This window comes from Opisthocomus hoazin, chromosome 5 (assembly GCF_030867145.1).
Source record: "Opisthocomus hoazin isolate bOpiHoa1 chromosome 5, bOpiHoa1.hap1, whole genome shotgun sequence".
Classification (NCBI taxonomy): domain Eukaryota; kingdom Metazoa; phylum Chordata; class Aves; order Opisthocomiformes; family Opisthocomidae; genus Opisthocomus; species Opisthocomus hoazin.
The window spans coordinates 11,268,767-11,492,405 of NC_134418.1; the positions used below are offsets into that span (position 1 = coordinate 11,268,767).

General features: G+C 40.5%; 3 protein-coding genes across 9 annotated transcripts in view; all 3 read left to right on the forward strand.

Moving 5' to 3' along the window:
• Positions 1-36,377, forward strand: part of HTT (huntingtin) — an 88,985-nt gene extending 52,608 nt beyond the window's left edge. For all 3 annotated transcript variants that reach the window (XM_075420413.1, XM_075420414.1, XM_075420415.1), the window contains 28 exons: positions 247-389; positions 3,707-3,914; positions 5,292-5,433; positions 6,711-6,890; positions 8,284-8,460; positions 8,714-8,790; positions 10,064-10,202; positions 11,203-11,325; positions 12,199-12,412; positions 12,610-12,755; positions 13,217-13,394; positions 13,680-13,775; positions 14,641-14,828; positions 15,795-15,921; positions 17,125-17,225; positions 19,473-19,627; positions 20,012-20,151; positions 20,367-20,449; positions 22,040-22,170; positions 22,348-22,477; positions 23,265-23,420; positions 26,710-26,900; positions 27,478-27,592; positions 27,829-28,042; positions 28,184-28,289; positions 29,418-29,580; positions 30,291-30,451; positions 31,380-36,377. In XM_075420413.1, the coding sequence (XP_075276528.1) occupies positions 247-389; positions 3,707-3,914; positions 5,292-5,433; positions 6,711-6,890; positions 8,284-8,460; positions 8,714-8,790; positions 10,064-10,202; positions 11,203-11,325; positions 12,199-12,412; positions 12,610-12,755; positions 13,217-13,394; positions 13,680-13,775; positions 14,641-14,828; positions 15,795-15,921; positions 17,125-17,225; positions 19,473-19,627; positions 20,012-20,151; positions 20,367-20,449; positions 22,040-22,170; positions 22,348-22,477; positions 23,265-23,420; positions 26,710-26,900; positions 27,478-27,592; positions 27,829-28,042; positions 28,184-28,289; positions 29,418-29,580; positions 30,291-30,451; positions 31,380-31,593 (4,198 nt within the window). In that variant the 3' untranslated portion in view covers positions 31,594-36,377. The remainder of the gene's footprint in view (positions 1-246; positions 390-3,706; positions 3,915-5,291; positions 5,434-6,710; positions 6,891-8,283; positions 8,461-8,713; positions 8,791-10,063; positions 10,203-11,202; positions 11,326-12,198; positions 12,413-12,609; positions 12,756-13,216; positions 13,395-13,679; positions 13,776-14,640; positions 14,829-15,794; positions 15,922-17,124; positions 17,226-19,472; positions 19,628-20,011; positions 20,152-20,366; positions 20,450-22,039; positions 22,171-22,347; positions 22,478-23,264; positions 23,421-26,709; positions 26,901-27,477; positions 27,593-27,828; positions 28,043-28,183; positions 28,290-29,417; positions 29,581-30,290; positions 30,452-31,379) is intronic.
• Positions 36,378-73,448: 37,071 nt separating this feature from the next.
• MSANTD1 (Myb/SANT DNA binding domain containing 1) lies at positions 73,449-100,608 on the forward strand. Its single transcript, XM_075422149.1, has 4 exons — positions 73,449-73,492; positions 73,611-73,875; positions 90,464-90,748; positions 99,700-100,608. The coding sequence occupies exons 2-4, from the start codon at positions 73,622-73,624 to the stop codon at positions 99,938-99,940; spliced, it is 780 nt and encodes a 259-aa protein (XP_075278264.1). The 5' UTR covers positions 73,449-73,492; positions 73,611-73,621; the 3' UTR covers positions 99,941-100,608.
• An 11,757-nt stretch (positions 100,609-112,365) lies between these two features.
• RGS12 (regulator of G protein signaling 12) lies at positions 112,366-204,338 on the forward strand. Of its 5 annotated transcripts, XM_075420416.1 has the most exons (18): positions 112,371-112,472; positions 118,606-120,552; positions 135,760-135,879; positions 156,479-156,500; positions 164,039-164,208; positions 167,210-167,302; positions 168,490-168,633; positions 172,958-173,137; positions 174,398-174,551; positions 175,787-175,863; positions 180,705-180,908; positions 181,884-181,957; positions 186,283-186,409; positions 187,343-187,439; positions 188,806-188,882; positions 189,382-189,535; positions 192,140-192,757; positions 203,648-204,338. In XM_075420416.1, exons 2-18 carry the CDS (start codon positions 118,696-118,698, stop codon positions 204,010-204,012), a joined length of 4,533 nt encoding a protein of 1,510 aa, XP_075276531.1. In that variant the 5' UTR covers positions 112,371-112,472; positions 118,606-118,695; the 3' UTR covers positions 204,013-204,338. The 5 variants fall into 5 exon arrangements, with proteins under 5 accessions (XP_075276532.1, XP_075276531.1, XP_075276535.1 ...); XM_075420417.1 differs by lacking the exons at positions 192,140-192,757; positions 203,648-204,338 and adding an exon at positions 190,630-192,052 and having other exon boundaries at positions 112,366-112,472; XM_075420420.1 differs by lacking the exons at positions 112,371-112,472; positions 118,606-120,552; positions 135,760-135,879 and adding an exon at positions 136,732-136,866.
• Positions 204,339-223,639: the final 19,301 nt, after the last annotated feature.

Below are 223,639 nucleotides of genomic sequence, written 5' to 3' on the forward strand. Positions count from 1 at the left end.
AGGTAACCCAGATCCAATCTGTAATTATTGAAGTGCTTGTGTTCATCTCTCCATACCTATAGCATCATGTAAGTTTTAGATCAACCTGTTCTGTAGCATTTAATTTAGCATTCTGTTTGGGATGAATGGACAAGGACTTCATATGTTATTTTTCAAGCTTACTGAGTTTCATAGGCGAACCTCATCTTATTCTGAAACATATTGCATTTATAGTTTTTCTGTTCATTGTATGCACGGTTTTTCAAGGTTCTTACTACAACTGGTTGGCATTCTGCTGGAAGATATTGTTACCAAACAGTTGAAAGTGGACATGAATGAGCAGCAACATACTTTCTACTGCCAGGAGCTGGGCACACTGCTTATGTGCTTAATACATATCTTCAAATCAGGTAATACTTTAAGCAATGCCTTGTGTTGTAGCATGCAGTGGCAGCATGGTTTTTCAGTTCTGAGACAATTGTTGAATGTGTTGAACTACTGAGGAGGAATATGTAGGTGCTGAAGACATTCTGTTGTACTGCGTATAAAGAACTTCCCATGGTTTGTGCTCATGCATACAGGGCACATTTCTCACATTTCTTCTGTCTGTGTGGAACAAAATGTAACTAGTGACTTTTCATCTCTCAACTGTCTAAAATTTTCCAGTCCAAAAATGCAAAGCATTCCAAATTTGTGGCTGTATTTCTCATGGTTTTTCTCAATTTGGAGGTCGGTAGGTATGTCCAGGCTTAAAACACTGAGTCACAGACCACTGGTTCAGACTGATGGCAAGATACATTCCTATTCTTTGTTGTAATTTATAAAAACATAGAGCCCCCCCTCCCCCAAACAAATAACTGAAAACAGAAGAGTAGGTAAGGTGGTGCTGATCTTCAGCTGCTTTCTTTAGGTTTGGGAATTCTGCCTTAGGTGTCTTCTGCTAGATGTTCAGTGTCTGGCTTATAATTCTTTAGTCCTTAGCCTGATTCCTTAGTCTTGTTTTCCTCATAGTGGCACTATCTTCCCCTTCTTTTATTCTTTTTTTTACTATGACTGTCCTTTTTGCCCTCATTTTCACCCTGCACTGAAATCCAACCTTAGATTACAGTGGTTGGCTGCAATTTAAAAGGTCTTGGCACAAGTTCCTGGTTCTTCACAGACTTTCTTACAGATATGGGACAAGGAATTCTGCATTCCATGGCCTCATTTGTAAAATGGAAGTTACAGTACTTCACTGCTTGGCAGATGTAAATAACAAAAAATGTGCATACAGAATACTGTTAGACATCTAACGTGATTCTGTGCTCCACTGTGTCCCTACAAACTCTAATTTAATTTTTTTCTTTTGAAGCTCTTCCTACAGAGTTCAGTTATAAAGCCCTTGCTTGAGGGGAAAAAAACTTAGTTCTGTTCCTGCCATTGCTACCAGCTGCTTCTTGCAAACAAAAGTATTGTAGGCATAGACTTAAAATAAGTAAAAGAAGTGCTGATGGAAGTGTTCTGGGTCTTCAGCTGGTTCTCTGTCAAAGCTCAAAGCTTCTGTAGTGCCTTGATTTAACTTTCAGTAGTTTTAGTCCTCCTAGTCTTCAGTGACAGTAACAGGTAGAAAAGTGAATGGGAAACCAATTGAATTATGCTGTGAGAGTTTATGCAACCGTGGTGGATGATATTTTGTCTTTTGACTCGTAAGAAGAGAGCTTTGGTTTAAGAACGAGAGTCCTCCAAACCTAGGTTCTTGCCGCAGAGACTCCAGGGTTGTGAGTGAAAAGGTACAAAATATGGTGAGAGTTACCAGAGCCTTCCTTGATCTTTGTTTTAAGCCTGCTTTAGGGCACAGGACTCCGTATGTAGTGAGCGATAGTTCTCTTTTCCCATGTGTCAGTCACTATAATAACTCAAGTGTGTGTACTATTAATTGCTGTTACGGAGAAACATTTGAAACAAATATTATAACAGATAACTTATGCTAAGGTGATCTGGAATAAGTGATTAAATGGTGTCAAGCCAAGACCAGTGAAATCAGAAAATCAAGCTGATGATTGGTATCAGGGAAGTGGGGATAACAGAAAGGGAAGGCTTGCCAAGTTCTACCACAGCAGCTGGCTCAGGCTGCACTAAGTCTTGCCAGGAACTGTGTAGAGGTTTTCATGCAAAATTAAGTATTGAAATACTCATGTAGAGCACTGGGATATGTGTATTGAATGATCTCTGGAAATGAATTTAATCTAAGACTACAAATCAAATCTAAGTACTAGTAATAATGTGATTACCTGATAGGGCATAACAGAGTAGAAGGGAAGGAGTTCAGACACTTGGGCAGTATTTTCATGTTGTAGCATTTTCTTTCAGGTTTAGACTTAGGGTTAACCAAGTGCCTGGTTTTGTAATACTTTTGTTCAATGGAAACCTCCATACTTTTTTTTCTCTTTAAGTTGTATTCTCCTAGCTACAGGTGCAGCTTATAGTGACTTGTGCCTGGGAGCATAGACAAAGGTCTTCTGTCATTTTTAACCACTATTCTACTTGGATGTTTTGTCTTCTTATCCATTATAGCTTTTTCAAAATGTCAGCATTGCTGACTACAATGTATTCAACTGTAGGAAGCTACCAGATTAGAAATGAACATTTTCAATGTGCTACTTTGAAGTTATTAGAAATAAAAGGCATAGACGAAGTGAAAAGATTAACGTGTGGTGCCTTTCATGACTGTAGAAAGTCACTAGATGGTGCAATTACTGCAAATGCAGAAAGCTGGAATGAGAATAGCCCTGGTTTGCTGGTAAGTGGAACCCAGGTTTTGAGACTCGCTTATTTTTCCCGTTCTTTGCTGTTTACATTGTGTATTTATCTGTCCTGGGGGCAGCTTAAACTGGTCCACATGGCTGTGGAATTTACAGCTTCAGTCTTCTGTACATCTGGCAATGCAAGCAATGGTACATATCTCTTGCCTTATTCTGATTAGCTTTTAGTTTCTACCTGGTTCTGAAGAAACCCTTTTTTCCTTGGTCTTACTGTCTCATAGAAACTCAGAAAGTCCTGTACCTTTAGATGACTTGAAGTTTGTCCATTTTCCTTGTTTTCCTTCGCTTCGTTTTGGCATATGAACACTGAATTAGCAAATCAGAAAGCAAAACTCAGCTTTTGTGCTGAGTGTGCCGTATGTAGGGTAATGGTTTTTCTCCACTTAAAAACAAGTACTTTTTTGCACTTTAGAAATTGGGTGGGTGGGTATCAGTTTTAGTTTCAACTAAACGTATTTGGGAAGCCCTCATCCGAAGTAGGAGACTTGTAAGTGATCTTCCTTAGCAAGTAGAATAGTAGTTACAGAATGGTTCTTAATGAGAGCTTCTGTGTCTTACTTTATAAAGAAAACTCAAAAATCTTGGTCTACAATTAACAATGTTAAATTTGGTAACGTTCTCATGTATCAGATAAACTTCTTGATGCATGATAGAGAAAAAGTTGAGAAGGTAGCTTTCATTACAATACTAGTCTGATCTGAAGCATTATTAATTGAGTCCGGGAGCTGGTCATTATTGGTTTACACACACGGGCAAACTCCATGACTTACCTTATGTTTGTTAAACCACTTAGGATGTATCTTTCGTCCAGCAATGGTAGTGGCTTATGAAACAAGATTTGTATTCTCAGGGTACCCTGAAGAGTTTTAAAACTTCAGAATTCAGACTAGAGCATAGTTACTCTAATGTGCTTTTATTGTTTTCAGGGATGTTCAGAAGAATCACAGCTGCAGCCACCAGACTTTTTACAGGAGATGGATCTGATGGTAGTTTCTATACCCTTGAAAGTTTGAGTGACCTTGTTCAGTCCATGATTCCTACGCATCCTTCTTTAGTTCTCCTCTGGTGTCAAATCCTGCTTCTTGTCAATTATACCAACTACAACTGGTGGTCAGAAGTGCATCAAACCCCAAAGTAAGATTTGTTCTTGTTTCCTAGTACTAGTAGCAGTATGTCTCATAGTTATATCTGCTAAAATTATATTTTAAAGATTTAGCTTTTTGTCTGTTGGGCCTGTCAGCTTGTTGAGTAGTACTATTTGGATTCTGAAATAAATGGTTCTGCATTTACGTGTGTACATATTGTCTGTTCTGGTCTCAGTATGTCTTTCAAACTAAGGAAATGGGTCCTGCGTTCAGTTGTTCCTCAGAAGAACTGCCAGGTCATGTCTCCACTTTTAAGCCAAGAAAGCTTCATCTGTGTACTACATTTAACTAAAATTATGGAAATACCTATAACAAAATATTCAGTATTTCAGATATCACGTTCTTACGGAGACTGCGCATTTCACCTTCTAGCAAATAACCAGCCATGCAGATGATACGCACTGTTGTGCTTATGAAAATGCAATCTGATCAGTATAACTGTAACTATAGTTGTATCTGTTGTCTGTGGGACTTAGTAATAAGTGTTATCAAAACATAGTGTCAGCACCATGCTGATTCATTAGCATCAAGCACCATAGTAACTTCACTTAATGTTGGTTATCTGAAATTCAGAAATTGGTGTTCTCTTGGTCTGATGTTAGTTCATCCCACCTGTCAGGCATTGGAATGATTTGTCCTCAGGGGGTAAGGAAGATAACCCCCTGTGTGGGTGGGTATCCCTCTGTGTTAACTGTAGAGGGAGATTAACAGCTGACTTGAAGTTTCTGGTGCTTGTGCAGTGAATGTTAGGAAAAACTAATCTTACTCCATAACATGAGTGGATCAATACTTTATCAAATATGAGATTCTTGCCTCAGTTCAACATCATGATGTGAAAAAATACTATTCTAATTTGAGGAAACATGAAATTATCAGGTTTATGAGCAAATAGCTAAGGTGACGTCTGCTATTTGTTGCAGTTATCTTTTTTGATTTACCAATATCACTTCTATTTTTTTCTGGGTTGGGCATCACTTCCGATCTGACGCTAGCCTAAGTGCTCAAGAACACTGATTTGGCTTGAAAAGAAAATACAGAATTAGGTTCTGTTATCCTACCAGGCATGCAATAGCCTGTGTTTTTCTTTTAAGTAACCTGTTTAGTTCTTTCAAAGTTCTTCAGGCTGTCTAAGGAAGTAATAGGCATGGAGCAAAAAAGTGATACTACAATTGTTAGAAAGTAAAGAGCTGATGGAAAGCAAAGTGTCTACTTCGTTCAAACATTATACTGCTTTCAAGTTTCTAGGAAAATTAATATTATGTAAGGACATTGGTAGGATATTCCAAGCAATTTGATTAATGGTTTAGTACCCGTAGTAATAAAATGAATAACAAAATAGTAACAAAATATCATGTGCTTCTTGCAGGAGACATAGTCTTTCTACGACTAAATTGCTTAGCCCTCAGATATCTGGAGACAGTGATGAATCGAATTCAGAATCTAAACGTGGCATGTGCAATCGAGAGATAGTGAGAAGAGGGGCACTCATTCTTTTTTGTGACTATGTTGTAAGTTTTGAATTACGAATTTTATAACTATAGTTTTGAACTGTTTTATTATGCTGTCAGTCTTTTATTACTGATGTACATTAACTGAATCTGTCTGGTTCACAAGTGAAAAATGAAGACTTGTGAAACTATTCATTTGATTTTCAGGTGGTGCTTCTGTAAGCTTAGGTATGACCTTATTTGGTATTTTTTTCTGTTCTAAACTGACAGTTCTCTTGGTTTGCAAAGAATACCTGGTGGGTAATAGAATTATCTGCTGGGTATTGCATACCTTCCTTGTGAGGTGCTAGGAGCACACTAAGTAGTGTTACACTTCCCAACATCAGTAGCAGTGCACAGTGTCTGGGAGACAACAAATTTCTGTCTTTGTACCTTAAGAGGAGAGGTTTTACAGTAACATTTAACTTCCATTTTGGTTTTCTAATGAGAGCAGTTACTGTGGCTTTGACCTCTTGCTGGCTCAATATTAGCATTTTAGTTCATGGGGAACTTTTGAAGTGAATCTTCAAATTCTAGTACTAATATCTAGTACTGTGCTTTGGTTTGCCTTGCGGAGCGGTTTTGGGGCAAGAAAACTGCATTCCTTTCAGATTCAACTAAACCAAAAGCTGTGTTTAAGAAGCACTTCGAGTACTAATAGACATTCAGTCACCAGAGTCAGCTTAGAGGTAGTCCAAGTATAGCCCAAGGTAAAACCCTCCAGAACTTCTTTATTGGGGAGTGTTAGCCTCTCAGCATCACCTGGTTAGCACTAAAGATCTGTTCATGTTGCATTGCACTGCTTGTTGATATGCACATAGCTTCCGAAGTTTTGAAATTAATTATTGACAGATCTGTTTGGGTTTGCTTTCCAGAAATTATTCATCTTGTATTTAAGACCAGTAGTAATAAGAAAACCTTAAAAAGAAGCCTAAATGAAAATCACATTTTTACAAGAAGACTGTGTATGTGTGTGTTTGTTTCAAACAGCATTTCATTAAAAGCAGCATCTTTGAATTGACCTTCTCAATAAACTTGTTTCTGAATGGTATTTTTAGGGGTTTTAAAAAAGCTACAAGTTCATTATTAATCTCTTAATCTGCAACAAGATCAAAAGCATTTGGAAAACTTGTCATGTGAAAATAATGATGGTGCTATTTAAATATAGACACTTTATGCCATTATTTAAAAAAAAACTACCAGAATTTTATGAGAAACTTCTTGTTGTGTCAAAGTTTTTCGTAGTTGAGCACTTACATGGCTATAACTGGAATCAGATTTTAATTTTTTCCCTTTAGTGTCAAAACCTACATGATTCAGAACACTTGACCTGGCTTATTGTGAATCATGTTCAAGACTTGATTAATCTGTCCCATGAGCCTCCAGTACAAGACTTTATTAGTGCTGTTCACAGGAATTCAGCAGCCAGTGGTCTCTTCATCCAGGCCATTCAGTCACGGTGTGAGAATCTTGCAGCTGTAAGTTTTAACTTTCTGACTTTTTTAAAGAATAAAGTCACTTATATTTCAGCAAAAGTTTAACTGGTAAGTATGCAAATTCTGACATTTCTGGGTCATTTATCAACTTCTAATTTTATTTTTAAAGTCATTTCTTTAAAAATGCAGCTTCAATATCAAATGTGTTCCAATCTGTCAGATCTGTGAATTCAAGTAGAGTTGGTTAAGCTGTTTTTCCTTCCTGGGTATTACCCCTGCATAATAAATATCTGAAGGGTAAATTAAAGCTGTAACTTTTGCCTTTGATTTCAGTACCCTGGTAGCATAAATAATAGTACTGCTAACTACAGAGGCAGGAATAGGAACCAGCCCATCTTCATAGGCCCTAACAACATGAAAATAATTTGTGAGCTCATGCCTTCCCCATTGATCTGCCCCACAAGTTGCAGGCTCTTAGTGAGGGCAATACTGCTTCAGAAATTCAGTGTGTGATTTCTGTTGATTATTTTAGTTTTAGAATTAAAAAGAATAGATGATGTTTTATCTATCTTGGGAACTCATGAAGTGGAAAATGCCATTTCCTGGGCTTCCTCTAGAGCTAATGGGGGAGATGCTGCCTCACCCTGTGTAGCCTGGTAGCGTTCCCTGTCTGTTCTTGTTGTCTCTGTGCAAATCTAGTGCAGCTGCATTAGTGCTTTGAGCATGTGAATAAAACACTTTACAGTTGAGTGAGATGAATCTGGCCTTTAGTGTCTGAGAATTGATAGAATGAACTAAACGTGATTGAATGTAAGATGGAGTCATTCTGTGAAATGTTGGGTGATTATTGGAAAAGTCAGTGAAATTAAAACAGCTGATATTTGCAGTCTGCTCTTAAACAAGATTAGTTCCATGAGTCCAACTAGTGTGTCTTTTGTGTTTCTCCCTTTAGATTATTGGTGCTGAATTTGTGCTCACATTTAAGAAAATTAGAAAAAATTCTTTGCACTCCCTTTTAATCTTGAGTAGCCATTGCTGTTTCTATGATTAAACATGTGCTCAAAAAATCCGTAATGCTTATCTGGATTTCTGTACTGTCTTGTCTTGACTATGCTCATGTTCCTACCTTCTTCCAGTAAGAGTTCAAGCTTCTGACTTTTGAAAGCTATCTCCAACTCCACCTATGTCTTTAGCTTTTTTCCCTAAAAGTGTTGCTCCTTACTTTTTGCTTACTGTCTTGTAAGCTTTTACAGTTAAGTATCAAACAACTTAGTGTTCATATCAATTAAGCAAGCCTGTAACTCAGACCTATTCATTGATCAGCTAGTTGTCTGCTGTAGATTTTTCTAAACGCCTTTCCCTTTAGCTTTAAGATCTTTGTATTCCAATTGATTACTTTTTTTTTGCCTGATTTTTGTTTTATTTCAACATCTAGCCCACAACTCTGAAGAAGACTTTACAGTGCCTGGAGGGAATACATCTCAGCCAGTCTGGGGCTGTCTTAACATTATATGTTGATAAACTTCTGTGTACTCCATTCCGTGTGCTTGCTCGCATGGTTGACACACTGGCTTGCCGTCGAGTAGAAATGCTTTTGGCTGCAACTTTACAGGTAAATATAAGTATATTCATTTTTAAATAAGATTGGGTAGTGCTAGCAACATAATAAAGTGTAATGATTTAAGATACATAAAAATATGAGGATGCTTAAGCTTTTTTCATTGGAAAGTATTTTTTTTGTTTGATAGATGTGTGAATGTTTACATTTTAATTTATCTGCTTATAATTTTCCTAATCTGTTCAAGCTGCTTATGGGTAGTTTACTCATAAATGTCCTATAAAACTGTTATGACTCTTTCCTATAGAACAGCATTACTCAGTTACCAGTTGAAGAACTGGATAGAATTCAGGAATATCTTCAAAGCAGTGGATTAGCAACAAGGTAAATACTACCAATATGTGTTAAAATGCCAAACTAAGTAATGTTCTAGTACTAATTGTGTTAACTCTGTTTTCCAGTGTTTGGGTTTTTTATTTTTCGTAAAGGTAAGATAGTGGGTCCTTTTTGGAGGTAAAAAAGGGGTAAAGCCTCTCTTATAAGACACAGGCATATTCTGGCACAAGGACAGTTGTACTGGGTGAGTTGGATTTGCAATATATGTAAGAGTTAAAGCAAGCTACAGGCTGAAAGGCATCAAATTCTCTCTGACACCCTGCTCAGTATGTAACTCTTGAGAGACAGCAACCGCAAATTAATTCCTTGAGGAAAAACTACGTTACTGAAAACAACTTTATTTTCCTCAAACTTTTGCAGAATTTTGTGAGTCCAGGCTGGTTGGGCTTGTTTTTTGGTTTGTTCTTGTTTCTTGGTTCTTTCCAGACAGCTGTATTGAAAGTTTTAACTGTTTAGTCTCCCAGCTATTTAAGCTGCTATTGTAAAAAGGAGAAAATTATTCAGTTTTTGAAAAAGCTTTATTTAATGTTGGAAAGAGCCTGATTTACTCCTCTTGATGTCGTTTCTGTTTGAGGTTAATATTTGTTGACTGAAAGAAGAAAGAAGTAGGGGGAAGGAATCTAAAGCCCAAGACTGCAGTAGATTGATAGTGTGCCTTCATAGATCATGTTACATGTGAATTGTTAAAAAAACCTCCAAAATCTCCAAATGACTTGAGTTCTTGATGGCAGTAATGGAATTATAAAAATAGCCAAACCAACCTAACAGGAAAAAAATCGAAACAAAAAACCACCCAAACAAGCAAAAACCCCAACCCCCTGACACTGACATAAATCCACAAACTGGGATCCTTCTATTTTTTATTTTTTTTTTAGAAAGTTCAATTTTAGTGGATTCTTGTTTGGTATCTGTTAGAACATATTTGTCTGCAATCAAATCTGTACACTAACTTTGATTCTTATTCATTAAAAAGATTTACTGCTTAGAGAAAATGGAACAGCTTGTATTTTATGCTTAAGCATGTACAAATTTTAAACCTAAATTAAATTTAAATCTTTATTGTTGGTGTTGCTGATTTAATTTGTTTTGCCTGGTGAAGTTTGCAGTTTTGCGTCATATTGTTGCATATATCGAACAAAGAACACCCTGCTGTGTTTTCTCTCCCAGGATTAGAACTGGCTTACTGGATGTCTTTCTATTTTTGAGTGATTTATGAAATGGAGTAAGGTAATTCTCTCCTGATATGTTCTTCCGTTTTCAGACACCAAAGACTTTACTCGCTCTTGGATAGATTTCGTCTTATGGTAGCACCAGACACGACGAGTCCTTCACCTCTGGTTACCTCACACCCACTAGATGGAGAAGACCAACCAGCTTTAGAGAATGTAATTCTAGACAAAGTAAGATTACGTTTAGAAAAAGTCACTAAAAGTACCTTGGCTCTAAATAAGCTTTTCCTCATTACAAAACATTTAAATACAGCTTATTTTTACTATGCAGTTCATGTTCTCAGAATTGTCAATGAATCTCAAATATAGATCAGTAAATAATTTCATATGTAACTGTAAATCCTGTGCAAAGAAAGTAGTTTTTGTGTGCTTCCTCCACAACCCCCACGTAGTTCATAGAATCAAGTTGGAAGGGGCTGATAAGGATCCTGATAAGGATCCTCGAGTCCAACTCCCTGCTCCTCACAGGACTGCCTAAAACTAAACCATGTGCTAAAGAGCATTATCGCCCTCAACTCTGACAGGCTTAGCCACATTCAAATTAATATCATCAAATTCACGATGTTGAGTTATGAGAGAGAAAACACAGGAAAGGGATAAATCTTTATGTTCCTTAGTTAAATTAGTTAGATTAACTAACTCCTGAAGGCTCATCACTAATAATTTAAGGAGTAAATTGACAGTGATGTGTGATGGTCTTCACTTATTTCAGTGAGTGTTAAAAGATAGGTGTTATCTTTATCTGTTGATTTATTTGAATCTGAAGACTTTTCTTAGGTGGTTATAGTATTGGGGGTTTTGCTATTAATGTTATGTTTGTGTCACTATGGACTATTGCAGGTTTTTTGCAGATACTCTCCTCAGCTTTAGGAGCCTAATACATACACCTGTGCTAAACGTTAAGTTTCTTTTTTCCTCATTTCCTGTCCAGACTGTATGGAAGTAGATAGCTTACCAGTGAGCATCCATTGGCCTATTTTAAGATGGTCCAGTCACCAGTTTTCACCATGTTTTTTTCTTTGAGGTTTTTTTACATTAATGTGGTGTAGTGATCTCTTAAATAGACGACAGTTCAATGCCAATAGCAATTCTTCCCCTGTCCCCATGAACTGTATTTTTTTTTTTTTCTGAAAACAAACATGTAATAAATTTCTCTTTTGAATTATTAAAGGACTGGTATGTGTCACTAGTGAGGTCGCAGTGTTGCATCAAGTCAGACTCAGCGCTGCTAGAAGGTGCAGAGCTGGTAAATAGGATTCCTCAGCCTGACCTGAACTCCTTCATGACCAGCAAGGTAACTTCTTTGTCAGATGAAATAGTCAGCTGAAGACGATGTAGTACGTTATTTCTGATGTTCTTATTGGTAGTATTAACAGATTCGAGTCTTAAATGTAAATACTTAAAACTTACGTAGTACTGGTTGCTCACTTCATTTTGCTTCATTTTGGAAACTAAAATAGTAGGTATGTTTCACTTGTGTCTAATAATGCTGTTGATACTAGCTTTCTAGTAGTATGGGTTGGATGTACAGAGTGGAAGTGAAGGTTATTTTATGTATTGCAATCACAGAAATCCAATTTTACCATTTTACATAATCTTCTCATTTTGCCATGCAGTCTCTTACAAGGCCAGGTATTTCTGTAACCTTTTAAGTATCTGTGCTAGATTACTTGTGATATGCCACTAACAGGCCACAGATAGTAAATCTGGTGTAAAGGACAACTTGCATCATTTCCAAGTACTTTGTTTTCTAAGAGCGTGTTCTGTTCAAATTCTCTACATTACATTTGCTGCTGGTATGCAGAAATAATAGTGGGAAACTGTTTCTAAAAAGATTATTTGACTTATTTGTTTGAAAACTTAGAATGTGAAGATTCCTTGTATGTAGGTCGTGCTTAAGCTTTATGCACATGTTGTTCTGAACATTTGGAATAAGCATATTGATTTTTCTTTCCAGTACAGTAGTGTTTGTAATTTAAATGTGGAACAAGTATGGTCTTAATTATGGTATTGTTATGCTGTGCTAGAGCAGAGGTCATAACAATAAGTTAGTTAATTAACAAACTGTTAATTTACCACCATATTAATATACCACAATAGTACACTTGGATACTTAGCCTCTCCTTAAAAGCAATTTCTATACTTTTTTTTTACTATTTGATTTCAGGAATTCAACCTAAGCTTGTTAGCCCCTTGTTTAAGCCTTGGCATGAGTGAAATCTCAAGAGACCAGAAGAGTAGCTTCTTTGAAACAGCTCGGAGGGTAACTCTGGATCATGTATCTACCACTGTACAAAACCTTCCTGCCAACCACCAGGTTTTTCAACCGCTGTTGCCAGCTGAGCCATCAGCCTACTGGAAAAAACTAAGCGATATCTTTGGTAATAGAAATAATGGTCTTTTTAAGTTTATTCTCTCCTCTGCAAAGGTACTTTACAGATGTCTTGTGAATACATGAATTTACTATTTAAAAAAATCAAGATAGCTGGCATAAAAGTGCTTCTGAAATAATTCTGAAAACATCTATTGTGGGGGAAAAAATTCAAACTGCTAGATTTCATCCAGTCTTATTTTATAGGAGAGGAGGTGATGTATCGGTCTATGATGACGCTTTGTCGTGCGCTGGCTCAGTATTTATTGTTACTGTCAAAACTACCAGCTCGTCTTCGTGTTCCTCCTGACAAAGAGGATGATATCCTGAAATTTGTAGTTATGTCCATAGAGGTAAGAAATTACAGTGCAATTAAAGATGTGATGAAATGTGATGAGAGGGAACAACTTTGACTTAAAGTGGTCACCCTTGAGTAACTTTTGATCTAGGCAGTTTTCTTAACTGTAGAAATGTGTTCTGTGGTTATTTTATTTGACTTGTGCTAGTAAATCCAGAAGGGTTTATGGCACAAGGTCAGCTTTTTACAACAAGAGGTTGATTGAAGGATGGAATGATCTTAGCATTTGGGAGGATGGTTCTGCACTGATTTTTGGAGCACTGAATAGACAGTTTGTAATGCTCATAATTTTCTTGTACTTAAAATAAATTCTGTTCTCACAGGAAAAAAATCAATACAACTTGCTAATAAAACTTTACACGTTGCTGAGTGAAACAAAAAAAGCGCCAAACTCTGATTGTAAGTTCTTCTGTTGTAAGAATTTGCTCTTAATGAGAAATCTTTATTTTTGCACAGGCTCTATCATGGCATTTAATGAATGACCAGATTCCGTTAAGTATAGATCTTCAGGCTGCTCTGGATTGTTGCTGTCTGACATTACAGCAGCCTAGTCTCTGGAATTTGCTGGCTTCTGCACTTAATGTGACATATGCTTGCTCCTTAATTAATTGTATTAGATTTATCATAGAAACAGGTGAGTCCAATGTGAACAGCTATGAGAAAATTTTCACTAGTAAATTGTCAGTCATCACTGATCAAATGCTAGGTGTCTGGGATATTGCCTTTGAGTCCTTTCTAATTATTTCCTTGACAAATTTATTTTTACTATTTTAATTTCTCATTTAAAATTTTGTGTTTACTTCTGAACCTGACAGATACCTTGGAGATGTAAATATTTGACTATTATGTGGTTTTGAGGAAAAAAATAGAATAGGAGATAGCAATGGCAGTATCTTTTAAGTATTTCTCTTTAATTCAGTTGCAGTTGAACCTGGTAATCAACTTCTTAGCCCTGAAAGAAAGAAGAATACTTCAAAAGGCTTAAGTGAGGGTGACGTGGATTCAAACACACAGAGTAAGTGAACGATGAATTCCACATTTGCCTTAAACTTTCACTGAAGAAGTATTTGTAGGTACCCCTTCCATCACTATTTTTTTAAACAGTGGGAGTTCATCTGAGGCCTTATTTGTGTTTGATAAGTGTTCATTAAATACAGATTGACATATTTTTAACCAGGTGTAGCTGGTTTTTTTCTGGGAAGTTAAACACTAATGCAGATTTTTCTTTTGGGGGATTCTTTTAGCTGTGCAGCCTGCTGCCGACTGAGCTTTTTAAAGTGTTGTGGGATTTTAAAATTTCATGTGGGAGAGGTGTAGTTGTTAATATTCCTTCTGAAGAATGGCAGATTCATTATCTGCCCTCCTACAGTATGGGAGCAGTATGTTGACACGAAGGTCAAGCATAGTCTGTGAGTGTGGACAGCATTGTTTTCCATGTCCAGCTGGCTGGTACAGTAAGATACCACTTCCATCTACAGAAATTACCTGCTTGTCAGTGTAAGCATAGAGCCAGCTATGAGACTGTTTTGTCATGAAACAGATGAGCTTGGTCACTTTAAATTCTAACAAATGCTCTATTCAATGTGGCCTATTTTTTCTGCACTTAGCATGTGAGCTGCTCTGCTGACAGATCTCAGGTACTGATAATCTCCAGCACTGAGACTGGCAAACAATGCAAGCCAGTGCAGGCAGGGTGGTAGTAGTGTTCTTCAGCTAGCTGAAATATTCTAGGATATTTCTCTGTCTGGATCCATATTGTGGTTTTGGCCTTTTTGGTTGGCATACTCTTTCATTAAGCACTTTTTGTTTTTCTGTATCTTTTAGATTATGTGTCTTTTGAATATATTCATAGAACTGAATTTCTTTTTCTCCCAACAAAGAAACGAAACACATTACTGCGGCTTGTGAAATGGTAGCGGAGATGGTTGAATGCTTACAGACTGTGTTGGCACTGGGGCACAAAAGAAACAGCAGTATTCCAGCATTTCTTACTCCTGTCCTCAAGAACATCATCGTCAGTTTAGCAAGGCTGCCTCTAGTGAACAGTTACACAAGAGTACCTCCCTTGGTAAGTTCATTATGCTTTGTTTTAAGGACTTTAAAGGCTACTGCTGCTTTCTTTGTGACACCTGAATTGAAGCATTAATTTTTTTGTTGTGTGAAGTACCACAATGATGTAGTGGTGCTGAGGTGTCTGAAGTAGTGTCTGAACTAACTCGGGTACACAATGATGTAGTGGTGCTGAGGTGTCTGAAGTAGTGTCTGAACTAACTCGGGTATTTGTGTGTGGTACCATACCATGGTATGCCATGCAGATACTTTTGGGTTGTATATTAACATTCTTTCGTAACTCATCTTGGATCCTCTGGACAAGGTATTTCAATCTTTTCTATTTGGCTGCTGTAACACGGATTTAAGAATCTCGTGGTTACCTGCATGTATTGTTAGTACTGTGAAATGACTTAGTTTATCAAACTTCAAAACCATTATCAGAAACATTTCTAGATCCTTAAGTGGAGTAAAAGGGAGTTTCCTGATACATTCAAGGCCCTTGCTCTGGGCTTACTGTGTTTTTGAGGCGATGTCAAAAGATGATAATTTTTTTTAATTGAGAGTTTTTTGCCTGCTCTCAGATGTATCTTTGTGCCTTTTCAGCCATCAATAGCATGTGAACTGTTTTCCCTGAATTACCTTTCAGCACCATTTCTGTACAATCTAGGAGTCACCTGGCACTTAAGTTCTAAACTGAAATGTATGATTAGAACATACTTACTTTCACGTCCAAACTTGGACAGTAGGACTGAATAATTAACTCATAGTGAGAAATACGCAAAAAATAAAATCCCCAAAATTAAAAATAAAGTGTAAAATGTGTATTACCTGTGTTAGATACTTAAATCTTTCTCTTTAGTATTTGGAGAATTACTTTATTTACTGATGTCTCATTGCTTTTGTGTGGTGCATTTATATTTATAGCTGTCATGTTGTTATTGTTTCTATTTTGGGTAAGTAGTCTTTCTTTATATTTCTTCAGGTCTGGAAATTAGGCTGGTCACCGAAGCCTGCAGGTGACTTTGGCACAGTTTTTCCTGAAATCCCAGTAGAATTTCTTCAAGAAAAAGAAATATTTAAGGAATTCATCTATCGCATTAATACACTTGGTATGTACAAAATTAGAAATTAATGTAGTTGTCTCTTACTGGACATGTACCTGTGTTTTGAAGTTACTGGATAACTGAATCTGGTACTATTTGTTTACTTTTGTTGCTTATGTGGAATGGAAGTAATATTTCAGAGCAGGTTAGTAATTATGTTGCAATAATTCTTGTGTTTTGCTCAATGCACAGAAAAAATTACCTATTATAGAAATAAAGCCAAAAACTATTCCAGTTCAGGCAGGTGATTTCAGTGTGCTCTACAAAATGACCTCTTGTTTTCTGGAGCATACACTTGGCAGTATATTTGAGAATATTTTGCTTACCCCCCCCCCCCCCCCCCTTTTTTTTTTTATTCATGCATAGTATATAAACAAAATTTAGTGTCACACTCTCAATATTTTAAATGAGATGGTGTCACTTTAAAGCTTCTGGATGTGTCAAGGTTTACTGAACAAGAGCAGGGGGGCTTAAGAGTTCAAGTCTTTGTCAACAGAGAAGACTGTCAAGGGTAATGCATCAAATTTTCCATAGACTTACAGAAGTTCTTTGGTTTGGGGTTTTTTTGTTGTTTTTTCCCTCTCTGGTCTACAGGTCAGTATTTGACTGACTTGTGGTGTAGCACTGATTTCTGTTTGATCACTATAATGCCTAAAATGACATTCTCATTTTCGATTCTTTAATTATCATTAGTATAAATGGCAAGGTATTATTCTGGAATCCTCTGCAATCTTTTATAGGTAGAAATGTTTGCAAAAACTTTGTGAGAAGTGCTTGAATTTTAATGGCCTATTTTGAGGCAATTGAGTCATTTTGCTTTTAGGACATGAAGATTTCTTGGATCATTATGGGATTCTCCACAACTTACTTTCCTGTGAGAACTGGCCAATTTTCTGGATAATTTTCCATGTTCTGAAAACCTGATAGATCTCAATGCTTCAAAACGGCAACAGTCAAAAGATTTTAATGTTCGTAAGGAGCAACCCAAACAGGGCCACTTAAATAATAATGTGTAGAACTCTTCTAAGGGGTTCATAACTTCCTAAAATAGACCACTTTACATTTAAGTTGTAATGATTACAAAAAATGCTGAGTTGAATAGGAAATGGTATCAAATTAAATCTGTGGAAACAATGTACCATTTTTAATGCTGTTCCATGCTGAAGTTAGTATGAATACGTAAATGGCTATCTCTGAGTGTTTCTGTAGGATGGATCAGCCGTACTCAGTTTGAAGAGACTTGGGCTACTTTGCTCGGTGTGCTTGTAACTCAGCCTATTGTAATGGACCAAGAGGAGAACCAACAAGAGGTAATGCCATTCACTGAATTTTGTAAATTAGATTTTAATTAAGCGAAGAAAAATTTTTCTATTAATAAAGCTGTACAGCAGAAAAATAGTGACTAAATCTGAGAAATTATTTCCGTTTTGTATTTCCTTGTCTTCGTATCCCTGTCAGTTCAGACACATCTTATCTTCTGGCTTAAAATTTCTGCAAGCGTGTAAATAGTACGGAAAAATTTTAGTGAAGCTGTTTCAGCTGTGTGTTAGTACATCACTTAACATGCACACAGTTCAAAGTTTTCTTGGGTAGATGTTTGGCTTTAGGGATAATAGGAACTCCAAAGACTTCGAAAGAAAGTGTGAGACAGAACTGCGCCTTTAGGAAATATACTAGTTAACTGTAATTAGTATGTAATACTGCAATTATGTGTGTTATCTAATAATCAACCTTCAAGGGGAGTTTCTTTGGTAAGATTTTTTGGTAAGATTTTGAGTAGAAGTGGATTGACTTGGAGATGCATGCCCATGTCTCTTGCTCCCAGTTGTAGACTGTATATTGGTCTTCTAACTTGGATGCCTCAGGTGGGTGTTCAGAATTCAATGGAAGCCATTTGGGGATCAGAGCCGAAGACATTTATCTATGCCGAAAGCAAAGAGGAGAGTGAACTCAGTTGTCATAGAAGAGACTTCCCCTCTTCAGATTTGTTAATCTACTAGTGAACTGAATTTACTGTGTTCTAGCTCTTTGACCTGAAAGGTTTTTTTTCCTGGACTCATACTGTGTTCACGCCCAAATTGCGAATGGTCCTGATTGTAGGTGCAGAGCCTGAAGTATTTTGAAGAATTCAGAGGGTAGATGCCTGTGAGTAGTAGATCCTGGGTAGTAAAGGGGTTTGTTTCCCTTGCTTCCTAGGTGTCATACTCCAAAAAAGGAGTAGGACATCGTCATCCCTCTTCGCTGGGTTAGCATGTTCTGTTAGCTAAACTGACTTGGAGACTTGTTGTGCAGCCTGCAGATTTTTTTATTTACTCTTTTGTGCATAATGGTCATGTTGGATCAGACTTAAGGCAACCTAGCCTTTGGTAGTTCCTTATTTGTCATGTAGAGAGCGTTTATTTGTAGAATAGGAGTAATACTGCTCCTTTACCTTCCAAGTAAAACTAATATGTTCAGAATTGCAAACATTTTAAGCACTATTATAAATTTCACTATGCTAATATTTTCTGACACAAAAATACAAAATTTTTTTTTTTTAAAGTTAAATTTGTTATTTGTTACCATCTTACATTTTCTAAAAGGACTCAGACCCTCTTGTGGTCTGGTACTTTCAAGAAGGAATCGGAAACTATACAAGCAAAGCAAAAACTGAGAAGCCTCCTGCCACTTCAGAGTCTGCAAGTGTTTGTGCTACTGTTCTAATTTCAGTTTGTAAAAAAAGAAAAAAAAAAACCCAACCTGATTTAGTCAAAGTACTGATGATAAACAGTTAGGAGCAAAAAAAGTTAAATGCACTGTGAAGGTTCTTGCTACCATCAACAGAGGGAGGATGAGTTACAGCCCACAGTGCCAGAAGTTTATTTTAAGATTTTTTTTTTTTAAAAGGGAAAGAAACAGACTACTGAAGTGGTGGTGATTTATAGTGGCACAGTACTTGATGCAATGTGTGTAGTTCCAAATACTTCTATTGGGGAAAAATGTGAGTGCCTCAAGTATGGATAATAGGTTGAACTAAATTTTAAGAAAGTTGTGTTACAGTTTTACAGTGGTGCTAAGTACTGAATGTGTAGCATCTTGGTGTAGAAGAAACAGTGGATGCATCTGGATAATGATGCCCAGAAAAATGCTGCTGAAAATTCATGTTGAGGTTGAGTTTTGTTCGTAAACGGGCAGTTAATAAAAACAAATAACCTAGATCCCTCTCTGAAGAGTTTCCAACTCGAATTTGGTCTTACTTGATGGTTTATTTCGACAGGTAACTCATGGGTAGATGCAAACGAAGGAACTAAATGCTTTGAAAGGTCTGAAATGGACATATTGAGGTTTTAGTGCTGTTGGGATAAGAGAGGATGCATGCAGAATGGCTGCTGAGACGGAAGGATGTGTCACAGTGCTTTCTGTGCATTGCTTATGTCAGCGAGATTTCTGGATGGGAGGAAGTCTAGGTGTCAGGCTTATCAATGATAATTTAGTGGAAGGTTACAAACTGACGTTTATGGCTTTCAGGATTCTTTTTTTTTTTTTACCATTCAAATTACAGTAAGTTCATTTTACAGGAAGATACAGAGAGGACCCAAATTAATGTTCTTGCAGTACAAGCCATCACTTCCTTGGTGCTGAGTGCCATGACAATACCTGTTGCAGGCAATCCAGCAGTTAGCTGTTTGGAACAGCAGCCCCGCAACAAAGCTTTAAAAGCTCTGGACACAAGGTATTCTTTTACTTGCTCTAAAATTCATGAAAGTTATACTTCTGATTAGTACATAATTACAATTGCTTGATCTAGCTGTAGCAAAAATATATATAGACTGTATTTTCTAAGCAAGATTGTGTACGGATGGATCTGTTTACATAGAATTTACATGGACTTAGCATCATGAACCTGCTGAGTTAAAAGACAATACCTGAAAAATATAATGTCTTATTAAAATCTAGTAAACAGTGTGCAGAATGTATTTCTCAACATCTCTGAGTTCAGGCATCCCTGGTAATGAAAATAAGCGTAGGCACATAACATTGTATAGTAAGCTAGGCAGACTTGCACAAAAATGTTAAAGGGAAAATCTGCTGAAATTGATTTCTGTTGGGCTTTCAGGTTCGGGAGGAAGCTAAGTGTTATCAGGGGAATTGTTGAACAGGAAATCCAAGCAATGGTATCCAAGAGAGATAATATTGCTACTCATCACTTATACCAAGCTTGGGACCCTGTTCCATCGCTTTCTCCTGCTACAACAGGTAAGTGTCTGTATGCGGGGGGAAAGGGAGAGTGAATTTCTTCTACCTTTAAAAAGTAGAAAAGATACTCTTGGGAATTTATTTGAAATCCAATGTGCTGTTTTTGGCTGGAGTAGAGTTAATCCAGAGGGATATCCAGTTTGCAGGAAGTGAAGCCATTTTCACATCTACTTTGTTACGTGTGTTTCAACAACTTATCTGCGGTTTTGTTATAGGTGCTCTTATCAGCCATGAAAAGCTCTTACTGCAGATCAATACTGAACGAGAAATAGGAGATATGGATTATAAACTGGGACAGGTGTGTTAAAACCTTAACTTTGACCTTGACTTTTATTACATTTCTTACAGTTTGTGAAAGTTCAGTTAAGATGCATTGCTTAGCATCCAATGTAAACTAAAAGCTCTGAGTGACTGGGTGACTCCTCTCAGCCAGCCGTTCCACGTCACAGAATTTTTGCTTGTGTGTGTGAGGTCTACCTGTGAGCCAGCTATTGAGTTGTACTTTTCAGCTTTGTGTGTTAGAGCCCTTGTAGTGTTAGCTTCCGCTTTACTGGATTTTAATTTGTTATTGCATGGTTGCAGTAGTCCTTAGGAAATGAAAAATCACTGGATGTAAAATAAGCAATGTTGTTGTTTTAATTTTAAATAAACCCAGTGCAGCGACATAAATTTCACTGGATAATGTTAGTTGGAAAATTAGCACTACATACAGTGAATAAAAAGTTCCCTATCCAGTTATTTATCTCCTTGAAAAATTAGTCTTTATGTGAAGTTACATAGAAGTTTTAAATGTAATATTTGTTTCACTATTTGAATACTATGTATTAGTGGAAAAAGTCTTAAATACTGATCTCACATGACATTATTTTTCTTGAGGAATCTTTTGCATAGGGAGCACTAAATGATCACTTGGCTGTCTCTAGGCATCTGTGTGTTCTCTTGAGATTCTCAGTGGCTTGAACATTCAGTATTTGCAGGTTTACAGACCCTGCATGTCATTTACAAAAGCTGTTAACTGTAACAGTACTAGGCATTAGACATCTTGAAAAATAAATAAATGTGTGTATACTTTGTTTAAGATGAAAAAGAATTCTATGTAAGAGTGAATTTTTGTCATAAGAAGGAAGTCTAGAGCTATGCAAGATAAGTAACTTTAGAGGAAAAATACCTGTACTGAAGCAGAAGTAGTGCTGATTTTGTTTTGGAATCTTCAGGCAGATCACTTATTAAATGCCATCAGCAGGTCTTATTGTTCTGAAACTTAAATTTTATGAAGAAAACTTAAAGAACAACAAAGTTTTCTACTTTGTAGGTAACTTTATCTAGCATGAGTCAAAGGACTTGAAATCTTGGTCTTGTCTGGTTTCAGAAGAAAGGTTATACTGCAATGAGATATGCCGAGTTATGGTTTGAGAACAGTTAGGAATGTTTTTTCTATTGAACCACAGTAATTTCAGTTCTTTCTGAATTATTTTCTTGTTTGATAGGGACTGTAAATATTTATACTTTAGATTTTACATCTGATGTGTTGACTTTGGGATGCTGCATGCACACTGTCAGTGGGTGCTTACAGGTTATAAGCCAGATGTTACTTTCAGCATCACCTGTATTGCTTTGCTAAGCATATGGTGCTACTGTTTTTGCTGTGCCATACAGTTTAAAGTGTGTTGAAAGAGTTTGAAGTGTTGAAAAAGGTTATAAAAATGAATTAAAAAAAAAAATTGGTGATGTGTAGTTCATGTAAATGTTATTAGAAGCTGTGTGTTTGCCTGTCATTTAGATGAAAAATGTATTGGACTTGTATTTTTTTGATCTGACGACAAGAGTGTTAAATGTTGTGCTTTTTTTCTATTTGTTTTTCTTTTTTTTTTATTGTTCGTGTTGCAAGGTGTCTATACACTCCATATGGTTGGGAAATAATATCACTCCATTGAGAGAAGAAGAGTGGGGTGAGGATGAAGAAGATGAGAATGACATACCTGCTCCTTCCTCACCACCAACCTCTCCTATAAACACCAGGTGTATTATTTTTTCTTATCTGTCCCTTGACTTATTGATAAACTTTTCTCTTCAAGCTGAGTTCAATAAGCTGGACTTACAAATTGGACACTGGTAAATAACTGTGTTATTTCAAATCAAGTATTTCAGCAGGGGTTAAGAATAGCCATTTTAACACTTGCTTTTCATGCCTTGCAGGAAACACCGGGCTGGTGTAGATATACATTCTTGTTCTCAGTTCTTGCTTGAACTGTATAGTCAGTGGATATTGCCATCAAACCCTAGCAAGAGAACACCAGTCATTTTGATTAGCGAAGTGGTGCGATCAGTAAGTCTAAACTATTTTTCAGAGTCAAAACTGAGTGTATGTTACCAAATATTCAGAGCTAAGCAGCATTTGTAAAGCATCTTTTAATATATGGGAAACACTGATTTTTTTTTTTTTTTCTTGGAAGTGCTATTATATAGGCAGTGCAGAAATAAAACTTCAGCAAAGTTACACTATTTTAAAGTGTATAAGCATTTGGACTGCATATTCTGCCACTACATTACAAACACTATTGTCACTTAATAATAGTTGATATTTTAATTGACTAGTTGCTAAAAGTAGTTTTCAGGATTTTGCTTATCCTGTCTCTGTAAGAAAATGAAGATGAAACAACAACGTATTAGAGGATTAAATTGACTATTGAAGTGTAGAGCCAAACATAAAGAACACAGGTGTGGAATGTGTCTTGATAGCCATTGTTCACTACCATAAAAGACTTAAAACGAAACTGTCCTTGTGAGGGACATGTATTGTGTGTTGTGGGATGTTTTAGTATGTTGTAAATGGCGATGTTCGTTCATTTTCCAGAATTACTTACTATAGTGGATTTGGTTTTGTAAACCTTTTGGAAAAAAAGGACCATTTCGAAGTAATTGTTATCAGAGGTGGATGGTGGAATTAATTCTGGACAAGTTAACAATAGTTGATTCCAGACACTTGAGTTAATGTTTACATGTTTAATAGATCAATCAAGGAATCTTTTGCTATCAATTACAACAGAAGGGAGAGTCAATTTTTGGCTGTCTGCTAATGGGCTTTTTTATATTCAATTTTAATTTCTGTACAGCTTCTGGCAGTATCAGACTTATTTACGGAAAGGAATCAGTTTGAGATGATGTATACAACATTGACAGAATTGCGAAAGGTGCATCCATCAGAAGATGAGATTCTTGTACAGTATTTGATACCAGCCACTTGTAAAGCTGCTGCTGTTCTTGGAATGGTAAGAAATTCTCATGGAAACTTATTGCAAATTCATGAGTTTCTAGGTTAAATTATCCTTAGTTTCTGCTGCAAAATCTGATGTACTTGGTAAGAGTGGTCTCTAAGAATACCTCTTAGCTGATCTGCATGGCTATAAGAAGTAATAGGAATGTACTCTGGGCTTTCAGAGGTTGCAGACATCATCTCCACTTGCCCCATATTCAAACAGGAAGGTTGTTTGGGGTTTTTTTGAGATTTGAGCTTAATTTAATGTGCTTTTTGGTTTATCTTAGTTGAGTGTTACCTTTGCCCTGAACTCATATGTTACATTTCAGGCCAAAAATGAGGACTGTGAAATGGCTATTGCTAGATTTGTGTTACAGCTGAATGGCTGTAAGCTCATGAGAGGCTGGGACAGTGCATGTGATGAATGCGTAGCATGGTAGTCAGATATCCCTTTTCTTTCCCTCACTCTTTGCTTTCCTCCACTGCATCATTCTGTATTTAGGGAGAGAATATTATTAATGCAAGTTACTTAATGAAATGTGTTGCTGTCTTTTAATCTGTAGACTAGAGAGCAGTAGTATTTTCCAGTCGATATTTCAGACTGGGATTATTTTGGGGGGGAAAAATTTACAAATTCTTTTGGAAGAAGTTAGCATTTCCAGAAACTATCTGGAAGCCTAATATAAAACTATATGGGTTACAATGATAAGAAAAATTTCAAAAGGCTTTTGGAGTATGGCTTCCAGTAGCTGTTGCAGCAGCAACTGTGCAAGGACAGGCTGTGAAAGTGGTGCCAAACATGCAGAAGCAGTTTGAGAAATCAGATTGTTCTGACTAGGCTGCAGTGTCCCACTTGGTGAGCTAACACCTTCTCACAAGCAGACAGCTGAATACAGCAGGGTAGTGGGAGGGGGAACAAAGGTTGATTCCATCAAGAGTTGATTGTTGTCCTGTACTCAGTTATGTAGAAAATGTGCTTGAAAAGAACTAGAGAGCACACACTATAAAACTGGCAAGTATCTTAGATATTTCATGAATACAGAGACAAGGCAAAACAAATAATTTCTACTAAATACTTAAAATAGATTGTAAGAAAAAAAGACTTCTCAAATTTAAGTTTAGAATAGGTTTTGTATATTCCAATACATTTATGTACTTTGATAACAGTGAGTGAAGTATCTGTTACCAGCTTGATGTTTGAACATAGAAACATTTAGGTTGGAAAAGACCCTTGAGATTGAGTCCAAGCATAAACCTGACACTGCCAAGTCCACCATTAAACCATGTCCCTAAGAGCCACATCTGCATGCCTTTTAAATACCCCCAGGGATGGTGACTCCACCACTTCCCTGAGCAGCTTGTTCCAATGCTTGAATAATGCTTCCAGCAAATAAATTTTTCCAAATATCCAATCTAAACCTCGCCTAAATGGCGCAACTTGAGGCTGTTTCCTCTCATCCTGTCTTTTGTTACTTTGGAAAAGAGACCGAGCCTCACCTCACCACAACCTCCTTTCAGGTAGTTGTAGAGAGCAATAAGGTCCCCCCTCAGCCTCCTCTTCTCCAGACTAAACAACCCCACTTCTCTCAGCTGCTCCTCATAAGACTTGTGCTCTAGACTCTTCACCAGCCTCGTTGTCCTTCTTTGGATGTGCATCCAGCACCTCAAAGCTCCTCTTGTAGTGAGGGGCCCAAAAATGAACATGGTACTCGAGGTGCGGTCTCACCAGTGGCATGATCAGTGGTCCCCCCAGTACAGGGGCACGATCACCTCCCTACTCCTGCTGGCCGCACTGTTCCTGATACAAGCCAGGATGCCTTTGGTCACCTGAGCACACTGCTGGTTCATGTTCAGCCGGCTGTCAACCAACACCCTCTGGTCTTTTTCCACCAGGCAGCTTTTCAGCCACTCCTCCCCAAGCCTGTAGCATTGCATGGGGTTGTTGTGACCCAAGTGCAGGACCTGGCATTTGGCCTTGTTGAACCTCATACGACTGACCTCGACACATGGATCCAGCCTGTCCAGATACCTCTGCAGAGCCTTCCTACCCCCGAGCAGATCAGCACCAAGTTCGGCAGGAGTGTTGTCTGCAAACTTACTGAGGGTGCACTCGATCCTCTCATCCAGATCATGGGAGTGGTGGAGAGAAAGATATATAGGTCCAAGTACCAGTGGTCTCGGAGGACAAGTAAATGGAAGGCTGAACTATGAGTTGAGTGGATGGCAGTGTTTTTGGATGGAGATTACACGCGTCTACCAGTCAGTTTCAGAAAGAAGCATCTTTTGTGGTTAGATGGAAGGCCAGAGAACTCCAACCATCGAAATCCTATGTTTAGAGGATTATTAATAGCACACGTTGTTTACTGAACTAATGCTGTTGGTTGCTGTAATGGTTGGTTGGATGGTCACAGCCAAAGGGTAGTGGTCAACCATATCCTGGGCTGCATTAAGAGAAGCATGGCCAGCAGGTCGAGAGAGGTGATTCTGCCCCTCTACTCTGCTCTGGCGAGACCTCACCTGGCGTACTGCGTTCAGCTCTGGAGCCCTCAGCACAAGAAGGACATGGAACTGTTGGAGCGGGTCCAAAGGAGGGCTACAAAAATGATCCGAGGGCTGGAGCACCTCTCCTGTGAGGACAGGCTGAGAGAGTTGGGCTTGTTCAGCCTGGAGAAGAGAAGGCTGCGGGGAGACCTGATTGCAGCCTTTCAGTACTTAAAGGGAGCCTATAGGAAAGATGGGGACAATCTTTTTAGTAGAGACAGCAGTGACAGGATGAGGGGTAATGGTTTTAAACTAAAACAGTGTAGGTTTAGGCTGGATATAAGGAAGAAATTCTTTACAGTGAGGGTGGTGAAACACTGGAACATGTTGCCCACAGAGGTAGTGGAGGCCCCATCCCTGGAAACATTCCAGACCAGGTTGGACGGGGCTCTGAGCAACCTGATCTAGTTAGCGGTGTCCCTGCTCACTGCGGGGGGGTTGGACTAGATGGACCTCTAGGGTTCCCTTCCAACCCAAAACTTTCTATGATTCTATGACTATCTGTTTTTTTGGCTTTGAATCAGGAGATAGCTCTTTACAGGTAAAACAAAGTAGCATCAGTTCACTAGTTAATCTGTGAGTCATCTCTTATCTGATTATATTAATTCTGTGACATTTGATTCAAAGTAGCTTTAAGCCAGGCTCTGATTCACGCCATATTTTTCTCCTCTTTAATTTGTTCCGAGTATTTCCAAATGACAGGAGTCATCAGTATTGTACCAGTGTTGACTTCTAATGAATATTCTTGTTGGATGTATTAGGATAAAGCTGTGGCTGAACCAGTAAGTCGACTGCTGGAATCAACCCTAAGAAGCACCCATATGCCAAGTAGGATTGGAGCTCTGCATGGAATTCTTTATATCCTTGAGTGTGACTTGCTTGATGAGACAGCGAAGCAACTCATTCCAATTATCAGCGACTATCTGCTCTCCAATTTGAGAGGAGTCGCACAGTAAGACTCTTCCCCTCTTTCCCCCTGCCCCAAACTGTTGCATGCTTATGTGTGAACAAAAGGGCTCTGTATGGTTTTTCTGTTGTCAGCACACTTGAGTAGGCTGTTGTATCAAGTAGGTTTTGGCATTCTTATTGAAATCTTACAAATGAAGCTTATCAGCCAATTTTAGGTTTGATTTACAGAAGCGAAAGTATATTTTAGGGTGAGAAAACTGTTTGATAGCTCAGACTTTTGTCTCTTTAATAATTTGTGTTCCCGAAACCTTATTTTTCTGTCAAAAGGCATACTCTTTGAGTAAGACTTGCAGCATTGGTAATGAAGTTTTTCTCCTAAACAAGTCAGGCAATGATAGCCTGTGATTACCGTGCTGAAAAATTTCTTGTGTTGCACTGGGTTTCCGCGATAACCAGTGCTCTCTTATAGCATCTTGGGGATACTCTGAGATTTAAAAAATTGCCTAAATTTCATGTGAAAAAAAAATGTGTAGTGTTTCTGAGTATCGTTTATATTGTCTTTATTTGTGACCTGGACAACTTCGATGTAAATGGCCACTAGTGTTTTTGCTTATTTACAGTTGTGTGAATATCCATAACCAACAGCACATCTTGGTGATGTGTGCAGCTGCTTTCTATTTGATTGAAAATTACCCACTTGATGTAGGGCCTGAATTCTCTGCAGGAATTATACAGGTATGTTGTGATGCCTTCAATCACAGGTGGTCATGTAACCTGGGATCACCACATAGCTATCTTTAACGCTTGATTATTGTGGTGTAGGTATACTTTTGGGTTTAGCTTCATGAGGTTTTCTTAATACCCGATGCAGTTCCACACTAGCTGCAGTGGTATGGTGCTAGAAGATGGCCTAAATACAGCTCAAAACCAGGTAGTTGACTTTTTTTTTTTTTTTTTTTTTTTTATTTCAGATGTGTGGAGTCATGGTGTCTGGAAGTGATGAATCAACGCCATCCATTATTTATCATTGTGTCCTGAGAGGATTAGAACGACTCCTGCTTTCAGAGCAACTTTCTAGGCTGGATAGTGAATCGCTAGTTAAACTGAGTGTTGACAGAGTGAATGTGCAGAGCCCCCACAGAGCAATGGCAGCACTTGGATTAATGCTGACTTGCATGTACACAGGTATTTACTTTTTTATACCTTTGTGCTGAGAGACTAGCTTACTAACAGTTCTCATTTACTCCATTTATTTTTGTTACCCAAGAATAAAAAGATGTTATTTTAGCATTCACAGTGAACTTGTAACAAATTGCTTTGGTTTAGGAAAGGAAAAAATCAGCCCCAGTCGTACCACAGATGTAAACCCTGCTGCTCCTGACAGTGAATCTGTGATCGTAGCTATGGAACGAGTATCTGTCCTTTTTGATAGGTAAGAGGATAAAACATGTGTAAGAGGGTATTGGGAGGGAAATGGTTCAGTTTGGTGTTGTGTGGTCATTTATCTATTTGACAGTTCTAATATTTAATTAAAGGTGTTTCTCTGCTTACCACTGCTTAAAATTGATACTTCTGGTATACACAGTAACACTGATGGAATTGCTGAAGGCAGCACAAAGGTACAGGAATGTAAATGGAAAACAGACGTGTCCTAACTGATACTGTGTGTTGCACAAACCATAATACTTTATAAATGTATTTCCAGCTCCCTTCAGGTCAAACTCTTGAGTGCTTTTCAGGATGTCTTCTGCATAATCAAGGATATAAATCCAGTTCACAGGAAATAATCTTTCAAACTACCCTAAGAGTTTAAAACCTTTTTCCCTTTCCCTCACCCAAATGTTGCTCTTCCCAAGGCTGTTAAGTAATTGCAGTGGAAGGGTGCAGTAAAGTAACTGTATTGACACAGAACTCATTTAACAAGAATTTTTCAAAACCCCTGTTTTGATCTGACAACCTCAAGCTGTCTGAAGTGAGCAGAGCATATTGGATTTTGCGTAGTAGTTTGTGGGGTAATGCTTTACATTTTTTTTAAAGTGTTCGTTGGTTTTTCAGTAAAACTGGATGAGGGCCTCACTTCTGCACTCAGTGAGAACTGAATTAGAGCAGTGCTTGAGTGCTTTTGGAAATACCACTCCTAAGAGTTAGCAAAACAAACGTGAATACTACAAGCAGAAAACAACTTTTGCAGGGAATAATCACATGATGGTAACTTGATCATGGCACATCAACAGATGCAGCCTTGTTTAGTTTTTTCAGCATTCCTGTTGTTAAATCTTGTTTTTCATGACTCTTGTCCTACTTAAGAAAAAAAAAAGGGGGGGGGGGGCAGCAGCACACACAACATGGCAGCTGTAACAACTTCTGATAGCTTTGATAGGCCTCTTTGGGTAGACTGTTACAGTAAGATTACATGAAGAGTTGAATTCCTTGGTGTTGAAGACTTTTTTTGCCTATCTGGGGATGAAAGTAAAATGTTCTTTGCGTTGTCAATTAAATTGGAAAAGAACAAGATACTTACTGGAATTCAATCATAAAATATGTTCTTTATTATTTTCAGGATCAGGAAGGGATTTCCTTTTGAAGCTAGAGTAGTGGCTCGGATCCTTCCACAGTTCCTTGATGATTTTTTCCCCCCACAAGATGTAATGAATAAAGTTATTGGAGAATTTTTATCCAATCAGCAGCCTTACCCGCAGTTCATGGCAACAGTAGTTTATAAGGTAGCGTTTATAATTTATTTTTCTTAACAGTTTTAGAAGATTTCTATAAAATCTGACAGCTCAATCAGAGGGGCAATTATCAATTTTGCTAGATCTAACAAACCAGTTGCAGTGATTGAACTGTACTGCTGTGAGCTTTGTCTTTGGAGCAACATGGAGGGCTAGAATCACCATGTTGTCCAGAACACAAAGCTCACAGCAGTATGGTTCAATCACTGATAATGGGAAAACAAAGATAAAATTAACAATTGTGATCCTGGTGCTCAGACTCTTTAGATCTGGAGGAACCAGCCCAGGTCATCTGGCCTTGTGAACTCTACAGTCAAGCTCCTGTGGATTCAGTTGGGCTTCTGGGTATTTTGATCTTCAGCACCTGCTTACTGGACTCATGCATCACTGGAGAGTGCACGTGTGCACCACATTTGGTGTATAAAAATAAAGACACCAGACAATTTTTGAGTTTCTCTATGCTTACGTCAGTTTGGCACAGATGTCATGAGTCCATCTGGATCCTGGCTGACTCTTTTGCGTAATCTCTTTGTCTAGGCGTTGTGTTCATTGATTCCTCAGACTCCGAGTTGTCTCCGGGCATCCAGTTTGTGAACTTCAGAGCTTTGTTAGCTGGGGAAAACCTTTACAAAGAGAAACTAAACTCTTCCCCGTGTCCATCTACCATGTCTCTATTTCCGTTTAAAATATTTTTTTTGCAGGTATTCCAGACACTACATAGCACTGGACAATCCTCAATGGTCCGTGACTGGGTGATGCTGTCTCTCTCTAATTTCACACAAAGAACACCTGTGGCAATGGCAATGTGGAGTCTTTCCTGTTTTTTTGTCAGTGCTTCCACCAGTCAATGGATTTCAGCAATGTATCCTAAAAAACCTCAATATCTGCCATTTCTGGGTAAACATAGTGATTCTGTAAAGCACATTGATAGCCTTGAAGGATAAGAGTACAGGTTTCACACACAAAAAAGGTAGGTTTACTGCAGTTAGTAGTGTATATCATTTTGTGCTATTGGTGCCTCAGGTTTGAGGGGAAAAAGAGAACTTCTAAACAGATTATGAGAACGAAGTTGCCTAGAACTGCTGTTTTAAGATCTGTTCCTTGTGACTATGCAAGATAATTGGGAAAGTCCTTACTTTGAAGGACTTCTGAAAAATTTCACCCGATAGCTTTGCAGCGACCTTTAAAAGCTTTCCTCTATATTCCTTTTGCAAGATGAAATATATTAAAAAAAGAGAAAACACAAACTCAAAGTGAATTATCCTCTACATACAAGCTGTGTTTTGCAGGGGTGCCCCTGGAGGTGCACGGCAGTAATAGTGAGCTTTGGAAGTGGAATGACATCAGCCAAATAAGTTGGAACAGCCAAAAGACATAGGTCGTATCAGTACTGGGTTTATTTAAAAACTCAAACAGAAAAATAACTTTCATTTCGTGACGGGGCAACAAAGTGGCCGTATGTCATGTTTGAACCTTCCTAATGACTTAATCTCAGAAATGCTCTGTGGCTGTCAGCAGTTGCACCTGTCACAGATGCTGATTGCACTGTTTACTCCAGTGGATAAACAAAAAAGCTGCTAGGTTAAAGTGAGTTTCTGGGCACAAGAAATTACATGAAGTTAATGAAGAAAGAAGATTTCTGTAGTAGCAGTTTGATACATGACAGTATGTTGCACTTTAACATTGTTGGTGAACTCAAAAATACACAGTTTTATGAAGAGCAGCGTTTAAAGTGTTATACCAAAAGATGAGGAACTTCTGTCATATTATGACCTTAACTAATATTTCAGTCTTCCACATGTTATCAGCAGAATGGGAAAATCTGAGCAAGTGGATGTTAACATCTTCTGTTTGGTGGCCATAGACTTTTACCGGCATCAAATAGATGAAGAATTAGATCGGAGGGCCTTCCAGTCGGTGTTTGAGGTGGTAGCATCTCCAGGAACCCCGTATCATCGACTGCTAACTTGTTTGCAAAACGTCCACAAGGTTACAGCATGTTGAACATCCTGATGTGTAATGGAGGTGCATGACTAGTGTTGGAATCTGATATGGATTATGGGGAGTTCAAGATCAAGAAAGTATCTGGATTTGCATTTGTGATAAATGTTCTGCCAGTTTTACTTCCAGAATGCATGGACAAGTGCTCTGCAGCACTGGAAATCACCTGAAAAGTCTAGTGTAGTTCTTGTTGACACCAGGCATCTGTGAGAGAAAAGAAAAATGTCAACATTTTTGACGTGGAGTTTGGGACTAACCTGAGACACATTTACTATCTGTAAAATAGGAGCAAGTACTACAACGCAAGGTAACTGGTATTACTCTTCTTCCTAATGTTCAGCCGAAGCTGCTGCAGTGCAGCCGATGAGAAACTGACAGAAAGACTGTTACTGCAAGCTACAGTTGTTAGAAGACATCCTAGTTTTATGTACCGGTATATGCTGTTGTGTAGTACAGAATAGAAATTGTTTCCTGATGTCTCTCCCAAACAAGGAAAAGAGGAAATGGCTTTCCTGAGTTACACTTCCAGCATGTGATTCCTCTCTCTGGACATTCTGATACCCTGTGGTGTATGTGTTGGTGGTATCAGAGATATAGTGCACATACGTAACCACATATTATTCTTTTTTCTTCTCAGGATTTAAAAATTTGAGTACAGTATATCAGTAAAAGAAATTTTAACTTAAATATTTCTATATCATGTACAGTATGTAAAATTGTAATATGTGTGGTGCATGAACTGTGCTGTAATTTGAGATGAACAGAAGCCACGCTACTGAATATCTTGACATCTGCATTGTCCTCATTTTTTTTTGTTTTCCTTGTTCTCAAATTCATGTTCCTTTTGGAAATCCATCTTAATGTACAGATTACATCGTTTTGCATCTCGCTTTTTCTTAAAGTGCTTTAAAACTGGAATATGTTGATTAATTTGTCTTAAGAGGCTGTACTAAGGAGGCATTCTTGTGATCCACTTTACTGTAGCTTCTTTTGAATTCCTTTATTTTGAGACAACAGTAAAAGAGAGGACTAGTTACTCTGGATCAGCCTTTTGTATACTTAAGAAACTGCACTTACTAGCTGCACAGCATTTTAAGAGACAAAATGGTGCAGGCTCCCCAGTAGTCAATAACCATTTGACCTTTTCTAACTGAGACCATGGAGTCATCTGGATTCAAACCACTCTCATTTAAAATAAAATTATGCTAGCAGTTAAGAATTGGAAGGCTGCTGTGGTCTACTTTGGGGCTGGCTAAGGTGTTAGATTACACAACCTCTTTTATTACCTGTTGTATACGTAATGCTTTAGACACAACCACAGTACAGATATCTATGAATATTAGGACACTACACAGGGCCAAATTTAGCTTTTACTCACCACCCAGGGATCCCCATTGATTACTAAGCATTACATGGGGAAATCTAGCACAGCATTTGTCTTTAGTTATATCTGTTATAATTCTTTAATTATAGAGAAATGATACTTTGGTTCTTGGTCACATCCTATATTTAACTTCTCTTCATTTTCTTATCACACCTTTTGGTGACACTTGGAAAAATGAGGTAGTGTTGTCAGGAGGAGCATGTACTGTATGTATTTCTGTATATAATGTATATGTTGAAATTATACACATGTGACAATATTCAATTTATACAGATGTGTATATTTGTATTTATTAAACCCATGTATTTAAGCTAATTCCAATCTAGACCAAAAATTGTTGCTTCTGCCCATAAATTGATTACAAAGGAATTGTCTACCGGTGTCACTTCCTCCTGTGGTAGATGAAACCGATAGTATGGGCAGTAGAAACAACTGTAGATGTTGCTGTGTTTAGCTCTCTACAGATCTTACTATCTAGAGCAATTATTTCTGCCCTTAGCTGGGTTACTCTTCTTTTTTGGGCCACAGCACTGTGGTGATTTTTAAAAGAAACTGAACAGGAGTTCAGAAAAAGGTTTATTAAAATAGGTATTGTTTGAAAGTTTTTGAGTTGTATTGGAAATTATCTTAATTCTGGTAAGAGACTAATTCAAGGTAGTGAGATATAATGCCCTGTGCTTTCATTAGGGGTAGTATAGATCACTTTTCCCTTTTGTAACCACCAATAATCGTTTTGTACTGTAAACCCACACACCAGTCAGTTTTTGTATGATATATAGTTTAAGTGAAGATATTTTTGTAAGCTATTTTCCAAAATTTAAAATAGATTTTAATATATTTTTTAAGCATCAGATTAGTCATATCCTCACCATATAACAGTATATGTTGTGTTAGACTGTTAAATTCTTCATCATTTTAAGCTCCTCATGATTAACACAGACTAGCTGGTTACTTTACCTTGGCATAACAGGAGATGGCCCTTTTCTGAAACTTTCCAAACCAATTTGGGACTTGCCATAGAATCTTTCCAACCAGTGAATACATTGAATTGAGCAGTCAGCATGAAAAACATCAGATGTGACAGACCCCCTTCCCTCAACTGCCCGTTACTGACTCAAGCAAATATTTTCATTACCCATTTCTAGTCAGAGCTTTGGAGCTGACACAGTCAGTTCTAACCTCACACAGATTCACCGGTATTAATAACTCCCATCTGTTTTAACCTCTCTTGGAGATTTGTCCTAGTATACCTCCTGAAACGTGTCCCAAGTGTCTAAAGAAGGGCACGTCCTCTGAGGAAATTCTCAGTGACCACAAGGGAATGTGGCTGAAGGGTCTTCCTAGTGTGGGTGCACTCACCAGGAGTGCTTCAAATCTAATGCAGCACAAGTTCTGTCTACTTCCTAGACGTGCTTTCCCCACCCTCACTTCTTTTGGAGTGACATCGTATTTGAAATCACTCCTGCCTGCTTCTAGTGACAAGAGCCAAGAGGTATGCGATGGGGACAGTAACAGCAAAACAACGGCCACTAGGTAATACCAATGTTGGGTTTAAAGCAAAAAAATTTAATCACTTGTCCCTTGAGATTGACTTAAGGCAAAGTTTTATTTCACAGAAAGCTTTGTCTACAGCAAGTTAAATTTGGAAAATCAGGCTGTTCAGTTTTCATTGAGAAGAGGGCAGAAATATGTTTTGGCTTAAGATTTACTTTTGGGTGTCCTGGCTAACCAAGCAAACAGTTTCTTTAATGTGCTCTGCAGTGGAACTGGCTTCTTTACAACCTTACAAGATTAGAGGTATGGCATGATTTGGAGCATACTTAAGACAGATTAATGTTTAAAACTTCATTTATAATTCAGTTGTCAAAGAACATACTTTACTGAATCTATAATGTGGCCCTCCTTTAAGCACACTGTATGCTAGCCAACTTTTATAAATAGTTTTTGGGCCAGCTACCTACTGGCCTATTAAATAAAGTTTGATTGCGTTTCATTTCAGCATGCCCCCTCCCTTGCGCTGAGTGCATGAGTGAGGAGTTGGAAACTACAACCCATTGTAAAGCAGTTCTCCTTTGCAGGATTCAGAGTCTTTTCTTTACTATTTATGCTGTTTGCCAGTTGAAATTGAGTGTAAGTTTGTTTAAATCTTCTCTAAAGCATGTTCTCAGATGTCATTTCTTGCCTAAAGCATCTAGTAAATGATTGTGCATTACTTTTGCTTTGGTAGGAATGCCTTCTCAGCACCAAGACATTGCTGGTTTCTTAACCACCACCAGCATTCCTAAAGCACTGAGTAGTGAACGAACAGATTTAGATCAAACGAAGTGGGAACAAGTGGAACCTCTTGGGTTAAAAGCAATTTGTTGATATTTAGTAGGTTTGCCTTAAGAGCATTCTGTATTGCCGTTCTCCTTTTTAAATGGCTGTTAACTTTATATAGCAGATAAGGAGGTTGTGTCAAAAACACTGCAAAGGCAGTTCTCCAAGAGCAGCAGACCTGGTTTGTTTTAAGATTTTGTGGAGTTGTCACAGCTAAGCATTTATGCTTCCTAAATAAAAGAAATTGTAGGGTATAATGAGCAATAAATATAGCAATAAGCAGTTTAATTAAATTTGGTCATTCAGGATCTTACCCAGTGGTTGAAAGGGATGGGGTGGGGAAAAAAGGGAAACTGATTCAAGTACATTCATTGCATAAAGCAGACTTTTTCCATGTACAATCCCAACTAAGCTTTCTACTAAAGGTAGAAGGTGTCACCAAGTGACAATGGTACGTGGTTTGATCTTACTTTTAAAACAATTTTGGTTATAAGGAAACAATTGATGAAAGTTGTAAGGGAGCAAAGTACTTTGTTAGATTTAAGATAGCTTAATTATTTTAAAATGAAAGCGAGCTGCTGTAAGAACTAGAGTAAGCAATGTAACAAAATTTTGGGGAAGTCCAATGTGCTAATTTTACCTAATACTGAGATTTCAGGTGAACTATTTGTGCATGCTACTCTAAAGTATCCATTGGATATCTTGAGAATCCCGCAGTCATACCCAGGAGAGCTTCTATCCTGTGTCAAGTTTTAGCTGTATTCAAGTGAACTGGGTATAAGTGCTGCAGAGCGTTTGTGAAGCATGCGCTGCTTTTTGTCACGTGCATTTTGTGTGAGCTTCTCATCACCATCAGTCTGTGTGTGCATACCATCCAGCTGGATCAACCTGACGAAGAACAAGGTAAACGGCGTGTGACACGCACCCCGCAGTGGTGTCTTGTGTAGGTTGAGGGCAATGACGAGTGAAAGCTTGGAGCCCCAACCCCAAAAGAAATTGTGCTCAAAGGAAAACATATAATTTTAGATGTATGTTTAAGTTTAAAAACAAAATGCTGAAAATACTGCACATTGAAAGTAAAAGAGAAAATAAAATATAACTATTACTGTAAGTGATTTTTCTCTGGTTATTTAAAAAAAAAGGTCTTCATGCATTCTTACTGTAGTTTTTTCCCCAGCATCGCTTCTTTTCAGCAGCTGTCGAATATGGAGTATTTTTAAAATATGTGAGAATACTTGAACTCTCTGCAAAAATATAGGTACTCTTCACAATCGCAGTGCTGTTTGCAATTAACAAAGAAGTACCACAGTTGAGCTTTTAATTCTATCTAGTCGTCATGCTTGCCAAAACTTCTGCGGGATTCTAGATCTGATGAGAAAACACAAAATTTAAGTGTACAGCTGTATTTGTGAATGAGGGTGTATTTATCTGCAGCAGTCCTGGGGGGGAATAATGTTACACAGGAGAAGAAATGGTGTAACTTGCCTAAGCTTGGTTTCCCAGCTGTTAGGCTTGCATCTTAAAAGACATTTCTGGGTGGTCGTGCTGCTGAACACTGGAGGATCTCTTGCAGTACTCAACTGCTCAGAGACATCTTGTTTTGATTAAATTTGTAGCACTCGGCTGTCCTCTGGAAATTCTGGAATAAGCTTTATAGTAGTAGCTTAATGTACAGAGCACGTGCTGGTTTCATTCTCAGTCAAAATAATTTTTTTACCTCATGTTTTTCCGTGTCAGTGTTAGTAGCAAATGATCAGCCGCTCTTGTCACCTTTTAGTTTAGTTGTGGAGCCAAGAGACAGAACTGTACTGTGGTAAGTTTCTTTGTCTTTGGAGTTAAAAGGCTTTTTTGAATAATAAAATCTTCAACTTTTTGTCACTCAGACAAAAATACACATTTAATTTTTGGAAAGATTATCGTTGAAGATGAATTGCTAGGTGTGGGGAGATGAAGCTTGGCACTTAGAGGACTAGAATTTTTTATCTTACTGTAACTTTTCTACTTTCCCTGCTGCCTCTGCTGTCCCATATAGGTATTGTTTGGTTTCTCTGTAGTCGGTGCAGCTGTAGGAGTATTGCAGCCATCATTTTGGAATTGGCTTGGCTCCACCCCAGTTAGAAGACAAAAAGCTTGGATTGCTTGTAGAATTACACCGTAATTATACCACCAGTTTTGCATGACTGTTTGAAGAGATGAAAAGATTTGTAACTTACAGGTTTGTTAAAAAGTTGGAAGTAGGAACATGAAAAGTTAATGTATATAAAATAATATCTTTTGAGCCAAACCTCCTGCTCTTCTACTGCAGCCATAATTCTGCCTTAATTTTGTTTCTGTTCTTTCCCATGGTATGTACATCCAAGTATGGCAGAGTAAGCGTCACCCCAGGTGTTGTTTTCATATCCTTCAAACTGCAAATGTCATGGGTAGATTTTGATCGAGTGCAACCTGATTGTTTTACCTCATTATTTACATTTTGGAGTTCTTTCATCCAGGTTGCAGTCTTTGGACTCCAAGCAAAATGCATCCCTGAGGGCTGGGTTTGTCTGTGCCCCAGATGCCTACAGAGCTGTGCGCCAGGTTAAGTCAGACCATTTAAATAGTATGGTTTTGCTAATCTAGCTCGTCTTGAATTACATGCACTGTAAAACTTCAAGTCAATGTTCCCCACACTTAAAATAATGTCACCAAATGAGAATCTTCAATGCATGTTTTCTACCCATTTCTCCCCTTGAGGAAGAGGCACCAAATGTGTTTTATTTTGCTGTTAAATGGCTCTAGGATTGAAGTTTCTGTCTTGTCATCCAATGGAAATGCAAGTGTAAAGCTTGCTAACTAACTTTTCTTTTCTTGGTATGTCCTGTTAGTGTTGACATTTCAAACACCATCTTTGGCATTTGATTTAACATCTGTGAAAATAACACAATTCATCTTTTAACTTTTGTTTCAGGCAAGTTTGGGCAGATATTCTTTCAATTATACTTTGTTCATACTCATTTTTCTTTGCCTTCATAACTGCTTCAAGCTAACACTGTTTTAAATGAGCACTGGAGAGCTGGGAGATATTTTTAAGTGCTTTCAAGACATCTGATCCTTACATCTCTTGGCAATGTGGCTTAAGCTCGTATCTTCTCCTCCTGCTGCCTTTCCTCTGCCCTGACCCCTAGAATAAATAATTTACATGGCTAATACTTTACGATAAAAGTTGTATGTCATCAATGGATTGGTACGTGACTTAGGGCTACAAGGATGGTGAGGGGACTGGAGCATCTCCACTACGAGGAGAGGTTGAGGGAACTGGGCTTGTTCAGCCTGAAGAAGAGAAGGCTGCGAGGGGACCTTATAAATGCCTACAAATATCTGAAGGGTGGGTGTCAGGAGGATGGGGCCAAGTTCTTTTCAGTGGTGCCCAGTGACAGGACAAGGGGTAATGGGCACAAACTGAGGCACAGGAAGTTCCGTCTGAACATGAGGAGGAACTTCTTCTCTCTGAGGGTGACGGAGCACTGGAACAGGCTGCCCAGGGAGGTTGTGGAGTCTCCTTCTCTGGAGATATTCAAGACCCGCCTGGACAAGGTCCTGTGCAGCCTGCTGTAGGTGACCCTGCTTCGGCGGGGGGGTTGGACTAGATGACCCACAGAGGTCCCTTCCAACCCCTACTATTCTGTGATTCTGTGATTCTGTAAGTAACAGACGATGAGACCGAGTGATCCAAAGTACATGGAGTTCATGAATGAGTTGCAGATCCTGAAGAAGCGAATATTTAGAAGAGGACTGACTAAATCTGCAACTTTTTGGTTCTTAATGTAATAATGTATGAAGATTGAGATGTTTATCTTCATCAGTACCAAAATCAAATGCTTCCACAAATGGCATTTCTATCTGTATCTTTGCTGCTTTACTGCTTTTGTTGTTCTACCTCTGCTCACTTAAGCAATGTATTTATATACTGCTGAGTTACTTAAATGTGAACTTGTGGATAATACCCATCTCCATTGCAGTGTGATCTGATAATACTAAAAAATGTGAGAAACATGATCTGGCAGCTGGGAAACCTACAGGCAGCATTAACAGTAAAAGTGAAAGGAACCTGCTGCTTCAGAAAACATTATCTGGGACCAAGTTACATTATCTATGGTAGAAGAGAGGCTTATATTACGCTGACAAGTTAATTTTCCAGTTCTACCACTGGCCTACTGTGGGATTCGGGAGTATCCCTGCATGGGAAAAATACAGCAAATCTGGTTTTATTCAAGTTGAGTTGTCTCAGATAACTGGATTAAGCAAATCTACATTTCGTAGATCCATAAAAATCCAAACGATCCAAATCAATGGATGGTGGAGCGTTGCAAGAAGTCATGTTGAGTTACCGTGTTGCACTTGAAAAGATTGCTAGGCCCTGTGTACTGGTGAAAATACAAGGAACTCAATTTGTTGCAGTGAGATTTATAGTGCTTAAAGTTCTTTTGCATTTTTGCTGATGGGTTAAATATCATCAAAGTGGTTATTAATTATTAACTTCTTAGTGAGGTCTGGCTCTCCTTTGTGTATGCTGCTTTTATTCTCAGTTTGACTGCATTAACTCTAGATGAAACATAAATGCCAATCCCAAATTAATGATGATTAAACTGCATTGTTCTCTGTAGCTTGATTACACGAAAAAAATTTCAGAACAGGAGAGCAAATTTGATTGTTATTTCATATGTAGTAGGTTGTGCTTTACTGGTTAGAAAATCTCATGTAGACAGAATACCTTTGGAAGCCGATTGCCATAAACAAGAATTTACACCTAAATGACATATTGAAGAGAGTTTCAAAGCCTGCCATGAAAAATGGGCATTAATTTAAAAGAAAATGATCAAGAGTTGACATTTTAGCAGGACCTAAAAAGAGGTAGTGATGAGGGTTGTCTGACATGGGTGGGTTGGTTTTTTTCCTGTGCTTTTCTGCTTTAAAGCTCCAGGACTTGATGCAGGAAGCAATGACAGTATTCTGTGTAGCAGTCTGGTGTGGTAAATATGAGTAAAGGGCCTTTTTGGCTGCTGATAGACAGTTATGGACAGGGAAAAGTATAAATGTTTATTTAAAAAAATAAAAAAATAATCCCAACCCCAAACAAGTGGATGGTTCATTGCTGTCTGTTGCATATCATTACTTTGTGTAGCCTTCACGTGGATACATAAAGCTAACACAGTTTATGGGCCTTGAAGATGGTATCTTCTCCCTTGAGACCAAACAGCTGTGGTGCACCCAAGGAGAGCGAGGCACCTACCTGTGGCACTTTCAAAGGCATCATAGAACAGAGCCAGGCTGACAGCTGCTGAGAAAGGGGCTGAGAGCCTTCAGGCTGAAGAGAGGGCAGGAAAGGGCTTTGTATAAAACGGCTGCAAGGTGCAACCCAGGGACAAAGGAACGATAGGAAACATCCTCTTCTTCGTCTTCAGTGGCTGTGTGAGGTGATTTGACTGAAAATAAGCTGATTTTCTTCATGCAGTTGGAAACTTTTCCTACTCATAGCTAGCATGGTCATTGTTTGGGTTTAGTTTGAGAAGGAGTGTAAGAATTTACTTATATCTTGGCTGTTACCAGGGAAACTGAGGTCTTCCTAGGGTTCCTATCTGCCAGGTGTGGGGCATAGGTGGGCAGACTGTGACTGGCATCTAGGTTGGTCAGTTAGAGTATTCCATACCATCAGCAGCATGCTTTGTATGTAATTGGAGTTGGCTTTTCCTGCTGGTAAAAGAGCCCTTCCCAGGGGAACAGCCCTTTTCTGGAGAACCGTTGGCCTTTGGACCTTCCTGCCTTTCTCGTCCCTTCGCCCTCTCTGTGGGATCGGCTGGTCTGGACCAGAGGGTTCTCTTCCCAGGACTGGCTTCTCAATGCGGGCAGAGTTTGTGAGTAATGGCATATTTATTTTGTGTAGTATATTAGTATCAGTATATTAGTATTATTTTGTTAGTCCTATTAAACCGTTTTTAATCTCAACCCACAAGTTTCCCCTTTTGTCCTTTTCTTCTCCCCATCCCACTGGGGGGGAAGGAGAGGGGTGAGCGAGCGGCTGTCTGGTGCATAGTTGCTGGCTGCTGGGTTAAACCATGACGCTGTGTCCACTTCACTGCATTATGCCTGAAAACACTTCCTGCCTCTTCTTAAAGATTCAAGAGCATTTTTCCAGTTTGCTTCCGGCTTTTGCATTTGGTTTTCTCTGGCTGCATGGGCGTTTACAGAGGAGCAAGGAAAGGAAACGCGTTTTCATTGAGCTATGATGGAAAGATGAAGGAAGGTTGCAGAACTTTATTTGTTCTTGGAACTACCATTTTCCCTCTAAGTAACTACTCCAGAGTCAGCTGGAACTATCTATCTATCTTTATATACTGATAAATTTTATCTAGCTGGGGAAAGCAAGAGTGGCTTTTTTCTCTCTGACAATCAAAAAAGTAAATTTTTTTCTGCTCTTTCTAGTTACAGTTGCACCTCCTCATGTTGCTGCATTTTTCTCTAGTGACAATCTGACATTTTGAATTTTCACAGTTATTATTCTTGCATTATGTTGTTTCTCGATCACATTCCAGGAAGTTACTTCTCGGGTATATCCCAGTTGTATAACTTAAAAATAACATCTTTCCAGAGTTCAACATATGTAACACTTAAGATTTATCAGGCACCGGTTGTTTCTGGTTTTGTAAACTGACCTCTTGATATAATGGTTTTTAAAAAAACAAACAAAACAACCCAAAACTTGACTGGAGATCGGTTGTAAAAACTTGGTATTGCACAGCTTATTCCTAAATATTTAAATGTTGGGTAGTGCTTAGCAGTCCTGCCATCAGGGAAATCGTCAGGAAAAGAGTTTTGTGGGATGAAGAGGACTCTGCCCAAAATGATTTTGGGAAAGGGGGAGTTGTTTCTTTCTGTGGTATGATTTGGTCTTGTCCAGTCCTTGAGCTTTTATATCTCAGTCCTCTGTACAGGGCTGAATACAGTGCTGAGAATTGCTTTATCCGTGCAGTGCTGGCTCATTGCTCTTCCCTCACAGTGTGCAGGACAACTAGAGCAGGCGGCTGGCTCATGTTTCATTTGTCCACCAGGTCCTCCAGGTCTTTTTCTGCGAAATTGCTTTCCAGACAGTCAGTCCCAGCCTATACTGGTGCACAGGATTATTCCTCCTCCGGCGCACGACTCCCATTTGTTGAACTTCAGAAGGTGCCTGTTGACCCCTTTCTCCAGCCTGTTGCGGACCTGCTGGAGAGCAGCACACCCATCTGGTGCATCAGCCACCCTTCGCAGTTTTGTGTCCTCTGCAGACGTGCTGAGGTGCGCTCTGCCCCATCATCCAGGTCATTAATGAAGATGCTGAGCAACGCTGGGCACAGTATTAACCTCTGGATTATTCCCTGAACAGCTGCGATCCATGTTATGCCACTGGTCACAACCCTTGGAGCCCAACAGTTAGCCAGTTTCCAGTGCACCTCATCACTGTCCACTTACCTAGCCCATACTTCATCAGTTTGTCTGTGAGGCTGTTACGGGACACAGTGTCTCAAGCCTTGCTGAAGTCAAGATAGACAAGCTGCACTTCCCTCCCTTTGTCCACTGACCTAGTCATTGCATCAAAGAAAGCTCTCAGCTTGATCAGGTATGATTACCCCTTCCTAGATCCATACTGATTACAGTCGTCTTGTCCTTAATAATTTGGAAATGGTTTCTGGAATTATCTGCTGCATCACCTTCCCAGGGATTGAGGTAAGGCTAAACCTGTAGTTCCCCAGATCCTCCTCTTTGAAGATAGAAATGGTGCTTCCTTCCAGTCCTCAGGAACCTCCCCTGATCACCACAGCCTCTCAGTCATGTCAGCCAGCTCCCTCACCACCCATGAATGCATCCCATCACACCCTATGGACTTGTGTATGTCCAGTTTGTGTAAATGTTCCCCAATTTGATCCTCTTCCATTGAGGGCGAGCCTTTGTTGCTCCCGGCCTTCCATGAGTGGGACTGACATTCCTGGAAGCAGGTTTTACCAGTGACAGCCAAGGTGGTGAAGGCAAAGAATACCACAGCCATTTCAATGTCCTTTGTCACCAGGTCCCTCACCCCATTTGACAGTGAGCCATCGTTTTCCCTTGTCTGCCTTTTGCTGCTGATACACTTCTGGAAGCCCTTCGTGTCCTTCATGTCCCTCACCAGGTTCAGCCCCAGGTGGACACTGGCTTTCCAAAGCCCATCCCTGCATGCTCAGACAGGATGGCTGCAACTGACATCTAAAACAATGTTTGTGAATCTGAAGGAAGTATGATACGAAGTTAGGGTGAACCATGCTGAAAGCAAACAAAAGGAGATGGTTTTTCACTTAGCGAGTAGTTAAGCCAAAGAACTTGCCAAAATGTTGAATGTTTGGATGCTAAGGGTTTAGATGTCTCCTTTTGAAGCTTAGACATGATCAGAGAGTGCGGTATTGAGGATTATTAAATACAAACACATCTGTCTTGGGTAGTCCCTGAGCTGTGAACGTTTGGAGGCTGAGAGAATGCTTCGGTGAGTTCTCCAATATGCTTGTTCTGCTTGTGTACACATCTCCAGATGACCACTCTCAGCCTTTGTTAGAGACAGAACATTGGTCTGGGACCCTTTTTTCTTTTACCTGATGCAGTAACATCTGGCTTCTTTGTGCTTGACTGAAAGTTTGCATATCTAGGAAGCCTCTTCCAGTTCTTTGTTCCTTTTTTTTTTTTCAAAATCGAAATAATCTCATTTCCCTGGAGTTTTGCTTTTTGACTTGTGTGTTTCCACCACTGTGGTTGAGGGTCTCTTGCCCAGTGACAGAGGCAGTCATACAGTCATGGTGTTAAGAAATCCCAGGCCCCTCCGTGCTAAATGTTGCCCATATACATCACTCAAATATGCAGAGCTGAACTTAAATTTGGCCAGTTCAGCTTTGTCAGCTGGAAGAGGAGAGGGTGGGAGGGTCGCATATCTAATCAACACCTAGCTATGCCTCCTAGACACTTCTCTGTAGATCTAAAACCTTTTTTTGCTGGTGTAGCTCATTTCTTGCAGAAACATAAATATTAAACTGCTGTGAGGGGCTTGTTCTAGGAGGGAATGTTTGCTGGCATATCTAGATCTGCGAGCTCTTTATTACGGGCAAAGAACTCAAGGCTACAGCATTAGTGAAAAGGGAATTTTAAGAATTGTTTTTTCAGGAGAATGTTCTGGGGCAAGACTTTTTTTGTTCATGCGAGTTCAAGAAATATATGAAATCTTTATGGCTACATGTAGATTCATGCCTAAGTTGAAAGTTTTGCTGCTTGTCTCACAAGCAAAAGCTATCAAGGATCCATAAGGCAACGTAAGCGTTCATGTGCATGACGACCTGGTGCTCCTGGACAACGCGATGAGATGTCTTTTTCCTCTGGTCACAACCATCTTTTCCTCTGGTCTCTCATCGTGTGAGAACACTGGATCTGTAAAAAGATTCCCAAGACCAACTGCAATGCAAATCAGGGTATGTCAAAACAAAGAAAGAAAAGTAAGGCTATTACCTTGAGCCTTCAAATACATTTTCATGTCAACTCTGAACAAAGTGATGTTTAAATAATTTTGAGGAGTCATCCCTTCCCCACTGAATTTGGCGCTGGTTTGGACCTGAGCTTCAGTTCTCATCTTCCTTTTGAAAATGTGGTTTCATTATGCTTTTAGTACCTATCAAGGGTGCTGAAACCAGGCTTTTTTTTATAGTGACTTGAAATGAAACCTGGCGCAATCCAAGCACGGCCCCCTCAGCAAAGCTGGGAGCTGTGTGTCTGCATGTCCTGCTGCTGCCCATGGGGTCCACCAGCCCCTTGGGCTTCTCCGAGGAGAGGTCTGCTCTGAGCTGCTGGGGCTTGTTCCAGCTGGAGCAGCCGCAGCCCGTCAGGTGTGGGGAGGGAGAGGCTGCCCCGGGTAAAAACCTGAATACGCAGCCAGGTTCTGAAGTGATCTCTTCCCGAGGTAAAGGCTTTCGTAGCTTCTTCACTTAACTTTGAGCCCTGCTGCCTCTCCTCTCGCATGGTTTAGCTTTGACTTTCTTCTCCTTATCTGTCACTAGAGAGTAATTGTCCCTTTCATAAAGACCTTGCTTTGACCTTGAGCAGCAGTTCCTGTGGCACCCTATGTCGTTATGAACTATATATACTGATGAAGGAGCCATGTACAGTCCTAATGTCTTCCTTGATGTTTTCTTTTTTTAATCTGTTTCAAGGAGCCCTTTCAGATGGGACAGGAAAGCTTTCCCAATTATTATAAAACTCCTTGTGAAATGCTTTTATTTGAAATACAGACTTGTATTTAGAATAGTAAGGAAAAAACACAGTCTTAGCGGGCTGAAGCAGCAATATCCGAGCTGTTAACAGTTGTTATCTGTCCTTTGGTCTGGGTCTAAATGTGAAATGGGTATCTCACTATTAAATGTGTAGCAAGCCTTTCATGCTGGGGGATGCCCACGCACACACTGCACTGGGGTGTTTTGCAGTGTGTGGTGTCTCGCAGGCGAAAGGCAGAAGTTTTTATGGCCGTACTCTTGACAGGGAGAGCTGCAACAGGATTATGTGCTGGAGAAGGACAACAGTCAGGACGTGGTTGAGGAGAGTCGAAGGAATAAAACCGAGGAGTTGTTCTCCAACAGGTACCTTCTTGTGCTTGCACCCAGTGGCAGATGTAAGCTGGCTGTGGATGCAACCAGAAATGAAGAATCGCTTTGTGAATGGAGGGGACAGTGAGGGCTCCTAGGCTCTCTGCCTTAGCTGGGCGTGTAGGAAAAGAAATGGGTGCAGAAACTGAGCTTTATTCAGCTCACAGGAGGAAAGCTACAGATCTGCCAGACGCGCAGAAAAAGGAGAAGCAAAAAAAGAGTAGATGTGTGACCCTCATTAAGGGTAATGAGCAATGCACATTCTCTAGCAGGATTAGGGTGGGAACAGGAACAGACTTGCCAAGCTCAGGTAAAATCCTATTTCTGAAAAATGAAGGTAAAAAAATAATCCTCTAATGAGGCTTGATAGGAAAAGTATGGACAAGTGTTACTGAGAATCGGGAAAAATGTTATATGGCCAAGCTGTGCAAGATGGCAGATGTTCACAAATCTTCAGTGATGAATGAGGAAAAAAAAACTGGAGTGAAGATGCTGGAGGGTATTTGAACTTGTTGTTAGCTCGCTAGTGATGTGCGGAAACAAACTTCACAACTCGCAGAGAGTTATAAAGCTGGTATGTTTATTGCGGTGCTGGGTGTGTGTGTATATATATATATATATATATATATAACAAAATCAAACTAAACCTATAACAAAATTGAACTAAATGTTAATTTCCCACATCACTAGTGTCTGTGATCCTTGCTGATGGTGTTTGTGCCAGCGTAGCCTGGGCAGATGTGAGCCCAGTGACCACTGCGAGTGCTGCCCTTCTTGTAGCATCAAGCCCAGGGCAAGAGGTGCCAGTGTGGAGCAGGGTGCATTAGCTCTGCCCCAGTGTGGTACTAACGCACTTTGTAAAATTTTGGGCACAGTAAAATTTCCTCTCCCCAGAATATAACGTGTAGATGCTCCTGTCCATCCCCACGGCCTTCAGGACATATGTAAAACTTCTGGAAAGGAAGTGTGCGAACAAAGAAAATTTATGAGCTGGCTCAGAGACATCATGAAAAGCACGCCTGTGTGCAGAGGCAAGATGCAAAGAGGAGGAGATAAAATGCAATGAGAAAAGTCAGCAGACAAGTGAAACGCAGGGAGATGGAGAGCACTGTGGTGAGACACAAGTGGTGACTCAGGGAATGAGACTTTACAGGTACGACCAGTGCGACAACGCTCTGTGAAGCGCAGAGCAGCACCGCGCGCTCGGGGAAGCAGCGCTGCTCCCGCAAACGGCAGAGATGCAGCCGCGAGCATGGGGGGCTACCGAGACCTCCTCAGCCCGAAGCCAGAGAAAAGAAACTTGCGGCAAGCCAAGCCAACTGAAAATTGAATGGCAGCGCGATTGTAGTGTGGTAAGGACAAAGTACGTGGCATACAGGGTGTTTTGGAAAGCAAGCATGCTGGGATTACAGGTCACGCAGAAAACACAGGACTGCTTAATGCAAGTGATAGGAACCTGCCCACACTGAACTATGGACAAATTGTTTTAACGATACATATCCAAACAAAACAAATGCAAATAATTCAAAGAATAGGGAAAATGGCGTCATGGATTCACTGATTCCTTTAGGCTGAAATTTTCTTCAGTCAGCTCCCATGGGATGTCATAGCTGTACTTGGTTACCAAAAAATAAAGGCAGAGGGAAGACAATAGCACAGGGAAACTGAGATACAGCTACTGCCTTTGGGGGCACAGAGGTGAAGGTGGCAGCAGAGAATGGGGTTTTGTGCAAGTTCTCCAGGGAACTGCAGGACTTTCCCATGAAAAGCCTTCTTGACCTGAGGCCAGAGGCTTCAACAAAGAAGAGACTTCTGCTGCTGATACTGCTGATACTTTCCCCCTCTTTTCTTCCCTGAAGAAAAAGAGAACTGGTGAGTGATCTAAGATTAAAGGTGGAGTGTTGCAGTTTTGGGGCATGATGTCAGTTGTGAGAGATCAGCCTGCAAATTAGAAAAAAAAGTAAATTCAGAGCCATTACTAAAAACCCCATTATCAGAAAACCCAGAAATAATACTTGATAAACCCATGGATATTTGGCAAGTAGAGGAAGTTCCCCAGTGCATATGAAAACTTCAGCGACAGCAGGCAGTGCTCTGAGCATACTGAAAAATTAAAGCCATTGCAAGACGGAGACCTGGAGTTGTATGTCCTGCAGAGCTAAACCCCTGAGCCCCGGGGAGCTGCAACGCAAGCTACGCCGCAGCCTGGTTCTGCGGGCAGAAAAAGAGGTAGAATCTGCCACAGACTGTGTCGTTTGGCTGCAGGTTTGTGGTGTGGGCTGGCGCGGACGACTCCTGCGCAGGGGGAGCCAATGCTGCAGTGGGAGATCATCAGCCTGAAAGGAAAATTGGGCTCTTGTGGAGTTGGATGCTGTGTGCAAGCCAGTGTGAAGCTAGCAATACTGAAAGAGGTTCACCGGCAGGAGATGGTAAATAGATGAAATTCGGGGTTAGAGTTGTACATTTATCCCTGTGGAGGGAAGATGGGAGCCAAGCACTCATAACAAATGGGGAAAGTGACATTTTGAAGCACACGTTTGCTAGGATCTTAAATGGCTCTGTGCCACCCTCCGGAATCGATGGGAGTAAAACAATTGCTGCGTTTGGGGGAGGCTGAGCAGAAAGAAGATTGCTCAGCAAGGCAGTGAAAGGTATTCAGGGAACCCGCTTTTGCTCTGGTTTCCCCAGAGGCTGGAAGACATGGTCAGAAGACTCCCCACTCTGGGAAGCGAAGGGAGAAGACTCCCCGCTCTGGGAAGCGAAGGGCTCGGAGTTGGGGCAGTCCGTCCTGAGCACGTCAGGGCAAATACAGCGCTTCCATCTGCGCTTCACAGAATCACAGAATGTTTGGGGTTGGAAGCGACCTCTGTGGGTCATCTAGTCCAAAAGAAGATTCCAGCCAGAAGATTTTCTGACGATGTGGTGGGACTAAGGTTTATGTGTACATGTGCTCTGGAAGCACTTAAAGTTGGAGCTGCAGCTCTGGGGAGGTTGCGTCCATGAAAGTCTTTGACATGGAGATAATCTACCAGAAGTCCTTAGCAATGGGGGCGGTGGAGGGAATAAGCCCTGAGAAGGAGAGGAAGGGAGGAAGGTGGCTGCCTCTCACCTCTGTGCTGTGCTGGCCAGACTGCATCTAGGACCTGCACCAGCTTGAGAGCAGTTTGGTAGGACCGTCCGAGAGGTATCGCTGTCTACACCCGTAGTTTCCCACTGGTAAATCTGCCCTGCAGCACTAGTACAAGTTCCTTGCATTGAAGTCTTCTCTGTTTCTTTTATTTAGCCCGCTTCGAATTGTCAAGCTTCTTATTACCTCTGCGCTGAGCACAGAGCGGCCGAGCGAGGGGACCGCAGCCGGTGCTTCCAGCCGGCTCGGGGATCGTGGGCACCAGTTGCAGGCGAGCCCGGGTTTGTGACTTGGCTTTGTCAACCCCACGGTCGTGTCCTGGTCACCAGTGGACTGCTGTCTGCGGAGCCGAGGCATACGGCTCGTGGCTGGGACAGCTCTCCAGCGAGCTGCAGGGTGGTCAAGCCCAGCGCTACATCACTTGGGTGTGCGGGGAATTTTGCCTCTAGCTCCAGCCAGCGTTTACCAGTCCTGTTAAACCTGAATAACCACAATCCAAGGCTCTTGCTTCAAAACCTTCAGGTGAAAACCAGGGTTCCCAAAGCTTTAGTGAAGTAAATTTCTCTCTTCAGAACACCGCTTACGAACTAGGATATTTTTTTTCTTTTAGGAAAAAGATGGATTTATGGATTATAGTTGCCAGTGTTAGTGTCTACTCTTAATTCTTTGTACTTTCACATGCTTTCCGCTGCAGATACTGAAAAGCTTGTGTGAAGGGTGTAGTGACCCATACTGGCTCCCAGGGCTCTTGCAGGGAGGTTTCAGTACGCAGAGCTCCCCACGCCATCAGCCAGTGACTGCTAGGTTACAGCTGCATTAAAAGCCATGTTTCTTTAGCTAAAGTTAAACTTTGAAATCTATTTAATTACACTCGTGTGAAGCCGTTTGTGGGTGCTCTTCTGTGTGCGTTGAGATCTGCATTGCACTGGTTTTTCTTTTGGGAAGCTGAATCTGTTTAAGAGTATCCCCGTAGGTTTGCAACTGGTCTCAATGAACAGAATCAAAACCAGGTTTTGCTTAACTCGCTGCAAGTTCTAATGCAAACAGGGCCTCGGTGAAACTGAAAATCCCCTTGATTCTGGTGGAGCGTTTCTCTCCCCTGTGACACCCGCATGTTTTCGTGTGTTCAAACGCACTGCGAACCAGTCTGCAGGTTCTCCAGTATCCAATCTTTTCCTGAAACAAGCAACCTACTTCGAGTTCAGCAGCCTCTCCCCTGCCCCTGACTGGCTCTCGTGCTTCCAATCAGGCACAGAGGAAACATTTAAACACGCAGCCCCTCGCCTTTGCCTCCCTGGCTCTGCTCAGAGCAGGAATCAGCCATGCAACTCAGCCCAGGTAAGGCCACACTTCACAATCCCCGTTGCGGCAATGTTACGTTTAACAGATTTTCCCCCTCGAAGTGCCTTGATTTACTCTTTGCTTCCTTGCTGCACACAAAGAGGGGGAGAGAGTAGGAGCCTCCCGTGCCCCGGGAAGGCAGAGGCACGGTGAGAGTGACTTGCCACCAAGAGCTGACAGGGGCAGCTTTCCCTGGCTGAGAGCTGAGGGCTGAGATGGGAGAGGCTGGCAGCTGGGATGGGAAGGCTGTCAGGGGCTGTTGAACCAGCCCAGGTCCTTGTCCCGCTTCCTCACAAGACGGGTGCGGATGCTCGGGGCATGCGACAGCCCTCCAGCTCACCCTCTTCGGCAACTGGACGCTGTTTTCGCTGGGCAGCATAAATGGCAGCGTGTAAGGCAGTATCAGGTTTGCCACCGATGAACTGAGCCCTCGCAGCAAGTGCGGGAGGGCAAGCACGTCCTAAAAATCCTCTTCTTTTCCCATGCTGTGAAATTACCCTGATGCCTGAGTGCAATTTTCTGGCTGTTCCCCATTCCCATGAATTACTCCACATGGCATGCTGGATCCTTAGCTGCAGGACAGTTTTTCCAGTTGTTTGTTTTGAAAGCTCTTAAGAGCAATATACTATCAGCTGAGGCTTCTAATTAACTCTGAATAGCTAGTCTGCTGCCACTCAAGTATAATTCTCATTAGCATCTCAGCTAACAAGCTTCAGTGTTTGCCCTCCTAATTAGCTTCTAGTTAGAAGTCTTCCCCTACCCTAAGATGTGCTGTTGTTAATTGCAGTTCCGATTGCTTTTACAGCAAACTCCTGAGAGACTGCTGAAACTGCTGAGTTATGTAGCCTGATAGAGATCAATATCTGGGATACTTACAGCTGCGGGTTCTTTATTCTCCTGAAAGTGTATGCCTATACGGCATCTTCATGCAAAGAGGAGGGGAGGCAGAGCTGCAGCCTTTGAAATGAATGAGGAAATATTTTGCCTTTTAAACAGGTGGTACGAGCTCAGAAGGAGCCTGCTTAAAGCAAAGCACAACTTTCACAGCTAATGCTGATTACACGGCTTTCCAGGTTGTTGTTTTTCTTCCTCCATGCAGCTGTCCACACAACGGCTGATTTTCTGTGCCCACAGGTTTCTGAGGGTTCATGAGTGCCCTGCAAAGTGCCCCACTGATGCTGGGTTTAAAAAGCAACTGCATTTGTCTGTTGCCCGGACAGAGCACGTGTCAGGTTAACTGTTCCTTCTGGGCTGCTGGCTCGGGAGGGTATTTCTGTGGAATGCTCTTAGCATGGTTTAATGTATGCCTTGCGAGCTGGATTAACCCCTTGGTGCCTACAGCTCGGGAGTCCTTGGGGCCCCGTTAGTCTCGGTGGGCTGGAGCGGCGGTGGCCGTGCAGAGCGGGCCCATCGAGCGAGCCGGGGAGGGCACGCGGTTGGCTCTAGAGCAGAAGGGAGCGTGCCGGGGGAGAAAGGTGAGCCTTACAAGTGTCGCAAAATATGCTGAGTTGTCAAGCGCTTGCCCCATGGGTGTAAATCCATTCTGTGCGGATTTTCAAATCGCCCATTTGCTTCTTGGAGAGAAGGAACCTTGCTCAGCTTGTGAAGCTTACCAGTGGCTTCTCCCTCTGGACGTGGCCAGAGTCCTCCTGTCACCGCTCCCTGAACTGAAACCTGTTTTTTGCTGAGGGTTCTGAAATTGGTTTAATGAGTCAGATCCCATGCATCCTACTGCTCTGGGTAGGAGAAGAGGGCAGCACTGAAAACGAATACTGAATTTTAACTTAGGATGCCTGGATCACTCTACCTTTATTTTATAACTGCTTCCTGCCTTTCTTTTTCTAAATTGAGGGGTAAGATCTTGATGTTACCAATGCAAATGAACTTTGAAGATAAAGATGAGTCCTTCATATTTGTCTTAGGAAAACTACTATAATCCTGTGATGCATTATCATGCTGCAACTGAAGGCTCTGGTTCTAGAGGACCCATGCAGGAGTGCCCCTGCCGCTGAGCAGAGTCCCCATAGAGCAACGTGTAGGTGGAAGGAGGTGCCCAGTCAGATCCAGTTGTAGTATCAGGCTTTTAGGAAGGGAGAAATTCTGGTAATGAATACGCTTTGGTTCATAACCCATTGAAAAAAATGGAATTTAAACATGGCCTGCTCACACTGATAGCAATAGATTTAATTAGTCACAGATCTTACAGATGTGATTGCTTTAGAAAAATGCATAAGCACTTAGCTGGACATAAGGTAACTGGGCAAGTTGAAAGGGTGGGAGTGTGTTTACACAATGTTGTGTATATGTCTGGTTCTGTTCATGTAAGATTTAATCTTTTGGTTACAAATTATTCATTAGCATTTTTTTAGCTGTAAAAAAAAATAAATCAGAATTTAGAACATAGCCCTTGATGAGAAGCTGATTTTCTTGATTTGACTGCCTATATCCAATTAATGTGATTGAAAATAGGAGTAATGACGGTGAGTAAACCTCAGTGTTTGAATCTACTTCAGTTACACATCAGAGAGGCGTATTTAAATGAATTGTTTAACCTCTTTTATCTGCAAAACTGGATTCCAAATCACAAATACACCATTTACTGTGTTGTACTTTAGATACAGATGGCAACGTAAAGTGAAGCACACTCAAATGATAAAACTTTTTTAGAAGCTTTAAAGTAAAAGGGTTTGGGGAAAGGGAAAAAAAACCCAAAGATTTAAAGTGAGGGATCTGTAGTCTAAGTATTATATACAGATTAAGGCAGAGAATTAATCAAAGGTAGCAGAAAGAACAATTCAGAACAAAGGGTTCTGATGTACAACACAGCAAGACACAAAACACTTAAGTGAAAGTCCAGCTACTGAGGGACTTTGCCCTCAGGAAAAAAACCCCCAAAACCCAAAATAACCCTTTCGGATCAAAATTGTGCAGATTCTACCAACATATTAGTGTGAGCCATCACACATGAATTTGTATGTCCCGCAATGCAAAGGAGGTGTTGACTGTTTTATCCATTTGCTATAATAATATATTTCCTCCCTCTTAGAAGGTCCAATTTGTGAGGACTTCAGTGCTCTTAGTGTCAGGAGGTGGGGGGAACCTCCAAAGACCGGAGCTTGGGCTGTAACAATTATACTGCCCTTGCAAACTGTTGAATGGATAAAGCTAAGTCTCGGGGGCTTCTCGTGATCTCTATCCTCTTTAGCATGGTTTGCCCTAAGCATTTTTGTCATCAAACCAGTTTATATCCTGCTGGCTTTTTGCCAAATTTGTCACATAAAGTATTTTTCTTGATGTGATTGTAAGCTAAATTGGTGTCATGATCTTTTTGTTAAGGCAAGCAATAAATTATATTCTGGGATAGAAAAATGGTGATAAAGTACCAAATATGCTGACAGCGTAGAAAGAATAATGTTGTAATAACTCATAAACATACTGACTGAGTAGGTTCCTCTGTAGATCAGGTAGAGCCTTGACTCTGTTTGGTTCAGTAAATGCTCATGAGGTTTTCTGAGTCTGAAATGGGCAAGGATCTTGTAACCCTAATTCTTTCTTCAGATAAGACTATGATCCAGGCCAGTTCTTACAGCGGAACAGTCTTTCTGCATAGATCGCTTGAGAGGGCATCCCCTTAATTATTTATACGACACGTACCAGGTGTGCTGATAATGAAATTTCCCCTGAGGCTCCAGAAGGAAATGAAATCCTAATAAACGTGTGAGATAGTGGAACAATGCTAGAATCTCCTGGATGAAAATCAGTCATCCGAGTCAGTGATCCTCCTTACCGTGGTTTTTGGAAAACATTACAGAAGCTAATCTTCTTAGACTTGTCATCCAAACTGTCCTGGAGGTGTGAAGAAACTGCCCTTCCAGGGAACTTCAGTGCTTTTGCGGGAAACAAAGAAAGAATAAGGCTAGGGGAATACATTTCTTATCTCAGAGAGATGTGGAGGTGGCAGTGCTGATATCGGTGTTGACTGTGTTCATAATTAGTATTACTGCACAGTGATGACTGAAACACGGTCCTGAAACAGTCTGCAAAACTCTCCTTATCAAAAAGCTGGCTGAGAAAATCAGAGGCCTCTGTTTTGGAAATACGGGCTGCTCTTGTCTTGGCAAGCGGAGCAATTTCATTTGGAAGAGAAATTTGTATATGTTGGAGGCACTTGTCAAGAGTGCATTCAGTGAAGTACAAGGCAAGAAAGGGCCTTTCTCCGCAGAAATAAATGGAGAAATAGCAGCGACACTGAACAGAGGATCAGAAATGAAGGAGAAAGACCTTGATGTGGGAGACAACAGAGAAAGCAATGTATGGATGTGGAACAACTTAAAGTAATGGGAAAAAGACAGCACTGGTTTTAACCCAGAGCCATGCGTAGTGACCAGGACAAACTCAGTATTCTTGTCCCTGTGCAAACAAAAAAATCTCGGTGAGGTGGAATACATAAATACAAGAATGATTCTTACAATGTTGTGGTTCAAAGGAAGAGCTAAAGAGTAAGTTACTTGCGGAGAACATGCAGCCAGTGAGAAGGCATTATAATGCAAGCACAAGGAAGTGTGTGTGTCTCTTCTCTCAAAAGGTTTGAGCAGAACGCTCTGAAAAGCTGGTATTGTTCCATGGAAGAGCAGAGAGATGTTAGAATTAAAAAGACATCTTTCAGAAAGTGAAGGTCACGTTTGAACAGAGACAATAGAAAAAAAGCATGGATTCCAGTTAAATAAGGCAAGCTAAACAAGGCAGGTAAAATCAATTTTGAGGAACAACTTGCTAAACTCAAAGAAACAATGAGAAAACCCCTTCAAACACATGAAGAGTAGGAAGCCTGTCCGTCAGCAGGCTTGATAGGTGATTGCAGTGCAATAAGAACACTCAAAGTACATAGGGCTGTTACAGAAAGGCTAAATAAATCTTTGCTTTGCTGTTCATTACAAAGGATCTCAGGGAGCTTTCTCTTCTGGAGCATTTTGGTAGCTGAAAGAGTGTAAAGAGCTGTTTTAAATTGAAGTGTCAGCAGAACAGGTTTAGAACAATTGGATAAAAAGCAGAATACTATTGATAAAAATAGGTGGTAGCCATGGTAGCCACCCAAGAGTCCCAAATGTGGAGTTGTTGAATTAATTGTTTTGTCTGATATGAATTAGATAATTGCTGTGGCAAGCGAAGGTGGCAAGTGTAATTGATGTTTAAAGGGCTATGTATGCTGGTAAATCTAGCCTTCCTTGGGCAAATTTATGGAAACTCAAATGAAAACTTGGATTCATAAGGGAAAGCGCTCCTGTAGTGTTGAACTGATTATGGCTTTATTCAGTTAAAGGTAATAACACAGGAACAGAATCATCAGTTTTCCTGTTGCAGGAAAGTCACCAGGCTACAGGAGTCTCTGTTAGCATCTCTACTGTTAAACTGTCTACTAATGGAAAAAAAGAGAGATGACAAACTTTACATATAAGAAATTTTCAAGGTAGTTGAAATTAAAACTGGCTGTGAGTATTCTTCTCCATTTTCTGACTCAGCCTAGACAACTGCAAAGTAATGCATAAGGGAAAAGAACTGTACCTATGCATCCACAGAGATGTAACTGTTCAGGAAAAATATCTTGGTATAACTTTTAATAGTTCTTGGAAAATAGCAGCTCAATCCTTAGCAGTGCTCAAGATGATAAATAAGATGTTAAAGACTTTACAGACAACTTAAAATTTAAAAAATCTAATTTAGATGTGCATGTAAATTCACAATATGCTCAAGTGTTGTGTAGTGTGGTAACTGTCTTGAATACAGTAGAAGCAGACATGGTAAACAGAAAATCTGCCATAACTATAATACATACAGAATGGTTTCTGTGCCAAGAGAACTTAAACATAGGCTTGGAAAGGACCCCTGGGGTCACCATGTTCAGTCCTCTCCTACTGCTGGCACCATGGCATAGGGCTTTTTAATGTATTTCTCAAATGCTGCCAGAAAATTCTCTGGTCTCTGATTGGAATGCACTAAGCTTGTTCAGCTCTGTTCACATTGCAGTAGGTAGCTGTCCTACTCCTGGTCATTCCATCTTTTCCCCTTATTCAGCAGTGGTGTTCGTGCTGAAGACCGAGCTGTAGATTCCAAAACGAAAGCTGGTAGGACTGCACTGTGTATTGGCATGTGGTATAATTAGTTTTTTGGATATTTAATGACATAATGTGACAGTGCAAGCAGGATTGACCAGCATTGTTCCCCAAATGACAAAAGCAATGTTCGACTTTGTAACGCTCCCACACCATCGCAAATACTGAAAAAATGGCTGTAGCGAGAGTGGAGGCCCAGCTGTATGGTATTTCTCCTCCAGGCTGGAAGGACCACAAGTGGTGCTTGTGCCCTTACGCTCAGACTTACCAAAACGTAGGATCCTCTCTTATTTTTTTTTTTTAGAACAAAAAAAGAACTCCAAGGAGTTTAATCTCTGTACACCTTTGTACTTTTCCCTGACAGAAGCCTCCCAAACGCTTTCTGCTGCTCTGGCTACAGGCTATCAGATTCCACCAGCAGGCTTCTTCAGGGCTGTGGGAGGCCAGAGAGGGGGTTGTATGCCTTGGCAGAAATTTTAAAATTACCACCTTGTTAAGGTGAGTGGGAAATTCTGTCTAAAAATCATCGGAGTGGAATGACGCAGAATTCTAGCTGTAATTTTCTTATCTTGTGGGAGGAGGTTTGGGGGCACTTGTTAGCTTTTCATGCTGTTGAATAAAGTAATGACTATGTTGCTGAGATGAGTCTGAAATCTAAATCAAAATCTTGTGCCAGACTTTCTTTTCCAAATGGACATGAAACAAATTCTGCAGCTCTTGCACAAATCTACCGAACAAAATTATCTTGGCAAACGTTTAAAATTAATTGCAAATATTTCCATTCACTCAGCCTACTCAGCCATCCTTATTTAGAGGGATACCTCCTCTAAATACCTCCTGTTTTGTCAAAAAGTGTCACTTTTCTACCACATAGCTCCTATTTTTATGGTTAGTGTATTTCAGTGAGAGTAATATGTACTTACTTGTAAAGTCAAAAGACTTATTTGCAGCTTCCAAATAGTGCTACTCGTCCTTCAACGTCTTTCAAATAGTCCTTTAAAGAATTGGAAGAAACTACAAAATTGAAGAAAATCAGGCTCACAGTATTTAAAACCACATGTATATACTTGCTCTTTAATTACAAACATGCTCTTTTCTAAGAATTAAATATAGAGCTAGCTGTTACTTACTTTATTGGGTTGGCTTGTGATAAAAACACATTGGCTAACAGCTACTTTTAAAATTCCTGTAAGAAACTCCTTTAGTTACATTTTTGCAGTTAAACTCTTATAGTCTGATGGATGAAGAAGGTGCAGGAACCTAGACTAGACACACAATAGTACAACTACAGAAACTTTCTGCAGCCTCTTGGACTACAGAGCATTTTATGATCTGCTTAACAGTCAAGAAGCCCAAACTATTTTTAACCTCAGCTTAAACAAACACTTAAATACTCAAGGTAAAAGCACTTTGGTGATAAAAGAGTTTCTAGTTTGACATTTTAACCCTTAGGTAATAGGTTAGGACTTCGAACGGTGGAACTGATACGTCTCTGGTGATTTCAAGAGGGTTTGTTTGCAGGATTTTGTTCTCTCCCTGATACTTGTCCCTTAAATTCTTTGCAGTGATATCTGCTTCAGCTCCTGGGTGCCCTTCTCCTGTCCCTGCTCTCACGCTGCATCCCGCCAGCAGCTCCCACACTCTGCAAGTTCCAGACCTGGCCGGGGGAGTCAAACCTGCCCCTGTTGCCGAGGCTTCGGCTCACAGCCTTGTGCTCGCTGCTTAAGATACAAATGATTGGCGTGGTGGTTTTCATGTAATAACTTAATGGTTATAATATTCATCTCAGAAGTGGTGGAACTTGGGTTTGGGTCCTGCTTCTCCCAAGGGATATTCAAATCCACCTGTCCCTTCCCAGGCTGTAGGCAACCACTCAGCCCTTCCTATTTAAGTTGTGCCATGGAGTGGAGAAGGATTCGCAGAGCTGGAGTGGAGAAGCAAGTGGGAGCCTGACTGTGGCCTACTGGTTGGGACCTCCCCTGAAGGGAGGTGGGGAGAAGCTCTCTGGCGGTGTGCCCAAGGCTGCTTACTACACGCTTTGCATTAAAACATCCCTGGATAAAAATCAAAACCAGCCCTGGAGGCAGAGTCCAAGCCCAGCACCTCTCTCCACAGGGAGAGGTTGCAACCGCCATGCCCTGGCGACGGGTGCTCTTCCCGTGCCACCTCAACCACACCCTCTTCCTCCAGCCACGTCTTTAAATGGGAGTCGGAGTGGCTGCTCCCTCGTGCCGATGCCAGAGCCGCGCTGAAGAGCGCTGGCTGTGCTCACGACTTCCCAGTCCCAGGTGGGCTTTCACAGGCGTAAGTGCTAAGAAGTTCAGCTCAGCCAAAATGGTGGGATCGCAGCACGGAGGAGGAAAAACTTGAGGTACCCAAATACCTTCTTTTGGTGAAAAAAATGGGTTCCTGTGGACTGATAGGCACCTAATCAGTTATCTTCTTGGAGAAGCAGAGAAGTCATAGCAAATCTAGGTCTGCATCTTCCGCTTGGAAATAATTTCCCATTGCGATACCCTTTAGGTACCTCTGTGGGTTGAGACCCTTGCCTTAAAAGAATTGACAGTATGTTTCATTTAGAGATGTGACTGAAGGATGTGCAAGGCTGACTTTAGCTCTGCAGCGTCCAATTCTCTTTCTGAAAATTACTTCAGTTTCACAGTTTTTTAGAAGCTTTTTAAATTTTTTCTCTTGCTATCTCTGCGTTCTCATTGTGTAAAATAGAGATAACAATACCTTCAGGACTCACCATGTTTTAAAAAAGATTTGCGATCCTCTGAAGGACAGCACGCTTAGCATTGAGCATTAACTCACTAATGGAAGAGTTTGGCAGATGAGAGAAAAGTAGTGAAAAAATGCGTCTGCTGGTGGCCTGGTTGAGGCTGGGATGTCTTTTAAAGAGACATCTTTTGCTGGCAGCAGTAAGATATGTGGATGAGTATGTTTGTTGTATTCTTTTGGCTTAAAGTGAGTAGCTTTCAGCACAAAGGAATGAGGTTGTTGAAGGCTTATGGGCCAATTCAGGTCATTTATGATGGGATAGTGTAGCACAGGGAATATATTTGTCTGGGCTATTTGAAAGGCTAGAATTTGCAAACTAAACCAAACCCACCTCATCTAGACCTTTGCAAGATAACCCTGGCTAAGCACGGCTGACCTTCCTCCTCAATTGCTCTGAAACATTTCCTTGCTCCCCTCCCCACACGATGCACTGTTCTGCCAAACTCTTTCTCCTCCAGACACGAAGTTCTGCTCCGGATCGGTGATCTGCTGCGAGGACGCCTGCATTGATTTCAAGGCTCATGGAGGATCTTCTGTTCCTAGGACAGCAGGTACCGAAGGTTTTCTTCCACACCATAAAACCCCCAAAGCTATGAAGGTGTGGGTTTGTGTTTTGAGTTTGTGCCTTCCTTCTGCTCCACCTCTGAGAAGTGGGGTGAGGGAACAGGGCCGAGTGTTTCAGGGCTGCGATTTCTGAGTGTGGAGGAGTTGCTGTGTTGTCTTCTCTTCAACCAGACAAGGTCACGTTGGTCACTATTTCAGTCCTTTGTAAGGAGTTGCTTCACAGGTTTGTACCTTGCAGATAGAAGAGTCCACGTTCTAATACCTGCTTTCCATGGTGATCGATGATTTGGGTTTTTACAGGGTTTGGCTGATCAATATTTTGCCCTTGAACCCATTTGCTTTCTCCTGATGCACCCGTTCTGAGGCTGCTGTGTGACTGGACCATTTCGGAGATGTTAGCTAGTAGACTGGGAGGGGTGTATTTTAAAATGTGTTGACTTTTAAGATTTCTTCGTAGCTTTGAGAATCCAACAACTTTTTGTGTCTCATGGTGGGCTTGCCTTCTTACAATTTCCTATTGAACTGGCAGTCAGTCTCATCGTCTCCCCAAGCTTTTACATGCAGAACTACTGATGAGAATATTGCTTAAAGAAAGACAAAATAATTTCTGGGTTTAGTGATTCTTCTGTAAAACTACAGCACATCCAAGCATGTTTTTGCTTTTGTTTGTGGCATCCAAGCATGTTTTTGCTATTTAGCAGTCTCGGATTTGTCCTGAGTTGGTGCGGAGTCTGTAGAGACATGAAATGCACTTCCAAATTTTTGGAGGGAAAAATACAATGCTTTTCTACTTCCTGAGGGTTATTCTGCACGTAGTGAGGTTTCCCTGGGCTCTGCTGAGGCGATGGCCTGGTCTTCCTTCAGCTGTTCTTTTCTCTCCTCATCCAAGACTTATGCTGGAGAAGTTGCTGTTACAAATCAGCCAGATAAAATAAAGCTTCTGTGTGTGTATATATATGAAAAGATATAAAAAGTGTGTGTGTGTGCATATAAATAAAATAGGCAGTGGCACAGATGTTGGCTCTCTGACAATAATTAACAGAGTCAAATGTAAACAAAAACCTTATTCACAAGATTTATGTTTTTACTGTGGTTTCATACAGAATTGAGCTTTTGGGAATGAAAGAGAGAGTTGGTTTTTGACCATTTCTAAGTGCACTGCAGTCTTATGTTAATAATCTAAAACAAAGCTGATCTTGCTTTCCCATATTGTAGCATGTCAGAAGTAGTGGGAAGCATCTAAATTACCTTAAAGTGAGAGGGAATTCGGAAAATTTGACTGATAATTCACATCACCTGCAATGTTTTAAATGCTTAGACAGGAACTTGCATGTGATGCCTGCCTGAAGGAGTTCTAATCTGTAAGATAAAAACAACATAAGGAGGCAGAGTAGAATAGAGCACCATAATGTTTCTAAAACATTTACAGTAATTAGATGTATAAAATACTCCCCAAATATTCCCAGTAGTTGTGGTGATGAGCGTTCAGGATTCTCTTTTGTCCTTACAGCAGCAGAAACCTGAAAATGTGTATTTCTGTCAAAGCAAACACTAGTAAGGATATATCTGATCCTGCTTTTGGGACCATGGATTTTATTACTGAGTGAAGCGTCTGATCCTGACATTCCAGGGGGTATTTTCTGTTGCTTCAAAACCTTTCTGGACCTTTCTTTCAGCTTTCATCTCTGGTTAAACGACTCCTTAACCCTGCAAAGCACTGCAGAAAAGGCACATTAGTTTTTTTGTCTGGGGGTCTGCCATGACCCAGCATTGCAACTTTTACCCAGAGGCTGGTGGAAGTCTGGATGTCAGTTGTCGTTATCTGATAGCCACGTACAATACCCAGAGAAGCGCCGCGCAGATCAGAGGTCAGGGATGGAGCTGCAGATCAGTCGATGAAAGAATTTGGTTATTGTGGAAGCAGGTTAAAGCAGGGATCAACATGAGTTATGGTAGCTGGGTTTTGGCTGGGCGTCATGGTATTCTTAAGATTTCAGGAGGCAGAGAAGATCAGAGAGTTCGTCAGGAATATATCATGTAATGTCAAACATCTCTTGTCAGACTTGTTCCTTTGTTTTCAGTAAGGTGGGATGATATTTTGGAAAATATCTGCTATTACGGTTTTGCTAGATTGGTTCTTACGGCCAGAAGAAATGGATAAGGGTCTGTCTTGTCCCATTTACTGAGGACGTCCCAAGTCCTCACTTCGCAGGTGTGTGTTGGGTTGTCCAGCCACTCCAGCTCATGTGTTCAGTGGTCCTGCCAGATCAGCACTTCACTGAAGTTCTCCATAATGTATTCACAAAAGTGATAAAACACTCCATAAGAGGCCTCAAGGAATGATTAGTTTAATCTTCAATTAGTTCCCGCTGAGACTTGATGAGGAATCATTTGAAAAAGTGCGCATGAGCTTTAACATAATCTGCCTGTCCAGTAGTCATGAAGCATAGTGTGCAGGGAGGAAGGATGTTGCAAATGGAGAAGACCATGGTGTTAGGACTGACTATTTTAGACTTCTGCCTGTGATGTGTTTTTTGGTCTGCTTGAGTGGCTCCAGCCACTGTGATATTGCTATGGGGCATTAAAGACAACGCGGGGGAAGAGTCAGCGCAAACGGGAAGTTCAAGCACGTAATCCATCACTGTTGGGTTAAAGTTTCAGTACATAAGGGGAGAAGAATATTTTCATTTATTTGGCTAGTGAGGTGCTGGCAAGAAGCAGTCATACTTGTTCTGTGCTTGGTTGGGAAGGTTCGTGGGTCAGGCAGTTCAGCTCTTTAAATCCCCAGTAAAATAGGAGCTAAAGCCAGTGCAAGCAGTTTTTACAATACCCTTTTACAGTTAGGGTGAGTGAGGTGCGAGGAGGACTGACTTCTTTAAGTCCTTTGGGGTTGGCCGATTGCCGCTAGTAAACAGTTGCACAAGAGTGCCTCCCCTGGGAAACGCACTGTTGCTTTCTGTTTGCACAGTGAATGAAAAGCACTGGCCGCTTTCATTAAAGAGAATGAGATACTGTGTGGTGAGCTGGCTTGGTTTTTTGTAAATTGTTTAGTCTTGTATCTCTGCAATCAGATGGTGGTTCCTTGTTGCTTTGTTTAGAAGGTCTCTGGTCTTTACAGTCGTTGAAGCTCTTTTATATAACCCAAAAAAATCCCAACCGTCTGAGCAACTGAAGATCTGCTTAGAACATGGGGATCCAAAAGCGCTCCTTCTGGAAGTGCAGAAATCTGTCAATTGAATGTTTAGGGATGAAACAAAAGAAGAATTTTCTAGTGCCATTCATACCTGCCACAGACTCCCTTTGGACAGCTTGTCTGTACTCGCATCTTCATGCTGGAAGTCTCCTACATCTGTGTGGTTTTAGGTTCCATACATTATCTGTCCAAATCCCCCCTCAAACATCTGGGTTAAGTTTCTTCCTTATGTTGGGTATGCCCAGGCCCTTGTGGAGCTTGGCTGGGAACGGGCAGGCTCTGCAGGACTGAAAATCAGGGCTGCAGCTCTGCAGTTTGGTTACTCTTCAAAATAAGCTTTGCTCACCTACTGGAAGCGGCTTTGCTGCCAAAAAAGTGTCATCTGAGTGCTCACTAATCTGCTATAGGCAAATGGAGTCCAGTTAATCCATAATTTGAACTAATCTTGTTGATTGGACTTGTGTGCCCTACTCAGCAGAGGAGTGGATGGCGGCAGGCACGCTGTCGCTCCTTTCAGTAGTATTAGCTTTGCTTGCCTCCAAATCCGTGTCAGGGGAAGTTCAGACTGGACATTAGGAAAAGGCTCTTCACTGAGAGGGTGGTCGGTCACTGGAACCGGCTACCCAGGGAAGCGGTCACTGCACCAAGCCTGTCAGAGTTCAAGGAGCACCCAGATGATGCTCTTAGTCATATGGTTTAGTTTTAGGTAGTCCTGGGAGGAGCAGGGAGTTGGACTTGATGATACTTATGGATCCCTTCCAACTTGAGATATTCTATGACTCTATGAATACACACGTTGCAGTGGGTATTTACAAGCAAGCAAGTCATGCTGCTTTTCCCTGCATGGACCTACAGAGCTTCGGGGCACATCCTCTGGTTTACAACACTGCATGCCATGTTGAATGAAAAGCACCAGGGAGGATTTTAAAATCATTCGTGGTGTTGGACAGCTGATGTTGGACGTGGAAAATTTTGCATCCAGAGGTGGCTTGCGGGTGTGCTTTAGTTCAGGAGAACTTACAAAAGAAGGCAGATGGACTTCCTTGGGCTGGCCAGAATGCTCCTGGGTGTGAGGGCTAGAAAATGTCTTCGATCTGTGGGCTGAGGAGCTTGCCGGCAGCGTTTCACTGAGGCCGATGGAGGAAGCAAATACACACTTTTAGTGATAGCCAAAATAATAGAAGATTGTTCAGATAATGCTCAGATCGGAGGAGCACGCTCAGGCTGGAATATTAACTGAACTCTGGTGTCTGGAGTGGAGTCATGTCTGATAAACAGCAGAGCCATGGAGAGGAGAAAAGCAGCTGGAAAAAGCCAGGAGTTAATGGGGAACATAAAAGCGGTTGCACAGAGGCTTACCGTGAAGGCCGTGAGAGGAGACGCAGTATTCCTGGGGAGAAGGCTGGCTGGAGGGGCACGCTTGGATGTGAGAGGGGGAGATGACCCCTCCTGGCTGTCCCTGGGACGTTCAGGGAGCAAGACTGTGCATGCTGGAAACCAAAAACTATCACAAGACCCCAAATACTGACAAACCACTTTGTGTTAAAAGGAGCAACTTCATACACGTATCGCAACAAACCTTCCTTGTGCCGAGATGGGTAATGAATCCTCCTGCCTATCACGAGCTGTGAGAGCTAATGCTTAAATTCCCAGTACTGTGTTTGTCTTGGAGCTGCGACTCAGTGTCCCGGTAGCTTGCTGCTTGCGTAGATCATCTGCACAAAGGCAGAAGTCACACTTTCGGAGGAAGCATTTGGAAACGTGGACCATGCAGGACTTCACAGTCCATGTGGCTGCACAGTCTCCGTGAGACGACATGGATGCCTGTGCTGCTACTGGAAACCCTGGTGTGTTTTCACTGGGGACCGCAGCTTTTTCATGTAGCTCTGACCAGGTACTAAACTTCCCTGAAACACTTTGAGCACGGCACTGGGAATAAAGTCGGGACCAACGGCAGCCTGCTGTGTGATGCTTCCAGCTGGGTCCCTTGAAAGCCGTGCGCGTTTCTGATGGAAGGACACAGAGATGCTGTGGGATGCCTGACATCCCTGCAGCCTGTCCCAGAAACGACAGCTACATCCTGTAAGGTCTCAATGTCCTTTAGCCACTGCCTACACAGATGAGCTCTTTGGCTCTTGCAGCAGGGCTGGTGAATTTGGTTTTACTTATCTTCTTGGCAGCTCTTGGATCAGGCAGTCTTTTACGAGTACTGTCCGAACTTTATAGGTTGCAACACTTGTCTCGGATTTCCATTCCCGAGGCGGCCTCACATTAATACCCAAAACACCATTTACACTTTGCTATTTAAATCTTTCATGAACTGATATGAGAATCTCCTGTGCCCTAAATATTTTATCGGAAATATATATATATTTAATCTTGTAAATTTTTCTCTGTGGGGCTGGAGAGCTGAGCGTACCCTTGTGAGGGGAAAATCCTGCAGCTGGGGGTAGTCCAGGGTCTCTGAGCAGCAGCATGGAAGAAGAGTTGGAGAAGCTCCTGCCTTTCTGCACTTGGCAGACATCTTTGATCTTTAAAGCTTTTTATTTTCAAAACCCGTGGGTGGTTAAACCGCAGAACAGCAGGACCTAATCCCACCGCTGTCCCCCACCGAGACGAGCCGGTGCGAGGCATTGCCCGGCCGCGCTGGGGTGATTGCTGGGCTCACCTGGAGCGTGGCTGCGGGCGGAGGGCAGGGTACGGCGAGGGACCGGAGCCTCCCCGCATCCATCGCCGGCCTTGGTGGGGAGTCGGGGAGAGGCAGCGTGGGGATGCAAACAGCTGCTGGGTGGATGCAGCCGGCTGCCAAGCTAGTAGCGAGCGCCGAGCAGCGAGCCTCGGCTTCTGGTAGGGAATTGCCAGCGACTTGCACTGCAGTTTCTCTGAGGTTGCTGGAAAAGGGCCCAAACCGCTCTCCTTGCTGGAAGAACGGCAAGCTAGAACCCATTTGTTCAACACTGCTCTAATGCTTGCTACCACAATGGTGCAAAAACTTGCTTAGCTGGAGCCCTGCACCAATGCCAAGCTCCCTCTTGTCTGCTGAATTCGGGGGATGGCTTCTCGCTAACGGATCAATGAATCGATAGCCTCCTTCAAGCATTTATTTAAATATCGCTACTTTTACGCTGCTGTTGGCAAGGGATGGCACCAGCAATATTAATTCTTGCTGGGTCAGAAACGATGCTGCGTACAGCCGCAGCACCACCATGACCACACCAGCTGCTGTCATCTGGTTTTTCCACCACACTCAAACCAGCTGCCGCCACCTGGTTTTTGCTGACACAGCATTTTTCTCCTGCCCTGCTGAGTCGTGGCAATGACACTCAGGCACAGGGCAGACTTCTGTGCAACAGGGATTATTTTTCTTCTTTCGTGATACATCTCAGGTCCAAACTGGATTAAATCATGGTCTACATCTAAAGTGAACTGTTTCGAACAGGTTCTCAGAGGAATTTTCTTCTGAAATAGAAATATTTGCATGGCATTTTAGGAGCAGTTTTTAATGAACTAGACACTCTCTAGCATGTAGCTTGCTAGAATGTGCTAAAAAGCAAACATGGCAGGACTTATTGACTAACCCCTTTAAGTAAGAAGGGCCAAAATAATTTCTTTCAAGTGGGATTTGGGAAACCGTTCATTGGGAACTGAGCAATTTTCTTTGTAATCTGATTTGTTGCTTGCTTAGCAGAAAAGGAGTATGTCCGATACTACGTACGGCGGGGTTGTTCCACACGCTAAAGACTTCCAAATGATTTCTCAAGAGTAAGCAAATCTCAGATATACTCAGTTTGCTATAAATTGCACTGGGAGTATGACACCTGTAGAACTGACGTCTTTGCTCTCTGTACTATATAACTAAATTTTGAAGAATATTGTCTGTCTCTCCCTGTACACCTGAAAACTTAGGAACATGTGTGACAAAGTCCATCGAGTCTGGCGTCCTGCCTCCACACAGTGTGTCAGGCATTTTGGCAGTGGTTATTTGTAACTTCTGGACATAAGGAACTTTTTTCCCCTCCAATATGCTAAACTAGGGTCTGTAGCATGAATGTTTGTTTCTGCTAAACAACAACAAAAAAAAATACAAAGTAATTACAAAAAAATTCTTAGTACTGTCACTTTTCATGAAATTACTACCAACATACCAGTCTATACCTGGTTCTCCAAGCAGTGAATTCCTTGGTCTCCCTGTAGTCTGAGGTCCTTCTTCTAAAGCCCCACATAACTCCAGTTCTCCCCCTGCTCTGTGCTAATGCTTCCTGGTCTGACCATGAAACCCGCTGGAGGCCCATTTCCCAAATTCTCTGCATTCATCTCGCTGTCTCTCGCCATCCTTCTCTCTCCGACTGCAAAGCTGGCTTCCATGGTTACTACTAAAATAGGCAAAGGAGATATTTTCGGTCAGAATCTGCCAGTTCAGCAAGATCAAATGCTTTTGGGAAATGTTCTGATTACAGTGAAATTCAAGCAGGATGTGGTCTAGCAACATTAAATCAAAAATCTCTCCAGCTTCCTCCAGCTCACCTGCATCTTCTCAGACCACCGTCCTTCTGGGCTGCCCGGTGCCCTGCTCCGCCATCAGGGAAACCTGCCACACAGACAGCCCCGTGGCAGGGCATTTGTGTGGAAATGCTCACTTCTCTTGTTCTTTTTGTTCCAAGCACCGACATAACAAAATCTTCTCTGCCCTGTGTCAGCCAGGATGCCTTCCCCTCAACCAGCTTCCTCCAGAGCACCCATTTCTGTTGTCAGACTTCTTTGCAGGTAGTATTTATTTTAGATGTATGTAAAAGCTATCCAACCATGCGATGGCCTTTGCTCAGCAATGTGCTGCTGCCACTTGTCCCTCCTCCTGGTCTGTCCTGTTTGTTTCCCTTGTGGCATGTCCCAGTTGGGTTGCAGACCTTCTGACGAAAGCGACCATCTTTTTTTTTTTTTTTTTATATACCATGAAACACCTACAACACTTACTCAGCCTGAATAACTTTTTCTTTTTTTCTCCTTTGTTTTTTTTGTAATAGGACCTCCTGCAGTTTAGACATCTTTTTGCTTCCCTTACGGATGGCATTGTACTTCTTTCTCTGTTAAAGTTCCCTCACAGGTATTAGGACAGCATGAGCTGTGGCTTGTGTGCAGTTTTACAGCACAGACCTGATGGTTCACAACCCTTATGGTGTTCCAAAGCTTCTGAGCCTTTACAAACCCATGTGACTCCATCACCCAAGGAGACCAGCAGACCGAAGGGTGCGTGGACCTTGCCTGAATACCCCAGCCCAGCTCTGCTGTCTGCAAGGCGCTTCTATGCCTTAGGGTGAGCTCTCGTGAGCACAATGGCTTCACCGCTATGGACCTGTTGTTGTAATGGAGGAGAAAAGAAGGCAGCTTTTCCTCCATAATCGCCAGTCTTTGCCTATCTCCTCCAGCCAAGCTTTTCAGAAGCAGTGGAAGAATGCTGCTTCTCTCATTGCATTTATCCCTCTTTGCAAATCGCAGTGTGCAGCGATCAGAGACAGTAAACCCACCATTTTCAGTGAGACTTTACAAAGTGGGCCTTGTTATCCAGTGGACGGCAAAACGTAGGGAAGGAGACAGCCTCCCAAGAAGTGCAAACAACTTTTCTGAGCTTAAAACATAGTATCCCGCTGCAAGGCAACAGGATTTTTTTTTTTTTTTAAACAGAAACATATGTACTTTTACACCCTTTTAACCAGTGTTCTCAGGGGTGCCTGCAGTGACATAACCAGAGGATGAACACATGCTCTGCAGCCACTCTCTCGTTTCAAGATTTGCTGTTGCCCTCACACACGTTAGCTCCTGGTGGGCCAGACTGGAGGACTGCAAGGAGCAGCGACAAGCCGGTGCCTTGGACGATGTTGCTTTCAACAGCTTGCCCTAAAACAAAAGGGTGCGAGCAGCTTTGGTTTCCGAGTTGCGTGTAATCAAGATGTTACAGGACACCCTACCGACACACGCGGGCGTTTCAGAGTTGGGCCTGTGTCTCTGAGGGGAGATGCATGCTTCTGATGGCCTTCCAGTGGGGACCTCCTCCTCCCAGTGTCACTGCTCAGAGCTGCTGCCTGAAAGGGTGTTTGCTGCCAGTGGTGCTAAAACTAGGGACCAGACCAACTGCATTCAAGACTTCCCTGAACCAAAAGCAGTGGACTTCCATTTCTGAAATCCAAATAGGCAGTGACCTGTGTGTCAGCACCTCCACAGGCAGCTGGAAGAAGTACATTTAGGAGAAGCTGCAGAAATGGAATGAATTCTGATTTGCCAAGAAGGTGCTGCCTGACTTCTCCCACCACAATCCCCATCAGCAGGATCAGACACGCTCTTCTGTAATCGCAGTTTAATGGCTTACAGTTTGTGGGTTGAGCTCCGGTAATTGACTGACTGGAGCCATCATCTCCCTGCAAATGCAAGGGAAAACACCTTCCCCTAAAACTTGGCTAAAGGAAGTTTTATTTGGCCTGTGTTAGCCCACACTTGCAAAGCTGAAGGCTGGTTGGCTCAGTTGGTTAGCACAGATCACTTGAAGTATCGTTGGCAGATACGTTAGGATTAATGGAGTTGTCTGAACTCTGTGATAGAAACATCTATAGGCGAACTTCATGAGATCCACATCTACAAATTAGAAACCCTTCTACCCTGTTTAGGGTTTGTTATCTTTGGAGATTACCATGAAAGGTGGAACAGCTGTGAGAGCTATTACTCAAGCTGATATATAATGATTACAAAAAAAGGTAGGGTGTTTAGACAGATGATATGAAGAACAGATTTGTGAGGGGATCATTAAATTCATGTTCCTCTGAACTCCTAGGAGCAGGCGTGCATTAAAAGGAAGGGCATGAGTGAGATCGTCAAGCCCACTGAGGTCGGTGTTCATAAAAATATCTTCTAGATTTTCATCGTAGTGCCCATCAGAGGAGGGACTGGGGTGAGCAGGAAAGTGGAGGAGCAGAACAGAGGGAAGTCCTCTACAAAGTTATCTATCAAAGATGTCCTCAGAAATGCCATTATGTATTTCAGTGGTTTCCAAGAGAAGAGACATCCTTATTGATGAGACCAGTAAGAGTTCCAGTTGTGTGTGATGCTCTTGGTGCCAGGCTGCTCCTCAGTCTGGAGGAGGCTGATGCTGGAGGACCCTGCTGTCAGCAGAGACAGTGGAGCAGAGCGTGTGAGGGATGTCAGTGCCTGGTGCCTCAGTGCCATGGGGCTGGCAGAGGCGCAGCTCGTCATGCCAGCAGTTACTCTGGGGTAGGTGACCAGCCGGTCTTTGAGGTAGATGATGAATCTTGTCTGGCCTCCAGCTTGGGAGGGGCGACAAGCAGCTGAGCGCCAGTGGAGCTTCTCCTCCAAATGCCCTGGGAGGGAGAGCTCTCCTGCTGTCGAAGGGCTGCTCTTCCTCCAAAGGTCCCGTCTTGGCTGTTCCTCCCAATTCAGGGGCCAGGACAAGGGGCTAGCGACTCTCAGGGACTGCACCGACCTGCAGAACATCGACAGAGGCACAGCCTGGGGAAGTGGTTTTTCCCTCACCTGGCTCTGGTGAGGCCTGCAGGGATTATGTGGTGGTAAAACAGCTTTCCTTGATTTCAGCTCCATGTAGGAAAACAGTCACTTTATCAACTGCTTGGCATGTGTGCTTCAGCGAGGCAGAGGAGGCATGCGGAGTCTCCATAATTAATATCAACAACTTCCTCGGAGGAGGGGGTAAAACCTGAGTCCTGGAAACTTTGATTCCCTTCTGGTGCTGAGGGGAGGGGAATAAGGGAGGTATTATTAGAAAGCATTTCTTTTATTTAACAGATGTTAAATAGCTCTCTACCACTAGATCAATCTGTCAATTACGCTAATAGGAAACAGTGTATAGAAAAGTTAAGAGACGCGAATTGTACAGGGAAACACCCCTTCCCACCCCCCCACCCGCCTTCTGCTGAGTCCCTGGTTTGGGGCCAGGGGCTGGGCACGGCCCCAGCAGACGGCACTGAGCACGAGGAGCAGCCACGCATGTGCCAGGCACATGTGGGTGAACAGGGGAAGGAACTGTTGTGGGCCATCGCAAAAAGAACGTGCTGCAGCCGGACAGGTTCTCTCCCACCCTGTCCTGGTTGTTGTGCTTGAAACCCAATTAAAAAAAACCTTTAAAGCAGAGACCATACGAACCTTTGGGTTTTTACATATATATATATGTATATGTACATAATGCTAGAAGTTTCAGTGGTGTTAATCGGCATTTTCCGAACCTAGGTGGATTAAAGTCTGGATGGGAAAAACAAACCTCTAATGCATGATTAAAGGTTGAAAAGCAAGCTTGGCTTTGCAGTAGTGTGCCTTGGTCCCAAGTCAGAGCCAGCGCTGTAAGGAGAGGCTGGTGGTGTTCTCCCCTCGGACGCTGCGTTGCTTCCTTCACCTTGTCCTGGTGATCCCCAGCCCCTGCAGCCAGCTCAGTTTGGTACGGTTTTACTAACATAGCTGCGTGGAGCCCAAGGTTAAGTGATGGGAATTTCAAAACAAAACAAACCAATAAATTAATAAAACGGACATGTCATCAGCTGATCCTCTTCTGACCACCATCTGTCCCTGGATCATGTGATGTCTCCCAGCTGGCCACCCAAGAGACAAACCATGCAAGATCATCATCACAACATATGCTGTTATTTACACATTTTTAAAGGTAATAGCTGCTAGGCTGTCATATTAGCAGTTAAAAGTGGTTATTTGGGAGCTAGGGATTTTTTTCTTTCTTTCGTTTTTTTTTTTTTTTCTTTTTTTTTTTCTGTTGAGGAAGCCAGTGACTCAGCAGGTATATTTCTGACAGAGACATGTTCAGGGTTGGATCAGTGGAAGTTTCTGTGTACAGCATATGTGATTCTTCTCTACCCCCCCCCAATCTAGGGTATGCTGTTGTGCCTTTTGTAATAAACAATAGAACAAATAAAATAAAAAACCCTGATACAACCAATTTAACTAGTGTACCTTTTAGGAACGTTACATGCTCTCTTTGCCATCTCCAGGATGCAAACCAAGCTGCGCATTTTGAAACTATTGTTAAGATCAAGGATGTGGTTATGGGAAGACTTACAATTTATAGGATACTTAAGCATTAAGGATTGAGGCACAGAACATTTCCTGGGGATTAACGACTGACTGGGTGAGCCTCAGGCCATTAACCCCTGCCTGGCATTAATCTTCAGGAAATGCCCTGCAGTGAGGTCGTTATTGCTGATATATGCCAAATCAGAAAATAATAAGAAGAAAGGTCCGTGGTTTGTTTATTTACATTTTACATAACACGGTTATATGGGGACTGTAGCAAATTAACATCTTTAGCTGGTCATGCTGCTTGGATTAATGCAGTTCCTGCATCTCACTGCTTTGTGAAAGATTGTTGCCAGATTGCAGGAGTGCAGGCGGGGGCAGAATTTGGCCCACTGCTCGTGTTGCACAATATTGAACACGATGAATAAGCGACGCTTCTCTGGTATAACTGCTGGCAGAATTTAGCCCTGTATAGAAACCAGCTCAAAATGCTTGTTTTACAGCAAAGCAATTTATTCACAGTTCTAAGCATCTCGCAGCCTTTTTTTAACTCATTGAATAATCCTTTTAGGTTCCCCATAAAGCAGGTGAAATGCTTCTGCTGCAGTCCTAAGGCAGAACACAGGCTGCATAAATAGCATCTAAATTACTAGGAATACAAAATACACACACGGTAATACATACCTACAAAGGCAAATTCGTACTGACAGGACTGCAGTGTGGGCTTAGCAGCAGAAAAACATCTCGGAGGGGGAAAAAAAAGTGGCTTTCTATTAAAATTGTATATGCATTTCTCTCTATATTTAAACACTTAAATACTCTTTTGTGCACGTTCTTAAACCCAGATGCAGGCTCCTTTTTAATGAGCCTGCCTGCTTAAACATTTATTAGCTTAGAGATGTATAGTTTTCATAAACCTGGCTGAAGCTTTTTGCAGAATATCTTTGCTGGAAAAAAAAAAAGCTTTTTTTTGTGTACATGGCCTCAGTCCTTGCAACCTCCTAGAGAGTCTGTCAAGGCGCAACTTAAAAGCTCGTTCAGGCGACCATGACCCCCTGCTAGCAGATTGTCTGCCTAAAAGGTAAGGGAAAGCTAAAAAAGAAGTAGAAACTTAAAAGTAGCTTCTCAAAGGCTGCATAGATTTTTTTTGTTAAACCTAAAGTGTTTAAAAGCTTTAATATTGATGGCCTGTCAACTTTGTCCTGATTCTTTGGCTTTCAGTTAAAAGGTTTTTGTTGTTGTAGCTTATGCAGTTGCTCTGTTGCTATGGAAACGTGACATCAAAATGACGTTTCTCTGTTTAAAAGCTTTTAACTAAATTCCTGCCTGTCAGATGTAGGCCCCATTTTGTGCACTCAAGCTTCAAGCTGTTGCAAAAAGGTTTCATATGTTCTGTTGTCATTCAAATTCTTTATCCACATATGCATGTCTTGCACTACAAAAAACCGAAACTAAAAACTCAATCTATATTAAGTGTCCTCTTTTAAAACCCTTTTAGGTCAGTCAGCAATGGCTGCAGCAGAAATTCCCAGTTACATTGTCTCTTCTCAGACTGAGAAACACAGGAGGGCCAGAAACTGGACTGATGCAGAAATGAGAGGTTTAATGCTGGTTTGGGAAGAATTTTTTGATGAGCTGAAACAAACTAAAAGGAATGCCAAAGTTTATGAGAAAATGGCTAACAAACTCTTTGAAATGACTGGAGAAATTCGCCACGGAGAGGAAATAAAGATAAAAATTACAAATATGACATTCCAGTACAGGTAAGCTTCAGTTAATTCTTTTTATTTTAAGAGATTTTAGCAGGGACAACGCAGTGATTTTTGCCTTTCAGAAAGAAGTCTCCAGGAGGAAATCTGTCGATAAAAGATTAAAGATTGTTCGTATCGCTTTTAAAATTCTCTCTTGCCAGTGCTGTTACGTCATTGTTAATTTTTTCCCCCATTTCATGTCAAACTCTGGGACAACTTTGTTACTTTATAATTACCTAGTGTTGTTATGATGCAGAGGGAGGGAAATGTATTTAGTGGGAAAAGAGATTTATTTTTTTTTCTCTCTCTTTGCTGAGGGGACTGATTGTGTTAGCTTGGCAGCAGTTCCTTGCAGTGAAACTCCTGCAGTTTGGAGTGCCCTGTGAGGATTGGTATCGCAAGGCAAAGTTTGGAAATAAAAAACCCACCCCCAGAATAATGTTTTGGGGGACTGAAGCTCCTAGATTTTGTTCTCGTGAGTTGAAGGGTTACAGTTCACGGGGCCAGGAATAATTGAATGTCTTATTACGGAGTGACACACATTGCTATAATTATCAGCAGCAGCGGCGAAAGAACTATTCTATCCGCGGCGAGAGAGCCGACGTACCCCGTCAGTCCTGCTCCGGGGGAGCCGGGGCAGGGCGGAGGTGGCTGCCAGGGGATGAGAGACACCAGGCAGTGGCAGTCAGGAGGGGAAGCTGGCTGTAGAAAATGCGAGGCATTCATGCATTTGTTGTTTGCAGGGGAAAAAATAATTAGAACTTCACAGAAATATTTGCATATCTTCCCCCCCCCCCCCCCTTTTTTTTAAAAAAATTCTTATCTCTGTGAGGCACAAACTGCTTCACACTGGAAATCCTGAGTGGTGATTTTAGCTATGTGCTTGTAATGCAAGAAAATCGAATCTGTGATTCTTTTATTTAATCTCTCCTCAAAGCTCGTATTAATAATAAAAAAGGTTATTACAGCAGGCAACCATGTTAAAACTGCTGGCTTTTCTGTAAGGCACCCTCACTGTATTTAACGCAGAGACTGCTCATCAAATAGAGAACTGGGGAAAATCCTGTAAACCCCTTAACTTTGAACGTCCTTCTTCTACATTTGTGTCATCCACAAGCATAATCTTTAACATCATTTCCCATAATATTAAACTTGATGTTTTGTAGTAAATGCTAATGTCTTCAAAATGTTGCACTAACCCTGCTGTATTCCTTACAATTTTCTTCACCCAGACTATAGATGAGAAAGCTGGAAGCAAAATAAATTTTTGCCCAGCATCACCCAGCAATTCACACTCGGGTGCAGATTTAGAAGTCGGGAGTTGTCGGCTCCCAGGCCTTTACTTAGTCTGCTAAATCTGCAGTCCTCCCTGCTGAGAAATACATCTCGTGGCACTGAGATTTTACAGGTGTCTAGCAACACTGCACGATATTTAAGTGCCGTAATTGCCAAGTGGAAGAGGTTATTTCTGTCAGCCTTTGTTCTAAATTTTCAGTGTTGTCATCAATCAGACCGTCTCAGTTTTCTAATTAATGTTTTTACTTGCAAGTTGCATTGGGGGAAGGGAAGAAATAAAATCACTGATGTACGTGCACTCTGCATGTGGGGGGAAACGCAGCAAAATTGTTTTTTTTAGTTCTTATGTTTCTGTGAACTTCTAAGATTGCTTCTGTTGCATGTTTTCGTGCTGCTTTTCTATTTTGCAGTGCATTGCAGCTCCCTGCATATTGATTGAGATGCTAATTTAGGAGAGTTAGAAAACCGCCTTGCACTGTCTCGGTGCCATTTCACGTTGTACCCTTGAATATGAAATGCATCTTTCTTATTGTTTGCTCTTACCCAAAGCACGCCTGTGTGCCTGGCTATCAGGGCGAGGTGGTGGAGAGAACAGGGACAGACAAAAGCTACAACTTACTATCTCTAGCTGTCTGGGTACTTCTTGTTGCTGTGTGAGGATGGGAAACGTTGTGATGAAACTGTAAATGATGCGCGTTGCCACCGACTGCTGGCTTTGCTGTGAGGCAGCGGAGTTTTAATCCACATTTTGGTGCCTGGAGGATACTCGAGGAAGATGCTTTACCTTCTTGTATTTCTGGGCATCATCACTGCGCTGTGGCATAAACTGAAAGAGAAGATCCTGAGAGTGGGAAAATGCTCTATTTTGAGATAATATTTTGTAATGATGACGTAGGCTTAGTAAGCGTGGCATGGGAGAGCATAGCACCAGCAGCCAGAGTGGGGGGAGGGGTCTGCACGCGAGTGGTTGTTTCTTCCCACCACTTCAGGACCCTTTACTTTTTTAGGCAATTGTTTACAGTGTCACAAAGATGATATGGTCTGTAGCCCTTCTTTGCTAGCCAGAAACTAACTGGATTGGAATATGTAATCAGCTAATAGTATTATTTAGTGATGTGACACAATTTCATAAGGGAAAATAAAATTTCAGTCCTACAAATTGCTATACATATGTATGTGCTTATATACGTATATTTTTTCTATAAAAGAAAAAAGCAGTACTTGGATATTTCTACTAGTCCTTTTAACCAAGCTCAGTGCTAAAAGTGGCATGGCTTGTCTTATCTTGGGATGACTCTTGAAATAGATAATAAAATCTGAAACATTAAAGGATCTAAAATAGAAAGCAGTGAACACACTTATAACGGTGCCGAGGATCCCATAGCATTTTAAGATGCAGTTCTGTAGATATTGTTTTACTTATTTTACTCAGTGAAAGCCATTACTCGTGCAGAAGGACTCAAAAGGTCAGACAAACGTATATGTAGGTAGAGGAGGAGCATTTCTAGCCAGTAATTATTGCAGTTGCTGCAGCTAATGCAACTTAGTGCATGCTTACGGTGGCACAGAGCTCAATATGGGCTCACAGCCCAAGTGCTCACCCTGGTTCTGGGTACGTTTGGCTTCTACATGGAATTTTGTGCTGCCAGATAAAGTTAGTTCAGGTGCAGCTCAATGCACATGAGCATCCATCACAAAAGCAATTTTGGGGTGATAGTATCTCATTCCTCCACATTTGAGGTAAAAATATTACTTGAATGTTAAAATGCCATTATATAAATCTATTTTATGTTATTATTTCCTCATTCAATTCTGATGTTTATTTCTGACTGCCCTATATTTCAATGAGGTGACAAGAGAATGAGAAGATGTTTGGAAAACACAATTAGGCTAAGATGTGGAAAGCTTTCTTTATTAAGAGAAGTTGAAGAGTTTGCGACTCTCTTGGAAAGAAGGGAAAGAAATATAAAGGAGTTCCAGAGATGCATAAAAATCTAGAGTACTATTTTTCAGAATATAAAGCAGATATTTCTTTTGCTGTAATACAAAAAGTTATTTATTGGAATTGCAAGGCAAGAAACGTAAAACTAGTTAAAGTCATATAAATTTGTATTGCACTGCATAATAAGCATGTGGAACTCATTACCACTGAAAATCATTGACACCAAGAGAGCGGTAGGTTGCTTTACGATTATTATTTTTACTAAAGATTAGATTTATTAAAAATACAGACGCTGTTTGTCTTCAAATTAGATAAGAGTCATAAAAGACAATGGCTTTCAGGGTGTTACTAGCTGTCGATGGAAAAGTAAGCAAGTGTCTGTATGGACGAATGTCCCCCCGAAAGCTGTCCATCAAAATGGTTCTTGAAGTATTTGGCACTTACCTTTGTCAGAAGACAGGCGCTGGGATGATGGGCTGGGCTGGGAGCGGTTCCTGTGTTCCTCTGCATTACTGTAGTCCAAGTGCAATTGGAGGAAACTGGTCAGGGTTCAATGTACCGCGACCTGAAGTAATTCTGACCGGAGTCTCAGTGTATTAAAGGACCGTTGCATCTACTATGGAAATTGGCTGGGTGGAAAATTCTGCACAGCACCATAAATGGAAGGAAATTTTCTTTGCGTGTGCATTTGAGTAAAATTCTGCTTTTAGGAATTGCAGTAGTATCTGAAATATCTGCAATGGATAAATCAGCCACCAGGTTTATAATGTTCAGTTTTAAAGACATCTGTGCTGTGAGCTGTGCGAACCTTTCTATTCATCCGTCTTGGAAGGAGGAAGGGCTGAGTCAAGCCTGCTGGAATTCAAAGTTAAGCTTTCTGATGTTCAGTTAAGCTTCCATAGGTACGTCAGTGATAAAAGGAAGATGGGAAAATGCGGGCCCTCTCTGGAAGGAAACGGGAGACCTGGTTACCCAGGATATGGAGAAGGCTGAGATACTCAATGACTTCTTTGCCTCAGTCTTCACTGGCAAGTGCTCCAGCCACACCACTAAAGTCAAAGAAGGTAAAGGCAGAGAGAATGAAGAACGTGCCCACTGTAGGAGATCAGGCTTGAGACCATTTAAGGATCCACATGGAAGATAAGGAGGTGACTAGTGACAGCAAACATGGCTTCACTGAGGGCAAATTGTGCCTGACAAATTTGGTGGCCTTCTGTTATAGTTCTGGCCCATGGCCAGCAATAAAGGGCCATGCAGTCGCTTGTCCTCCCTCCCGCTGCTGGGGTGGGGAGGAGAATGGAAAGAAAAAGGCAAGAACTCGTGGATCGGGATAAGGGCAGTTTAACAGAACAGCAAACGAAGTGAACAGTCACACCAACAATACTGGTAAGGAGAATAAGCAAAACAAACAGCGAAATGGACAGAGCAACTCTTACCGACCAATGTCCCACATGCTCCTGAGCTGCGATTCCACTTCCCCCCCGACCAGCTTCGCCCCCGGAACCCAGCATGACAGCACACGGTATTGAATACCCTGTCCTGTTTGGGCAGTTTGGATCAGCTGGCCCAGTTTTTTCCCCTCCTGGCTTCTGGTGAAAATGAACCCTGTCCTGGCCAAACCGAGGACATTATCCACCTCTTATTCTATACCATCTACATCATGCCCAGGTCCCCTATTTTCCAATTAATCACCACCACTTTTCCTGTCTTTAATACATACAACAGATATCATTCCCTTAGTCTGTGGATCATCCCTCTAAAGTGTCCATTGAGTTCATTTAAACCATCACGTTGGGCTCCATCTGTTGTAACAGTCTTCCATGGCAGGAGAGGTGATGGGCAGTTGCATGCTGTGTCTGGAGCCTGTGGCTGGTGTATCTGGTGCGGCCCGTGCCCACAGTCTGTGGGTTGAAGATGTCGATCTTGATGAAGTTGCTGGGTGCCAGTTGTTGAAGCCGTGTCCAGTCCCATCACCAATGTGCTTTGCTAGGTTTCATCACAGGCCACCCTTATTAGCCTGGGTGATTCTGACTGTAATATCCTTGATATAACATATAACAACTATAGTAGTAATAACAGACAGTGACAGGGTCATTTAGCAATTAATATTATACAATTTATTTATTGACTATTCTTGCCCAAAATCAAATCCCCATGAGGTACACATCGGACTTCCCATCCTTTCGAGTCACCCACCAGGTGCACCCGGGTCCTTGAGCAAAAGCAATCCCATGGACAGGTTTACCTTTGCCGGAGGCAGGACTAACCCAGACTGTCTTCCCTAACATATTCCTCGTGCACTATGGGGACTTTATCCCCTTCTACAGGGTGTGGAAGTTTTGATTGGGCAGGGGCAGGCCGGTTGGTGGATCCTCTGGTGTTGACCAACCAGGTGGCTTTTGCAAAATGAGTATCCCAGTTTTTGAAAGTCCCATCACCCATTGCTCTCAGAGTGGTTTTTAGCAGCCCATTGTAATGTTCGATTTCTCCAGAGGCTGGTGCCTGGTAGGGGAAGTGACACACCCAGTCAATATCATGTTCTTTGGCCCAGGTGTCTATGAGGCTGTTACAAAAGTGAGTCCCGTTGTCTGACTCAATTGTTTTGAGGGTGCCATGCCGCAACAGGACTTGTTTTTCAAGGCCCAGGATGGTATTCTGGGCGGTGGCATGGGGCACAGGGTAGGTTTCCAGCCATCCGGGAGTGGCCTCCACCATTGTGAGCACATAGCACTTGCCTTGGTGGGTTTGTGGCAGTGTGATGCAGTCAATCTGCCATGCCTCCCTGTATTTATATTTTAGCCATCATCCTCCATACCACTGAGGCTTTACCCGCTTGGCTTGCTTGATTGCAGCGCACGTTTCACATTCATGGATAACCTGTGCAGTGGTGTCCATGGTCAAGTCCACCCCTCGGTCATGAGCCCATCTATCTCTGCCTTGATGGCCTCAGGTGTCATGGGCCCACCGAGCTATGAATAGTTCACCCTTATGTTGCCAGTCCAGATCCACCTGAGCCACTTCAATCTTAGCAGCCTGATCCACCTGGTGGTTGTTTTGAAGTTCCTCAGTGGCCTGACTCTTAGGGAGGTGGGCGTCCATGTGGCGCACTTTTACAACCAACTGCTCTAGCCGGGAGCAATATCTTGCCACAATGGGGCAGCCCAGGTAGGTTTGCCTCTGCGCTGCCAGTTGTTCTTCTTCCATTGCTGCAGCCACCCCCACAAGGCATTGGCCACCATCCAGGAGTCGGTGTAAAGATAGAGCACTGGCCACTTCTCTCGACTGGCAACGTCTAAAGCCAGCTGGATGGCTTTCACCTTTGCAAACTGGCTTGACTCACCTTCTCCTTCTGCAGTTTCCGCAACTTGTCATGTAGGGCTCCATATAGCAGACTTCCACCTCCGCTGCCCCCCAACAATACGACAGGACGCATCCATGAACAGGGCATACTGCTTTTCATTCTCTCGCAGCTCTTTATACAGTGGGGCCTCTTCAGCACGCGTTGCCTTCTTCTCTGGTGACATTCCAAAATCTTTGCCTTCTGGCCAGTCCATGAGTGGAGTTTCCCATTTGGGCCCGCTGTGTGATCAGCGCGATCCACTTACTCCACGTAGCATCAGTGGCATGATGCGTAGAGGGGACCCTCTCTTTGAACATCCAGCCCAGGACCAGCGATTGTGGTGCTAAGAGGAGCTGTGCTTCAGTGTCAGCCACTTCTGAAGCAGCTCGAACGCCTTCATATACTGCAAGAATCTCTTTTTTTCAGTGGGAGTATATCAGGCCTCAGGTCCTTTGTATCCCCGGCTCCAAAACTCCAGGGGTCGACCTCAAGTCTGCCTTGGTGCTTTCTGCCAGAGACTCCAGGTTGGGCCATTCTCCCCGGCTGCGGTGTAGAGCACATTTTTAACATCTTGCCCTGACCAGACTGGACCAAGGGCTACGGCATAAACTATCTCCCGTTTAATCTGTTCAAATGCTTGTTGTTGCTCAGGGCCCCATTCAAAATCATTCTTCTTCCACGTTATGTAACAGAGAGGGCTCACTATCTGGCTGTAATTTGGGATGTGCATCCTCCAAAAACCCTCAACAACTAAGAAGGCCTGTACTTCTTTTTTGCTGGTTGGTGGAGACATAGCTGCTATTTTGTTGATGATATCCATCGGGATTTGATGGCACCCATTCTGCCACCAGATCTCTTGTCCAGGTTCCTTGACCTTACTTCATTTAATGGCGAAACCGGCTTTCAGAAAGATCTGAACAATTCTCTACCCTTTCTCAAAAACTTCCTCCGCTGTGTCACCCCATACAATGATGTCATCGATGTACTGCAGATGTTCTGGAGCTTCACCCTTTTCCAGTGAAGTCTGGAAAATGGTAGGGACTGTGTTTCCACCCCTGGGGCAGTTGATTCCAGGTGTACTGGATGCCTCTCCAAGGGAAAGCAAACTGTGTCCTCCACTCTGCTGCCAAAGGGATGGAAAAGAATGCATTAGTGATGCCAATGGTGGCCCACCACTTGGTTGCCTTTGACTCCAGCTGATATTGAAGTTCTAGCATGTCCAGCATGGCAGCACTCAGTGGTGGTGTGACTTCATTCAGGTCACGGTAGTCTATTATCAGTCTCCACTCTCCAGTAGATTTTCTCACTGGCCATATGGGACTATTAAAGGGTGAGCGAGTTTTGCTGATCACCCCTTGACTCTCCAGCTGGCGGATCAGCTGATGAATGGGGAGAAGGGAGTCTCGATTAGTGCGATATTGTCACCAGTGCACGGTTGTGGTAGCCATTGGCACCTGTTGTTCTTCAACCCTCAGCAACCCCACAACAGAAGGATCCTCCGAGAGACCAGGCAAAATGGACAGCTGTTTAATTTCTTCCGTCTCCAAAGCAGCTATGCCAAAAGCCCACCGATACCCCTTTGGGTCCTTGAAATACCCTCTCCTAAGATAGTCTATATCAAGGATGCATGGAGCCTCGGGGCCAGTTACAATGGTGTGCTTCTGCCACTCCTGCCCAGTGAGGCTCACTTCAGCCTCCAATACACTCAGCTCTTGGGACCCCCCTGTCACTCCAGAAATACAAATGGACTCTGACCCTTTGAAATCTGATGGCATTAAAGTACACTGTGCACCAGTGTCCACTAGAGCTTTATACTCTTGTGGACCTGACGTGCCAGGCCACCGAACCCACACCGTCCAATAAACGTGGTTGTCCCTTTCCTCCACCTGGCTGGAGGCAGGGCCCTTCTAATCCTGGTCAGAGAATTTGCTGCTCACCTGCTGTAAAAATGACTTGGAGGTCCCTTCAAGAGGATCAGAAGCAAGATCAAACTGTCTACTTGGTCTGGAGAGCTGACTGCTGGAAACTGGAGCAGCATTTTTCCTAACAGAATGTGCTTTTGTGATTGTTTTACCTTGCAGTTCACGCACTCATGCCTCTAGACTTCAGGTAGGTTTTCCGTCCTGCTTCCTCATGTCCTCTCCATGGTCACGCAGGTAAAACCACAGGGTGCCCCGTGGTGTATAGCCTTTGTATCCTCTCTCCTGAGCAGAGAAAAGCCTGCCCCTAATAGCTGAGATGCTACCCCATACAGGTGGGGAGTAGGACATATTCTCTTTGATTTGCTGGACTTCCCGGGACAATTTCTCCACAGCTGAGACGAGGGAGAAAGACAGACTTTCTTCATACTGCCAGAGTTGGACAGCGACCTCATCCACCATTGGTGCCTCTTCACCTTTCCAGTCTATTACTGCCAGTGAGCTGGCATATGAGGATGGTGCGCTCCGTACAAGCTTCCTCCACATGGGTCGTGTGCACTGGACTTCATCTGGGTCTGTGGGTAACTGTTCATCATCTGGTTCATAGTAAACCAGCTCCTGTAGGGCTAACTCCTTCAGGTACTGAATACCCCTTTCCATATTGGTCCACTTGCCAGGATAGCATACAAAATCGTCACTGAAGGGGTACCTCTCCCTCATGCTTGACAGAAGTCTCCTCCAGAGGCTGAGGACTTGTGCCTTTTTCCCAATTGCCTTATCAATGCCCCCTTCCCTGGCCAGGGACCCCAGCTTCTTGGCTTCTCTGTCCTCTACTTTCAAACTGCTGGCCCCGTTATCCCAGCACCGCAGCAGCCAGGTGATAATGTGCTTGCCTGGGGCAGCTGAAATATTTCTGCATATCTCGCAGCTCGCTCAGGGACAGTGACCGGGTGATCCTCTGTCTCTACCTCCTTCTTCTGCTCCTGAGATGGCCCTGGCTCATTGTCATCCTTCATGGGGTGAACTGGTTTCTTTGCGTATTTCTTTCTCTGTACAGGGGCAACTGATACCAGCACGGGTTGGTTTTCGAGCTCAGCCCTGGTGTATGCTGCTGGAGCTGGAGCAGCCGCTGTGCCCACCATGGGGGCTGGGCCAGGGGCAGCCACGGTGCTGGCCAGAGTGGCTGCAGAGCCGGTTGGGGGGGCAGGGGAAGCCACGGTGCCTGTTGCTTTGTTTCCCCCCCTTCCCTTTAGAGCACTGAACAGTGTTGAACAGGGCTCGGTAGGCACGGGCCAGACCCCAGCACGCTGCAGTGATTTGTGTCTCCCTGGAAGTCCTGGGCTAGAGGCATGCTTCTTCCAAACATTCTACCAGTTGGTCAGGGTTCTAGCCTTGTTCAGGGGTGAAGTTCCAAAACACTGGGGATGCACACCATCCTAGGCAATTGCCCATGCCATCCCACACACTCGGCCAGTCATAGCTATCCAGCCTCAGGGCAGATCTCTGCACGATGTTTTTAACTACTTGTTTAACCCTAAACAAGACCTGAAACCCATTCAGGAGACAGAACAATAGGATTGTGCTGGCCTGAGCATCCCATAGATACTGGAAATTCTCAAAAGCTGTTACGACCAGCTTGAAGGAGAGAGGAGGGGTGAAAGAGTGGGGGAAAGCATCCCCTTCAGTTTTCCCCATAGAGTGGGTTTGATTGTTAATAAATTCTGAGAGATAGCACCTGTGGTATGGAAATGACCGCAGTGCTACACACAAATACCATATCATAAGTTGATATTACACAGTACAGCAAAATTGTCATCCTGTTCCTTTTCCCAGAGGTAACGAACAACACTGCAGTAAACACATACTGCAAGTAAGGGTTTACATACCACAGCCATGTGAGCAAGGATAGAAGCATTTTGACTGGCGACTATTTAACTAATACGATAAATACATATAACAAATTATAAGAAATTTGTTTTAACACACTCTGCTCAGCCCTGAACCTGTTATTCTTGCCCCACATTGGGTGCCAATTAATTGTTATAGTTTTGGCCTGTGGCCAGCAGCAATGGGCTACGCGGTCACTCTGTCCCCCCTACCCTGCTGGGGTGGGGAGAAGAATGGAAAGAAAAAGGCAAAAACTCGTGGGTCGGGATAAGGGCAGTTTAACAGAACAGCAAACGAAGAGAACAGTAACAGCAACGATACTGATAAGGAGAATATACAAAACAAATAGCGAAATGGACAGAGCAACTCTCACCGCCCAATGTCCCACGCGCTCTTGAGCTGCAACTCCTCTTCCCCCTGACCAGCTTCCCCACGCCGGAACCCAGCATGACAGCACGTGGTATTGAATACCTTGTTTGTTTGGCCAGGTTGGGTCAGCTGACCCAGTTGTTTCCCCTCCTGGGCTCTGGTGAAAATTAACCTTGTCGAGGCCGAACCCAGGACACCTTCTACGATGGGGTTACAGTGTTGGCTGATGATGGAAGAGCACCTGATATCGTCTACCTGGACTTGTGCAAAGCATTTGACACTGTCCTGCACAACATCCCTGTTCTCTAAATTGAAGAGACATGGATTTAACAGATGGGCCGCTTGGTGGATGAGGAATTGGTTGGATGGTCACACTTAAAGACTTACTGTCAATGGCTTGATGTCCAGGTGGAGACCTTTGACAAGTGGTACTCCTCAGCGGTTGATATTGGGAGTGGCACTGTTTAACATCTTTGTTGGTGACACGGACAGTAGGATTGAGGACACCCTCAGCAAGTTTGTTGATGACACCAAGCTGTGTGTTGTGGTCGACATGCTGGAGAGAAGGGAAGCCATCCAGAGGGACCTTGACAATCTTGAGAGATGGGCTTGTGCGAACCTCCTGAAGTTCAACAAGGCCAAGTGCAACGTCCTGCACATGGGTTGGGGCAACCCCTGGTATCAATACATGCTAGAGGATGAAGGAATTGAGAGCAGCCCTGAGGAGACGGACTTGGGGGTGTTGGTTGACGAGAAGCTCAATGTGACCCAGCAGTGTGCACCTGCAGCCCTGAAGGCCAACTGTCTCCTGGGCTGCATCCCCAGCAGCGTGGCCAGCAAGTCAAGGGAGGGGATTCTGCCCCTCTGCTCCGCTCTGGTGAGACCCCCCCGGAAGTCCTGTGTCCAGCTCTGGAGCCCTCAGCACAGGAGAGACATGGACCTGTCGGAGCGGGGCCAGAGGAGGCCACAAAAATCATCCAAAGGCCGGAACTCCTCTGCTGTGAGGAAAGGCTGAGGGAGTTGGGGCTGTTCAGCTTGGAGAAGAGACGACTCTGTGAAGACTTTATGGCAACCTTCCAGTACCTAAAGGGGCCTACAAGAAAGCAGGAGAGGGATTTTTTACAAGGGCATGTAGTGACAGGACAAGGGGTAATGGCTTTAGACTAAAAGAGGGTAGATTTAGATTAGATATACGAAAGAACATCTTTACCGTGAGGGCAGTGAGGCCCTGGCCCAGGCTGCCCAGAGAAGCTGTGGCTGCCCCCTCCCTGCCAGTGTTGAAGGCCAAGCTGGACGGGGGCTTTGAAGCAACCTGGTCTGGTGGAAGGTGTCCCTGCCCATGGCAGGGGGTTTGGAACTAGATATTATTTAAAGTGCCTTCCAACCCAAACCAGTCAATGATTCCCTGATGTGCTGGTCATCAGAAGTTTTGCTGAGATTAGCATGCCAGCTCTTGCATTTTATCATCACCTACAGTATGTGCTGAATTATTTCTGTGATATAGGCTACTTTGGGCATTCAGCACATATAAACCTATAATTAGTCCTTCTAACAGAAAGCACTGTCCTGTCCCTACTAATCTGCTGATCTTCATGCGTAACAGTGCACTCTATCCATTGTTACAGTATCTCCACTGACATAACACACACTGGCTTATGAAAAGGAAGTAGGGTCTGCAAAGCTTGCACAGTGGTCCACAGTTTTGACCAATTCCTTCTGATGTTTAAAAATAAGCACTGTGTGAATGCAAATTTATTAGTTTCAAAAACATCACCCTCCCCAAAGCACAGGAAACAGGATGCAGCTGTTGCTTTTTGATTTGAATTGCAGTCAATTAATGTTAATGATTGGTATATTTGAACCAGTCTCATGATTTGAATAAAAGATTAGTCTAATTTTTTATTTTCATGTGTACATGATAGCAATTAAACATTGTTGCTTGTGTAATCCATTGCTATACTCTATGACATTAAGAAACTGGAATATTTGACCTTTGCTACAGCAAATGATCAAATATATATGCAGTATAATTACTGCAGAAAGTTAAATTTGAATATTTTACCAGCTTTCTCTTTAATTTCAATAATTCATGGTAGATGCACAACTTAGTACTGTACTTTAATACATCTTTCTTTTCCTTACCATTGATTGGTTCATGAACAGTTGCTATTTATTATTTATTTTGAAAGCTTTTCTCAGAAACCCCAGGAGACGGATCTTGTATCCATTCCTCAAGGCAAATAGTAATATCAAATACTGCAATAATAATAAAAAAGCGATAGTGTTTTGAGCAAAGACTGAAAACAAAAGGCAAGTTGTAGATTGCTTGCTTTTTACTGACTAAATAATGATGATTTAATAAACTCTATAGAACATAATATTATAATAATTTTATTTTAGAAGGTGGATTAATAGGCACAGAGAATAAACTCTGAAGAAAGGTCAACAGCAGCACAAATTACTCAGCTGGTGTCTCAGTCCATTCAGTGGAGCTTTCTGGCAGAAGGATCTCAAAGCCCATTCATTTATTCACTTCAATTCGACTTTGATCCCTAGTTTTTGGAGAGAGTTTGCAGTTGCCTCTGCTCTCACCTGGACTTTAATAGAGCCTCATGAAACAGCAACAGGTCTAGGTAACCTCAGTGTGAATTTATTTTGCAGGCTCTGCTGACTCTCACTTACCCCTGTTTCTTACCTAACTTTTCTGCCTGGCTGACTCACTCAGGCACCGATTCGCCCAATTTCAGGGCTGAAAGTTTGGCTCATCTTCCTTCCTCATTTCTGGATTATTGCATCCCAGCCTTACGATTGCCCTGTTTCTTTTTAACTTCTTCATTTTTCATTAAAACAAACAAATAAACCAAAACCACAGAGAAAAAAAGGAAACAAAAAAGCCCAACTTTATATTTTGGATACAACTAAGACCTGCTGAGATGAGTTACAGTAATGACTGACTGAGTAAATTTGTTTTAGACTTCAGTTCTGCCAGGGTTGCACTTACCTTGAAGCAGGCAAAAACTGTCAGCTGTCTTGCTATGTTTTCTGGACTTCTGGCAGTCGTAGAAAAAAATATTTAAACATCAGTGAATCCTGAAACTTGATATTAATACTACCAAGTTAGCTATTTGGTTTGTTTTTACCAGAAAGCTAAACCATCACCACTATTCCAGTGACTGTTCTCCCTGTTTGCCTCCACCTGCAGTGTTCCTACTTCTTTTCCAAAGGACTGACACTCCCTTCCCCCTTATCTTCTCATCTCTCCATCTATTTTATCCTTTTTTCTTTATGTGTGAGCCAGACTCCATACAGGTAGATGATTGCTGCTGGTGCTGCTTTTAAGCTAACAAAGTTCTCTTGCCTACCACCTGGCAGCGATTCCCTTTTTTAGCCCAGAGCTACGGTAAGCAGTGAGAAGTGAAAGAATTAGTATCCATTCAGTGCTTTCAGAGCCAGAGAAATACCTGGTTTTATATAGCTGCAAACCTACAGCTGCGTGAGCAGATAATAAACTACAGCTCTTCCTTCAAAACCATGACAGTTTTCTCAAAAATGGGGTCCGGGTACACAGGTGAGCTCAAACACAAAAACTGAGCTACTGACCTACTCGGGCAAAATACCTACTCCCGAAAATTTTTTGACGTGGTCTCCAAGAACATCCTTGTATCCAAGTTGGGATGTTATACTCCAAATGGATGGACTACCAGCTGGGTGAAAAGCTGTCTGCATCGCTGGGCTCAAAGAGTTAATGGCTTGTACTCTACCGAGAGGCTCATTCCAAGTGGAGGACTGCAAGGGTTTGTACTGGGACATGCTCTGTTTGGTATCAGCAGCCTAAAGGAGGAGATGGTGGAGTGTGTGTTTGCTATTCTGCAGATGACACCAAGCTGGTGGGGTGCAGTCTGCACACGTGAGGGCAGGGCTGCCATTCAGAGGGATCTAGACAAGCTACAGGAACGGGCTGGCAGAGGGACCTCATGAAATTCAACAAGGACAAATGCAAAGTCCTGCCCCTGGGATGGTCAAATCCCCTGCACTGATCCAGCCTGGGGACGGGCGGGCTGGGCAGCAGCTCTGCGAATGAGGACTTGGGGGTCCTGGCTAATGCTAGGCTGAACACAAGTCTGTGCCCAGCGCAGAGTCGGCAGAACACCAGCTCTGAGCTTTTCCCGTCCTTTGCGGCACAATGTTTTGCAGTCCTCAAGGCTCAAACCATGTCCTATGGAGTTTTAATGCAGCTGCTGGACTTTGCACTGGCATGGCTGAGCCGTGCCCACACGTGGCTTTTTGCTGTCTCTCCCGTGGGGTGACCAACCATGAGGAATGCATTGCAATGAGCAGCTGAGGACAGTAATGTTTTAAACCCCATTGCTTTGACATATTGGGGGTTTCAACATGGGCAAACAAATGTGGAACGTAGACTTGCCTAGTAGCTTATAGTGGTATAATTGATATGCTTTTCATGCAAATAGCCTAAACAAACTAAAAAATAATCAATATCAAGTGATGGTTGCTGTCAGCCCTGTATTTAGCTGTTTTGTGCTTGTGCTTGGTGGATATGCATGTATTTGTAGGTTGGGCTAGATATTCTCTGACTGAAATCATGGCAGTAGTTTGTGAAACATGTATGAAATTAAAATTTTGAATGCATAGAGGGCATAAAAATACGGATGGCTGTGGAGGCTTTGCTATGCAGGACTATGATGTGCATTTCTAAATAGCTGGAAAAGCTCATCAGACCTTGCAAGGGTGAGAAAAAAAAACAGAATCCTTCAATGGCTTTAAAAATCTAAGCAAATCTTTCTGCCTTCTTTCCTCACTGGTGGATTTCCCCTTACCCTAGACTGAGAGCGTTTAAAAGGAAGAACTTCAAATTCTTGCTTTAAAGTTTGGCACCATTTTTATCATGTTTGCATGTTATTTGATTCTATCCTTTGCAGGACCAGTGTGGGCAGGATGGATTCTGAGGAGGAAAAACCTGAAAGGCTTCAAGAAAAGGGGGTGGGCCAGGTGTCCAGGAATAGTTTTTATCCTTTTTTCTAAAAATGGAAATATCTTGCTAGCTGTGAGAATCAGATTTGGTTCAGCTTTTTGTTCATTTGAATGAAATCTGGTTTATGAAAATGGGGCATTTGTCACTGGTCTTGCCTTTCCTGTTGCGTTCCCTTCCTGCATTTTGATTTAAAGTAACAAGATCCCAACTGGAAAAGGCAAATGAAAAGAAAGCTGGGGACTCTAGCTGGGCACCGGAGTTTCTTTGAGATGTATAATTCATCTACACACCTTGGTTTTATATACATATGTTCTTTATTTTGTAACAGATGAATGTCTACATCTCATGGTTGTTCCTAGGATGTTTACCTGGGCAATTCAGAATTTTCAGGCAATATTAGGAAAAGGATATGAATTATATTTATAGCCACTTGTATTCATCATGGTATTCATTCTTCAAAGCACGGAAGGGCAGGGCTGCCCACAGTTTGGTAAAGGCTGTGGTGTGTTGCCTACTCTAGTTGTCAGGGACCACTGCCAGACTGGTTAGTCTGGCACTCTGTAAGGGGAAGAGAAATTATTCTACAACCAACATAGTACTGTCTCCATTAGAAGCTGTAATGTTCTTTATTTGTACCGAATTTCATTTGAGGTTTACATGCAACTTTTAAGCACAGGTCAAAACTAGGAAAAGAAACTGAAAGGCTTCATTTGAGATTAAAAGAAAAAAGTGTCTAATTTTTTTCTTATTAAAAGCATTCAGTTCGACTCCTAAATGTGACCAGAATGAATGTTTTGAGATAGAAGATCAGTATGAAAAGTACTTAAAAGCTTAATGTTGTATGCCTTTTCTTACAGGAAATTAAAATGCATGACTGACAGTGAAACTGTTGCACCTGACTGGCCTTACTACAAAACCATTGACAGGATCTTATCCAAAGTGACAGACCACAGCGATGTGAAAATGCACGAAAATCAGCAACCAGGTCCTTCTACATCACAGACGGAGGCCTCACAGTCTCCATCAGCTAAGTCTACACCTCTGTATTTGCCATATAACCAGTTTACGTATGAAGGAAGGGAAGAGTGCTTTGAAGATGAACATTCAGAGAGCTCGTCAAGCTTACTTTCTTACAAGCTGAGGTAGCATCTGTTTTCCCCCTTCTCTTGTATTTCACAGAACGAACCAGATCTGCTACATAAAGGGGACACCCTAGCACATTTTTCTCTAATAGCTGTTTGATCTTTTCTGTAAATTGCAAATGAGCTCTGTCCCCCCCGTCTCAGCCACTTTGCTGAAGTAGAGCATTTTCTTTCTTTCTTTGTGAGAGGCTGGAAGAGAGTAGGAGGACTGGGCAAAAAGTCGTATAATACTGCCAAGGCTCAGCATGCGTGTCACTGCTCACATGAGGTAGAGTGTTTGTAATAGGAGTATAGGCATGTTCAAGAGAGTCCCGCAGTGCAATCAGAGATATAACATACTGCTTAGATGATTTTTGGCTCGCTCCAGTTTTGCTTTTGGTATGAGTATGAAATTTCTCTGGCTTCAGCTGTTATGAAAATGGTGAAAAGATGCAAACTAAATATTTCTGTGGATACTGAAATGCTGCTCGTGCAGTTTGAAAGTACATTGCGACACTTCAGATACAATTGAGAATGTCACTTTCTCAAAGTAAATGCCAGTTTGCGAATGCAAACATGTGTTTCCTTTTTTGATAAGATTGGAGTTCTCTGGAAGACAGTGTTTGAACAAAAGGCAGGGTTGTACACTGGACACAAATTTTAGATTTTACTGGTCTCATTTTTCATCTAGAGTGGTGTGAAATAAGATTTGATTACAGTTTTCTGGCAGGAAAAAAAGTTGATCCTAGAGATCCTTATCATGAGTCTGTGAGGCTTTAACTGTAACAGTAAAATTATCTGTCAGTCAAGCAACTGAGAAGGTGTTGAGCTGGAAGAAGAACCAACCTAACAAGTTCGGATTATTTCCAGGCCTGCTCTTGGATGAATAAAAGTAGGGTAAATTTATTCAATCATTCAAGCAAATAGCCCTTGAATAGCTGATTATTTTTTAAAACTTTTTTTTTGCAGTCGAATATATATTGTGGTGTATAATTCTTGAACTGTAGCAACCTTTTTGTTCACAAGCAACAATTTTTTTCACTATAGTCCATTATAAGTAGTTGATATCCTGATCCACAGTCTCGCTTGATTTTAGCATCTGCAGACTCCAAGATCGTTTCTGATGCAATAACTTTTTTCCCAATTCATAATTTGATTTCCAATAATATAATTTAATATTTAATTAGAAGATCCCTCTTCCACAAACATGAGGTACAGTTTATTCACTAGGCTATTTGATAACATCAGACTTTTTAAAAATGCCAGGTGTTAAGTTTCTTCAGCTTAGGCGTAACTCCGGGACAACACAGATTTTGTACCGTGGGCAGCTGGCAGGGGAGCACAGAGGTCACCACACCAGGTTACATTACAGAGTGTGCACAAGTCATCACAGAAGTCCAGCTGATCAACCACAAATGTGTATCTGTTGTGCTTACGGTTTGCATATGGACTCCCAATCTCATGTAGATGCTTTCATTTACAGCTAAAGTGGACTTCAGCCACTCTGAATTATTTTCCTGGCGATAAGATCTGGAAAATTTAGGCTGTAATGCATTTTAGTCAGCTTCAGGTTCAGGTTTTTTTGTACTTTGTCCAAGATAATTGCCTAACCTGTTTTAGTAAAAATATTTTAACTTCACTCGGCCAATTTAGAAACCGCAGATCATTTAAATCCAGCCTTTAGTGGCACAGGCTGGCTTTCAACCGGCTGCAAGCCTGGACGGCGGGTAATGCCGCTCTGCCCTTGCCGGAGGTCAGGCTGCTGAGGTCGGCTGCCCAGCAGGGTTGGGGAGATGGAGGGAAGGGCAGGTCAGCTCTCAGTGTGGTAGGACTTCTGTAATGCATTGCTCCCGAACTTACGGATGCAGCCATGCTCTCACAGTCTCTACTATAGAAGAATTTTGTGCAATATAATATTGTGCATATCATTTAACAGCAAGACATGTACATATTTGCAAGTTAAAATAGAGTTCTGCTGTATTTAAAAACAGGAAAATGTTGAGTGGTAGATACCACTTGAGAGATTAGTGTAACATTCCAGGTGAGCATCGCGATCAGATTAAAAATTAGAAAGCACTTGTGATATTAATGGAGCATGTATCTGGAAGGAGGAAAAGTGGCATTATGATAGACATAGGGGGTTTTGAGAAGCTTGCACAGCTTTGACCTGTTTAGTTTAGCCTGATGAATGAGAGCAGAGTGGGGAACCCTTTTTCAGCCAAAAGCACACAGTGCTTGCCAATGACATCGGATGGGTTAAAATCACTTAGAGCTGCCATGGTAAGACAAGAAAGATAACTCTAAAAGAGTTACTAATGGAAAATTGTGAACTGAGAAGCAATTTTCAGCTTAAGCAATTAGTGCATCATCCTGTATTTGAAAAACACTTTGAAATAGCCATCAAGAGAGAAAAGAATTAGCATGTAAAATTTGGGACCATCTTGGCTTTTTGGTAAAATCCCTTGCCTGTACATGGTACACAGTTGATCTAACAGATTCAAAAAAGGAGCTAAAGATAATACTGGGACTTGAAATTAAATGAATGTTTCAGGTCCTCAATTTCTCTCTCAATTTTTCTATTATATGGCTATGCAAAGCAATTATTCTGAAACCTATTTTGAAAAATATACATACGTGTCTATACGTAAAACAGATGCATTTTACAGCTGTATATTTTACATCTGTATATTCTTTATTTTTCTCTGAAGCAGACTATACACAGATCAGTGAAGTCTGCAAAGTAAAGTTATGCTATGGGATTTTTTCTTCAGCAGTAAAAATCCTGATGTTATGGCAACAATGCAAAAAACCTCAGAGTAACTTTTTTTAAGTCAGCTTTTAAACTAATGAGAACTTTACTGTTATTCCTTTAAACTCCCAAACACAGCTTTGGAGTGTCAGCTTTGTATTTTCCACAGTATCCTTGAACATAGCAGGAGGCTACTTGGCTATATAAATCACAACTTTAGAAAAGATACTGAATGTAATATTTGGTTTTCAAGACAGAAAAAAATGTCAGGACTTATACTTCAATCAATGCATACATGGTCTCAAGCTAAAAATAGTTGAAACTGGGTTTCTTTGCATTTTATTTGAAATCTTTTGAGTTTAGGACCTTGTTACAAAAAAAAATTTTGCTAGTTAGTGATATACAATTAATGTGGGATAAAACTAGTTTTAATCTTTGTTGCCATTTACAGATGAGAAAAACACTTGGAATCCCTATTTCCCTTTAATGGGCTGCCTGCTTTCCATTTAGTATGGAAGCCCACTGCTCTTGGGCTTCAACAAAGCTTGTATTATACTGCAATATCCATAAAACATCTGACCATAATAGAATTATTCTATTATGGCCAGATAATGTAATGCAGTGTGGTGGAGTCTTGTACTGCAGCTTAAAATCAAGATTCCTGACACCACTATAAATGACTTTTATCTAATTGGAAACAATATTATTTCACCCTGTGGACTAATTTATAGTCTTTATTTTCATTGGTAGAGCAATGACAGAACATAATTATAGACTGTGGCTGTGGTTCAGACTTGCCATTTCTGTTGTACTGAAAACGGCGGTGAAAAGGTTACTTTCATAGATGAACAGACTGTAATAAAACCACCATGTCATCTGGTCTGACTTCCTGTTAAACACCATCCGTGGATGTGAATTCCGTTCTTCTGGTGGGGAGCCCAGAACTGTTATGGGGGCGTTCTGTGACACGCTTCCCTTCTGCACCAAGGAGCCCCATGGCTCTGCTGCCCTCCACTTCTTGGTTCCTGTGAGTTGTTTGATTCTTGGAAATTTTTTACGAGATATCCAGTCTAGATCTGATATATTCAGAAGATGGAAAATTCTCCCCTACAGGGATCTGTTTCAGTGATTAATCCCTTGCTTAAACCACTGTCTTGTTTCTAATCTGAGTATAGTGGATTAAACTTTCAGATGTTACTTCTATTTATCTTTCTTTTCACTATATTGTAAACCCTTTCAGTATTTTTCACGTTTTGCCTCAAGGTAGTTGTGTACCATGATCATACCATCTTCGGTATTCTTTAATTTTCAAATGTAGATGACTTAATTAGGTACCGCAGGTTTACACACAGAAAGAGTAAGAATTGGTAACATGAATTAACCAAGATATGAATTATTTAATAGAAGTGCATTAAAACTTGGTGAGGATGCTAATCGGGAAATAACAGTTTTGGCAAAGCCTTTAATCTTTCTAAAATTATGCCATGGCTATTTAAAATCTGAATGGGCAGCATCTACAAAGAAGTTTGAGCTTTAGGCTATGCGCATTATGCAGTGCATCTTAACTCATTATGCAGACTTGTTATCACAGCAAGATGCTTTGCCCAGGCTCCAAGCCAATTTTTGTGGTTCTTTTCTACACTTTGCTTCAAGGATGCGCCTTATTAATTCCTGAATGCATTTGGCTGTATTTGAATGAGCTTAGTTTACCGGAATGTCTGGGTTGCCTGATTCTCAGCCCTCAAACTCTGAAGATTTTTGTGCCATCTATAGCATTAACATTATTTATTTCCAGATCATTGTTAATTATTTTCCATAAAGATATGGGTTATGGAGGTCTACTCAGATTTGTACGCAGCTAAAAAAGCCCAGCCAAGCCAGAAACAGCTGTCAGTAGTTGAAAGCTATAAATTCCAGAAACTGATGTTACTGGAGACCCATTTGCCATGAAGCAGTCAGAAAGAAGAATTGTTTTTATGGTTTTGTAGAGGTAACACGTGTTGGTAGACAGATTACTCTTTGTGTTCAACTCCTGTTTCATTAATTATTTACACACGTCCCTGAAATGAGCCTTACCAGGTGACTACTATAGGCAATCGATCAAGGAACTTTTAATTGAACAGTGAATTAAATTGATCTTAGATAGGTGGAGAGCAAATGCATTTGAGACTTGCCTAATATCTTGCCTAGTTTTGCTTTGTTCTCCGTGGTCCCCAATACATACTGTCATTTCTGCTCAGCCTCCTTGATGAGAAGGAACATTGTTTTTCCCTTGGTTTGCTTCATTTGCACCCTGCCTGTCTGTTTTAGAGCATAGTGTGGAAATAGCTTTGCAAGGTTCTTCTTGGAACATGGTCCCGATGCCAGAACTCTTCCACACCTTTGTTTGTGTGGTCCAGGGAATACCAGTGCCAATTCTCTTGGAGGATCCCTGTCGTAAATGCTGGAGGCCCAAGAATATCAGCAGATTGTATTTGAGGTTCTGGTTTACCTAGACCTCTCTTTCCTCCAAATTTCAAAATCAATCTTCAGCGACCAGGCTTGGCAAAGAATGGAGATGCTTCTTTGGCAGAGGCTGTAGGTGCTGTCAGGATCTGCTGCACCCCTGTTGTCACAGAGGTGTTGGCTGCGCAGGAATGCAACACGGAGAATCAGCAAGAGGAACTGATTGGTGTTTGCTGCAGCAAACGACCATTTTTTATGCTCATGCCTATAGATTGCTAGACTTGACATACTCCTAGCTGAGACTATCCGAGGATACTGATGCTGGTGGATTACACAGGCTGAACCCGTATTCCTATCCCTGCTTCCCTCTTGACTTTCTGTTATAAAAAAATCATTGACACAGGGGAGGTCTCTCTGGTGTGCTACCTAGGAGACCTAGAACTTCTCAAGAAAGATGGCTCAGTATCTGAAGAAACACTTCAGTATTCAAATAACTCCTTCAGGCATCACTGGACATTTTACATTGTTTCATGTTGCTGAGGGTTCTTTACTCATAAATTAGATTCTTTAGATCCTTCTTTTGTAGACCTCTTCTCAAGAGCTCTCCTTCAAGAGCTATTCTGCAAGAAGAGAGGATTATAAATTCAAAGTCCTTACTATGGGCTTGTGAATGATCATAAAACCCTCTCACTGATAGTCACTACAGCTGGAGAGAAAAAGAAACTGGGAACACCACCAAAGCTAGAGGTGTCTGACATAAGTACGTCTTTTCAGTTAAGGCTGTCTAATTACCAAGTTTTGTCTGTTAATTTTAAACAAACTCAAAGAGTACTTAGGAGACCTTGAAGAATCCTTGTGCCCTCGCTTTTGGGGGGACTTCTCTGTGCTGAAACCCGATTTTGAGCAAGCACTTGTCAGTGGGTACTTTCTCAGTGATTAGACTGCAGATACTGCTGATACACTTCCCAAGGTAGCTGTGGACAACACTTCAAAGAATTTTTTTCTTCTCTTAAAAATAAGGCTTATTTTAGATCTTTCAATCCACAGCACTCCATCTCCTTTTTTTTTTTTTTTTTGTTATGGTATTTTTTTGGTCCCGATTGAAATTAAAAAACAAATGGAAGGCACAACTGCTAAGAAAGTCACACAATATTCAGTGCAGCTCCATACCATTGACATGCCTCAGATTTTCTCTCATTCCTTATTTTAAGGACCATTCTCACCAGGGCTTCCTCTGACAAGACGCAAGCGCCTTTGTGTCTCTAGGAACCAGCTCTTACTTGTTTCAGACAAGAGGTCTTACCATAGCTACTTTCTAGTACTGTATAGGGAAGCGGACAGAGATCCATCGCGTTTTCAATAATTAAATCCTATGTGAAGACAAGTTTAAATTCAAAAGGTGACTTTGGCTAAAATAATACCACCATTTCAGAAAGTTTTTTGCTTTGCCTACCAGAAAGCATGCATTCTTTGTGAATGTGAGTGTAGTGATGGGAACCTTAGAACAACAGATTCAGTGTTGTCCTTAGGCTGCTGTAGACCTCTTCCACTTGCTTGACCTCTTGGAGAACCACATTTGAGATCATTCTGGCCCTTAGAGTTAATGGGGGCAAACAGAATTTGCTGTCTGCCAAGACTCATTCTTTCAGGACTGTCTGGCTGTGATAATCTCAGTGATTAGCTGCAAGCTTCACCCCCAGTTTGAGCAGAGCAGCATGTATTTCTTTTACGCACGTTTATTTGATGTCCAAAATCAAACATGATATACAGAATCTGCAGAAGTGAGTTTATTTTGTATACCTTCCAAAGATTTGTTCAGCAAAATGACTTCTCTTTTCCCTTAGCATCATGCTAGCAGTGTAATGGTGATAAAGCCCTTTGAATTGTACAAGTAACTTTAAATTCTTGGACAATCTGAAAGCTGGTGGTCTTTGTTCGCCATGTTAGTGTACATTTATAAAGGAGGATTGTTGTTCTTTCTTACCTGTGCACAGGGGGACAGCACATTTAAATGATTAAACAATACTCAGTTTCCCTCAAGACCAACTCCAATTTTTTTTCTTTAATATTTTAATAGCATTTAATTTAATCCACTTGTTTCTTTTCACAGACCTTACCCTTTTTGGGTCATTGCACTCTTAAATGTCAAGGGGCTTGTGTCTTTTTGTTGTATTTGTGTTGAGTCTTTCAGGTGCTTAGGATTGTTTATTTCTCTTGCTGAGAGATCTGAATGTCACGGTCAGTGTTGCACAAAGCCTGTCAAGTAGGATAAGGACATGAATGAAGTTATGATACAAATGTGCCACAGCTGAGTAAACTCTGTCCCCACTCCCCTTCTTCCCGTTAATAAAAACACAGTCCTTAAGAGTTCAAGTTATCTTTACTCAAGGATGTCTTGAAATCTGCGAGGTGTTGACATGGCATACTGCTCACAACTGCACTGTCTCATGATTGCATCTCACCCAGAAAGGGTACTGCGTTGGGCAGAACATGACCGAGACAGCTGTTGGTGTGAAGGGACCTCAAGACCCACCATCAGATAACTTCGATGGTGGGGACTGCAGTCTGGAGTTACAAAAAGTGTGAATGAACACGCGGACTTTCTTCCAAAACAGAAATTCAGCATGATGCAGCATACAGGAAATTCTTCAAATATTACCCCAATTGCTCATGGCAGTTCTACAGATTTCAGATGAGGACGTACAACTGTATAGGTCTTTGTCTAACTTTTATACCCTGAGAGCTTAGAGACTTTCTGCTGGAGGAACATCAACAGGACGGGATACATGGACAGCCTGGGATTTTACAATCTGGTGTTCTCTCTTTTGCAATTTCAGAAGAACTTTTTTTTTTATTAAATACAGACAGCAATTGATTATTATATCAAATACAGAGTCTTGCCTTTATATTATGGTGAAAACAAAACTATAGGCAGAGGGTTATAGTGTGCTTGAAATGTCTGTTAATTGTTAGGAGTTTTAAGGGAATTATGGTTTGTTTGGTTAGCTGTCCTACTTGATAAAACTTGTCATGAACCTAAATATGAGAAGGCAGCCGTAGTAGCCTGTGTTTGTAACAAACACATTTAATTAATTAAAAAAAATTCTTAAAGTGGCAAATGCCTCTAGAAGCAATTATGAAATGGGTTCAATCTGAGACCTGTAAAAAAAGAGGGAATTTTGATAGCTGTGTCCTGCTAAACTTCTGTGTTGCTTATAATGTTATGCTATGGAATACAAAAATAAGTGGTCAGTGCAGCTGCTGTGTCTCAGTGCCAGGGTAAATTCTAAGACTCGTACGCTGTAGTGGGATCAGCCTTACTGATGCAATGCTTTAAAAAATGAGCTGTACCTTACCACCACACATAATAGTGCAGCACTTGCTCCAGATGTGATAGTTACTGCAGCTTTAGAATTGGAATTTTAATGGCCAGATGAGCAAAATGTCTCTCCCAATACAGTTGATAAATTGAATGTGTAAGAAATGTCAAGACTAAAAAAAAAAAAGAAAAAACATAAAAGTCTGGTGTTCTGTAGGGAAAATTCTAGTTAAAAACAATGAGATTAAAAAACTTCTTTTTTAATAGTCTGTAACACTATGCAATAATACAGTACATAAGTTTTGGCATGAACTTGAGAGGGAATTTATTGGAGAACACAAGGGAGGTTAAAAATAGGACTAGGTTATAGCTTGGCCAACAATGTAGTACAGAATTTTAGTTCTAACTTTTTTTTTTTAGAAATATGAGTTTAATTGTTAACAAATATTCATATTTCAGAGCTGAAGAAAGACCAGTTAAGAAAAGAAAAATGCAAAGCTGCAGCTTCCAAAAGAAGAAGCTAAAATTAATGGAGGCCATGTTGGAAGAACAAAAGAAGTTGAGTAGAGCTATGGAAGAAACCTGTAGAGAAGTGCGCAGGATTCTGGATCAGCAAAACATCATTCAAGTTCAAAGCTTACAGTTACAGGAGAGAATGATGAATCTACTGGAAAAAATGATCTCCAAATCTAATGTGTAGTTTCCTTTGTGAATGCCTCTGAGATTACTATCAATATTATAGGTATCCCTTTATTGCACACCGTATGTGTGTCTGTTGCCCTATTCCCAGGTTTTCCACAGAAATTAAAAACCCTAGTGTAATCTTAGTTAAGCAAAGAGAACAGATAATGCAGGGTGAGAGCTATCCAGTATGATAAAATTAGTGCAATATATGCCTAAACTGAATTATTTTTCTATGGAAAGGTTAAGGGATGAATAGCTCTGGGAACTTCAGTACTATTTATGCCTAAGTCAGGTATTGTTTTGCAAACAGTGATGTGTATAGTGCTTCACATCGAGGACTACAGCTTGACCTGTTGTAGGAGAATGAAATAGTGCATTTCTAAACATGATAATTGCATCTTGACTTCACTGATGATTTAACTCTGTTTTGAAACATCTGCCGTGATTGTACAAGTGACCTATGGTTCCTGTGAAGAGCTAGTTGGGACCATGTGATACATCATTCTAAACTCCATGCCTGATATGAATAGTACTCTAAAGTATTAGGGTAAAAAATAGTCTATTCAAATACACTTTTGATATAAAAAGGAAACCCCTAAACCACCTTACTATATACTGAATGCTAAAATGTATAGAAGATACTTGAATTTGCTTTTGATATTAAATGTTTAATTTTTTTCATTATTAACTGGAATCTGTTGACTTAATGAACAACCAGCAATGAAAACTCATTTACTCTCTATCACAGAAGAAAAACATTGTACTGTGTGTATATACATATATATATATATAACCTATCAAATGAAATAAAGAAAAAGAAGGAACTTATTTATTATTGCTGGGCAGATAGTATGCTTTGGGACAGTGAAAAATACTGGGAGAGATAATCGTGGTCAGAGGTTTTTAATTCTTAATTGCAGCATAAAGATCTCCTGTACTGATGCCCAAAATACAGCGATGGAAGTCATGAAGAACATTGACCCCTCTGCAGCAGTGTGTGCTGGCAGCACTGCTCCGCGTGCAAGGAGACCTTTGGAAGGTTTGGTCTGGGAGGCAGATCAGCATTCAACACCACGAGAGGGAGCCGCAGGCATAAGGGATTGGATTGAAGTCGTTAAGATAAAGCACCGGCGAGTGTTGGATTCATCAGTGAAATATGACATTGAAATAACCTTTAATATAAATTCAGAAATTCATCAGCTGAATTTCCTATATACCATTTCTTTTTTGCGTTCTTGAAAAACATGTTTCTGCTGCTTTCACTGTGTTTGCAAGACTGAAGGTAAGATTCAGGTACAGAAATAGAGAAAGTATAGAATTAATGTTAGTACCAGAACTCAGGCCATTTTCCATTCCCACTATTAAATAATGTCTCCTCTTGAAACTTTGTTTTTGAAGGTGTTTGCATTTTCCTATGTAATTTAACATATTGTTGCCTAAGGTAATGTTAGCTAAACTATTTTAAAACCCAGACCCAACCTATTAATCTGTAATTAGGGTTGATGAACAGGATAAAGGTTATACTCACCAAGCAAATTAATATTAGGTGGAAATATTTCTTAGAAGATGCTGCAGCTATGAAAATTTTAAGAATGATTAAGTATGTAAATGTGGCCCATTGCTACAGAGTTTAATTCATGATAACAGGATAATGCAAATGTAGAAGACAGAACGTGCAGAAAATGGTAGCTGCTGAAGTATAAATGAAAGAACTTCCCTTCACTCCACCTTTACTGCAGTGATTGGGTGGAAAAAAGGGCATCTGGTCTGATTCTGCAAAGATAGGGTGATAGCTGGCATTTAGCAAAAGCGGAATCGCAAATACTTCTGTGTTTGTAAATTGAACTAGTCATATCTGAATAAGAAACATGAAACCTTATTGTATCTCTGCCTGCAGAACTGCTGTTAAATGCAGGACTGTTGGTAACATCATACAGGTGATCAGACTACTTGCAAGAGCACTGTTGTACAGGCAGATGAGAGAGGGAATGTATGTTGTGTACTTCGTCATGGTTTTGCACCTTCCAAATGTAGATTCGTCAGAGATTTGGGTAGGCTGATGTATCCATGTTGTAGCGCTTCCTGACACTTTAACTTGTTTACAGTAAGATATAGTCCCCTGACTCCACAGGAATCAATAATATTTACTGTTATCTACTTCAACTTTATAGCAATTAAATCTGATTAATGAGCAATAACAATGGCAGCATATTTGAACCTTGTACCCTGTAGACTAGGTAGCCCCTCTCCTTGCATGCTGAGAATTACAACTCCAGAGCTGCAGGAACACAGGAATGGAGGAAATCCACTGATTCCTTGCCTGCTACCACAAGGAACCATGTTGTATAACCCCTTTTGTAAATGTGTGGACCTGTATCTTAAAACAAATTAGATGTTTTGTCCCCAGAATTTTAAGAGCTGCATTACAGATGGTAAGGTGCAATTTAGAAGATTATTTCTGATCCATTTATAGCAATTTCTTCTTGTATCGACACTGTGATTTTGCCGCTTTCTGTAGCATTTACCCTTGAGAGTAAGAGGTCATGTCCCATGCAGCTGCTCTTCAGAAGAATAACACCCTTTCATAAGGTGAGGATGATTCTGATGATGGTTTTGCTAATCTTGCTCTTTGAGTTCATCGTTTTTAAAGATGAATGACCAGAATGATACAGAGCATTCAAGATGGGACTCTGAACATTGTCTTACATAACTGCATTAAAGGAAGTGGTGTTTTCTGAGGGTTGTGAGATTTCATTTCTGTATTAAGCGTCATTTTTTTAGTAGTTAAATTTAGAAGTTCAATTTTAAATCCTCATCTCTTCAACAAAAGGCTTTATTCTCATCCCTGAAGATTATCTGTGTTCTAGCCCTGCTTCTGTCCAGAGAGTGAATGCAACACTGCTGCATGCAAGCATAACTAGTTTCATGTATGGCAGAATTTTTCTAATGCTTTTTTTGACAACAGGTTGAAAACTTTCTACTGAGCCATACGTCCTTTTTGCTGCTGTTTCCTTTGTTTTAGTAAAGGTTGAGTGATTTTTCTGGGTGGTTTATTTTTTTTAGTTTGTTTTTTTTTTTTTTTTTGGAAGGTAGGCACAGATTTCTCATCTATCTGGGACAGTTAGCTGCAGGTAGAGATATGTGAACGTTTGAGATACCCAGACTAATTACAACTTGACAGACCTGCGTAGAATTAAAACTCTTGGTAGAATTCTTGGTTTCGCAAAACTGAGATACTGCTGCTGTGCCTGTATGAGTAGGGAGCTTAGAGTGTAGTAAGTATTCAAGGAGAGCACATCAGGGGTTACTCAAGTTTATCACTGTAACTATGACATTAAAGGAACTCCCTCATGGCTTCTGGAAGTGTGATCAACAAATAAACTGTAGCACAGGAAAACAAATTTCTTATTTTCAGGGCAGTAATGAGGTCAACACAGTACGATATCACTTTCACTAAACGAAGCGCATGTGTTACACATACACATGCAGATGGCGCAAATGGAACAAATAGATAGGGGAGGAAATACACTGCCTGGAGGCAGGTGACTTTGCAAGGGATGTAAAAATAGAATAAAAAGGAACCTGAGGAGGCAGATGAGAAAATGAGACACTGAGAAACATGTAAGCAATCGAGGAGAAGCAGATTGCGATGAAAGGAAAGATGGGAAAAAACTATGTTGGGCAAAGGGGCAAAGTAAATGCCTCTAAACAAAGCTAGTAATCACAGGGCAGAGAAGGAACACAACATTTTTAAAAACAGGAAAGTGAAAATGGAAGAAAAAACATAATGCTGAAGGAGAAAAGAAATTATGTATATTTGGAATAGATAGCTCCTACAGATAACTTAAGCAAGTTATAAATAGCATACAGCAAGTAGGGACTTTTTTTTTCTCCCCACCAGAGAAAAGTAAGTCTCTGGACAAGGAAGCAGAAATATTTTTCACAAACTAGAGAGGTTAGGTAGTTTGTAGGAGGACCCATTATAATTAAACAGCATTTTCTCATGTCGGTATTAACAATTTGCTGGTTAAAATAGTTTGTAACTATTTTTTTGTTTTTACTCCTTGACTTCAAAATGGAGAAGCTTTTTAGTATCTCAGTTAATTTCAGGCCTTCCCAAGTTTAACAGTTATCCACAAAACCAGGCAATATAGTTACGGACATAGAATGTCTTTTATCATTTTCTCCATAAATGGCTATCTTTTTTGAAAAATACAAAACCAGCAGAAAAACACATACACAGAATTTTAAAATTATTTTTCCGGACTTAATTTGACCAATTCAGTGTAGGCAAACAGAGTTTACAACTCTGCAGACTTACCCTGAGTTCACAGCCTGGTTCTGTGAATAGTCTCTTATACTAGTCAATGGGACTACTCAGATGAGTAAATTTCTTGAACTCTGTATGTATATGTTTGCAGGATCAGTTCCTACACTGATAATGCAATGTGAAAGGCAAATTTGAAAAAAAAATTTAGGAACATTTGGTGGTGTTGTATCAGCAAGTAAATACTAACCATCTGGTCTGTAGATTGCTAATCTATTTCCCCTGATTTTATGGGTAGTCTACTTCCTGTGTGCACAAGCTTGAAACTACATCATTAAACTTCTGTGTTGATATTTTCTAGTGTTTTAACAGAAACACTTACATTGCTTTGCCATTTTGGGGGTGAAATTTCATTAATAATTTTTCTGGTTGGAAATATTTCATTCTCCTACAGCTTATGTCGTTGTCTTAGGGCTAAGTTCTGAATTGCTATGCACTGCAAGAAAAAAAAAGAAATGGTGCATACTATTAAAGGTATAAAATTTGCTGCATACTTAAATGTTGAGAAGTACTTATCACAGCTTGAGGAAGGCTTGTTTCACTGAGGAAGCTATAGGAATATCAATTTTCTATGAACTGCAGAGTAAACATATTTAGAAAATTAATTAAAACTACTTTAAAAACTCTCCATGATCCTCATTCTTCCCCCTACAGGTTTAACTATAATTTATCTTTAATTCAATATAATTAGATCAAATGCAATCTCTTTTATAGATGCATAAAACCTTGCCCCCATGAACTTGTGTAGTGTTAACTATAATGGTATATTTCCTTTAACCTTATGTGAATAAGATTTTATATACTTCTTTTTCAGTTAGCTTCACTTGGAACTTCACTAGATGAAAAAGAAATACACCACTGTTTAATCTTTCGCAAAAACAAAACTGTCCACATAGAGTTTAAATCTACATCTCATCTGTATTCAAGGATTTAAGCCTATTTAGAGCTGGTTCACATTGGTTAACATTCAGTAAAAGCTGAGACTGAATTTCACCACAGTTGAAATGGCATAATACAAGTTACACCAGAAATGATGCACTTGTTTCACGTCTCCTCGCTGGCAAAAACTTCCTGTGATTTGGTTTCTGCATTCTCATGTGGATAATCTATGACCTTATTTTAGGAAGGTGGATAAAGAAGGTACAACATATACTGAAAAACTTTATGCTTAAGCAGACTTTCCTTCTGTGTGACTGTCAGACTGTATGTGTTTATTTGTGCCATGGACAACTCCAGGCAACAGCTCACATGCATTCGAGTTTGCTTACAGAAGGGTACCAGCATCTTCAGCTGGAGACAGTTAGCCCCTGTGCTGAAACATCAGGAGTGGCATGGTGCCCAGTGAAAGTTTAAATTGCCTGAACACTGGTGCAGCGTTCCTCAGCGCTGGAATAAAATTCCTTTCTGACAGTCCTTACAGTGAGTCATCTGTCTCCAGGTATAGCTATGCCTCTGAATCTCTTAGCTGGAGACACAGCCAAGTCTTGTGATCTTGTCTTGCCCACTCCAAATAAAAAGGAAGTATGTTTGATGTGTGAAGTATGTGGTTCAGGTTCAGTGTTAAGAATAACATGGCTTATAAAAAAAAGCATAGGCTAAATTTATATTTCAGATTAAATTAGGATGTTATGCTAGGCAATAACTTGGAGTAAGCCAAACATCAAGGAAAGGATGTTATGGAGGATCAACCATAACCACCAGCATTTCAGCAGGAACAGCCTGAATCACATGGCTCATGAAACGGCCACCACCAATGCTGTAGCCTTAAAAGGGTGAAAGAGGAAGTTTGCTGTCACAGGCTCAAAGATATAATCCATCAACATTCAACATTCACCATGGAACAGAAATTTTAGTAGGAGGTAAGACCTTAACCTAGTTGTGAGAGGAAACTTAAGAAGTGATGGTGAAGACACTGAGACTTCCACACACCGTGTCAAGGTCAAAATGACTCTTAAGAAATGTACTTAATGGAGAAATCAATTTCTTTTCATTCCAAAAGGTCATTTAGAGTAACTGCAAGGCTAGTCTTAAATGAAACCAAATTTTTGGTGGAGCACAAAGAAATTATTCTACTTTATGTAGATATATCTTAATGAGTTTTTATGCCAATAAGCATGATGATTTTTACCCAGAATCAACAGGTTATCTTCTAATCTGAAAAGCCATTCAGAATCTAGTTATGTGGTGGAGGAAGATGAAGTCAGCCTGAGTTAAATCAGATCTGAGAGCGGGCAGAATCCTGTTCTTCTGTGTTATTAGGCATGGAAGATGTTACCTCCGAAAACATGTCTGCCAAGGTCAACCTAAGCATCACTGCAATCCTGTCACGCCTTTTCAGATGAACTTCAGGAGAAGAGATTATCACAGATAGAGTAGTGTCTCTGGCAGGGATCCTAAAGACAGAGTGAACTGGGTCCAAAAAGACTTTCTGTTTTCTCCAAAGTTGGAGATAGAAAGCTTGGATGAGGAAATGGGAAAATGTTTGGACTTGACTTTGTCACATCCCAAGTGGAGAGCTGGCAAAACATGATCTCTGCTTCCAAGGGTACCTGCTGCGAGTAGAGGATCCCACCTTCTCACTCTAGTGCTGCACAGCTGGACCTGGAGCCAGGGTCTTTTATCAGGTGAATTGCTTAAACGGAGCAGCAAGGTTATGGCAGGTTAGTTAGGCAGGCAGCTCCAAGGCTTAAAGAAAAATAAACCAAACAACTCCTCAGAGATATCCCTTCGAAGCAAAAAATAGAATGAAATACACTATAAAATTATTTTTTTAATTTTTTGTGTATGTGTTTTAACAATATTAGAAGGTGTCCATGACACAATATGAAATGAAAAGTTTAAAATCATTCTGGCTCAGCAAGGCATTCTGCAGGAAATAAAGAATTTAGGGTATACACTATTTGCCCACAAGAAATTGGCGGGATGGAGGTTTCTGTGCTTCCACTGACACCAGCAAGGCCAAACCCAATTCTTGGGTCTCCAGTGCTTGGCAGAAGTGCATCATAGACTCATAGAATGGTTTGGGTTGGAAGGGCTCTTAGAGATCACCCAGTTTCAACCTCCCTGCCATGGGCAGGGACACCTTCCACCAGACCAGGTTGCTCAGAGCCCCATCCAGCCTGGCCTTGAACACTGCCAGGGAGGGGACAGCCACAACTTCTCTGGGCAACCTGTGCCAGGGCCTCACCACCCTCACGGTAAAGAAGTTCTTACATCTAATTTGAATCTACCCTCTTTCAGTCTAAAGCCATTACCCCTTGTCCTATTCCTACAGGCCCTTGTAAAAAGTCCCTCTGCAGTTCTCTTGTAGGGCCCATACACGTACTAGAAGGCAGCTCTAAGGTCTCGCTGGAGCCTTCTCTTCTCCAGGCTGAACAACCCCAACTCTCTCAGCCTTTCCTCACAGCAGGAGTTCTGGCCTTTGGATCATTTTTGCGGCCTCTTCTGGTCCTGCTCCGACAGCTCCATGTCTGTCCTGTGCTGAGGGCTCCAGAGCTGGACACAGGACTCCCGGTGGGGTCTCACCAGAGCAGAACAGAAGGGCAGAATCCCCTCCCTCACCCTGCTGGCCACACTGCTGGGGATGCAGCCCAGTGTACAGGTGGCCTTCTGGGCTGCGAGCACACATTGGCAGGTCGTGTTGAGCTTCTCGTCAACCAACACCCCCAAGTCCTTCTCCTCAGGGCTGCTCTCAACCCATTCTCCCCCCAGCCTGTATTTGTGCTTGGGATTGCCTTGACCCAGGTGCAGGACCTTGCACTTGGCCTTGTTGAACTTCACGAGGTTTGTATGGGCCCTGGATGGCATCCCTTCCCTCCAGTGTGGCAACTGCACCACGCAGCTTGGTGTCACTAGCAAACTCACTGAGGGTGCGCTCCATCCTGTATCAGGTACGCTTGCATACTTCAAAATGTTTTGATTATGTATATTGGGATTGCTCATCAGCATTGGAGGTTTAACATGACACCGACTCAACCACATGTAGTCATAGATAAGGGAAGGAAAATGGAGATCAATAAGCAATAATTTGTGTTTTCAATTTTTGTATACCACAAAAACGCTTGATTTATGTTAGTGAATTTGGGAAATACAGCACATCCTACTGTATGGAAATAAATTTTCTTAAGATACTAAATAATTTTACTTCTATTGCAGCGCTATCCAAAGGAGCAGTCAGGACCATGTCCTAGCTGTGCTTGTTTTCACACAGAGAAAAACGTTCCAGACTGTTTACCTTGTAAACCTTCAATTTTGCAAACAGTACCATTCACATATTTTAGAGTAAGTGCACACAATAATCTTTCAACACAAACACTACTTAACTATATTTTAATGTTTAATTAAATAACATGGTAGGTAAGGACACAATTACAAAGCCAAGTAGATGCACAAGATATACAGATCAATCCTTTAATGTCTAAATAGGATTGGAGAGGATACGTCCTCTATTGGCCAGTCAAGATTTAACAAGATCAGTATCACTGTTCAGTTCTGCCACTTCACAGCTCCTTGTAAAGATTTTTTCTACATTGGTATGCTAGGGTGGGAAACACCATCGTCCAAAGCAAAATGCATTTTTATAAAAATATTTTCTTCCTTTTCCCATTGCCAAGAGTGTCTCCCACTAGGGAGAAGACGATGTTTAAGAAAAAGAAAGAAAATCGAAAGGTTTGACTAAGTAGTAAACCAAGGCAGACACTGATGGCTATGTGCTCATCTTGCAGTCCTCAGTGCGGAAAACATGACCTTCACTGATCCTTTGGATTGGACTCCCATGGTTAACTGAAGGAGGATGAGCTTTCGGAATTTAAGAAGTAAGTTCTCTAATGAGGATTTTGCTCCCAACTACATACTACCTGGCCAACACAAGCCAACTACAATGTATATGATATATAATCTTAACTGAGGCTCAGAACAAAATTATGCTAGGAAAATTGGAATGAAGTTTGTATATTGAAGCAGCATTTAATGCTGACAATTATATACAATTTTATTATTATTAACATGTTGAAAACAGTAAATGAGAAAATCAACATTTATGTGAGGACATTTCTGTATGTCTAAAATAAAACCTTTTTGGAGCAACCAACAATTTAATTCCTTTAACCAAGGTAATCAAACAATGGTAATTAAAACTAGAGACTTTGCATCAGATGCTGGACTAAGTTTATTTTCTGACTTCTCATCTGGTGTTTGTGATGGCAATAACCACAATTCATTACAGTATGCCCCCTAAACCTCTCCAGATCAAATGTGACAAGCTGAATTGTGACAGCCACCCTCGGTGTGATTAAGATGTCCATACACCCAACATTAAGCTACTTAGGCTTATAAGCCAGAGCTTTTACAGCCCAAAAGCCACAAATCCTTATCACTTTGTTTCACACCCTTTCTTCCTTTATTATCTCCAACAGTGTTGAACACAATGAGAAAAGTTACAGCTGAGACCCTGTGTGGATTTTTGAGGGGCCATTTATCACCTTGTTCCAGATTCTAACATGAAGTCTTAATTGCCATTTCCAAAAACACTGAAGAAAAGCACTAAATTCATTCACAATGAGTTGGCTATTTCTGACTGCAAGTAGGCTATGTGAGCACACCTGTTTCCATGTTAGTCTGGACATTCACTTCTTCCTTGCTGAGCAATACTTATGTAGAATATTCTGCCCTGCTACAGAGCAACCTTCTGTGAAGTCAGACTAATCACATTCTCCTGTGCTACCACAAAAGTCCCTGTTGGCTATCACAAATTGAACAGGTTCAGTATCTGTGGAAGAGGTAATCCGACACTGCCCTGGAGTAATTATTTTACAGTTAGTAAATGCTGATGCCACTTCTATTATCCGTCCTCTTTGAAACAAAATAAAGCACAATTACACAATTAACTTCATAAAGGCTCAATGGTAGACCTGCAGATACCTCTGTGGAATACTTACAATTCCCCTTTACTTGCCACTTTCAATGAGGTTTTCTTCTGTTACAGCTGTTTACAAGGTCACTGTTAGAAATATGTGGTTGACTAATCTTCCCTTCTGCAGGCAAGGAGGTAGTGCAAGTCAATGCTAGCTCTGTTGAGGTAGCACAGGCAACAGAAACATAGTGGCAAAAGACACAGAGCCTTGACAACTTCATACGGAAGCTGGAAATCATTGAGCTATTAAGGTATGGCAACCCAAAACAACACCTTTTGTTTGTGGAATGTAATTCTTGTCCCTGTGACATCTCCCCAGTCAGAGAGATAAAGAACTATTGCTTGTTTGGACAAATTTAGATCTCAAATATTTTTTTTTAATTAATGTACCACACCTGAAAGAATCAATCATGTGAGGTTTAAAATCAATCAGTCAATCTTCTTTATGTTTTGAATTTTTAGTCTCCCTAAAGGATCAATAATTACTTTTATAGGACACAATACATCTGGAGAAGTTAGGAGGTCTATCATCTTGTAATTTTACACTGATCTGACAAGATGTCTTCTGTGAAGATGAGGAAAAGAAATAACGCATATTTTATTAAGTTATTTTCCTCTTCAGAAGCTTTTCCCATAAAACTTGGTGAGAGAGACAACAAAATTCAGATTTAACTTGATCTGAAATGTTTCGTGTTGGCAGAAATCTCCTTCGGATGGACTGACAAAGAAAAAGCAGAATGAGAAGGCGGAGGTTGGAGTGGAGGAGCTGGATCCTCTATTTTTCCAAAGAGCTTTTTCTTTTGGCCTGCGTTTCTGTTTTTCCTGAGGATTCTAGTATATCGTAAGCATTTCAGGAAAGGAAGGAGATATTAAGCAGCAATTTCATAGACTAGATAAAAATTAGACAAATTACTGAAGTTAAATCATCAAGCCACAGTGTTAAAATCTAAAAGCTATCTTACAGATGTAACGGCAGCAGTGAATTGTGCAGTAGACATCCTGCTCTGGCAACTAGGAGGAAAAAAAAAACCCACAAAACAAGTAGAAAGAGAAGGTAAGCATTCTCCTTCGCCTGGTGACTGGTAGGTTCAGTTCCATTTCAGGTTTCCAGTGCATAGACACTGAAATTAAGAAATCGCCCACTTACAGATGATTCTACAAGTCCTTGTTCACAATTAAAGATTGCAATTCTGCAAAGATCAGAAAATCTTTTCAGGTTCTGTATGAAAGTTGAACAGTTTGCTTAATTCTTCCCTTGCTTTGGACCTTATATTCCTCAGCAGTCTCTTCACTGATGTTCACTTTTATGTGTACCATCTTCCCCTCTTTCTATCTCTCCTATTTAAAATAAGGTTTTCTAGTATTGCCATTTCGAAATAAAGAGCTGTCTCCAGTCTATTTTGAGAACTTGTCGCCTGTGCCCTGCTCCATCTGGGTGGCAAAACTTCCACTTTAACCATACTCTTGCCATCTGGATACTGAATTACTACGAAATGCCTCACCTGCCCCCTCAGCCTCACAGGATGGCTCAACGGTTGAACCTAGAGCCACCCTGCTCCCTCCCACTTTTACCTTTGCCTTGTAAGGTCTGTCTCATTTTCTTCCCGGGCTTCACAGGCGTGCCATGCCTGCTTGAAGCGCCTCCGAACGCCCCCCGGCCTGTCCTCCCCGACCAACCTGCCCCTTCTCCTCAGTGCCACGTCAGAGCCGCAGGTTACTCCAACGAGTCTCCCCCCTGCCCGAAGACGTCGTGGTGCCGTTTGTTTACGTCCCCAGACCAGGACTGGCTCCACTTTGTTCTCCCAACCCCGGGGAGACCGAACAAGTTGTCGCTACTGTACGACACCGATCGTTTAATTCCCCCGCCCCGGTTTCGGCCACTGAGCCGTTCCTCCCGCGCGCCCCCTCAGCGGCCGTTCGAAAGAGCGCCGGCAGCCCGCGCCTGCGCACTGCCCTGCCCGCTGGAGGCGAGGGGCGGGACGCCCGCTGCCCACCGCGCCCTGGCGAAGCGGCCGGCGGAGAAGAAAGAACTACGCGGCCCGGCATGCCCCGCGCGTCCCGCTCCGCGCGGCGGCAGTGAGCGGACTGCCCGCAGGGCACGCCGGGAGCTGTAGTACTTTGGCGCTGGGTATTGTCTCTCCCCTTTCTCTGTCCGGGAACCCGACCGCCACCCCTGCCGGGTGAGTGCGGTGACTGACAGCTCCTTGCAGCCAGTGGCCGGAGCGCGGTGTGGCGGAGCTCGGCGCCCGTCTCCTCGGTGACGGGGGAGCCGGTGCCTCAGTGGAGTAGCCGGAGTCCTGAGGGACGGAGGTGAGTGGGTCTGGGGCCGGGGAGCGACTCCCCCCGCCGCCCGGCTCTCCCCTCCCCACCGAGCGCCTGGCCCGGGACCCGGCTCGGGGGCCGGTGGGAGGGGGCGGTGGCAGATGGGCGGCGTGAGGGGAGCCGCGGGGGGAGAGCGGGCCCCTCCGCGCACCCCCTGAGCTGGGGGGGTCGCGGGCGCTCGTTGCCCTCCCGTCTTTTTACCGCTGGATTTTTCAAACCGGCCCCGCGGGCTCAGGTGCCGCTTCTCCCCTCCCCGCAGCTCCACCCCGCGCCGGGGAAGCGGCTGCCCCGCCGGGCGGTGAACGCGTCACCGCGGCGGAGCGTTGCTCGGGGCTGCGGCGGCCCCGGGTTGCGGGAGCCCCTCGGCGGGCGGTGGGCCGCGGCCGGGGCCCCGCTGCCCCCGCAGGAGCCGGCGCCGTGAACCTGGGGAGCCCCTCCCGGCTCTCGCCTTTGCCCGGACGCGCCGGGAATGCGAACCGTCCCCAGCCCTGTCCCGGCCGCTTGCTGCGGTCCGGAACCGTGCCCCTTCGCTTTATCGGCGTCCCAGCGGTTTTGGAGAGCGTTTGCAAGAAAAGAAGGAGGGGGGGGGAGAAATGCCTGACCACCAGCAAAACCTTTTCACGGTCTTAAATACAAAAAATAAATTAATCGAATTGTAAACACGTGACTGTGTATACAGGAGCGTTGGAAAACTTTGTCCTTAGTGGCATGAGTCTTGTCAGACAAAGCAGCAAATGTCCCGATTGTGTTCTTTACACTTACTATGCTGGCTTCAGTATGAGAAGAGTTTCTATGAACAACTATTTTCTAGCCAGCTGTTACTAATTAAAGTCAGTGTTTTTTGAATAATTGCGCTAGGTACATCTAATTGTTTTCTGGCAAAGCAATTGCTGCTTATAGAGGAAACATAATGGTATCTTTTGCCAATTGTGAAATGCTGATAAATTTTTTTAGTAAAAAAATATTGTCCCTCTCAAGTTCTCAACCGGTAGCTGTCTTCTACAGGTTGTGCTGTGATATTTCTCGTGTAACTTGTCTATAAACATGTACCACATTTGAATAGCGAGTGGAATTCAAAGGTTGTAACTTCATTTGATCTTTGTAGCAGCATCGTTTGTGAAAGTCAGTTCTGCCTTAATGAGCAGCACCCATGCTGAAGAGTCTTTTGCAGTACTGCAAGACATGCGTGCGGGATGAAGGAACAGTCTCTCTCCTCTGTAAGCTTCCACTTTGCACGCTTTATCCTCTTTACAGGCTCACTGTTGAAAAACAAAATGAAGCCAACCAGTTCTCTGCTTTTCAAAAAAAAAAAAAAAAAGCACATTAACATGGACGCTTTAATACTGAGTATCCGCTCGTTTCCAAAGGCTCTTCAAAATGAACTGTAACGTAGTCTTAAACTTCACATAGCCCCTCATTGAGTCGCTCTGTAACTGTTAAGGTTGTAGTCTAACACAGGCTATAACAGGAGTATGCCTCCTGTTTGTGTTTGCTCCTCTTGTTGCTATGAGTTAACAAGAGCAGAAGCAGGAAACAAACCACCTCTCTCCCTTGAAAGTAAGCAAATAAGTAGTATTTTCTCTGTAGTAGAAGGTTTGAAAATGACATGAAAAGCTAGCATGGATATGTAAAAACATTACATAAAGAATTGCATTGTTTGTGGGATAAAGTGCAATTCAACTGATATTTTTGGTGTTTTGTAGCGCAAAAATTGATTGAAATGGTAGACCAGAATGTATGCTGGCAGAAAACTCAAATGTTTCTTTTTGTTTTGCAGTTCTGTGGCAAAGCTGATGTATACGGGTAAATTATGTTATTTCACATACTTTAACAACTCTTAATTTGTGTATGTTAGCATTTCTGTCTGAAATGTCCTGTGAAATATTTTGTAGTTATTAAACTGCATTTGTTCTGGGTCATATTACTAAGCTGTGCTGGTACAAATTTTGATGAACTTTGTGACATCATAGTAGTAATTTTATATTGGCCGTGTTTTTCAAATGATACTAGGAATTCTGTATTTTCAGTGTTTTTAGTAAGTATGTTAAAATTTCACAAAACTATAATACTTGCTTAAGATTTAGTTACTACGTATTACAATTACAAATTATTCTACTTTTATAGGTCTGTTTTCTTCCATAAAATGCTCGTATCCTCCTGACTAATACTCGCTAATGTTGGTGTTGTACAGACTTTTTTACTTTAAGACCTACTTTATCATACTTATTGACAGCAGCAAGTCAAAGTGAGGATGGCCATGTGTAGTATTGTGGTGTAAACGTTTTCCTGACCTACTGTATATGACTGAATGTAATTATGCTATCAAATTAATAAAATCCACTGCTATAGTTTTTAGAAGTAATTACAGTGGTATGTTATTGGTAGGCTCAGTAAGATTCAGTGTTTAATTTGTACTAGAATCAAGAGCTCATAATTTTATCTTCGGTTACTCGTGATGATTATCATGGGTTTTATAGTTCACTAACAATGTTTTAGTAAACATGTAGACACCTGCAAAGCTTTATATCAGTGCAACTGAACTGGTGTCTTTGTTTCACTGGATACACTACACATTTTGTAATCTGTTATAGGAAAAGGATATTCAGACACATGATTACTTTGAAACTGTGGAAATTGGTGCCATTTTTCTGCCGTATCTCTTTAGCTCCAGGTTTCAAATCTGCAATGAAATTATAAGAAAACTTAGGCAGTTAGATATTCGATAATTTAGTTTTGAACTAGTTTGTTAACAGTTTGTAATTCAACTAAGATCTGTTGGAATTTCTGGTTACGAGAAACACTATTTTTGTAATTTTTCCATTTGCCTCTTGTGCCATTGTTGCAATAAAACATATTTGAATGCTGAGGGCTCTTGCAGAAGAGCTACATTTGTCCTTTGTCTTGAATTTTTCTCAGAAAATTTAGGGAGCTGTCACTTGTCATGGATGTAATGAGCACAAAAAATGCATGATTATATTCAGCTGCTGATGGAGGGAAGAGATGGCTTTTCCAGTGATGTAATGCAGTTTTTTCTTTGTGGTGTGGTGTTTTTTTTTTTTAGTGTATATATACAATAATACCAAAAAACCCTTTAGTGTTGAATTACTTCCTAACTTTACACTCACAAAATTAAACAAATAAATTAATAGCTGGAAGTCTTCACACCTCTGGAACTTCATCATTAGGGAAAAGTCATGTATTAGCAGCGTGCTGTTTAGTTTCTGTAATGGTCGGCTTTTGGAATGACATTCCCTTATCAGTGGTTTTCATCGGGGGTAAATGCTTGATGTGCAAGGGGCATAGGTTAGGAAGGCAAATAGACAAATTGACTTGTCAATAGAGTTAAAAGGAATCCTGTAGTAGTAAAAGTGGAATCATTAGGTAAGACAGTGCTGGGGTTTGCTTCTTCCCAAGAACAGCCTAACTACACTTTCATTGTGTGTTTTTTATAGTTGCCTTGAGGGTATTTTTTTATAGATTAGAAAGACAGTTGGAAAAAATCTGGTTTTCTCTTATCAGCCACTTCAGCATTACAATATTGAATCTTAATTTTTTTGTAACTACTGCTTTTTATTGTATTTTTTGATCAGATTATTTATAATCTAATACTCTTTTAATTGTTTTCTTTCCTCTTGCAAGCTAGTAGCACACTGTTAGGTGCCAGATACTACAGTGCTTTATGTTGACCAGGTTAGCAGCACAGTTTTGGAGGGTACCCAAGGGACACATTAGGTTATTCTCCAGACAATCGAGAACAGAAATATTCACTGTAAGGCAAACTGAAACATATATATTCATGCATCTAGATAGCAGGTTTTAATTTACTGTTGGAGATTTGTAGGTTCATTTTTTTGGTTGAAGAACTTTATCTTAAAATGTTTAATGATTGTTCTCAGAAAGTACCAGACCTAATTAGGGATAGCTGAATGCACAGCGATCTCTTGGCTCACAGGTTTAGCCTCATCAGGAGAAGGTTAATCTACGTTTGAGGCATGAGACTGGACGCAAGTTGACAGGGGTCTTTTACAGCAACGTGTGAGTTTGGTTAAATGTTTGCAAAGCATTTCTTGTGTTATGATTTCCATTCAAAGGTGAAGTTTCATTACTTTTTAAAGCTATTTTCTCAAATTATAGGGGAACTGTTGTTATTGAAACTAGATAATTGCTGTATTAAAACAATTTTCAGAAACCATACTACACTGAACAGTTGCAGCTGCACCATGGAGACATAAAATTCTGATGTCCCTTTGTTCAAAAAAAATACAAACTAAAACCCAAAAGTGAAGCCAAGTGAATGTCTTCTGTAGTATCTTGAAGGCTGTCCTGTTTAGGATTTGGAAGGGTCCTAAGAGAATCATGTCTTGTAGTTGAGTATTTAGCAGAATACTCAAGAAATAACAGTGGTTTAAAAATTTGGCTATCAAACAGCTCGTATGTAGTTAAGGCTTTGATCCTGAATTGTATTTTAGTGGGTTGTGGGTTTTTTTTGGTGAAACTTTTGAAGTCATGGCCCTTCTGTTTGTTCTATCCCAGGCAGAAATATTGTGAAAGTAGTGTACTGTGGATTGCATCACATTTTGAGTGTGGGTTTTTTTGTTATTTCTGTAGCTGAGAGCAATGTCAAAAGGATTTCTTGGTCATTTTTCTTCCATGCAAGTAATGGGTTGGAGACCACTAATTTAACACTTTACATATAATAAACAAATATGTGTCTCTGTGTGTGTGTGTATATATTTTAATGTGTATTTATCTAAAATTTTGTCTGCATTTTGCCCACACATACATGATACTTGCTTTCAAGTACCCTGTACATCTAGGTACATTACAGTGTGACTGAGTTATGAATAAGCCTGTGGACCAGCTCAAAGAAGTAATTATTTTCAGATTAGTTCTCACTTGTGCAGACCGAGTTTATTGCAATTTTAGGTAGCTGTGGTCCTCCAGTTATTTCAGTCAGTCATCTTCCAGGCCTGTGGAAGTAAGAGTTGATATCATGCAACAAGGGGATAGTTTCAAAAGTTGAACAAGTTGTCGTTTCTATTCTTTGTGTTAAAACATTTTCATGCATTTTAACCTGCTTAGTATAGGAAACCTCTCTAAAGCAATGGAGTTTACCTGAGTATAATTAGAACAAGACATCCAGACTTCAGTGTCAAAACCAAAATGTACTCAAATCTATTATTTCTTGCTGTTCATATAAAGCGGCTTTATTTTAATTGTAAAGTCATGACTAGATTAATACTGGTAGCATGTGGAGTTCCTTCTTTTTTCTCCTTTTTTTGGAAATTTTTATCTAAACTAAAACATGTGGATGTTGGAATGACTGACTGAAATGCATTTTTTAAATACTGGTTGCTTTCTGACAAGTTATTTTTGAGTAGATTAATTGCGTAGTGTAACAGTAAATCTGATTTTGTATCCCTGTGGTCTAATACGTGGTTGAATGTCCATTTATTGTTGCATATGTAACTGAAATGTATATGTGAAAGTTAAAAGTTTGAGATACTTAATTTGAGATGCTTTTACAGTCAGTCAGTGGAGAGATACAGGCAACTCTACGGGTAATTTCTCTAACCTTTTTTACATGGATGTATTTGGTACCTGTCTCTGTAAATTGAGTATAAAGGGTAGTGGACTATGGCTGAATAGATACACCTGAGCTCTAATTTTTATGTTGCTGGGAAAAGATAGATGAGCTTCATCTAGGATTTTCACTGTGCTGTAGAATGTGGTGGTATTGCAATGGTGCAGTAAGACAGAAGTTAACTGAATAGCAGGTGATGTGGTGGAGTTGGGGAAGATGTAACACGCTGTGGTATAAAAACACTGGCTGTACGTCAGAAGACTTATATTCTGTTCTTTGCTTTGCCATTCAGTTACTTTGCCACTTTGGACAGCCACTTTATTTGCATTTGCTACTGCTTTCTCGTCAGTAAAATGAAGACTGTGGTACCTGTTCTTTTCATATTGTTTTGAGTGTTGTGGTAGTTATCTGGAAATGATTTTTGGTAGAGTTCGCTACCAATATTTCTGAACAGTAAAGGGAATACTGGGTACTAAAAAACATGAAATATGACTGAGAATTAAAATGTCTTGTTTTTTTTTTTCTTTCTTTCTTTAGAGCTTCATCAGATGAAGGAGTGATACTCTTGAAACATGACGAGAAACTGGACTAATTGAAAGTTTTCCTGTGTCAGTAAAAAGCCCCAAGATGTATAGACCAGGGGAAACAGTCAAACGTCGACTCAACATGCATGCTCCTCCTCGGATAAGAAGTGTGGAAGTTGCTAGAGGAAGAGCGGGTTATGGGTTTACGCTTTCTGGACAAGCTCCTTGTGTTCTTAGTTGTGTTATGAAAGGAAGCCCTGCAGATTATGTTGGACTTAAAGCAGGAGATCAGATATTTGCAGTTAATGAAATTAATGTGAAAAAAGCCTCTCATGAAGATGTAGTGAAACTTATAGGAAAATGTTCTGGAGTCCTGCACATGGTCATTGCTGAAGGGATTAGTCATATAGATTCATGTTCAAGTGATGAAGAAGTTGGTTTTTATGATGGGAGGGGGTGGCTGAAACCCAAACCTGACTCTAAAGCTCTGGGTATAAACAGAGCAGAGAAAGTTGTTGAAGAAATGCAGTCTGGTGGCATTTTCAACATGATCTTTGAGAATCCTACTCTTTGTGCTGGTAACTCAGAGAATTGTGCACCAAAACAAAGATCGTTTTCAGATTCTGCTGCTATGAAATTTGAAACTGGCAATGAAAGTGTAAGCAATCCAAACCTACTGTCAAAGGAAGAAATAGCCAAGGTCCTGAATGATGATTCAGTTTTCAGAGTTGGACTGGAGAGCGCAGAAGACTTTGGATTAGACGCAAGCATTTTAAATGTTGCCATGGTTGTAGGTTATCTAGGCTCAATTGAACTTCCTTCAACAACCTCAAATCTGGAAAATGAGAGTTTGCAGGCTATTCGTGGATGCATGAGACGTCTGCGGGCCGAACAAAAAATCCATTCACTAGTGATGATGAAGATAATGCATGACTGTATTCAGCTCTGCAGTGACAAATCAGGTGTAGTGGCAGAGTATCCTGCAGAGAAACTGGCATTCAGTGCTGTTTGCCCGGATGATAGAAGATTCTTTGGACTAGTTACCATGCAGACAAATGATGATGCAAGCTTGGCTCAGGAAGATGAAGGGGTTCTGAGGACATCTTGCCATGTTTTTATGGTGGATCCTGAATTATTTCATCATAAAATTCACCAGGGCATAGCAAGACGTTTTGGACTGGAATGTACAGCAGATCCAGACACAAATGGCTGTCTAGAGTTTCCAACATCATCTCTACCTGTTCTTCAGTTTATTTCTGTCCTATATAGGGATATGGGGGAATTGATTGAGGGGATGCGTGCGAGGGCTTTTCTTGATGGTGATGCAGACGCTCTTCAGAATAATAGCACAAGTAGTAACAGTGATAGTGGAATTGGAAATTTTAACCAAGAAGAAAAGAATAATAGAGTTCTGGTGGTTGATTTAGGTAGCAATCCGAGTAAACACATTCCTAACAGCATATGGGAAAATCCCGTAGGAAGGGGACAAAATCAGCCTGCGTCCCATTGGAATGGCTTCTGTCATGAACAAGAAGGAAACATTCCTTTAGAAGTAATTCAGAATGATAAATCCCAAAATGTAAGCAAACACTTAGGTCCTTCTGCTCGTATTGAAGTTCCACTGGTTTCCTCCCGAAATTCAGTACCCCCATCAAAGAAAAACTCTGCAGGCATAGGCAATCAAAGGTGGTTGCCTGTGCACGTTTTACAAGAATGGCAGCATGGAAATGCTAGTGACCAGGAGTCGTACACTGATTCTACAGACGGCTGGTCGAGTGTTAACTGCGGAACTCTTCCCCCGCCAATGAATAAGATTCCAGCTGACAGATACAGAGTCGATGGCAGCTTTGGGCAGCCGCAGTTAAAATCTAATAAAAATGAATGGTCTAAGAAGATGTTTTGTATGCAGAACAAATTTGGCCCTCCACACAGTATTAGGAAGTCTAAAGAAGCTAAAAAGGTAAGAATATGTTGGTACCACTCCTAAAAAACAAAAAAAAAACACCCCAAGCCCAACAGCCTATGGTATTATTTACATACTAAAATTTAAAGATGTATTATATTATTTACAAAAATTCAGATGAAGGAAAATAATGAGGTTCATTCTCCTTTACAGAGGCTTTGCATATTCCTGTTTAATTGAGTGCAGCTCTGGAATTGTACTTGTCTGTTAGAGCTTTCTCACATTTCTTCTTGTCTCTTCATTACTTCCAAATGTTGCAGTGGCATTGCAATAAAAGGAGACATGACATTCTAGCAACTTCAGTTCCTTCTGACCTCCAGCAGCAAAAGAATGGAAACAGTCTGGATCTTCAGTCTGGTTCCTTTTTTATAGAAGGCTGACTTGCAAATGTCATTATTTTAGTGATATCTATTTTTATAGAGATGTAGTCTGATCATTAGTCAAAAACTTGTGTTATACACTTTTAACTTTAACTAAGACAATTTTATTGTAAAAATTCACTCCAGCAAACCTCTCAATACAAGTAGCGTTAAGCGTACATCAAAGGGTAGTCGTTAGTGGTGATTATAATGTCCACTATTAGGTCACAAATCTAACATTCTGCTGGGAAGCTGTCATTCAAGTTTATTCCAAATTGTTGCTTCATCTGCTTGTTTTGTCTACTATTAGACTTTTATAAACCAAAGCGAGAAGATTCAAAAAAAGTGTTGGAGGGGTATCTGACATAATTACATACCGTTCCCTTTGTCACGTACACGCTTTGCTGTTGAGGGAAATAATCTCATGGGAGTCTGTTGTTGATAACTGGGATTCTAGTAAAGTGGAGGTCATTGGTCTTACGCTGAAAGAGTAGCAGATTTGTATCTGAAACATTTGCTGACTCCACGGAAAGACACAACCTTATACTCCAAATTAGTCTGCAAGAAACATTGTCCTTCCATGAGGAAGTATTGCTTATATGTTTGGTTCCGGTGTCCATCATGCTATCCAAATCTCGTTTTGAAAAATTGTTTTTTTCACCTGATTAAAAGTATCCGACTGCTGCTCACATGGATGACAAGTTCATTAGTTCATTAGTTGCTTAACACTGTTATAAACAAAATTTTTGCATTGATGTGACACTTGGACACAGCCTTTTTGGGGATTAGAATGCAGAACTTCAGAACATTTTGGTTTTGGTATGGAAAGAGAAATTATTTGTTTATTGGTTTTTTTTGCCCTGTAACGCCAACAACTTTCACATGCGTTCTTTTATGCTGAAAAAACCCCCCCAAAACCTAGTATATGTAATAGTTATACACTGGTGTATATTTAAGGTGAAGTGACTGCTACAGGCAGCAGTGTTTTCCAGACCCACAATAATGTATTAAATTTCGAGTGAACTTGAATACAAGGTGATTTGCACTTTCAAAAACCAAACAAACTGTCCAAACAGAAACACTTAATTTGTAAACAAACATCCAGACCACCTAACCACCAATTCAGTCTGCTACCCTGAAGACCACATGCTTCATGATCTCTTTGCTGATGGACCAAGGAAAAGGCCTTTTTATATGCAGCACCTGGTGCAGATGCATTGTGGATGTTGGTCCCAAGTGCTTTGGGGAGCTGGACCAGCTGCATGGGATGTTGTTGAAATTCCTTCAGGGTGTCTGCAGCAAGTTTGGGTCTGCATTGCTATCCATGACAGTAATATGGCTTAGATTTTTTTTTTTTCAGATATTTAAAAGTAAAAAAAAAAATTTTTTTGAAATGTTTGAAACATTTATTTCATGGAAGTCAAGAATATACTAATGAAAATATCACAAAAAATTATACACTTTAAGAGGAAAAAAGTCCTATATGTGGGTAAACAGTAATAATATTTCACCTACTGTATCATTCACATCAGCATATACCAGAATATATGTTCCAACACTAAATATCTCAGTCTTCCCTTTTAAGTCTATTTACTAGTAAAATAGGCATTCTGCTCTTTGATTAATAACAAATTTGTTTGCAAGACACATTTAAAGTGTTCCTACATGGCTACAGCCTTTAGTCTCATGAAGGCTACAGAACCTCTTTTGCATTTTAATTTTGTTTGTCAATATTATTGAAGGCTATTGAAACTGATGAGAAAAGCTCATGATAGTCTTGAAATTATTTGCAAGTGTGAATTGCAAACACCTAGCATTATTCAGAGTAATTCATAAAGATGAAGTACTGCTATGTTCTCATCTTAAATCTTTAGTGAAAATAGAGGATGTTTTTGATGAACGTTCGTCTATACTTCTTTAGGTACTGCAGAAGTAGGGAAAACCCATGTTTTTGCACATTAGAACGCTAATAATTCACTTTCATAAGAGTGTGACATTCCGAAATTCAAACTCTGTTTTTACTTTGTGTGAAGAGAAGATGTAAGACTGTCTATTCCAAAACATTATTCAGATGGGTTAAATGCTGTGTTGTAGAAGACTGTATGTCCTCAGCTTCCTGTGACCTTTTTAAGTGTAGGGACTGGTTTTACACAGCATGCTCAGACACATTCCAGTCATGGAATAAAGTATATGAAGTGGCCACATGGGATTACGTTCGTATTTTTACAACCTAGTGGCTGAAGTCTAGTGCTTCATTTGGCAGAGCAGCCCTTAAATTGCTTTATAATTAAGGTGTGGTTTTTTTTTTTCTTTTACATTAATAAAGGGGTAATATATCCTACAAGTGGGAATGTGCAGAATCCACTAGAGGGAGAAAAGGTTACCAAAGGTAGTGTTCTTGTGATGAACTCTGCACATCCATATTACGTACTGTCTTCTTTGGAGCTTTCGTTAGACACTGGGGAAAGGACAGGAGTTCCTGGATGCGATTGTGATCTAGCACAACTGCTGTGCAGCTAAACAGTGATAATCACAGCAGGTAATACAGGAAAATATGCTGTACTGTATAGTCCTAGTGGGGGGTAAGAAGAGGCATAAACTCATTCCTGATTTTATAGCTGCACTGATAAAACATTTGTGATTGTAGAGGACACAAGAGCAGATGTGAGAAAGCTCTAGTGAACATACATATTTAAAATTGCACTTTCAGAACTGCACCTGGGAAGTGTATCTTGTGGGTAGGAATAGGTATGGCATTTCAGACTTCAGGTTGCGAGGAAATAAACATGTTTTCTGAGCTTTATTTTCCCTTTAGTATTGTAGTCCCTTTAATGATGATGTTTTCAGCTCACAAATTAGAATTGTGGTTAATTTTGTAATAATTGGCAAACCCACTTTTGAAATATTAATATTCTTCACACTGCTACAAAGCATTTTAAAGTTCAATATCAGTGTGAATAGTTGAAAAAATTAAAAATGCCTAATTTGATTAAATGTTACTGGATAGCATGAGGCTTTTTGTTTTGCTTTAAAATGTTGTAAGGTATTTATCTCTAAATTACTGAACTCATACTTTCACAACTGATGTATTTTTTGTTTTTTAATCTTTGGCTTTTAAAATGGTTGTACATGGGAAGAGGAGAACCAAATCAGGGAACTTTTGGTTCTATTCATCCTCTTCTGACTAAGATTTACTCGAAGGTGTCTCTGGCCATTTGCACCTCTAAAATTGTTTCCTCTACTGAATTTCGTGTTCCCGTGTTTCTTTGAAGTTTCACGTGAACAGATTTATTGAAGCATCTTAGGAGACTTTTACAAGGGGTCTCCTTGGCTGTGAAAAGCCTGATGATATTGCTGAAATTCCCTGAAAAGGAAGATCATGGAAGGTGGCTTTCAATCTCAGAATGACCGAGGATAATTTCTGGCAGCAGGAAACTTCTGAATTGCTATACGACTGACAATGGGTAGGGGTATGTGGTCTAATGAGCTCTGTGAGACCAGCAGATGGAGAGACTGGTTATGGTTTCAGTGGAATAATTCCTGCACTTTTTCTGTTATTCCATTTGCACTGTACTGCTTCCTTTGCTGTAGCTTTGTTATTTCCACCTGCTTCAGCATCCTTCTGAGTTACAATCACTTACTTACTCACCCTTCTGCATGATTTTGGGTTACGCAAAACAAAAGCACCATAAGCAATGTGAAAACATCAGGGGATGTTGGGATTGGCAAGGGTCTTGAGAAATTGCTGAACAAGAAAGCTTTTGTTTCCCTCTAGATTAAATTAATCAAATACGTTTGATTTTGTTCAGCCCTCAGTCTTTGTTTTTGGGCTAGCACCTGGCCAAAGAAATGTCTACTCATTACTGTTTTAAATTAAATTTTACTGGGAAAATACTCCTTTTTCCACTGGAAAGTTTCGTAACTGTCGGTTTAGTATTTGAGTTCTCCCGCCATGAGGACAGAAGCCTAGGCATTGACGTCTCACCGTTTTTTTTTTTAAAGAAGAATGTCTGTTATAATATTATGGAGGCAAGTATAACATTAAGATCACAAGACGTTTTACGACCTGAGCTTAATAACTAATGTTTGGGTGCTACGTTTATTCCATATGCATATGACAGATCTATTAAAAACTAGTTAAAGAGCCTTTTAAATTTTTGTCTATTGATTTTTAGAAACTCTTTTCTGCCTCACATTTGTTGTAAGACTTCTGTTTTGACCATGTTACTGTTTGTGCTCATGAAGAATGCGGATTTGTAAATTGATCTTATTTGTAGGTTTTAGAGGAAGAAAAAAATAGGCTTGTTGTCTGAGACTCACGGGACAATAGTATTGCAAATACATTTTGTTTTAAAACCAGAAGAACATGTCAACTGTTTTGTAACCTTCATGATTTAAGCTACTAAAAATACTGTAAAAATGTAGAAGAGAGAGAAGACGGGTAAGCAATGCTGTGGGGTTCACTAGTGCGTCGTTCCTTGCTAATATATTTTCTGTGTTACTGTTATTGTTACTCTGTTTTGATCAGAAGTTTAACTGTAACTACTTCAGAGTTTTTTTTGTTTCCAAAGGAAGTATTACTGAAAAAGATATGCTGTTCAAGGTAAAAATGGAATTTTTTTTTTTTTGTGAAAATTTGTAATTTGCTTGAAATCCAAGAGTTGCAGTTTTTGTTGTTGGTAACTGGATAGTGAACTAACTGAAAGGCAGATATTTTAGATGCAAAGACAATGTTGGCAAAGCTGTGTGGTTCTCATATTTGTTTTTTGTTGTATAATTACATGTTTTTTTTCCCTTTCCTCTACAATTCTGTTTGCTCACTAGCTTAAATTGTTCCACCCCAGCTGTTTATAAAGCAGAATTAATGGCAGCTGGATTGCTATTCTTACACAGTACAATTTAATGTTAACCTTTGGAATTATAGCTTTGATCTGATTTGAGATGTATGTATATACCTTAAAGAGAACTCAACTGAAATCCCAAACGCCAAGCTAGATCTGAGAATGAGCTAATATGAATTAATCTGCAGAGGCGTTTATATGAAATAGGTCCTCTGATACGTTTTGCTATAAGAAAATGAAAAGCAATTAAATGTTTAGTAATTTCATGCAGCCTTTTTCATATGCATTGTAATCTTCTAAAATAATGATTTAAGAAAGTGACCAGTTCTAGGATCTTTAAAAAATCTGTAAAAAGCCAGAATAATGCTGGATGCTTTTCTCTGAAAAAACAATTTGATAAAATCTGGAGAGTAAAAGTCTGCAGAGCAATGTTGACTTTGTGAAATTTTCTCATTTCAAATCTATGTGCTAGTGATTTAGGATTTTTCATTACACCTGAATGTAAATGTGGTCATTTGTAGGTTTGGACTTCAATTAACATCATGGCAGTAAGAGGACATGCAGGCATCTAAGTATTTCAGAGCTAGTTTTGAGTTGCAAAGTCATAGGAGAAGGTAGCATCTTGAGAAACCAAGAGCAACAATGAAGAAAATAGTGTGGAGAAAAATAATCAGCGCAGAATGAATTGAAATAATGAAAAATGGCTATATTTAAAGTTTTAAATGTAGAAGCTTTGATATAAGAGATTATTAAATTGTCTGAGTGTTCAGTTGTATGAAGATAGACCCCAGTTCCTTGCAGTTGAGAATATTTAGAGAAGAAAAGGAGCTATAAAATACCAGTTCTTCACTGGTGAAGAAATAGACCAATATGGAATAAAGGTCTTTAATTAACAAAAATAGATATGGAATTGGTAAAACTTACATGAAGTGTCTGAACAGAAACATGGAAAAATGAAGCCTCAAGAGAAAGACTTGAAAATTCATCAGTAAAATGGTCATTAACACATCAATAAGTTTGCAAAGATAGTACCAGAGAAGGATATTCTATATCTTTAAGCTGAATTCTAACTCTTTTAGGCAAGCATGTATTATCATGCCTTCCATACACTTAGCAGCTCTACCTTTGAAAAAAGTGTTTGCAGCCTGTTTTCCCTTCCACCCTGCCTTCTGCGGGAACAACATTCCATCGCTATTATGGTGTCAGAATTTTTTTTTATTTTCCATTCTGAAATCTGGTCATGGCCACCTTATACCCTTTTCTTCTGAAGGCTAATGTCTTCTGTAGTGAAAGTGACTCTTTCTTCAGTGTTTACCTTTTTGTTTATGCACAGAAATCATATTCTGTTATGGCTTTCACTCTTTTTAGTTATCTGGGAAGTAAAGTTTTCATTCTCCCAATAACTTCAGTAGCCCTTTTCTGAAACTATTGTAGTTTAAATTCTTCTTTCTTGGAACTGAGTGACTGAAATTTTATGCTTGTTTCCTGGTCAAGCTTTTGAGTAGTTGTAGTGTACGTTTTCCTGTCTCTATTGTTAATACTTCATACAATACCTCTTCATGTATTATTTACTTTTTCTTGTAGCACATAGCATTGATGGTTAAGAGTTATTTTGTAGTCGATCAGTAAAACCATCCATAGGTATCAGATGAGATATCCAGTTTTAAGGCCAATATCCTGTTTTGGACACTGTCCAGGAGTAGCTGCTTAGAAAAACCATGGAAGAGCAGTGAAAAATATGTATCCTTCTAATTTTCAGCAGCATGTGGTTTAGACACTTTCCTCTGTTTGAGAGACCATCCACATCATTGTGCATAATAACCTTTGTGAACCTTTGTTCTTGAATTTGGCTTTCTTACGCTCAGTTGTATTTTTGTCATGCCTGGTATCACTTGACTTGTATATTCTGTAGTTTAACAGCATGGAAAGAAAACAGTACGTAATAGTACTTTCCATATAGTTTCATTTCATACCTGCTAATATTTGTAATGAGAAATACTGAACAATCTTCCTTTCTATTTATTTTCTCCTAGTAATTTTATTTTAATTTAAACCTCAACAACCAATCACTTACTTTCCAAGCAGAAGTCAGCTTCATCTCCTCCCATACAAAAGTTTTTTTTCATAATTGTAATCTTCCTCCCTTAGTCATACTGTATTATTTTTGAGATAGGTTGACCAGAACTGTAAGCAGTTTATAAAATATGTGGGCAGGCAATGTATTCATAAAGCTTATTTCTTGATTTCTTTTGCTTTTCTGACGATTCTTCATTTGCCTTTTTGATTGTTACTGATTGTTGGGCCATACTGACATAATGTTCCCAGCTAATGCCTACCTAATGCTCACGATGATTTGGAACCAGTTGTTCTGTGTGTACTTGTAATTTTCTCCACGTTTTCCCCTAGTGTACTCAGATCTTTCTGCTCCTCTGCAATTTCCAGCTAATAGGCTTCCAACTCGTACAAGATACTATTATCTAGTTATACTGAGAAAATGATCTTACTATTCCATCTGCATTAATACCATCAACACGTGTGGGGTTTTTTTTGAAAAGGGATTACGATAGTACTGAATTGTAGGTGGTCGGTGTTCTGTGCCTAGTGTCCTTAGTCCAGGAGACAAGCAATAAATTTTATTTACTTGGATGTCCAGTGTGACAGGACAGCTGTTTTTCTATGTCTTCCCAAAGTGCAGAGGTCTTACAAGAAATTTTACGTCATTCTTGGTTATATTATGGGCCCAACTTCCATTAAAAATGCCACTGTGACGATTAGAAGGCAATGAAATGTGTCATTATCATCCAATTACTGAGGAGATACTCTTAGAAGTGATCATATCCACTGAGTAATACCATTTGAATCCTTTGTTACACTGGTGCCAAAAAACCACCGAATATTACAGGAATTGCAGTAATTAAAGCTTGTGGGAAAAGTCAGTAAAGTTTGAATGATGCTAGGCCTTTTTTAATGAACTCTCCCTCACCTAATCCGAGTTAGCGAGGTGACGTCACTCCATGATGATGGCAGCAGGGCAGGGCACGCTGCAGGGTGTTACTTAGTTCTTGTTTGGCTCTATAGCATATGAAGCCCTCTATTAACCTCTCTACCCGTAGCCCAGGACTTACTGCTGCTGTTCCTGCTGCAGTTCAGGGGACTGGACCAGAGCAAGCTCTTTTCCCATTTCCCTCCCAAATTCTTTTATCCTAACCTACCCCATTTCTCCATCCATCCCGTTCTCAGGCCCCGCAGACCCTCCATTTACAAGTCCTGCGAGTCTGCACTGTCAGTTTTTGGGTGGAGGAGCCCATGATGCTGGCTGGTAGGGTGAGGGATGGAAGGAGGCCGTGGCCTGCTCTGTGTTGCTGTACTGCAGGGGTGGCCACTGAGCTAACAGGACCCGTCATCAGGAGAATGGGCACCGTGGGATGGTAGTGGGCAACAGAGGAACGTTAAGCCAAATGGTCAACAGCAGGATTGGAGACTAGTACTGATGGCAGAAAAATATTTGCATCAACTACTTTGTTCCATGATCCTGTAAGACTTGCAGTATTTTTTGCGATTTTGTGCACTGACTATATTGGCGTTACTTGGGCATCCCTGTTTCCTGTACCTTTTCAGAAGGGTCTACGTTCGGAACTTTCTGAAGTCTTAAACCTGCATTTTTTGTAAAGATGAACTGCCGCTCCAGACTGACCCTTCTGCTGTTAAACATCTGAGAGTAGATTTAGCATGTTTTGAATATCCACAGAAGTTTCAGATTAGATGATCTGTGTATCTGGGTTCCAAACTATTATGCACTTTACCATACAAAGTCATGGAGTCAAACCTAAAAGCAGTGAGAGTTTTTTAAATCTTCAATAGCTGGAAATAGGAGTAGGACAAATTAAAATTTGATGATTTTGTAGTTAGTGTGATTAAGCTCTGTGACACATAGAACATAGCAAAATCTGTATTAGTTGAGCTTCTTAAATTGAGGCCTTTTAAATGGTGCTGTTCCTTTTTTTAATTGCGATAAAATCTGTGAATATAAGCATGTTCCTTTTGTTACGTGCTTTTTAGAGTCAATTAATCAGAAATCAGTACTCACATTGACACTTTTGTACAGACACTCACAGAGTTTTTGTTAAAAGAAAGTAATTTATTGGCCTTTTTAGTATAGGGAGATGCTTACCAGAGGAGTTGACTCTCTGGAGCAGGATGGCCAGTTGCTGTCCAGGTAGTGATGGTTGTTCCTGTTGCAGGCGTGGTTTAGCTGGATGGCGTAAGATTCCTCAAACTGTTGTTCTGGTGAATCTTTCTAATGCAGCTGTCAAACGGTCCGATGTGACATTCCAGCATGTGTGTGGTCCTTTTGTATTGATTATCTTAAATGGTCAGGACAGAAGGTAGTTTACGTGTTCCACCTGAAAAGGAGAAGAAAAAAATTTCAATCAAAATTACTGTGTATCAGTAACTATATTTTTAGAGCTTCTAGAACTTTGTTGATGACTTGAAATTGCTTTCTTAGACTTTTTTTCCTCAAACATTTTTAAAAACTATTGCATTCTCGTGCCTGTGAATCTTGTGAGAATAACTTTCATTGTGAAACAGTTTTGAAAGCATCCTTCTGTAAATGTAGATGATCAGGCTTGTTAGAGCAGCATTTTTTTTATTAGCTCCCCTTCTTATATTTACCTCTCTCTCTTCCTGCTCTTCCACATAGCAGCCACAATCTCTGTCCCATAAGATTCAGCCCCTTTAGTTTTCCTCAAGGTCATGAATTGTAATGTTTTTTCCATGAAAAGATTAAATTTACTAGACGTTGTAAAGCTGGTCTAAGCCTCACGGTTTTTCTTTCTCCTTTTATTCCCCTTTCTGTATTCCTGCTGCCAGCTCCCTGTATTTTGTCGTTGTCAAGGATCCCTGAACCCGTAGCAAAAATCTCCCATTTCCTTAGTCTCTTGTACTCCAAGAGCTGGCAGTATCCTCTCCTTGCTGCCTTCTTCCTGCTCCAGCTTTAAAACTGTTGCATCAGAGAAGAGGAATCTCATTGTTGTAGGGAGACACAAAGACTGTGTAGTACAAAGTGGAAATTTCAGGTTGTTACATATGACAACTTGTTAAAAAGTTATAATACTTGATAAGTGCATTTGATGGAATATGAAAGAGCGTGATACAGCTACAGCTGGGAATTTCTGTCAGCTAATTGAAGATGTTTTCTGAAGGTGTTTGGTTTCTTTGGGTTCTGAATAATTGATAAGGTTTGATGAACATGCGTCTGTGCACTCAAGCTCTAGGTTAGAGTATCGTATTGGCTATCATAGTTTCACATTGCATTTCTTTGGAAGTACCGACTTAAAGAGTTCCTGTCAGCCTCAGGCTGGAGTTGGCAGTGAGCATCATCAGTTATGTTGTCATGGATGTCTGTGGATCTGTGTTAGAAACAGGATTATTTAATGTTGTAAGCTATAGTTTATTGTTAGAGGAGATGAGGGGGCAGACTGCTGCAGTTTGGGAGCTGGCATGAGAGGTCAGAGGTACATGCAAAGTTCTTTAAGCCAGCAGAGCCGCAGAAAAAAATGTTATATGGAGCTAGTGCTTAACTTCTTTATTAGTTAAAATTGCTTCGAAGAGCCCATCCTTTTTCTTTCTGTCTTTAAAGAACTAAGTATGTGCAAGTCACCTTATATTGGATCATTTCTGTTCTTTCTGTCCCTCCGTTAGCAGTCTAGCATGACTCATGTGCGTCGTCACTGCCTCTGTCTTGCTACAACATTTTCCACTTTCTCGTTTGTACTTTTCTTGTACACCTTTCTTGTTCCCAGACAGAAACTGTTCCCACTTGGACACATTCACAAACTGCTGCTATAGCAGTCCTTGTCTGGTGACTTATGTTTTTAATGCCTTTGTTGTCAAGTAGATTAGGAGGTAAATCATCCACAAGGCCAAATAAGCAGGTTAAGAATGAAATATATATTACAAAAAATTGTATTTGAAGGAAAAGACAGACTGTAGTTTGGTCAGGGATTGATGGTTATTTCAGAGGAATGTATTTGCACTTGCCATTTCCAGTTAGCCTAAGGAAAAGGGGTGATGTAGTCATATATTAAAAAAATTATGCAGACCCATTCATTGTCCTGCTTTTTCTCTTTTGATTATACATTTAACTGATATTTCAGTCCGTGGTAGTTCATAATTTTTACTTTGTTATAAGAACAGAAATGCTTTTTTTAAAGCATCACTGCGTTAATTCCTTTAATCCTTTGTTGTTTTTCCTCTCCATCTGCTAAATCATAACAGGATAAAGGCTTTTAGAGATACGTTCTTTTGTGCTTTCACCATGATAGACAGTAGTAGCAGGGGTGTAAGTATCTGTATTGCAAAATGTGGAGGATGTATTGCTGTAGCGCATGCTTTTCACTAATCAACTTGTTTTCACAAATTTCTGTGCTTTTCTGTTTGTTTCTGGATTCCTAAAATGAAGATACTTAGTGAAGTATCAGATGGACTTCAGTTTCTAATACAGTTCTGTGACAGGATTTCTTAGATTTTCTTGGATTTTCTTGGATATCTAGGTATTTTTAGAGTTTTCTTTTACAGATTTAGCAACACAGTGTTTCTGGAAGAGAGTCTTTAAGATATGATAGTAAATAGTTCTAGGGCTTAAAAACAATTTGTATTAAAAAAAAAAAAACAACCCCAAACAGTCCGATGTTTATGTAGCAAATTGCAGTGTTTTAGTTTGTCAGGTAACAGTGAATGAAACAGAATTTTGTTGGTCATATAGTGTACTGTATTGAAATTTTTTTAGGTTCATGTAGTGTTTTTTAATATCTGCTTAATGGTGTAATAAAGTTTTTTAGAAGTATGATAATTTCTTTATGGCTAACAGTCTGCAAAATTTACAGTAATATCAGCCATTGCATTAGCAATCTCTCTTTGCTCAAATACTGTGGATTTCTTTAGCCATGCTGATGAGTACATTCTAGTTGCAATGGCTGTTCTCTCTTCAAGTCATGGATGCTTTCATTTCCAACTCTTCAGGGTCGCATGAAAAACGTTTGCTAAAATGTTGCTGCTATTTGATTAAGCTGCGTGATTCTTTCTTTATTTGTGTGTGTGTGTATGCAAGGCAATTTTTTTTAATTGATCTCCAGAAGGAGGTCTGCCTTCATAGTCTGAATGTCTGGAATAGAGAGTCAAGAAAGGATGAAAAGGGAGACTTCTCAGCACCATTACCAGGAAATGAAATACTTTGTGAACTTCAGTCTTTTTTTTAATCAATGTCTTTCTTAATTTCCTAGATGATTAATTTGATTCTTCAGAGCAAGGAAGAGATTTTTGTCAGTTGAAAATGTTTTCCTAATTGCAATTGTTATCCAGATGCATTGGGGAAATGGTTAGCTCAGTGATTTTTTGTTTTGTAATCCTTTCTTAAGCACTGTTTTATTCTCTCGGTCTTTTTTTCCCTTACACTTACTTTTACTGTCACATCCAGGGCTCAGTAGTGAGTTCTGTGTAAGAATGTCAAAAACCATAAATAAAAATTTTTATTAGATACTAATTTACTGTTCTCTTTACTACTACTAGACAAATTGCAAGTGTTTTGGTTTTTTGTCCACACTCCCTCTTTGTTATGTTTCTGACCACAGATAGGTAAGCTGCATTCACTGCTAAAATGGGGCATCTGGTGATAATTAATCTTGTCTCGAATCTGCTTCTTAGTGTAATCTAATTAGATTTGTCTTTGGGCAGTTTGTTTCTTCAATTTGTAATGTTACTGTTTCAAAAAATTTTTGAGTGTATGTGCTCTAGTTGTATGTCGTAATCTCCCAGAATTGTGTACAGCAATCTCCACTATTTAAACATATACTGAAAGGTTTATATTCTTTTTGGGCTGAATTAGAGAGAAGTGAAAATGTGTTTGTATTCAATATCAATATGACTGGTATTGATAGTTTTTTCCTTTGTTTCCCTTCACTAGTTTTCTTTTATGAAAGATGAAGTCCTCTGAGGGATGCATCTTGAGAAATACATGAAAGACCATTAAGCAAAATCCATACTGTGTAGCTATTTGAGTAGTTTCAAAATATCCATTGTACTCGCACTAACAATGTCAGTCATTCGTTTCACTAGCCTTAGAATTTGCTGAGCAGTTGTAGTCTGATAATTTTTTCATTAACTCACAAATTAAAAATTTAGAAATTGCAAAACCGATGTGGTCATACTTGAGTAGTGGTGAAACCCAGTAGTTGTATACATCTATTCATGCTGCTTTAACAGGAGCATACTCATACAGGAGGAGCCATGCCAGCATTTTGCTGTGTTGTGCAGTAATAGTAATGGATACTGCTGAATTCAGTCAAGGGTTAATGTGGAGTTCACTGTTTGACACAGATTACTGCGTGAGGTGTAAGCTTTCAGTTTAGGTGGGAGAGACTGCTGTGACTGTAAGGTATGAGCCAAGGGTGAACCACCTCACCGGTACCTGCCTGGATGAGCAGATGATTTTCAAAGTTGCTCCAAAAAACAGGAACTGGCTTCATTCCAGTGAGTGCTACCTGTTAGTGTTTACAGAGAGTAACCTTCCTGTCTTCACATTTAGCTGATCATTTTAGCAAAAGCTATCTTAGCTTGTTTATACTGCATTTTTAAATGTTCTCTTAAAAACCTTAGAAGCTAATTTCCAGTTGCCAGATTTCCAGTTTTCCTTGGCAGAACCTGCACAATTTTCTTCTCAGCCAATTAAAAAACCCCCTCAGTAATTGAAAATTGGAAGGGAAGGAGAGTTCCTATAAAAATGGATCACTTTCAATGCTGAGTGAAGAACCTGGAGTCTCAGACTGTTGCAGTGATGAACCCTGCTACATACTTTGGATCCGGATTCCTCTATGCTCTGCTATGTCTTGACATTTCTTGTCAGCAGTCTGTTGTGAATACTGGTGGCAATCGGAGCCCTGTTGCTGAAAGAGTGTTGACTCTATAAGAATAAGCAAACAGGCAGGCACCTTCTGTTGGATACCTTGTATGTGTAATGTTCTCAGTGCTCTTCTCTGCTTTGTGTGAGTGGTTGTTAGCATAAGATGATAAGAATGGGAGATTTATGATTGTTCTTTTGGCTAATGTGACACATAGAGACTTTCAAACGAGTGATTAAAGTGTTACCAAAATATTTCAGAATTGAGAGCACAGCAGCTTGCACAAAGGAAGAAACAAATACAAAATTTAATAAATATTACAAAGCTGCCAATAAGCAATTATAAAGGTATTAATAAATAAATTTTTAAGCTTACTGTGATGAAGAAACGTGCTGAAATGAAATAGAAGAAAATTTACTCTGAATTAAACTGTTATTTTCTAAAGCAAAAAAGCATCAGAAAACAGGGAGGAATTTTCCCCACATTGAATGTTACAATGAAAGGAATCCAAAATTTCAGGCACATAATCACAAGTTTTCATAATGTAGTGAGTTTATGTACATCTGCTTAGCACCAGCCACTGACTGTGTGCCTACTCTTAGGTTTAAGCTTCCACTTTCCCGTTTGGCATGAGCTAGATATAGATATGCTGAGCTGTTGTAGCTTAACTGACATTTGGTGACTTTTTAAGGAGACAGAGTATGACTATGAGGAGAAGAGAAAACAATTAGATATAATTATTGCACGACCAATTCTAGCCATGGAACATCCAAGTGAGGTAGCTTCTTTCCTTACAACACTTTATCAATACGCTTTAGCAGCCTAACTGATGACTCATGTTTATACAGTACCTTAATGCTGAATGTGGACAATATTTGACCTGAGACTGGAAAAGTCATAACTTCAATGATTTTAATACATGATTTTACAGGGGCATGGCAAATGACCAACTTGTGTTGAAATTGTTGTCCTGTTACAGGTTTGCAAGTCCATCTCCTTGGAATTCTGTACCTATTGATGCTTAAAGTTCAGATGCTGTCACTATGATCAGCAGGGTACTAAAATTAAAAGAGTAAAATAATAATATATATTTTCTGTTTTGTTTAGGGTGCAAAATTTGGACATCCAATGGGATTGAACCAGGCTCCTCCCCCGCGTTCTTCTGTTCGAAGATCATTTGGAAGAGCTAAGAGATTTAGTATTACTCGTTCTCTGGATGACCTTGAGGTAATTAACTTTCACTTTAAACTTAGAAGTGAGTCCTGGAGAGGAACTTAGCAGTAGTTAATGCTGATCATTAATGAAAGTAAGTAAGTAATATCTGTAGTGTAATAAAGTTACTAATCAGTATATGACATTTATGAGGGGAATATAGATTTCAGGTATCACATGACTTTCTAAGTATTTAATAGTTTACACTGATGCCAGAACTGGCTGTTCTTGCTGTGGAGAATTTTGACTTTATTTTACCCATCACAGCTGGTCATGTAAAACAAAACAATACAATTTTGCTGATTAAAATGTTCATGATATCTTAGAAATCATTGTATCATGATATGATATAAAAATCAAATGCGCGTGGTATTCATTTTTTCATTCAGGTGATGATCACTGCATTGAGAAAATTTTAGGGGGTTGCTGGACCAGGCTTTTTACATCACTTCCTGGACCTCAGTGGCCAAACTGTATTGATTTTGGTGAAAACAAGGAATGAAAAATCATCTGATTTTAAAAAGCTGCTCCTCCTGCTCTGCTGAGAGCCTTTCTAAACCAGATGTGGGAATATGGCTTCATATTATCTTCTCTTGTAGTGTGCTTCCTTGGGAAAACCTGACCCATAGTGATGTGGAGTTGAATAGAGAGATTTTTTCCTTACCCATTTATCATGCTTATCTGGAATAAGGTTTGTGGTTGAGGAGAAACAAAAATATGTGCAGAGCTCTTGGCATAGGAGCCATGTAATACATATTATACTGTTCCTCCGCATGGGAGGAAATGTGGCACACTGATTCGTCTAAATGGGAAGGAGGTGTTTAAAAAGCATTTGAGATGGGAGGAGGAAAGAAGAAGATATTCTGAGTTTCCTGCTGTGGGTAAATGTAGGAAGAATGGCATTTCACTGACTCTGAGCTAAAGGAGAAGGGAGCTCAGTGCACTGGATTTTTAGGTAACAGAATATATGGAAGGAGCTTCTGGCGTGCTCAGGGAATGCAGGTAGCAACTGTAATTACTTATTTCTCAGATGTTTTCTGTTGTCTTGTCTGAAGCTTTTAAGTGTCTTGCTTTTTCTTCTAGTCATGGAAAATACTTCTTCCTTTCTTTGCACTCAACTTTAATACAGTAAGTGCATAACTTTAAAAAACAAAGCAAGATCCTCTGGATAAAGCCGTTAGAGAACTGTCTAGCTACATCTTTCTTCATTAGAAAATGAAAAATTAAAATTAAAAAAGCTTGCTACTATATATTACCAGTTTTGACAGAACTTCTGGTCACAGTAAGAGAGAATCCTCTTAGTATATCTAAGAACCTAGTGCTCGTAATTCATGTGCAATAGGAAAAACATGGTTCACACCACGTTCCTCCAGATTGAAATTTCATAGAGATTTAGATGCACATCTCATGTTTTGAGAGAGTTTTAAACACCAAGAATATAATTTAATTTCTGTGGTAGGAGCTGTTTTACATGGCATAAATATTCATTAAAGTAGGGACTTGGTACTTTCTGTTAATTTCAGAAAGAGGTCATAGTCACTGGCCTAAAAAGTTAATTTTTCTCTCATTATGTCTTAGTTGGTATTTGATAATGTGTATAAATTGAGTAGCACCAACCTGAGGGACTGAGAGGCTCTTTGCGTTACCCAGTGTCCTAATTGTTAAAGCTGTTACTTTGGATGGGGAAACTTGCATCCTAGGTCACGGTATGAATTGGCCAAAGAAACAATCTGTATAAAAATCTGTATTGGATGAATGCCCTTACTACATGTAGCTGTTTGGGTGGGGACTGCTCTCTGGCAATTGCTTCTTTGCACTTCGAAATCTCTTTTCCCCTCTGCATGCTATTAGAGAGTGATATCCAAGCCACCAGGAGAAATACCAACCCACAGAAGAATTTCAAGAACTTTATAAGTCAAAGTAAAATATTGTTGAGGCATTTCGATTTTGGTTCTAACTTTAACATTGCCACTGCAGCGCTTTTTCCAAGTACTGTTACACTAAGTGTAGCAGAACAAAATGTTGTTACTACGTGCTTAGACTATTTCAGGCCATCTATTTAGAGTTGCTGGAAGAGGAAATAACAATACCAGGAAGTTCTTAGAGACTCCACCTTTGGAATAATGATCGTGAACATATTATATAGGCTGCTCGGTGTCTGTTGTGTTCTTTCCAGTTATCTTAGCAGAATGGATAAGGTACTAACCCAAACACGAAGTCTGAAAATGAATATGTTTCTCTGGGTTTGATTGCTGCTGGCATCCAGCTTAGTCTTCTAAATTGAGCAGTGTAAGTAGGTTCCCCGCAGTTTCCTTTATGGGTATATGCTGAACGCTGTTCATTTGCTTCTGGGTCTGAAGAAGGTTGTATTTGGATTTTTTGTGAAAGTATGAACTAGCTCCTCTTGTCTTTGGAGCGGTAGTGTGTGAAATGCTAGCTGTCAGTTTTGCTATCTTCTGCCATAAGGTGGCGTGATTTCTTTGCAGTTTTCTTTAAATCTATCCAAGTATGAAACATATTTTAATACATATTATTTTAATAAATCAAAACAGTGTTTGCAGGAGACTGTTTTACCTTTTCTTCTAAATTGTTGGATTATGGCTTGTTATACATGCACAGACAATATTCTTATAAGGTTAGAATTAGCTGTAATGATACAGTTTTCCCTCCTTAAGCATTTTCCTCTTACTTGAAGAGGCTGTATTATACACAGAAAAAAAAAGATAAGTCTGTAGGATTAACTTCTAGATGCTGTTTTAACTAGTAGAACCTGTATACAAGATTATTTTAAATCTGCAGGGATCAAAATAGGATGAGATTGCAAAATTATGCTAAGACTATGGTACAGAAAATGTCACACAAAACACAAAATACAAAATTTTATTTATGAACTATGGAAATTGTGCTAATTCATACCAGGACTGATTATCTTGTAAGCTGGAACTCAATTCAGAAAATTAGTGTCTAGTATATGCCTTAATTACGTTGTTTTCTCTAGAAATATATTTAGAACTTTTTCTTTATTAAATTACAAGAAACCTGTTTTTGTTAAGAACAGACAGATGCCTATTTTGTATGAAGTAAAAAATTTTCCTGTGTGACTCATTTGTCATTATGAAGTAGCATCCATTAACAACCGTGTTAAAATTCTGTGATTTCCACCAATTTTAATTTATAGCATGCTTGTTGGTTCGTATCTGCAAGGTGTAGCTTAGGCTATATGGAACTTGCCATGATTTAGGAGTATTTAATATTTGGACTAATAAGAGAGCGTGACCCTATCTTTCTTGCTAATTTTCTTCCGTGTAGGTAAGTGCCACTACTCTCATCCTCTTGCATGATTCTGTCCTGGGAAAGACATTGTTTCTAGATTTATAAACACAGTAAGGGTGACTCTGTGAGACTACAGAGACTAGAACACTGCCTTTGTAAAAATTTACATTAAACAGAGTAATCCTTTTACTCATCAACAGTTTTGGAACCAGATTCCATAAGACTTTCAACTATAGTTCATTGCATTTGTATCTTGATTTTAAATTTAAACTGTAAAAATGAGGGTCCCTTGCGGTATTCCCTTGAAGTCAACAAATTTAGATTCCTCCTCACCAAGGAGAACATTCAAAGCTGTTGTGTTTCCTGAAAATCATTGTGGCACTTGTACTTTGGTATTTCTCTGTGGTTAAAAATAGGGCAGAATAGTATCAAGAGAGATGTAGTATCTTAAGCAAAGAAGTGTCAAGCTCTTTGACTACCGTTAAATAATCTTTTAATGTGGAGATCTTTTTAAAATTAAAAACTGTTAAATATCAGGACAAAAAAATATGGCTGTTGCTGCTTTTCTTCTTGTCCTCATACTGTTTCGGAGTCCTTAAAGCTATATCCTATATGAAAAAGAACATTTGTTGGATCAAATTTCTAGAGTTCAGTAATTTTTCAAAGTTGGAATGTATCCTGTATTCCTTTTAAAAATCAGTGTGAGGAATTTTGTTAGCATGTTCTATCTTAATTATAACTGTTAATAATATAGTGTTATTAGCTGTTATTATAGATAATAATGCTTGGGGTTTTTTGTGTTTTGTTAATTCCACTGAAGCAACTTCTTTTACATTTCATCTGCTAATTGAAAGCATACAACACATCTCTTTGGTATGAGGTTTTTATACTAATGAATGACATGTCTCTGCTGGATATTAGCTTTGGCATCTGTGGGTGGCAAAAAACCCTAAATGCTCATTTGACTTAATAATGAGTTTTTAAGTGGGTACCTGTCTTTGTTTGACTTATTTAAATAATCAGACAAAGCTTACACAGGGAGATAATAGCTTATATTAGACCAACTCGTATACTAGGAAAATCAGACAAGAAGAGCTAAACATGCCCCAAACTTTTCCCACCCTGTCAGTTGATCTAATAAAAAGCATGAACTCTCCCTGCAGAGCTTGCTTCTCTGATGTTCTCAGATCATCACCATGGCCACACCACCACCACTATGGCTAGTATAATTACGTGATTTAAATCAAGAGGCCTCTTTATTCTCATCTTGTAATTGTGAATTTAAAGTTTGAAAAGAATGTATATTTTTTGTCTTAGGTTTCACCAATTTTTTTTAAGCTATGATGACTTGTCACGGGCTGCCAGTATACACAGCTTCCACTGTGTACTACCTTTAAGTATTGCATCTTTTCATGCATTTTGTCCTAATTTTTATCTAAGGTGTAACTGACCAATTGACAATTTTGTTGTCTGCTTGCATGAAGGTGGAGAAAAGGCCAGTTCAAAATAAAATTGTATGAAAGAATAAAATCTCCATTTTTGTATGTAAAAGGTAGTTCTGTATTTTTAGCATGTTAATAATAGAGTTCCTAAAGGGCTACTCCTGTCTCATCTACGGATATTCTGCAGCCTGGGTGCTAACACAGCCCAGCCCCTAACGCTGCTGTTTTGAAAGCCGTGTGGATCTGTGACCGCAGCCTAGGTTCTTTGTTTCTGTTTTCCCTTTGCTAGAACCTGTCTGGTGTGGCTCGGAGGAGTGGCGACGAGTGACGGCTCCTGTTTCTTGGAGTGTGCCACCGGGGTCAGCTTTTAGAACAGTGCAAAGCACAAGGTGTGTGCTTTGTGATTTTACAGTCACTTGCTGTAATAGCTCAGACCCTATTGCTGAACTGTACTATATAGCTTTAAATAGCATAAGTTAGTCATGACATTAAACGTTGGTTTCTTTTCCTTGAATTACTGTAGCATACGTGGTCATGGATCTGATCAGTAAGGCTTTGAAAGTATTCAGTGGTTTCTGCTCTGTTGAGACCTTTGTTACAGTCCTGGCTGGAGTGGTTTCTCTGCTGTGCTGCACAGCGGCTGCACACCTGCGCGGGTAAATGAAACAGTGCCGGGGCACTGGGCAGGCAGGGGCTTGCGATGTTTGTACTGTCACACTGTTAGAGTTGCCTTTTATGTGGCTTCATCCTAAGCCAACGAGTTCATTTTCTCCAGTGATTTCGGACATGGTTTAGAGGTTAGCCCTAATAGCTAGCATCACCGTGCCCAGCAGCAGTTTGAATGCAACCAGCTTGACTGGTGGGAGGTTGGGAGAGCTTGGTGGTGTGATAGTGGCCACGAAGCACCAATTGTCTTTGCAACTATGCAGTACCTTATGGTGCTCATCTTGAGATGATATATCTATGTACAGATAGACCCAGTGTGTCTGTAGGCTACAGTCATCTGGTTCTGGATGATGCCTATGGTGTCCCTTAGTCTTTTTGGTTTTTGCTGACATCATTCTTAATGTGCCTTAAAGATTTCCAGGAGCATCATTTTTTCACTTTTGGTTCTCTAGACTGCTCTGTTAAGAATTTAACACACTTTTCAGCGTATTGTAGAGGATCTTCTTCTTTCTTTTACTTTGGCATGTGTGATCTTATGAGGTACTTTAGATATATCCATTGTTATTACCTAAAGGAGGACAATATCATGCTAGCAGTATACATCTATTTATTTTTTCCACAGATTGTGCACTGGCATTAAACTTAACTCTTTGCTGTTATTTTATATGGTATCATAATGTTTAAAAGATTACCGATATGTGCTCTCAGTTTTCTTTTTGTTTACAGACTTTGTCATGGAAAGTTCTTATGTTCTTCACACAGTTTTGTAAAGTATCTGACAAAGGTGGCTTGGTCGACAGATGAGTACAGCTGTGTGTAACCTCTTGTTTATCGTGAATTGGAGATACTTATTTCTAGATACAATCCAGAATCTTAAATTGTGAGATTTTTTTTCAAGACACTGAGAATAATGGTAAAGTGACCATACTTTTGTAATTTTACTGTTTATTCTTTTTGACAGCTTTTGGGTTATTTTCTTCAGATTCTGGAGAAATTTGCTATGTAAATTTGCATGTAAAAAGTGGAGTAGTCAGAGAATGTGCTGAGAGCTGGATCTCATCTCTGCTTTCTTTGTGAGGTGCATGTGGCAGTGCTCATCATAGCAACGCTCATCCCATACTTCAGTGCCTGAGAAGAAACCAACAGTGTTGCCTTGGATGGATTCCGTAGGGAATTCAGTCCCCATGTGTGCAAAGACAGTTGGCACTGTGTGGAGAAATTTCTCCCGGAAGAAGCAATCAGTACATTGTCTGACCCTGCCACTCAAGCACTGTCCAAGCTTTATTGCCTGTGGGCTTGGCTCTCCAACACAAGCCAATTTCTGTCACAGAACCAGAGGCACAGTGTATGCTTTCAGGGACTAGCTGAGAAATTGTGTTCTGCTTAAATCTTCAGGCAGCAGGCCTTACTTCTTGTCAGTAGCCAGTATCGACATTCTTAAGGTGTTTGATTGAACGGACACAGGTGAATTCATAAGCTGTCAACATATCTGATGCAGTCATGTCTGTGGAACTACAAGGATCAGCCAGGGTGAACAAGTTAAGGTAACCACCTGAAGCTGCAGAGGGGTCATGTCCCTTAGTTCGGCAATGTAAGGTATGAGACCTTGGTTTTGGCTCCATTCCTTTGGTTCTGATTTCTTTGGTTCTGGTTTCTTTGCGCAGTGATGAAACAGTCAGTGCTTTCTGGATTGAGACTTTTGGTAGGTGGGCAACCTCTCAGGGCTGTCTTTCTCCATAACCTTTGGTACCTAGGGTTCTTTTAAAAATGGGCTTGCTCTCTCTGAACTAAAACTCTGTGCTCTCCTGGATCAAATTAATGAGGCCTGTTAACCCCCTGACATTGAGGCAGAGTAATAGCTTGAAGCTCTGGGGTCTAGTATTGAAACCCAGAATAACCTGCTGCTTAAGGCTGGCCCTTGCTTCAGTTTCTTATGTTACAGTTGTTGATTCAAGAGCATCTCTTAAGGCTCCTCCCACGAAGGTGAGCAGTGAGGTGAAGTTACTCAAGGTAATAAGGACATGAGCAGTCTCTGAAGATGAGAGAAGTCTGTTTTTATAAGACTGGACAATGAAATGGCAGATGAAAATGTATGCAGATAAATGTAAAGCAATGCAAATGAGGCAAAATAGTCCTAACTTCAAGTATCAAATGATACGTACACGTCTCTGAGCTGTTTCCTCTCAGAAGGGAGGTTTTTAACTTGGAAGAGACAGTTGCATGAAAACATCAGCTCAATACAGTAGCAATGAAACAAAATCATATGTTATGAATTATTAGGGGAGGAATAGAGGAAATAACCACATAATGATTCCATTGTATAAATCTGTGATTTGCCCACACCTTGAATGTTACGTTCTGGTCTCTCTGTTTCAAAAAGGTTGTGATATGTTAGAAGTAGAAAAGGTTCAGGAAGGCGTAACAGAAGTACAAAATCATAGGTGGTATAGAAAAAGTAGTTAGGGTTGGCTGCTCACTGTCTCCTTCGGGACAAGAAGTCAACACCATTAATTAAAGGTAGCTGGAGCCAGGAGCAAAACAAACAGAAGAACACGATTGTTCATGCAGGAGGTGAGTTGGTCTGTGGGACGCCTCACCACCCAATGCTGTGGATGCAAGAAATTTGCATGTCCTGGGGCAAAGTGGACAAGTATTTGGAAAAGAGAGCCACAGGGGATTATTAAGGAGACAAGCCACACCAGGTTCAGGAAATGTCCTGAACTAAAAGTACCTGGAGTCTGGGAGAATGTAGTCAGGGAAGTGTCCTATATGTTGCACTGTGTTACTCGTCAGCTGACATCCATGTGTGGCCACTACTGGAAATAATACTGGGTTTGATAAACATGTATTTTGAACTGATTCTTACATTCTTAGCCCAAAGGATGGACATGGCTTCCCCTTAACTGTGGAATTATGGATTGTCCTCTGGGCAGAGGAAGCTGCGTTACCTTACACTTGGTGTAAACCTGTTTGTTTGCAGAGTGGGGGGCTTGCTGACCGTCGTATCTCCTGGCGTGGTGTAACTGCCGTGGGCTCTGGGAGCATTTACCATGTGTGCTACAGCTGTCTGAGGGAGAGGGCACCTGTGGCTTTCCTGGGCAGAGTTGCTGCTGCAAACCACATTGCCCGCGTAATTCTGGGTGGGAGGGAGGAGCTGGGTGGCTGGTTTCATGCCGCTGTCCCTGCCCTCTCTTGGCTGCTCCTCCTGTTACCTGGTTTGTCTTTTGGTCATGTCTCGTGCTAATGGCGGTGAGGAGGCATTTTTGCTCTGTGAGATCTGGTTAATGTTAGGGAATGAACTAAGGCCTTATTTAATGAACTGAATTGGTATTTCTAGAGTATAATCACAGAATATATAGGGCACAAATGGTAGCATTGTAGCTGTCTGTGAATTGTTTCTGACCCTATCTCCATGATTAAACTGCTGGGATTTTGGCTAGGAGCTGGTAACATTTAATTTTCACTGTCCTCATAGATTTATCAGTCCAGTCAAGTTTGAAAAAAAAAAAAAAAAAGGCAATCACCTGTGGAGCTTCTACTACATGAGCTACTGCTTTTTGTTTGATATTAAATCCTCCAAACTTTTCATCATTCTTCTGATACTGAAAAATATACAGTAAAAATTCATCCTCTGTTTCATTCTGGACCAAGAAACTGCAGAAGGATGGTGTTTAAACATTACTGTTTGGGCAGAAAGTGTGTGCATTTCTTTCTGAAAATACACAGCTATTGCTGGTCTGTCTGGAGAGTAGGTGTGGTATTGAAAATTACGTGAATCGTGTTTCACTGGGAACGTGATCCTTGTAAATGCCAATGCCCTGCTTACTCAAAAGAACACGGAACATTTTGGTGGGATGGGATAGATTGCGTAATATGCGTACATATGATTGTAATCATACCGAGACACGTACCTGCATGCCAGAAACGGAAAGAAAGTTGCTGTGATTCTTACAAGTTTTAACATTTTTTTTTTTAAAAAGTGCTATTTTTAGATTACAGTATAAGTATTTTTAATAGGGATTGATGACCTAGTTCATTCAGATAACATCCTCATCAAAGGGGAATGTATTAAAAAAGAGAATACTTTGGCGGCAAAAACAATGTTGACTCAATGCTGAAACAAGTTTGGACAAACATGAAGACAGTGTCCTGTAGGCCCTCAGTGAGTGCATTTTACATTAGCAGCTTCCTCGGCAGCATGCTGTTGTCTGTACATAAGCTTTATTGTTACACAGGACCTGCCTGAACAACATTTTAAAAGCTGCCTGTTCCTTTTGATGAGAAGATACAGAACTAGTATTGAGGGCGGAGAATGTGCTGGGGAGGGAGGAGAATGGGAGAGGTGTTGATAGGGCAACAGACAGAGAAGCCTCATTTTTTTACTGGACTCTGGAAGAAGTAAATATGTGTTCAGAGAGAACATAATAATAAAGTTGAAGGGACTGTTTCTTAACAATGAGCTATTAAACTATTTATACATGGAGAAAACTTTTACTGATAGTCAAGTGTCTGTAAGTATAAAGTTTTGTTTGTCTAAAGCGAACAGAAAACAGGAATATGGTTTAATGAGTAATCTTCCGAGCTAAGAAATCTTGCAGTGAAATATGATAAATAATGCTTCTAAGGATTCAATGAGGTTTGAAAGAGACAAAGTTCGTAAGTATTTCAGTTGACTTTCTATATAAGCTCTATTATGAATTAAGAATACACCAATTTTATAGATATGTTTTAAATCTCTCTTTAGCATTGTATTGTTTTTAGAATGTGGAGTGAATATGGTAGATATACAGATACTTTTCTTTAAGTTTTTTATAAAACTTTTACTTTTCATTATACTTGCACATGTATTTTCGTGAAGCAAGAATGTAATGTTAAAGTTGTAAGTTACCTTCTGATTGTTACAGTGGTTGTTTAAGGTGTGCAGCTAAAGTGATTTTTCTTCCAGATGGATTTTTATCCAATAAAACAGAATCCAGATGGTATGAGTTATTAAAATAACTGAAAATAAATGAGAAAATTTCTGAGGTCTAGAGGCTTGAGACCAGTTTTAGCTTCTTGTTGCTCAGAAAACACATATTTTGTAAGTACAGGTCCTAGCTGTATTATCAAATTTTGACATTAGAGTGTTATGCTGTATGTCTGTATATCTTGGAATATAGTTGTCTTTAATGCTAGAAGTATAGCAGCAAAACTATCATTTTTTAAAATGGAAAGGAAAAGAAATAAATCACAAGACTTAGGAAGATATATTTGCATTGTTTACTTAAAAATTAGTAGTTTTCATGCTCGGTTTTACATTGTTTTCCTCAGAATCTATTGATTCTTAGAGGCTCCGTCTGCAGCAGTAGGAAATTCAGAAGCGGCTTAATGTGTTTCAGTGATCTGTCATTTAATCATATCATCCTTAATTTGTAATTTAATTTTAATTCACTGTTGAGCTTTAAGTCACCTTCCATCTGAATGGGCAAGTTATGCTGTTTCTGCATGTTTTTATTACTGGAGAGAATTCAGTATTCTTAAAATGTTGATCAACAGAAGGAAAAAAAATTATAATTATTTGTGAAAAAGTGTATTTTTTTATTGTCAATTTACAGTCAGGCTCTACAGAAGTATTTTTCAAAGTTTACAATCCAGCTTTCAAAACCAAATGTTTGTTTTTTAGAGTAGATTTCTGGATGGGAGCTCTTCCTGAATGTAACACTTGGAAGTGTCCGCAGCAGCCTCAGAAGTGCAGGCAGACAGCAGGGGGCACTCGGAACAGCAGTTTCCATCCAGGCCCTTGCTTCACTGAGTTTATTCTGTGAGAAGTCTTGGGATTTAACAAGGCAGCTTGTATTTCAGTTAGTTATAAACGAATAAATTCCAAATAGTTTGGCTTGAAAGTGTTTTTCGTTTACTAGCACCTTGGAATAGAAAGGACTTCTATCTGTAAAATTGATAGAGGGAAACCACAGTGTTGTAAATATGAGAATCCTCCTTCTTTTAATCAGTAGTATGTATGGGGTCTGTTTCCTGTTGAGTAGCTGACAGATCATTGACAAAAATATGTCTAGACAAATTACAGAAAATTTGGAGAACTAGGAAAAAAGACTCACAGCAAAGTTTTCTTAATTTGTGTGTAGGCTTTGATACTCCTGCTTTTTATTTCAGTATCTAGGGTCAGTGAGCTAAATCATATTTTTAACAGATTTTTTTTTTTCTCTGGCTTTGATGCAAGTAGCTGTTACTTTCTTTAATGTGAGATAAAAAAAGAAATACTTGATGAGATTTAAGATTTTTGGTAGTGCATTCTGCCAAAGTCCAGTTTCCTTTAGGAATTTGTGTGACTAGGAGCTAGTCCAGGGGATTGCCTCTTTCTAGTTGCCTGGCATTTTTGTGTGTGTTTTCTTCTTTTAGGAGTCAGGAATATATTAAATCCTATTCCTCCTTTGACAAGTTAGAACTTATCCAGGCTTCCTGTCATTCTGTCTTTTTCTTCAGCTTTTTCTACTCTGAAAACAAATGTATGAAACAAAATAAGAGCAGGGAGTGGAGGGAGGGTAGAAGAGAAAAACAGATCAACCGTATCTGGGGTCTCTACCCCTTCCCACAGTTTAGCTTCTAAGCAGATGGATGTGGGTTTACAAATGTCGTCTTTGGTATATCTGAATAAGGTTTTTAAAGCTGTTGTGTCATATTTTAACACTTTCCATTAATAGCTTTGCAAATTAACATTTCTTCTGCTTTTGACCTTTGAACTTTGAGTTGCCTGCCTGGTTTACAAGTATGGTGCACAAAATCACGAGGTTTTGAATCTGGCAGCTGCTGAAGTGACCTGTGAAAATGTAGAGGGATATTACTTTTCTAAAAGGCTTTCAGAGTCACGTGATGTTTCATAGCCATTATCATTAACTGGTACTGTCTAATTGGTAGAGCTTATTTGCAGTATTAGCAGAGTCACTGTATGGAAAAAATGTGGACGTGCAACGCTCAGTTCAATGAAATAAAATCAACAACTCTAAAGGTCTGTTTAAACTAAGGGATTATTAAGTTTATAATGCCAAGTATGAGTGCCTAGAATGTATAAAGCGTTGCCCACACACAGTGTTTGCAACGGTGGCTGTGGTGAATTGCTAGCCTTGCCACTACATCCCATTGCATGTGGGGTTGTTTTTCTCTTAATGACTCTTGCGCTCTTGTGGGTGAATACACAACTGTTAAACTCTACTGGTATATTTGGTCTTTCTAGGTGATTCCTAGAGGACTTAGGTTGAGTGCTAAGTCAGCACTATTGATGAAAGTTCTTTTTTGTGTTGCCCCGGGGGGTGTTCACAGGAAAGTTCTCTAGGCATTTCTGATCTATTTGTCCTTTTTCCTTATTCGTCCAGTGTGAGGATTATTATGCACCTGATCACCTGCGTATTTCTAATGTTGTTGCTGTTTGTTTGTTTAAGGTATTGAAAGTGAAAATACATGCTGCGTCCGACTGGGTTTAGTGTCAAGCCATATACAGTTTATGAACAGCTCTAGCATTTTTTTCTTCATAGAATTATAAAATTTTGATACTTATCCACATAGAGTAAAACTGTTGTGCTGTGCAAGTACCATAGGGGATTTGCTTCCCAAGTCCTAAAATAATGGAGGGTGTAATTTGTAAAGCACATTCCTTCCTACCTACCCACCCATTTGTTTCCATTGCATTTCTGCATGGCATTAAATACTTGCAGAAGACACTGTTCTTAAGTGCGGTGGTGTGCCTATTCGAACAAGTAATCAATCATAAAATGAATTTCGTCCATTGCAGCAATTTGCTTGTGTCTCTGGAATGCTTGTTAAAGCGTGATGTGTCCATTTTCATTTGCAATTCACTTAAAATCTCTGATCACTCTAAACTAAACTGAGAAAATCATGTTTTTCTGTTAACTAAGTCTCTTCATCTCAAATCCAAAAATGAGAAGATATGCAGACTTGGACTGTCTTTTGCAAGCCAGTCTTGTGAGAACTTCAGTAAAGGCTCTTCTTTCTGCTTGATTTTCTCTCTATAAAGTTCAGAGGAATATCTGCCTTCTTCATAGGATTATTTTTATACTAGGGGCTTGACCTAGGAACTGTATGGATGTGGGGGATTCCACATGCTGCATTTAAAAATGCAGAAGGTTCCTCTTTCCTAAACTACTGCTAATAAGTCCACCTTGGCTTTAAGGACATCCCACTAGCATAAGAATGCCCACTAATCATTCCCAGTTTGCAATTCTGGTGTTTATTTTTAGCAGAAAATTGTATTTTGATTGCTTGAAAAATAACAGTGATGAATGCTTTAGGTCCTGTTGCTATTTAGTTGTGAATAGTAGCAAACTTCATGAAATCCTATACTTTCCTTATACAGTGTCTTGAAGATGTTGCTCTCACAGGCAAGTTAATAGCACTTCCCTCTTACATTACAAGTAACCTATTTTGCTCTCTGTTCCTAAGGCTCTGTGCTCAGAACTGTCTTGACATCGGTTGAGCATAGGCTTGTGTAGTGAGGAGGGAAGAGCAGAATATCAGTTGGTTTCTGAAAGGAGAATTTTGTCTTTAGTGACAATGGGCTGTTCCTAGGTTTAACCAAATATGCCAGGTTTCCTTGTAATAAGGATTTTTACAGGCAATTTATAGTGTTAACCACTCAAAAGTTAAGCAGAATAGACTGTTTGAGGTCCTACTTTATTCTGGCTTTCATTATGTAAACCTCTGAAAATAGTGGTTTACTATGTAAATGTTTCTATAACTAATGTTAGGGTGATTAACTAATGTTTTTCTGAAAACTGCCTTGGAAACTGTTTTATTGAATACAGGACTATCCCACAATTCAACATAATTTTATTTTCCTGATTTGTTATAGGAAACGTTTTAAAATACGATCAGTGTGATTTATATAAAATGATCTAGCTTTTCTGGTGAGAGATAATTGAGATCTAATCTGAATCCCTGACGAACCACAGCTTCCTGCATTGGCCTGTTGCTATGGGTAACATAAAGGGAGTAAAATAGAACTTCATATGAAATGCCTTTAAACTTTACTGGCATGTACAGGCATGGAACAGGGTTGAATTTTTTAGTTTAATCTTTCAGAAGCTGATGTGTTAAGGAAATGCTTTTTCCATATTAAGTGAAGATGAATTTAGGAAGAGTACTGTTAGGAAAAATAACTGCCGTTTCTTATGAAGAGCGGGTAAGTGATACGAATTATATTTAGCTAAAGCAAGGCATCCTTGCAGTGAGAAATTAGAACAGGCTATTGTTATTGGCAAGAAATTAGAGAAGAATGTTATCAGCTTTAGAATGCTTTTTGCTTAGCCCTTAAGCTTTTTTTACTTTAAAGTATTTGAGTTAAAATTCTTTTGTGAATGCAAACATTGGATTTTATTATCAGAGTAAAGACAGTCTTATTTATCAACTAACATTCAGATTTTGAGATGTATTTATGAACTGTGCCCAATATGTATAAAGCTAAAAAATCAGTATGTTTATAATCTGTGCCTAGTTTTTACTTGTGCTGTGTATTTTGTGTGTGCTTTCTGTACCATTATATCAGTATTATATCTTTAGGTAAAACTGTATGCATTTTGTATATATCTTTATAAAAATAATTTTAAGGGTGGATTTTGCATTTAAGCCACAGTGTTTATATGTGATAAAGTTGGTTTTGTTTGGGGTAAAAAGTTGAACATTTATTTCTTAAAGGAATTCCAAATGTCACGTCATTTACTGTTCATTTGTTGTTTTTGTAGATTTAAATATTTGACAAAAATATCTAACTTTCAGAGAAGAATGTATTCAGTAAAATTACTGTACAGTACTTGTACTGTATTTTTTTTCCTTTGGAATTCTTGCATCTGTAATACTATTGTATTAATTATTATAAATGCACTTCTTTGGTGGCAGAAAAGATGAATTATGTAATAGTCATCCTTTAACTTGCATTCTGAAGGGGCATCCTTCTCAGAATTCTAGATCTTTAAACCAATTGCCATAATATTTTGAACCGAGGGTAAAAATAATATTACTCGAATATTCAGGTGAGAAATACATTTGAGATTATTAGTAAGGAAACCTAGCAATAACTTATAAGTAATATGGCTTTATTTTTTATTTGAAATGTTAGAACATGGTTTAGTATATTTTGAGACATGATCTCACTCCCAGAGATCATTTGGGTTCATGGCATTTGTACAATGTTAATGCTGTAATGTATTTAAAAGGATAAAAATACATGTATGTAATGTAAGTCCTGGAGTAACATGACTTAAGATCTAGGGACTCGCTTTGTAATTCATACCTTGGCAAAAGGAGAAGTTGCTTCAGGTGATTTAGTAAGGAGCTTGAACAGAGCTGGATGGAAGCAAAGAATTGACTGAGTGATAGGCTTTCCCTGAGCTGAGTGACAGAATGTTTGAAAGTTGGCTATTTCTACTCAGTCACTAAATCTTCAGTCTTTCATCTCTTAAAGAACACAACAAGTTTTCCAAACTTATTTTGAATTTTGAAATCGTATGAGAAAATCAGTTCAGAAGAGTGGTGGAGCTAGGTATGCTTTTCCAAGCTGAAAGGCTTAATTAGAGGGGCTTTTGTAAAATGGTGTGTAGTGTAATATTGTACTAGGTAAGTCTTGACAGATTTTGAAAGCAGCAGTCAGAGAATTCTTTGGATGCAGCAAAAAGTCGATGCCTGTATTGGAAGAAAGTGTGCTTTAGAAAGGACATATAAAGAGGTCATTCTTAATCACTTTTTCTCTGAATTTTTCTGGATGCCCAGGAAAGAAATATATGTTTCTGTTTAGTCAGTGATTTTGTCATGGTTGGGGTACGAGAGTGGAATGCTTCTTCACTCTCCTTAGAGGTTTTATCCCTCCGCATCTCAGAAGGAGTTGGAAATATGTATGTCTTTTTTGACTCAGGAAGGCACTCGCCCACGTTCTATTAGCACAGATGATTTCATGTTGTTCCATTTTATTGCTAAGGCCTGGCATTTCCTAGTATGTGTCACCCCTCCCGGTATCCCCGTCTTTCCTTTTGTTCGTCTCAAGTACTTGAGCATGACTTTGACTTGAATGACAAATTCTGAGTTGGAGAAAAAGGACGTTTTTGCATTGTGTTACCTGGGTAGTCTGTACACATGGATTTATTTGCTCAGTGTAATATCTGGGATACGGGTAGGATATTTTTGGGTTTTCTGCCTCATGGCTTTATGTCAGACTTTGACAGTACTTAGTTTCCTGGGACCTGATCCATGTAAAATGGAACTAAGTGGGTTTTCTGGATAAGAATTTCTGTCCACTGAAAGATGTCATGAGACTAGTTTCATGCAGTGGTGCACACAGGTAGCAGGTTATAGACCGTGAAAGGTAAAAGATACAGGCTGTTTCAGCCTTATGAATTATTCGCCTTTATGCCCTCTCTCCCTTTTTACCCTGTTGTTGGTGCGAGATACTATGTTGTCTGTTTCTGTTCTGGAACAATAAGTTGAAGTACTCACAAAGTAGTTTTCTCCATGTTAATTATAGTAAGCTAATAGTCTTTCAGATTTGTTGCAAGCAGATCCTGAACGCGACATCAAAAAACTCATGGCCCCTTCTGGTTTTTCCACCTAGCAAAGAGAGATGATACAAAGAGAAATTTTATGTTTACTCTTAATTAGAACTTCATGCTATCTAATATATGCTGCAGCACTTGCCAGTTTGTAGAGACCTAGAACATCTTTCATGGTGTATGGTAATTGGGAATTCACTGTTCAGCTTGCTGGCCTTGGCACTGAGCTCCTTGCCTGGATCCCAGGGGTTGAGATCTTGCCCTGAAGCCTGGGGAAGAGAGTTGCATCCTCCACCTTTGCGGGGTGCGTGTTTGTGTCTGGGTACCTCAGCTGCTAATCCAGCTAGAGAAGCAGCCAGAGTTCCCATGAAGAGAGATACTGGAAGACATTTTAGTTTTCCTAAACTAGATTTATTTTAAAAATTTTGGTAGCTTGTTACCATTGGACTCCTGGCATATTCCATGGGCTTTTTCCTAAGCAAATTTGGAAGTCAGGGTAATTTGAAGAACTAATTTCAGTTCTTATCTGGTTGTGAAAGATTTGAGGGTTGAATATAATTAGATTTTATCTCTGGGTGATAGTTCATATGTGCATTCACAAAATGAATACATATATGTCCTGTCATTTGGAGTGAAATACTTATATACTTTTTTTTTAATCTTCACATTAGCCCTAACTGGCACAGGGTTGTGCCTCACCCTTTGTTTCTTTCAGAAAAGGCCACATACAGGAACTGTTCAATTTTATGGCTTCTTAATACATATATTTTTTTAAGAGATAGTTCTTAATATCTATATGGTAAGTGTTAAATTTCAGCAAATAATAAAACTTTTTAGTAGATCAAATTCTGTCCTGAGGAGCCTCCAGTGGTGGTAAGCGTGAGCACTGAAGGATGAAAAACAGCCCCCAACATATAGTGAATTTTTAAAATGAGATCATCATAGTATTTAAAAAAATCTGGTCTTGCAGCTTACACCTTTGGGCAAATCTAGACAAGTTTCAGCTGAACAGTTTAGAAGAGAAACTTCTTTGTCTGAATGTGGACTGCATGCAGTTTCTGACAGGTTTATATCAAGATTCCTAAGTACTCACAAACATGTTTTGAACATATTGCTGTAAATTCTTACACAATAATTATAAGCTTTAGTTTCTAGTTGTTTTTGTAGACTTAAGTGGATTTAGTTCAGTCACATAGATGTATTTAAAGAAATGTTCTTAAAATAAATTTTATTCTGTGATCTACAGAAGTAAACTGATAATTCTTGGAATGTGGTGGGTAGTTTTAGTGACACTGTAATGTACAAAAAATACCATGTAGTTCGCATATATCAAAACCAAAGGGAAATTTGAAATTTCTTAATAGCACAGATATAGGTGGTTGATATTTAGATAAGAATTCTGTTCTTCCTATGGGTGATTTTTTAATGTTTAAACATAATAATTACTGACGCCTTGCTTGGAGAGATTTTATGATGTTGACAGATGTAATGTAATGTGCATTAGCCAAAGCATTTAAAATAAAGACACAAACCCAACCCATGGTGTGTAGAAACCTCACTGCATTAATTTATGCTAAATGGATTGAGGAAAAACTGTATCTCATTGTCCATAGAAACTTAATGAAGTGGTACTATTACTGTAATGTTTGAACTTTTCTATGAAATCACACCATTTTTCCTTTAAAATGACATTTTAAATAGTTGACTTCCCAGTTTTTGAAAATGGTAGAGCAAATGTTCCTTTTACTATCAGGAGAATCCTGTTCATTTTACCTGATACCTTTCAAAGACATGAAGGAGAATTGTACTTGGTGTTTGAATCTAGATTCATGCAAGCTGCCAAAGTAAATGACCATTCCTAAAATGTATATATTTTGAAAGTTTTTTTTTCCGTCTGCTGTGTAAACTGATACTACTACTTCACTTTGAGTCATCCTTTTCTTCATTCTTTGAGAAATGACATTGGAATTGTTTATTCATTAGCTGCTCTGTACAGTATGCGAATAAGAAATTAGAAGCAATCATATTTATAAAACGGAGTTAAGTAATGTAAATTAAATTTTCTAAATTACAAACATGAATTAAGTTACGGCTTCTGAATGCATAATATGCTTGCTAGACTGACATTCAAAATAGAAGTAGAAAAGATGTCCTAAGCCTCACTGAAGAACTGTACCCAAAACAGAAGTACTTTTTTGATACCTGAAACAGTGCTATTAAAAAAAGTGAGAGGCCTGGGTACACTTTTGATTAGATTATTATGCTTCACGGATTCAGAAGCATTTATTTTTGTGTAGTTAAAGAAGTGGTGCCATAATTTTTTTTGATCTTTTCCAAGAAAGATGTATATGTGTTTATCTGAACTAGCACCAGAGGGATGATGTCAATAGAGACTAGTTTAGACTTTGAAAGTTCCAGAATACTTGCATTAAAAAGGAGATCAGATCCTCTGCTGATGATGTGAGTGATGAGGCCACAACAGTTTAGAACAAGTGATATTCTTCAGATGGTGTTAACAGCAGTATGAGATCCTGCGATGAAGTAGAAAAGGAAAGGAAGGAAAAGATACTATTCTTTTAAAGATTAGTGAAGTTTTTGTGGATTTTGAGGAGCAGAGGGAGTGTTTGTTGCCAAGGCTGGACAATGCAGACAAACTGTGGAGAGACAGCTTTTCTCTTGCATTGTGTGTATATGTATGGTTTTTTTCTTCCTTGTCTATTCCATCTTGGAGATACTGTAGATACATAGGGCATTCTTCTCTAGCTTTTTAAAGCGCAGTGCAAAAGAAGAGAGTTTCTTTTTAACTATTTAGAAAGTTATTTAAAGGTTCAAGGAGACTTTAAATGACCAAGAAAAGGTTCCCCAAATTTAAATAGTAATAGTAGCCATTAAAAATCAATACAAATGTCAATCTAGAAGTCATCTGCCCTTCTAGTTTTTCACTCAGCTGAGTGTCAAGGTGCAAGCTCTGGAGTACACGTTTGTGAAGTGGTCACCTGCTTGGTTTTACAGAAATGTTAGCTGCTTTGAGGTAATTTGTAATCAAAGGTGAAAATTTTAGAGCAGATAAACACATAAACTTCAACATTTCACTAGAAGACTAGTTGTCCTTGAAAATTTGATGTAACAGACTAGTAAAGGTGATAAAGAGTTCTTACCTAGCTTATTGGAAACACACATCTTTTTGGTTTTGTGGAAGTTGGAAGTCATCAGCGGGGAAGTTTTCAGAGTAATCTGATTTACAAAATACCTGAATTTTAATTTTGACTCCACATGTCTCCGGATATTGCAGAAAAATGAAGTATATGAGGTGGTGTTTTCATTTTAAGTCTTTGCGGGTCACTTTGAAGGTACCTGCTTTCTCGCATGTACCAACCGATTGACTCTGTTCATCTTGGAAGGATGATTGGAGTCAGTGTAGCTACTCACAGGAGGAGGTACTTTGTCCAGTAAGTACTAGTGGGATCAAGTTCCAGGACAGTGGTTAAAAGGCCTGTGGTGAACTTCATGGTGGGGGGGAATCTGTGAAAGTAACAGCTGGCTTCTTTAGATTTTCCTCTCTCATGTTCCTGGTTGTTAATAAGATAATAAAAGTAGCTAACACTTCAAACATTCTGTGAAGCTCGGAGATTTCTGACACTTGTTGTGAAACTTTAGTAACGCTTATTTTTCTCTTTCTTATTACAGTCAGCAACTGTTTCTGATGGAGGTAAGCTGAAGCTTGTTTTTACTTTTATAATGAAAAAGAATCAATTTTCCACATTAAGTAACATAACATGTGGTAAATAAGGTGATATATTACACGATGTGAGTCCAAAGTGGTGCAGAGCCCTGTGACTTCTTTGGGAACGGTGCCAATAAAAATATTACAGGATTATGTTCACATACTCTCACTGATTCATTTGCATAATTTTTTGTGTGGCGCATCTCTCTATATATGCACGTTTTTATTATAGCTAGGCTTCTTCATTCATAATAATAAAGAGGCAATGCTGGTAGACTTCCGTGTAGTTGGATGGTAGATAAAATCTTGTTCTGTTTTATTGCCCTTTACATACCCTGTCTGCTTTTGAAGAGATATGCTCGAGCTCCTGAGTTGTAAGCTGTGTTGGTGCATTTGTTGAGGTTGAAATTGCTTTGTAGTGTGATGCATTTTGAGAACGGGGTAAGTCATCTGATACTTGTAAAATCCCAGCATGGAGCTCTAGCAGTTCTGGAGTAGTTTTAAGTAAACTCTTTATGTCATCTAAGCTTGTTTGTTTTGATTTCAACATGGCTTTAATGTTCTAAAGAACGTCCACGCTTTGTTAAATGTTAGAAGATGATTTTTCTGAACCCCTGAAGTTAATTGAAACAGTTGAAGTATGCTTCATTAATGGAATAAAGGAATTTGTATAGTTTAGGATACGCAAGGGAGAGCTTTTCTCACTTGTCTTGCTTGGCAAGAGTTGGTTCACTTGATCCTGCGGAGAAACTCACTTACATACGTATTACTACTTTTGCTGTTCTTTTGACAACAGTACAAGACAATTTTATTAAAGAAAAAGGGGGCAAACTATTGCTCTAATTAGTGCAGTGAAATTGAAGAAATATTTTGAAAGGATAATTTTTTATATTACATGCAAATGTAAATGCAAAAGTAGCAATACTATTCACAAAACTCCATCGTGTCCTAACTTCTGATTCCTTGCAATACTAAAACTACAGTTGAGAGAAGCATCACTGTTTTTGGTCCTTTTGGTAAAGCCGTTTTCCAAAGGGTCGCTTGCTTTGTCAGGTATTTTCCTTCTCTGCTCCTGACACAGTCTGCTGCTGTAACAGTACTTCTGCCTAGATAAAGATAGACTCTATATTGTATCTGTCTTGTCTGCAAAGTGACAAAAGAGGGGAACAGAAAATCATTGTGTCTGTTCTGCTTTCTGTTTCTAAAATGTAGCCCGTGTTTTTGTGGGAGAAATATGTATTTTTTTCCCCTCACATGTTACCTGTTTGATAGAAAAATCAAGACAAAGCACAGACTTCTTTTGTTTGTGTATGTGGTTAAATTAAGTTCCAGGTGCTGAGGGACAAAAAATGTGACTGATCTTTTTCAGCTAAAATGGAATGTACTTGTGTCTTGTCTCCACGAGGATTCTTGGTCCATGTTAATGAAAATTATTTTACTTCTGTTGCCTATCCAAACTTGGAGATCCCATGACAGTACTCGTATGATAGTCATTTCAAGCTCTTTATGCTTCCAGCTGAAAGTTTATTTTAAAGATCATATTTATTTTCAGTTCTTCCAATATGACTTTGTTTTCATTCCAATTCCATAGGTAATTGTGTTTACACAGCTAATTCTATACAGTTTTGTGCAGTCATGAAATCTAAGGGCCACGTAGGTTGCAGAGGTGAAGGAACAGGCAACAAATTATATGCATTTTTCTGCTGAGTTGTATGACCTGTTTTTTTCAGCTAGTGCTGAATATCTAACATGGACTCTCTCTTCATCGCTGAACTGTACTGAATAGTGTTGAATCAATGCTTAAATACTTAGAAAGTGGATTGGAAAAAGAAGAACCTGAGAGACTGTAACCAGAAAAAGTGAAATGAAATAAATTTCTAATTAATTTCATTTAGAGCTACACTGAGTAAAAAGCTCTAATTCAAGTCTGAATTATATTTTCAGGCTTTCACTTTTATGGAATATGTCACAGCATTGAAATTTCTCCAATCTTCTCAAATCTCACTAATTCATTAATAGATGCACAGATTTACATGTTTTAGGGCGTGTCTAGATTAGAGAAATTTGCACCAGTGTAGCCATTAGAATAGCAGTGCATATTTCCCTTCCTAGACTAAATCTTGATATTAGTATTTGTACATATAACTAGGTGCTATAAAGAACATTGTTAAGCTGTAGTCTGGAGTGGAAAATTTGTGTGTAAAAAGTAATTATTATGTGTTTGTATACATCCCCTCAGTATAGTGGGAGGCATGACAGCTCTCTGTATGTTTTCTTTCCAAGGTCAATGAAGCCTCATGTCATATGGCTTTTATTACATTAGAGTCAGGCACTGGAAACTGTCTACCCCTTGATGCGTTTATTGTACATGGTAACTCAGCTTGTGCAGGGCTGGCAGGTTCTCATTAGTCAAAACTGTGCACTTGGGCTTTGCAGGATAGGTAACCTGTAAAAGATATAGGTACTTGAATTAGTGTTGTTTCCAGAGATGCTGACCAGTAGCAACTCTTAACTGTAATTGAGTGGCTTAATGAATTGCAGACAATCAGAATGCAAACTAATAATGCTTAGATGCAAGAGCACTGCTATAGATCAATTAATCTGCAGCACCTATTCTCTAGTGTTACTACAGTGATGTTTAATTAGCAGATTTCTCCTGCTTCCCACCTCGGAACCTGTCCATTCCTGCTGATGGTAGGAGTAGTGAGGGTGCGTACACAGCGTGCAGGCTGTGGCTGATGTTTTGAGCACTGCGCCATCTAAATCATCATGGGGATGATCAGTAGTCCCCAGCTTATGTCTGATGTTGGCTATTCATACCTAGATGGCACTTTAAGAAGGGAAAGCCTTAAGGTCGAAGGACATATAATAGAAGTACATCATCATTCATCTCCCAGACAGACAGGTGGTGGGGTATCTGAGCTGTGAAGAATCTCTAAGTCACTTGTGACCTGCTATTCCCTACAGACATCAGTTGCACACAGCTGAAGTCTCTTACTTCCACGTACTTAAGCATAACAGATACTATATGCATGTCTTTTTCCTAAGGTACTACTTTGCTGTAGTCTCTACTGACTTTTTGTTTTAGTGTTCATCACCTGGAAAAGTTTTCATAAGGAAAAGCATTCTTAAATACTTTTTTGAAAGGAATCTGATGTTTACAATAATAAATAATGTAAAACTGTGTTGTAGAAAGTAACTAAAGAAGGTAGAGCAAAAAATTGGCGGTGAGATCCAAATAAAACAAAATGCTACTGTTTACACTGTAAATACAGATGGATTATTTGCTCCAGCAAGTATATGACTTATTTTTCACTTACATTGGCAGCCCATGCTTGCTGTAGCTGTGTTCCACTGTAACATAAATAATTCAAGTTCCTTTAGCAGCAGTGGCAAAAGGTCTTTACTTTAAATTATTTATGTAGCATTTTATAATGCTGTGTGTTAAGTATACTATTGCTTTCCTCTGCTTGAAGCCATGTGGGTAAAGAATCGATTTGTTTAGAATGGTGTTAGAGGCTACCAGGAATTGCTGGGGGGAAGTGCGTTAGCTTGCCTTATCCCAAAGTTGCAGAGGAACAATGTGCCGTGCGGTGAGACTCATCTGCACCCAATGGGTTCCGGGAGGTTGCAGCTGAACTTGGTATGGATTCAGAAGGATGGCTTTCAGTGAATAGCTTGAAGTATTTGGTTAAGTGGCACCACAGTGGTTCTTACCAGCTTTATCCAGGTAAAGTACATAGTGATTAACTGGAATATCTTAATTATATGAATGTATGCATTTCAGTGATTACAAGGAATACTTGTAGCTACTTACAATAATAAAACGTATTTGTAGGTCAAAAAATACATATGGATTTTGTGAACAAATGCATACAAAAATATCCTTGATTAAATGTATTCAGACTTGCTGCTTTGTATTATTTAAATCTAAACTTTCAAAGCAATCTTATCCTGTATACTTTCAAGATTTTAGCTAAGTGCCTGCATTTTCTTACATAATGCTGGATTTGTAAAGCAAAACCGGAACCTCCACAAAATGTGTAAACACAAAAGGTGTAAAACATTGTTTTTCTGCAGATTTTTAGAAAATATTCTCTGTCAATTCTCTGTTTGAAGAAGGTAATAAATGAAACTAACTGAGTGTGCACAGAAAGTGGTGCTTCCTCGCTAGATATGGTGCTCTCAAATGGAACAGAAATTAAGTCCTGGGACTCAGGATGCTGGAATAAGGAGCCTCCTTGTACAGGTCGTGCAAGACAAGTTGATGCTTTCACACAGTAAGGAGAAAGGCAGGCAGGCATCAGGAAACTCCACAACCCTGCTAGTCTTCCGTGCACCTAAGTTGGAGTTTTCACGGTAAGCTCCTTTGGCATCCGGAGATTCCCAATAATCTTCTTCTTTTAAACACTTAACAAGAAGGAAGGAGGCCACTTTGCACAACAGCCTTGCAGTTAGAACGTTTGAGGGTGGGAATCAGGGTCTGTGTTTCCTCTAATGATCATTACAGAGTGCTCATCAGGTGAAATATGTGACTCACTGGAAAGTTTCTTCATTCCTGCTTTCCAAGGTGAGCTCTGCATACCTAGGAATGCAGGAGTTGTGAGTCGGGGAATCTGATGCTGCAGTCTTAATGCTGGAAGCATTCCTCTGCAAGGGGAGTGGAGCAGAAGTTCTGGCTTAGACAGTCTTTTAAGCATGATTTGGATAAATTGTGTGCTAGTGCTATAGTTGATGGGGTTTTTTTCTTCCCATCTGACCTTTCTTTTTCTCTGATTCTAAATTATGCAGTGATACACCTGCACTAGGCTGTAACTGGTTTAACTTCAGCTGTTCACATGTGGTAAAAGAAACTAGAATAACCAAGCCTTTTCTGGGAAACAGCCTTGTTCTATATTGTTTGCAGGTTGACAAGTACTCCAGCAGAAATCTGTACAGGTTTTAAAAGCAATTTTGTTTTAAGGGAAAACAAAGCAGGGTCAGGGTTGAGTATGAATTCAGATTGTTCCTTGTGAAAAAAAATCTGAATTAGCTAAATAAAAGCCACTAGAACAGAAACAGTTTACTGTGAATGAGTAATCCCTTAATGCTGCTTTAACACTTCAGAGGACCTGTGCCAGTAGCTTTCAAAGCTGTTGAAAATGCAGTCTTGTTTTGGTTCATTTGTTTGCATGGGACCTCCAAAGCAGGCAGCATGTCAGAGGAACGAGAAAGTGGAGTAGTTTAGAGCAAACGTAACCCTGACAAGCTGGAGTGAGCGAGCAACTGCTGGCAATGCGGCGTAGTTAGCATCGCCCGCTGGTGTGAACACCCCGAGAGTGGAACTGCCGTTTGGCCCTTCCTGCTGCCATGGAGGGACGAGGGCGAAGCTGCCGGCTGCTGTGTCTGCCATTTTGCAGTCCCTTCTCAATCCTCGGGTGCTGCGTTGAGTGCTTGGTGTGGTTACTCCCTAATTTCCCTCTGTCAGCCAGGAAGGTGTAAATGGTTTGGTGTGTGGGGTGAGTTTACCTCTGGTTTTGCCTGAAAGGATCTAGGAAATTTTCATCATTCATCACTGGAGAATGATGGGGATTCAACCCTCTAGGAGTGAGGCAGTGTCTGAAACTGTCCCAGATGTGTCAAGAAGTGTGTGTCTATTTATAGCCTGGACTGTAAAATAAAACTTATCCACCTGCAGAGTTAAAGCCAAATACTTCCAATAACAAATTTAGGTACAGTTCTCTTCAGATTCACATGAACTTCTTTCACAGTAGTTTCACTGTGGTGACAGGTATTCTCTAATGAAGCTAACAGTTGACTTGATTATGTTTTTTCATATGTCTTAAAGAAAAAATGGAACAAATATTTCTTCTAAGAAAACTTGGCATTATTTGCTGAGTGTTTTTAATTCGCTTTAATTAATATGATGATTAGACAAAGAAAAATGTATACCTGATGTGTCGCTGTGGTCCTTAAATGTTATCCTTGTTGAAAATGTAAAGTTATATTTTCATTCTTTCCTAATGTAATTCTGTATCTTTGTCTTTTTTGTCCTATTTTTGTGTTAAACAATAGCTTTGCTTACAAAATTTTGCGGTGGTTAGCTATTACATCTTAGTAAATATTTCTGAACTACAGAATACATTTAAAAATGAAGTTTCAAAATGTTTTGTTTCTTTAATTTTACTTGTCTTTATAACTATAACTTTTCAGTCTTTAGTTAGCCTAGGTGATTAACTGAGGAAAATAAACAGCAATAAAAACGTCTCTGTGAAGAACAGGCCATTTCTTACTGGCTGTAAATTCAGTTTTCTCAATCAGTTTGTATTTATAGTGAGCTGTATATTTGCTTTTTGATTTGGTATAGAATTATGGAAGATTAAATCTGTTTTATTTGAGGATATTATTTTCTCATATCTATTACTGCTAATTTTTTAAAAAATTGAATGTCTGCTTTTTTTTATCCCTTTGTCACAGAACCAATTTTACACTTGTGTAAAGCGAGCGATGAAGAGAGCAGTGAATTGTGAAAAGGCATGCAACAAATAAATGAAAAGTTTGTGAATAGAACCCTGTTGTGTACAGTTCTCTCCTTTACTTAGAGCAGTCATTTCTTTCACCTTTCCACTTCTGTGAACAAGTAGCATTTCTTCATGATTTTTTTGTGTGTACTCTGTTTATTCCTATGTGACAAAGATGATCTGGGGTTAATACTTGAAATTATTATAGTCATGCTGCTACACACGGTTGAGTTTTCCAGAATTCTTCATGGGTCCTTGTTAATTTCTCTTTCAGAATACAAAAGATATTCCCATTTTTTTGAGAACTAACGAATCCTGTGATTTCTCAACTTGAGGTTCCCAACTGCACTATGTTGCTTGAGTCTAGAAGGGAGTCATGGATCCCTGTTTTTGTCAGATACCCTGATAGATTTAGGATCTGTGGTTTGATACCTCTGCCTTCTGCAGATGATGGTGTCCGTTACTAGCTCATTTTCCTTGGTATTTTCCTCAGTTGACTCCTTTCCTAAATTTTTAGCATTTCATGTGACTTCTCATTTCCATGAAAAACATCAGAGTCCCTGTCTACCGACTGATGAGTGTATGATTTTTTTTCTGTCTCCTGTCACTATGTAGGTTTTTGCCCACTTTCTGGTGAACAGTGAGTTCTTAAAGGGCTACCTTCCTTGGGTAATATTCTAAAGGGTTGCAGTCCATGGGGTGAGGAATGTGAGCAGAAAATTTTGTCCAAAATATTTATTTTGTTGAGCAAGAAAAGAGATTTGTGCCTGCTCATTTTGCTTCTGGCAGGGGATTTCTGTTAAGACACTCATTTAATTTACTTTGCAGTGGAACAGAAGAAAATTGAGAGATGATTGAGGTTGCTTTTTCTGTGCAGGGGTTCCTGGTAAAAATGGGGAGGGATATTTTGAAGTCTACACTACTGTCAGCTTGAGCAGGAGGTGTGCTAAATCAAGTAAATAATGCTTAAGAGTAAAAGTGAATAATATTTTATTGACAGATTTGTTAATCTTTTTTTAACAGAGCTGAATAGTACTGATTTGAAAGACTGCATCAGTGAAAATAGCCTCAGTAGCAATGCGAGTCTTCCCAGTGTACAGAGCTGCCGACGACTTCGAGAAAGAAGAGTTGCAAGCTGGGCTGTTTCATTTGAGCGTCTTCTTCAGGATCCTGTTGGTGTTAAATATTTTTCGGTAAGTTTTGAGGGATGCTAAGAGGCCTTTCAATATACCTGATGTTGCCACAGTAATTTTTTGTGTTCTTTTTTCTTTCTTGACACTGTCCTTACATAGGACAAGGGACAGAGTTCATTACCACACAGTTGTTATCTGAGCATCTTTCTAAGTTTAAACTGGTTTGCATTCAAAAAAGAGTTCATAGTAATACACATATTGCCATGCATTTCTGAATAGCAGAAGTTTCAGATAAAAATGGAGACTGTACTTTTCTTTGTATCTGAACTTCTAGAAATCTTCCCTGTTTTATAAGTTACATTTGGTTATATTTCTGTCTGTAGCCTTTGAAAAAGAAAGAGGCCCAAAGAACTGGTAATCTGTTTGTGTTTGCCTATTGAAATGTTGGAAGCCATGTAGAACACTTTTTCAATAGTACAGTGGCTTATCTTCCTGCAAAAGTTTTTTAGAAATACTTTTTGGAAGGAATTAAGGTAGCTAACAGCACTGGTTAAAGCTGCAGCTCTGCAGCTTGAAGGAGTAGTGTGGAGTATTTGCAAAGCATAAATTAATCTTCTTCACAGCACGTTTATGAAGTACTAAGTAGTGTCATCTGTTTTACACATAAGGAAATAGAAGTTTATACACTTTTTGCATTGTTGCACTGAAAGTCTGTTGCTGATTCTGAATCACAAGGACATTTTGTGCTGTCCAAATAATTTTCATAAACAGGGCATAAAGAAACTTATGGTGTAAGAGGTGTAGATTATTGGAATCTGCAGTAACTCAGACTCCTGTACTTGAAAGTACATTAAAATATAAAATGATTAATAAGCAGACTTTCATCTTAAGTGATATGGTGACCCAAAAAACCACATTAACAGTGAACACCTGTTTGAGGAAACGGAGAAGAAGAAAGCAAAATAATATATCCTGGATATTATGTTCCCTGTCTTTCCATTTTTCTTAGTGGAGTAGCCTAAAAGTGATTAGAGTTTATGCTTAGATATTAAGACTTCTTGTCACACTAAAAAAAAATAAATTGCAAGTTTAATCTGATGTTAGAAACCACCTGAAAAATGATGTGATTTGGGAGTGTGCTACTGATAGTATAGTTGTCTTTTCTCATTCCTTTTAAGCAACCAGTAAACTTACTTAAGTACACTTAAGAGTGTAAGCCTTGGACTCTGGCATAAAGCAGAGTCACGGTGCCAAAAAAAAAAAAAGCCTTTTCAAGTGATAGGTTAACATTACTTCAAAGGGAAGCTCAGAAAGCCCATAGACTGAGTGGGGAGTCACCTATAACTAGGCAAAAGATACAGATTTCTGCCAGTATTCAGCAACACTGGAATGTCAGCATTTAGTTTACGATTGCATAGTAAGCATCTTGGTACATCTGGAATTCAGCATGCAGAGGCCTTTCCCGAGGACAGCTTTGTCACGGAGCAGGAATTACTCTCTGAGAAGAAGAGATTTTGCATGTTTTGCAAATACTCACATTTTGCATAATAATCTGCTGATTAGAGCAGTTATCCAGGACGTGAGAGACCTGATTGCAAGTTCCCTCCTCAAGTGGTTCAACCCAGCACCTCCACCTTCCCAGCCCTGTGTGACAGCTGCTAGGCTAAAGCATGTTCCTGCTGGGACACCGCTCAGCCTTCCTGACGGCACTGGGTTGTGGGGCAGCCAGCTGTGCCCAAATCATGTGGCCAGAAAGAAGGCAAGCACGAGATCGACTGCAGATTCGTAGTGGAGACGCTGAGCAGGGAAGTAGGCAGCTGGGTTCCAGTTCCTGTTCACTAATTTGGTTCGCTTTTAATCTGTAATTACATGTAAAATGCAGAAATATCCCCTGACTACTCTCTGGATTGTCTTTTATACACTTGGTGTGTCTCAGGTTAGGTATCTGAAGAACTTCTAGTTTAAATTGAGAGCTTGCTAGTGAATACAGACTCCCTGTATTGTAGTTTATTTCAATTGCTTTCTTACAGTCGGGCTCCCGAAACTCTATGTAAATCTTAAAAGCACAAATAAAGTGAAGTTTTAAGTATTTCTGTGAAGATTCCTTGTAGACCGCTTTCTGAGACTGCCTTGTGTGTTAAGGAAGCTTGAGTGATACCAGTGTGGCACTTGGGTGAAGGTTGTGGCTTGTGGGCTGACTTAAAATAAATTGTCCAATTAAACACTGGTACCTGAAGTATAAACAAGCATTGTTCCAATTACATGAGTGCCTAGATAATTTTTTTAGAGGACAGAGTTAATTTTTTAAAATATTCCCTCCCCCCTTCCCCTAATAGTTAAAATAGTTTCAAGAAGTATATGCTGAGAGAATATTGAGTTATGCAGATTTGAATCAGGGACAGTTTGTGGTTGTACAATTTCCCAACTGAAGGGGGTCCCAGTCTTCACCTGGATTTTTGGATACTATAATATAAATGTCCTGATTATTGTCTGTTGTACTGGGAGAATTTTTTTTTCCTCCAAGAATGTGTTTTCCAAGAAGAACCCATGTAATCACATCAGCAAGCAGTGATAAAAGATTTTCTGTAGTTGCCATGGGTTGCAGAAAGACTCTGTAATGAATACAGAACTGATTATGGGCACTGCTCAATAAACATCTACTCTGTTATACAAGTAGAACTGCAGTTAAAGGCAGCTGGTTTATGGTGTAATTTTTAAATCTAATTATAAATTATTTAAATTTTTATTAAGAGTTTATTCACTAGTTTATAAACTACTTAACATGAAGTTTCAAACTTCCTCTTTGTACATGCAGCGGATTTGATTGTAACTTGCTGGCTTCTTCTCAATTGTATATGTTTAAAAAGAAATGAGAAGGTGGAGAAGCACTAGGCATATATTGGACATGCATTGATTTTTACTTTAGGATAAAGCTGGACTGTAAGACTGATTGAAATGTTACCATTATGCAAATTCATCAATCATTATAAATGTGTTGTTTGAAACGGCAAGTGACTTCTTTTCTTTGAGACATCTATTTATGTGTTTATTTTTCCCCTAGGAATTTTTACGGAAAGAATTTAGTGAAGAAAATATTTTATTTTGGCAGGCCTGTGAATATTTTAACCATGTACCTGCACATGATAAAAAAGAGGTACGTCAATGTTGTATTTCAATACATGGCATTGCTTACTAAAAATTGTTACTTCTTCAAGGTTATTGAAATTATTGGAGCTGTGCTTGATCTTTGTACTGTGACTTCACTAAAATGGGATTGGAGCCTCAGTCTCATTTTCTCAGTCCCCCAAGAGTACTGTCCCAAGTTTAAGATGTTGGATATATTTAGACTGCAGTGAAGGGCAGAGGTAGCTCTGTAAAAATTACCTAAGGAGTACTTAATGTTGAAAAACGGGTAGCTGCAGTAGCCCCAGTGCAAGGGAGTGCAGAGCAAGTTAATTTAACATCTTGAGGAGGGGTGAAGATTAGCCTCTGTTGTGCTCTTTCAGCTAGACTGCCTCCACTAGCCAAGGTAATGTGTTTATGACTAACATAGATATATCTGCTGCTGTCAGTGTAGTCGCCTTTGTTCACAAATTAGAGGAATCTGCATCTCTTCTTTTTAAGGCAGTCCTCTGTTGATCAGGCAGTTTTGGTGGATTTTGAATTTTGTGCATGTTGGCAATGCTTCTGTCAACACCAAGCCAAATGTAGTCAGGCTTACACTGTGCAAGTGGTTTCATCTTGCAAGTCTGTCTTTGCTCTTTTGTGACCATTGAGGTTTTCCCCACTTTCTTCTGTCTTTGAACAATGTATTTTCTGAACACTCCCTTTAAGGGGTTTGAGATCAGTTTGGTGCTATTTTCACTATTTCCAGAATGTGGGTGTTTCAAAATAAGCAAGTTAAAAACAGCATGAATTTTTTTAACACTGAATGTTCAAATATATGTTTACTTTTTTTCTAACTTCTAGAAGTTGAAGCTTAGGGGATTTATTTAAATAGTAACTTATATAAATGATCTAAAATCTAAAAAAATGTATTCTCCTTTGTAAGACAGCATATGGTGTGCTTCACCTTTATTATATTTGTAGTTTGATTATTTGAAGTTTTATTTTTATGGCAACTTTTACTGCTTAAGAAATATCTGATGAATATTTGTAATATTAAAGGAAAAACCCTATTTATATGACTAAAAGAAACCAAAGCTATTAAATGAAAAATGCTTATATCTTAAGGAAACTGGAGCGGCTGTATATTTTTGCGTAGACTATATCAGTGTAAAAAATACCTATATAAAAATATGTTTGCAAAGCAAACACACATCTGGCATTTCTTTTCTGTAGCTTTCTTACAGAGCTCGGGAGATCTTCAGTAAGTTCTTGTGTAGCAAAGCTACGACCCCAGTTAATATTGATAGCCAGGCACAGCTGGCAGATGATATTCTCAATTCTCCACATCCAGATATGTTCAAGGAACAGCAACTTCAGGTAACCATAGAACACACGACTGTAGTCTGTTGTTATGTCTGTTATATTTTCATCTGGAATGCTGTAAAATCTATAAAAGTAGTTTCACATGCTGTATATTTTACTATGCATAAAAAGAGAAGTCAAGATCATGTAGATTTGATTAGCAGAATAGAAAGAGGCTGTATAATGGAATGCTGCTTGACTTTTTGTGTACATTTCCCTATGTGTGGAAAATCGAGAGTAACTAAAAAATAATCTGAAAAATACTACTATTGAAATGAAGGTTTAGCATAACTAAATAATACCACGTGGTGCAACAACATTGCCTATGGTGTTTGCGTACAGTTGCTTATTCTTCTCTGGAGTGGACAATTGTGTACACAAACAGTGTCTGATTTTGGTTAAAGTGGTTTGTAAAAATGTCTCTGTTGTATTGAAGGAGTCCTTCCCTTGTGCTTGAATAGAATTGTCAAACGGAGAGCTTGTTGGAACCATTGGTGTCTGAAGACCTCTGAAGTGGATGCGTTTTGAATAGTTTTTGATGTTCAGAACAGAACAGTTATGTAACAACTGGATACATTTCACATTTTCTGTAGAATTTAACTTTCTTCTTTTTGTCTCCTAAGTAATCTCTTTGGTAACTCCTACTCTAATCATTTATTAGTAGAAATAATTTTGAGATCCTGTTATTTAGAAATCAAGTATATAACTTTAAGTGCATAAATGAAGCAGTTCATAATCCTGGTTTTAGGGCAACCTCAGATTGCGTGCTTTTGGGGTAGAAGAGCAGGTGGGTATAATATCTTCCTCTGTCTAAAAAGTGGAGGTAGAAAGGTAGGTCTAACTGCTGGTGTGGTAGCTTCTGGCATTATAGCCCACACACTTACCAAGACCTGCGGCTTCTGCGGGAATTACTAGCCATGATCTTCCCTGAGATTTTTTCATGCTGAGATCTTCCCTGAGATTCCTCATCTCGGCTTTGTGGAGCCCATGCCTGAATTCCTTTTCATCCTCTGCCGGTTGTTTGGTGGAGCAGATAATGTTCTCGGGGGTTCTGCTGGCTGGGCTGATGCAGGTTTTCTTCCTTCTTTGAAAATGCTGTGTCCTTAGGTTGGAGGGCTCCTAAGGTGGGTGAAAATGCTGATGTGAAGTGCTGCTGTGGGTCTAATCTTAGCCATGTGGCCTGTCTGGACTTGACCTGCTTATCTCAAATTAGCAATGCCTCTGTAGTTCTCCCATCGGATCCTTCAGTCAGGCCTGTTCCTCCCACTGAAAAATTAGGTGAAGCAGGGTGAGAGTTACTTCTGCCAAAGTAAGCGGCATTGGAGCTAGGTGGGTAGCTGAGGTACTAATGGTGTGTTGCCTGGCTGAGGTCAGTGCTGCGTAATCAACTGCCTTGATGGCCCTTAATATCTTGGTGTCACGGAGTGGTGGTTCTGCAGTAGGTCAATTTGTGGTCCTGATGGGTGGTGTGACCTTGGGAGCACAGAACTGTAGGTGTGTGTAGTTACTAACGCACACCCACAGACTTTCAAAGTTCAGCTCCTGGCGGCGACACCATCTTAATGATGCAAAGGCTTTGCATTTGTGGTCTTTCACAAGACTCTTCAGATTTCAGCACTGAGCATGGAGTGTAAAGGTGCTGATCTATGGTGGTCGTCGGATAAGCATTATGTCATAGAATCATAGCATAGTTTGGGTTGGAAGGGACATTTGAAGGTCATCTAGTCCAAAATGCTGCTGGAAGTGGCTTTCTGTCCATAATCTGACAAATCTGCCCTTGAGCCTGTTGTTAGAGGTGTTGTAAAAGGACATTGTGGATGCAGCCAAAATACCTAGTTAGGATTTTACTGTTTCTTAGAATAGAATAAGAGCAAGCATTTTGAGTGTTTCCGGATGCAAGACAGTGTAGGTCACTTGTAGATACTAAAATAAGAAAAAATATCATTTACTTCATATAGAGTTGTGTAAATAGGTGTAAGGTTTTCTGCTCTTGTTTATGTATAAAGTTCAAATTAAGCTTTTATAACTTATATTTCTCTTTGTCATTTGTAAGAACAAGAAGTAGCATCTGCTAGATTTTTCCAGATAAGCAGAAGTCATTAATGTGTGTAAATTAATATGATGATAATGCTAAATATAGGAAATTGGGCATGTAGTGTGGGCTAGCAACATAGTAGGGCAGATGATGATCAGCTCAAGGTAGATTAGTTAAGCTGTCATCACTCTGCCCAGCAAACTTAAAAGGTTGAAACATTTTTGCTGTATAAAGTATATTTTATCACAGACTTAATCTCTGCAGTAACTCTCCTTGTGTCTCTTTATTATTCTGCAATATTTTCCTTTATTCTGCCTAACTAACTGGCATGGAATAACAATTTTGTGTTCTTTGTTTTTCATCCTGAAACTGTGTTAAATTTAAGGTATCAGTGTTAGCTGTGCTGTAGAATCGTGTCATATTTTCAAATACGCACAAATTGCATTTAGACTAAAATATTGTGATTTTTTTGAGTTGTATAATCTCTATAAATTTCATTTTCTTAAAAACCGCAAAGGACAGGCGAAGTATTTCGTATTTTTCAGTTAGCTTGGTTTTTGCAGCTGTGTTGTTGTTTGCATACTGTACTTACCATTTTCCCCAGTAACCTTGTATCAGCGATGCATCTGTGAGTTCTTGAGATGGAGGCATTTTGATTTCTTGTAATTGCCTCTCTGTATTTTACACTGTTTTGGCAATGCACCACAGTATTAATCTTTGAGTTCACCAGAACTTAAGAAACGTTTCAAAGCTATGTGTGTCTTATACACTAAATAATTTATTGAGCGTTGGACTGAAGACTACGTGTGCTCTGAAACTAGCTGTCTTTTTGAATTTTACCAGTGTACCCACCTGTGGTCAGAGGAGGAGTGTGTTTTTCACAGTATGAGAGAGAGAGATTCCCCTTTGTGAGCAGTTTGTCAAGTGGGAAGAGTCACTGACGCCGGATTGTCTCTTTGACACTGCGTTGAGGGCACATTAGTCTTTGTGCCGAGCTGTTTCAGCATGTTAAGGTGGCACAGTTAACCCTGCAAAAATATTCCTTCCGTAGCTTACCAAGCGTAAAGGAGTTTGTTAGAGGGCCCAGAACCACGACAGGCAGCACCTAAGAGGGAATGGGAATGTCTGGGGGGAAGGCAGGAATGTGGAAGTGCGCGTTCAGTTTGAACTAGGTTTTGGTGACTCTGCAGCATCTTGCCGTTTGCCAGAAAGCTTTGGGCTAAGGCTTGTTTAGAAAGGTGTCTGCGCAATCTGAAAAATTATTTCCATCTGCAGCTGGGCCACTGTGGCTTAGTGATGGATTTCACTGTAGACTCTTGGGAATGCCATAACCAGTTGGGTGGTGCATACTGTCTTTCACTTGTGGGGAACTGTCATGTCCCAGGAAAGTGGCATTCATGCTGTTTTTTCAGGTCGAGTGAATCACTGGAGAAGATGTAAAGGTAAAAGTATGGAGTCGTTTCGAACTATAGGTTTGCAAAAATGGAACAAGAAAATCAAATACTCGTTTAGCATTGAAGAAAGCACTTCTCTTCCTTTAGTTTCATAAATACAGCCTCAGACGTTTGCTCTAGGCCTGGTGTACAGCTGCGTCATTCCTGTGTAGTTAAAGATAAATGTTGGTCTTGCCCAGAGCAGCCATTTAATGTAAACTATTCTTATTCAAGGCCTTGATTTTACAGCACCTTGATTATTGAATCTTCCAAATATATTGCTCTTTTTTTTTTTTCCCCTTATGATTGGGCAGATGAACATTACATAATTTTGTAAAGGACTCTTTGCTTCTCCCCACATCAGTAATTAACATTGTGTATCTTGCATCATTGCATACTATTGCATATCGTATTCCTGAGTTTTAGACTATAAACTTTTTTCTGGTTCACAGCTACCTCAAAACATCACATGTGTAATTTAATCTTGTCACATGTAATACTGATGTAATAATCTTTAAAAAATACTTAAATTGGCTAGCTTGCTGTGCGCTTCACATAGAACACGTGAAGGCATAAATGCAGTATGTGATGGCTATGAGGATGGAGTTGTCAAGACTCTACAGCATCTCGGCTTCTCATGCACTTTGCACAAATCAGCATTTTTCTGAACCTGTGCTAAAGGAATAGATCAAATTATGTTTCACTTTAAATTGGTGTAGTGTATTTAACCAGATGTAAACAAAGTCATGCATACTGCTGTTTACAGTTAATGTCCTAAATTTTGTGGGAGTTGGCTGTTGCGAAATAGCTTAATTTTCTTGATGTGTTGTTTAAGCTTATTTAACCATTATCCATTGCATTTTAATTTCAGATATTTAACTTGATGAAGTTTGATAGCTATACTCGCTTTCTCAAATCCCCCCTTTACCAAGAATGCATCTTAGCTGAAGTAGAAGGTCGTGCTCTTCCTGATCCTCAGCGTGTTCCCAGCAGCCCCACTTCTAAACACAGCATCAGTTCAGAGAAGTCCAACATCTCAACACCGAAAAAGGTTACCTTTGTATTGTCGTTATCCGAAAACTGTGTTCTAAAATAATCTTTTTCAAGTTCTTTAGAAGATCAAAGATGATATATAAAAACCAACTAGAATATTTGTTCAGTAGTGCTGGCAAATACAATTACAAAATCCTTATGTAGTCAGGAAAATACTTGGTTTTTTTAGTCCATACTTTTGAATCAGATTTCTAGCTATTGACTTCCTGAATAGAATTTTAAATTTCTGTAGTTATTTAAATATATGTGTACAAATAAAAAATGAGGATTATTTTAATGCATCAGTTCAGAAGCTTATTCTGATTGAATATTGGAATTAAGATGTGGTATTTTAAACTTTGCTGAGAGCAGACATTTTATAAGCAGTTACTGGAGAAGGCTTAACCTAATCTAACTCATCTTTGCAGAGGATAGTTTTTAAATTTCGTGGCTCCTATTGGACTAAGATAATTCTGTGTAGAACAGATACAGTTGCTTAAAAATTAGAACAGTAGTCTTACTGATCTCCTGACATTATTTAGAGCCGATTTTTTTTTTTTCTTCATGTAGGTAATACCACCATATTATTACATAACTGTATGGGTAAATTATAACTTTGTATTTTTCATGTCAATCACTGTGCATTAGCCCATCTGCTATTATGTATTTTTATGACTGGGAACCTTTTTCGAAGTAGCATTTTAAGGAATGTTCTAATAATCTAACAAGAATAGTGGGTTGTTAAAAGCAAGTTTAGTTTAATATCAGGCATTCCTGATGTTTGTATTCTTCAGCACTGATAAATACTTTGATTATACTCATAAAGGTTAAACAATACTTTATCATTGTCTTTAAATGCAGTTCAGGTTCAAGCCTAGCCCAGGAAAAGTACCTGAAATACCAAAATGAAATTCTGTGTTTTGAAAGGAAGGCAAATGGCCTTTCCACGTTAACCTAGGCGTTACTGGTGAGCTGCGGGGAGTTCTTTCATGTTTGCAGGAGATTTGTTTCTGTGATTTGTTTCTAAGTATTGTTTTGTACTCCCTACCAAGTAGCACATTTCCATCTATGTATTTCTTTTTCTTTCTGCTGGGTTTTTTAGGGGTTTTTTGATTGCTGCTGAGAGGGATGCTGGCATACACTCTTGTGAGTGGGGTAAAGAAGACAGCTCACCTGACCATCACACTCTCATTTTAGGAAGAAGTGTGGGAGGGTTTATTTTAGATAATATACTTACAGCTGTGATCCAACCAATGATTTAATTGTGTTTTGGTGATAGTTAAGTGGCAAATCGAAGTCAGGAAGATCTTTAAATGAAGAGTCGGGAGAGGAGGACACTGAGAAGAAAAAAAGGGGAGCATTTTTCTCATGGTCAAGGAGTAAGAGTTTGGGAAAATCACAGAAGAGAAAAGAAAATGGTGATTATCCAAATGGTGAGTATTCACATCTGCTTTGTTGCATAGTTCTTTCAGCAATAGATGTGACTAATCTCATTGTGTTTAGTTTGCATCTAAGTGCATCCTTGGGTGTGACAGAGAGAAAAGAAACTGTCAAGTCAGAAGGCCATAGGGTGGCTAGTATCACTGGAAGTTTTGTGGAAGCAGATGTACAAATAAATAGATGAAAATATGAAAATACTTGAATTTGTTTTCACTGTCTTCCAAGAGACTTTTTCTCTACTTTCCAGCAGACTCTGTTTCTGTGTGCTGGCAGTTGCTTTTTCAAGCGGAGAGCTACTATTTTTATAGTATGATAATTTCAACTCTCTAAAGAGAAGTTCAGGAGCTGTACGTGCAAATAGGGCTATAGTTACAGCTATTAAAAAATTCCTCCATCTGCATTATCCTACCTTTCTTTCTTTTATTAGTACCACATAGGTATGTTCACTTTTGATCACACTCACTACCTGTTTCCACCTTTCCTGACTAAAATGAAAAAAGAAGAGTCAGATTTGTGAAAACCCTTGTAATCTGCTGTTTTCTTACTTAACAGGTTTTGAGAGTTTAAGGAAGAGTTCCTCTATGAAAGCACCTGTATATGGCCTCTAGAGGAAGAGATGAAAGTTTTGCACTAACTCGTTCCATTGAGTTAGAAGTAATAGAGAAATTCCATTGAAGCACCAAATTTGGACGATATTGTTACTGTGGTTTCTTCTGTCCTATTGTCTAGTAAAGGCCCAGACCCACAAGATATCACTGATCATATGACTAGTTTAAGTGTTCTCATTATACTTCTGTGGTGAAAAGACATCAGAGGCATTTGCTAAGATTATAGACTTAAACTTCTGAAAGTGATTAGTGATTGTCTTAGATTTTAGTTTTCTAACACCATACTTGCACTTTTAGAAATATTTATCTCCCTTCAAAATATCTGAAGAGGTAGAATATTTTTTAAATTTTTAAAAACATTTTGATTTTTTTGATTTTTTTTTTTTTACATATAAAAGCAAGTGGGGTTATTCAAGGGGTACATAACCAAGAAATACTAGACCAAATATTGTTTGTTTTCCATGCTTCATTTCACAGTATGAAGATTTGGTGTTTTCTTCCTTTAATGAAAAAAAATATTTTTCTGTCCAGAGAAGCTACTATTTGAAATAGCTTACAGTATTGGAATAAATAATAATAAAAAACCCCTTTTACTTATTGCTGATTCTTTCCACAAACAGATTCTATTCAGTCCAATGGATTATCATACAGACGGGAATCACAAGGCTCCATGTCATCAACTGCTAGTCTTGACTTGGTAATGGCGGGCTCTTAATAATGAAGTGGGGAAGCAGTGAAAACAGTGAATTACTGATTTTCTAAGTAGTGTGAAGCAATTTGTTTAAGTAATACTTTGAGAAAAGGTATTAAAGTGCTACAGTTAGAGAGCAAGATGTAATATTAAGCAATTTTAGGATACTAGAAATGTAATAGAGGTTGTGTTACAGAATCACAGAATGGTAGGGGTTGGAAGGGACCTCTGTGGGACATCTAGTCCAACGCCCCTGCCGAAGCAGGGTCACCAACAGCAGGCTGCACAGGACCTTGTCCAGGTGGGTCTTGAATATCTCCAGAGAAGGAGACTCCACAACCTCCCTGGGCAGCCTGTTCCAGTGCTCTGTCACCCTCAGAGTGAAGAAATTCGTCCTCATGTTCAGATGGAACTTCCTGTGCTTCAGTTTGTGCCCATTGCCCCTTGTCCTGTTGCTGGGCACCACTGAAAATAGTCTGGCCCCATCCTCCTGACACCCACCCTGAAGATATTTGTAAGCATTTATAAGGTCCCCTCGCAGCCTTCTCTTCTTCAGGCTGAACAAGCCCAGCTCCCTCAGCCTCTCCTCGTAGGAGAGATGCTCCAGTCCCCTCACCATCCTCGTAGCCCTCCGCTGGACTCTCTCCAGTAGCTCCTCATCTTTCTTGAACTGGGGAGCCCAGAACTGGACAGAGTACTCCAGATGAGGCTTCACTAGGGCAGTGTAGAGGGGAAGGAGAACCTCCCTCGAACTACTGGCCACACTCCTCCTAATGCATCCCAGGATCCCATTAGCTTTCTTGGCAGCCAGGGCACACTGCTGGTTCATGGTCAACCTGCTGTCCACCAGGACACCCAGGTCCCTCTCTACAGAGCTGCTCTCCAGCAGGTCGGCCCCAAGCCTGTACTGATGCATGAGGTTGTTCCTTCCCAGGTGCAGGACCCTGCACTTGCCTTTGTCAAACCTCATCAGGTTCCTCTCTGCCCAACTTTCCAGCCTGTCCAGGTCACGCTGAATGGCAGCACAGCCTTCTGGTGTATCTACCACTCCTCCCAGTTTGGTGTCATCAGCAAATATGCCGAGGGTACATTCTAACTCTTCATCCAGGTCGTTGATGAAGAAGTTAGACAAGACTGGGCCCAGTACTGACCCCCGAGGGACACCAGTAGTTACCAGCCTCCAACTAGACTCAGCACCGCTGATGACAACCCTCAGAGTTCTGCCATTCAGCCAGTTCTCAATCCATCTCACCGACCACTCATCCAGCCCACACTTCCTGAGCTTCCCTAGGAGGATGTGATGGGAGACCGTGTCGAAAGCCTTGCTGAAGTCTAGGTAGACAACATCCATGGCTCTCCCCTCATCTACCCAGCCAGTCATGCCATCGTAGAAAGCTATCAGATTGGTCAGGCATGATTTCCCCTTGATGAATCCATGCTGACTACTCCTGATAACCTTCTTTTCCTCCACTTGCTTGATGATGACCTCCAGGATAAGCTGCTCAATCACCTTTCCCGGGATGGAGGTGAGGCTGACCGGCTTGTAGTTCCCTGGGTCCTCCTTCTTGCCCTTTTTGAAGATTGGAGTGACATTGGCCTTTCTCCAGTCCTCGGGCACCTCTCCTGTCCTCCAGGACCTCTCAAAGATGATGGAGAGTGGCTCAGCAATGACATCCGCCAGCTCCCTCAGCACTCGTGGGTGCATTCCATCAGCGCCCATGGATTTGTGGGCGTCCAGATCGCTTAAGCGATCCCTCATGCAGTCCTCCTCGACCAAGGGAGAGTCATCCTCTCTGTGGGCTTGTTCTCTTACCTCTGGGGCCTGGGATTCCTGAGGGCCTGCCTTGGCACTGAAGACTGAAGCAAAGAAGGCATTCAGTAGCTCTGCCTTCTTGGCATCCTTCGTCACCAGGACACCCGCCTCATTCAGCAGTGGCACCACATTGTCCCTAGCCTTCCTTTTGCTGCTGATGTAGTTGAAGAAGCCCTTCTTGTTGTTTTTGACATCCCTTGCCAGCTTCAATTCCAGGTGGGCCTTGGCCTTCCTCGTCGCATCCCTGCACGCTCTGACCACATTCCTGTACTCTTCCCAAGTGGCCTGTCCCTCTTTCCACATTCCATGGACCTTTCTCTTCCACCTGATCTCCGCTAGAAGCTCCTTGTTCAACCATGCAGGTCTCCTGCCTCCTTTGCAAGATTTCTTTCTCAGGGGGATGCACCACTCCTGAGCATGGAGGAAATGACGTTTAAACAGCGACCAGCACTCTTGGACCCCCCTGCCTTCGAGAGCCCTGGCCTACGAGATTCCTCCCAGTAGCTCCTTGAAGAGGGCAAAGTTAGCCCTCCTGAGGTCCAAGGTTTTGATCCTGCTTATCGCCCTGCTTCCTCCACGCAGGATCCTGAACTCCACCGTTTCATGGTCACTGCAGCCGAGTCTACCTCCAACCTTCACATCCTCCACCAGTCCCTCCTTGTTTGTTAATACAAGGTCCAGCAGAGCTCCTTTCCTTGTTGGTTCCTCCACCACTTGCATCAGAAAGTTATCATCGATGCTCTGTAGGAACCTCCTGGATTGCGCCTGCCTAGCTGTATGGTCTTCCCAGCTGATGCCAGGGTGGTTGAAGTCCCCCATGAGAACCAGGGCCTGTGACTGTGAGGCTGCTTGCAGCCTCCTGTAGAAGGCCTCATCAAATTCCTGGTCAGGTGGCCTGTAGTACACACCCACAGTAATGTCACCCATATGAGCCTGTCCCTTAATTCTAACCCATAAGCTCTCAACTTGTTCATCTGCCCCTGGGCAAAGGCTCAATGCATTCCAGTTGCTCCTTCACATATAGAGCAACTCCCCCACCTCTCCTTGTTGGCCTGTCTTTCCTGAAGAGTCTGTAGCCATCTATGACAGCAAGCCAGTCATGCGAGTTGTCCCACCACGTTTCTGTGATGGTGACCAAGTCGTAGCCGTCCTGCTGTATAATGGCTTCCAGCTCCTCCTGTTTATTGCCCATGCTACGTGCGTTGGTATAGACACACTTGAGCTGGGCTGTCAGTCTCACCCCTGACCCTGGCACACCAAGCCTGGGCTCATCCCTAGCGAGGTGGGCTATGACCCCTTCCCCCTTCAAACCTAGTTTAAAGCCCTCTCAATGATATGTGTTCATATATTGCTTCTTATTTTGTCCTTGTAACAGAAAGATATCTTGTCATAGTACACAGGAAAATGCTGTGCACCTCAAATATCAAATACTGTGTTCATTTTTGGGCCCCTCACTACAAGAAAGACACTGAGGTGCTGGAGCGTGTCCAGCTGAGGGAACTGGGGCTGTTTAGCCTGGAGAAAAGGAGGCTGAGGGGAGACCTTATCACTCTCTACAACTGCCTGAAAGGAGGTTGTAGTGAGGTGGGGGTCAGTCTCTTCTACCGGTTAACAAGTGACAGGATGAGAGGCCATGGCCTCAAGTTGCACCAGGGCAGGTTTAGATTGGATATTAGGAAAAAATCTCTTTACTGAAAGACTGGTCAAGCATTGGAACAGGCTGCCCAGGGAGGTGGTAGAGTCACCATCCCTGGGGGTATTTAAAGGACCTGTAGGTGTGTGGTGCTTAGGGACATGGTTTAATGGTGGACTTTGCAGTGTTAGGTTCACAATTAGACTCAATGATCTTACAGGTCTTTTCCAATCTAACTAATTCTATGATTCTTTAATCACTGAAGACACTGTGATTTCTAACCATCAAGTTCTCCCCTCACAGTGTAAAACTAATGGAATACAAAATTAAAACAGCATTAATAATAGAACATAAATATAATACTTCAAATATATTTTAACTACGTTGATATAGAGGAAGAATATAAAAGAGGAAATTTTTAAAAGTTTTTTTGTACTCTTGATATCCCTCTAGTAGTCTAAATTCTAGCAGCTATGTGGTTTTGCCTGTGCTGCAAATACTGATTCAGGAAGCAAGCATGGCAAAGTCCTGTTTATTTCTGTTGCAGAAAAGTCTTAAGAAACAGAAAACGCAAAGCTCTCCATAAAGCACCAACCTCTCTTTTCTTTTCCACGCTGATTAAGTCAGAAAGTTACTGTGATTTGGATGAGAAGTAGTAAGTTAGAGAAGAGAAGAAGCATGAGGAGTACCCTAAAAGACTGTTAAAAACAGTATTTTTGTAGTGTCCTTATAAGTGAGCTTTTTGTTAAATTTTCAAAGATATTTTTGATATTTCGTAGTAGTGTTACTCTAGAATAAAGGTTAATGCTGTGCCCTTTAGCCCTAACCCATAACATTGTACTTCTTGTTCTCTTTAATAAAAAAAGCATGGCCATTAAGTGAATTATTTAAAATTTTAATTTCTCTGTGTTCTATTTGTATGTGTAGAATGCAGATTATGTTAAGAGGAAATTTTGTTTGAGGAACCTGATGTTTAAAGGTGTTCCTCATCACTTAGATGTTGATTCATAATGTGCCCATGGTAATTTTTACATCAGCAGGTTACTATAGAGTATAGACACTTAACTATTTGGAAGCTAAATACGATGTAGTTACTGCTTATGCTTTTTGGTTAGGAGTTCTGTTTTATAGTTTGAGAATCTTGTTTTACATGCTTGCTGTCTAAAACTTCATCTGTTCTTGAAATATATTTAAATTTGTGCAGTGCTGTTATCTTTGTCTAATTTTTTTTTCAAGATTTAAATTTATCTGATATTTGTGATACATGGAATGATTTCTAAAGTGTAACCATGGTAGAAAGTATGCTTCTTGACTTGTTTTGATTTGTACAGACTCTAAAAATTTGTGCGTATTCCTAATTTTCCCATTGGGCACTGCCTTTGCTTTCTTTGTCCTGTCAAGTCTGAAGCCTCAAGATTACCTGCATTTGCACCAGATAAAGAGAAATCCCCCCCCAAATACTGCTGTATAAACCTTCCAGATGGTTCATCCAGCAAAATGGCTGTTAAATCTGGATTCTCTATCAAAGAGGTGCTGTCTGGACTCTGTGAGAAGCATGGCATTAACATAGCTGCGGTGGACCTTTTCTTAGTTGGAGGTGATAAGGTACTTCATATTGCTGTGCTTTTTTTTTTTTAAAGTGTTTTCATACTCATTAATAAGAAATTCTGTTCTCTCAATAGTAGTACGTATTTGCTCTTTCTGCCTATAGCTTTACATTGGCAGTGCTAGTTAATTGAAGGAGAATTTTAGTGAAACTAGAACTAGTTGAGTACTGTGGTTGGTTGTGGTATCTACATTACAGAAAGCAGAAGAGAGCTTCTGACAAGAATTTCCTTATAATAAGAAGTTAATTTAGGTATCTAGTCCATGAGGTTTGTCCAGGGGAAGGGTTAACTTGTACTTAATTGAAAGTATCCATAAAGAAAACAAATGTGTTGTGGTAGACGGTACTTCATTAAAGCAAAGAAACATAATGACATTCAGTTGTTCAAAGCTGAAATGAGGTGAATTCATGCTGGAATTAAGGTACATGTTTGAACATTGAGGACAGTTCCGAAGACAGCAGTCTACATTGGTGCAAGGTGATGGCTCTTATTCCAGAAGAAGCATCTCCAACTCAAAGAGAAGCTGTGGATGTGAAACATTTATTGTCTTAAATTTGCACTAATGATCAATCTAGATGATTACAATGACAAAAATCAATGAATGTACATAGTTATGTGCCTGTGCTTTTAAATCTTTTAGTGACTGTTAACTTGCCATATTTTCTAATGCATCATTCTATGTAATAATTTATTAGAGCTCAAGGACCTAGGCTTGTTTTAAAACACTGAGTTCCTGAATACCTGCTGACTCTAGTGGAAGTTGAAGTTTGGTCGTTGTTTCACAGCTAACCAAAATAAAATACACTTTAATCATGTTGCATATTGTGAATTAATAACCACTAGAATGCATACAACCTATATTAATAATTTTCAGAGTTATCTGAACAATTTTTCAACCACTCAGCTGTTCTTTTGTATGTATTTTTAAATTAATTTGCTGTCACTACTTTTGTTTCTGGCGTGTGCTCTGTAGCCGCTTGTGTTGCACCAAGACAGCAGCATCCTGGAGTCTCGGGACCTACGTTTAGAAAAACGCACTTTATTTCGGTAAGAATCAAAATCACTAACTTCCTCTGGTATTTTCCACCCTATTTTCCATTTTACATTTGCAAGTGCACTAAAGTATATTGTCAGTTACCTGTGCAGCAAAACAGTAGTTAATGCAGAAAAGAATTTGTCGGAGTCCACTAAAAAATCCAGTTACCCGTGCAGTGCAACATCTTAGATTGTAATGCAGAATCCGGCATTAGGGGATCTGCGGTTCCCATTCATTGTACAGGCACCTTAGAAGAAATAGGCCTTGATATCAAGCCAGAGCCACTTGTGAAAAAGGAAGGTGACCTAATGTTTGTAACTGAAAATTATTGACTTCCACATCTTGCAGTTAACTCACAGTTTGAGTTTCTGTTGAAGTGAAAGTGTATTTTTACTTCAGATTGCAGTACCACTTAGGCAAGAGATACACATTTAGCATGGGTAGTCTCTGAGTTACACAAGGGCTTATGTTTGATACCCTGCCCACATTTAGGCACTGATATCCCTGAGACTTAGAGCCAGCTGCTAAGTGATTCCTCTGCAGCTAATGGTGAGGTTGGGGTGGCTCCGAAAGGTAACTCAGGTCGGGGCGGCCAGGGTAAGGATCAGTGGGAGAAATGTGGGCCTACAGGAGTGTTTCAAATTGAGTGGAGCAGCACCTGGTGAGTTGTAAATGCTGCAAGAGGAAGCTTTCTGGATTGCTGTCTTGGATATTGTGGGATTTTGACGCCAATGCTCCCGTTTAGGGACATTTAAATATGATTATGATGTCTAACTGCTCAAGCTGAGACAGTTGTGAATAAGGATGTAGGACAGATCTGCAGACCCAGAGGGACCTTCCACGTCAGGAAGAGACATGTTTAGTAGGTTGAAGCAGCACAAGAAGGAGATGGAAATGGACTTGCGAGTCTCCTAGTCTAATCCTAAATGCAACAATAAAAAAAAAATAGGCCTTTAAGATTAAATGGATATATTTATTGATTACATGTTCCCATTCAGTTACGTCTGTAATTATGTGCCTAACTGGCAGATTACAGTAGACTAATTGTATAAATATAAATTCATCTGAGTATAGATTTATAACCCTGAATCTTAAATAAGTTAATGTTATAATATTATTATTAATATGGGTATAAAATGATCTAGTACATTATTTAGTATTGTGTAATATTATTTTATATTATACATTTTTTAACAATAATCTGGTTTTGTTATTTTCCAAAATGCCGGAAAATGTTTTAAAGTTCCTGAATTCTAAAAATCCATACTGGTGCTATGAAAACTCCTGAAATAATTATTTCAGGAAACAGTCATGAAGTAAAATGCTTGTGTTATGTTATTGAGTTGAGCTTTTGAAGTGAATAAAATTTATTTTGTTGGGTAGTCTTCATTTTAGCTTTGTATTACTTTTCTTTAGGAAGTGGGGCTCGTTTCTATTTAAGGGTACTTCAGATTAATGAGTACGGTATAGCATATTCAATTTGCAAATTGAGGTTGAGCAGTTTTTTATTAGGTGAGAGTTTGTTGAGTTTCCAAATTAATGAGGAACTTCAAGTAGGCGGTACCATATGTTACTTGTGTGTTAATTACAGTGTAGAAATGTTCTACATTATTTCCTTCTGTGGGTAGACACTGTGTAAGCAAAAATACTCAAATATTTGGAATATTTTCAGACATAAGACAAATACTATCTGGATATACTTGGTTACCTTAGTGTCTGCCACTTCTGTGTCAATTACCAGTTACTGATTATAATTGATCATTTCTACTTAGTAGCTGTTATATTCAAGGAAAATATGAAAGACAAAGCTTCAGTTATTCAGGTTTCTTTTGGAAGGGAAAGGTCAGTAAGACTAAACATCTTGTATATACATAATTTGTGTGAGAGAGAAGATGGGTTTTACATTTAATCGTAACTTACAAAATCACTAATGGTTTTCATTTCTTCTGATAGTTTTGTTAGTGACAAGCCTGCCCTTGTTTTCATACTTTAGTGCCATTATAATCAAATGTGGCTGTTATGGGGGAATCGGGGCACATATGAAGAGCATTTAAAAAAACCAAAAATTAAAAATCCCAACAAAAAACTAGGCACAATTCTGTGCAGGGAAATAAACATAAATGGAATATTTATTTGTGTTTTAAAAAAATTTTCTTTTTTTTTTTGCCATTTTGATGAAATGATGTAAAATTGCATAATAGACTCTGAAGAGGGCTGTCTTTATCCTTCAAATTCCAACCGAGTTCCTTTTACGGCTTTTGCATATAAGCTTCTCTTACAGCAATTTTTTCTACAGTCATAGAATTATAGAAGTGTTAAGGTTGAAAAAGACCTCTAAGATCATCAAATCCAACCGTCAACCTAACACCACTATGCCTGCTAAACCATGTCCCAAAGTGCAATGTCTACATGTTTTTTAAACACCTCCAGGGATGGTGACTCCACCACTTCCCTGGGCAGCCTATTCCAATGCCTGACCACTCTTTCAGTAAATAAATTTTTCCTAATACCCAGTCTAAACCTCCCCTGATTCAACTTCACGCCATTTCCTCTCGTCCTATCACTAATTACTTGGGAGAAGAGACTAACACCCGCCTCGCTACAGCCCCCTTTCAAGTAGTTGCAGAGAGCAATAAGGTCTCCCCTGAGCCTCCTTTTCTCCAGGCTAAACAAGCCCAGTTCTCTCAGTCACTCCTCAGAAGAGTTGCTCTCTAGACCCTTCACCAGCCTCGTTGCCCTTTTCTGGACACACTCCAGCACCTCAGTGTCTTTCTTGTAGTGAGAGGTCCATAACTGAACACGGTATTTGAGGTGCAGCCTCACCAGTGCCAAGTACAGGGGTACGATCACTGCACTACTGCTGCTGGCCACACTATTCCTGATCCAAGCCACGATGCCATTGGCCTTCTTGGCTACCTGGGCACACTGCTGGCTCATGTTCAGCTGGCTGTCCACCAACACCCCCAGGTCCTTTTCCACCAGGCAGCTTTCCAGCCACTCTTCCCCAAGCCTGTAGCGTTGCATGGGGTTGTTATGACCCATGTGCAGGACCTGGCATTTGACCTTGTTGAACCTCATACCTTGACCCATCGATCCAGTCTGTCCAGATCCCTCTGCAGAGCCTTCCTACCCTCAAGCAGATCGACACTCCCACCCAACTTGGTGTCATCCTTAAACTTACTGAGGGAGCACTCAATCTCCTCATCCAGGTCATTGATAAAGATGTTAAACAAGACCTGACCCAAAACTGGGCCCTGGGGAACACCACTTGTGACTGGCCGCCAGCTGGATTTAACTCCATTCACCACCACTCTCTGGGCTTGGCCATCCAGCCAGGTTTTTACCCAGCGAACAGTACACCTGTCTAAGCCATGAGCCACCAGCTTCTCCAGGAGGATGCTGTGGTGAACAGTGTCCAAGGCTTTATTGCAGTCCAGGTAGATAATATTCACAGCCATTCCCTCATCCACTAGGCGGGTCACCTGGTCATAGAAGGAGATCGGGTTAGTCAAGCAGGACTGGCCTTTTGTGAACCTGTGCTGGGTGGGCCTGATCCCCTGGTTGTCCTGCACATGCCTGGTGAGCGCACTCAGAATGAATCGCTCCATAATCTTCCCTGGCACCGAGGTCAGGCTGACAGGCCTGTAGTTCTTGGGATCCTCCTTCCGGCCCTTCTTGTAGATGGGTGTCACATTGGCAAGCCTCCTGTGCTCTGGGACCTCCCCTGTTAGCCAGGACTGCTGATAAATGGTGGAGAGTGGCTTGGCCAGCTCCTCCACCAGCTCCCTCTGCACTCTCAGGTGGATCCCATCCGGCCCCCTGGACTTGTTTTTTCTAGCCAGAAATTAGCATCATCTGGAATTCCACTGTATTTGTTCCTATGCTGAAAAATAAAAAATCCTATCCGAATCCAATCTCAAGTAATTGAATAGGACATTGTGAGTCTCTCTTGTGGAAGTGGGAAGAAATACTTTTCTTGCATCCAAGGCTGTAGTACAGACATGGAATCATTTTAGAAGCACTCGTGGACCAGAATGGTGAGAGCAATCTCCCTGTAAAGATGAAAGTGCTATGCAATGTATCTAATTGGTCTGAGGATCACCATGCAATTAGGTTGGCTCATGCCTTCACTCAGCTCTGGCGAGTGAAGCAGTGGAAGTTTGATTTGTATTTAAAGTGCTTTATACCTTCAGGTTAGGATAGATTTGTGCTAGTGAAGTTTCAGGGTCACTAGCTGTTAACTAGTAAAACTTTGGTGTAGGTTGGATTTTACGTATTTTGTGCGTTTTGTTTATTGGACTATTTCATACTTAATGCTACAATTGATATGTTTCAGGCTGGATCTTGTTCCAATCAATCGATCAGTTGGTTTGAAGGCTAAACCCACCAAACCAGTAACAGAGGTCTTAAGGCCTGTGGTTGCAAAATATGGTTTAAATCTTAATGAACTTGTGGCAAGACTAGTAAGTATCTTTTGATGTAATTCAAGCTGCAGTATTTTTTGTTTAGAGAAGATCATATGATAGTCCCTCAAATTATTCTTATCCTTATAATTAGGCGTTAAAATCTGTATTTATAACTAAATGTTAAGATGAAAATGCATAGAGGTCATAACCATTATGACTATCTCAAAGCTTTAGTCTGTACTTGTTTTATATTCTCCTTCAGAATAAATCTAACATCCTAAATAATAGAGCCTGAATTTAGGTTCTTCTAGAGCTTCCATTATTAGCCAGGTAAAGTTGATTGAGATTAGTTAAGGCTATTGTTCCATTATCCTAGGAATCATGAAAATTGCCTCAAATTTCCTTGCAGAAAATTTCTGCAGAAGCAGACTGATTCAACTTCTCTACTTCTAAACACTTGGCTAGCATTTTCTCTGTCCTGTTATGATGGAATATCAAGGAATGGGAAGTTACTTTTGTGGTGTTTCTAGAATGTGTACTGTTTTGGCTGAACTAGTCCGTGTTTTTAAAAAAAAACTGAAAACCATGCTGGTATAAAGATGACAACTTCAGTTAATAATATTACAAAATTAACAAAGTAAAACCAATTTAGAATATAAAATAATATGATACTTCCTCTGAAAAATATGATTTGCTGAACATACACATAGTCCTAGCGTGCTTGAAAATTGGATGATTGTTTTCTGTTGTATCTTCTTTTCCCCAAATACCATTCTCCTCACATAAATGAGTTACTCATTGTAGTCAAGGTTGTTTTACACAAATAGAATAAACAGTTTTAAAATGGTAGAAAAAAGATAGTTTGAGGCTACGCTGGAACATAAAAATGCTTTGCTCATTTTCTTTCAAAAAAAAAAATGTCAAGACTGCATAAATTTGTTCTGAAAACAGCTTTCTCTCTTTTACATACAAACTGTGATCCGACTTTAGAATGGTGAGCAGGAACCACTTGATCTTGGTGTCCCTATATCTAATCTGGACGGTCAGCGAGTTGTTCTAGATGAAAAAGAGCCAACAAAGGGTAGAGGTAAGTTGGCATAAAAGCTTTTATTTATGATGTTAAGTCAGTTTCATAAACCCTGACTTCTGTTAGGTTCTTTTATAGATGCGATGGGTGAGGTAAATGTGATTAGATTTGGGTATGTGACATGCAGCATGTATTCTTTTTAGCTAAAAAGGAGTGCAGTTTCTAAAGACTGAAGGTCAAATTCATCTGTTGATACCAATTCTTTACTGTTGCTGTAAGACGTTTTGCAGTAGTAACACCTGAATACTTTTACTCAGCCATAGATACACAAACACATTTAGGGACGTAGCGCCTAGTAATAATAATGAGAATAAAATGCCAAATAACTTCCGAGAATTTGGCAATTAATTCAAAAGAAGCATTCTGTAGAAGTAAAACAGATGCAGTTTGTGCAGCAGCTATATATACTGCTGCGATAACCCCCTTCTTTAACAGAAAGTAGCAGAGCCTACATCTCCAGTTTTAAGTGATGATTTCTGGAGATAATACTAAAAAGGATATAATTTGTGTTTTCCTTGGACAAAAGAATTTGAAAAATAGATGTTAATCAATGGAACAGCTGGCAGGTTTTGGCACAATTAACACATTAGATTAATGTAAGCAGCCTTGAGAGTAAAGATTCAGTTTCATTAGGAGACCTTTTTATAGATACGGAACACTTAGTTTTAAAAATGAAGTTAGATATGTTAAATTAAATTGACTTAGAGTAGAGATCCTCTTTGGGGAAGAACTAGGTGAACAAAGATGGAGGGGTTTATTGGGGACAACCAGATTTGTCATTTTTCTAGGAAGCAGAACCAATTGTCATTTTGAAAAAAGGTATCAATCTAAATACTCTCACAGATACTTAGTTTAAGGATTACAAATAAAACTGTAGTCCTGTGTGCTGCCAGCTGTTGTAAAGGCCTAAATCATAGAGGGTCATTCCAGCAGTAGGCTGATTCTGTGGCAATATACCAGTGAAAAAGGGCCATGGTTCTGTGTTTGTGGCTCAGTCTTCAGTTAGTGTATGCATTGCAGGCAGATGGAATTTGAAGGAGTTACTTGACTGCATAGAAGTAGACAAGGAGGATATGGCAATGTCTAGAAAATGACTGATACATGAAACAGGTTGGAAAAGGTTCAACATGACATTTCAGTGGTCGTTGCTGCTGAATTTTTTTGTTTTGGTTAAATTCTGAATTATTCTGGTAGGTTTTGACTGAAAAGTGTCAGGGATATCAACTGTGCTCACTCTTTATTTTGTGAGTAGATCTCTGAGAAATTTTAAAGCAAAAAAAATCTGTTTTGTGCATCATTGTCACTTAAATATTACTCCTTTGGGAAGTTACAAATTTGTAGTTACAGAAGGTATGTTTATGTTCAGTGTTTACAGATAAACAAAAAGGTGCATCAGTAAAACAGAGTGCAACTGTAACTACTTCAAGAAATCAAGTATCTACTGTAAGTCTCCTGCAATGATTTTTGTACCTTAGATCATCTTTTGTTTCCTTCTGGAATTCTGTGCTAAAAGCTGCATTCATCCATGATTTTGAATCAGCCAAATTATGTAACTGGACTGAGTATAGCTATAATTCATCTGATCAACAGCATTTATTTGTGAGAACTTTGTCTTCATGATGAATCAAGTAGCGCTTTCACTGTGTTGTTTCATGTCTCATTGGCTTACCTATATTTGAAAATGATTTAATTACTGTGACCTTCCAAGCCATTTCTGTAATGTGAATTCTTCAGAGTAAACAATGTTATATTTATTTATACATTTTTGAGAAGTACTATGGCAAATGTTCTTTGCAATAATCAAGACTAAACTAGAACATTTGTTGTGGTAGTGTTAGAGAAATGTGTTTTCAAAATAACTGTTTTATTCAATTAGACCATATTACGTACTCAATGATATAGCCTAAATTTAAGTAGTACTTTAACTTTCCTTCTAATGCAGGGAGAGGGAAGAACTCTAGGAAAGTCTAATTCTATCAAAATGAAAGGCGAAAATGGAAAAAATGCTAGGGAAGTCCGGCTGTCAAAGAGAGAAGATTCTATTGCAAAGATTGGGAAAAAAAAATGTCAGAAAATTAATTTGGATGAAGCAGAGGGTATGTGAACTTTATGTATTTACATAAGTAGTCTTAGAAAAATGAGATTTTTTTATCTGTGTGGGAGAAGGTACTGAGATTTTAATACTGAATTGTGAAAATCATAGTCATGATCCTTATATTTTTGTTTGATGCTGTGTTTGAATTGTAAAGATTTTGAAGCTGAAGGTAAAATTTTAAGAATAACTGAAGATAGACGTAGGTGCCTGGTGGGATTTTCAAAAGTGAAAGCTACTTAATTCCAGGTAAAATCAAAAGGAATTAGTTACTCAACTGCAGGTGAATATCCCATTCGATACCCTTTGTAAGCCACGTAGGAGCTTGCCTTTCTGTTCACCTGTACATAATAGTCTTTAACCCACTGAACGGCATTCTGCACAGTGGTGTAGACCCTAAATTACTCAGGTAAGAATTTTTGAAATTTTGTGCTAAAATCTGTAACGGCATTACAATCTGATGACTGTGGAGGAGCTGTGATGGGCAAGAGTAACAGCTTAGTTTACATTCAGTACTCTGAAAAGATGGTTAGAAGTAGAAATATGCAAAGAGGTTATTGGCAATTTTGTATACTCTGAGTCCTATTTTTACCTTCAATTACATCTTAATAGTTCTGGTGATACCATTGAAAAAGAACTCATAAGAGAATTTACTTTCTTATAGAAGATGTCTGTGGGAGGAAGAGGAATAAAAACGAGGTAGCAGTAGAAACCTTGACATACAACCCTCTGCCCTAGGGCATTAACTGAAGCAGTTACCTGTTTTGTCAGCCCTACACATGGCTCCCTATTTTCCCAAGCAGAAAAAAATCAGAAGACATACTTACCAACAGATTAAGATTTACTCCTGGTGTTACTGAATATGCATATCCAAAACCTGGTTATGTGCAGTTATACAGCAAATGAACGTTCATGTGTGAATAAACGTCTACTGACTGGAATGGAAAAAAATGCAGTGACTAAAACTTTTATTGCAAAATAGGTATTTGTTAATATAAGTGTTATTACAAAATATTAGTGCATTTTAAATTATTTTCTGTTGCTTACTATTTTGTTAACTTGTTTTCCATATTTTAATATTTTCATTTTTCTTCCTAGGGCTGAGTAAATCATTAACATAATTTGAAAACTTCAGAATTCGAGGCTTTCACATTTTCTTTTGAATTTTGTGAAATTTGTCCAAGTTTGGAAAATACGTACCCAATGTTGTAGACTGTTTTTTAATGAAAAAAACAAACAACTGTTCTAAGAAGTTTGACATTTCAGAAAGGAACATTTTTGTATGACACATATTAGAAATGTTGCATGTTTTAATATGCAGACCACCATTTTGCAAAACTTTGGCAATAAGAAGCATTTTGAAGCTTCCATCTTGGCTACATTCAGATTTCGTGGCGTTTGACAAAGCATGTTAAAAAGTCATTTTTACAAATATATTACAAAGCCTGCCAAATGCAAATGGAGGATTAGGAGTAAAGTCATATATGTGCAAGCATATGACTTCATATTATGCTAAGTTAAAACTGATAGTAACATTCTGCGCTTTATTTTGTAATGGCTTTTGCTTCAAACAATATTTGTAAGTTGGGCTGAAACTATCGATTTTAATTCGTCTGTTGGAGATGGCCTTTTTAAGCATCTTTAATATTCCATAGTCTGAATGCTCTCTTCTTGAAAAAGTACGACATGCTGAGACCCTATATTACGAGTTACATATTTTTATATTTATGTTTTGTACCAAAGAGTGAGTTTGTTGTTTTGATGCTTCTTTTTTGAGGAATGCTATAATTCTTGGCTTACGACTGAGAAGTTTCTTGTTGCCAAGTTTTGAGACTTTCTAGAACAGTGTTGCTTGATTATGAGTATTATTTATATATAGAAATATATTAAACCATTGGACATCATTAAGGACATGATCAGAAAATCACTGCTAATTGTGTTAAAAGCTCTCTAAAAGAAGCTGCCCCATTGCTTTTAGTAATGGCTCCTTTGATGGTTATTGACTGACTGTATGCTACTGATTCATTGCAGTGCAAAGTAAAATGGGGTTACTTAAATCATCATCTGATCGTGCCCTGTGATGATAAAATCCTGGGTTAAAAATACACAATGAATTGAATTTAAACTGTGATAAAATATTATTAAACTGAGAGAAATTCAGTATAACAAGGAAGTTTGCAGCATTTTGGATCTTCGAAATGGCATGGCTATTTTTGAGTTAAGATGGGTAAAAACCGTCCAGAATATAAAAACGTGCACCCATTGTCAGTAAGACCAGAGCCTTGTTTGTATAAAGAATTAAAAAATCCTGTGTGTGTGTACAGATTTATTAACTGCATAAAACAGAAGATGTGTTCAAGGCTCAGTGAATTGCAGCTGTTCTAAACTGCAAAACTCTTACAATAGCAATCCTGATTGTCTTAATTATAGTGATGCTAGCGAACATTGCTGCAATTGAAAAAGTTCCTAATTAACATAGGATCTTATTTCAAGGCAGCATTGAACAAATTGAAGATCTTCATGGGAAATAAATGTGCTGAAAATTTACATTGTAATGACATTGCACTTTCTGACAAAAACTTGTCAATTTTGGGTTTTTCCCCAATAGAATTTTTTGAACTCATATCCAAAGCTCAAAGTAACAGAGCAGATGACCAACGTGGACTGCTAAGGAAAGAAGACCTTATTCTTCCTGACTTTCTTCGTTTACCACCCACTGGACCAGAGCCATCCTCCTCTACTCCCGCAGGCCCTAAAGGCCTCAAGAGACGAGTTTCAAAAAACGATGGCAAGGATGGATGTACATCACCAAGTGGAAAACAGGAGTCCGTACAAAACTTTAATGAAAGTTCAGTTAAGAAAATGGGTTACTCAGAAAATAAACATAAATCTGCTTTGACAGCACTCCACAGTCAGAAGACTATCAGTGTTCCTTTTAACACTGCATTGTCTCCAATTCCGCATGCGCAGGAAAACAATACATCAATATGGAAAAGGCAGTCGAGAGAATTACAAGCTGAAGGCATACAGATGGTAGATGATGAGAATGTGGCAGACTTGACTCTTGTGGCTGAAGGAGACATTAGTAGCCCTAACAGCACTTTGCTACCACCGCCACCACCAACACCACCGTCAGACATCAGTAAACTCACAGAAGCCAACTATCCACCCCCAACTCCTTGTGCAGGTAACCAGGAAAAATCTGGATATCAAAGATCCAATTCAGGTATTTCTAGATTTTAATAGTCTTTCATTTCATGTAAAACTACTTTTCCTTGGCACTGTTAACCAATATTTGGCACCCATTAAAACAAGAAGGAAAATTCTCTCTGCACCTTAATTTTTTTTACAAAAAAAAATCATTGCCTTAGTCTGTGCTAACTGTAATATTTCTGGTTGCCTTTAACAATGTATTTTAGTTTGGATTTGGCATGTGGTCAAAAATGGACACATGCGGACAAACCTTTAAAAGACGTCTATATGCTATAATTATCTCATTCTTTACCCGAGGAGCACATCAGCATTTTGAGCTGCATAACACTGTTGCGTTCCAGATTTTCTGACCCATTTGTCATAATTAGATACGTGATTAGGGTTTGGAAGTTGAAGTGCTTTAGCAGGAACCCTAATTATGTGTTGAAAATTGCAGCACTGTTTATGATTAAAATTTGAAATGCATAAACCTTAATTTAAAAAATATTTCTCTAATAAATTAGGTATTTGTGACTAAAAAATGTTACAGGTTTTTTTTAACCCATACTTTGCTACACAGAGAAATAGATTGCATCTGTCACACTTTCTCCCAGAATATTCACATGTGAAATAGCTCTTTCTATTAGATAATTTGAGAGAAAATATGTAACTTTTTTTTAGGATGTAAGATTCATGGTTGTAGCAATAGCACAGAGCAATATTAGCCCAACGCTGAAGTATGGAATTTCTTTATAAACACGGACTCTAATAATAATTGCTATTACCAGAACAAGATTTTGAAGACGATGGGTGTTGTGACATTGACGTTTCACAGTCATTGTACTGTACATTTTAATGTAAAATAGAAGAAGAGGTATCTATGTGCTACATTTATTTTTGATGTTTCACAAACATATGGTGCCATAATTTGTATGATCACATTTCTTTGTGATGTGGGAATATACATTTTAATTATTTATCTTTTTACACAGAGTATTTGATACTGTTCTTTATCTGTATGGTTGATGATTTGTAAATACTTCTTTGGTTGTTGGATGCTTATAAATGGCAATGCAAATTATTTCATCCTCTTGGTATTTTAAAAACAAATTCCTTTACTAGTAGTATTTGAGAAATGTTCTATAAGCGCTACCACTTAATTTCTGAAACTGAGTATTGAACAGACTTGTAACCAGTGCCTACAAATAACAAAACCACAAAATGTACTGCAGACATATTGGTGTGTATATGCATAGATTTGTGTTGGTGTCTTTCTGATAATGTGGCAAGTGTACAACATAGGTATCAATTTACATATTTTTCAGTGAGAACTGTTAAAAAAACCATTTGCACTTAAAAAAAACTTCATGACTTTACAATATTTTAATGCATGCCATACATTTCTGTGTAACCACTGAACTGTAGCTTTCCCTTTTCCCACTTTCTACTTTTTACTTTGTAGAAATCTTTGTGTAGTTTTCACATGTATTTTGTATCTTTGTTCTCTCTCAGGAGTAATAAATTCTAGACTTAGTTACTCAAACTGGTTTTAAGCTTTGATTTTCTTCCTTATTTAAAAGTGGTTGTTTCAGTGCTGGATTAAGAATTCTGATTGAAATTATCTTCTAAAAAGAAACAGATTAATAGATATGAACTAGCAATTACGGTGAGATAAAGTGGACAAACGTTATATTTGTTAATAATCTGGGTATCAAAGGGCAAATGCTGTCTTGAGATGCTGATGGGTCACATGTGAAATCCATGGCTTGGACATGTGCACCAGGAGGCAGAGAAGACAGGAGATTTCTTTTAAATGAGTCGTAACAGGAACTCCTGAAAGGAGAGTCTCTTCTGTCTTTGGGTTCTTGGGCTGAACTTCATTACTTTCCTGCTTATTTTAAACTAAAGCAATTCTTCCCTGGTCTTTAAGAAATGAGCTGGCGATCTCAGTTCATTTGATGTGGAGTAATCAATATAACAACCTCTCCATCTGGTAGTCTTGGGTAAGAAATGAAGGGTTGGATGGGTGCTGGAGACCTCGCTACCCTTTTCTTTCTTAGAGATGGGTCCTACATAACAGTACTGTGAACCCTAACTAGAAAAAAAAATATTACAGAGAGGCTTATGGTGCTGTTATCTAGGTCTCGCTCTGTTCTGGAGGCTGAAAACGTTGTCTCTCCAGAAGTCGCTGTGTTCCCACGCAGTTGTGGGCCTCCATGAAAGAAAATGAAGCAGTTGAAAGTCCTGTAGCAGTTCCCCTTTGAAAGTTACTCAGACTTTTCCACAACAAATAACTAATATCCTAAATATTGAATTATTAATTTTTTTTTACAGATTTTAATTTTCACGTATTCAGTCTGGTCTACTCTGCTTGCACTGGTGATTGCTTTTTATTTTTCTGTCATACTCACCTATGAGAGACCTTTAAGTAATCAAAATAATTTTGCAAAACTAAAATCTTAGTTTCTCTTAGCTTTGTGACAAACCAGATTTTATCTTTTCTTGAGGAGTGACAGAAATGTAAAAGAAAGATGTAAAACGCCTTGCTTTTTTTGCTACCTTATTGCATACACTAACTCTGTTCTGCACTCTTCTCACAGTGCACGAGTATTTTGTGGGAACTGTATTCTACAAAAGGACGGTGATTTTATGGAAAAATTGTGGGCCGAAACAAAACTTTTCTGTTTTCATGATTTCATGGAGTTTGCATGGGAAGACTATTCAATGATGTACAGTAATTATAATATAGACTGCTGGAAACTATCTCCAGTTAATAATCGATATTTCAGAGGACTAAACCATTAATAATGGTTGCTTTTTTAAGTGCTTTAATGGTTCTCCATTCATAGTCTATCGATGGAAAATGCATTTCTGATTGGTTTACTGAATTAAAACACTGGGATAAAAAGGAAAATAGTGACTACATAATTTAAAATGGTCTATAATCTTGGTTTCAAATCATTGTGAAGACAAATGACATTTATGCTTACGCGATGCACTGGGCTCTTATATGCTGGATTTATATGTGCTGGGAAAAGGGCTGGGGGGGGTGTGAAATAGTCCCTCACATTCTGTAGGGGGCAATTCACTAACCGCAGACTGATGTGGCAAAGCCAGGCCAATATCCATCCCTGGAACGGGTAACTCCTGAGGGTTTTTTCATTTGAAGATCTAGAAAGCAAAATACGAATAATGGGAAACAGCAAAATGAGTTTTTCATCGCTGAGAGCTTTTGAGAACAATTTTTCACACACAGATCTTCACTTTCTTAACCAAGTGCAATGTCTTTATACTGTAGTAATATTTAGCTATGAAGTACAGATCAAATTAGCTTGCAATACAAGAATCATTACTGATTCTAGTTGTGTTACTCATCAAGAAGAAAATGTCTTTATTTTTGAATAAGCCTGCAAGTTCTGGCAAATTTCCCACTTTAAAAATCCGGGGTTTCTGGAACCTGAACACTATTTCTGAAATGCACTTACTTCATGTCTCTGCGTATGATGGTGTTGGTACCCATCTGTGGAAGAAATAGCTGAATTATTGTGTGGTGTAATTGGTCTGAAGTGATGCATTTGTTTTTGAAAGTGTTAAAATACTGATTTAATCTCTTCAGGTTTATTTTTTTTTTTAATTGTGTGGCATAATCTGGGTACTTTGAATGTTCTCCAGTTTTTCCCAGGGGCTTAGGCACATGCATTATGCAAGTGAAAAATAGCTGTCATGGGAGAGGCCGTCTTTCAGACCTTTAGTCCTCTCAAGAGCTGTGAATATCAAGCCAGAGGCCTTGCACTAGGTTATTTATTCATCCATCGATATTCCACTGGGGCCTGTGAGTTGTTCACTGTGACTGTTGCCTCTGCTGCAAACTAGGTGAGCATGTAGTCTGAGTGCAACTGGGCTTTTTCAGGGAGGACCGTTTCGTCCTTAGGTAGGACAATTTGCAGCAATCCAGACCGAAGGTGCGCAGGCTGTGGATTTGATTCCATCAAATTGTTCTTCCTTCTGTTATTAAAAAAATTGTCCTTTTTCTTTTTTGGCTTCTAGGATGAGAAATGCTCTTAAAATGAAATTACAATTACAGTCAATGGAATTATTGCCTACCAAGTAAGAAGGTATTCTTTTGAGTACATGTATAGACTGGATCCAGCGATTCAGTCAAATAAAGAGGTTATTCAGAACTCCCTTTTAATAGGTATAGAATGTCATTAGTTAAGATAGAGAGCCAGCTACAGAAAATAAAATCATGGTGGACTCTCTGGAATTATACTTTAATCATATGGCTATGGAAGATAAAGGGTGAATTTAGACTATAGAATGGACTATAGAAGCAGTTACGTATTTTGTTCTGAAGATACCACTGTGTTTCTGAAATAGGTGGGCAGTTGTATCCTCAAAATAAACTTGCTTCATTTCTTATTGGAAAGAATTCTTTCAGAAATGGGATAGTTAGTACCAGTGCTAGGATTTTTTTGCTTTGAAAGAGACATTATGCCGAAATAAAGTGCAGGGTGGACTCTCATAGCCTGGGGCTCTTTTTTATTATTCAGAGAGGACACAGTACACTGCAACCAAGGAACAGAGATCAGATAATATCAGTGGTATTTCTGTGACTTTCACTGTTTGGCTACTAAACTTTTGAATTATAAGGGTAACGAATTCCAAGTGCAATAAACTTTGTGATAGTTAAGGAATAGTTAAGGATAGTTAAAAACAATAATGCATATATCTTCAAAAATTCAAAAATTCCTTTACTTTTGTAATAATTTCTATTTTATATAATTAATATTTTACATAATCTCTTAATTCATGTGGCATATTTTAGAGAAAATCCAGTGGTGAAACGTAAATAAAAATTGAAGAAAAGCAAGGAGTTATGACTAAAAGATGTAATAATAATACTGTAATCATTATTTTCAACAGAGGCTGTTGTCCTGCAGTTAATTATATCCTTACTGGCTCTGTGTCATTTTATAGAAGATATTTGGGTTCTGGATCAATAGAAAGAAGTACTCGTGGGGATCCAGTAATACTAAGGCCAGAATCTGTTAATCCTCTTTTAATCAGAGCGTGATTAAATGGAAGAATTACATGTAGTACATGACTGAGATCAATAATAAACAAAGGAGAAGGAGAGTTACGTGGAGAGTAGACAACCGGGAAGCGAGGAAGGCCTTGAGGGATAATTGTTTGAACTGTAAGCTTATTTCAATCAAACAGCAAGATACACATTTTAGGGAGAATTGCAAATTTTATCACTGGCTAGATAAAATGTTAGAAAAATTACAACTGCCCTTTGAACGAAATGCACACAGGCTAAAGCCAGATCTCTTCAAACATATGACTTAGATTTGGATGATGAAATGAACTTAGTTGCATTACTAGTTGAAAAGTAACTGGTAGCCCTGCTAAACCACATGTTAGAATTTCTTAATTGAAAAATAACATAATGAGTGGCAGATTAAATTAAAACTGATCCAAGTAATTCAATCCACGATTTCCCAACATACTACTCTCCACAATAATTAAACCTGCTGTTACCAACTACTGATGGAAGAGCAAAACCTGTGTTAGCTATAAATGCTGGAAGATCATGCTGAGGGCTGAGTGTTTGTAGGCTGTTGCAGAGATGTTTTGTTGTGCCTGTTGCTTGGAAAGTCTTCAGCTGAAAAGAATTTCAATTTTAGCAGTGGAGAAGCAGAAAACTTAAGCAGATTGGCTAGTAGGTCACTCTGGATCAACATTCAGAACTTTTCATTTTATTTATTCTCGGACCATTCCTGGCTCTTAAATGATGTTGTGTGCAGTTCTCTTCAGCAGCTGTTATAGCCAGGTACGCAGAAGGTCACTGCCTGCAGCAAACACAGAGTGCAGTGTTTCCTTTTTTGATTATACATGCCACTGGTGAGCAGCAGTAGTCATACCAGCTCCCTCTTCTGTGTAATATTCAGAATTTGTCTTTCCCAGTAATGTTTTGTGCTTTGTTCTTGTGAGTGCTTTTGAGATGAGTGCAGTGAAAGAATTTCCATCCGCCCTGTGCTTCTAAACTTAACGCTGCAAATGTATTCCAGAAATTCCCAGGACTAAAGTAAATAGGCTGGTAATGAGAGTATTGCTGCTTTGTAGAATAATCTGCTTCCTAACTCGATGCCCTCATTGTTACTGAGTCAGATTTCAAGGCACTGAGCATATGCTGCAGTTGGCGTTTCATCATGCAAGTGAAATGCAGCATACGAAGCCAAATTTCATTTGAAAAGATTTAGCATAAACTGTAGGTAGGAACCTTTATTTAATCCTCTTTCTCCTCAGTGTTGTAGCATTTAAGAGATAAAAGGAAGGAAACTTTTGAAGGGAGTTTAACCTGCAGAATTCTAAATTTTAAATGTAAAGCATTCTTTTCCCTTCGGAAGCATAAATCACTTTACAAACTTAAAAAAAAATTAAAATGCTTACATTAGTAATAGTACATCAGTCAGTGTGGAAGTCATTTGTCCACCACCTAAAATTTTGAAGTACCATTTGAGAAGAGTTTAGGACAGGAAGGGAGAAGTGTCTTTCCCCAAATGAATCTGCCAGATTACAGGTATGTTAAGGAAAAGAGTTACCTGTACTGAAATATTTCCAGGACATCGAAGTGAACGCCACTGCAGAAGTGACCATTGCAAAGCTCCATTTTTATAGCCTCATGTAAAAAAATGCTCTCCCAGGCAGCATGCTATGGCCTGAGGACAGGATGTCGTATGGAATCAGAGGTGAGAGCAGGATCTGCCCATTATCTCACACACGAAAGGACACACCAGTCTGTGAAACTGGGAGACTGATTGCATTTGGAGGTGGTACTTGCCAGTAAATGACCAATTCCAGGAGATGTTCCTGAAAACTTCAGTGATTTCTTTTCACAAGAGTTGTATTGTAACTTCGAACAGATTCTTGTCTGCTCCAAGTCATCACGTAATCGTTAAAGTGGAGCTCATTCTCTTTAACTGAGTATCTGATCCTCTCTGACATGGGAAGCTGAATACCTTGGCATCAGTGGTATAGAAATCACAGAGTATCCTTGGTACCTTGCAGTAGAACTGAGAGCCATCTGTATAGTAAATGATTTTGACAAGAACAGTAGGATTTTAGCAAAGCTAGAATGCAAAGTGAAGCACTGAATCTGCATGGAAAAGGTCTGTCTGTATGGAAAAGGTATTGGGAAAATTACAGAATAGAATTTAACATTCTGTCATATATGAAATGCACCAAGTGTGGACTTTCAAATGCAGAGCTCGTCTCTTATACTGAAACTCAATGCACATCTGCTTGCTTTTGTGAAAAATAAAATATGGTGTGAATGGAACTAGCTTGAGTATTGATCACTTGAAGGTGCTGAACTTCAGATTAGATCTAAATTATGCTTTAACAAGTGAATCATAACTAAAGCTGGCACATTGAAAATAAATGGATGTAATAATTATGGTATGGAAACAATATAAAAATACAGAAATGATACCTAGAATGCCAGAAAAAGAGAAACGTTGGTAATCACAAGATCAGCTAAAACCCTGCCTGATAGTTAACTTTTTGAAAAATGTGGATGGGTGCACTTAGCCTTCTATGTCGTCATTTAGCTGTGGGTCTGTAAAAGAGCAGATCTCCAGTTTAAAGACAGCAGAAGACACACATCATCCCAGCTTTAAAGCAGCTGGAAGATATTAACAGCATCAGATGCACAAGAAAATTCCCTTAGAGCAGCATGGAATGCTTAGCAGTGGAGCTGAAGATTGCCAATAGCCATGATTATTTATTTATGCTAGTCTGTGCGACTGCTGCTCTAAGAACTGGCTTACTTTCTCTTCTGAAGTTAGGTAGGACATTGGACAGATTAGATTTGGGAAAATGTTATACCACCCCTGACATACTTTGTGGAAGGCAAAGCAATCTGCAGAGAGATCCATGGAGGTTTTCATCACTGAAGTGCAAGAATATGTGCAGAGAAATTTTATCTCTGAAAGCTCTCTGCACCTTAGATGGTGCCCTGCGTAGCTAGGTTTGCTCAGGTATTTGTTACTGAAAAAGAGAATGTGAGGAGGAGACCGGTGCAGAAGTGTTGTAGGCATCATTCAACCCTCGTTGATCCACTGAGTACATGCAAATCTTGAGTCTATTTTAAAAGTTGTAGGATACATTTATACCCAAGCTGTTTTGGGGAATCTCTCCTATGATTTGCGCTAAATAGCCTTGCTTCATAAATGCTTTGTTTTTAAAAATGAGGAAAAAAAGCACATTAAAATATTTTTTCAGTGTAATGCTACTCTTGAAATCATCTTCCTGTTTGGTGTAGATGAGCCAAGATCTTTTCTACTCTGCCAGGAAAAGAGAAATCATCTTCACGGTACCATCCCTTAGTAATTCCCTATTCTTTGGAACCAGTGTTTTAGATGAGACCTTCTCAATTCCTGTCCTGCCTCTAGTAGTAATTTATTAGATGCTTCAGTGGGATTGCTCCTAAGAAGGGCATTAATAGAAAAAACTGCCAGTAGTTTTATTAGATTTATTCTAATAAATAGAATATTCTCATATTTATAATAGTAACATGATATTCTAATAAATAATTTATTCTATTACAATAGCTTTATTCCTCTTCAGATGGGCTTAAGTCTTGTGAAGCCTGAGAGCCAACATTGACCTTAGTTTTGCTTTGTTCCTACTAGACAACTTGCAAGCCTGATTGCTCCGTGTGGTGACTCAGTGATGCCGTAATTCCAAGAATTAATGGCATTTCTTGTATTTAGCTGCAGAAAGACTTAGCAGCCAGTAAATACAGCAATACTACACCTTCCGTAGCATTCCTCAGTAGGAGTTCCCAGCTCCTTCATCTGTTGCACCCTGTTGATGCAGGCTGTGTCTTTTGACTGTGGAAAGGGTTTCCAGCTTAGTGCAAGTCAACAGGGCAGTGAGACCTTACACCACCGTCGAAGGTCGTTCTTTACATTACATTTAGTAGAAGGATGGGACGACTGGATGACTCATGCGCTGTCGATTCAAACTGGTGTAATTTGTCATTAGTATGGCTTTTTTAAAATTAGTATCTCTCTTAAACCAACTTGAAAGGAGAATTGGAGATCTTCCTCAACGGGCATAGAATAGTAGATTAAAAAGTTCAAGAGTACCGATCAGTACATTCATGCAAGATAAACACTTTAGAATAGAAGAATACCAGTTTACATGACAGCCCTGCAAACAGCAGTTAAAATCAAGCCAATGTTTGGCTGCAGTAGGAAGAGGTAAACATGAAGCGTGATACAGTCCCGTTAAATGCTAGCTGTAATTTAGTAGGCCGGAGTCGTGCTGGGCTAACAGGGCTGAGAAAGCTTTCTGTCTTCTCTCTGCTGATTCGTTAAGAGTTTGATCTAATTCCTCTGGATGTGAAATAGGCAAGTATTGCTGATGTGGAATATCCAGATTATTAATGTGGGACTGCACTGTAGCTAAAGCACAAAAATAATATTGCACTACTTAGAATTTTAACATATTTTCATTAAATAGAAAGCTTTAACGCTTGAGAAGACCCTGGAGTGATTCGATTGAAACAGTATGAAATTGCTTTTTTTGTCCTTTTCATTTGCTTTTTTCCCTGCTCCACATCAAAAAGTTCTTGATTTCGATGATTATACATTGAAATTTATTTTTCTTGCAAAAAACTATGTATCGCTTTATGTTACTAACACGAAAGATTTCAAAGCCAGCTAGGGCATTTAACCACACAATTCTCATGGGATTTGTGTGGCTAAGTGCTAATCAGATGCTTGTGAGTACGTGGTTTAGGTGAGGCATGTTGGACAAGCTGGTATCTTTTAAAGCCCAGCTGGTATACATGGAAAAAAGAAACTAAATCCGAAATGGAAGCCCTTACTCCAGTCTGCTTTGTGCCTTGAAAGTTCTTCTACTTTTTTCTTGGATATCAGTTGGTCTTATAAAAGCAGTTCTCTCTCCCTGCAAACGTTGCCCCTTTTTATCATATTATGGTGTGGGCACCTCGACTACAGAAATCTTGTTGATAACCATGGTGCAAACCATGAGATCAGCTCATTCCTCAGCCTTCCCTTGTTGCCTGTTGCAACAGCCAAACCAGCTTTATCTGCATTTGCCTTCAGAAGTGCCTGGCGGTTTGCCGTGTCACACCTAAGGCAAAGCTAGCTTTTTGGGAGCTCAAGGTTTTGATCTAGGATTAATGTGGGATAGTAACAACTTTGTATGAGTAGTTCTAGAGAATAGGCCCGAATCCTAACAATTGTGATTTTAGAAGCGCTGTACCAAAAAAAAACTTCAGAGTTAAAAAAAACCACACAGAACTCAGGTGTTTCATGAATGCTTAAAGCCCATCAGCAGATTCAGTTATTTCTTCTTGTCCTGTAAACCGTGGCCTGTAATTGCTCGGTTGCAGTTCAGGACAGTGAACTGCAGTGTCAAGTCATCCTTTCTTAGTCTGCTTGAAAATGAATCTCTAGCCAGTTAAAACTAATGTCTGAGCAGGAATCTGGTATTGGAGGCCAGTTCAAGTCAAGGAACATCTCCCATGGTGCCCCAGTGGAAGCTCTGTATTCTCCACCTTCGCCTTTGGGTTTGCTGGCGTCAGAGTGTTTGTTCCAGAGCTGTACAAATTTCTACTAAGTAGTTATTTTTAGTGGAATCTGTTTAATAACTCTGCAAAATGCTACATGAAGACAGATACACGCTAACATTTTACATTAATCTTTGAGATCTACTGTTCAGTTACCACTTGCTACATCAGGAAGTCTCCTTGGTGGGGGCAGAGGAGTATCCCAGCTGACTATCTACCACTAGGACCTCAGAGGAAGCTGCAGTATTGAAAACTGCTAAAACCAGAAGATACGTAACTCTCCTGTTTTGTGTTTTTTGTTTTTAATTCTTCCGTTAGGGGCAAACCACAGAAAGAAAAAAGATTCACCAGCGACTTCAGGAAACTCTTGTGAGCAGACCTCTCACAAAGCAAAGACCTGCAGAAGCTTTAATCCTCCTGGTGCGAGAGAGAACCCTGGAATGGAGCTCCCTGTAAACAGGATAATTGATGTGGATGGAGTCAAACTGGAAGGCACTGGCACCCGCTCCTGTGATGATTCTGAAGGGAACCTCAGCTTTGAAGGCTACATCTCTGAACTGAGATCTTGCCAAGGGAGGATGAGGACTGGAGTTTACAGGACATCGGATCTTCCATCTCTGATTACTGTCAAGAGTGAGAAGAATAAGGGCACTGAGAATCAGTATAAAGCTACTTTTGTTTAAATCTCTGGTTTTAATTAAGAGTTCTGGTATTTTAACTTGGCATTAGCAGCAACAGAGATATGCCTTAGAGACATGTTTCTGCAAATTGTAAGTTGTTTTCAGTACCCATGGCCTTCATTGAGCCTGACAAACTGTCTCTGCTGATACGAGTTGGAACCCGTAGAACAAAAAAATAGTATTTCAACAAAAGTATTGAGCTATTTGTTCTTGTTCTCTTACCATTTCTATATAATCCTCCCTAGGATGATTCCATTGCACAGTGCAATTAAAATTATTATTTCCACCCCTACCCTTCTTGTCTTTAATAAAGACAAACTCACTTTAAATTCCCCTATCCAAACTTTTTATTCGAGATAATTTCCCTTTAATCTTCTGATGTTTTTTTCCTGGTCTGCGGGATTCCCTGTGTGTCTGTAGACTGTTGAAGTGGAAGTAAAATCAGTTACTGGCGTAAAAAGATCAGGATTGGTTTCTTAATATCTTCCTATCTGTCTCATAACATTTGGGAAGAGGTCCAGGTGGAATTCAGTCTTGTCTGGATGCATATATGCAATATAAGCGTTGTTATACAACTAGTAAGAAGCGAAAAAAAGAGCTGTAAGTTTCCTGTGCTGGGAATAATAACTGCTCCTGTAGCCAACACTGGTGACATTGCCATACCAGAAATGTACAGACTAATTGCACAGTGGTGGGAGGGTCATCCAGGTCCCTCCTCATCACTCCTCTTGGTGTCTTCTAGCTTTGGAGGAAGACAGATTTTGTTATTGCTCTTTCAGTAAGCGGTTAAGTGCCCCTCATTCTTCTTGTTGTCGATCCTAGTTTCAGTTAATCTTCTAGCTGTGGGCAGAGTTTAGAGAAAGGAAACAGACAATACTACTGAGTGTGTTGCTTTTGCCACCCGCTCCTTTTCCTTCTTTCCCATTTCTTCAGAAGAGATTGTGAGTCTGGACAAGTGAAAGAGTACACGAAGAAATGTGAGCACCGGTGTGAGACTCAAAATGTTGTATCGCGTAGCTTCTAGACTGCAAATCGACACGGGCAGTAAGGCTAAAGCTGTACAGTAATTATTCATTTACTTTTTCTTTGGTCCTTCTTACAAAAGCCTACCATGAATAGTGAATTTTCTGAATAGCCAAAAATACTGGAGGCAGTCACTCAGTTTCTTAAGCCTCTAAGATGAGAAAGAGGTACATTTGATTTTATAACAGTAAAGTAAGATTCCTAAAGGTTATGAGTTACGCATGAAATACTCCAGTGATATAAATGGACACAGCACCCATTAGCTTTAATACTTTCATTCTTTCCTACTGCTAAGTGATTTTGCTCTTGATATTGAGGAAAACACTTGTTAACATTAGGCTTGACTCAGTGTGTGACTGAACAAGGTTATATGTGATGAAAATAGCTGTTCTTTTAAAAACTTTCAAGATTAAAACCAGTTTGGGAATCGTGCTAAAATCTTAGTGGTGTAACAATACTGGAGACTCGGGGAAATACAGCGGGCAGCCGCTGAGATCTGAACTAGGAGTGAGTGGGCAGGCCTGGGAACTGGTGGGACTGGGTGCCATGCTGCAGCGGACGGTGCTGTTCATGCAGCCGTAGCACAGTGTATGCAGCCATAGCAGTGTATGCAGCCATAGCAGTGTATGCAGCCTGACTTTGCAAGCACTCAGACTGTACCCGTGCTGAGGATGGAGGGGGAAAGCATCTGTACTGAGCCATAGGATATGTGGTTTTGTGTTGTACTATGTATCATCTGTGTGGGACACAATGGAACAAAGCAGTTACAGCCTAATTATGTGAAAATATTTAAGTAACTGTGTATTTTTAAAGTGTTTTTTTCCATGTTTCTTTTTTTCTTTTTTTTGGTAGTATTTTGCTAATAGTTGCCTGTGATAGGATATTTCTTTGCACAGATAAATGGCCACAATTTTTTCCTGTTTTCCAGAAAATTAATAGCTTTGTTCTAACCAAGAACAACATTGCACCAGTCAAACTGAAGAGAGGGCTTTTTGACCTGTGGTATGCTTTGCACTTTTTGTGTGTCTTGGAAAATAAAATCTTAATATCAGCCAGGTAAAAGCTTGAAATTCAAATACAATCATTAGAGTCCTTATTAATCTCTGATCAGTATTTTAGATGGAACAAGGTTGTGTATCTTACATTGTGCAAGTGCGCTTAAGTGACTTTTAGTGAGCAATACAGAATTCTTCAGCTGGAAAAAAAAGAGACAGCAGAAGGAAGATGTAATAAAGTCTGAAAAATCTGGAGTGTCATGGAAAGGGATTGACTATTCACGCTTCTGTCTAATACAAGAATTAGGGACCATCAGATGAAGCTACCAGGTTCAAATCGGAGAACTGGTTCTTCACCTTCCCCTGTTTTCTTTCCACAAGCTGCTGTGCTCAGAAAAAAAGTGAACAAATATACTGTCTTTAAATTCTGAGTGCAGCAAACTGGATTTGACTGTATCAGGGATTCAAAGGGAATTTGACAGCATGGGAGAGTCAAGCTGTGTGCGGGAAAATGAAGGAAGTGAAAGCACAAAGTTTTCTTTAACATAGGGAAAAATCTTGGCAAAATGCCTGGAAATCCTGTAAACAAAGGGACATGGGAAAAACCGTTCCTCCCTACGCTGCCCTGTTATGCCGGTTATTGGCATGTTGTTTAAAACAATGGCTTCTTAGCTGGGACTCATGGAAATTCATTGCTTAGAAATAATTAATATTAGCTCTCCTATTCAATATCTGGAGAAATATAAAAGCTAAACCTGCTGGAATCAGTTGCCATGGATGATAGAGTTAATAAAAATGAATGTGGACAGCCTGTCTCTGGCTGTTGTTTTCCAAGATTTTTGTAAGGATGTTGTCCAGTTTTAATTACTGAGTGACTTCAACATTGTAATATGATTTTAACTTGCCTCATTATGCTGTGATTTCCACTACTAATGAAATCTACTTGCAATTAAAAAAACAGCCCAATTGAAGCACTGCATGATAACTTAATCCTTTAGCATGCCAGCTAGTTCCTAAAGATAATCAGATTTTATGTGGCTTTATTTCACTTTTACTTTTCCCAGTTTTCCCTTGTTGAAACTCTGCTTGGATAGAGAGTTACCCTTATGTCTCCTTAATCCCAGGATAATAACTAAAAGAGGGGTTTGGTCTTCCCATCCTCTTAAGTGGAAGAGGGAGAACCACTGACCTATATCAGTACTCAAGCCTGAAACTGTAACTACCAGAGATACAAAAAAAACCCCAACACTTAGAAAATCCTGCAGCATTCTGAATCTTCTTTAATAGCCCAGTTCTCTCATATTTCACTTGTTGTGGTATCTGATTTTCAAAAGGTAGTGGTTTGAGCCTCATAGACTCTGCAGCAGTCACAGTTTTATTGGTTTTTTTTGTTTTAAAGGCTCTGTGAAGAATAGAAAATATACACAGGCAAACTTGCAAGGGGGCTTCCCCATTGGGATGAGCATAGCAGTGTGTCTTGTCAAGAAGTTGGTGATATAACACACATGCAAAATAAACCACTGTGCAATGTAGCGCTGGGGGACTGCATGACAAATCATCCGTCTTCTTTGAAGGCACATAAACAGGCTTTGCAAAGAGACTTTGCAAGAGATTTACTGCTCCGTGGGAAGGAGCCGATACCTGACCATCCATGTCCTTTCTCATGCCCCTGGAAGTCTTCTGGGGGCTATTTAATGTCTTTCAAGGATGCTGAGTCCTTCATGCACTACTTCTCCACCTGAAAGTTCTGGCCTCTTTTCTTGCCTTTGCTGTGGCCTGCATTGCTTTATTCCTCCTTCTCTTCTGATGCTGGAATTGACTGTTCTTAATAGAAAACTGTTAAAGGACATGGCTCAGCTGGTACCTGCCTTATCTCATTGTAGCAGAGATGATCAGGACTTATGAGCTTATTTAGATTTTTTGGAAGTAGCCTGATTTTCTCCACAAAACTGAAATCTTTGCCAGTAGTTGTTTCTCAGTAATGTGCTGCTGCTCATCCCAGGCCTCTCCAACACAGTATCGGGAGTGAATGGTGTCGTTTAAAATGGTCTCTCCTAAGGCGCTCAGTATCTGGGAGACTGGGCAAGTGTGCGGCAGTGTGCCGTAGGATCCCTGATGCAAACACTCAGAGGCATCCTTTCACCATTTCTCACAGATTTTGAGAAGCTTCCAAAGGCTCGCTTAGACAAAGGCCATGGCCCAACGGCAGGTCCTTATCAAGAGGTGTGAGAAGCCAAAACCGTTGCATGTCCAAGGCACTCCTCCTAATTCTCATTGTGTTTGGTTTAGAAATGACTGTATTTTCTGCATCAGCAGGCAGCTTTCCAAGCTTGGCGGGATTGCAGCAAACCCGTGGGACAACAGCGTTGCTCTGTGGTTCGTGTGGGCGTTTACCCTGCAGCAAAAACAAGGGGCGCATCCAGGTGCTTCTCTCTGCCTGTCCTCCCAAGCGTGGCTTTGCAGGGTGCTGAACTACCTAAGCTGATGCCAATTAAAACACAGGAAAAGCTGTCCTTGATCTTACTGAAATATTTCCTTGCTGTAGACCAACTGTCACTTTTAGCCGGGTTACTCTTGAATTTTTTCAGAAGACCTTTCTCTGCTGAGAGGTGCTGGATGATCAGGTGTCTGCAGATCTTGCTGCATCACTCAAAATGTTAACAAATTGAAAATATTACACATGAACCAACAAGGTTTCCGAATTGTTTGTGTGGAAGAGAAGGAGAGAAAATAGTTTATGTTTTTTCATCCCAAGTGATCATTCTGTTGCACAGTCGGAAATGTTGTTGTACAGAATTTGATTTGTGTTCTTGTTTCATTTGTGGTTTTGTCTTTAAATGCATATATAATTACTTTCTGATATGAAAATGCACATTGGATTCATTTCTCATGCCTTGTCTCCCCAAAGTATTGAGAAATCCTGTACTGCACAATAATGTTTATAGAAGCTTAAGTGTGTCAAACTCATTTAAATGTTAATCGTGTATGTAGTAAGTAAATAATTTATACCACTGGAACTGATAATGTTTCACTGATATCTAATTTCAGTGTAGGGAAAAGATGTGAAAAAGGTTTTTTTGGTTATTCTGGGACCTGCTGCCATTTGGATATCACAGAGAGACAGTGGGCAACTAGCCTGCATTTTATGAGATTTTGCAAAGAGATCTTAAACCTAGCTTACATAAAGAAATTCCTTTAAAAGGGGCTTGTTAAGAATTGCTGCCAAATATTTATGTACCTTAAAAATAGCTCTTCCTCTGGAATTCAATAATAGTGGGGTAGGTTTTTAGCCTTTAATTAATTCCTTTTGCTCTATTCTAGCAAAGGGATTGCAAACCCAAGGTAAGGCAGTAGACGAATGTTTTCCAGGTACAGTGTAATCTTCCTCTGCCTTCCCTTCTGCACAGTCTTGGTGGGTTGTCTAGCTCTGTGGGTTCTGAGTGGACAAATGCATCAGAACTGCTCTGCCCTTGCAGCAGGCATTGCTACAAATTACGAGTGCTCTATCCACCAGAGAGCAAGAGTGGAACAAACTGGGGGGGCCTGGTGGTTCAGTGTCTGTGTACACTGACTTGGGTCAGTGACATGATGCTCCTTAAATGATTCTCTGCTCATTCACCATCCACTTCATTTGTGCTTTAACATTCAAAACATGCTCAGTGCAACGGGCAATGCAGAAGTTTGAGTACCAACAACAGAAAAGAACAACAGATGTGCATGGGATGAAATACAACTCTTCCAAGTCCATGCCAATGCTGTATTGCTCCCCACGATAATCTTGTGCCACTTTGCAGTGATGGTGCTGAATCTCACCCCTGCAAGCACACAGGGCTGCAAAGCCACCAGAGCATTTCCGAGTGCCTGTAGCCTGCAGCAAGTCTCAGGGCCGGTGCTGTAAAGACCACTCATCTACCTCACTGGAAAAGGCCCTGAAGTCCAAGTCTGGGAAGTGTGTTCTGCAATACCTTGGGTCTGCTTTGCACCAACCTGTGTCTGCTTATGCACCGACCTGTACCTCGCTGGCGTTCTCTGCCTGCAAAGGTCTGCTCACAGCCTCAAAAGAGTGTACAACTCAGTTATTGTACAGCTTCAAGCCTCTATTCCAGAGCAGGCTGATAAAGGAATGAAAGGCCAGCTAGAAGTTCATCTAGTGAAAACTAATCTTCTTCAGGTGGCATTATCTTAAATCAGGGCACAAAAATGAAACTAACACCTCTCTGGTTTGCTGCAAGAGGTAACTGGGGTCTTTCTTAGTGATTTGAGTCTTTCCTGGAGAGATGACACTGTGTGATGAAGGGAAACTTCGTCATCATAAAGGGAAAACCTTTAATTGCTATTCTCCCTCATTTATAGACTTGCAGAAACATCCTCTTCAGTAACTGTATTTGTTAGTATATGAACAGCATGAAGTCAAACACCAGCAACTTCCACATAACTTCAACTTCTTCCATGCTTTTAAAATTTGCAGAGATTATACTATGGCCAGGATGAAGCAATGCCTGGCTGAGATCAGCCCTCTGTATGCAAAGCAGTTAGCTGAAACTTGTTTGCAACCAGGAGATAATTGGTGATGGGAGCATATCTTTGAGCTTGTCCTTGCTCGTTTGAGCGTTGAGTAAAACGTCTGCATGTGAGGATTAGAGAATCCAGAACAATGCATGCCACAACTTCACCACCTGGCGCGAGGGTGAAGGCACAGACAGGCAGACGTTCATCGTCCCGTTGGAAGGTGCTGGATGGCTAAGCACAATCCATCGGCCTTGCACCTCCTCAGTCTCCTGGAGAACGTGGGTTGTCCTGTTGCATCTTGCCTGTTTGTTTTGTGCTTTTGTGGGAAAGGGATGGAGACAGAGGTCTGAGATTTTTGCTGCCATTCATTGCAGCAACATTGGAATAGGCTGCCCAGGGAAGTGGTGGAGTCACCGTCCCTGGAGATGTTCAAAAAGCACGTAGATATTGCACTTCAGGACATGGTTTAGCAGGCATGGTGGTGTTGGGTTGATGGTTGGACTTGGTGATCTTAGAGGTCTTTTCCAACCTTAATGATTCTGTGATTCTATGATTCTAACATCAGCTTATACCATGAAAAGACCCACTCTGTGCTGCCATAAGATGTAATTTTCCTTGCTAGACAGCTGTGTAGTTAACAGGATTGGTCCTTGTATGAGCAAATGGAAGTCCGGTTTAATTCCAACTAGACTTAACAGAGCTGATCTGAAAGTCATGATTGCTCTTTTAGAAGAACCCAGTTGGGATATTCTTGCCTAACTTCAGGTGTCTACTCCAAAGCTGCCTTTGTATCCTAAACAGGTGTTACTTTATATATTTGTTAGACGTATAGTTAATACTGTTTGTGGATATAAAGAATTATTTGTTTAATGCTGTCCATGGATACAAAGAATGATTTGCTTCATCCTTGAGTTGAAGCATACTTTTGGACAGGTGACTCGTACCTTGAATTTCACTCTCCTGTATTTTTTAGGTCTCCATTGCTTACGCTGGGAGCCTTCATGCCCACCTCAGATGTAAATACATATGCAGGAGGTCTCTGAAGCTAGGTGGGGTGACTCTGATCTGCCAATTTCTCCCAACGTGTGAACACTGCAAGTCAATGACAGCTCAGATTGTTTCTGCAGCAATTACACAGAGCAGCAATTATGTTTTTGCAGCAATTACAAGGAGTGGCACTGGAGGAACAGGGAAATGAGGGGGAGAAAAAGAGAGAGAAGGAAAGATAGCATGGGTATTGACCACACCGTGAAATCTTCAGCCTAAGTCTATTCTTGAGGCCAGCACTGAGGCAGTGAGTGGTACACAAATGACTTCCAAAGTCGGGATTTGTGCAGTAGGGAGGGGGCTGCTCACTGGAGGGACCCACGTTCTTCCTGGGACATCTCTGCCTGCCTCACTTTTGGGAGTGCGGGAAAGGGGGCCTTTAGGTTTTATCAGGGACAGAATCCCTATTGATTTGGTGAAAAAACTATGCAGCAGTCTCTAGCAGGATGACACTACGGACAGGTGAGAGCAGAGGGAGGTAATAGCGAGGAGGAGGCTATTAGTAGTGGGGCTTTTGTACACAGAGAGAGGGGAGCCCTGGTAAGGGACATCCGTGTCCATCCCTCCAGGAGGTAAGCTTATCTCTCTGCCCAAACACGCCCCAATGCATGGGACTGAGGTCCAAGGCTCCTGCTCCTGCATAGGAACAAGAGCTCGGCAGCAGGGAGACCAAGGGGAGAAGCTGGAGGAGTCCCTTAGAGGTTTACCACCAGATTTGTGGTGCAAAAACCACAGGGAAAGCCTGGGCAAACGCTGTGCTAGATTAACAGATTGACAGTACAGACTGATAAATATAGGTGAGTATCCGTATGATGTTATTGCAAAGTCCAGTGTCCAAGCAGCCCTGCTGGCCCTGGGCAGCTGCCGCCATGATGCGGTGTGACAGGCACGCTCGCGGTGCAGGGTGCTGGCGTCACAGAGGGCACCTCGTCGTGTGGGCTCCGCTGGTCACCACAGCCGAAAGGCGATCAACGGGTGCCACCAGGCACTTCCACCCCTGGCAGGTGAGTTGCCTGCAAAGCAGAAAGTGAATGCTTAATAAGACATCTGCTTTCCGTACATATATGTATGAAAAAAAAATATGGAAAATCTATATGAATACATATATACACACAGATTTCCATACAGGGTATTATTAGGGCTGCAATCAGAATAATTAGAGCATGGTTTGTGAACTCTGCTTTCCACCTCGCCATAGTAAATAATAACCCCAAAGTCGAAGGCGGGTTGTGGGGCTGGCCCCCTTCCCGTGGGATGGTCTCTCCCTTGTTCGTGCTCTTCCCCACTTTGGAAGGGAAGACTTCAGCTGCCTTCAGCTGCAGCAGCGGAGCCACCTTCCCTCACACATGCCTGACTTATGGACCATTTTAAAGTGTGCCATGGGGGCGTCTAATATGCTAATGAAGAAAGTGGGTGGAATAGCAGGAATTTGAGCACAGCTAAAAATGTACGTGCCTAACAATTGCAAATCAGCCTGTGCTGAAGTTACCTAAAAGGGTTGGCATCGGAGGAAGGTGGGTGCCTCTACACCTTTTCTTGTCAGTTCTCAGTGAGTACACGGCTAAAAAAAATTCACACGCCTCTGTATATGGGCCTACTGTTTCAGCCAGGGTTATCAGCAAAGGTTTATTTCAAAGTCCTTGAAAAATACAGTTACTTGCTTTCCGCTCTTCTTCACATACAGTAGGAGAAACTGTCTCTTCATGCAAACACGTCCTAGACTGGTTGCAGGCATAGTATTTTAGATATGTCATGAGATCTGGGTGTATGAACAGAACCAAGTATCGTCTTGAAACAGACTTCTAACATCTTGGTTAGTTTTTGCAACTAGATCCGTGTTGAGGGGGGGGTATAAATGAAGGTTCTGCATATTGTGGCGTGTAGCAGAGCTTTAAATCACTCACAGATTTGCGTGATTAGGAGTATAAAATCACAGTCTGGTTTTGTTTCTGCAGCTCAAGCCCAGCTCTTCCATTGCTACTTATATATGACTTGATTTTTTCAGAGTAGAGCTAAAGATTTCTGGATGCATGAAAGAAACATTTGTAAGTACAGCTGCAGGTAAAGGCTTTTGAAATGCATATCTGCAACTGCAGTGGCCAAATCTGGCTAAAAATGTGATTTTGCAGAGATGAAAGCATGAAGCCATTACAACATCAGCGCACACGAAGGTGGTCAATTGAAAAGAGAAAATGATCAGGATATTGTCTGATACGGCATCCTGCCAAGGCAAAGCCACCCATGCTAATGGGAAAAAGTATCTGGGAGGTCCTGCTCACTGAGCTGCATCCTGACCAGTCTGTTACATGCCTCTTTGGGAAGGTCAATGCTGGCAGGAAAGACTGGTGGGGGAATGGATGAAAGGGGGCTACAGACCCAGGGAAAGTGCAAAGAAATGGGGAGAGGCTTCCTAGCAGTGCTGAAACTGGAGAAGGGGATGTCCAGAGCGTTTGCTGCTGCAGAGCCTGTTTGAAAGGCTGCATCTTCTGGGTGCTGCGCTGCCGAGGGTCCTGTGCCTGCTGCTGTTGGACGCAGGTGGTGGGGAATGGCGATGTGGGCTAGGGGAAGGAGACGAATACGGCAACCCTCTGACTGGGGAGGGACTCAAGAGATCTGATACTTTTAGCTGTAGGTCTAGCTCTGACTGCGGACCCGGTGGTGTGGGAGGAGAAGCTGGTAGCGGAGAGCAAAACCAAAGAGGCCACCTCCATGGGGCAGCAGTGCGATAAGGGGCAGAAGAAGTGGGTGAGCACCAGGATGTGGGGTTTGGTGGGGAGTGACATTTAATGAAACCATGCCAAGGCCAACAGAGGAACTATGAGGAGAAAATCCTGGAGTCCGGGAGCAGATGCATCAGCTCCATGAAAGTCTGCAGAGTTGCTAAAGGAGGGCCCCGAGCCCTGCAGAAGGCAGATGTGAGAGGAAGCCCAAATAATGCGCTGAGACCCACTCATGCATGGAAGATGTTCGCTCTGCTGTCATGTGCTGGGAAGGCAGTGGAGGCTGCTGGCCAGGTTGTGGTCCGGAATGGGATGTCCATTGCCAGCATGTTGGGGGGGAAGAGGGTGCTGAGGGAGTGAGGTGGAAAAAATAACATCATAGATCTGAGAATAGTTTCAATCCCTCGAGAGAAGAGAAAGGAAATCAGTGCAGAAAACCCCAGAGCTGTGAGCTTGTGGGTGAGGGAAGCCAGGAGAGCTGCGAGAGGTGCTGGAGGAGCGTGGGAGGTGAGAGGAGTGAGGAGGAGAAAGCATTTGGGTGAAGGCATAGCTTTCTGTCCCAGGATTATCTGCTGAAGCGCAGCAGCAGCGCCAGATCCGTGTTTGCGGGATCCCAGCTACCCAGCAACCAGCCTTCTGCAGCTGGGCTTGTACCAGCCTCGCTTGCCTCTGGGAGAGGGGAGGGTGCTTGGTAAAAGGATTTGTTTGCTCCGTTACTGTGTGGCAGAGGTTACACACAGCTTGGGGACTGTGAATATTATCAGCAAAGTCTGGTGCAGGAGCGGATGGCACGGGACTCTCTGAAAGCCAAAACCATGTTGAGTTTTTCCCCAGGGATTTCTGAAGCTCCCAGGGAGAGAAGGGGGTGGTACCCAGAGGTGTTTGCAGCTGCAATGTGCCTATGTGGACAGCCATGCATTTTGAGTGCTACACTGTTTAAGGTCCATGTGAATAACTCAACTTTTCGGTTTGATTTGAGCGAAACCTTTTCTTTTTTCTTGCCGAAATGAGAAAACGAGCAAAATGATTTCAGCTTTCTTCCTTCGCACATAGCTTAAGCAAGAGGAATGCAATGGCTTTTCTCTAGGCACCACTCCAGGACAGAGAAGAGGAGGTGGAGGCTCACTTCTTGCCCAGCAGTGAAGATGCTGGTTTCGAATGTGAGTGACCAGACTGAGGTTGCACCATCTCCCGAGGCAGGTCTGACCTGTGCCGTCCCGTGTTGGGGCAGCCCTGAGCAGTAGGTGTTGGAGGGAGGGGGAGGGTTCCTCATGCCCTCTCAATGTTGCTGCATTGCCTTATTTGAAAAATCTTAAAAAAGTCACTGGACTTGGAGCCTATGAATATTAGCCTCAGTTCTGGTGACTGGGAAAGTCATTAAGCAACTGGGACAGCTGGGTTTTGATAACGGCTCTCAGGACCCGAGGATGGGAATGATCTCCAGCAACAGACATGAAGGGACACCCATCCGACAGTGACAACAAGGTTTGCACGTTTTGCAAGTCCCCCAGCGCAACAGCAAAGAGAGCCGGGAGGGTTTCTATGTCAGTCTCACGTCGGCACTGAGTTCCTTGCTCGTACACCAGCAGCAGAATTACAACACATGATGGCTTGCATCCACCCTTCCCGGAAAGATGAATTTAAAGTTGTATTTTTCATGCTAGAAGAATGTCTAATTGCTTACAATTCACTTGCACTCATCAGGCTATACAAACGTCTCAGACACAGCACACTTGCAGAGCCTCTAGCTCTAGCACTGGTTCCTCGTGCCAGCGATGCCGTAGCCTGCAGCTGGCTCCTTACCCAGGGAGCTGGGTCTGAGCTTCCCAACAGTGATGTCAGCTAAAGCCTGGGAGTCAGAGCTTCTCAGGAGGCAACACAGCCCCGTTAGCTGGCTGCCGTACATTACCTTCACAAGGCGGGAGGAACCTGGTTTTGAAAGAAGAAAAATCTTCTTACCTTACTACTTGAAAAAGCATAGAAGTTTGCAAAAATACATGGGGGAATCAGCTAGTCATTAGAAAAGATTATAATTTTTCTTTAGTTTTGCAGTAGCTGAGGGGCAGATTTCTCAGAAACATTTCCAGTGGTCAGGAAATAATGTAAAAATGGAGAACACTGATGAACCTGCAGTCATGGGATAACCCTCCCCCAGTCTGCTTGGTAGCTGGTACACAGGAATGAGTTGCAAACGGATGCGTGTGTGTTTAAACTTGTCTTTTCCAGTCAAGTCTAATGAACTAATTGACGAAAGAAAATAAGTGATTTTATTATTTCATATTGGTGGCAGACTCAGTTACTTTACTTTTTGTTGATATTTAATGATTTAGGATGGTTGTTAATATTGTTTCATAATTACTAAGTAGTTCAGAGTCTGGGCTAAGTCTGGGCTTTTATTAATTATTGTTAAACTTAAAGAAATTAAAACCATTGCAATGTGGGAAGTGAGGATAAAGCAGATGTATGAGGCAGTAGGTGCTATACCCCCTGCAGCAAGGTTTTCTGCCTCTTTCAGCTCATTTATTATGTGTTTATTTGCCTTTTCATTTTCCCATGATGATGTCAATATAAAGGGGAAAATGATTGCTGAAATGGAAGGATTTTAGCCTTTGATACAGAAGGATTACAGCCTGCAAACACCATAAAGACTCCCTAGTCCTATTCTGAAACCCTTCATTGACTTCAGCAGTAGCAGAATCTGACTCTACAGGGATTTGGATTATGTGCACGGCACAAGAGATGTTCAATATTTTGTGCAGCAAAAGAACCAGAATGTGGCTTGCTTCAAAAGGAAAACAGAATTTTCTTAGAAAACAAGAACCAGACTCTAGCTGCAGCTTCACTGGTGCAATACAGGCTTCAGGCCTTAGAGCGCCAAATACTCTGTCACCCCCAAAGCCAGGTCTTTCCTCTAGCTCCTATTTCTAAATTTCCTCTCTTATATGTATACATATATTTATATTTATATTTATATTTATATTTATATTTATATTTATATTTATATTATTTATATTTATATCATATATATTTTTATATATTTAAATTTATAGTATTTCTATTTAGATTTAGATTTATTTAGTGCTTTACAGAGCCTCATTTGAAATGGGAGCTAAATGAAATCCAGAATCTAATGCTAGGGACTTTGTCTGGAATGCCATATGGATTGTTTCCATATCTTCCTTGTTTTTCTCATTGTTGGTATGGTATTTGCTCCATATACACCTGGCTGTTTTCTCCCTTTATGGAAAGTTCCCTTCAGTACACTGGAAATAATGAGTTGCAGATTAATTGATTTCAAGAAGGTTAATTGATTTTAAGAAGGAAGGTGGGCCCATCAGCCCAACCCATGGGGCGATGGTCTCGACAAAGTGCCCTGGCTCTCGCAGACTGGTGGGTTCTCAGCTGCAGTGATGCGAAAAAAACAGCACCTCCTCCTTGCAGCAGAAGACATTTCCCTCATGATATGCATCCCCAGAGGTCTTAACAACGTGTAATCTGGTGATACCTGAATGTGAGAGTGGCTCCTCAGGCTCTGGCAGAAGCAGAGGGCTGCTGCAGCCACAGACCGTTCGGTGCTCTGCATGCCGAGGAGGTGGCTGGCTGCATGCTCTGGATCCGCTGTCGTCTCTGGTTCGCCCATTCCCAAGGTCAGATGCGATTCCCGTAAACTGTCTGAGCAGCAGCGATTGCGGCACTGCTGTACGTGAGTAAATAAAAAAAGGTTAGGTTTGCTGAAACTCCCTAAGCTCTGTGCTGCTGATTTTTTTCCCCATTTTTATTCTCTTCACACTGGAAACTGTGCATCTGGATTCTCGATGGAGAGGTTGCAGACTCAGATGCGAGGATATATTAGGGGAAGGGATGGCCTCCATGCTTGGTGCCTCTCTGCCTTTGGGGTCATTCCCAGCTCACCCAGGGCTGTGATGCTGGTTGGCTCTATCTGGAATGGCATAGAACTGGACCGGTGTAAGGGATTCACACAGCTTGGCTCTCTTTCCCTGGGTTTGTTCCTCAACTGTCCCTCCATGCACACTTCTTGTGCTGTTCATGGCCAAAATCTTCAAATAGTGACACGCAAATCTCCACAGCCAAGAACTTATTCTCCACCCTTATGAGCTCCCAAGTGCCCAGAACCCTGTGAAGTTTAGAAGAATACGGTATCAAAACTGAATTGTCAGTTTTCTGAGTAGTTTGCCAAAGAGATGCAATGTTTCTCCAAAAAATATGTGGCTTGCTTAATTCTAATTGATTCTAGGAATAGCTTGATGAAGGCAGGCAGACTTTCTTCTGGTTATAAATAGCTGAAAGAGTCACTGATCATTTAATGTAATTTACAAAAAAACACACCTTAAATTCTACCTTTTCTCTGTGGCCAGAAGACCTGTCCAGACACCTCTCTGCCGAACAAATGCAGGCAGCGTACACGTAGTACTTAGGGTTCTTTTAATGATCCATATCTGTCTGAACCCTGAAATCACTGTTCGCTGGTTATTCAGGCCTTACTCAGGGGTAAATCCCATTATATCACAGAATCACAGAATAGTAGGGGTTGGAAGGGACCTCTGTGGGTCATCTAGTCCAACCCCCCTGCCGAAGCAGGGTCACCTACAGTAGGCTGCACAGGATCTTGTCCAGGCGGGTCTTGAATATCTCCAGAGAAGGAGACTCCACAACCTCCCTGGGCAGCCTGTTCCAGTGCTCTGTCACCCTCATAGGGAAGAAGTTCTTCCTCATGTTCAGACGGAACTTCCTGTGCCTCAGTTTGTGCCCATTGCCCCTTGTCCTGTCACTGGGCACCACTGAAAAGAGCTTGGCCCCATCCTCCTGACACCCACCCTTCAGATATTTGTAAGTATATATTAGGTCCCCTCGCAGCCTTCTCTTCTTCAGGCTGAACAAGCCCAGCTCCCTCAGCCTCTCCTCGTAGAAGAGATGTTCCAGTCCCCTCACCATCCTTGTAGCCCTCCGCTGGACTCTCTCCAGTAGCTCTTCATCTTTCTTGAAGTGGGGAGCCCAGAACTGGACAGAGTACTCCAGATGAGGCCTCACTAGGGCAGTGTAGAGGGGAAGGAGAACCTCCCTCGACCTGCTGGCCACACTCCTCCTAATGCATCCCAGGATCCCATTGGCTTTCTTGGCAGCCAGGGCACACTGCTGGCTCATGGTTAACCTGTCGTCCACCAGGACACCCAGGTCCCTCTCCGCAGAGCTGCTCTCCAGCAGGTCCACCCCAAGCCTGTACTGGTGCATGAGGTTGTTCCTCCCCAGGTGCAGGACCCTGCACTTGCCCTTGTTGAACCTCATCAGGTTCCTCTCTGCCCAGCTTTCCAGCCTATCCAGGTAACGCTGAATGGCAGCACAGCCTTCTGGTGTATCTACCACACCTCTCAGTTTGGTGTCGTCAGCAAATTTGCTGAGGGTACATTCTAACTCTTCATCCAGGTCGTTGATGAAGAAGTTAAACAAGACTGGGCCCAGTACTGACCCCCGAGGGACACCAGTAGTTACCAGCCTCCAACTAGACTCAGCACCGCTGATGACAACCCTCAGAGTTCTGCCATTCAGCCAGTTCTCAATCCATCTCACCGACCACTCATCCAGCCCACACTTCCTGAGCTTCCCTAGGAGGATGTGATGGGAGACCGTGTCGAAAGCCTTGCTGAAGTCTAGGTAGACAACATCCATGGCTCTCCCCTCATCTACCCAGCCAGTCATGCCATCGTAGAAAGCTATCAGATTGGTCAGGCATGATTTCCCCTTGATGAATCCATGCTGACTACTCCTGATAACCTTCTTTTCCTCCACTTGCTTGATGATGACCTCCAGGATAAGCTGCTCAATCACCTTTCCCGGGATGGAGGTGAGGCTGACCGGCTTGTAGTTCCCTGGGTCCTCCTTCTTGCCCTTTTTGAAGATTGGAGTGACATTGGCCTTTCTCCAGTCCTCGGGCACCTCTCCTGTCCTCCAGGACCTCTCAAAGATGATGGAGAGTGGCTCAGCAATGACATCCGCCAGCTCCCTCAGCACTCGTGGGTGCATTCCATCCAGGCCCATGGATTTGTGGACATCCAGATCACTTAAGCGATCCCTCACACAGTCCTCCTCGACCAAGGGAAAGTCGTCCTCTTTGTAGGCTTCTTCTCTTACCTCTGGGGCCTGGGATTCCTGAGGGCCAGTCTTAGCACTGAAGACTGAAGCAAAGAAGGCATTCATTAGCTCTGCCTTCTCCGCATCCTCTGTCACCAGGACACCCGCCTCATTCAGCAGTGGCACCACATTGTCCCTAGCCTTCCTTTTGCTGCTGATGTAGTTGAAGAAGCCCTTCTTGTCATTTTTGACATCCCTTGCCAGCTTCAATTCCAGGTGAGCCTTGGCCTTCCTTATCGCATCCCTGCATGCTCTCACCACGTTTCTGTACTCTTCCCAAGTGGCCTGTCCCTCTTTCCACATTCCATGGACCTTTCTCTTCTGCCTGATCTCCGCTAGAAGCTCCTTGTTTAACCATGCAGGTCTCCTGCCTCCTTTGCAAGATTTCTTTCTCAGGGGGATGCATTGCTCCTGTGCATGGAAGAAGTGTTGTTTAAAGAGCGACCAGCACTCATGGACCCCCCTGTCTTCGAGAGCCCTGGCCCACAGGATTCCTCCCAGTAGCTCCTTGAAGAGGGCAAAGTCAGCCCTCCTGAGGTCCAGGGTTTTGATCCTGCTTATTGCCCTGCTTCCTCCATGCAGGATCCTGAACTCGACCATTTCATGGTCACTGCAGCCGAGTCTACCTCCAACCTTCACATCCTCCACCAGTCCCTCCTTGTTTGTTAACACGAGGTCCAGCAGCGCGCCTTTCCTTGTTGGTTCCTCCACCACTTGCATCAGAAAGTTATCATCGATGCTCTGTAGGAACCTCCTGGATTGCGCCTGCCTAGCTGTATGGTCTTCCCAGCTGATGTCAGGGTGGTTGAAGTCCCCCATGAGAACCAGGGCCTGTGACTGTGAGGCTGCTTGCAGCTGCCTGTAGAAGGCCTCATCAACCTCCTCCTCCTGGTCAGGTGGTCTGTAGTATACACCCACCATAATGTCACCCGTGTGAGCCTGTCCCTTAATTCTAACCCACAAGCTTTCAACTCGTTCCTCATTTGCCCCCGGGCCAAGCTCAATGCATTCCAGTTGTTCCCTCACATATAGAGCAACTCCCCCACCTCTCCTTGTTGGCCTGTCTTTCCTAAAGAGTCTGTAGCCATCTATGACAGCATGCCAATCATGCGAGTTGTCCCACCACGTTTCTGTGATGGCGACCAAGTCGTAGCCGTCCTGCTGTATAATGGCTTCCAGCTCCTCCTGTTTATTGCCCATGCTACGTGCATTGGTGTAAACACACTTGAGCTGGGCTGTCAATCTCACCCCTGGCCTTGGCACTCCAAGCCTAGGCTCATCCCTAGTGAGCTGGGTGATGTCCCCTTCCCCCTTCAAACCTAGTTTAAAGCCCTCTCAATGAGCCCCGCCAGCTCGTGGCCAAGAATTCTTTTTCCCCTTTGAGATAGCTGTGATCCACCTGTCACCAGCAGGCCCGGTGCTGTGTACACCTCCCCGTGATCAAAGAAGCCAAAATTTGACCGATGGCACCAGTCCCTGAGCCACCTGTTAACCAGGTGAGTTTTCCTGCCCCTTTCAGTGCTGTTCCCTGCCACTGATGGGATGGAGGAAAACACCACCTGCGCCCCTGATCCCTCAACCAGTCGCCCCAGTGCACTGAAGTCCCTTTTGATGGCCTTGGGACTTCTTTCTGCTACCTCGTCCCCGCCAACCTGCATTACCAAGAAGGGGTAGTAATCAGAAGGTTGCACCAGACCAGGGAGTTTCTTAGCAACATCCCTAACCCGGGCCCCAGGGAGGCAGCAGACTTCCCTGTGGGATGGGTCCGGTCGGCAGATCGGGCCCTCTGTTCCCCTCAGAAGGGAATCACCTATGACAATGACCCTCCTTTTTTTCTTAGTTGAGGCAGTCGTAATTCTTGGGGCTGTCTGACTCGTTCTAGGCAACCCCCTGGATGGAGCCTCACCTTCACCCACATCCTCTGTGGCCAGTCCCTCACATTCCAGAGCCCCATACCTGTTGCTTAAGGGCAACTGGGCAGGTGGTGCTTCCCTGGCAGCTGTTCCAGCTCCTGGCTTTGGTGTCTTTTCCTTCTGCTTTGTGCCACCACTGTCCTATCAGTTGAAGTAGCTCCTGGTGTTGGTGCTTCTTCCTTTTTCTTATGTTGAGGAAGCATTTTGAGCTAAAAGCTTAGAGTTGTGACTCTCCAGAAAGACACTTTCCAGCTCTTGCTTGTAGTTCAATGCCCATGAACTACAGCAACCAGGAGCAGACACACGGATGCAGAATGCATTCTTGCTTTTCTTCTTTCTTACTTTCAGGTATGGGAAAATGCTTTCCTACAACCTACCTTGGTCACCATGGGAATACAATGTTTCTGGTCCTGGATGATTTTTATTCTGGAAATGTGTGGAAGAAGGTAGTTCCACAGCTTTTAAGACATATCTTCCTCCTCCCCTCACTGTCCAGTCCTTGCTGTCTTGCCCCTCTCTTTCCACAGAGCTTTTGGGAACTCTGGATGGAATAGCAGCTAGTAGCTATTTTTTGCTTTCTTTGCACAAATTCAGTAGCCTGGACGGTAAGAAGGTGTCTACAAGCCATTGTATTGGCATTACTAGTTTGAAACCTGATGGCCAAAATCAAGAATGAAGGTAGGAAGGGGAAATCTATGTTCCAGCTTTCCCAGGTGTCCCCAGGCAGATCAGACTGTCTGTACATCCTGTTTCCATGTTTGGAAGGAGAGAAAATAAGACAGATCTATTCCACAAGTATGTTCTGAAGCTGTTATTTACTTCAGATCTTCAGGCAGCAAACAATGCATACATGCAAAGAATTTTTTTCTGCTTATTTGATCTTTTCTGGTTTAGGGGAAGATAATTCCAAATTTGCCTGATTCCTGCTATTCCAAGCCTTGCTGATGGTAGGGAAGTTTTGTCCATGAACCTATATATGCATAGTTGTACTAACAAGAGCTACTACTGTGACGACAGACACAGCGGTGTGATAGAACAGCCAGTGAAATCCTCTCCGACATTATAAACCATCATGCAAAATTGTGCTGGGGTAGATGCACTGCACTGCTGGGCCCTGTTGCTATGGTCTTGTTGGGTTAAAAAAAAAACAAAAAAACCCCCATATCCCTTCCATAGCTGTGCTGGTGAAACTTCCAAGGGTAGAGCACAACTTCAGCAAGGACTATGGTATTCCTTCTGTTGTTGTGGCGCTCGGGATTTTGGGTGTGAAGAGGTG

Coding starts and splice junctions, on each gene's coding strand:
- MSANTD1 (XM_075422149.1), top strand. CDS start 73,622: ATGGCTGCAGCAGAAATTCCCAGTTACATTGTCTCTTCTCAGACTGAG. Junction 73,876..90,463: donor AATATGACATTCCAGTACAG/GTAAGCTTCAGT, acceptor CTTTTCTTACAG/GAAATTAAAATGCATGACTG. Junction 90,749..99,699: donor TTACTTTCTTACAAGCTGAG/GTAGCATCTGTT, acceptor TTCATATTTCAG/AGCTGAAGAAAGACCAGTTA.
- RGS12 (XM_075420416.1), top strand. CDS start 118,696: ATGTATAGACCAGGGGAAACAGTCAAACGTCGACTCAACATGCATGCT. Junction 156,501..164,038: donor AGCAACTGTTTCTGATGGAG/GTAAGCTGAAGC, acceptor TTTTTTTAACAG/AGCTGAATAGTACTGATTTG. Junction 192,758..203,647: donor ATATCAAAGATCCAATTCAG/GTATTTCTAGAT, acceptor TTCTTCCGTTAG/GGGCAAACCACAGAAAGAAA.